The 286,270-nt window shown below is 48.3% G+C and overlaps 6 protein-coding genes and 1 long non-coding RNA gene across 10 annotated transcripts; 4 read left to right on the top strand and 3 right to left on the bottom strand.

Annotated features, from left to right (window-relative positions):
* Positions 1–22,215: 22,215 nt before the first annotated feature.
* LOC120398413 lies at positions 22,216–28,882 on the top strand. Its single transcript, XR_005594362.1, has 3 exons — positions 22,216–22,703; positions 27,521–27,627; positions 28,197–28,882. It is a non-coding gene; the product is annotated as an uncharacterized LOC120398413 (long non-coding RNA).
* Positions 28,883–110,945: 82,063 nt separating this feature from the next.
* DOK2 (docking protein 2) lies at positions 110,946–126,189 on the bottom strand. The gene is made up of 5 exons (XM_039527297.1): positions 125,885–126,189; positions 120,003–120,299; positions 119,342–119,438; positions 113,057–113,238; positions 110,946–112,316 (listed from the first exon to the last, which is right to left on the bottom strand). The coding sequence occupies exons 1-5, from the start codon at positions 125,945–125,947 to the stop codon at positions 111,372–111,374; spliced, it is 1,584 nt and encodes a 527-aa protein (XP_039383231.1). The 5' UTR covers positions 125,948–126,189; the 3' UTR covers positions 110,946–111,371.
* Positions 126,190–132,800: 6,611 nt separating this feature from the next.
* Positions 132,801–136,754, bottom strand: LOC120397300 (kazal-type serine protease inhibitor domain-containing protein 1-like). Its single transcript, XM_039522998.1, has 4 exons — positions 136,301–136,754; positions 134,557–134,717; positions 134,083–134,230; positions 132,801–133,145 (listed from the first exon to the last, which is right to left on the bottom strand). The coding sequence occupies exons 1-4, from the start codon at positions 136,752–136,754 to the stop codon at positions 133,048–133,050; spliced, it is 861 nt and encodes a 286-aa protein (XP_039378932.1). The 3' UTR covers positions 132,801–133,047.
* Positions 136,755–142,274: 5,520 nt separating this feature from the next.
* XPO7 (exportin 7) lies at positions 142,275–225,501 on the top strand. 2 transcript variants are annotated; one of them, XM_039522579.1, is made up of 29 exons: positions 142,275–143,107; positions 178,008–178,079; positions 183,125–183,271; positions 185,429–185,522; positions 188,504–188,670; positions 191,250–191,342; positions 195,122–195,226; positions 197,622–197,787; positions 198,695–198,768; positions 200,833–200,952; positions 202,126–202,272; positions 203,755–203,927; positions 204,571–204,764; positions 205,524–205,629; positions 207,086–207,221; positions 208,772–208,845; positions 209,948–210,028; positions 210,987–211,050; positions 212,325–212,433; positions 212,916–213,022; positions 213,515–213,603; positions 214,575–214,682; positions 215,993–216,075; positions 216,760–216,974; positions 218,751–218,889; positions 220,400–220,560; positions 222,381–222,479; positions 222,819–222,946; positions 223,968–225,501. In XM_039522579.1, exons 1-29 carry the CDS (start codon positions 143,045–143,047, stop codon positions 224,059–224,061), a joined length of 3,408 nt encoding a protein of 1,135 aa, XP_039378513.1. In that variant the 5' UTR covers positions 142,275–143,044; the 3' UTR covers positions 224,062–225,501. The 2 variants fall into 2 exon arrangements, with proteins under 2 accessions (XP_039378513.1, XP_039378514.1); XM_039522580.1 differs by having other exon boundaries at positions 142,277–143,107; positions 191,250–191,315.
* A 576-nt stretch (positions 225,502–226,077) lies between these two features.
* PBDC1 (polysaccharide biosynthesis domain containing 1) lies at positions 226,078–279,759 on the bottom strand. Of its 2 annotated transcripts, XM_039522586.1 has the most exons (7): positions 279,643–279,759; positions 263,047–263,211; positions 230,108–230,173; positions 228,910–228,969; positions 227,496–227,636; positions 226,768–226,879; positions 226,078–226,476 (listed from the first exon to the last, which is right to left on the bottom strand). In XM_039522586.1, exons 2-7 carry the CDS (start codon positions 263,077–263,079, stop codon positions 226,355–226,357), a joined length of 534 nt encoding a protein of 177 aa, XP_039378520.1. In that variant the 5' UTR covers positions 263,080–263,211; positions 279,643–279,759; the 3' UTR covers positions 226,078–226,354. The 2 variants fall into 2 exon arrangements, with proteins under 2 accessions (XP_039378520.1, XP_039378519.1); XM_039522585.1 differs by lacking the exons at positions 263,047–263,211; positions 279,643–279,759 and adding an exon at positions 234,363–234,474.
* Positions 239,272–248,085, top strand: NPM2 (nucleophosmin/nucleoplasmin 2). Of its 2 annotated transcripts, none has more exons than XM_039522583.1 (10): positions 239,272–239,383; positions 240,926–241,009; positions 242,336–242,421; positions 243,367–243,486; positions 244,273–244,366; positions 244,999–245,156; positions 245,927–245,952; positions 246,643–246,679; positions 247,315–247,386; positions 248,001–248,085. In XM_039522583.1, exons 2-9 carry the CDS (start codon positions 240,946–240,948, stop codon positions 247,357–247,359), a joined length of 630 nt encoding a protein of 209 aa, XP_039378517.1. In that variant the 5' UTR covers positions 239,272–239,383; positions 240,926–240,945; the 3' UTR covers positions 247,360–247,386; positions 248,001–248,085. The 2 variants fall into 2 exon arrangements, with proteins under 2 accessions (XP_039378517.1, XP_039378516.1); XM_039522582.1 differs by having other exon boundaries at positions 239,276–239,383; positions 245,924–245,952.
* Positions 266,301–285,909, top strand: FGF17 (fibroblast growth factor 17). The gene is made up of 5 exons (XM_039522581.1): positions 266,301–267,015; positions 267,163–267,199; positions 275,947–276,124; positions 281,145–281,251; positions 283,158–285,909. Exons 1-5 carry the CDS (start codon positions 266,981–266,983, stop codon positions 283,452–283,454), a joined length of 654 nt encoding a protein of 217 aa, XP_039378515.1. The 5' UTR covers positions 266,301–266,980; the 3' UTR covers positions 283,455–285,909.
* The last annotated feature ends 361 nt before the right edge of the window (positions 285,910–286,270 follow it).

The raw sequence follows: 286,270 nt of genomic DNA, 5'->3' as shown, positions 1-286,270 counted from the left end.
TGGCCCATTCCAAAGGCTGCTGGGTATGCCTAGTGCTCAATGGGTTAGAAGCCCAGCTCTTATGTCCTAGCTAGACAGACAGCAAAGACAGCAGGGAAGAGACAAGGCGGGGGGGGGGGGATCTTGTCCCCAGTTTGTGTGACAACCAAAGGGAAAGAGCTGTCTACTTTTACCAGACCAAAGACCTCTCCACCACAGCAGAAAGAGAACTGTCCCTCATTCCTTTGCTTTCATTGCTGACTCACTCCCTTTTCATTTCTGTTTCTGGGCCCCTTTGCCCATAAATGGGTGGCAGAAGATTTGGGCTGAACTTACCGCAGTGCTTGTACCTAACACACTGGCAATGTGTGTATCTCTAACAGGGTTTACTCACCAGTAGAGCACCTCCTCCTGGCTGCTCTGGGAGTAGCTCCATCTAGGTCTGACGCCCCCCTCTGGATGGTTGCTCACACCACACCCTCTCTTGCTCTCTCTGTCCAGACTCAGTGCTACCCCTTCATGACTCCAGCCAGATCATTGTAAAGTCCTCCCTTTCTGGGGTATCAGAGTCCCACCTGATCAGCTGTCCTCATCTGCTCCTGTCTTTTACTCCACTGCTAAGTCCTGTGCCATTTTCCTAGCAGCAGGCAGGGGAACCCAGGTCTGCCCCTTTCTCCCAGTTCCAGTCCAGGGGCGCTATGTCTAGCAACTGTGGTCTCTTTGCTCCCAGACCCTGTTTCTATTTCCCACCTTTCTGCTTTATCTTCTGCCACCTGGGTTTACCAGCCCAAACACCCTCCTCCCAGGGAGTCACTGCAGAGTACTTCCCCTGCAGCCCTCGTCTAGTCTCAGCTTGCTGGCTTTATACAAGATCAGCCTTTTCCTGCCCACCTGGTCTGCATCCTCAATCATCCTTTCTATCCCCGGCTCTCCCCCAGGTGCAGCCTATCAGGTGAATTTATCTCACTCAACCTGCTCTGTCTTGTGTGGGCTGGACACCCCCATCACAGTATCCCATCCCCTTCTAGTGGGCCTGGCACTCTAGGATAACAGCCTGCTACGGCTGCTAGGTAAATCACCTGTTGAGCTATGCACTCTCCATCCGTGGCCCCACAAAGTCATGGGACCTCCTTGTCAAACTCCTCCTAGCCCTGACCAAAATGGCCATCTGCAAAACCAGGGAGAGGAGGTTGGCCGGCGGAGTTTCCTGTGACTGTGGGGCCTATTTCCGCTCCTCCATCTGTTCACACACCAGGGCAGAGTTCCTCTGGGCAGAGTCCGCTGGCTCCCTTGACCTTTGAGGAGCAGTGGGCACTGTCCGGGGTTCTCTGCTCACTGTCCCTGTCCGGTTCCCTTCGTTTAGCCCTGCGACCTCACTCCCGTTCCTGTTATCTCATTAGTTGTCCCCAGCAATTATTTGGTATCACGGACCTGTGGATCCTCCCCTTAGGCTGAGAGGAGGTCCTTTAGCAGTGGCTGGCTCCACCTGCCCACTTCCTCACTACCAACAGGACAGTTACTAGGTAATGGAATTACTCCTTTAGCACAAGTGGTAGAGAGATCTGTTGTGGAAGAGCAGACTCTATTCAACGCTTGCAGTCATGGTGGGGTCCTTATACTCTCACTGTCTCCTACAGGTTCCTTGACTCTTGCTTCCTTAATAGCAATTTCCAGCCTTGCTTGTTCAGTGGAAGGGGAGAACAGATGGAAGGGGAAAAGGGAGGGGAGTTGCAGGTGGTGCCTGCATGTAGCTGTGCCAATCAACATTTCAGCAAATAACCTTCTCCCCACACTCAGACTATGATCAGACTTTAAAGGCCTCTTTTAGATGTCTAAAGCCATTTTCTGATCCACTGCCATGAGCTGCCCCACAGGTCCCCAGCAATATCCCTGAATCCCTTGATTATCTTTATTGCCTCTAGCTTCCTCTCAAAGCCGTCTCTGCTGCGTCAGCAGGAATATTTATATCATCCCTTTCTGCCTGGCCGATATTAGCAGCCGGTTTCCCCCGGCTTCGTGTTACCTGTCATTTTGGTCTCTTCCTTGCCTAGCTGGGCAAGTCCAATCTCCGTCACTTTTCCTGCTTCAACTAGATTTAAGAGTCCAGTAATATCACCCCCCTCCTGGCCCCCTCTCCTCGCAGTTACAAAGCACAGCACCGGGCTGGTCTCCACTGAGTGAAGCAGGGAAATATTCTCTCTGACAGATGAAGGTATCCTCTTAATACCCTGACCCTTTGGTGGCGCTTTTCACATCGGGCTCTCTGAACAATTATTTATACCTACCAGCCGAGTGATGTAAATGCCTGTGTTAGAGAGTGGGACACTGAGGCTCAGGGAGATGAAGCGACTTGCCCTAGGCCACACAGTGAGACAGTGCCAGAGCTTGGTATAGAACCCAGGTGGCCTGATTCCCAGGAGCCAGTTCCAACAACCAGACCCCACTCCCCTCCCCGAGCTAGGAATAGAACCCAGGACTCCTGACTCCCAGTCTCCTGCCCCATCACACTTTTCCTGCACAACCTCAGCTCTAGCCCCTAGATAACAATGACCCCCATCCAGCCTCCCTTATCTGGCACAGCCAGTCCAGAAGCTGGACCAGCCACAGCATGCCCCCCCTGCTCTTTCACTAAGAAACTTCCTTCTTCTTCCCATCCCTTTGGACGCCCCTTCCAGCATCTCCTGATCAGACTTGGCGTATATCCTCACCTAGCACTGGCCTGCTTGGCATTGGAGTCCTGCAATTGCCACACAGACCAAGTTCTTAGGAGCCACAAATCCTTAGATCTGACTAATTCTGCCATTGCTGCCATTGCTGCTCTTTCCTCCCCAGTAACTAACGCTGGGGCGTCACTGAACACAACGCGCTGCCATGACCTCTGCTGGCCACGTCCAGCACGGAGGTGTGCTTGCTCAGGTGGGCAGCCAACACTGACCTCATGTTCCTCTGCAGCAGGGTATCTGTTCAGCAGTGCCGCTGGGCAGAGACAACAGCAGGAGCAGCCGTGGGGAGCCTGGCAGGAGTATCTGGGAGGGCAAGGGGCAGCAGCAGAGGTGACGGGGAGAGGTTGCAGAGCCAGAGAGACGGTGACCCAGATTAGTGGCTCTAGCCATCTGCTTTTCCCTTGTCTGTGATTTACTGCTTTCATTTTCTTTGGCAGTGGGAGCCGAGCTTAATTAAAGATATTTTTATGTGCATTAATAATGCTTGCAGTTATGCAAGCTAAGACAATGGGGTGAAGGAAATCAGAACCAGTACTTCAGGGTAGAAGTTCATCGTCTGTGGAGGAATTCTTCTTTCCCAGCCCCCCATGCATGGCATCGCACAATGGTTCAGGTGCATCATGGGGAGAGGGGGCTTTGCCTTCCTCTGCAGCCCCAGAGACTGGATCAGAGGCAGGGATGTGAGGCCAGGTCTTTGTTCCACACCAGGAGTGTACGGTGATGGGGAGGGGAGATCGCACTCCTCCCGGGTGAGAAGGCAGACAAATGGGAGCAGCTCGCTGTGAAGGGGGGTGAGATTAAACCAGGCATTGAGAGCAAGATTGTGGCTTGAAGAATGCACCTTCACTTCAGCATAAGGACACTCCTTCCAGCCCCACAAGCTCCTTTGGCATCACCTAGAGAGAGCTTCATCCAGTGCCAGAACAGAGCAAAGCACTGGTCCTCCGTGTCACACCTGTAGCAAGAGCCTATCTCTCTCTGCTCTCATCCAGAGGAGATCGCGGTCAAGTCTCACTGTCTCACCACAGAAGCAGGCCACTGCTATGCAACAGCAGGGGCTGGCCCAGCCAGCTGTGCCATGCACTCCCAGCCGGTGCTTACCATAGATTGAAACAGGATGGGGGAGCGCCCATTGCGTCAGCCCAGCAGGACAGGTAGTTGTGGGGGAGTGCTGCTCATTCCAGCCAGAGAGGAGAGCAGGAACCTCCCCTCTGCTTTTAGGGAATGGGGAAATGCACTCCCCACCCCGTCCCTACCTTATCTCCAGTCCCCACCACATTCCCAAATTACTACCCCACTCCTGAGTTTGCTTCTCTAAGTAATGGGACCCAGGGGGTGTTGCTTCTCCTCCTCCTTACTGCCTCTGGCTCAGGAAACACCCCCCGTCCATCCCCGCTGCAGGTGTAACCCAGCCGCATGAGCCGGCAGCTCCATGTATTTCTCAGAAGGTCTGGATTTAATTTCAATCCTGTTAGTGCTGGATTCCCTGTGCACTGGGGCAGGTTGGGTTACAGTGCTCCTCGCCATGCCAAATCCACTGGGGCAGCTGGGATTTAATGAAGGCAATAAATCCAGAAGCACAGACACACAATAACCCGTGTGTGCTACACGCTCCCAGGTGGGGCTCTGGTGCTACGTCCTCAGCTGGTGTAAATCGGCAGAGCTCCACTGCAGCTGAGGATCTGGCCCATGTTTTAATTAACACATTGCTCTTTTAACTCCAGATCTCAATGAGCTTTACTCACATTAACTAATTCAGCTTCATAACCCTCCTCTCTAGCAGCACAGTGTCCTTATCCCCATTTCACAGAGAGGAAGTCGTAAGTTCGCAGTCAGTGTCAGAGCTGGGGTCCTGATGCCAAGCCTCCTGCTGCCGAGGGTAGACTATGCCATCTTTATAGAGATGGGGGCAGACCCAGGAATCCTACCTCCCCGCCAACCCTTCTCTAACCACTAGACTGCAGTCCTCCAACAATAGAACCCAGGAGTCCTGACTCCCGGTCCTGTTCTTCAGCCATAGGACCAGCTTCCTTGCCTACAAAATAGAAGCTTCTCCTCTAGAAGTCTCCATTTGTACCTGATAAATAACAGCCAGCAGACAAAGGACAATCCTGAGGCAGCGCTGGTAAGAATCTCTGCTTTGTGGCTGGGTGATCCATGGAGGCATCCAAGATACTGTTCCACACAGCACTGAATGCTACTGCACCAAGCGAGAGGAGTAGGAAGGAAGGGACAGATGCACCATCCCTTGACCGTCATGCTTCAGGGCTTAGACCAACTTGTAACTGACAGGGGTTGGGAAGTAACTTTCCTTATAGACAGGTTATCCCATAACTGCCCATTGCACCTTCTTGACAAATAGCAGGTACCGACCACTGTCAGAGACAGGATCATTGACTAAATGCACCCCCTAGTCTGATCCAGTCTGGCAATGCTTATGTTTCTTTGGCAGGGGAATGCAAGCAGAAATGCTCCCATTCTGAGAGCTCATTTGGTTCAGCTTGCCATTTTCATTAGAGAGGGGCCCAGATCTGAACACCTTCTGCCTTTGGCATGGCTGGAAGCCTGACACAGACATTCTTTGATGGGCAGAAACAAAGCCTTGGATCCATTCCCACTAGCCCAATCTTGGGGTAATTGAGATCTGCGCATCCAACTCTGTTATTACTTTCCATCAGATCCATGTGAGGTGCGCCCCTCATTAGTACTTCTCTCTGGACAGAGGGCTGGGGCAGCCTCTCAGTTACACTGGGGTAACAGGAGTAACCCCACTGCAGTTACTGGCATAAAAGGAGGCTGAGAGAGAGGAGAACCCAGAGCAAAGGAGCCTTGGATTGAGCTGTTCTGTCCATGGAGATTTTTTCCCCCAGGAAAGAACAAAAAGGCAGAAATCTCCCATTTCCATCAGCACCAGGAGGCTCCCAGGCCCAAATGCTGCAGAACCTTGGGGAGGATCCTTTGCAGCTCAGGGATATCTCAGTAGAACCAAACCCCCTTCACTTCCACATCCACATGTACACACTCATGGGGCAGAAACAGAGCTCCAGCTCAAGCCTGTCTTTCATTGTCATTCATTCCTGGTGTCTCTGAGAAAGTCGACTGAAAAACTGGGCGACAGTAATAACAACAAGAGGGAGGAAACTCTCTGGGATACAGACGCTGCAACATCAGAGGCAAGATTCCCCCAGGCAAGACATTTCAAGCATAACAAACACTTCTGTCTTCCAGGAGCCCCACAGTCTCGCAGACATAATGCAAAAAGAGTTCATTCGTTTTTTATTTAAAGTACAAATATTAATAATAAGCAGTACTGGAGGTATGGAAACACTGCAGCCTCAGGCGGATGTCCTCTCTCGCACACCACACACACACGCACACTCATGTACTAACCGTGCACACAGGGGAAGTCAGATGCAAACTTAGCGTTAAAAATCACCACATATTAAAAAAGCAAAAGCTAAGGATTCGGCAGTCTATGTTGAACTAGCAGGATTAACCCATGTTTTCTAGGTTGCTTCAGAATGGCAGTGCTCCAAATTCCTCAATAAATAGGGCACGCTGGCACGACTGACTCCCACAGAATAATCAGCTGCCAAGCCTATGGGTCTGGACATGGGCACATCTGTAAGAGATGGGCACAGGTTAGAAGAAGTAAAGGGGTGATAAGGGTGAACCCCAGAGCTTCGGGGACCTGGCATTGGCCACTGTCAGAAGATAGGATACTGGGCTAGATGGATCTTTGGTCTGACCCAGTGTGGCTGTTCTTATGTTCCTGGGATCTGGCTTTAGAGCCACACCCTAGCAAACCTACTGGGACAGCTGTGCCTCAAAATGATAAGCAGGGGACTGATCCAAAGTCCATCGAGATCAGTAAGAGTCTTTCCATTGACTCCAATGGGTTTAGATTGGGGCCTCGTTGCACATGCATTAAAGACACTATTAAAAGTGATTAGCCAGTCTCTGCTGTACCAGAAGGGCCAGTCAAGGGAATGTGAGGCTGCTACTGCTTTGGCGATCCCTATTAAAGCATGTCCTATAAAGTCTGCAGCACTGCAGTGGCTGTTCCCACATAGAGCTACTCCAGAAATTCCCCAACTGTACTTAGCAACTTCCCTTCCACCTTCCAGCTGGTGATCTCAAAGGGTTTGGCTGCAACCCCTCTGGGAGGGCAGTCAGCATCATTATGCTCATTTTAAAGATGGGGAAACTGAGGCACCAAGCGATTACAGGCCAGGTGCTCAGCTGGTGCAATTGACTTCAATGGAGCAATACCCATTCACACCACGTGGGGATCAGGCCTCCTGATTCCAATAGAGCAGCACTGATTTACACCAGCTGGGAATCTGGCCCTTAATCTCTCTGTGCCTCAGTTTTCCCAGTTTGGTTGCCTGGCCTAAGATCCTCTGGGCCTGAATTTCAGAGGGTCTGGGAACCCATGGGGCACTATGGCTCCAGTTGAAGATGGGGGTGCTCAGCACCTCTGCCAGTCAGGCCCCAGGTATACTCAGCTTGGCGCCTACCCACTGGGGGACCCCAAAGGAATGGACCCTGCCTGCATAGGGGGAAGCCCAGAATAGCTAGTGCAGGGACAAAAACTGTTCAGTCCCCAGGACGTGGGTAAATCAGGTGTCTCATTCTAGTCCCTGCCTGCTGTGATGGCCTCAGGCAAGCAGGACGATGGCTCTCCAAGATGGATACACCGAGCACTTCATTGCAGAGTACTCTGAATGACCATGAAGCCATTGATATCACCCAGCAGCCAATCAGGTCAAACTCTATTAACTGGTGCTGTAAATCTATCTTCTCTCCATTAAGCCCATCCCTAGAAGGGAATATGCGGCTTCATCTTAGGCTGCCTGCCACAGTCCCATGCATCGGCAGCTCCCTCTCCTTCCAAGCTTCCCCAAATGTGACAGTATTTCATTTGCTCTGCCACTTGAGGGGCAATAATGCAAAGCATCTTCGAGCTGCCTCCTTTGTATCAGGCTTAAGTAATTCACGTCAACAGGCAGCCACTGTCCTCAGCAGCAGGATCCCTGCTCACCCAGGCAGCCACTCCATCTCCGACCTGCTGAGCTAAGCAAATAGCTGGACCCCCCTCCGCCCCCAACAATGGCTGATTAGATCCCATGAATTTCAGCACTTACCTGGATCAGCTGAGTCCAGAGCTGAATTTAGTGCTTGAGAGATCAAGGGGCTATAATATTGGCTACAGAAAGGCCCAGGAGACACAAGAGCAGTGCAAGCTTTTCCCATGTAGCTCTGACGATGCGCCTCAGCCCTGACCTGCCTTCCCCCTGCTACTGGTGACCTCTCGAGGTCCCTTCCAGTCCTACATTTCTAGGATTCTGTTATTCCAGTTCCCTATGCACATATACATCCATCTCTGACAATGCCTTGCAATGCTGACCTGCAGCCCCCCTGCTGCTCCACTCCTGAGTTCCCCACAGACCTCTCTGACAATGTCCCTCAATCTTGCTCTGCAGCCCTGCCGGCTACCCCAGCCCAGGGCTCGCACATCAGCTCATTCCCTAGTACCTGGGGCTGGGCGAGTCGCTCTCTAAACGCTTCTGCTGCAACCCCTGCAGAGATGTTGCAGAGGGTTTGATGCGTCGCTTTGTTTCAGAGCTGTATCACCCCCCTGTCCGTAAGCTAATCACCACGAGCTGGAGCTGCCCGTCCTGGCTATGGCAACCCTGCACAGTGAGACATCTCCCCCATGCCAGGCCACAGAACAAGCCCCTCAGCCGTCACCTCATGGGCCAGCTTGGTGGGGGAGTCAGGGCAAAAGGGCATGTGGGTCAAGTGCTTTCAGTCTTCCAGGTCAGGATAACAAACACCAGGGGACTGGGCCAGTAGAGGACGACCTGGAGAGCATGCTAACGAAGAAGCTGATCTGACTGCTGATGCAAATGCTGATGAGAGTTATTGTTGGACGCTGCGCTTTCCACCCAGACAGTCAGCCTTTTTCCTACACTCTGTGAACAGCACAGGGTCCTCAAGGCATTTCCTCTCCTGGCGGGGGAAGGCTCAGTGCAGACTGTGGTTCCCCAGGTGAGGGCTGTGAGCCATCAGTACCAGCCAGAGCAGGGCTCTTTCCTGGTGCTCTGTTGTGCAGTGTCTAGGCGCCACTGGGTTTCTGAGATCTCTCATGCATAGGCTCTGTTTGCTTGGGTCTTACTGGGAGAAAAAAAATCCATAAGGACAGAGCGTTAAAGACATAAACCAACATCTTCTCCCAATACCAAGCAGCAAGAGGAGCAGAGTGCATGGAATTTGACTTTCCAAACCAAGAATGAATACCCACCAGAAATACATATACGCTCATATTGTCTTCAGTGGCTCCAAGCCCCAGGACACATCAGGAAAGAAAGAGAGAGAGAGCGTGCATGCATGCATGCATGTGAAAAACAGGCCAGCTTTCAAATGGAGAGACTGTAACATGGGCAGTGGCAGGAGTGAGACCTAGTGGTTAGAGCAGAAGACTAGCCATCAGGACACCTGGGTTGTATGCCCAACTCTAGGAGGGAGCATGGACTAGCAGTTAGATCCAAGGGGCTGGAAATCAGGACTCCTCTGTTTTAGTCTGAACTAAGAAAGACAGAATGTGTCTCGTGGACAATATAAATGGCATTGTCATTTTCAGCCTGGGAGGCTTCATTCTCTTAGCCAATGACAGGCCGACATGCACAATGAAAAGCAGGCTGCCCTCTCTAGGGCTTTGTCTCCCTCCCACTACTTTCTTCACCCACTAATCCACACACCCATCCCTGTGCCCAATCAGCCTGAGCTGAGCATCCCCTGGGAGGCCCATCAGCCAATGCAGGGCACTAGCTCTTTAAGGATACAGTATTTTCAACTAAAACTTCCTAGCTGGCAGGTTCCTGGGCCTCTTCTGTAACTGTGCAGTGCTTGCTTGGAGTGATTCCCTCAAGGGACCCTGCTAACTCCAGATTCCTTTGCCCGCCCCCCGCCATCCCCTCCATTCAGCCTCCCACAATTGTGTACAGAACCCAGCAGCCCTGACTCACAGTCCCTTGTACTAACCACTCAACCACACTCCCCTCCCACCGTCGCAGTTAGAACCCAGGAGTCCTGATGCAGTGCCGACAGTAATAGCTATTTTTCTTAATGTCACAGTTGGGCCAGAGTCCTCAATCAGGACTGAGGGCCACCTCATGCTGGGGACTGTAGAAACACAGAAGACACAGTCCCCACCCCAAAGAGCTTGCAATCAAAGGGTGAGCGGAGAGGAACAGAATCAGGTCGATACAACTCCCTCTCTCCATAGAGGTACAGCCAAGCATAAAAGAGTCAGTCTGTGCATCGGTAAGGGTCTGGACCAAACTCTTGGGTCCAGCCTCTCCTACGCGTGTGGCTGGCTTGCTCCTGGTTCAAACCCTGCCTCTCCCGCATATCTCTCATGGACGATGGAGGAGAGAATTCAGTTACAAAGCTTCAGCTAGCAAGAAAGAGAGAGAAGGGCAGACAAAAAAATTACAAGCCCATGGAGCTGCTGAGCTGAGAGTTCCATTAAAGAATGGAGTTTGCCAAGGAATAAATCAGCCTAGCAAACACTAATCTCCCCTCTCAGGGGGGTGCAGGGTGTGTACCAGCGACGGTGCTTCAGTGTTGCCTTCAGAAGTCAGCAGTCCCCGCTGTCTCCAGGGCCCCGGCCATCTCCTCCTTCGCCCCTGCCTCCCTGCGCTGCCTTCATCTCCTATCTAAAGCCAAGCACGCAAGAGGATGGTGGATTCGATTAGAAAAGCCAGAGCCGGCAGAGACAAATTGGAAGTGCCCAGCTCTGAAGGCAGGCTGTCCCCCAGCTCCTTCGACGCATACTAAATCTTCATTTAGCCAGCCGCCCACGCCAATTAACTCGGGGCCTCTAGTTAGAGGCTTGGCATTGATTGGCCTGTCCCCCAGGAGCCTGAGCAGCAATCATGGGCCTGTATCCAATTCCATTGCTCCCTGCTCGGCAGCCAGGAGAGTGGAGGCTGGGAAGAGATGGGGGATGGGGTGTCAAGCTGGGATTTTCCAGACAGTGGTGCAGGAAAAGACCAGGGTATGAAGGAAACCAGAGGTGGGAAGCAAAACCTCATCCATTCATCTCTCTCCATTTTCACCTCTGGTTGCCTTTTCCATCCCACCAAACGGCACAATTATATGCAGACCCTGGCTGCCTGCTCGGGACACCTCCCCACACCATTGCATTTGCCAGCCCAGCCCATTAGAAGGTGATGCCGAGGGGCAGAAAGTCAGAATTTTTAATTGACTGTGTGTTTCTAAACCCCCTCGATACCATTTCAGGGCTCTAAAGTGAACACACTGTACACCTCGAGGTCCCCTCTCTACATACCCGAGGGTATCATGTGCATGGGATCCTTTGGCTCACATCTACAACCCTTCAGCTATAACTCAGACTGAGCAGCTCTCAGAATGCCATGTTCATTTGCTCATATTGTTTAAAACCAGAAGAGACCATTCTGATCATCTAGTCTGACCTCCTGCACAGCACAGGCCAGAGAATCATAGAAATGGAGGACTGGAAGGGGCCCAGAGAAGAATTTCACCCAGTGATTCCTGTATCTAGCCCCTCTCTTCTAGCTAAGCTAAAGAATTTATCTTAGAAAGTGGCATCCAACCTCAACGTAAAGATGCCAAGTGACAGATCCACAGCTCATGGTATAAGTTGTTCCAATTATTTATTGTCCTCACTGTTAAAAATTGTACACCTTATTTCCAGCCTGGCTTCAGCTCATTCTGCCTCTGCTACCTTAAAGAGCTTTTCTATTACCTGAAATCTCCTTTTCATGTAGGTATTTCTAGACAGCGATCAAGTCACCTCCTAACCTTCTCTTGGATAAACTCTTCTCTAGTCTCACACAGTAAGGCCAGTTTTCCAGACCTCAAATCATTCTTGTAGCTCTTACCTAAACCACTCTTCCCATTACCATGTCTTCAGTTCAGTGGAACAGGACAGGGTATGCTCCAGAAGGCTCCTTGGACAGTAGGATCCGGTGTAGCTGTCTAAGTGCACAGTGTCCACTCTGTAGTGGCTGACCCACAAAGAGGATAACAACCTGCTATTGTTAAGTAGTAATGGAGTTACTCTTTTGAAACATCTCTTTAATGCTGAAAGTCCCAGGTTCAAACCCCACTGATGAGCCTAGAAACAAATTGTTACACAAGCTGAGTCTGTTGTTTGATTGCATCTCTTTGTGATGCTGTTTGCGGTTACCCAAGATGTCTGGGGTGAATCACTATCAGCTGTTCACACCAGGGAAACGCTGGCAATGTAGGTGCTCTGCTCCAGGCTCTGTGAGCCTCACTCTTTCCCAGTGGAAGTGAGCAGTTTACACAATCCACTTTGTTACACACCAGTGCCCAGTCTCCTATCTTCTGGGCACCTGCAGTGCACCTCAGGCAACTGATTTCACCTCACTTCAATACCCTCCTTAGCACAAGGCACTTAGACAGGTTTATAGTAAAATCAAAGCGAAGTTTATTTAACAGAGCTGGAGGTAAAGGTTCAGTATAAGCAAGTATAAGGATTTGGAAATGGTAAGATGCAATCTACAGCCTATACTTACTAACAAGTGACTTTCCTATCTAATAAGGTATTTCGTACCCAAAGGTTAGTCCTTGCAGCCCTTGTCCAGTCCAAAGAGCTGGGACCCACTTTTCATGAGACACCCTCGCTGACAGTCTCCTCCAGTAATGCATACCCCCTTGTCCTCTTTCTTCTTCTCTTATACAGTTGCAGACTATTGTCCTTAAACCCAGGGGTCCCTTGTTCAGAGACTTTTCTTGGGGTTCTTTTGTCTCTGCAAATGCTGAAGCCTGCATCTGTCCCAAATGTCGAATGGTCACCTGTAAGACTCCCCCTCCTCAGGTGCCAGGTTTCACTCCCATAGCTCTAAAATTGTTTTTCACACAAACAACTCACCATAGCCGCGACCATCAGCTAGTTCTTGGCTTTCAGCAGAGACCACGTGTGACACCCTTCAATGAAATACTGAGAAGATGGTTGGTCACAGGGGTAATGGGCCTGCCTCTATCACACTCTTCTGCTGCCAAAGGTTACGCGCAGATCCCATCTTCCGCGAAGGCCCTCACTGTGTGATTATTACCAACATAATTCTCCTGCGAGGCTGAAGAGTTCCTGGACCTGGTTGTGAAATAAAATAAAAATAAAGGTTTAATGTGTAGCTAGCGCAAGATATTAGGTAAAGCAAAGGTCAGGAGAAAAGAAATGGTCTCATTTTGCTAGAGACGACCTTCTGCACATACACTGAGAGCGGCTCCTGGTTCCAGTCTCCCTCTGGGGACACCCAAATCTGGGCAAATCAAAGCCAACACAAACAAAGGGCCTGATCCAATTTCCACTCAGTGGAGAGGCTCCCAGGCAGCACTCTCACTGAAGTCACGCACTCTGCCTGGGTATGGAGATCAGCATTTGCCCCATTAATAATAACTTCAAGCTCTCTAGGTGGATGACATGTCAGATTATGTCAAGATGACCATGGAGGCTGACACTCGAGCCTTGTCCTTCAACCTGGGATGACACAGTGACACCGATACCCCAAGGGAGAGATATTTGATAGTGGTATGACTGGTGCGGAGGAAGTACATAAGGAAATGTCATTTACTCCTTCTCATAACACAAGAACTAGGGGTCACCAAATGAAATGAATAGGCAGCAGGTTTGAAACAAACAAAAGAAAGTATCTTCACACAATGCCCAGTCAGTCTGTGGAACTCTTTGCCAGAGGATGTTGTGAAGGCCAAGACTGTAACAGAGTTCAAAAAAGAACTAGATAAATTAATGGAGGATAGGTCCATCAATGGTTATTAGCCAGGACGGCAGGGATGGTGAGACAGAAGCTGGGAATGGGCAACAGGGGGTGGAACACTTGGTGATTCCCTGTTCTGTTCATTCCCTCTGGGGCACCTGGCACTGGCCACTGTCGGCAGACAGGATACTGGGCTAGATGGGACCTTTGGTCTGACCCAGTGTGGCCACTCTTATGTTATATTTCAGAATAGAGAGAGCATGGAAGCTACTATGTAGGATGGATCAATCAATCTACATTTGTTAGGTAATCCCAGGATCTTCCAGCGGCCATTCCTCATCCACTCTATTAACCATAGTGCTGCACCTCTATTTATACAAGGAGGGGCCTAGAAGACCCATCAGGGAGGGTTCAGTACCCCAGTGCCACACGTATGCACTAATGTCATCAGTCAGCAAGGAAGGGTGTGGGCTGAGCAGAGCTCTGCTGGGAGAGCAGGCTGCAGGGAGAAGCAGCTGTAAATGTGGATCCAATTGGCTTGCTCTGGGTAATATTTCCTGATTATTTCACTGCAGCATGCTGAGGCTGCGGAGTAATCGAATTAGGCAAATATTATGGGGAAGAAAATGGGCAGATAAGTAGCTTAAAGTGATCAAAATGACCTGAAGGTAGCCGTGCAAATGGTCTGTATAATATCCTGTAATAACCCTGTCCAAGCAGCTGCTCGGAGGCTGGATTCCAGTAACAAGAATAACGGTCTGCAGGAGGACAGAGAAGAGGCTGCAAAAATCAGGAGTGGAGCGGCTCCCCAGGGACGGAAGGCGCAGCAGGGCCAGGAGGGAAGGCCTAGCAGAACATGAGGGAGGGGAGCCTGATGATTCTGGGGTGTAGCTCCAGTCAATCCTTGGTCTTTGTATTTTTCCCACATGGTTTTTTATCCATGTTTCCTGTGCACGTTCTGGATTCACTCCCCAGCCGGCAGGTCCTTACAGCCCCGCAGGTGGCTCAGCTGAGCATCCTCGCCTTAATCCACAGGGAAAGGGCCATCTCAACATGTAACCGGGTATATGGCTCACTAAATACAAAGGCAGAATTGCCAGAGCTGGTGCTGGAGTCTTCTCCTCTGCAGCTGCCACCTCCCACTGTGTCTCCATCTCAGTGACTCACTGGCCTCCTTTTCCAGTCACCTCAGCCTGCATCTCTTTAATTTTCTTATTGTATCTTAATTCCTTTGTCCCTCTGCTTCTTTCAAGCTCTGTTGGATAGATCTGTACTGATCATCCAGGCAGAGACTCTGTAGTGTAGCACAAAAGAAGGGAGTGGGGAAGAGATATCAGGGAACTGGCTATGGCTCCCTAATTAGTTCCTTCCAAGCAGTCCCAGCATCCTCAGGCTGCTCTAACCTATTCCATCTGGCACTGGTCCCCTTGACAGGAGATATGGCCTGAAGCTTTTTACCAGCTCTCTCTGGGGATGAGCGTTTAAGAGCCAGGGAATATCCCACATTCTGCAGGAGGTGGGGGGTAGCATAACCTGCACATGCGGGAAGAGAAGCACCCCCATCCTAGAGGGCAAGTCACTCAGCCTCCCCTTGCTGTGTGGCAACTGGCACATTTGGCCAGTTCCATCTTCTCCAGCACATCCTCCCAAGGACAGCTCAAACAGTGGCCGAATCTCAAGGCCTCATCCCGTCTTTCCTCGGGCATCAAAGTCCCTGGGATCCCTCCTTGTAGAGGCACGTCCCCTGCAATGACCTTTCCCCAGTCAGGTGATCGGCCCCATCTCCATTTGTCACTATTAACTCCAAGGGGCCATGCTGCTCTCACAACTGCTTGTGGCCGGCTGGCTGCATCATAAAAAGGCCTGTCCCCTGCCCCTCACCGCCACCTTCTCCTCTGCAGCCTCCCAGCTCTGCTCCACTCCTGCCGTCTCCAGAAAGCCTCCATGGGCACACAAAAGAGGCTCTGACTGGACACAAGACACTTCATTCCCTTCTCTGAACAAGCCGGATAAATCACTGGGACAAAGAGACTCAGACAAGGGCAGGCGGGATCGATATGGGACGGCACTGTTACAGAGCCAGGAGAAAACACAAAACATATACAATAGCTAGGAGGGATGGGGAGACAGACGTTGGCAGAGCTGGAGAGGGGAAGCCCCAGGGTTCATGCAGTGGGACATCAGCAGAACTATAGGAGCTGAGATTCTCAAGGTCGGGATAGAGTGGGCGCGGGGGGCTGTGGGTCAGAACTGAGGGGCATCAGCAGAGCTGTGGGGGTGGTCGGAGCCCAGGATTGGGATAGAAAGGATCATGCTGGGGCAGGATTGAGGTACGTCCACAAAACTGGGAAGGGGAGCCCAGTCCTCAAATCGCAGGGAAGCTGTGAGGCATGACTGAAAGGCACCAGCAGAGCTTTGCATGGTAGGGAGCCTTGGACTGGAATAACTGGAGGGGCTGCAGCCCAAAATGGAGGGAGCTTCGGAAGAGCTCTGGTGGGAAGCCCAGGAAAGGAAGACGGTGGCAGTGAGAGACTGCAGGGCTGTACATAGGGACATTGTTATAGATGTAGAGGGGAGCAGCCCAAAGACCAGTCTCAGTCGACTTTGAATAAGGCTGGCCCCCAATCCCAGGGTGAACTCAGGGCTGTCTGCTTAAAATACACATGCATCCTTTTCCACCCTGCCTGTCCCTTTAGACAGGGCAGGGACCTGGGGGAAGAGAAAGGGATACGATAAAAATAATTCTTCTCTGGGCATTGAACAATGAAACAATATTGAGCTGTCAATCTGGCTGCATTTCCCCTGGGAGGCTGACAGTGTTAATGCGTTAGCAGGGTGAGGGAAGGGAAACCTCTTTTGGGACACCAGCAATTGCCAGTGGAAATAAAGGGTATTTTCAAAACATTGCAAGAGATCAAGAAAAAATGACCCTCCCGTTCCCCAACCCCATCCCAATCCCCACAGCTCAGTACAGCTGGGGAAGGGCAAGCAGTTGTGGAGGGGGGTGGTCGCGGCTCTGGGTGGAAATCGTTATACTACATATAGAACTGGTCGAGAATTTTTCATCAGAAAATGCTGATTTGTCAACATCAGAACTGTCCAAGGGAAAAGATCAGATCTGACAAGTTTCGCTTTCAAAAACATTTCTAAACAAACAAAAAAAGAGTTTTGAAATTGCCAAGATACCCTACTTTCGCATGTTCAAAATAAACGTATATGAGCCAAAATGACCTTTCATTTTGAAATTTAAGTTCATTTATAGTTTTAAAAAAGTCTCAAAAATTTAAAAGATCAAAACTGAAATAAAATGCTTCAAAATTATCTAAATGACACATTTCAACTGACCCCCATCTGAATTTTTTCTTTTTGGATTTTCAGTTTGCAAAAATTTTTCAAGATTTCAACTTTTCAACCTGATTCAGGACAGGAAAATTCTCACGGGACAGGAAGACCATATCCTACCCAGCTCTAACAACAATGTTTTCTGTCACCCATCCACTGTGGATTCCTCCCTGACACATAATGTAGCAAGGACCTGGTATCTAAAGTGGCTCCAGCCTGTGTTATGATCATTGTAACTGGCATCAAGGCCTCAAGCTGGATTAGGACTGTCTTGTTCTAGGTGCGGTATACATACATCACAAGATACAATCCCTCCCCCGAAAAGCTAAAATATGAATAGACAAGAGAGAAAAGGGAAATATCTTAAAGGTTTACTTCTGTATTTGGCAGTTGTGTCACCACTACATGAGAATGATTAAAGGACTGGAAAACCTACCTTACCATGAGAGACTCCAGGAGCTCAATCTATTTAGCATAACAGAGAAAAGGTTAAGAGGTGACTTGATCACAGGCTGTAAGTACCTACATGGGGAACAAATATTTGATAATGGACTCTTCAGTCTAGCAGAGAAAGATATAATAAGAGCTGATGGCTAGAAGTCAAAGCTAGATAAATTTAGACGAGAATAAGGTGTGTGTTTTAACAGTGCGAGTAATTAACCAAGTACCAACTTACCAAGGGTTGTGGTGGATCCCCCTGGCAATTTTTAAATCAAGACTGGGATGTTTTCCTAAAAGATCTGCTCTTTCAAACCAGAATTAATTCAGGGACGACCTATGATCTGGGTTACACAAGAGGTCAGACTAGATGATCCCAATGGTCCTTTCTGGCTTTAAAACCTATTATCATTATTTTAAAGATAGAGCGCCAAGGCACAGAGAGATTAAATGACTTGCCCAAGGTCACACAGGGAGTCTGTGGCAGAGCCAGAAATTGACCCAGATATCCTGAGTTCCAGCCCCTTAAATCATAAGCCCATATTATCCCCAACAACCCCACTGCCAGGACACACATCATGGATGCTCTGATTTAAGAACAGCTGGGCCTATCCTGCTGGGGCAGCATGACACCCTTGGGTGGCCAGTGATGATCTTCACAGAGATGCATCCTGCAGCCCAAGCCATGGATGCTGGGTGAGCAGACCTGCCTCGCCACATGGAATAGTGGCCTAGGTGATGGTAAATGAGGATGAGTCTTGTAGCTAGTTGGAAGCTGTGGGCGAAATGACTGAGCACCCTAGGTGGCCACAGGTGCCCTTCCAGTATCTGTCTCAACAGGTGACCCCCTGCTACCCAAAAACACAAGGAGGGTGGTATTTAGTGCCTGCCCAAACTCAACCCAAAGGGTACTGCCCTGGAGTGTGTGGTGTCGTTCAGCAAGAGCAAGGAGGGGGCATCAAAGAGGAGCATTGGAGAAGAGAAACAAGTTGCTCATCTGTGCCCAGGGGCTCTCTCTCCCTTTGCTGGTGGCTCCTTGTCCTTTCCCCTGCCCTCCCACTCCAAAGATGAGCCACAGGCACATGGCATTCTCCAACGTTCTGGCACACCGACGATTCCAGGTTGCAGTTGTTCATACAGCTGCAGGCAGCACTCATCTTTCTGGGAGAGGCAGGGGAGTAGAAGGAGAAAGGAAGTGGGGCGGGGGGGTAAGAAGAAAGGGAGGCAGCCAGTATCTGCAGACTCAACAGATTCACCCCTATACCATTCTGGTTGGTCTGATCTAAAGAGGGGATGGGGGAAGAGAGGCAGGGAATGAATGAAACAGAGGCAGCAAGCAGGTGTGACCTGGCAGCATCAGAGCCCACCTGCACCTTGAAACTCAGAGTCGTCCGGAGAAGGGTGTGGCAAGGAGAGGAGCATTCAAAGGTGGATCTCAGCTCCACCCCCTGATGCACTGCCAGCTAACGGAGCTGTGGCAGAGAGCAGTCGGGGACTGACCACTACCTCCCGCAGTGGGAATTTAACACCACTGCTGACCTCAGCAAGCTTTGCAGAGCCAGTCCTCTCTTCACTCAGAGCTCTGAATGACTCATCGCAGACCTCTGGTAGTTTCCAGGCACAGGCGAGGGGAGTCCGCTCTCTCATCACAGGGTCACATTGTTAGACTTCTATCCCACTCAGTGCTAATCTCTGCCCCCGCCTGGGATGCCTTTGGGTAATGAGGCTGCTTCCTGGCCCAAGGCTGTGAGCACAGAGCTTGCACAACATGGGGAATTTGCTTTGCTTTTACTTCAGGCCTCAGGCTGACCCCAGGCCCTGGCAATTTATTCCTTCTTCCTCATCTGCTCTCTGAGCAGAGAAAGTGAAGGAAATCTAAGTTTGCTGCAGCTGGACCAGCACCTATCCCCTTCTATCCAAGCCAAGAACTGCTCCAGCAGGCCTGCCGCACTATTCCCCTACTAGGAAAATGATATTAGAATGTATGTGACACCCAAGAAAGGGTTAATGTGCAGTGTAAAACACAGTCCCACCCTCATGGTGAGATCAGCCAATAAGAGCCTGCTCTGATGAGGTAATACTTGTAAGGTGGTACCCTGCAGGGGTTTCTGTGCAAACAGAATGAATAAATTCATGGAGGTGAGGTCCATCAATGACTATTAGCCAAGACGGTCAGGGATGCAACCCCATGCTCTGGGTGTCCCTAAACCTCTGTATGTATAAATACTTCCACCTTTTCATGTTTTCTGTATGTATAAATATCTCCTGTGTGTTCCATTCTATGCATCTGAAGAAGTGAGCTGTAGCTCACGAAAGCTTATGCTGAAATAAATTTGTTAGTCTCTAAGGTGCCACAAGTACTCCTGTGTTTTTTGCCTAAACCTCTGATTGCCAGAAGCTGGGAGTGGATGACAGGGGATGGATCACTCAATAACTGCCCTGTTCTGTTCATTCCCTCTGGGCACCTGGCATTAGCCACTGTCGGAAGACAGGATACTGCGCTGGATGGACCATTGGTCTGACCCAGTCTGGCTGCTTTTATGTTCCAAGGATTCTTGTGCTCCCGCCGTTTGCACTGAACTCAGTGGAATTAATTGCGCGTGCTCATCATGAGCTGGTGCCTTAACTATAAGACCTTGAGTCAGGATGTAACAATCATGTATTAACGTTCCATGTAAACATAAAGCCACGCCGCCTGCTGAGTCACTACTTGCATCTCCCTGGGCTTGTCACAGTGCCTATCATCCCACACTCACCCTGCTTGGTTGGTAAGTTGTCAGTGTCTGGCCTTGGAACATCCTCTTGCCTTTTCTTGTCTGCCTGTAAGTGATGGAGTGGGGCCATCCTGCCAGCTCACCACCTCACAGCAGGCTCTCTGCATGCCTTCAGATTGTATCAAGTGGTAAATCCAACAGGAATTTGGAAGAACGGCTGCTTAGCTGAGTGCTCCATCTCTACCAGGCTTGCAGACATTCCTCAGCATCCTAGAGTTTTCAGTGCATCGTGCTGGCCATGGCACAATGTTGGAGGGGAGTCTGATGCTGCCACTGGCTAACAAATGAAAAGCAAAGAATTCTTAATGCTATCCCTCATTCCGTGCTGAGGTCCCCTGGCTGTTCCTGGGAGGAAGCCTTCAGTTCTCAAAAGCCACTCTCTTTCATGTATCGGAGAGAAGCGCCTCGTCTCTTGGGTGCTTCAGCCCAGACTCGCTTTCTTCTTCATTCTATTTTATTAATAAGCAGACATATTCTAGTGCCTCCAAGGCACTCACTGTCATTCCTGCCAAAAATCATTCCCCTCTCACAGTCTGTTCACCTCTTGGTCCCTTCAAGAGGCTATTTTCTTTATTTTTTCAGAGTCATGCAAACAGCTCACCTCCAATAATGATTGCATGAGCTTCACCTTCTTCTCCACTCATGGCAGGGCTGGGGGAACAGATCAAGGGCTGCCTCAAAAGGATTTGTTATTGAATGGAGTTTGGTTTTTCACCATTTGGATTGATCACAAAGGGTTCACTGCAAGCACTCGATGTTCACAATTCAAGATGAGTTGCCTGATTGCAATTGATCATACTAGTCACATGGTCTCCTTTCTGTTGCCCAATTTGATTAAGGCAACTTTTTCTTTTGCCATTGCTTGAGTATGTAAAATTGCCTTCTCCTGTGTGTTGCTATTCCTTTGCTTGCAGAACTACAGCCAGGGTCTCTCATCTACTCTAGTCCCTGCTTGCTTGTTCCACCATGGCTGACTCAGCAAAACAAGGAATTAGCAGCACCCTCTGCTATTTGAGTCACGCTCCTACTCACCCAACTCTGCAAATGCAGTTCTTTACTGCAGCACTCCCTGTTCCATGCAAAAAGCAACTGCTGGAGGAAAGACAGCATCACAGCTCAGGACAACTGCATCTGTATTTCCCCCTCTATGGTCCAGCAAGGACAACCATGCTAGAGTTCTGGCTCCTGAGTTATCATCTCTCTTGGGTGGAGACACACACCTCTCTCTTTCTCCTGGCAGGTATACTTCCAATCTACACAGTTCCCTGACTATACTGTGTTATTCCCAACAAAAGACTGTCTGCTTTGCCTCCCTCCTCAGGGATGGTAAACAATGTAATCACCACAGTTAAGTTACCACACTGCTCTTTCTAAGCAAGAATTTATTCTTATAGTACAAGCATTGCAGAAAAAGCATATTAAAAACAACAGAAGAATCTGTAGACATGCTCATACGCTTACCAGAGATCACCCCAACTCCAGCAAGAGATCTGACCAGTGAACAGTTCTTCAACCCTGTGATCCTAAGCACCCCTGCATTCACACCCAACACACTATTGTAATAATAATAATTGTAGAATTATACAATGATCTTTGTACAAAATATGCTTTGTGAGGTCTCATTTGAAGACTAATAACTAATCCCTCGCCGCTCTGGATTGCACCCCAAAGTGCTGTCGCAACCCCCATCCTGGGGTTCTCCTCTGGTTACAAGTTCGTAAGAGCCTTAGCTCAGAATATGAACCCTCAGTTTTATGGGGCCTCAGTAGGCCAAAGTCCTTCCAACATTTCCTTAAGGATTGCGGCCCCCTTGGACCAAAGGTCCTGTCCATTTCCTGGATCAGAACAAAGGCCCTGAATCAGTTTAAACTCAGGCTATTTATCAAAAAGTCCTTTCTTTGTCTGCTGGTCTCTAGAGAATCCAGTTTGAGCCAGTATATGGGAGTGCCTTCATGAGGTAGGACCTCCCTGGAGGTGTTACAACTTGAGTGAATGCGCCTAATCATCCCTGTGACATATCCGGCATACAGTCTAGACTAATCAGTAGCTCGGTCAGCAGCGTGTGGAGTGTTGACACAGAGGTACATTCTGTCACAATCCCACACTGTTCTTAGTTCCTGGAGGACTGTGGTCAGTCTCCCCCATGGAACTACATACAGTCCCTGGCCCGCAGTGACACATAAGCTTAATTCAGTAAAATCTGCCAAAGATATTGCAGGAAATTGCCACGTCTACCACAGGGAGAAAGAGAGACATGCCATGCAAGACTCTCCAGCCAACATCAGATCCAACTTCAGTATCAGGGCCAGGGAAATGGACCCTGGGCATTTAGCAGAGCTAGATTGGTCTAGGGCAGTGGTCCCCAACCTTTTCGTCTGGCGGGTGCCAGACGAAGGACTGTGGTGACGGTCGAGGTGATGCCTCTCGATGACGTCGCTTGTCGGTGGCAAGCGGCATCATCGAGAGGCGTTGCCGTCGAAATGCCGCCGAATTTCGGTGGTATTTCTGCGGATGCTTGACTGCGGGCCAGGACATGGGCACATTTAGATGCCCCCGCAGGTGCTATGGCGCCCACGGGCACCGTACTGGGGACCCCTGGTCCAAGGAGTTGCTGACTCAAGAGGGATTCAGCTCATCTACCTCCCCAGCTGGTAAGTTTGAGAGCACTGAACATTATAAGACTGGACAAGTTTACTGCAGGAACCAGGGAAGGGGTGGGGGGAGAAGAAAATTAAAGCAACCTAGTGGTGTCCTAATGTCATTAGATGGCTGATTATGTTTGGATATTGCCTTTCAGCTCCCCATTCTTAAGTTAATGCCTTTAAATCAGCTCAGTTCAATTGCCGCCATCCACTTCCAGACTGGTGCTCTGCAGAGGGCATTCCAGCCAAGGGCTTTTATTTCCTAAGTCTGGCTCATGGAAATCCGGGTGTTTATGTCTCTACCTGTGCATCCCCTTCATTCGCCACTGCCAAGAGTCCCTGTGCTTGCTGTCCTGGCAGTGAACTTCAGTCCAGGATTCTCCTCTTCACCCCTGACTTTTGCTGAGCCAAACCCTCCCTATATACAGACAAAAATAGAGCTGGGCAGGAAATGGTTTTCCAGTCGCATGAGAATTTTTGAGATTTTGAACATTTTTCTCATCTCAAATCAGAACAAAAAGTCAAAATCTCAAAAAAATTCGCAAACTAAAAATAAAAAATATATATTTGGATTGGGTCAGTTGAAACATTTAATTTCAATCATGACGTTTAGTTTAGATTTCAACTTTTTTTTTACATTTTTCACTATAAATTAACGTAACATTTCAAAACAATGTTGTTTCAATCAAAAAAAGCGAACTTTTCATTTCAAAAATATCAAAATGGAACTATTTTAAAACTTGTTTTCCAAACAGTTTTCAAAATGGAAATTTGTTGAAACTGACTCTTTCCGTGAAAAGTTTCAGTTTTGTTACATCAGCATTTGCAGACCAAAGAATATTTTGTCAAAAACTTTGTGATCAGCTCTCTTCGAAAACCCAATTTTCTGCCTATAAATAGTTTCAACCAAAACGTTTCAACCTTTCTTATCTACTAGCCATTGCCTCAAGCCTTTGCTCTGCTTGCAAGCCCCTCCACGCTGTTTCCTACACCACCCCCAAAACATGGGGCAAACTCCGCATCAAAATTCTCAAAATTGCCACCTTATCTTCTTTAAACCCTGACTTAAAACCTACCTCTGCTGCAATATCTATGAATCACTCACATCTCTCATGGGTCAGGCAAGTGAAGAGCTGAAACTTCTGTTTTTCCACTAAACTCTGTTCATTTTGTTGTAATCTAATCCTTCCAACACACCTCCACCCTCATTTGTGTGTCTGACATATGGGTCATAAGCTCTCTGGGACAGGGTCTGCCTACTGTGTTATGTGTCTGTACACCACCTTGCACCATGGAGCCCTGCTCCTTGATTGCACTTCCTATGTGCAGCAATCGTAACAATAACAAATAGCCATCCAAAACGAAAATCATTTTGTGCAACTGAATTTATTTCCCTTAAAGAAAAAGAGAGCGCTCTCCCCCCCCCACACAAAAAAAACCCACCATAAATCAAATATAGTCTGTGATGTTTGGGAAAGAAGCTCTTGAAGGAAATTGACTTTGACATTCTAATAAATGTCAATTTCAGACAGGGGCTAAGTCTGAAGATGAATCCTCAAACTTTAATTGGAGACATGATGCTCCCATTACCCAGGACAGAAATCCTGCCTCCCTGTTTCAGATATGCTATTGATAAAATTATTCTTTTATGCCTCTAATTGATTAGAATGTCGCCGTGCCTGGTAGAATTTGTTCAAGGAGATTGAGATGAGGCTTCTGAGTTAACCTGAGACAACGACAGAGTCAGGGGAACGTGCCGCGATTGATGTTTGCTTGTGGAGGGGCACAGCTCTTGCAAAACTGAGGGCAGGCGGAGAAGAGTAGGGACTACAGATGGGGAGGCAGGGGAGAGATGGGGGGGGTTAGAGGCTTTATTTCAAACCCCAACTTCTGCCGGCTAAGAGCTCTTGAGGTGGTCTAGCACAGACAATCTGTGTGAGAAAACTGGAGGCGTGGGTGTGTGTATTTGGTATGTCTTTGGGTGTGAGAGCATGTGTGCAGGGGCGGCTCTAGACATTTTGACGCCCCAAGCACGGCGGCATGCTGCGGGGGGCGCTCTGCCGGAACCCTGCGGGAGGTCCACCGGAGCCATGGGACCAGCGGACCCTTCGCAGGCAAGCCGCCGAAGGCGGCCTGCCTGCCGCCCTCCCGGCGACCGACAGAGCGCCCCCCGCAGCATGCCGCCCCAAGCACGCGCTTGGCGTGCTGGGGCCTGGAGCCACCCCTGCATGTGTGTGTGTGTGGCTGGAGCTGTCCGCCCATGTGGGGCGGGGAGGTGTGCAGGGGAGGGGCGCTATGTTATGCCACATTTACAAAGGGGCTCCATGAAGCCCCACAGCAATGCCTTTTCCTCCGCCTCCCCTCTAACATAACATATGCAAGCACCTCCCCATCCACTCAACTGACCCACCCTCACAATATGGAGCCCAGGCCTCCTCTGGGCTCCCCCTTTCCTGACACCTTCCCATGCAAACCTAACTTCCAATGGCACAAAGGGTGCTTAAAGAACTCAAGGTCCATGTGTCCCCCATCCACTGTCCCTCAGACAGCTGGCGGGGGGAGATGCTGCACATTGGAGCTGAGGTAAATAACCAACAAAGGCTCTTTGATCCATTCGGGAGGCAGGAAGAGGCACCAGTGCATCTCAGGAACCTTTTGAACATCAGAGCCAAATGCCAGGCAGCCCGGGCCACTTCACAGGCAGTGGGGATCGTGCTAGCAGCTACTTTGGGGGTTCTATTACTCACAGCCATTGAAATTTTAATTAGAGCTGTCTGCTTTCTTGGCCAGGGAGGCTGAGACTGCCAGGAAGATGCAGTGATGGGCAGGGGGAGGGAGGGAAGAGAAAGGGGCATCACAAAATTAGCTGATAGGCATCTCCTGCCTGCTTTTAATTATCCTGTCGGATTTAGCAGGCAGATTTCAGAGCCTCTCGCTGGCAGCTGACAAGACCTTGACAACACTGATGAGCAAAGATTAGCTCCGCTAGGCTGTGATGGGGGCACTTTCTGGAGGCACCCTGCCCCCCGCACTCCAAGGCAAGGTGCCCTCCCAGTGGCCCTTTAGAGTGCCTGCCATCTATCATGCAACATAGCCCAGCATCCAGTTCCTCCCTGGGTGCAATGGTTGGGAAGAGTCAGGCAGAAACCCAGCAGGCCCTGGGATATTACAGGGGCTCCCTTCCTGCTCCCTTTGCCTCTATGCTCTGATCCCCCAGGCCCAGCTCAGCACCGGCTCTGCTCCCCCATCAGTGTAGCTTACCTTTGTCCTGCATCATGACAGGGGGTCTCTGCTCCCCCACCTTCCCCGTGTTCCATTCCCCCAGCTCAGCCCTACAGGGTTAATTCCCTCCTGATACACAGGGTGGGGAGCGCTGACTTGCCCATCAGAGCTGCCTGGATGGCAGAAAGCAGGCTCTGGGAGCTGAGTGGAGAGTGCTCACTTGTCTGCTCTGATGGACTGTTTTAAGGTGTGTGTTTACACCAAGAAACCTGCCCACCTCCCTTGGGAACCACGTGAGGCCCTTTGAACTCACACCCTCAAACTCCAAGGTTATTTCCACACGGCCTCACTTCCTAAAGCATCTTGCTGATTTCAGGAAAGGGCTCCTATCGGGCTAATGAGCAGCATGACAGCTCTGGGTCCACACCAGCTCAGTCGCTAGAAGTGTCCAGATAGATTATTTCACGGGTGTTTTTATTCATGAACATGCAAGTCCCCTCCCAGCTGGTATACAGAGCATCGGCTGGGAGGGGACTTGCATCTCAACTCAGTGCTAGGACTCCCCTCTGCTTGGCATTACATCAGAGACCCGTAAATCAGGCCAGCTCACAGAAGAACTCCAGCAGCAGCACTCTGATTGGAACTTATCACTTGCATTATAGTAACACCTTCAGACCCCAAATGAGATCAGGCCTCCACCATGCCAGGCACTGTACAGACACACAGTGAGAGATGGTCCCTGCCCCAAGAGCTCACAGTCTTAGGCCCCAATTCTGCAAAAACATATGCACCTGCTTCCTATGAAGTCAAGGGGACCACTCTTACAGTGCATAAGTCTTTGCCAGATCGGGGGTAAATAGACAAGGACTAATTAACTGGTGATTAGCGGCTCCTTTACAGACAAAAATGTTACGGCTGTGACTAGACCAGGCTAGTTGTACCAGTACATGGCCTGGAGAGCAGATGCAGTTATACTGGTAGAAGGGGCCTTACACTGCTATAGCTGTTCCTGTACAGGAAGAGGAATAAGCCATACACTAGTAGAATTAGGACGATACTAGGGCTTATCCCAGTATAACTATACTAGTTAAAAAAAAGAAATCTCACCTCTAGCCAAGATAGTCAAACCAAGATAAAAGCTTTTTGTGGCTCAGACCTAAGATTAAGAGACTTGCCCAAGGTCACACAGAGAACATGTGGCAGGGCCAGGAACTGACTCCAGAGCACCCAAGTTCCAGTTCAGGGCCTTAGCCATGAGACCATCTCTGCCCCTTTGCCACAGGGCACAGAATGATTACTGCACCCCCCATCCAGCTAATCTCTAGGCATTTTTAGGACATCCTTGGGTATAAGTGACATAGGTGGGGCTGTCCCAGCTTTGCTTCTACAGGTAAATACCCAGGGCATTATGTGGCTGATCCACTGCACTGCTGAGCTCCCACTAACCCCACAGAGGAGGATGCTTGGCACCTTGCAGATTCAAGTGATAACTAGACAAAGGAACAGGGAAGGGCTACAAAGTGCCATCAGTTTATGTCTTGCATTATGTCAGTCAGCCAGAGGAAGTGCTGGTGCAGCCAATGCCCCTTCCCCTCTCTCACTAGGCAGTGCCCTGACAACAATAAGAACACGGGAGTCGGTGGCAACTTTCATCCAGGGAGTCCTAGGTCCCAGTGCCCAACCCTGCCGTCGGAGAATCTCAGAACAAAAGGTTGTAGCAAAATAAATACAATCCCTTTCTTCTTCCCTTTTCCAAAAACAGTAAAGAAGAAACCCCAGCCAGACACAAGTCAGAGAGGCCACCCATCTTGCTAGCTGTGCTAGGCATTAGGAGGGGAAAAATGGCCACTATTACTGCTGGCTAATGGTCCATATTTTGTTTACACTTTCCACTTTCCCCTCTAATAGCTGCTCTTGGGCTCGCTGTCATTTTTCTCCCCTCGCTGCTATTGCCGGCAATTACTCCAGAGTATTTGCATTTAATGATAAAGCCAGGGCACTGCTCGCTGGGTGTTTTGAATAGATGTCACACGACTGGAGCGCTAATAGAAATGCCACTCCCTGTATCGGTCAGAGCCAGTGAGGGAGAGAAAAGGGAAGGAAAAGACAGTGCCACAGAACAGAGGGACTGAGAATCCCTTGCACCCTAGTTCACCCCTTTGCAGCTGCTAATTTGCCCTGATCAGTTCCCTGGCTGCTTGGATGTTCCCTCTCCTTCACTCCACTGCTTTCTGCCTCTCTGGCTGTGTCTGCTGAGCAACCTCTTCCCTTCCCCTGCAGGAGGATGCTAAGTGAGTGCAGGGAAGCAGAGCAGCAGGGTGAGAAACCAGCCCTGAGAACCAGCTGTGTGGAGGATCAAGCCAATCAGGTGATGGAAGGAGAGTTCAGATGTTAGTCATGAGGGGGTCAGAGTGATCCCCAAAGATCCTGCGACACTGGGACCCCCAGTTTTCCCCGCCTCTGACAGGAGGAATCCCACTCTGATGCTTCCCAGAGTACCCAGAGCTGTGAGGCACCTCGCCACCACCTGCCCTTAGTGGGAAGACTCCTGGTCTGTGTCTGCTGGGGGTCAGTTCCCTGACCCCACCAGCTACTGGCAACACGAGTGCTCCCCTCTCAGCCCAGCTAGGCTCTGCTGTCTCTCTGCAGGTCAGCAACAGGAACACTCCAACTGTTGAGCCCCACCGTGCATCCCCCAGGAGTGTCCAGCCCCTGCTTCGCTGGACTCTCACAGCATTCACAGACCCACTGCTCCCCATGGAATAGAGCGCACCAGCATTCACAGACCCACTGCTCCCCACCGAATAGAGCACACCAGCTTGCCAGTTTCACCTCAGGATCACTGCTCCACTTACACACAGCACTCAAATGAGTCAGATTATTTAACAAAGAACAGAGATCTGAGAAGGAGCAAAGATAATTCATGGATATGAATAGTTACAGCTACAATAAAATCATAACACATTTCCTAGTGCCTAAACTTACTTAACTAGTTACTGTCATGTCACACAGAGCGAAAGCTCACCCAAATACCTTCCTTATAGGCGGGCTCTTGGCTCACCCAAACTTCTTCCAGCATATCACAGCCAGGATCAGCTGTGATGAGACATTCATGAGACAAACCATGCTGTCCTCTTGCCTCCTGTGCGGAATGATACCCCGTGTCTCTCTGCAACCCCACCTATATCAGCTCAGTCCTTTGATCTTTATTCATAAATGCCCCTTCCCTCATCTGATTGTTCATCCCTGGGGCCTCCCTCTTTCGTTGACCCTGCAATCTGTTAAATTAGCATCTGGCTGTACATGCAGATAGGCTTACCTGGTGAGACACACCATGCACGATACACACCTGACCAGACAAAGGAGATAACTGCCTCCTATCCCCTGTCTCAACAGATTCTGTCCAAGGCTAATCACCTCCTGGTGAGCTGCTTTGAACATCGAGGCTTTAAGAAAATAATTTACAGTATAGATTCATAGACCTAAGGTCAGAAGGGACCATTATGGTCATCTAGTCTGACCTGAACAATGCAGGCCACAGAATCTCACCCATCCACTCCTGGAACAAACCTGTAACCTATGTCTGAGTTATTGAAGCCCTCAAATCATGGTTTAAAGACCTCAAGGTGCAGAGAATCCTCCAGCAAGTGACCCGGGCCCCATGCTGCAGAGGAAGGCGAAAAACATCCAGGGCCTCTGCCAATCTGCCCTGGAGGAAAATTCCTTCCTGACCCCAAATATGGTGATCAGTTAAACCCTGAGCATGTGGGCAAGACTTACCAGCCAGCACCTAGGAAAAAATTCTCTGTAGTAACTCAGATCCCATCCCATCTAACATCCCATCACAGACCATTGAGCATATTTCCCTGCTAATAATCAAAGATCAATTAATTGCCAAAATGTAGGCTATCCCATCATACCACCCCCTCCATAAACTTATCAAGCTTAGTCTTGAAGCCAGATATGTCTTTTGCCCCCACTACTCCCCTTGGAAGGCTGTTCCAGAACTTCACTCCTCTAATGGTTAGAAACCTTTGTCTAATTTCAATACAATAAATACAATATTAGCCATACATACTGTGAAAGTAGAATGAATTATATTACAAAAATAGATAGGATTAAAGAAATGCTGTCTGTACCTTTAAGGAAAATCGCTGGAATGCTGAAGTCCAGGTGTCAGGAAAACAGACATTAACATAAAACAATTGCACCGTTTAAGGGCAATTGGTGAAGCATTAGCCTTAGATCGATAGGAGTTAGTAAGGAAGTAGGATATGCATGCTATGCCCCAGGTGAATTTTGCTGTTTTACTCTTTTGTCCCTTTGTTTGATTTCCGCTCTTTTATCTGTATAAATAAGACTGTTTGGGCCTTGCATGGCCACTCACATTATCTGAATGTTATTAGTGGTCTGACAAATTGTGAGTCTTGATTTTAACTTTGACAATTTGGAGGTTCTACTTCACTGGGGCTGTGTGATGCAGCCGGCACCTGGGCATTTGGCCCAAGCGGTCCTCCTTCTGAACGGAAGGGTGCACAACCACAGTGAAGTACCTGTTGGTTCCCACTCTGTTCTGGTAGGGATCCCAGGATCTGGCATCAGGAATCTGGTCAGGTAATTATATCTGTGTTTTGTCCGGACTGAGGACTGTCCTGTCTCTGTGTCTATCCGTCCTCTCTGTGGAGTGTTTGAGTCTGGGTGCCGGTCTGAGTGAGTGGAATCTGATTGAGGCAGTAGCCTGTGGGCTCCTTTTGTGTGTTGCTCTGCTTCTTGTGCGATTGGTGTGAAGTCCTCCTGTATGGGTAACCAGACGTCTAAGTCAGGACAGTTCCCTAAACGAATGCTGGCTCATTTTATATATTTAGGATGGGTCCAGACTCCTGTAAGAAGGGTCCGACTCCTGTAAATTTCTGGAAAAATGGTCTAGGCTAACTCAGGGGGATCCCAAAACTCAGTGGCCACTGTTAAAATCTTGGAACAAAGACCGAGTGGACGTCTTAAAGGACAAACTCGGCCAACCTAAAACTAAATTGGCTAAAGAGGAGGTTAATTGTTTCATTCAGTGATGGGAAGAGGCAAATCGTAGCTGGACAAAAAAAAACTCTCAAATATTAAAATAATAAGTTGAAAGGTTTATTAAAAGCCTCCTCTCCACCACCAGACGATCGATCCAACCCCTTAAGACTCCCATCTCAGTGTAAACAGGACAAAAAGCAGGATCGGGCCCAGAAAAGCAGGCAAGCAACAGATAAAGAAACTGAAAAACAGGTTGGAAGCCTTAAGGGCATAGTGTTGGCAGTAAAGGTGTTATTTTGGGAGATAAACGAGTGATTTAAGGAAAGAGTGAAAAGTTAACTCTACAAAGGCTGGAGAGAATTAAGCAGTTAAACTTTGTGAAAATGTTAAAAAGGACCATGTTAAAGAGAGAGAATTCTTGGTTTCTTTGCAGCCATTCTGAAGGGAAAATGGGCCCTTTTCCAAAAGAGTGCCTGTAAATAATCCAAATATATATAGAGCTATGTAAAAACAAAGCAGTGTAAAGGAATAGAAAATGTGTATGTATCTATTTGTCTGTGAAAATATGTAAAGTTCTAAGAAGCTAAACCAGCACATCTGGTTTGTAAAACTCCTGTTTTGTAGGTGTAAGATAAATTGGTTTTGTTTTTGTTTTTAATGCCACTAAAAATTCATTTGACTCTTAATTCAAAGTTGCAAAACTGACAGACCTTTTTGTAAGACACAGGTAATTAGTGTTGTTTGGCTTTGGGATTTAGCATTTAACCCTTAAGGGGTAACTTGATTCTTTATAAAATTTAAAATGTTTTTTTTTAAATAAAAACCAAGTCATGGCTGCAATAGGGCAGTCAAAATCAGGAGAATAGGGAGAGATTCTGGAGTCTTTTTGTTTGGTTGGTTGTTTTTTTTTTGTTTTTTTTTTGTAACAATAGCAGATATGAACTGTAGTGAAAAAAAAAAAATTTTAACAGTGCCCCTCTGAAGCAACAGCTGAGGTGCATAAAACATTTCACAAGGGCTGAGGTGACCAGCATGCAGCAGTCTGTTGATAGAGACATTACATGACACCCTTTGTCACACTATGATGTCAATATCAGACCCAGTGGTCCCTGTAAATTCCTACTCACCCCTTCAGCCCTCTGCCAGTTGGCATTAAGGCGGCCCTGGGTCAAACCCAACCCCCCTTACAACACTTACTCGATTGCTCCCTTCCAGCAGCTTGGCCCTTTGCAGAGCACGGGGTTGGTTCCCTGTGTGGCTCGGATAGGGATACCCCAGCCAAACTGGACTCCTCTTTCCCCACATGGACCCTGGATTGAGGCTGGATTTCTGGAGCTCTCTTCAACCTCTTTGCCTTCCTGCTGCACCCTGATTCCACTGCTGGCGTGGAATTACTTTCCAGCTGTAGGGTGATAACATCCGCTGCCAATTCCACCCACGGCTGGCCCTATCAGGCATGGCCTGGGGGCTGTTTGCTGCAGAGTCACACCTCTCAAGGAATAACACAGCTTCTTGGGACTCAATATGCTTGAATAACCTGCCCCTTGCCCAGTTTGGAGAGGAAACATGGTTCAGTGAACAGGCTTTTCCCAGGACGCTGGGGTTCCATCCCCAGCTCTGCCACCATCTTGCTGTGTGACTCAGTTCAACTCCCCCGTGCCTCAGTTTTCCCCCTCTGTAAAATGGCGCTAATGATACATCCTCCCTTTGGGATCTATAGACGAACAGTTCCTATATCAGTGCTAGGTATCCTTAACCTCCCTAGCTTCTGTCTTGCCAGAGAAAGGGCCCTGTGCCCTCTAGGAGACACTCTCCCCTGCAGGATTGCACAGCACTGTCTGCAAACAGCACCAAAACGAGATTTTGCTGCAAAGCAACACACCAGCAGAGAGGCAAGGATCCATCTATCTGCAACTGGAACCGTATCCTCTGCTGCGTGGGGAGAGCCACCCCTCTTGCTTAACAGATGGTCGGCGCTTTCAAGCGCTGCCTTGATCTCCACTAGCTCACCTGGCTCTTTATCTACGCCGGCTCATTGCCTCCACATGGGGAACTCAGGTGAAACTTCATTAACAACAAGTGCAGAAGCAGGGAGGAGGCCTGGCTTATATCCCTCTGCCCCCTGCCTGCTGTGGGCCCAGAGGCTCAGACAAGACACTGTGTACAATTAGCCAGAGGCAGCTGACAGTGGAGCCCTTCACTCAGGACTGCTGTGACCCTGCACAGGATGGGGTACAGTCCCAGAGTTCCCTCTGCATCCAGAAACCAGGCTCATCTAGACCATGAGATGCACGTGGAAAGGGAGATGCAAGGCCAGGTGTGAGCATCCGAACACAGACTCACGTCACACATTTGCCATTCTCAGCCGCACTGTCTCCCTCTGTTCCAGTTCAGCTCCCAGAGCACTCAAGGCAAATAGACTCACTGGCCTGCTAGGCCATTCAGTTAATCTCCCGGGGGCCAATGCCAGCTTGTTCTGTCTCATCTAATCTATCTGTCTCTCCAAAGCACCTGTCAGCATATAGCATCTAGGTACCGCACTGCTATCATTAGCCATGCTACAGGAGCAAGGAGGGGCACAGACAGGCTCAGGGCCCCATTGTGCTCCAGGAATAGTCAATGACAGTTTCTGCCCCCAAGAGTTTACACTCTAAACAGATAATGGAAGGATTATTTTGCCCCATTTTACAGAAGGGGAACTGAGGCACAAGAGATGAAGTGACTTGCTCAAGGTTACACAGGGAGTCTAGGGTAGAGCCAGGAATTAATACCAGGTCTCCTGAATGCCAGTCCAGCACTTTAAGCACAACACCATCCTGCCTCCTTTTTCCTAGTCTCCATTTTCTAGCGTTTTGCCAAGTCTTTTTTTGTCAAGTGTCCTAAGTATAGGGGGCTCCCACTGCTTCCCTGGGGAAGATGATTCACAGACAGCTGCCTAGCAAACAAATGTTGGTTTGCTGAGCCATTTCCTGAGTTGCAACCATTCTCAAAGATACAAAGCCAGTTCCCGGGGGCAAATCCTAATGCCAGTGTGGTCAGGGCAGAACTGCCCCTAACCTCATCGCAATCGGGATTCCGCCCTGTGCAAGTAACTGATAACTCACTACACAAAGGGACAGTGGAGTCACCACTCATGCCTCTTCTCCTTACCAACAGTGGGGACAGAAAGGTAACAGACAGATTAGGGAACTGGCAGCCAGGAGCTGCTACATTTCAGCCCTGTCACTGCACATTGTGCTGCTTCAGGTAAGTCACCTACACACTCTGTGCCAGATCCCCAGCTGAAGGAAATGCACACAGCTGCATTGACATTGATGTCACACCACCAGAGGAGCTGGCTTTGTTGGGTGTCCGGCTACTGGGTAATTGTCCTTGGCAACCGTAGGAATAAATCCACCTTTGGTGATGAAACACCAGTGGATCATCTTGGCTCAGTGCACCAAAAGCCACCTTTTCTCTGACACAGACTCAGATACCCTTACCCCAGTCAGCTCTGTATTTTCTCTGGAGGGTCATGCCCAGAAGGTCTAGCACTGATGGGGCCCCAGCATCCTCTGCACTAGGACAGAGCCTAGCAGGAGACTCACCAATAAGGTGAATGACTATTAATGACATTTTCTGAAAAGAGAAGTGAAACTCCAGGGTAATGGAAAAGCAGAGGCTTGGGGAGTTGATCAGTGACTGATTTTTAGTGGGTGCTCACAGGCTTGAAAGCCAAAAGAAAGACTGGACTCTACTCACCCCAACTCAGGCAATGTACTGGATCAGCATCTGGAATTCACTCACTCAGCTCTGGCCCGGTCCTTGGAGAACACCACCTTTGTGTGCTACTGAGAACATGCAAAGAGGCAGCAAATCCCACCACACGGGCTCAGATTATCCAGTACCTTAGGGGCTTGGGTGAGGTGACCAAATTCAGGTGAGACGCATTGTCAATTTCATCCCCAGCAGAGCCAGCTCTGAATGCTGCTCTGTGAGCAGTTGCTCCAGGTGAGGAACCTAGAACTCCCAGCTGTCTTTCCAGCAGGGCAGTGCTCATTATTAATTATTTGTTATTAATTAGTGCACTAGGTGCTCTGGCTTCATTGGCACCAAGTTGTCTGGGGAAAATAAGTATATTGCTCCAGACTGAAATGATCTATCTAATGCTTAGATAGTGTTTGAAATAATTACATAGCAACAAGGTGAGCTCAGATTTCCTAAAGCTCTTTTGTTCACCCAAGTGCATAATCCCGAATGTACTGAGTAATAGATATGGCAAACACGCACACGCACACAAACACTGTCTCCTTGTCATCCAGAAACACAGACAGATGCGTCACACCAACGCCCTCCAGCAAACGCACACAAATGCCCTCACAGCAGCATACTCACCCCTACACAAACACCCTCTTGCATGCACACACTCCCACATGCAGGGAGATACTTCACACACACACACACACACACACACACACACACACAGTCACATGGATACAGGTTTGCTCATACTGCTCCACAGACACATTTTCACACACAGGTGAATACCCCCATGTGCACACACCTATGAATACTCACATAGGCACACCCTTGCACACACAGGCACATATGCACTGTGTCATAGAGATACCTCAGACACATGCACAAACCTTCTTCCACGGACACGGACATGTGCATGTACACTCTCACCCACGTACACACAGACCACCCAAACACACACTACAGCTGTTACACAAATCCTCATGCATACACACAAATACACACAAACTCACGTCTTCTATGCATACACACCCCTCCTCACACACACACACGCCTGTCAACATACACGTCCCCACATGTACACACATATTCTTGGGCACACACAAACACCTCCTTCCATACCTGCCAGGAGAGCTCCCACCACCAGCAGAGCCGTGTGCCTGTTAGTAAGTGAAGCCATGCTCTCCTCACCTTCCCTTCCTGCTCCTTCTCCTCATGCTCCTTTTTCAGGCTCAGTTTCCCTTTCCCTCCCTTTAAAGGGCTAGGAGCCAGGCCCTTGCTGCCGGATATGCTGAGCAATGCACCCTGACACCCTATCCAGCGGTGACCTTGTCAAGGAGCTGGGCTTTATGTGAGCAAGCATTCCGCATGGTGCCCGCAGTGTACACACTAATGGTTGTTTGCAGGGAAGGAGGTGGGGGCGGGGGAGCTCAACCACTCTGGCTGCCCTTGGTCTCTGTCTCTCTTTCTGTCCCTCTCTTTTCTCTGCTCACTGGAGTTCCGGCTAGATCAGCTTCAAACCCCGAGGGCCCGAAAGTCAGCTTAGCTCCCCACTGCTCTTTAATGGGAGAAAACCCCAGCGCAATGCTCAAGACACTTGCTTTGCATCACCCCCATGGATGCTGAGACAGCCTGAACCAGGAGGCCAGCTTGGAGCAGGGACAGGCTGACTTTCATCTGGAGACTGAAGAGACCTTGGGACCTTTGCCCTTGACATTCATGCAGTAGGAATGTGCTCAGCCCAGCCTGTCAGGCTTCCGGCTGATGCATTAGCCTGGTATTTGGGAGCCCTGGAGTCAATTCCATTGTTCTGCAACCTGTGTGAACTTGGGTGAGTCACTTAGAAATAAGCGTAAGTTAGAAGCCTAAATGCCTTTGAGGGTCTCTCCTCAGTTCCCACTGCCCTTCCTCTCCAGGGTATTGTGAGATTGTGAGGTGCTGAAATGCTATGGCAGGGATCGGCAACCTTTGGCCCGTGGCCCGCCATCCGATCGTGGCTCCCACTGGCTGCGGTTCGCCACTCCAGGCCAATGGGGGTGGCGGGAAGCCGCGTCCACCAAATCTCTTGGCCCGTGCCGCTTCCTGCCGCCCCCATTGGCCTAGAGCGGCGAACTGCAGCCAGTGGGAGCCGCGATTGGCTGAACCTAGGGAAACTAGATGGAACCACTGACTGGTCAGCAGAGTTCTCTGGCTAGGTTAGTGAACAGAACTTTCCTGCCTGCTTCTCAGGCCAGGCATTTTCTAGGAAATAGCATCCTTGCAGCAAGCAGGCTTCGCTGCAGTGGCACGGACCGTGGTTTGTTGCAATCCACCCTTACAGCTAACCCCTGCTCAGTACGTTAAGATAAACCGATGGGACTGTTTCCAAGTGCAGAGAGCAGGGAGCTGGAAGGCGAGGGTTAGGTAAGTTCCCAGGGTGGAAATACTACCCAGAGCCTTGTATAACTGTGACGCATTAACATGCTTTCACCTCTGGCATCCTGGGCAATGTAGCCAAGGTCATCAACAGGTATGAGTTTGCTAGAGTTCAGCCCATTCCTTTGCAAACTAGCTGGGATTTTCAAAGAGCCTGAGAGTTCGATGCCCAGATCCCAGTGAACTTCAGTGTGATGTGGGCACCTAAGTGCCTTTGAACATCCCAGCCTTTGGGCTCTGTCAGTTCCCATTGCTAGTAGAGTTGTGCAATGGGGAGCCAGGGCTGGAGTCGCAGGGGTTGCTGTAGGGCAGGACTGAGGTGCATCAGCACAGCTTGGGGTAGGGAGCCACTGCTGGAGAGCTTCTGGAATAGCTCGAGCTACCCAGAAGCCACCTACTACAGGACAGGCCTAAAAAAGAAAATAACAGAACACCACTAGCCATCACCTACAGCCCCCAACTAAAACCTCTCCAGCGCATCATCAAAGATTTACAACCTATCCTTAAAGATGATCCCTCACTCTCACAGATCTTGGGAGACAGGCCAGTCCTCGCTTATAGACAGCCTCCCAACCTGAAGCAAATACTCACCAGCAACCGCACACCATACAACATAAACACTAACCCAGGAACCTATCCTTGCAACAAAGCCCAATGCTAGCTCTGTCCACATATCCATTCAAGTGACACCATCATAGGACCTAATCACATCAGCCACGCCATCAGGGGCTCGTTCACCTGCACATCTACCAACGTGATATATGCCATCACGTGCCAGCAATGCCCCTCTGCCATGTACATTGGCCAAACCGGACAGTCTCTACGCAAAAGAATAAATGGACACAAATCTGACATCAGGAATCATAACATTCAAAAACCAGTGAGAGAACACTTCAAGCTCTCTAACCACTCAGTGACAGACTTGAAGGTGGCAATTTTGCAACAAAAAAACTTCAAAAACAGACTCCAAAGAGAAACTGCTGAACTTGAATTAATATGCAAACTAGATACTATTAACTGTGGGTTAAACAAAGACTGGGAATGGTTGGGTCATTACACCAATTGAATCTATTTCCCTATGTTAAGTTCTCCTCACACCTTCTATGGGCCATCTTAATTATCACTTCAAAAAGTTTTTTTCCTCCTGCTAACGATAGCTCATCTCAATTGATTAGACTCTGCCTGTTGGGATGCATACTTCCACCTTTTCATGTTCTCTGTATGTATAAATATCCCCTGTCTGTGTGTTCCATTCTATGCATCCGAAGAAGTGAGCTGCAGCTCACAAAAGTTCATGCTAAAATAAATTTGTTAGTCTTTAAGGTGCCACAAGTACTCCGGTTTTTTTTGTTAGGTTGATCACACCTAACAGTAATTTAAGATTAAAAAGCCTTCTGAGAACACTGATGTTAGAAGAATAATATCCACTATAAGGGGAGGAAATTGGAGATAAACTCACAATAAACTCAAACATTTGAAAGAAAGAAACAGCCTCTAGATAAATCCAAGACAACTCATTTTAATTGTCTGCCACTTTCCATTCTCTGGCTAGTGTCTGGCAAAAAGCACGTTAGACACATTTTCTAACTGATGAGCAATGCTTGTCTTAATTCACAAATAGCTTCTCTGACTAATTGTAATGTAGATGGAAATTTTCTCCTTTCCCCATTGGCAAGACCTGTAGAGAGTGCGGTCACATTGTGACCTCTATTTCTGCAAGGAAAAAGGCTAGAGATTTACAAAGGCATTTGGGTACCTAAAGATGCAGATAGCTGCTTACTGGGATTGACAAAAGCATCTAAACTGGGTACATACCTAATTTCCATTGAAGCCAACATGAGTTAGGCACCTAATTTGCTTTAATCTATTTGTAAATACCACTAGGTGCCTTTCCACATCTTTAAATTACTAAATACATCACTAAACTCCCAGCCAGCTGCACCAACATGACCCTAGTGTGGACAGCAGAGCTGGTCAAAAACTAGTTGCTGAAAAATGGCTCTTTGGCCAAAATGAAAATCGTCATGGAAAACTGTTCATTTTGGTTGAAAATGTTTTAGTTTTCAGCGAAAACCCAAGAAACCAAAAATTGATTTTATTTTTGGGTTGGGGTGGTGATATTAGGGTTTTCTGTACAAAGGTTTGGGTTTGGGTTTTCAAAAAATGGTTACTTCTTTAACTGAACACCAAAAGTTTTTACCAAAAATCATTTCTAAACATTTTTTAAAAAAAAATTGGTATGGTTTGGTTTGAATTGTTGTTGCAATTGTTGGGGAAAAAAGTCAAGGGAAAGAAAAATAAAATTAATTCCCCACCAAAAATTAGCTGGCTTTTTTTAACTGGCTTTAGCAGACAGTCAAAGCTGCTATAAGCCATCATTTGCTCTGGTTCAACTTCCCTTGGCTTCAGTCAGCGCAAATCGCAGCTCTGCCTGGCTGCACAAGGGCTTCCGCTGGTCCAGCTATCTGGCTGATTGAAACTGGGCTAATAATGGAAAGTGAATTGCAGCCTTAACTGTGGAGTTGCTCCCATCACTCCATAGGGTCAGTTAATGCTTCCTGGAGTTTGGGAGGTGTATCTATGTACCTGCGATTGCTTTGAGTTTTGTTCACAATATATGAGGTTGGCCTACTGCAGTTTGATGGCATATTATGCCTTCCATCAATGGTCTCCCAGAGTCAAAGAAGCTCAGCTTTCATTTTAGCTGCTGTAATTGGTGACCCACTTTTCAAAAGGGCTCAGGGCAATGGGTGGCTGTTGGGTGCTGCTGAGCAGTTTTGAAAATCTGGCCCTGATTTTGAGTGCTGAGCCTTTGAAAATCTGGCCCTAAGCTCTTTTGGTATCGTCGGCCCATGGAGGAGAATGAGGACTTCCGTGGTCTTTAATAGACTTGACAGAAGAGGAATTATTGTCAAGACTAGCAAGCTCAGCACTAGAATAACCAGATGAATCAGGCAAGCACTGATTCCCAGAGTAATGGGTTCTTCTTCAGATCCCACCATCCTGGGGCCAGCCAGCTCCATAGTTATCAAATGCAGCACTTCTGGCTGCGTGACCTTGTGCTTGGCAAGCTGAAAGGGGATGTAAATTCCTTCCAGGCCCAGCCCCCTCGCTGCACCCCCAAACAATACTCCCTGTTTAGCTAGCCCGGACTAGAATGATAGGCACGGGGGCTCATAGCAGCAGGACATGGATACTGCGCTTGGGGTGACACCAAGTGACATGCTCGGAAGGAAAAGGTTAACCTCGCAGCTCCTTCTCAGAGCATTGGCAACTCCGGCTGTCCAGAGAAATCAGGCTGGCTCCTGGAAGACCCACATCAGATCTGAGCAGATCTTTTTGCTGGAGGACATGTTCATGCAGGAATGACAAGAATCCCCATGCAAACGGCTGGGCATGGCGAACAGGGACCTTAAGGCAACTTTTGACTTTGTAACTGGAAACACGGACTCCCTCCTCTCCAGGGGATGGGTGTCCCAGGCTGTCTCTTTAGATTGATCCGGGCTGTTCTTTCACTAGCACAACACAGGGGCTGGGTGGGCATGAGAGTGAGTGTGTGAGGTGGCGTATGTAGAGGAATGAGGGTGAAAGTACAGGTGCATGAATCTGTGTTTCACTGAATATATGCACATGTTCATATATCAGTGGGTGAGTGCCCATGAGTCTGGGTGTCTACATTAGCGTGTGTGTGTGTTACAGCCAGTGTGGGCTGAGGGAATCCAGGAGAGAGTGTGTACGGGAATGTTTGTGTGTAGGTGGGGGGGACGTGTATAACTGAGTGCCGGGGGTTCATGTGTGTGAGCATGTGTGAAAGCATGAATGAGGGGCATGGCTTTGTGTGGGGTGTTTGTGTGAGCATATGGACACGTACAGAGGCTTATGTGTGATGGAGGGGTTGTGAGTGTGGGGAGTCAGCTTGTGTGATGCTGGGGACACGGACACACACACCTGCAAGCTGAATTTGAACCCAGGCTAAGCACTTTCCTGAGCACACTGGTGGGCAGGGCCGGCTTTAGCAAGTGTGGGGCCCGATTTGTGGGGCTTGTACTCACCGGGCGGCGCACCGAGTCTTGGGCCGGGGGAGTGGGGCCGTGGGACTCGCCGCACTCCGGCCGAGGGAGCGGGGCCACGGGACTCGCCGCGCTCCGGCCGGGGGAGTGGGGCCGTGGGACTCGCCACGGTCTGGCCAGGGAGCGGGTCCATGGGACTTGCTGCGCTCCGGCCTGAGGAGCGGGGCCGTGGGACTCGCCACGGTCTGGCCAGGGAGCGGGTCCGTGGGACTTGCTGCGCTCCGGCCTGAGGAGCGGGGCCGTGGGACTCGCCATGGTCTGGCCGGGGGAGCGGGACCATAGGACTCGCCACGTTCCGACCGGGGGAGCGGGACCACGGGACTCGCCGCGCTCTGGCCGGGAGAGTGGGGCTGCAGGATTTGCCGCGCTCCGGCCTGAGGAGCGGGGCCGCGGGACTCGCCGTGGTCTGGCCGGGGCCACGGTGTCGCGGGACTCGCCGCACTCTGGCTGGGGAGTGGGGCCGTGGGACTCACCGCGCTCTGACTGGATGCGGGGCCTTCTTAGGCACAGGGCCCAATTCGGGGGACTCGGCCTAAAGTCAGCCCTGCTGGTGGGGTGGGGGGGCGAGAGAGCTGAAGACAGATAAGCTCCGCTCTCCCCAGAGAATGATGACATGCAAACTCCAGCCCAGCCCCTTTAACTGACTAATACTGGCTGATAAGCAGAGGCAGAACGCCACTTATTTGTACGTATTCAACTACGGAACCCAAAAACTAGCGTGATGGACGGGGATGGCTGGCAGCAGGCAGGAGACACCTTGCCAGCAGTCGGAGCAAAGAGCCCTCTTGCACATTACAAACGGTTACGGCTCATCTGTACAACCACTGGCCCCAAGTCTGCCTCCCCAGCCCAATGCCTGTGCCTCCTCGCCTCACGCCCACTGCAGAGAGATGGGAACAGGCACTGCCATGGCACTGAGCGTAAAAGGCGGCGGTGGGGCTGAGGAGACACCTGCACCCTGGACATACTCCAGGCTGTAATAATCTTTCCATGTGACTCAGAGCAGCTGAGAGCAGGCCAGGTACATCCTGAAGCATGCAATCAGGCACCACAACACACCAAGCCAGAAGGTCAGGGCAAGGCTGAGCTGAACAACAAGGCGACGGAGAAATAATAAATCACCACGGGGAAAGGGAGAAAGGAGCTGTGTTCTGAGCAGCGGTGGAGAACCAGTGAGATGGTGGCTGCAGAGGAGAAGGCTCATGCCCCAACCAATTAGCAAAAACAGTGTCCTTGGGTTAAAACAGGATCTTCGCCCACATAGTGTTACTGGAAACAGAGAAAGAGCCAGCACAATCTCAGGAAGCATTTTAACAACGCAGAAGTGTTTTATTGCAATTGCCCTCAGATCAGCCAATATTTGTATCATTGCATACATATACATGGGGGCCAGATCGTCAGTGGATGTCCATTGGGGTAGCTCCCTTGACTTCAGTTCACACCAGCTGAGGATCTGGCCCATATAGCATATTTGTGCATTTTACTAAACCTGTTTCAGCAGTGGAAATTAGTGGCCTCTCGACTGCAAAAGTTTCCCAGGGTCACATCAGTTCGAATTAGAAGAGGAAGCCTGGCACAGGGAAAGAAGGAGGATCTTATTTGCCCAGCTATTTGCCCAACTCACCCAGCTACTTATTTGCCAACTTACCCATCGACGTACCTATTTCTAACAGACCTTTCGCCATAGCGACAGTATGCCAAGGAAATGCAAAGCAATGGCAGAGTCAACTCTCCTTGTGGCCGACACCACGTCCCGAGGGAAGGGAAGAGGAGATGAAGGAAGGTGGAGAGGAGTGAACAGGGAAGGAGAACTTTAAAAGTTCCTCAATAACCAGAGACAGAGTGAGACAAGAAAGTGAAAGGAGAGGACATGTTCAAGGGCAAACACATTCCAGCATCTGGAACAGATGCTCTCAGAAACACAAATGGAGCAACAGTACGTAAAAAGAGGGTGTGGGTGTGTGTGTGTCCATACATCTCTCTCTTTCTCTCAGGTGGGTTGAAAGATATGCTTTGAGGGCAGGCGAAGTGGAAAGCCTGACGCTTCTCCTTGCAGCTCTGCCATTTGGCCACAAAGTGGGATGAAGAGACCTGAGTTCAGAGAGGCTTCGGAAGCCAGACAGCACAGAAATGCTGACTCTTCTCTCTCTGTCTCACATGCCCTCATGGAAAATGCCTATAGAATGTCACAGAAAACAGTCTCCCTGCCATCTGGGTTTGGAGGCATCCTATAGAACTTAATGAAGCATCCCTTTTCCTGCTAATCAAATTCTGCAAGATGGTCCAAGCAATCTGTAGAAAGGGGCTCACCTCTCGAGTGACATACATCTGGCCTGATTCTCACAGATACGCAGGTCACTTTACACCACTCCGGCAGTGTAAAAAGGCCTTCAAATGGGCATGAAGTGTATCAACACTCACCTTCATTCCCCCTTTACACTGCCAGTATGGGGTGAACTGCCTTAGCATCCATGAGACTCCACCCACAGAATTTCTACTGCACCCTCTTGGTTTCATCCCTGTTACATTCTATGGGGCTTTCCCATATGGGGCTTACTCTCTATTTCAGAAAGGCGGGGACTCAATGGAGTTAAGAGAGTTGTCAATGGCTAAGGCCAGAAGGAACCGGTGCCACTGTCTAGAAGCACCTCCTGCGTAAGGCAGGCCCTGGAATGCCATCCGCTTTGCTTGGGCGATTTAGGGAGCTGTAATTGCAGTTGGATCTAGCACAGAGTTGGAAGGGGATGCTCCTCAGGGGGACTGGCTTGTTCTCCCCTTGGCGAGGACAACAACTGAGCCACAGAACAGGAAACGTGCACTATATGTTTAAAGCCAGAGGGGCTGGCAGGCTCAGGAAGTCGCTGGAAGAGGCAGTTACAGAGTGGCCTGCCCCTTTAAGGAACAGAGGCAGCTACAGAGGCACAGGTGTTCCCTATAAAGAGTCTGGCTGTGATTAAGGAGAGGGAGTCAGAAGCAGCAGGGAGGTCTCTGAGAGGGGAGGTAGCTAGAGCTGCTGGGAAGCTTGCAGAGGTGGGCCCAATATTTGTCCTTTTTTGCCATGCATCACCCAGCCTCCCTCCCCAGTCTGGCCCTGTCCATGGTACTGAACGATGAAGCTGGGCCAAGCCCTGTTCCAGACCCAGGTTTTATTTCATGCAACTCTCTCCAGCCATAGATTCTATTCCAATCTGTTTTCAAGATACCCAACAGTGCTGGGTCACCCAGTCCACGTCATACATTTAACGGTTGTAACAATACATGAATTCAAGCCCCCATCTCTAACTGGGAAACTTGGGAGATCTTAGAACAGCTGTTTCCCCAGAACCATGAACTGTTCAGGCCATAGTCCTGCTGGCTCAGCAGATGAAGAACCCTTCTCCCCCAACCCACTGTGGGACCAGCAGAGAGACCTGCTGCTGCAAATGAAATAGCGTCCAAGCTCAGAATCAAGAGAGGAGGGGAGAGTGTAACGATGTGTGGGTGGACAGGTATGGCAGTGTGTACACTTGGGGAGGGGAGCTGGGGGAGACACATGGGTGGACAGGCGAGGCAGAGGGGCCGGGGTACAGAAAGAGAGAGCAGGAGGGGACGGCACGGCAGCCATCTATCATCCCACGTTTAGCATGCGCTAAGTTTCAGAGGGAGGAACAGCTCATGTTGGTGACAGGTTTATGCAAGATGAGTTATATAAGCCGCACGGAACCGGAGTCAGCAGTAATGAGACGCTTGTGAAATCTTGCACCGATCTGTGTCGGTGCCCTAATCACAGGCGACAGCTGGGCTCTGCGGCTGGTTTGAGATGATAATATTAATGTCAGTAAGCATCAAGCAGCGGATGCGCCCTTCAAAGGGGGGATTACACTCCTCCTAGCAAAAAGGAAACAGCCCTAATCTTTGCTTTGCCACTTTGTGGAGGATCCTGGGGGCTGTGTAGGGAAGGCCCAGCAGAAGTGACTTCAGATGGCTTGTTGTTTGTGCAGCAGTGACCTGGAAGTAGTCGGCACCATACATGCACATGTGTGTGCATGAACAAGGCTATACACCTATGTACCCAGAGCACGAGCACATCTCCATACATCTGCACACATGGACCCATTTGTATATGCATGCACATATATACAGACTTCTGTACCCATACACACACATCTCCACAGGCACAGGCACATCCACTGATGAACACATGCATACATTTACACACCCATATGCACTCATGCTCATGAACACATCCATATACATACACATGACTATGTATTCTCACAGGCATGCATGAACACATCTATTTCCACGCACAGCCACTGACTTACATAGATGTTTATACACACACATATTAATACATCTATATGGATACAGAGCCACCCAGAAAGGCCCCTCCACACTCACTCGGGCACATCTGTATGCACGCACCCATCCATGCACTTAGGCACTCGTGAACATGAACCCATAAACCCCCATCTCAAACTATCCTTGTACACCAATTCACAGCTACATCGCATGGTGGTGAAGGCTGAGAGATAGATGCACACACAAACACACCCCTACACTCTCATGCACACATCCACACACACCCCAGCTCTCTCGCTTTCTCGCTCTCACACACGCACACAGCTAAAAGCTGCTCTAAATTCCAGTCAAGTGCCAATGGGGGGAGCAGGGGAAACCTGTCCTCAGAATAATTAAAGCAAACACCTGACTTTGAGGGTCTCATTGCCTGCTGCTCTTTTATCTGGGTCCCTGATTTCTGTAATTTCCCCTAACCCACCCCCGTTCTACTTCTCAGGCAACACCCAAGGAAACCACAGTCCCCAGCACACTGGCCTTGAAACAGTGATGTGAAGCCAGCTCCCTCTGGGGTCAGACAGGAAAGGGCCTGGTGGAGACTTGGGCTGTGAAGTAAGACCGGGTGTGGGATTGAAGCTCCCTTTATAATTCAGGCAGCTTGCTCCTTTCTCTGGGAGCGGCTGCCAATCCAGAGTTTATTCGCGTGCAATCTGTTCTCAGCTGGGACGCTGGGAAAGGGGGAAGCCAGCAGACACAAACAAACAAACAAACAAGAGTAGGGGGTGGGATGCTGCAGATCAGGAGGCAGGTTTGCATCGCCTGGAGGGGAAGGAGATAGCAGGGGCTGAGAGAGAGTAAAGAAAACACCACTCGCTCGGATAAAAAACAGCTCTTCGAGGTCACGTTTTTCTTATTTATTCCTCAATGAGGCATCCTCCCCACATGGCTCACAGCCCCTGTGCAACCACTGGCCCTTCTGGCCCAGGTGGATTCCATAGGAAAGTCACCCCCACCGCTGTGACAATTCCGGCCTCGACATGTTGCCACAGAGGAGAACCTGTTATTATTAACACGTACATTCCAGTAGTGCCGAGAGGTCTCAGTCAGGCCAGGATCTCCTTGTGCTAGGTGCTTGTCACTGGGTGACTGGCCCTTTAAGGGGCACAGGGTCCCGCCTCACCTGTGATGCAGCAGTGGAGACTGATCAGCTAGGTATCAGGTGATTCTAACAGCCAATAAGTAGACCAGATAGGGAGAAAGATGCAGGGAATAGGAAGATGGCGGGGGGGGCTCCATGGGTAAGTCTACACTGCGATAAAAGACCTACAGCATAGCCCTGGTTGGCCCGGGCCAGCTGACTGAGACTCGTGGGGTTCAGGCTGCGGGACTAGAAAATGGCAGGGTAGATGTTCAGGCTCTGGCTGGAGCCCCTGCCCAGGCTCTGTAACCCCACAAGGAGGGAGGGTTTCAGAGCCCAGTCTCCAGCCCAAGCCTGAACATCTACATCACAATTAAATAGCCCCTTAGCCCGAGCCCCTCGAGCACGCATCAGCTGGCTCGGGCCAGCCGCAGGTGCCTAATTGCAGTCTAGGCACACCTAGGGAAGTGTCCCTTGGGGAAGTGTTACTGGGGGTCTCTGGGTCAAATCAGAAGGAGAAGATTTGCAGCCCTTCCTGGGCTGGGGTGACAGCCAGACGCCTACAGTGCTGTGCAAACATACAGTAAATGACTGATCCTGCCCCCAAAAGCTCAGTCTGTCTCCCCTTGCTCCAATCTATGCACTGCCCGCTGCTGTTCAACTAAATGATTTCATGTGGCTGGCACTTTGAGTCCCCATTCACACCTGTGAAGAGTGGCTGTGGAATGCTGCCATTCTGATCTGGCAGGGCTTGATGCCTGCTTGGCACAGGTGCAAGTGAAAAGCAGGAGAGAAGCCGGTCCTGACTCTGCCTGGCTCAGCCTGCAGAACATGGACATTGCTACAGTGCTCCAAGACACCCCGCACTCACATGACACTGAAGAGCACTTCCAAATGTGCTTTCATTAGCAAGCACACGTGCTGGTGAGTTATAACTGTGACGTTGCACCCCATAAGGCTTTATGGGAATATGCTTATGAATGTAAATATGACATAACTGGACGATGTTTTATGCTATATATGCCATGTAACATATCTCTGTAAAGGTTATGATCTACTGAATCTATTCCTCCTCTTTGTATGCATGTGTCGATGTTGTACTCGAAGTTATGAATATTGGCTGTGACCTTGCTTGATTTTAAGTAACCTTAGTAAAGCATTTGGTCAGCTTCTTGAGAAAGGAATGTACAAATTAAGTGCCCAATCAAGAAACACTTAACGGGCAATGGATCTTGGACGGCTCCAATCCACATAAGAAGTTTACTTAAGGACGTTCAAGGTAGCATGTGAACCGTGGCTGCTGTGAGTTCTGAGTCATGTATGGACATGTGACTTGCCCATGTGACTCCAAAACTCCATCTTGTACCTGGGATTCTACACAGGGGGAGGGAGGAATATCACCCACAAGAGAAAATCTATTTAAACCCCTGGGAGACTCCTCCATTTAGTCTTCAGCTGGCTCAAGAGATAGCCCCTCCACCCCCAAGGATACCTGAAAGAAACTGGAACAAAGGACAGTAACTACAGGGGGTGTGAGTGATTGCTGGACCCAGACTAGAAGGAGACTAGTCTGTAAAAGGAAGCTTACTGGAGCCCTTCTAATGGTAAGGTTTTATCTGTATTCAGTTTTCTTACTGTATTAGGCATAGACTTGCATGTTCTAATTTATTTTGCATGGTAATTCACTTTGTTCTGTCTGTTACTACTTGGAACCACTTCAGTCCTACTTTCTGTATTTAATAAAATCACTTTTTACTTATTAATTAACCCAGAGTATGTATTAATACCGGGGGGGGGGACAAACAGCTGTGCATATCTCTCTATCAGTGCTATAGAAGGCGAACAATTTATGAGTTTACCCTGTATAAGCTTTATACAGGGTAAAATTGATTTATTTGGGGTTTAGACCCCATTGGGAGTTGGGTATCTGAGTGTTAAAGACAGGAACACTTCTTAAGCTGCTTTCCGTTAAGCTTGCAGTTTGTGGGACGTGGTTCAGACTTAGATCTGTGTTTGTGGCTGGCGAGTGTGTCTGGCACAACCAGGCAGGGTTCTGGAGTCCCAAGCTGGCAGGGAAAGCAGGGGCAAAAGTAGTCTTGGTACATCAGTTGGCAGCCGCAAAGGGGTTTCTGTGATTCAACCCATCACAATACAGTCCCCTGGAGAAACAGACATAGAGTGGTATCTGCCATGCACATCACACAGTCATGCCACTTCAGAGCAGGCTGCAGCAGGTGGGTTTGGGCCTGGCCCTCAGGAGGCATGAGATGCAGTCCCCAGGTGGTGGCATTTCTATAAGCCATAGCAATGAAAGGCCCATGGAAGAAAATCACATGGAGAGGTCCCCTGGCCACAAGTAGGGAGGGTCTGCTGTGCAGAGGCCGGTGAGACCACTGCAAACAGGAGAGGTTAGAAGAGACTAAGGAAAGTGCTTCCCTGAAGGGTGGGCAAGCGGGTGTGTTTGGGATCAATAACCCAGGAGCTAGAGAGTGCATTGACTATGAAATTTGCTGATGACAATAAGCTGGGGGAAGCACGGAGGGAGCAGCCAGCACAAAGGAGAAAGGGTCATAAAATTCAGGCAGAGCCAGCACAGGAGGTGGGTAAGCGGCAGTGGATAATGGGACTTTGGGGGACAGAAAATAGATGATGGCTGCAGTAATGCTCAATAGGCTACAGCATGCTCCGAAGGGCTTGAGGGGAGAGCTGGGAGAAAGGCACTTAGTGGCTAGGACAGACAATCAAATCCTTGGTAATGGATATGAAAATAGAGAGAAGGGACGCCAGCCCTTTATGAGAGGCCAGAGAACGCGACCCCACTGGGGATGCTAGCCAGGGGTCAGACGCAGATCTGGTTTTCTGGGAAAAAGAAGTCACAGAGGGATCTTATCATGGAAATGATCGTGTCTTTCTATAGCCCTTATATCCTGTAGGATCCCAAGGGACTGTATGGACCAAGGGCCAATACAAAGCTGTCATAAGCCCACTGAATCCTACTGGCTGTATCTCTACAGGGATCACAGCACACATCCCTCAGTGAAAATACCTGCCTCTGGGGCAGGAGATGAATTTGATTGAAACTGCAGGAGCAAGGGAGGTTAAGGAGGCAGAAAGTGTTACCCAGCAGCAAATTCAAGGGGACTAAAGAGGAGACTTATTTGAGATGATGTCAATCGAACAAACAACAAAAGGGGCGGGTTCTTAAGCCATAGAAGGGATGTGTGTCTGTATGGGGACGGGGTGGTATTCAGATAGTAGCATACAGCCAGCTATGGACACAGACTCTATTTCCAATGAGAGAAATCAGATCAGATCTGATTCTAAACAGAACTGAAACCCATCAAAAACCCAGCATCATAACAGGCTCTAATCCTAAAGATTCAGAAAGGAACTGGATAGTTAACTGGATACCCTTGATATCCATATATCATAACTAGTGACACTGAACATGTTGGAAGGGATATTAAACCTGGGGCTTCAAGGCCAAGCTAATCTCCGATTATTAGAGATCAGAAGAATTATGTGGGGGCAAATTGTGCCACATTGGCTACTGCGGGGTTCTTACACCTTCCTCTGATACATCTGGTGCTGGGCGCTGACAGAGACAAGATCCTGGGATAAGTGGCCACTGGGTCTAACCCAATCTGGCAAGTCCTATGGTCCTTACAGCCCTCCCTTGTTGGCGATCAGAGGCCCAGGACTGAATGGAGACCGACTGCCCCTCATGCCCCTAGAGGTGTTCTCTCCAGGTCAGGGTGGGAACAGCATGTGTGTGGGAAGCTTGCCCTGGTGCTCCCTGGATAGAGGTCTGCAATCTGCAGGGCTGTCAATACAGCCCCGCTCAAAGGCATGAAGTTCACACACACCAGCAGCAGCCTTTGTCAATAGCACAGTCTCCCCCGGGGGTAACCAGGAGCTGCAGATGGGTGTGCAGTTCTGGAGGGGGTTCGGTGCCTCCCCACGCTGCTAGAATCACAGCCATCCTGCTGATTAGGGGGGTACATGCACTCGGCAGCCTCCTAATCTGCTGCACCACATTCAAGGCCACTTTCCCCATCTGCGGCACGCGCTCAGGTTTATGCTAATCCCGCCCGCCAGCCGCTCTGTCAGTGTGTACAGAGGGATTGTGTGTCAAACGCACCGAGGATCATTCAAGTGACGGTGAGGAGAGCAGCCACCAGGTGTGAGCAACAGGCTTAGTGACACCCGGCTCCGCTGATCCCCTGCAGAGGAGAAGGAGCATGCAGGACGCCCACCTCTCCTCTCGCAGAGCGTGGCGAAGTCTACAGACATGGGTGGAGACTGAGGCTGGCATGAGCACTTCAGGGCCCAAACTCGTGGCAGCTGTGATGTTTCCGGAGAAAGACAAATGCAGCCAGAATCCCGCACCCCTCTAACGAGGCCACCCCCTGCCCAGGGCTGAGAGACTCAGCAAAAGATGGGCCGTGTTTCTGATGTTTCACAGGGTCCCTCTAGGGAAGCATCATTCTCTATTACCCAGAATCTTCCAAGGCCTGCCCAGCCCTAGCATTGCATTCTCTATTACCCAGAAGTCCTCAGAGTCCTACCCCAGCCCAGAGCCATATTCTCTGTTTGTACAGCACCTAGTACAATAGGGTCCTGGTCAGTGACTAGAGCTCCTGGGTGCTATGATAATACAAATACAAATAATAATTAATAAATAACAGGGCCCAATTGGATTCTGAGTACTATTTGGCACCAGCACCATACTCTGTTACCCAGAATCCCCCAGGCCTTCACCCAGCCCCAGCCCCATATCCTCTGTTACACAGAAGAACTGTTTGATATCTCCTAGGCCCTGCTATATACAGAGGGAGGAGATGGGATGCTGAAAACAGAGAGAGCAAGAACTGCATTTAGATCATCACTGGCCTGCCCTGCAGGCTGCTGTATCTGCCATGGTCCCCCGGGCACTTGGGATCTCTCTCTCCCAGGAATTGCTGTGTAAATCCAGAGAGCAGCTTAAGAACAACAGCACCAGGGCTACAGATTCATCTCCCCGGGGTCAAAGACGGTGGGGAGGGAGACTGGCTCCTAGGAGCAAAGGTCACTGGAACAATAATTGCACATAGTGTTGCCAGAGGAGAGTTTGAGGTGGTCTCTGAATCTCACCAGCAATCGCTTAGCAAAAGCAACCTAGTTGGACATGATCCAGCAGGGCACGAGACAATGCTGTGTATGTGAGGGGTGGGAACATCATGCAGGGGAAGGGGATGGAACTGCAGACCACGAGCCAGAGCCACTGCTGGTGTAAATTAGCCTTGCTCCACTGAAATCTGGGCCTGATCTGAGAGGTAAGGTGGGGTAGAGTCACACAGGGCCTTGGGAAGGAGAGTTTCCATTTCCTATGTCAGGAACAGAAGAACCAGAGGAGGGATATGGGGGCTGGCAGAGGTGTGGTTTGAGCTATAGGCAGTTGCATTTTGGATGGACAGGAGGGAAGCAGTAAGGTGTCAGGGCAGCAAGGACAGACAGTTCCCAGGGATGCTCCAGTTACACTGTTGCACATGGCACAGGCAGAAGGGGTCCCTGGGGTCTGCAAGTGGTCAGAAGCCATTAATAGGTTAGTATTTAGCCATACTTAGATGCAGCCCTAAAGCCCAAAAGGTCAAGCCAGCCCCGCTCCACTCCATAAATCCAGCAGAGTGCTTGCTAAGAGGACAGTTTTGCTTCACCTCCATTATTACTTCCTTATGCATAAATACACTGTATTGATAAAGCCATGAATCAAACTTCCTGGCTGGGTCAGCAGGAAAAAGGAACTGCTGTCAGCTCTCATTCTTAGCAGGGGCCCAGGCACTAGTGCTCCGGCATGGGCTCTTAAAGGGACAGGCTGATGCGGCCCCACTCTGACTATAGGGGGCTTTTTGTCCCTCTCTCAGCCCATTCTCCCTCCCCCTCTTGCCTCATGAGCCAATCCCCTCTCCATATCCCCAATTCCATCCCCCTCCCACTCCTTTTCCCTTCACCCCTTATTCCCACTCCCCCTTCTACTCCATTTTTCCATCTCGCCCCCAGGTGAGATTACCTTCTCACCCACATGTCCCCTCCTCGCCCCCCTTCCATCATTGTCAGAGCAGTTCTCAGTGTCCATCACCCTCACCAGTGCCAATGAAGCAGAGACGTTCCCCTACCATCTCAGACCCTCCTCATTCAGGTGCTCATTCAAACCCGCTATCCTTTCCTGTCAGATTCCTCCGGTGACAGCACATGGCTGGAAAAGGTCACCAGGGCTGCCACAGACTCAGCCTCCCCCGCCACCCCCAGCTCACACACCGTCGCCTCCCCAATTAGCTCGTCACACTGACATTTTCCCTCTTTCCGTGCACTGCCCAGAGAGCTAAAGGTCAAACAATCACAGTGCTGACGCAGTGGGGGACAACTGCAATGCACTGGGGGCGGGGGGCGAGTTCAGTAGTGGGGGGAAATGGAGGGGAAATGGAGGTGACATGAGTGATTACCCAATTAAAGACAGGAACGGGGAATGATTCTCAGTCAGTGGAGCCAGACCCTGATTGGAATCTCCACATTTTGCACATTCCAGTGCAGCCTTCAGGCTGCTCTGCAGGGAAGGATTTCATGGCTACATTGAATTTTCTGATTCCCTGCTTGCCCTGCTCTCTCCATCCCTCCCAATGCTCCCTGCCCAAGATGGTATCATCCTGCTTGGAGGAGCAGCTCAGAAAGCAGTGTCTAGCACATGTCCTCTCCCTGACCTCTTGGATTCAATGGGTTTTATTAGCTGGAAAAGCAAATTATTGCCTGGTGAAACCAAGGGAATTTGAAACCTTCTTCAACCATAGCACTGAGCCAATGGATAAGCTCCCCCAGCACCACTCCCATGCACACCAGAGCAGAAATGCATCAGCAGAGCATGGTGGGGATTCCAGGGCTGAAATAGCAGAAGGGGGAGATTCAAAAGCTGTGCCAGAGGAGCCCAGGACTGGAACAGCAGAGCGTACAGCAGGTTGAAATTCAGGGGCATTGGTAGAGCTGGGGGTCCCAGGATGGAAGTTGCAGGGATGGGGGGAATTGAGGGATCAGAACAGAGCTGGGCAAAGGGCAGCCCAGGACTGGAATAGCAGGGAGGGCTGCAGGCTGAGATTGAAGGACCTTTGCAGAGTTGTTTGAGTGGAGTCTCAGGGGGCCCACAGGGTGAGACTGAGGTGCATTGCTAGAGTAGTTGGGGGACCCAGGATTGAAGTAGCAAGAGTGTCACAGGTGAGGCATCATCAGGGGCATTGGCAAAGGTAGGGTACAAGCACTGAAGTAGCAGGGTGAGCGCTAGACCAGGATTGAAGTGCATTAGTAGTACCAAGGGCCTGAGGAAGCTTAAATGGTCCTTGCATAAAGTACTAAATGCATTGACAAATGCGTAGAGAAAGGAATATATTGATCTTTCCCTGTCTGGTGGGAAAGGAACAGGCATTTGACCACCCCCACATAAGGCCAGCTGGAAACATATGAGCTAGCCCTTCCGCTGCAGAGTCTGCCCAGCACCATGTCACAAGGCGGAAAGACCACCAGGTGACCAGCTCTGTCCATCGGTTAGTTCACATGAACACTCACTCGCCTAATGTGATTGCAGCTTGACTGGGTTGTGAGAACTGGTTGCTGGAGGGACGTCTACACTCCATTAAAAGACCTGCAGCATGATCGCAGCTGGCCTGGGTCAGCTGACTCAGGCACATGGGGCTCATGCTACAGGGCTGTAAAACTGCAGTGTAAATATTTGCGCTGGGGCTGGAGACCCACCCCCGTCATGGGGTCTCAGAGCCCAGACTCCAGCCCCAACCCATATATTTACACTGCAGTTTTACAGCCCTTCAACCCAGCCCTGCGAACCCAAGTCAGCTGTCCCAAGCTCTGAGACTCAGTGCCACGGGTTTGTTTATTGCAGTGCAGACATACCCTAGGGAGTCAGGAAACCTGGCTTCTAATCCTTGACTCTGCCACTGATGTACTGCATAACCTTGGGCAAGCCCCCTTCCTGTTTCCCCATCTGTGCAAGGATTTGATACCACTTTGTTTAAAGCCTTTTGGGATACTTGGTTGATAGTGGAATGTGCCGAGTGATGCCAGCCCTGGACTCCTCACCACTCCTGCTCTGCAGGAGATGTTGTTGAGTCCTGGGCTCCCATCGCTCTGCGTTCCACTGATGTTTGGATGTCCCTTGCCTCCCTCCATCTGCTGTTGATTAGGAATCAGGATGTGTTCACCTCTACAGTATGGAGCATTACCCGCTCTGATTGATTATTCTTTCACCTTTTTATCCTCCCCCTTTTTTTGCCTCCATTGATGGAGTGGCCAATTTCCCCCAGAACCTCCACACTGCACTTTCTGGCTCCTGTTCTCCTTGGCGGGCCATGACCATTAATACTGAGGGATACACAGGCAGGAAACGATAGCAAGGGAAAGAGATGAGCAGCTAATGATGAGTGCAAATTCAAAACACAAACCAAGGAGTGCTTCTCCCCTCCCCCTCTTAACAATGGCACGCTGTGTGTATGTCCAAAACCAGACAGCATGCAGACAGAGCAAAGCCGTGCTGGATTTATCTATTCCTGGAGCACCGTGGCTGCTGGGGCTGAGGGCAGTTATGGATTGTACTATGGAGACAAGTTCCATTATAATTATTTGGATTACAACAGCGCCTGGGGAACCCATCCCAGATCAGGGCCCTGTTCTTCTAGGCACTGCACAAATATAGAGCAAGAGATGGTCCCTGCCCCAAAGAGCTTATAAATAGACAAAGGAGGGGAAATTGAGGCACAGAGCAGGACAATGACTTGCCAGACTAATGAACGATTGTTTGGATTGGGGGGTGTGGGGTGTGTGTGTGTGTGTGTGTGTGTGTGTGTGTGTGTGTGTGTGTGTGTGTGTGTGTGTGTGTGTGTGTGTGAGAGAGAGAGAGAGAGAGAGATTGGATTGCCCATCAAACGAGATTGGAGCCTTGGAACTGTAACTGAAGAAGCATTCTAACTTCATTGTGTTCAAGGATGCGAAATCCACAGACCCAGTCTGCGTTTAGTCAACAGAGGAAAAACCCATGCTGTGATGGAGACACTAGTCAGGTTGGTTTCCAGGGAAGACAGCTACCACAGTGGATCCAGGAAGCGATCCTGTATCTCTGAACTGTTTTGGATTCTAACAGGGTGGAATACTGAATAAATGGTCAGTAATCCCCAGAATTACACTAGGTAACCCTGAGGAATTTTTGGAAATCTAGTAGATTACTACACCTCTCAACAGTTTGCATTTACAAACTTGGACTCATCTGTTAATGTATTTTACCTGCTTTAACCTCTCAATAACTCTCATTTCTTTTTCTTAACTAATAAACCTTTAGTTAGTTTACTAGAGAAATTGGCTTCAGCCTTATCTTTGGTGAGATCTAGAGTACCAATTTTACCTGGGGAAAGTGACCAATCCTTTGGGACTAGGAGTAACCTAATGTGAGATAATTTTTTTTGGCTTAATAACATTTCAGCACAAAATCCAGTTTGTCTGGGTGGCAAGATTGTCTGGAGAACCTAAGGCAGGAGTGGGCAAACTTTTTGCCCTCAGGGTCATATCGGGTTTCAGAAATTGTATGGAGGGCCAGTCAGGGGAGGTCCCCACCCCCTATCCGACCCCCACTGCTTCTCGCCCCCTGACAGCCCCACCCCAGAACCCCTGCCCCATCCACCGCTCCCTGTCCCCTGCCCACCCCCGAACTCCCCGCCCCGACTGCCCCCCACCACCCCATCCAACCCCTCCTCTCCTTCCTGAATGCCCCCCCGGGGCCCCTGCCCCATTCAACCCCCCTGTTCCCTGCCTTCTGACTACCCTGATCCCATCCACCCCCACCCCTGCCCACCACCCGAACTCCCCTGCCCTCTATCCAATCCCCCACTGCTCCCTGCCCCCTTACCATGCTGCCTGGAGCACGGGTGGCTGGCGGCGCTATAACCACGCCACCTAGAGCACCAGGACAGAAAGCCGTGCTGCCCGGCTGGAGCCAGCCACACCACTGTGCAGCACAGAGCACTGGATCAGGCCACGGATCTGCAACTGTGCTGCCCGGCAAGAGCTCGCAGCCCCACCACCCAGAGCATTGCACCGGTGGCGCAGAGAGCTGAGGCTGCAGGGGAGGGGGAACAGCAGGGTGGGTCAGGGGCTAGTATCCCGGGGCAGGAGCTCAGGGCCCAGGTAGGCGGGACCCACGGGCCGGATGTGGCCTGCAGGCCGTAGTTTGCCTACCTCTGACCTAAGGGGACTGTTTGTAAAATGAATATAGTGATCCAGGGGTGCACATGTGTTACTGGCAGCTGAAATCTATCTAATTATAGAACATACCACCAGTTTGGGGTGCCTGCTCTGAGACTGGCACTTTCAGTTGTGACACACCCTAATTAGAAGACACTTTCTCTGCTCTGCTCTTCCTAAAAATCTATTTATGTGCTTATCTGGCCCCTATCACCATATTATCTGAGCACCTCACACTCTGTGACGTATTTATCTCCCCCACGGCCCGGGAGGCCAGGCAGGTATTCGCCTCATTTTACATATGGAGAACTGAGGCCCAGATCCGCAAAGGCTCCTAACTTCCATTGATTTGCTTCAGTGACTCACCCGTGGGGGCAGAGCAGGGAATCAAGCCAGCTTTGCCGAGTCCCAGGCAAGCACCAAACCACGGGGCCATCCTTCCTCACCTTGGCAGCTAAACCCCTAAGATCACCACAAGGGACCCCAGGGACCTAGAAGAACACACACCTCTGCCCATAGCAGTTGCCTTTACATGCTAGATGCCACCTCACTTTGGAAGCAAGGCCCAAGCCTGACCCATAACTGGCTCCCTGACCTGCCATCTCCTACCAGCTTAGTCCATGGGTCTCCTCCCTTCTTTAGACCCCTGGGAAACTGAGTGATGTGGAAGACGCAGAAAGTGCCATCTATATAGGACCGCAGTGAATAAAGAATCCCTCTCGAGGACAGTGAAGCCCTGGGAAAGGACTGTTATGAAGCCAGGCTGTGGACAGCCCCCTTCTGCTCTACCTCAAACCCACACCACTCTCCTGGCTCTGAGCCATCCCCTCAATCATCTCTGAGGTTCACCTTCATGAGGCAGGGAAGCGGGGAATTTATGGCAGGAGAGCCAGCTGTTGGGGGAAAGGGCTCTGCTACTGCAATCTTTTCAACAGCTGTAACAGCTTCTGCTATCTTTTAATGCACCAATATTTCTTCGAGATTACGCTCAGTCGCTGCTTGCCCCATTATCACTCAAATGTATATTTGGGACTGCAACAAAGACATGTCATTCCCATTACGGTGCGGAGGCAGCCTGGGCTCTGCCCACAGCCCCTGGGATCCAGGGTCTGTCAAGGAGGTGTGAAGACATGGGAGAGGAGGCAAGGGGACCGGGAGGGTGTAGGAGGGCAAGGGGACCAGGCAATAGAACAGCCTTTCCACAAAAATCCATGAAGGGAAATCATGAGTTCTTGGGGGAGCCAAGCAATTCTGGGTCATTGCTGACCCAAAGCCTTCTGCTGCCCCCCACCCCCCAACATCTGTCTGTCTAGGTTCTTCCGTGGCACCCCCACCAGAGTCTGCCCCAAACTTCTCCTTTTCCTCTCACATTCATTCCTCTTCTCTTTTTTTCTGCTCTTGTTCTTTCATTGTCTCCTCTCTGCCTCTCCCTCATCTGCAGTGCCCCATTCTCTCTCTTCTCATTCTGCCCTCGCAGCCTGAAGTTCTGCCTTTCCTTCTCTCACTCACTCCTTCCCATCCGCCCTCTCCCTGGCTCTCTCTTTCTCACTCACTCATTCACGCTCTGTCTTCTCTTTCAGTTCCCCACTCTCTCTCTCTCTTTGACCCTTCTTCCCCCACTCTTTCATCCCCTCTCCTTTTCTCTGCCATTGGCCCTCTCAAGCACTTGTGTAACTCCACCCAACTGAAGGGGAGAGCAGGAGGCCCTACGCATGCTGCCAGTGCCATCTTGTCTCTCTTCCCTCATGACTATGGCTATGGTCCTCACAGCCAGCCATCTGCACAGCGCCTTTCGCTAGTGACGCAGTGGGGCCCAGGGCAAGCCTTCTCTGCTGTCAAGTCCCATCCCACTTCCCACCGCAGAAATGCCCTTGGTTGTTTCCATCCTTGCGGATGCTTGTCCACCTCTTTGAAGGACAGAAGCAGACGATATAGAAGAGCAGGAGGTGCTGTGGGTCAAAACTGTGTTGTGGGACAGCCAGGACAGGACTGCAGGGAGTTAAGACATGGGCGTGTTGGGCAGAGTCGTGCATCTGAGGGGCTGCAACTGAAATAACGAGGGGTGTGATACGGCAGGATGGTGGTGCATGGGCAAAGTAGGTGGGAACCCAGGGCTGGAGGAGAAGGGGTGGAGCGACAGAGCTGGGCAGAGGGGGCATTTGTACAGTTGCTTCGGAGAGGCCAGGACTGGAATAACAGGCTGGAACTGAGGGGCATGAAGAGAGTGGTGTGGGAAGCCCAGGACTGGGATAGCGGGGGGGGCCTCGGAGCAGGATTGTGAAGCACAAGCAGAGCAGTAAAGGGGAAGTTTGTACAGCAGCAGCCTGGCTCTAGCCTGCACTATCCATCCTTATATTGAGATGGAAAGACGGGAGGGGCCCTTACAAGACAAAAAACACTTCTGCCCCTTACCCCCGTGACTCAGGCACGTTGATTCACCTGGTCTCTGCCCAGCTGGAGGGGAAGGAAAGAGGTGCTGGAAGGGGAGAATGGGTTATGATCATGACCTGTGTCCCCTCCTGAGGATCATGGCAGAAGAGTCTGCCGGGGAAGAGGCCAGTGGCAGGGGATTCTATTATCTCTGGAGACCGCTCCCCTTCCCTCTCTGCAGCCAGCATGATGGAGCTACAAGAAAACACACCAGGGAAACAGAAGATAAAAAGCAGCCGCAGCAGAAAGGGCTAAATAAAGACACATGGCTCTGCAGATTTACCGGGCAGCTAGGGGAGCACTCGGCAGTCGCAAGTGCCTGGCTCAACGATGACAAAGGGAAAGCTGGCACAGTGGACTGCAGACAGGTACTGGCTGGGCGCTCGGCTGCCTGTCACGCGAGCACGTAGGGAAGGAGTTGAGTCTATTAGTGCCGGGGTGTTTTGCACTGCGTCTCTGGCCACGTCAGCACACGTGCGATGGCGGGGAGAGAAAGGAGAGCATCGAGTGAGCTTATTTCCCACTCACCACCAAGCATCAATCGAGCGCTTGTCTGAGGCATCTCCCAGAGCCGAAACAAGACAAGTGCCTTTGATCTGAAATCAATGGAGGGTGGCATGTCTGAGGTGACGGAACATCAGTCAGGGACTCGCCTCGTCGTGAGTCACAGGAGAGAAGCATCCTTCTCTCCCCTGGCAAATGGCTTCCCAGCCCCATCCTGGGGGAAAGCACCAGGATTACAGGATCTAGTGCTTACCTGAGAGAGGCGGGGATGGCTTAGAAAAGAGAATGCTGTGCCAGTGAGAAGTGCCCTGGAGAGGGAAGCCTTTGTTCAGTGAAGGGCAGCACCAGGGCCTGTTCTCTCCTCCATTCCCTGCTCCACCAATGTGCCTCGCTCACCTTGGGGACCTCTGAGACCTGGGTTTCTGGTCCCTGCTCCGCCACAGACTCCCTGCAGGACCTTTGTCTGCCCTGTGCCTTACTCCTCATCCGGGGATAACAATGCTTCCCTGCCTCCCGGGGGTGGCGGGAGTGATTGTGAGGGGCTCAGATACATGGGGTGACAGAGGAGTTAGTTCAATGCCCACGGCCCAGCCAGTCCACAGTCTCTCTGCTGATGCTGCTGGCAATGTAGGCCAGTTAGTGCCAACTATGCTGGGGGATTTTGTGGCACAGGCTCTTGTCTGCGGGGAGCTAGACTGAGGCCTGCTTAACAGGATTAAAAACAAAGGACTGGGCATTTATATGGATAACAAGAACATCCAGGGTTACAGTAGTAAGGGTTTAAAAAACCTGCGAGACAGAGCCTCCAGGGAGGTAGCTGGCTGATATCAGTGGAGCTGTGCTGATTTACTCCAGCTGAAGACCCGAGTCCACGTCTTGTGGACGGGGTATAATCCTCATGCTTCAGGATAGGAGCCAGCCACTAAGGGGAGCTAGGAAGAAACTTCCCCAATGGGCAGGTTCTCTTACTGCTTCTGCAGGACAACTTGTACCTTCCTCTGAAGCAGCTGGCACTGGCCCCTGCTGGAGACATGACCAGAGGGACATCTACTCAGACCCAGCGTGGCAATCCCCTTGCCCAGCATTAGTGCCAGTCAGACCAGGCCCCATTGTGCTGGGTGGCATACGGACAACCGAGATGGACATGGCTGACTAGCTTACAATCTACACAAACAAGGCAGGCAGCAATTGGCAGACAAGGCTCCATCGGTCGGCCCCACACACAGGCCAAGGAGTTACAGGATGGTGGCTGGGTCCCATTGCAAGTTGCTCTCTTACCAGCACAGATCACAGCTGACATGGCTGCATCCTAGTACAGATCCCCACCTTCCACAGATCTCAGCCACCCGCCAAGCAAAACTACAGGTGCTTTAAAAAAAAACAGGAGCACTTGTGGCACCTTAAAGACTAACAAATTTATTTTAGCATGAGCTTTCGTGATCTGCAGCTCACTTCTTCGGATGCATAGAATGGAACACACAGACAGGGGATATTTATACATACAGAGAACATGAAAAGGTGGAAGTATGCATACCAACAGGCAGAGTCTAATCAGTTGAGATGAGCTATCATTAGCAGGAGGAAAAAAACTTTTTGAAGTGATAATTAAGATGGCCCATAGAAGGTTACCACTCCAGCCAGCAGGCCAAGACCCTGCACAGCCTTGATAGCAACCACTCCTACCCACTACCAACCTGGGCTGGATTCATGTGAGCAACCTAGAAGCTAGGGATCCTATGTCTCAATTGCACTTCCTGACACACACACACACCCCCAAGCTATCCCTGCCCCCATGCTTTGAACATTTGTCAGGAAGACGCCCCATCTCCTCAGACCTCGCTCACCCACTTGAGGCAAAACATGACATTTTTTGTGCAGAAAATAGACAGTCATGGTCACAGATTTTAATTAAAAATTAACTGTTGCCAGCAACTCCTGGACAAAATTATTAAGTCACCAGGTATCAACTCTGCTGACAGAGACTGTAATTAAGAACTGGATATTCCTCCTCCTGCAGCCCCCACCTGAGCCCTAGCAGAAAGCAAAAGCTCTCTGTGGAATGTTAATGCCCACACTGGGGCAGCTGGGACCCACAGCCCAAGGGAAGCTTATACCAGGCACAGGTTCATGTGCTAAACCCAAGTAGATACCTGTGGAAGTTTACAAGATCCCAGCATCTCTCTGGGACACACACGGGGCAGCTGTTGCAGGAATACAGTACCTGCAGGATCTGTATGCCGGTAGAGTATCTTCACTCTTGCATTCATGGTCATTCCAACTGAAGGGCATCACTAAGGGGGTTTGAATAGCTCAGGTGAACCCTCTCCCTATGCAGGTACCTTGAGGGCTTATCAAACAAAGGGCATTCAAACCCATCTCACAGAGAAGGTAAGGGACTTGCCCAACAGCACAACGGGAGATATCGCTCAGGTCTTCTGACTCCTAATCCAGTGCCCTAGCTCCTGGACCGCATGGCAACCCATCTGCACTGTCTCACCATTGCCAGAGCTGTGTTGGGGGGGCTCCAGAAATGGGGAGCCCAGGGCTAGAATGGTGGGGGTGGCAGGTCAGGAGTTAGCATGGATGGCTGGTGGGGAGGGGGTTGTCCAGGACTGGAATAGCAGTCAAGGGAATGTTTGAAGACACCAGCAGGTTGAGAGGATTGTTTGAACCACACCTCCCATAGTAGAGTGGCCCTACTAGAGCTGGGATCACAGTTATGCCAGCCAGCCTACCAACCACCTAATTAACTGATTAATTCAGCTGGGCATGGGGGCCAGCTCTCCCCACTTTGCATGGTTTGGGGCAGCAGTGGATTTTTGCTGCTGGACAGAGACCAACCCAATTCCCCAGTCGCGTCCTATCACCCACAGCACCACAAGTCAGCCTGGAAAGGTATGGGCTTTGCTTCTTGTGACTCTTTACACAGCAATGAAGCCTCTTCCCTTTCTTCCAAGCAGGGCAGCTCCCCTCTGCCTGGAAATGTCAGAGCGCACAATCCCATGACTTACTGCCAGAGCCTGCCTCTCAGTATCTTCACCCTCATGCACATGGGACCCTGACACAGGGCTTAGCTAGCAACAGGCCACTTCATTACACCAGCTAGAATGTCAAAGAACAACCAAGCTGCTTAAAAGCCAGCGCCTGCCACAGTAATCCCAGCCTTTCGCTTCTCTGAAACCCCAGCACAACTGAGGGCTTGGACAACGGGAATCGCGGTGAAATGAAGCGGAGGCTAAAAAGAGTTGGATGCATCTGCACTGGGTCGCTATCCCTGTGGGAAAGGTTAAATAGAGAGAGATGGGGCAGATGGCATCAATGAGCGTTTAGCAGGGCCAGTGAGGGAGGGAGCAATGGCAAGTCTGTGAGAGAATCCCACGCCTCAGCAGCGGTCACCTTGTAGAAAAGCCTTACTGAATTTAATAGAGAGCCAGTCCCTCTCTAGAGGTCTGTGGATCCTCCTAGACACCCGAATAAAGAATCCTACCCCTGCTCTAGATTTCTATAGGCTGCTCCAACACAGCCCCAATAGACAGGATCTCATTCTCTCCTGAGTTCTCTGGGATCTGGGAGTTATTTCTGTAGCTTTTCAGACAGGGGCTGGGTCTTCCCAAATGTTTGTGCAATGCCTAGCAGAATGGGGCCCCAGCTGCCACCACAATACACACTAATAAATCTAGAACCCTATCACGTTTCCATAGGACTCAGCTGATTCCAGTCTTACTACATTCCCTGAGACTTTCCCATAAGGGTCTAGCCTTGATGCACAAATAGATCTTACACCTATGCTGGGAAGCCTCATCATGAAACCACAATGCCAGTGTCAACTGAAACCCCTTATTAAGTAGCATGCCCCCACTACAGTAATTACTCCTATTTATAGCCAAGTGTTTGCAGCTCGCCCTCAGTAAAACTACAGTCTACTCCGCCTCCCCGTTACAGTCACTGATACAGAGAGCAGCTGCTAGTTATACCCCCAAAAAGATTAATTGGCCCTGATTTGAGCCACGTGATTTAAACAGCCCATCCCTGCAAGCGAAAGTCAGGGACCGACATTACAATCAGGGATAATGCTGCCTCCTCTATCTAGACTAAATGTTAGTACCAGGGACCATCCCTTGTGACGTGTTCATACAGCACCCAGTGCCATGGGGCTCTGAATTCGGCGAGGTCTCTAACACCAGTATTGGACCATTGGGGAGGTTTGTGCCCAGATCAGAATTCCCCCAAAGCAGCCCATCGCTGCAAGCGAGAATCAGCGACCAACATTACAAACAGTAGCAGTTTGGTATCTGCGATGGCTCAATGCATCAAGAAGGATGCTCTGTGGGTAGCTGGACCCATCACCCAAAGACATGAATACGGTTTTCTGCCTACACACGAGCCATTTGAGAAGCAATGGCAGCATTTCACAGAAGAAACAGCTTCAAATAATATTAACACCCATCCACGTAATTGGAACGATTAAGGAAATAGAGAGGCACTTTGGGCTTCCGGCTTTTCCGTAACTGTGCATGCCAAAGTGCTTGCAAATGGCTCAGGCCCACACAAACCCCCTGGCCGCAGCCAGAGCAAGGAGGAAAATGCCTTGCGTTCTCTCTGCACAATCAGCCCAGTCCTGAAATAAAAGGGAACAAAGACGGAATGATCCTGCTTCTGCTCAAAAACAACTTCACTGGGAGAAACAACAGCCCGGAGTCACTGGAAGCCTTGCCTGAGTGGTGACTAGCTGAGGAGCTCAAGATTTTACCCTTAGGCTATAAGCTTCTTGGGTCAAGATCTTCCCTTCTTATTTGTCTGTGAATTATGGTGTGCCGCAACGGCACTCTGCACATAATCCTGTAGCTTCAGTTATTGGCATGTCCTTCATAGGAAGGGTGTCTTCAAAATATTGACACAGTTAATGTGTGGAAAGATTGAAAAAGGCAAAGGAATTGCCGAGAGAGAGAGAGAGATTCAGAGCTATCAGCACCATCACCTCACTGACCTCCTCCAAATTCCTCCCTAAAACTCCTTTGCTGGGATGCCTGCAAGAACCCTGACAATGGTTATGCAGCTGGTGTGCTGTGACCACTGCCCATCTTGCTGACCTGTATGGTCTCATTCTATCTAAGGCCTGGTCTACACTACGATTTTAGGTCGAATTTAGCAGCGTTACCTTGATTTAAGCCTGGACCCGTCCACACGACTAAGCCCTTTTTTTTCAACTCAAAGGGCTCTTTAAATTGATTTCTTTACTCCACCTCCGACGAGGGGATTAGCGCTAAAATCGGCCTTGCCAGGTCGAATTTGGGGTAGTGTTGATGCAATGTGACAATATTGGCCTCCGGGAGCTATCCCAGAGTGCTCCATTGTGACCGCTCTGGACAGCGCTCTCAACTCAGATGCACTGGCCAGGTAAACAGGAAAAGGCCCGCGAATTTTTGAATTTTATTTCCTGTTTGGCCAGCGTGGCTAGCTGATCAGCACAGGTGACCATGCAGAGCTCATCAGCATGATGTGCACATTGCCGGGGCACATTGCCCGGCCCGTACTTTGTGAGAAGTCTATGTCCTCATCACTCTCGTCACTGCGCTGCCGTCGCCTCCTCTCCTAGTTTTGCTTTTGCAGCTTCTGGTTCTGCACTGAAAAAGGCGCAAAACAATTGATTGCCGCTGCTCTGACAGAGGGAGGGGCAACAGACGACATGGCTTACAGGGAATTAAAATCAACAAAAGGGGTAGCTTTGCATCAAGGAGAAACACAAACAACTGTCACACAGAATGGCCCCGTCAAAGACTGAACTCAAAACCCTGGGTTTAGCAGGCCGTTGATTTCACAAAACAAATCGGGTCAATTTCATGTTTTGATCCACTCCATCTATCTTTTACATCTTAGGCTGGCAGCAGACAGTGCAGTATGACTGCTAGCCATTGTCATCTCCTGGGTGCTCGGCTAAAAGAGCACCCAGGAGTATGACGACGATGGCTACCAATAGTAATGCACCGTCTGCTGCCAAAAGGCAATGAGCTGCTGCAGTGTAGCAATGCAGTCCCATGTCTGCCAGCACCCAGGAGACATACGGTAACGGTGAGCTGAGCGGGCTCCATGCTTGCCGTGGTATGGCATCTGCTCAGGTAACCCAGGAAAAAAGGGGCGAAACCATTGTCTGCTGTTGCTTTCACGGAGGGAGGGAGAGGGGGGCCTGACAACATGTACCCAGAACCACCCGCGACACTGTTTTTGCCCCATCATGCATTGGGATCTCAACCCAGAATTCCAATGGGCAGCGGAGACTGCGGGAATTGTGGGATAGCTACCCACAGCTACCCACAGTTCCACGCTCCGGAAGTCGATGCTAGCCTCAGTACTGTGAACGCAGTCCGCCGACTTAATGCACTTAGAGCATTTTGTGTGGGGACACACACAATCGACTGTATAAAAACGATTTCTAAAAAAATGACTTCTATAAATTAGATCTAATTTTGTAGTGTAGACATACCCTAAGGTAAACTATCTGGCCTCCATCACTGGAGCATCTGAGCTCCTCACCAGTTGTAAAGCGTGTATCCTCTGTGACGGGCTGAACCACAGAAACCCCCTTGGGAGCTGCCACCTGATGTGCCAAGACTACTTCTACCCCTGCTTTCCCTGCCAGCTCAGGACCCCAGCACCCTGTCTTGCTGAGCCAGACACTCCCATCTGCTCCAACAAAGACCCAGGGTCTGAATTACATGCCCCAAAACTGCAGGTTTACCTAAAAACAGCTCACAGACGTGTGCTTGTCTTTAGCACTCAGATGCCTAACTCCCAATGGGGTCTAAACCCAAATAAATCCATTTTACCCTGTATAAAGCTTAGTATAAAGTAGGGTAAACTCATAAATTGTTCGCCCTCTATAACACTGATAGAGAGATATGCCCAGTTGTTTGCTCCCCCTGGTATTAATACATACTCTGATTTAACTAATAAGTAAAAAGTGATTTTATTAAATACAGAAAGTAGGATTTAAGTCAGGGGTTCTCAAACTTTTGTACTGGTGACCCCTTTCATATAGCAAGCCTCTGAGTGCGACCCCCCCTTATAAATTAAAAACACTTTAATATATTTAACACCATTATAAATGTTGGAGGAAAAGCGGGATTTGGGGTGAAAGCTGACAACTCACAACCCCCCATGTAATAACCTCACAACCCGTTGAGGGGATCCAACCCCCAGTTTGAGAACCCCTAATTTAAGTGGTTCCAAGTAGTAACAGACAGAACAAAGTAAGTCACCAAGCAAAATAAAATAAAATGTGCAAATCTATTTCTAATCAATATGAATACAGATAAGATCCTCACCAGTTCCAGAATGCTCCCTTTTACAGGCTAATCTCCTTTTAGCCTGGGTCCAGCAATCACTCACACCCCTTGCACACTGTCCTTTGTTCCAGTTTCTTTCAAGTATCGTGGGGGGTGGAGAGGCTCTCTTTAGCCAGCTGAAGAAAAAAAGGAGGGGTCTCCCAGGGGTTTAAATGGACTTCCTCTTGTGGGTGGAGACCCCCTCCTCCTTCCTATGCAAAGTCCAGCTCCAAGATGGAGTTTGGGAGTCATCTGGGCAAGTCCCATGTCCATGCATGACTCACAGTTTTTACAGGTAGCATCCATTGTTTACATTGTTTACAACGTCCTCAACTACACTTCTTATGTGGATTGGAGCATTCCAAGATCCATTGTCCTTTAAGTGTTTCTTGATTAGGTACTTAATTTCAACATTCCTTTCACCAGGAACCAGGGGCGGCTCTAGGAATTTGGCCGCCCCAAGCACGGCGGCATGCCGCAGGGGGCGCACTGCCGGTCGCCGGTCCCGCGGCTCCGGGGGACCTCTTGCAGACATGCCTGTGGAGGGTCCGCTGGTCCCGCGGCTCCGGTGGAGCATCCGCAGGCATGCCTGCAGGAGGTCCACTGGAGCCACGGGACCAGCGGACCCTCCGCAGTCATGCCTGAGGGAGGTCCACTGGAGCCACGGGACCAGCGGACCCTCCGCAGTCATGCTTGCGGGTGGACCCCCGGCCCCGCGGGACCAGCGGACCCTCCGCAGTCATGCCTGCGGGAGGTCCGCTGGTCCCGCGGCTCTGGTGGACCTCTCGCAGACATGACTGCGGAAGGTCCACCGGAGCCGCCTGCCGCCCTCCCGGCAAAATGCCGCCCCAAGCGCGCACTTGGCGCTCTGGGGTCTGTAGCCGGCCCTGCCAGGAACTGACCAAATGCTCTACTACGGTTATTTAGAAATCAAGCCAATACACAGCCAACATTCATAACATTCATAACTTCAAATACAAAAATGATACATGCATACAGATAGGATTAATACATTCAGTAGATTATAACCTTTACGGAGATATGTTACATGCCATATGTAGCATAAAACACATTCTAAGCATATTTCCATAAAGTCTTATGGGAGGTACCGTCACATCCTCCCTGTGCGGTAGGGCTGTGCTACTGTCCCCTTTCAACAGGCACAGACAGACAAAATGACTTTCCCAAGCTCACACCGGAGGCCTCTAGTAAAGCCAAGCATTGAACCCAGGTAGCCCGAGTCCCATGCAGCATCTGAACACCGGACCGCCCTTCCTTTGCATCATTTCCTTCCGCTCCCCGCTCTGTCTGTAGCCATCTGTTATCTCTTGTCTTAGATCATCCACTCTGTATGGACCATCCGTTGTTCTCTTTGTACAGCCCTCAGCACAATGGGGGCCTGGACCCACGCTGCAGGCTCCTAGGCCCTACTGCAATACAAATAATCAACAACAACAACTGTAGATGCCGGGGGAACCTCAGGACTTAGATCATAGAATATCAGGGTTGGAAGGGACCTCAGGAGATCATCTAGTCCAACCCCCTGCTCAAAGCAGGACAAATCCCTAGACAGTAGATCTGGATTTCAACCCCCCCTCAGAAGACAGGGATGTTTGGATCAGGCTCATCTCTCATTCTCAGATGAGATTTGGATCAAGTTTGAGGAGGTGGAGGAATGGGGGTGGGAAGGGGTTGGTGCAGTCAGCTGGAACTGTAGGGTAGGCTCTTGCACCAGCCATGGAAAGATCACATATATGCAGTTGGCACGTGCAAAGGCAGCAAGTGGACGTAACAAAGGAACAAGAGACAGCAGCCGCCCCAGGAATAGCATCCATTGGAAGGGCAGGGACTATGTGTCTAGCTCTTTTGCACCAGCTCGTGGTGCGGCGAGTGACATGGAAGGCATAAACAAGATGCTCACAGATTGTGCAATCATGGGCTAATCAGGAGAGCCCCCACTCCACTAATCAGCCTCTGTGATTGCCCTTTCGCCTTGCCAGGAAGTGTGATGGGGAGAGACAGCTGCTGCTGCCACTCTACCTCCCTGCAACTCTCACACAGCCACCTGTGTGCAGTGGCAGTCAGATGCTGGCTTCTCCAGGGGGTTTGAACCCAGGGCTGGGGAGAAGGAATCAAGCTGTTTACACATCTGCTGGCTCAAGGTTAGCCAAGGCATTTAGAGAGGTGATGGTGATTGTGAAAGCCCCCAAATTTCCCTCCACCCCAGACAGGCTCAAATCTCATTCCACCTCTCAGCTTGGGAACTGTGCAGCTGGCACCTTGCTGGAGATATTTATAGCTGGACGGGACACAGCAGCAGAATATGTGCCTTGGGAGGTAACCCTACATTGGCCCCAGGGAGAGGGACTGGATGTTCTTCTGGTAGGGTGATCAAATGTCCCAATTTCATAGGGACAGTCCCGATTTTTGGGTGTTTTTCTTATATAGCCTCCTATTACCCCCCACCCCTGTCCCGACTTTTCACACTTGCGGTCTGGCCACCCTATCTTCTGGGTCCTTTCTACCTCAGATGCCTCTGATGAGACACATGTACCCACATTCCAACGCAGAGCTCCACCCTAGCACAGACAGCCACAAAAAATAAAACCTCCTCCTACCCAGTGGATATCTACTCCCTAAATTATGGGACAACTCAGGCCATGTGTGTATCACAACACTGCTGAGCCATCAGGAACCAGGTAGAGACCAGACTCACGTTGCCAGTCGCCCTACCAGGACTGGAAGAACCCAGAGATGAGCAGGCATCTGGAGCAGTCACCATTTGCTATCCCAGTCCCCGCCCCTCCCGGCTGCAGCTTGGATGCCTCAGCTGATAGAAGTCAATGCACTTTACCTGGTCTCAGCGACTCCCGCCTGCCCATCTCCCCAATCACTTGTTGATGCATGAGAAGAACATTAGTGCAAGTGCTTTTTTTTTTTTTAATATAAATATGCGATCATTGCCTATTACGCCGAGCGAGCTGAAAACCCTGCACAGTAATTACAACTAATTGCTCCTCCTCTCTGGAAAGTATCTCTCTCCCGTCTGATGGCTGGAGACAGTTTCTCTGATGATACCCAATTGCCAATCTATTCAGACTGACATTTTGACAGTGCCCGCAACATCAAAAATAGACAAGATAAAGACCAGAGACCTGCTCTCCCCACACAGATACATACTCCACATCTGATACTGCAGCTGCCATATCCACTTTGGAGAGATTCAAGAGGTTGCTGTTGGTGTTCCTGGGCCTGCTGGTGCCGAGAGTCCCTGCCTCATGCATGCAGCCCGCACCTGCTTGAGTTACCCCCACACCTCAGGATGGGATCATCTGAGGTGAAGCTTTCGAGTTCCTTAGGACAGGAACTTTCTCATTGTGCACAGTAGGGCCCCACTGTCAGCAGAGGGGTCTAGATTCTACCACTGCTTCTTTTCCCCTGTTCTGTCCATACAGGGTGGAGACTGAGAGGCCAAGACCAAGACACAAGACTTCCCTGAGACACGCCCCCCCACCCACTGGCTGAGCTATAGGAGAGACTGGCAGTAAGCTGAAGGCCCGTGCTGGGCAGTGTTGTCCAGGAGGCAGCATAGCCTAATAGTCTGAGAACAACGCAGGGTATCAGGGACTCCTGAGTCCTAGTTCTGCTTCTTAACACTGATGCCAAGTGGCTTTGCCTCAGTTTCCCTATCTAGAGTATGAGAATGATCTTTACCTACCTCACTGGGAGAATTAATTGGCTAAAATGCTAAGTGGTTACTGAAACGGGACTGGGATTCAGGAGGCCTGGTTTTTATTCCAGGCTCTGCCATATAACCTTGGGCAAGTCACTGCTCTGTGCCTCAGTTTCCTCATCTGGAAAAGATGGTTAGTGTTGCCCACCAACCTCCCTGTGGGAGGGGCGGGTTTTGTGAGACTGGAGTAATTAGTGTTTGTAAAACTCTGAGAACCCCAGTTAAAGGCACCACCAAAGTAATAATGATTTAGGCAATAGCCATCATTTCCATCAGCAGCTCCCACCTGGGTAGGTGAAGAGAAGCACATGCTTCTGAGCCCAAGGGGAAGTGCTCCTGTTAGACCCCACAACAGGAAACAAACCCCTTTATGAGAGCATCTCCTCACAGAGGCACGTTGGGATACTCATCAAGCATCAGTTCTCGAACCTCCCCTGGTCCCAGTTGCTCCCTTGCTAAGAGCTAATAGGAAAAGGGAGATTAAAGATTTCTCATCATTTTTTCCTGGAAGAAAAAAACCGAACACTTCAGAGAATTGCAGCATTTCCTGACTGTACCTAAAGCATTCTCCTGAGCCAGCTGGCCAGTAGCCCGCTTCTAACTCAGAGCTTTCTCTCGTGGTACACACAGAACCCTTTCCAGAGGGCACAAAAATCCAGTTCTGGTACTTTTCTTTCCAGGATCTGCACTCAAAGGTCATGCCTCCGGGGCACCGAATTCAGTTCCTCCACCAGGTCCTAAGTTCAAGGCAGAAATCCATTGATGAAATGGCTGACCTGGTTGCAGTTAAAGTGCACACCCCTTTGCACACTCACGCATGTTCCCTTGCACACTGATTTATTTTCCCTTCTATGTACTACTGACCAAGAAGAGGCAAATGAATCCCTGGTGCACATGCACTGAAGTCTTTGGAGTAACACCTGGGACCAAGCTGATGCTACGAGTTGCATGTCACTCCCAGCTCTGAGCCATCCCTTCATACCAGCTGCAGAGCCCAACACTTCCCCAAATTCTCCCTCCCCACCCTCCAGCACATGCATTCGCTTAGCCAGTTTGCCTGGACTTCCTCCAAACCCAGTTCACATCCCCTCTGATGCTGAGTGAAGTGGCAAAAAACAACCTGCAGTCTGATTTTCTGGGTTATCCAAGTGGGATTAATGAAAAGTGGTGGCTGGTCCTATTTCCCTATCGAGAATCTTCCATGGCCTTTATCCATGTAATATCTAAGCACCTCACAATCTCTCTAGTGTATGTCTCCTCTATTATCCCCATTGTACAGATAGAGAACTGAGGAACAGAGCGGTGAAGGGATTTACCCAAGTTCACACAGGGAGTCAGTGGCAGAGATGATGATCAAATCCTGATTTCCTGAGTCCCCATCCACTTACTAGACCATCCCTTCAATCTGGAAGTAGTGGTTGGGGTGGGGGGTTACAGAGGGATGGATGAAAGGTAACAAAGGCAAAGACACCTGCATCTTGTAGCAATTCCTCTAGGACATGACAGTGGATTTCCACCTCCTTCAGGAGCAAGAAATGGTGGGTCCCTGTCAGGTACACAATACCTTGTCTTGTCTTTGTAAATAATACTTGGGACTCTCTCTAGGGACTTCCATCCAAGCATCTCAGAGAGATGTGTATGGTTAAGGCACAAGACTTAGTCTGGAGGCCTGGATTCTATTCCCACAGTCCCGTTGTGTGTCCTGGGAAAGCCATTAAGGGCCAGAGAGCTCCACACCCAGGACCTCACACTTCTGAAAACCTGGCCCTAAAGGCCAAACTGAAGTCAATGGGGTTTCATGGGGCATACATCAATGCAGGGTCTGGCCCTTAGCCTCTCTGTGTCTCTACTTCCTCACCCGTACAACAGGGCCACTGCATTCAGCAGGGCATTTATGAGGCTCAATTCACTGTTTGCAACGTGCTTTGAGATCCTCAGATGGATAAGGGTTGGAGAAGAGCCAACAATCAGCACTTAGATCCTAGAGAGATGGGCCCTATAGAAAAAAACCTAAGATCAATAACTGGACTGGTTCAACCTCACCATATTCCTGTGACTTAAATGTCCCTGTGGGGAAACTGAGGCACAAGGCGCAGCAGTGCCTTGCCTCCAAGGTCCCACAGCAAGTCAGTGGCAGAGGCAGAATAGATCTCAGGGGTCACCAGAACCCACGGCTCACACTGCTACACCGGGGCCCATTCCCATCGCTGGCTGGGAGGTTCCATGCTGCCATGGAAAAAAACCAGGTCTGATTCCCCAGGGTGGTTTCTCACTCGCTGCCGGAGAGACCTGAGAGCATGTCTAAGGTACAATCCTTTCCCTGGAAGACGGGGGAGCCATTCATTGCTCTACAGTGACCCCTACCATCAGGTTCCCCACACAGCCCTGCTCAACAGGAGTCCATCCCAGCCCTAGGGATGTTGCCAAGGGAACAGAGGGGGAATTCATAGTGATCCCATAAAGCCAGCAAGTAACCCAGCCTGCTGCCTCCCCTGCCCTTAGCAAATTGCACCAGGAGAGGAACAGATTCTTCCCAGGCAAGTTTGAGCAGCGCCCCTTGCAGGGGCGTAGCAGGGCCCTTCCACCACTCACACGTCTCACTGCATCTCTGCTCCCCTCTTCCTCCCCTCCCTGCCCTCCAGTCCCCTGCAAGAGCTCCCTGATTAGGCTGCAGCGTGATGCATTAATCATTCCCATTGCATGTTGAGCCATCTGGCTGATATTGGCCCTCCTGCCACACCACAGAGGATTGTTAACACAAAGCATATGCTTTGTTAGAAATTAATAATAATTTTAGGCTCTCACCAGCTGCTGGTAATTGGCTCCCCTTTCACACAGATAACTGAGAGCAGCAGGGTGGAAACTCAGCCTCTTCCTGGCTCCCTTTCTAATGAGATGAGTGTGCAGCCCTGGGAAGGAGGCCGTTCTATAGAGGGGAGTGTGATAGAGGCAGGGTAATAGGTTTTTAATAACTGTATACATGCATCCGGCGCTCCGACGGGCGAGAGGAGCAGGGCGACGGGAGCAGCTTGCAGGCCGGCCCTGTGCAGGGGAATTTTAATGCTGCATTAGTATAGCTGCTTCCACCACCCTGTTTATCTGCTGGGCTGCCCCCTTTAGAGAGAGGAGAGTCGGGGGGAGCAGCAGCAGAAGGGAAGGGGAAAATAAATGGCATGGACACACGTTTAAGACCCCCAATTGTTTTTGAAAGGATACAGGGCAGATTCCGTGACTGCTAGTTATCAGGGACATTCTAGCCAGGAACCACTCTCCCCACCTCTCTCCCAAACCTCTATGTGCAAAGCATTACTACCAGTAGCATTGCATAGGGGACTATACACAGGGGCCGCTGGTGGTTCAGGAGACACGTGCATTGCTCTGCAACCTCTCTAGGAGTTCAGTGAAAACCTGAATCGCAGCCAAAATCTCCCCCTCCGCACATGGAAAACCCTGACATAAGCCTGTGCTTGCTGAATAGCCAGGTCTGGTCCGATTTTGCTGGCTCAGAGGCTCCATTTTGCAAAGGGTGACCCTCAACAGCTACCTTTATTCCCACTGCCTGTGCAAGATCTGCCTTTGCTTAGCCCTGCCAGCACTTGTAAATGCAATTCTCCTTTTACATGTTTTCAGTTGTCTGTTTTGCATGTGCGAAAAGGCCCACTCACAAGTGCAAACATGGCCTTTCCAGGCACCATTCTGGCAGCATCTGAGAGCACTGATCCATCACAGTATGGTTCAAGATTTCAGAGTTGCAGCTGTGTTAGACTGTATCTGCAAAAAGAACAGGAGTCCTCCTGTTCTTTTAGTATGGTTACAAACTGAATACAGGAAAAAATCAGCTCCTCCTTTCACCCCCTGCCCCTGTCAAGTCCTGAGCCCACGGATCCATGTTGCTACTGCAAGAATCAACAAGCCTGATTCTCCCCTCACACTGGTGTAAATCTGGACTAGCCCCATTGAAGAGAATAACAGTGGTGTAGAACCAGCGAGAAGCGGAGAATCACACAAAGACCCCAGTGCCGACCTGCCACATCTCGCTCAGCTAAAGGGACAGCTCCCTTCGTTGTAATTGACTTTAAAGGGAAAAGCTTTAAGGAGCGAGGATTTTGCCGTGCCTCTCACAATGAGACACTCAAAGTCTCATTCGTACTGATTTGGAAATCACTCTGGTATCAACTGCCATGGCTTGACAGTCCTGCTGACATCACAGTGATGGATGCGTTAGAAATAACTAGCTAGATAGCTAGACCCACACACAGCTAGGGGCACACTCATCACTTCACTCCATTGCTTTGGTTACTTGTGTTATCATTAGCTCCCATAAAGGAAACACAGAACCGTGATTGGGGTCGGAAATGGACCCGTTTTAGAAGCCTCTTTTACAATGTAATTACTGCTGTCAGCAACAGATGAACACTGAGGATATATTTTTACTTTTTCTGGCTTACACATCATGGTCTAGGCAGGTGGGTGTAAATGGAGGCTGTTAGAGATATTTATATTCCATTGCTGACAAGTTCTGAACACGGGGGAACTATACGCTATATTATTTTTGTAAAAACAGTGCACATTAAGCAAATGGAAACATACCCAGCATATCTGCCGCAACAGAGCCACACACGAGCCAGGATTTCCCAAAGAGCTCAGGCTGCCTTTTAGGCACCTCAAGGAGGGCCAGATTTCCCAGGGGGCTCAGCACCCACCATTATGTTACAGCAGTGCTCTACCCCAGTATTGATGTAAATGGTTACTGGGTAACGGGAACAATAGATGGCTCTCAAAAATAGGTAGCGTCGTTTCTGTGTTCTGCAACCAAAAGTAGGGTGTAAATGGCTTTCTCTGGCGGCTCTTTATCTCAATTCTTAACTACGTGCAGAAGCCCTTTGAAAATCTGGCCAGGTTCTGATGAGTGGCATGGCCTTCCAGCCAAGAGATGCCTACATTTAGAAGGCTGGTGCTTACCTCTGAAGTACACTGGGATTTTGCACAACAATCGCACTCGTATAGCTCCTTGCTTCCACAAACCTCTAATGTACAAAATTTTCACAGCACCCTCCAGAATCCCTTACACTCCTGTTTTACAGACAGAGAAACTGAGACACAGAGGAGCTGACTTGACCAAGGCCAGACAGTGATCGTAAACAGAACCCAGGGACCCTGACTGCTGAACTTCATCTTTAACAGATGTAAGACACTGTTTCCCTGAGCCTGCTTAGCAGAGGTTACAGAATAAGCCTTCCAAGCCATGCAAGCAAGATGTCTGTGAGGGCAGCCTCTTACAAAATGGTGCCACAGGGATCCATCCTGGACTGGCAGGGGTGGTGGGCTAATGGGCCTCTTCTCTCTCTGACTTGTGTGTGTGTCTGTGGAGTCCAGTTTCTGCGCTCTGGAGCCATTTGTGCTAGTTTGGTGTGCTGAGCTCACTGAAGAACCATTCCGTGGAAGAACAACAAGGAGTCTGGTGGCACCTTAAAGACTAACAGATTTATTTGGGCATAAGCTTTCGTGAGTAAAAAAACCTCACTTCTTCAGATGCAAGTGAGGTTTTTAACCCACGAAAGCTTATGCCCAAATAGTCTTTAAGGTGCCACTGGACTCCTAATTGTTTTTGTGGATACAGACTAACATGGCTACCCCTCTGATACTTGACATTCCATGGAAGGAGCGTCCCGCAAAGGGTAGCTTTGCTGGCACCAGCACTGTGCATTTGGGAGGGTTTCGCTGCAGTTCATACTCCCAGGGATAAGTCAACGTCAGTGGCTCGTGCTGGCTTTTCCATTAGCATTGCACTCTGAGGGCTTGTCTACACTACAGGACTATTTCGAATCTACTTAAGTCGAATTTGTGGATTCGACCTTAATAAGTCGAATTTGTGTATCCATACTAAATACACACATTCGAAACTTCTGACACACACATTCAGGGCCAGCTTCGACTTTGGAAGGTGCACTGTGGAAGTCCCCCCAGTTCCGCCGCCTCGCCCGCCCATTTTTTTTGTGGGATTTCTGCATGCTGGGAAAAAATGAAAATCATCCGACAATCCAATCTCGCCTCCTCTCTTCCTTGAAAGCGCCCGAAATCTGTTCGCGCTCTTCTCTGGGTTCGCAGGTCGCAGACGCCACAGCACACGCATGGCCATCGCTGCTCATCATCCCGCTGCACATCATCGCTATCAGTATGCGCCTTCGCGCGCCTCAGTCAGTTCCACAGTGAGATGCTGAGAAGCGCGCGAGAGCGCAGGCAGCACGGTGAGAGCCCCGAGCGCCTCACAAAGCAGGCAAAGCAGGGTGGGCAGTGTGGAGGCAATGGGGTGGTCATGTTCATGGTGGGGACTGGGAACTGGGGGGCCGGAAACACACACACTGGTGGGGGACCATGTAGTGCTGGGTCTGGGATGACACAGAGGGGCTGAAAAAAAGGAAGCGGAGGATGCGGACTTTGACTGTGTGTGTGTTGACTTGCTGTCTGTGCCCTGAGGGCAGCCAGGACAAAGTGATGCGCCTGACTGTGCAGAGTGTGGCCCTAGTGGCCCAACCTGCTACGCCCACCCAGCAGCCAGCTGTCCGTAGTCACCACGTTGGCTGGGGGGTGGCGATTGGGATCATACGCATTCATTTGAGTAGCGTTGCGCAAACACTCAATCGCAACAAAGGTAGAAATGTCTGGAAATGTCACAATGATCAGGTCGCATTGGGATGGGATCCGCGCAATGGGATTCCCAAACTGGGCGGGCTCATGATGGGACACCAGGCCAGCTAGCCAGCACCAGCACCAGGCCAGCAGGACTATTTAACCGTGCTGCAAGCTTTGTGGGGGTGCCAGCTGGGGTGGACCATGTGGGGGTGGGGGGGGTGGGCGGCAAGGTTCATGACGTGGGTTGAGGAGTTGTGTCTGTTGTGTTGCTCAGGAGTGGTCAGTTTAGACCGGACCTCAGGCACTTCACTTTCGGGGATGTGCAACGGTTGGGACACCCTACTCGCCCCCCATGCTACTCCTACCTCGGGCCCCCATGCCCTGACATGGCGCGCCAAGACACTCAAAGGAACTCTGAGGCTGCTTGGGAGGTGGTGCAGGCTGGTGGTGGGAGGCTGCTGGTGGAGAATACTGAGATGGCGGACCTACTGACTGGCGGACCTTACTGACGCATACTGCTTGCTGATTGCTATTGCTGCCTGCTGAGTGCTTGCTGCTTGCTGTGTGTGCTTGCAGGTGTGTGAGCAGCTTGGGGAGGAGGGGCGCTGACCTTGGCTGCTGTTTATGATCAGAGAGAACGGCCTGCCTGCTGTTTATGATCAGCGAGGGACCCAGCTGATTAGAAATTTTGGAAGGAGCAAGCTGCGAGAAGCAGAGGAATTGAGAGTGAGGGTAACCATTGACTGAGTTTTCCAATGACTCCTGAAGTTTTCCCAAGTTTTTAGGACTTTTTAATACTAATAATAAAAACTTTGCATTAAAATTTTTTTTTTCTCTTTTTTTTTCTTGATTAATTCTTCGTTGAAAGCCTGAGTTTATCCCTCATGCACGCTGGGTGAAAACTTGGTAGCATTTCATCCTGGGAGCAGAACAGAAAGCAAAACCCCATCTGGGGGGAGAGTGAGCTTCAGAGACAGCCCAGGAGCAGGGGGCTCTGGGACCCCAGTGTCTTACCCACAGAGGCCACGAAGCCAATGGGAATCAGTGACGTCCATGGGAGACAAGGGGGCTAATGTCCTGGATAAGGATTTCAGGACTGGGCCTAGTGTTTCTTTGCCACTTGCTCCAGGAGAAGCATGGGCATCGCTGGTTTGCAAAGACATGGGTGAAGCCACGAGGAATGCCTGGACTTTCCCTTGTTTGCCAAGCCAACAGCTGCACACCTTACCCAGAATGAACAGGGTTGGGCAGGAGGCAGGACGGCTTCAGATGGTATAAAAATATCTTGGCCAAAACTGGGATCTTCTGCAAAGTAAGAGAATCACAGAAATCAAGAGGATGGAGAAGATCTTGGCGGGATCTAACCAATGCAGGATTGTTCTCCATAGTGTGTTCCCTAGTCCAGAGTCAAACAGACCTCACTGCAAATCTTTCCTGTTATTCAAGCCTACATTTTCCTCCACTTAATCCCATCCCATTACGCTGGGTTATACCCAGGAGACCAACTCTGTACAATCCCCTCCTTGTTGGTGTATACACCACTCTAAATGCTTGTAGGCGGTTATTGTATTTCCCCCTTAGTCATCATTAGGGTCAGGCTTATACCTTTAATGGTATTTCCATAATGAAAGTGTAGGAGGTTTGTGCAATATCCAGAGAGCTGAAATACTCTCCCGGGCTCCATCCAACGCTGCTTTAATACAGCTTATTGTTATTTGATCCTTCGTCAAATATTCAGCAATAGGACAACAACTCGAAAGAAATTCTAGACTAACAGAGCAGTGAAATATGGAAACAATTAGCTGAGAACTCCCATTATCCCCGAATGATGTTAAATCAGGGCAAGACCACCGACAGTGCAGTCAGTCGCCATTCCTGCGCCCTCTTACGCTTAAGATGAACTGGACCGGAACCAGGAAGAACATGGCTTCTTGGAACGGGTGTAACATACCGCAGACCAAAATTCTGCTTTCCTTCCTCGGGCATGTATTCCCACTGACTGCAGTGAGAGTAAGGCAAGCAAGATGCGCCTCTCATTCTGAGCATTGCATTGAGGTCCCGCTCCAGCTTCTTGCATACCTAGGGCGGACTGTGCTCTCGGTTACATATGGAGTAACTCCACTAAAGTCAGTAGAGCTATCACAGATCTACAATAGGGCAACAGAGATCAGAATCTGGCCCCTGCCTTCAATTGCTTTGCAGTGATGCTGTGCATGGTTAGAGTCTGATCTCTTACATGGCCGCAAGTCATGGCTTTGGCGAAGCCCAGGGAGCCACAGCAGTGTAAGACAGGGGTGTGTGAAGGCAGAAGCAGGCCCCCCAGTGTGTTTCACCCTCAAAAGTGGTTGCATTTCAGCAGTGAGTAAAGCAATCCCTTTATCTATTGCAGACTGTAAGCCTATAAATACCTTGAAGACTTTAGATCTGTTCAGGTATGTTGTTGCTTTTCATTATCCCCACTTCAGGCTTCGGGGAGCGGGGCAGAAGACCAGCCTAAGACACAAGGGCAGATTCTGCTTTTACAGTGGCGTCAGCCTGGAGCGGCTCCACTAGAAACATGCTGTAATAAATGACGTGTTCCCCAACTGGGTCACACTGGGAACATTGAGCAGATTCCCTGGGAAAAAATAATAGCTGACTCCTAGTATTTTTCCTTCCTTTCTCATCTTGTTGAAAAATAAAAAATGTATTTTTTTCAGTCTGAGCTGCTTCGGCACTACAATCCAATAGAGAAAGCACTGGGGGAAACTTGCAGTAGACAGGGTCAGAGTCCAAATGGACAACAGTCTCTGCACATAGGGCTGGAGGGTCTTTTCCTTGAAACAAACCTTGAGAAGAGGAGCAAAAGGACATGCATGAAGCAGCAGCAGCCAGTAGGATAGTAGAGGATGGGTTGGAAATGGAAGGGTATGAAATCACTCTGGGGTATTCACTAGCACACCAGCAGCCAGGGAAGCTGAGGCCTGCATCAGGCAGTGTTGCCAACTCTTGCAATTTTATCTCACAATATTTGGTACTTTTCTTAAAGTCACATGATTGCATGAGATTATCCACTTCTCTCCTCCCCCTCCACCCCCCCGCCGCCCCAAGGAGGTTTGTAGCCCTTCACGATCATGGAAGCAGTATGTCTCCACGGCATCTGGGAGCAAGCCTCCCACCCCAGGTCCACAGACTTGTGCCAGCAGCGCTTGTGCCAGCATCCTAAACAGCTGTGTAGACATTGTGGCTCCGGCTGGAGCTCAGGAGCCCACACCTAGGGGAGCATACGCTGGAGAGCCCAGCTCCATCCTGAGCCACACCTTCTACACAGCTCTTTTTAGCAAGCTAGTGCAAGCCCCACCAGCACGTCTGTAACTAAAACCCAGAAGCCCTCAAGGATGTTTATTATTTTTAACGCATCAGTTTTGAATACCTGAGATTGGCACTGCCGCAGGCTGCCTGGCTGAAACACATGCCGTCTTCCTTGCTTGTGGAGGGGGAGGATTTTGAATCTGTGCTGGGATTTCTATGGCTTTCCTCCCCCCCACCCTTAATTCCAGCCAAGTGGGTTATTTAGCAGCAGGAGAAGGCTTGGTTCCTAGAGGGATGATCTGCCAGAGATACTGCAGCAATGGGCACAGCAGAAGTAGATGCGAGGGGACAGTTCTCATAGGTGAAGGGAGTAAAAGGCCAGTAGGTTACAGGGTTAGGCCAACAAGGCAAAGAACTCCTATAGTTTGTGTTTCCTCCCTAGCCAGACCCTGGTGACAGAGACCCACTGTATACCCAGAACCCTAGAGACACCGAGTTCCTTTCTAGGCACGGTTGTCATACGAGATGCATATGCAGGCTGAGATTTTCAAGGATGACTAGTGATTTTGGCTGCCTAATCTGAGCCACATTCTGGGGCCTGGTTTTCAGAGGGCAGGTGCTCAGCACTTACTGAATATCATACCCCTTTACATAATCACCATTGGAGCAAATGCCCCAAGGCACCCCAAATCACGAGTCCTTCTTGAAAATCTTGGCCTTGGATGCAGCCAGTCGTTCGGTCCTTGCAAGTCCTTGGGAGTTGAAGATTAGGCCACAGAGTCATTGGGAAGGTAATTTCCCCATCGACAGCAATGAATACTTTACACTGCTTGTGCGCCATCCAAGGATCTCAGAGCAATTTGCAGGCGTTAACTAATTACATTTCACACACTCCCTGAGAGGATGGGAAGGGACCACATCACCCACTGCTGAGGTGGAACACAGGAGCTGCTTAACAGGGCACGGTAAGCAGGGGAAGAAGCAAAGAAGAATCCCATATCCCATTAAAACTTCAGGGGGGAAATCTGAGTCACAGTATAACCCTCCTCGGTGGAATCTGGCCAGGACAAGAGCACTAACACCACCTCTGGTTTATGTCTCTCATGAAAAGGGAACAATTCCACCCCACCCACCCCCCAAAACACCATGCTGGGGGAACTAATTTGATACTGGCCCAGAGGGCAGATCTTAAATAGGTTCCTAGCCACATCCTTGCTAAGTTCTAGCCCTGCTTAGCTAATAGGCGCTGCTAGGATTCGCAGCACATCTACAGGGATCAGATGCATCTGAACTAGATTGTAAGGGCAGAGCAGTATCATCCTTTGCACCCAGCCCAGCACCCGATACGTAAGAAAAACAAAACTTCCCTGCACATTTTCCGACTTATAAATCACAGCATGGGGGGTGGGACTTGCTAACCACAAGATAGCATTGAGGCTAAGAGCTTGCGAGGATTGAAGAAAGGATTAAATGCTTGTAAGGATAATAAGATCACCTGCAACTGCACCATTGGTGATACACATTTATAAAGGGCATAAACCTTCCTGCTTCAGGGCAAGAGGCAGCCACTGACTGGCAGAGGTCAGGAAGAGACTGCCCCTCTGGCCAGGTTATTCCAGAACTGTCTATTAGGTGAGGTTTCTTCACTATTTGTCTGAAGCAGCTGGGGCTGGACAGTGTCAGAGACAGGATTCTGAGTTAGATGGAGCCCTGCTCTGATCCAGTCTGGCAGCTCCTACGTCCACGTTCTTGTGTACCTCTAACCAGGGCTTGGGAGAGGAGCTCATTACTGCATTTGGGTGCAACTCCTTGTTTTACCTGACCTGGTTGTAGCAAGCACGGAGGGATTTCCTAACTTCTTCCAGAATCAGGGCATGTGGCAAAAGGCATTTTAGCAACAGCAGCCAGACTTGTTTCTTTAACCCCAATACCGCTGGATGTCTCACACCACTAATTCCCTCTGCTTGTGCCCTTCATGCAGAAGGATGTGGCTCCGGGTCCCCTGGTTATCCCCCGCCCTGCTGCAGCCTCGCTGATTAACAACCTTTCTATTTCCAGTGCTGACCTCACTCCCCTTAATTGATTCCCAAAGAGCTGATTGCCTGGATTACCAGCTATCCACATATCAATCAGAGCGTTACTTAATGTTCTCTCATCAGTCCTGGGCCCTGATCTTATCCGACTTCAGCCCCACTGATTGGTAACCTTGGGGCTCCAGCAATCAGGAGGTATAGGAGTGCTCCTTTTACATTGTCAGAGGAATGTCTCCCTTTCCAGGGGAGAGCAGGAGGATGTGAATTGGGGAGAGCATTCTAGTAGGTGCTGTAAAGTTTCCCTGCTTGTCTCACGGTTCCAGGATGCAGGCAGTTCACATTCCTCTCCCCTGTGCTTGGGGAGCCATGACACACCCTTACCAATCACTACAGTACAGTCTGCCCGCGTGGCTCAAAAATACCCGGTCGAAGGGAAGAGAGATGGGAGGGAAAGCGGCACCAGGAAGAATCAATTTGGCCATGTAGCAGAGTCTGCTGAGGCCACCGGTCTCAGGAAGCCATCGCCAGTCACCCTGCTGGCAAGTTGCTGGGAAGAGGATGGGCCGACATGCTTCTTAAAGGGATACAGCCAGCCCAAGCTGGGACCTTCCCTTGTCTCCTGCTGGAAAAATACAGTGATCCAGTGACAGGACCCACCATCCCTATCTGGGTAAGGGATAACTCAGAGTGACCAAAACCATTCGTTTTACATTGCAGATGGAAAGAGAGCCGTTAGCTCCCATCTAATCTAGCCCAGGCCCCACCTCCTGGAGGGCCAGCGCAGGATTGTTCTCCAGGTGTTAGCTCAGACCAGTTTCAAATTATCCAAAAGATGAGTCTTCCACCCCATTTCTTGTACAGTAACATCTAGCTACCCCAACCAAGGTCAGGACCCCACTGTGCCACATAGCAAGAGATGGTCCTGCCCCAAAGAGCTCACAGTCTAACTAGACAAGACAGACAAAGGATTATTAGCCCCACTCTACAGATGGGAAACCGAGGAACAGAGATGAGATGAGTCTTGCTTAAGGTCACACAGGGAGTCAAGGGTAGAGCTAGGAATAGCATCCAGGTTTAATAAGTCCTCCCCCTGTGTCTTATCCCCTCAGTTTTACCCTCTAGAAATGTCTGTAATGCAAACTGTGCTACTCCTTGGAAAAACAGTGCAGGTGAATTTCCAAGCCCAGCCAGCTCCTCACCTCAGGCCCCCATCTAAAGAGCTAGCAAAGACCCTAATGAGATATGGCAGCAGATGAGAGAGTGAGGAACTCGTTCCATCTGCAGGCTGAATAGTGGATGCTGGGGAAGGTGCCTAAATTACCCGATGTCCCCAACTCTTTACAGCAGCTGCCCTGGATCAATAGGTGTTTGTCAGTGACCGAATAATCACACCTCCCAGAGGCTGCTAAATGACCAGAGGAGGCTGAGGGATCAATGAGGAATGAAGGAAATATGGCTGAGCAGGGGCGGCTCCAGGCCCCAGCACGCCAAGCGCGTGCTTGGGGCGGCATGCCGCGGGGGGCGCTCTGCCGGTCGCCGGGAGGGCAGCAGGCAGGCAGCCTTCGGCAGCATGCCTGCGGAGGGTTCGCTGGTCCCGCGGCTCCAGTGGACCTCCCACAGGTGCCGCGGGACCAGCGGACCCTCTGCAGGCACGCCTGCGGGAGGTCCACCGGAGCTGCGGGACCGGCGACCGGCAGAGCGCCCCCCGCGGCGTGCCACCATGTTTGGGGCGGCGAAATATCTAGAGCCGCCCCTGTGGCTGAGGACGCAGCCTCCTTTCTGAAGAAACTCTTGTCTGTTTTTTAAGGACCTTTGGTAATTGCCAATTAATTTAACCGAAGCTGATGTAAAGCAGGGACAGGAAATCAGAAAGCACCTGCGTAGGACGCTGAGCACTGGATTGGCATGTTGTGGAAGCTTATGCTGGGTACTGCCAATCTTATTGACTGAAGACTGGCTTTGCCCAGGAAGGAGAATTCACCCCGTACAGATGGGCAACATGAGGACCATGCTCCATTTCATGCCCCCAAGAGCTTCAGAGGGACATACGTGGTGCATGGGCCTTGTACTAGGGGCACGTCACCAGGAGAGAGTTCTGCAGCCTCCCGGAACTTGGGGAAATGCCCTGTGGGCACGTCCGATGTTTTGCTTTTGGGGTTAGTCTCAGAAGCACCTCGCTCCCACTCCAGTCTAGCCGCCTCCACACACATTTCCAGGGGAGAGGGAAACCCCACAGAGAAAGAGCCCAAGGCCACACAGAGGCATCAGGTATATTGTTATTTAGACAGATTCAAGTCTGCCTCATCCCAGCACATCTTCCTCCATCCCATCACATCTCTCCCTTCCATGCCCTCATCCCTCATCCCACCACATCAGTCCATGTCCACGCCATCCCTTTTCCTGTCTTCCTGTCCTCTCTCCATCCATCTTGTTACTTCTCCATATTTTACTGGGCTAGCAAACAGCACCTGGTGGCTCAGGGAGGTACAGAGAGGTCAAGGTGCCAGCCTTTCGCTTCAAAGAGGCCCGGTGACAAACACGATTGGTTTTGTGAACCTCTCCACAGCAGGGGGGTCCCACTTCACAAAGCCTGGACCCAATGTGCCACAATGAGCAGTTCCCGCATGAGGCGCCAGTAGCACCCAGACATCCTGGTGATGGGTGGTACAGAAATACACAGAAAAACCAGACTGGATAGAAAGAAGAGCTGGGTGAGAGGGTCTGAAGGCTGGGACAGAGGGGCCTCAGCAGAGCTGGAAGTGTGGGGACTGATTGCCCAGGGCTGGAAGAGCAAGGGGTGCTGCAGGTCAGGTTTTGTATGCACCAAAGGAGTTGTCTGTGGGGAGCCCAGAATTGAAGTAGCAGACGGTGCTGCAGGATTGAGGTTGATCAGCAGCTGCACGTGGCAGGCACTGTGCCCAATTGGCCAGAAGTGCCACAAATCCAGAAGATGAGCCATGCTCCAAGCCCTGTGGCAGGCCACGGCTTGGGCACAGAGCCTGGGCATTTGCTGACTGGCAGGTCTCCCGTGCAGGCCTTCCCAGAGCATTGGGAGCTGCTGTGCCTTCCCTAACAAGGCTGTGATTGAGCTGCTGCCCTCGCCTTGCCGAGCGCCATCATCAGCACTGAATCCCAACAGGAACTCATTAAGACGTATCTATTAAAGGGCGCAGCAAGCAGAAAATGCCTCCCCACAGGTTTCCCAGCCCCAAAGAGCTGCCTCTAATAGGCTCGTGTGTTGCTGTCAGACAGTTGTCAGAGCATAGATGGGTTTGCTTGGGCTTCACAGGCTGCTGAGTGGGGGAGTGTTGCTGTATATCACAAGAGCTACTGCATGGTAGCCTCGTGGGTTCTTGATCCATCCCCCCTCTACTCCTACTCATTCATTGACTCTGCCACTCCCCTTCCTCCTCCCTTCTGTCTCTCTTCTCCCATCCCTCATTCATTCCTTCTCCCCTGCTAGCCATTCCCAGATCGCTCTTCCTCCATCTTCCGCCCTTGGTTGCCCGTTCCCCCGGCTCATGCTGACAGCATGGTCCCCTGGGAGAGGGAAGGGGACAGTGAGATGGAAGAGTTCCTAGGGGCCCATTCCCACTGCAGGATGAAGCCAATGATGGTGACTAGTTTCCTGCAGCAGAAGAGCCCAGGCCTTGGAGTGCATCATAGCTAGGAACCCTTTGGGAGAGTTCAATACCAAGTCACTTGGATGCAAATATAGGAGCTTCTCAAGTACTGCTTCTTCTGATCAGCATCTAGGACTGGTTCCTTAGGAACCAGGAAGCTGCCTACTTCCCTCTTATATGGGATGCATGTTCGAAGTCAGGGAGCAGGCCCTACACTGAGATGAGTGGGGCTACGGGAACTTACTAAGGGGTAAGTTTGACATAGGGCTACTCTGGTAGTTTGGGTGCTAGTCTGAGCTGTAGGAGCTCTGGGATAAAGTCCCTGTTCTACTCCAAACCAAAGTGTGTGTGACTACCCTGAGGGGTGCCAGACAAGTGACCTAGGTAGATAGCTTGTAAGGAGTAACATCTGAGAGGGGTGCTCTCTCTTCCTTGTTTGGTGGGGTTGCACTAGGGGTGAATTTGGTGCTTAAGGGGGTCTAAGAAATGCTTGTGCCACCATAACTTCGATCCAGATACTTTCTGAGCAGGTGCTATTAAAAGGCCCTTGCGCTCACCGGACACGGGCCCTCTTCAATGTAGGCCTGATTTCCCTTCACACGAGCTGAGTCAGGGATGCCCCTACGGCAGCGGGGCAGCTATGCCTAGATCCACAGCTGGCTCTGTGCTGTTTCCGCAGCACCCCCAAGTCCAGGACATTCCAGGGTGGGCTCAGAGCTGTCCTCACCACCACAGTCTCTGAGTAGGGGAGGCAAAGCTACCTCCCCTCTCTCCCAAGGCGGCAGTGGGGTTGAGCAGATGGGGTACCAGCCTGAGAATCAAAAGACGTGGGTTCTATTGGGGGATCTGCTCTTGTTCTATGTGACCCTGCGCAAGGTGCTTCCTCTCCATGTCCTTTGATGGACAATACTAAAGATATACGAATGATTGCCATTAGAACCACCCAAAGGGTTTGGAGCTTTTCCAGCCATCCCTTTCCCCAGGAGAGTAGGAGGGATTCTTTCCAGGCCAGAGCCTTCTTGCAAGATTCCCAGCACTTCCCCCAATTAGCAGAGTCTGGGCTGGGTTGGTGCTAGGAGCTGGGCTTGCCCCATGCAGACCTTATGGAGGGCAGAGAGGAGGAAGCCAAGATGCAGAACCTGGGGTTTAGCAGGGAAGCACACAGGTGGCGTTTGTTTTTGTTGTTGGCTTCTCCCCTTCACCCCTGCCCCCCAGCCAAACTGGTGGAAAGGACGCAATCATGGGGCAGAATACAAAGAGCTTACCTGCAGAGTCTTCCCCGCAAGATCCCCCCCCATTACACTCGGATAAGCTTCCCAGCAGCAAACCTTGTTCCACAGAACCAGCTTTGCTCTCCCCGGAGTCCCCGTGGCGAAGGGAGGTGATGGTAGGTTCCAAAAGTGGGGGACACCACTCAAAGCACAGGCCCCCTGGGTTCTACTCCAGATTGTGCTACTAACTTGGAGCTGTGGCTCTGTGCCTCGCTTTCCCCACCTGTAAAAGGAAAGGATCGCGACACTTGCGTGGCCCGTGGGGATGGTGTGAAACTTGACTTGTGCGTGAAGCACTTGATGATCCATTGAGGGAAGGGCACAGGGAAGGGGTGGCATCAGCATTTGTCACTTCCAGCCCCAGTGGAGAGCTCTGGATACCAGTGCTGACCTGCAGTGGGCTCAGAGTGCAGACTCCAGAAGGAGGTGTCATAGACTCAGTTTAAGGCCAGAAGGGACCAGCTTTTCTGATCTCCTGCGGATCACAGACCATTCAATTTCACCCATTTACCCCTGTACCGAGCCCAATAACATGTGTGGCTATAGCATCTCTTCCACAAAAGCACCCAGTCTTGATATGAAGACATCAAGATCTGGAGAATCCATCAGCTCCCTTGGTAGCTTGTCCCAATGGCTAATTATCCTCACTGTTAAAAACGTGTGTCTTGCTTCCAGTTGGAATGTGGCTGGCTTTAGCCTCCAGCCATTGATTTCCGTTCTGCCTTACTCTGCTCGATTAAAGAGCTCTACGATAGCTGCTATTTTCTTCCCAGGAAGTTACTTACACACTGTAATCAAGTCACCAGTCAATCTTCCTTTGGATAGGCTATACAGATCGAGCTCTTTGTCTCTCTCACTGTACAGCATTTTCTCCAGCCCTCGAATCATTCCATGGCTCTTTCCTGCACCCTCTCCAATTTTTCAACATCCTTTTAAAAATGTGGACACCACCATTCCAGTCTCAGTCTCGTCAGTGCTGTATACGGATGTAAAATCACCTCCCTCCTCCTCTATACATCCAAGAACTGCATCAGCCCTTTTTGCTGTAGCATCACATTGGGAGCTCATTTAGTTGCTTGTCCACTATGACCCTTGGATCCTTCCCAGAATTGCTGCTTCCCAGTATACAGTCCCCAGATCTGTAGGCACAGCCTGGGTTTCTTGTTCCGAAATATACTGCTTTGCATATGTCTGTATTAAAACACATTTTGTATGACTGCCCTGTCCTCATCATTACTTACCACTCTGCCAGGCTTCATGTTGTCTGCACATTTTATCAGCAGCAATTTTATGTTTACTTCCAGATCATTGAAGATAATGTTGAATGGCCTCTGGTCTGGTATCAGTCCCTGAGGCAGCCCAGGGCTATCCAGATAACCTGGGCTGGATTTCTGTTCCCACCTGAAATGGGCTCAGGTTGCAGCCCAAGGGAGGAGGAGAACCTGGACTGGACGGGGAGGGGAAGCATGATATCTGGAAAGAAGGTGTGGATGGTTCCAGTAGCCCTACTGATCAGCAGAGCCACCAACCAGTTCCCCCCACCCAATGGGTTAATGTGGGCCAGAAGGGAACAATTAACCTTAGCTGCTGCACCTGGAGGGGAGTCAGGACTAGAGAGGGCCTAATAGCCAATAAAGCCCAGCTGTGGGATAGAACTGGGCTATCATGAGAAAGCAAGTGCAGAGAGAGCTCTGCATGACTCCAGAGATGCAAAGGGAGTTGGCTAGGAACAAGGAGGCTATCCAGGGGGAGAGTAAGCCCTGGGGAGTCTGGCAAGAGGCTGAGAAGGGTGAAGTAGCCATGGGGAGCAGAGACATTTCCAGTGGTAAACCAGAGACAGGCCAGGGGACAGAGAGGGAGGAGCCCAGGGAAATAGCTGGGAATGAGCATACCTAGGTTGCTAGTCATAAGGTCCTGGGGCTGGAACCCAGAGCAGCCCCTGGGACAGTGGGCCTGGAGACATGGAGTGGAAGGCTGACTGAGACAGCACTGGACTGCTTGCAATGGGACTTGAAGAGAGAATCCAGGCCCTTCCACTTAGGTCACATTTCTGAATGGCGTGCTCTTCTCCTCCCCCCAATGACATAAATCGCAGGGTATTTTAGGGGCTTGTCATTTAGCACCTCTAATGCTTCCTAGGTAACAACGTTATAGCCTCTGTGGCAAGCCACTAATGCAGTTTGCAGCTGCGCCGTGGCGCCTGGGATTCAGCCGCCAGGCGGGGCGCACGCTGTAAATGAGGAGATTCCTAATGCAAGGAGACAGTAATGAGAAGAGTGGCTGCCATGATGAGGTAGCTGGGCTGCCAGAGGGGAAGGGGAACATGCTAATACCTAGCACCTTGTGCCTGACAGGTGACAGAGAGACAGCAGCTCCCACTGAGCTCTGTGTTCCTACTTCCTCAAAGCCTCCTGCCCAGGGCGTGGTGCCTGAGGAACCACTTCTCCCCCAAGCCCCATCCTGATGACTTGGCCCTGAGACATCATGCTGCCTCCTAGCCCCATGCCCTGCTTCCCCAGCTCAGCCCTGGCCTGCAACATTACTGGAGACCCCCTGCTCCCCCATTTTCCCCTATGTTCTGCTCCCCTCAGCCCTGCCCTGGGCTTTCCGCATTATAGGAGTGCTGAGCAGGGATGCGCTGTGTCCTTGTCCTACCATACCACACAATATGAAGGAATAACGTCAGCAGGGCCCCTGGGGATTCGTCTTCCAAAGGGACATTCCTCCGTGTTTGTTTACTGCCCTCTGCCTTGAGGGCCCTTGCCAAATAAAGTGACCCTTACAGCTTAGAACAAATCTCTATTTTGATTAGCTGAGCTCCTAAATGATTTATAATCAGCATAATACAATAACAGAGAACTCCCTAATCAGATTAAGCCTCTCTGCTCCGTCTGGGGCTTGGGTTTTAATCTCTTCTTCTTCTCTGCCATTGATTTTATTTTCAGGCTCCCATTCCCTCCCATCCCCTCGCTGAGGCCCCAATTAAAGAGCTCTCCATCCAGCAGGTACACCCTACGTGGCTTTATCAACCACACTGCATGGGAGCAGGCCAGATGCTAATGCAGAGTTTAATTCACTGGTGAAGGTGGCTCCAGTTGCTTCCTAATAGATGAAGCAGCAATGGACTGAAATATAAACCTTCTTGCTTCAGATCGTAAGGCAAACTCTAACTGAGGGGTTGGAAGGGAACTTGCCCTGATTTGCAGTCCCCCGCTATCCAGTCCTAGCCCCTGCCTCCCCCCACTCCACCAGTGCATTGCAATCCCAACCCACAGCCTCACTACTATCCAGACCTGGGCTCCCCACACCCACCGCAGCATCCCCTGCCCTTCTTTCTATGTACCCCATGTAAAGTCATAGCAACAAGGGGTGAGGTTCAGCCGGCACTAGAACCCGGGTCGACAGGCTGGCCGACTCTTTCATGCTGCTACATGGCAGCCATGATGGGGCTGTCTGCATTATCACACAGATAAGCACCACTGGAGGTACCACCTTGGAAGCCTGGACTGACAGCTTCCCTTGTGGCCCCTGATTGGTCCAGGAGCCCTATTTAAGCCCAGAAGGAGTTCCAGAAAATGTCTATGACCTATGACCATTGGCTCTGACTCCTTGTTCCTGACTTCAGCTCTGACCTTCAGTGCTGTTCCTGGCCGACGCTGCTCTGACCATTAGGCCTGACTGTCTACAGCTCAGTTGTGGCACAAGGTCTCTTTTCCAGCATGTGCACATCTTGCTGGCCTGTTAGCATTATTATTATTTATTTATTTGTGCTATTGTAGTGTCCAGGGCACCACTGAGTTAAGCACTGAACAAACAGATGGTCTCTGTCCCAAAGAGCTTGCAAGCTCAGACGAGAAATTGGGTGGATACAGACAGACAGGGGAGTTCAAGCAAAGAAAGAGACAATATTAGTCAGGGTCTGCATCTGCACATGTGTAGCTAATTTATTATTCAAAACAGATGCAAATTTCTCCAGAAAATTACCACACCCTCTCCCTCTTGGAGAAATTTACCCTAAAACAAGGAACTAGCATCCTACTTATACCCTTTCCGGAATCTAAGCAGTTCATAGGTCCTGCACTGGTTCCTCCACACAGGCGGGGTGAGGCGGGGGAATCTCACCATCTGGGAATTTATCGCAATCAGCTTGCTGTGAATATTTAAAATGTGGACTGCCGTGTTGGTGAGTTGCATGTCACATGGCATCTTTTTTTCTGTCCCCCGACTGGAGGATTTAGGTAGCTAAGCAACAGCATGCAAATGGTGAATTTTGAATAGGACAATCGAATGAACAAATTTGCTTTGGGTGAATTCAAAATTTGCTTTGGGTGAATATCGAGGGCTTAAAATGTACTGTTTGTGAGGATTCTACCCACGAATGCCCAAGGACTTGAACATTTGGTGACTTTTTGAGGTCCCTTCCACCCTACATATGTATGCTTCTATATAATTTCTATCTATTCTATGGGTTTTATCCTGCCGCCCATCACGGTGGTATCTGAGTGCCTTCCATGTAAAATCAAGAGTAACAGCAATGTGCCTAGTCAAGTTTGTTGAGCTTTTAGCACTTCACCCTCTTGGGGGGTAGAAATACCTCTGCTTGGGGTATTTTTGTGGTTTGGTTGAATGGTTTATTATAAACTTCACTGGGTTTATTAAATGTATTTGTTATTTGGGAGTGAGGGTGGGGAGTAGATGGGGTGTCAATGGGGTGAATTGCTATGGTGGAAAGATTTTCCAAAGAGGAAGGTTTCAATTCAAACAAATAGCTGGAGATCTTGTTCTCCACCATTTACTCAGATGCTCTTGGGTGACAGGGAAAATTTGCCCTTCCCCCTGAACTAGGGACCCTGAATACTGCATCAGGGCCTACACTTGGGCCTGACTTCAAGTGACACTAAGGCTCTCAGGTAGAAATGGTGCCTTGAGGGTCCCTCTAGCCATTGTAGAGCCCTGAAGTTGCATCAACTAGCAAGGAGATCCCAGCAAGTGGCAGAATGTGGAGAAGGCAAAGGTAACTTACAGCTCTACCCCACACCCCCACCCCTTTATCCTCCATCCCTGTCCCAAGCAGAGGCACAGAATCACTAGGAATCAGACCCTTCATTTCTTATCTATTCTAGGACCACTCCCGAAGAGAGAATTGGACAGGGAGTATAAATGCAATCAGCTGTTGACAGATCCCTCAGAGCAACTATAGAAACAGTGAGCTGGGCGCATCGCCCGGGGACCTAGCGCTGACAGCTATCTCTTTGTGGCATAAATATACGTCTTTCACTCTGGCTCAGTCATGCTCTTAAATAATTAAGCCAAGGAGTTGTGAATTAAGCATGAAATACTTTTTTATAACAAAGAAGCCGTGCAGCTGGTTTTAAGTTGGGACTTTTCTTGGGCGGATTACACAGGAGCTATGCTTGCAGACCATATTTTGCTAGCTTTCTTTGGAGGGGAAGAGAACAACCTATGCATCAACCACACAGGTGGGTTGGAGGCTGGGGGAAATGGAATCACAGCACTGTTTAATCTGTATTGTATACAGATATGCTATCCACATATGCTCACTCATATGTTGCTTGTACAAACATGGAGCTTAGCACCCCAATCTCTGGATTCCCACTCCAGAGAGCTGAGTTCTACTCCCAGCTCTGCCACTGAGCCACTGTGTGACCTTGGGCGTCTCTTTTCCCCTCCCACCCCTCTGTCTTGTCTACGTAATTTATAAGCTCTTTGGAGCAGGAGCTGCCCCTTACAGCACTCACCATAGCAGATCGTTGACTTTGCCTGGGCCCTCAAGGTATCCCCATAACATAAGAAGAAAGGTGATAGCTCTGGCCACAAGTTAGTAGCGCTCACTGCAGGATCAGGCTCCATATAGGGTGACCAGACATCCCGATAAAATCGGGACTGTCCCGATTTTGAGGAGTTTGTCCAGCGTCCCAACCAGAGTACGGTCAGCAGGGCCGGCTCCAGACCCCAGCGCGCCAAGCAGGCGCGTGGGGCGGCATTGTCGGGGCAGGGCAGCATTTGGCTCCGGCAGACCTTCCACAGTCATGCCTGCGGGAGGTCCACCGGAGCCCGGGACGAGCGGACCTGCCACAGGCATGACTGCGGAGGGTCCCCTCTTCCCGCGGCTCCACTTGAGCTCCCGCAGGCATGACTGCGGCGGATCCTCCACCGGAGCCGCGAACCAGCGCACCCGCCGCAGACACTTCTGCCCCAGCTGCGGGACTGGGGAAGGGCAGCGCACCGCGCTGCCCTGCTTGGGGCGCCATAATTTATAGAGCCGCCCCTGACGGTCAGGACGCCATTTATCCCGATATTTTGTTTCCTGGTCTTCGGCGGCAATTTGGCGGAGAGTCCTTCAGTCGTGGACGATCTTCGGCGGTATTTCGGCAGTGGCTGCTTCTGACTTTGGCAGCAAGGTTTATTACCCGCTGCCAAAATACCGCCGAAGACCGGCTGTGACTGAAGGGCTCTCCCTGAATTGCCGCCGAACTCCCAAACGGGTGAGTGTAAAAAAAAAAAAAAAAAACCCTGCGGTGGTCCCGATATTTTCCTCTTAACATCTGGTCACCCTAGCCCCACTGACAATTTGCCAGTGGACTCGGCCCTTCACGTGGACTCGGTCCACCAATCCATTTCCCTTCTTCTAACAGGCCAAACCCTGAAGCAGCTTCAGACATCTGCCTTTTTTCCTTCTTTTTCCCACCTGCCAGAGCAAACTTTTCCCTCCTCCTTCAAGTTGCAGAATTTTCCCAAAAGAACATTACCTTGACCTGAGCCTCAGAGCAGGTAAGAACAGGATTTTTAACCTTAGCATCCCCTCACTTGGACCCCCACCCCATCTCCTTAAGCTTCCATCACAGACCAGTGACAGTTTTCTTCAACACAAAGATGTCCTGGCTTTAATGTCTTAGGGGCAAACCCTGAAGTCAGTTTGCATCAGAGGATCTGACCCTTGAGATATCAGGACTAAAGACAGGAGTCCTATCCCGATGGGAAAAAAAGAGATTCCCAGCTCCCGGGGGGTCCAGCTTCTAGCCCTGGGAGGACTCACGATAAGACTATAAAACAGTGACATATTTAGGAATTGAAAAGCTAAGTACACAATTGACAGGTCTAATTAGCAGCCTCTCCCCCGGCCCCTATTTCCACCTCAAAATTGTCAGCATCCCATCTGTCTTGCAATAAGAGCATAAGTGAGTCAGGAAAGTTCCATCTCTGCCTATCACTTCACGAGAGAGGATTGGATCCAGCAGTGAGTCCAGTCCCTGGTTCCTATTTTGGGACAGTAGAGGCACTGGATACAGGAGTCTCTAAGTTGCATTCTTGTAGGAAATCACAGGCCTTGGTAAAACGTCACCTGTGGTTGACCTAAAGCAGCTGGACTCCTGCCACATCAGGTTCTGTACAAAGAGATTAAATCAGGTTTTTTTTAATTGCTGGTTTGTCCACTCTGCTCTTTCCACCCTGAACCTGGCCAAGGGGACACCTGACTTTGCTGGCATAGAGGGTGTTGGAGGACATGAGGTGACCATCTGGGGAGATGTGCATGGGGAAGATGACATAGCTCAGAGGGCTGGAGACTCCCCCCTTTCTCCTGCACGGCTAATGCTTCCGGCAGAGGACAGTCAATGGGCCTTCTCTCCCCGAGGCACTCGGCCAATTCCTGCAAGGGCACCCTGACCTGCTCTGCTCTGCGGTGAGACTGTAGCCAGCACAGCTGATGAGACCACAACTGTAGTTTCCTTCCTACATACAGACTGGTAGCTGAACATGTAGGCTTGTCTCAGAATGTGCTTCAGGGTCAAACCCATTTCCCTGCTGCAGGGCCACCAGGGCACCCCCAACTGTGTCGTCTAGCCACAGGAGATGGCCTCAGGCAACAGGCGAGGTAAGAGCATTGTAGCTTTCCTGCTGCATGTAACAGTAAGCTCTCTGCAACAGGGACTGTCTGTGTTCTGTGTGTGTGCAGCGTCTAGCACAGAGGTGGGCAAAGTATGGCCCCCGGGACCTTCCTGCCCAGCCCCTGAGCTCCTGGCCTGGGAGACTCACCCCTGACCCCTCCCCCCACAACCTCAGCTCGCTCCGCCGCCAGCGCAATGCTCTGGGCAGTGGGGCTGCGAGCTCCTGGGGCAGCGCAGCTGCAGAGCCTGGCCTGACCCAGTGTTCTGAGCTGTGCGGTGGCATGGCTGGCTCCCGGCAGGCGACATAGCTGCCTGTCCTGGTGCTCTGGGCGGCGTGGCAAGGGGGCAGGGAACAGGGGGGTTGGATAGAGGGCAGGGGAGTTCAGGGTGGTGGTCAGGAAGCAGGGGTGTGGACGGTGGTCGGGGGGAACAGGGGGATTGAATGGGGGCAGGGGCGCGGGGGCAGTCAGGAAGGAGAGACGGGGTTGGGGGGGCAGTCAGTGGTGGGAGTTCCGGGGGCAGTCAGGGGATAGGGAACAGGGGGCTGGATGGGGCAGGAGTCCCGGGGGGACTGTCAGGAGGCAAGAAGCAGGGAGGATCAGATAGAGGGTGGAGGCAGGCTGTTTGGGGAGGCACAGCCCTCCTATCCCAACCCTTTGCCCCCACACAACTCTGATGATTAACATCAAACCTTGCTTGTCCCTGCCCTCTTATTCCACACCCAGCACCCACATATACACACACCACCAGCTCTCCCTATGGATTTGTGACAAACAGCAGGGTGGGAGAGCATGTGAGCATGTCCATGTAAGTGGAACAAATGAGTGTGTGAGTGTGAAAAGGTCTGTGTGTGGCAATTATGGATATTACAGGATATGGCAAGTGTGCAAGCGCTTGGAGAAGGTGTGAGACTTAGTGTGCAAGGTGTGAGCAGGTGAGCAAAATTGGCTAAGCAAGTAAAAGCCAAGATGCCATCCAGCTCCATGTAGTTACCTCTGCTCTGCTTGATTAGTGGATTCCCACTGGCTCTGTTAATAGCTTAGCTAGCATTGTACAAATCTCATTAGGCCCACAGGATCTTTATGGCTTTGGATCAAGCACAGTCCGGAAGGTGTTTCCATTTCTTCTGTTAATGAAGAAAAACAACAGCGGAAACTCTCAGAGGAGAAGCACAGTTTGTACATTACACCTGCCAGGAATACGCTGGGGAGAGAAGACGAGTCTGTGAGATGGGCAAAGAGAGGCCTGTGTTAATAGCAATTAATAATAAATAGCCATCATAATTAATGCGAAGTGATAATAGAATATGCTTGGGAGATTAATTAATTACAGATTAAGGGTTAATAGCAGAACACCATCACTGTCCCTGTCGCCTAGTCTTACAAACTGAGGATCATTCCTGTTATTAATTTGTATTGCAAGGACCCCAGATGCTGTTGTCCTGGGTGCCTCACCAACACAGAACAAAGACAGTCCCTGCCCCAAGGAGTTCACACTACAAGATGAGACAACCAGCGGACTGGGGAGGCACTGTTCCACATGGAAAGCAGGGGCCACAGCACCCCAGATGCCTAACCATTGTCTTGCTTTTCCAATGAAGCTGCTCGCAAGGAGGTTGGTTATGAGGGTGACAGCAGACGGACTTCACGATTGAGCCATCTCTCTGTTAGGAAACAGACCGAGCCCAGCCACTCAGTCTACACAGGTCACCTGCTCTCAGTTTTCGCTCCCAGCCTACTGCTGGATTTGAACAGGTGACTGCCCTTCCCCAGACCCTCCACACCACCATGCTGTTTTTTTCCTATGGCTTGCTAGAGCCAGGATCTCCCCTTGCTTCGCTTCCCACCACCTGCTGTCCCTGGGTGAGAGAGCGGAGCTCTTGCTTTATAATCCAAATATGTCTTCTGGCCAGGACTCCGCAGGCAGAACCAATGTGGTAATTAACACAGATTATTCCTTGTCGCCATAGAAACAGGACCATGGCGGGGGAGGGTGCGTCAGAGGAAAGAGCATTTCCAAAATTCAGCCTGGCCCCTCCTCAGCCTTGACACGAGCACCCCCAGTGACTCTAAGCCGCCTTCCCAACCTGATGAGAGCCCGGTCGCCCTGTCTCATGTTGCCGAGTGACTAGCAGAATACGAAGGCTGCCTCCAGCGTCTGTGTTATTCTGCTGTGCTTAGATACCACCATGATAGGGTACCTTGGAGATATCTTAGACGGATAGATGGCCTAATCAATACAGGATAGATGGCAGGGAGATATATAAGTTGCTTCGAGCTGAGGACTGAGAGGTAAGGCTTCTGGGTTCTACCCTAGCACAGAGGCTGATTCCATGTGTAAACTTGGCTGAAATTTCTTTTACTTAGGTTGTAAGCTCTGGGTAAGGAATTGTCTTGTTCATTGTACTAGGTGCTGTGCAAACCCGTGTCCTGATCCCAACTGGGGTGCCTAGGTGCTATTGCAATGCAAATAATAAATCAGCCACTAATAGGTTGGTTTGAAAATGCCTCAGCCTCTTTGCCTCAGTTTCTCCATCTGTAAAGTGGAGGCAACTGTAGAGACTCAGTTCACAGCAAGGTGCTTTGAGAGCCCCCAATGCACAGTACTAGAGAAGGACAAAGGATGATCACTCTCTGCCTCTGCTAAGGCTCCCTGGTACATGTCAAGCATTTAACAGGCCCATGGGGGATGCTAGGCAGGAGAAATTAGAGATAGCATCTGTTTATTCTGTTGCCAATGTTTGAGTTAAGGAGCCTCATTGTCATTGTCTGTGAGTTTGTTAGTGCACTAATCTACAAGGTGAATTAGTCCATCCAGCACATGCTGCATCACTTCAATTAGGTCCACATCTGAGGTGAAATCCTGACCCCATTGAAAATTGGCGGGAGATTTGCCTTTGACTCCATGGGGCAAGGATTTTCACGCACAGAGTGGAACTAAAGCGACATTCTACATCAGTTTTAAATTCCCTTCCCTGCGCTCTGATCACTAACAACAGCTGGGCATACTAAACCTGGCAGAAGGAGTTTGATTTTCCTCTTGCTCTCACCAGATTTTCACCTTGCACCTCCCAGAGTCCTTTACACCTTTACAGCGCACAATGACTGTAAAGGCCTGATCTATCAATGGTGGCATTTCACACCCACGGCACGCTGGTGTAAATTACTGCACGGTATGCAAGGCAGTGGAGAATTAGGCCCATTTATCTCAGTGGAGTTACACTGGTGTAAACCAGGGTTAAGTGGGAGCAAAATCTGGCCAATGAGTCTAAATTTACTCTTCATGTGTGACTCTGCGGTTTGTTCAGCTGGGCCAATGCAGTTGGATGTGTGAGTTTCGTTTCCCAGTTCTCTGACACTGGCCTGTTAGGATTGTTGGAGTTTCCCACACAGCAGGGGAGGCCTCTAAATCCTCTACAAAAGTTCTGTTTTCATTGCCCCCTTTACAGCCCTCCACCCAAACATGTCTCTGATTATTAGCCTTCATACAACTTTTCCTTTAAATAAAAGGAAACTGGGGTCTGAACTAACCATACTTCTACAGCCCTGTACACATTCAGACATTAACCCAGTGAATACTCATTGCTCTGTCTACTCTAGAATTGTGCCTGTTTTGTCTGATTTCCGGTGAACTGTAGTTACAAAAGACCTTTGTAAATGCCGAGCTACATTCCACAAAAATTAGTTCCTGCATGCACGAGTTCACAGAGCATCTGGACTAGCATTTTACATCACGCAGTGAACGTGAGTTACCCACCAATTAACTGGAGTTACAAAAGGACCACAGACTCCAGTCTAGACAAACCTAGGTGCTATAGTGAAGAGGGCCATATAAGCAGATATTTGGCAGGTGGGGAAACAGAGGCACCAGTGGGGGTTCGGGGATTTGCCTAAGGTACCACAGCAAATGGGTGGCAGAGAGTAGAACTGAAGCTCCTGGGCATATTCCCCAAGGCCCAGCTGCTTCTCGACCTGTGTGGCAGTATCATAATTAATGAGCAGTGTCCCCATGCAGAGCGAGAGAGTGAAATATGCCTTTCGTACTATTGCAGCTAGAACTCACTCTGAGTCCCTGGCAATCCATAGGCAGCTGCTCCACTAGCTGAGTCAGAAAGGGGAGGAAGAGCTGGTCTCAACTGCGTGTTGTTCTCTGTGCAACTTGCATGTACCACAAACGGGGCAAGGGCTTGATCACATTCTCCGGGCGTACCCAGATCAAGGAGTACCTCCTTGTGGCTGGTGAGTCTGGCACTCGCTGGCTCCGCCCTGCAGCTGGCAAGAGAACTTGAGGTGGCAAGTGCTGGGCACTGACCTGTGCTGGGGATGAGCTCTCGGGGGTATGCGTATGGGATGGTGGATGGGGTGCAAGCTCCTGCCATGGGAATGTACTGAGCTGCATGGAGGAGAAGCAGTGGAAGAATTATCACAGAGAAATGAGCATGCCTGTTGGACAAAACACAGTACCTTCCATGCTCTGTGCTGCTCCTTTCTGTGTGTGTGTGTGTGTGGTGGGGGTCCCCAGGGTCTTCTCTATCTGCTGGATATAGGGGAAGGGCCTAATCATAGCAATCCCAGGCTGCTCTCTGCTCCTCCTATCTCTGTGAGACCTTTAATGCCCCACGGATCCCTCAGTGCCTGCTGCATGTGCGGGAGGAAGCCCTGGGTGCTCTCCAATCCCTTCCATAACCCATCGTTATTTTTGAGTATTTACTAATATAACTCTGGATATTCTCCATATCCCTATAAAAGACCAAGAAAGGGGCCCTCTTCTGCAGAAGGAAACCAGGCCAACCTGGAGGGGTTGGAGAGGACTTCCAGGCAACAAGATCCTGTTGCCTGCAGAGAAAGCCTGACCTCAGGCAACTTCTTATTCTTCCACAGTCCCCCAGCACACATCTTTGAGGCCAGATTTGCAAGAGCTCAGCTCCTACTTAGGCACCAAAAGGAGGCCAGATTTTCACACGAGTCCAGCACTTTGGGTGCAGGTTGAGCACTGACCTCTTTGAAAATTTGATCCAAAGTGTCACAATGGGAGCTGCTGGGTGCAGGTTGGGAAATCTGGCCTTTGTTTAGATACCTAAACAGGAGCCGGGCTCCTTTGAAACTCTGGCACTTAATAAAAGGTGCATTTCCCTGTTCTGATCTGGGCTGTTTCCTGCCCGCCACCACCCAGGTTTCTCCTCCACAAGACCATGATTGTTGGGGCTATATTTGTTTTCCAGCCTATTCGATCCAGCTTTGGATGGACTGATATGAAGCTTTAATCAGTGTAATATATAAATCACGTAATTTGCCTTATTAAAACTCTGCACTCTGGATTCTCAGGATCTAGGAAATTAACTTGAGCACCTCAAAGTTTATTTGATTGAAAGGGATTATAAATAATTCAAGCCTTTTTTAAAGTCCTGACTAGGGGATGGGGGAGGGTTCACCCAAGGATATGCATTTCAGTTTCATTACTACCCACTGGCTGATACCGACTTTGGCGGATTCTTGTGATTCATTGGCTGTGCTCCCTTTAATTATTGTTGGCGGAGCCCACTTGCTTATGAGGCAGCGTGGTCTAGCAGTCGGAATGGAATGATGGGCCCCAAAAGCGACTGAAGGCTCTGACACCAACACGCAACATCCCTTGACCGTCTCCGTGCCTTAGGTTAGTCTTGTGGTCACCAGATCAGGATTCAGGAGACTGGGGTTCCATTTCCTACTCTGTTACAGACTTCCTGCATCACCAGGGGCAAGCCACTGCATCTCTCTGGGCCTCTGTTTCCCCATCTGTAAAGCAGGGGTGATAATCCACCCTCTGTCATCTTTACAGTGTGAGCTCTCAGGGGCAGGGCTGTCTCTCACTCTGCATCTGTACTGCACTAGCACAATGGAGCACTGATCTCCGCTGAGGCCTCTAAGTGCTAATGGAAAACAAATAATTTAAAAAATGTTTCTCCTCTCTTTGCCTCAGCTTTCCCACAAGTAAAATGGGGATAATGTCCCTCAGCTTCCTTCGTGAAGTATTTTGAGATCCACCACTGAGTGCCAAGCATGATTAATTACTCCCTCCCCTCTGGGACAAGGCACTAGCTGCTCAGAGGCTCAACTTCAGATCTTCTTGAGTCGGAAGATACCGGTTCCTACCGTCCTCCAAACTCCATGGCTGCTGTCCTTCCTTATCTGCTCTTTCCACTTTGGGTTTTTCAGCTCAACCGGCCACAACAGTAAAAATGCTGCAACTCAGCCAGCCTGACTCACTGGGTCCCTGAAACAGTGTAGGCCAAGGAAATTGACTCCCTAGGGCTGGACAAAGCATTGAGTTATCAGCATTCAGCACCACAGCCAGCTCACAGATGCTGCAGCCTCTACCTGAGGGTGATGATACTGAATTTCCTTGTGTGGTGGGGGTCAAGAGGAATCACTCATTAGTGTCTGGAAAGCCTTTGTGATCCTCAGATGGAAGGAACTGTAGGAATGTAATGAATTATTACTCACCTACCAGCCCTATGCCAGGTCTTGGCTCCTCCATGTCCTGTCCTTATAGAGAATAGTCTTGGTTGCTATAAGCTGATAGTTGAACTTCTCCAAGCCAGCCGAGCCTCTCACTCTTTCATCCAGTCATACCACCTTACAGGAGCGATCCTGCTAGGCATGGGCCAAGAATCCCTTTAGAAAGCCAAGGTGGCCATCAGAGGCTGAAAGGGAGAGACTGCCCCCTAGAGTCCATTAGCAAGAACTTCAGGCCCTACATGTGGGATCCTGCTGTTTCTATTATGAGGAGAAATTGAATCTGGAACTGGTGAGGAGAGATAAGAAAACGTGTAACAAAGGTGTGGAGAATGAATGCGAGCTCTCAGAGCCCAAGGAACAGAATGGAAAGTTGGGGACCTGCTGATTTCTATAATTTTTACCAAATAAACAAAAGAATCTTTGAGTTGGGGGTAAGTGGTGGTAAATGGCCGTGCTGCTGTGAGGTGCATCAGGCAGTGTGACGAGCTGGGGCCAGGGTCTCGAGTAAAGAGGGAAGGGACTGAGGACAGAGCTTTGGAGACCTTGAAGGAGGAACAGCAATGAAATCCAGCAGCAAGGCTGCTGCGAACACCATGGGTTAAAGTCTGTGTATGGCCAGAAAAGAGCCTGTACCAATGGCCTCTTTAGATGCTCTTTCTCGGATGCCTGCACATTCTCAGCCATGCAGCTTTCTGGGCAAGCTGGACTCTCCCCTGCCTCCCTCACTACAAGCACTGTCCACTCAGGCCAAACTCTGGAATCTTTATTACCAGTGAGGATGTGAGAGGCAGAAGGAACCCGTATTAGATTTTCAGAATCCAGGTTATCTGGTAATTAGAAATAATCCCCTTTTAATTTTTACAGGAGCACTGGGAGAGTGAAATATGGAGCGTCATACAACAGCATTTCTGCTGAGTGTACCTGCAGCCCATTCCAGGCGGGCACCGAACTCCAGTGCCTATTCTTCTCTTTAGCTGGTGGGAATGATCGGAAAGCTGATGCTCTTCTCCCTGTCTGCTATTAGCTTGCGCTGGCTTTATGTGCTTGATAGCTTGGAACTTAGCAGGCTGGTTTTGTAAGCCAAGAGTCATGAGTTCAATTTGCAGTGAGACCCAATTATTGTAAGTGCTTAAATTCTGGAGTGATGGACACCACCAGAAGGATCTGGATGGGTGGCTTCTCATTATCAAAATAGAGGCAGAGGGGTTTGTGGCTAGCTAAATCCCTGGAGTGGGACTCAGAAAACTTGGATTCAATTCCCTCCTTTGCAATTCCCTGCCTGTGTTGCTTCAGGCACCTTGCTTAGGCTTGGTCTACACTAGAGAGTCATACTGCATTAAGGTTTCAGAGGGGTAGCCGTGTTAGTCTGTATCAGCAAAAACAACAAGGAATCCTTGTGACACCTTAGAGACTAATAAATGTATCTGGGCAGAAGCTTTCATGGGCTAAAACCCACTTCATCAGATGCATGGAGTGGAAAATACAGTAGCAGGTATAAATACACAGCACGTGAAAAGATGGGAGTTGCCTTACCAAATGAATCACTACAAAAATAATTTTCCCTCTGTTGATACTCACACCTTCTTGTCAACTGTTGTGAATGGGCCTGTCATAAATAGATAGTTAAGGGTTAAAGTCTCTTTTACCTGTAAAGGGTTAACAAGCTCAGTAACCTGATGAACACCTGACCAGAGGACCAATCAAGGGACAAGATAATTTCAAATCTCTGTGGAGGGAGGTCTTTGTCTGTGTCCTTTGTTTGGATTGCGTTCTCTCTTTGGATTTAAGAAAGGCCAGACATATTCTTCAAGTTCTCCAAGGTTTCCTGAAGTATTTTCTTCTATTCAGTATAGTGAGTATTAGAAGGCAGTTTAGTCTTATAATTGATTTCTACATTTGCAAATGTGCGTTTGCTGAAGAAATATCTTTATTTCTGTTTGCTGTTACTTTGATTATTCTGAGGAGGAGGGAGGGGCAGTCTCTCCAGTTTTTATAAGTTAGACCCTGTAAATTTTTCCATCCTGGTATTACAGAGATAAGGTACTTTCTTTCTTTCTTTTAATAAAATCTTTTCTTTTTAGAACTTGCTTGATTTCTTCCCTTGTTTGGATTTCAGGGGAAGGAGAGGGGGGGGAAGTGAATCCCTCTTTGTTTGATTCAGTGAGTTTGAATCAAGGTATCTCTCCTAAGGACTAGGAGAGGGGAGGGGGAAAGGAGGTGAGGGGAATAAATTATTTCCCTTTATGTTGAGATTCAAGGAGTTTGGATCTGTGTTCCCCAGGGAAAGTTTTGGGGAACAGGGAGTGTGCGAGATGCTAAAAACTTGGCTGGTGGCAGCGTTTACCAGATCTAAACTAGGATTTAGTTTAGAGGAGTCCATGCAGGTCCCCATCTTGTGAACGCTAAAGTTCAAAGTGGGGAATAAACCTATGACAGGGCCACATCCACCCTAACTGAATTGGCCTCGTTAGCACTGACCCCCCACTCAGTAAGGCAACTCCCATCTTTTCATGTGCTGTATATTTATACCTGCTACTGTATTTTCCACTCCATGCATCTGATGAAGTGGGTTTTAGCCCACGAAAGCTTATACCCAAATAAATTTGTTAGTCTCTAAGGTGCCACAAGGATTCCTCATTGTTTATACTGCATTAACTATACCAGTAGAGCTAAAATGGGACATGTGAAGGGAGTTTTATCAGTCGAAAGGTGGTTTCTAGTGATATAGCTGTTCCTGTATGAAGAACAGGAGTACTTGTGGCACCTTAGGGACTAACACATGTATTTCAGCATAAGCTTTCGTGGGCTACAGACTAACATGGCTGCTACTCTGTTCCTGTATGGGGAGGGGGATAACTATCCCACATTAGGACTAGTACCAATATATACCCTACCTAACATAGTTCTAGTGGTATAATTTTCAAGTGTAAACCAGGTCTTAATCTTTCTGTGCCTAGCTTCCACATCTGTCAATGGAGATAATAATCTTTCCTTTGTTCCTCCCTTTGTCTGTCTTGTCTACTTAAACTGTAAGTGCCAGATCCTCAAAGGTATTTAGATGTCTAGCTCCCACTGATTTTCAATGGGAACAAGGCCCCCAAATACCTCTGAGGATCTGGGCCTGAACTCCCCAGGAAGGGACTGTCTCTTACGATCTTCATGTTCAGCCCCAGCAGAATGGGACCCGAATCTCAGATGAGGCTTCCAGGTGCTGCTGCCACACAACCAGTGATGAAGGCTGAATCCCCTTTGCCAGCTCCAGGGCAATCCCAGTTCAGATTATTTTCACTGACACGAATGGCTTCTGGCTACGACTCTAGTCTGAGATGAGATTAGAGACAGACTGTGAAGCAAAGCCAAGCACATTACTGCTCCTTTAATTGGTTAAAAACAAAAGCCACCCCCAAAAAAATTTTTTTCAACTTGAATTTAAAGAAAAAAATTTGTTTTCCCTAAAGCCCCTTGAAGTTGTGGCACTTGGACGGAAGCAGGGTCTCCTGCTGCGCTGCTCATACACCTGTGAAGCAAGCCACTAAAATAACCATGACAATAAAGCGGAGGGTTTCATTTATAATTCAGAGGCAGCTGGAAAGTGGTTTAAAAAAAACTGGCTGAGACAGTAAAAATTGTGTCTCTTTATGCGAATGCGCTTGCAACAAGAGGTCTCCATGTAACGAGCGTGACCTTCAGCAGAATGAGCTATCCCCAGCCGCCATCATGGGCCCCGCTAGAGGCCTCTGCTCATGAGAACAGACCCATTTCCAACCAGCATGTTAAAAATACTCTGCTGTGATCTCTCCGAGCCTGACCCAAAAGCCCTTGAAGCCAAAGGGGGAAAAAAGACAAAGTCAATGAAGCAATGCTGATTTACACCAACTGAGGATGGGGCCTCTAATGCAGAGGTAGTGTGGCTCAATGGCTAGGACTGGTAATTCAGAAAGCCTGGCTCATATCCCTCACTTTGTCACTGACCTGCTGCATGACCTTGGGCCAGTCACTTGAACCAAGATCCTCAAAGGCATTTAGGCACTTAACTCCTGCTGATTTCAGTGGGAGTTAGCTGCCTAAATATCTCTGTGCGTCTGGGCCATCCTGTCTCTCTGCTTTTATTTCCTCCTCCTTTATTACTCTTTTGTCTGTTTAGATTGCAAGCTCTTCATGGACTGGTTCTTGCTATGTGTATGTACAGCATCTAGCACAATGGAGCCCTGATCCCAGCTGGGGCCTCTGGGTGTGACTGGAATAGAAAGAATAACAGTGGGAGACTTTCAATAGACTTTGTCTCAAACAGGCCCTTAGTCAAATAGTATAAAAAGCTAATGTTGTTTGCAGTGGTGTTGTAGCCATATTGGTCCCAGGAAATGAGAGAGACAAGGTAGGTGAAATAATATCTTCTCCAGACCTGCACAAGAGCTCTAGGTAAGCTCAAAAGTTTGTCCCTTCCACCAGCAGAAGTTGGTCCAATAAAAGATATTACCTCCCACACCTTGTCTCTTTCATACAAGCTTTTGGTGTCCCTAGCCTCTGTTTGCCGGAAGTTGGGAATGGGTGACAGGGGATGGATCACTTAATGATGACCTGTTCTGTTCATTCCCTCTGGGGCACCTGGCACTGGCCACTGTCGGAAGACAGGATACTGGGCTAGATGGACCTTTGGTCTGACCCAGTATGGCCGTTCTTATGTTCTAAGTCTTTCTGGGCTGGGCTAAACATTGACTATGGTAAGGAGATGAGGAAGAGCTGTAGGGTGGAAATACCCCAGAGGGAGAGGAGTTATTTAGGGCCGAGGGGGCGGGGGAAGGAGGATGTTATTAGGGGCCATGGGAGAGGGAAAAATTAGACTATCTGGGAAAACCTCATGCCCATGAGATCAGTTGTGATAATTGAGCCTACAAAAGTGCACTAATTGTGAGCTCAGTGGGTGAGAAGTGAGTGAAAGTTCATGGAATGTCACAACAACCTCGAGTGACAAATGTTGGTGGGGAAAGTTGCAAAGTGAGACAGAGTGAATTAGTCCAAACAAAAAGGCCTCCTGCTATATATAATTCAAGAACAGTGTTGCTCAGATCATCCCTGGTAAACGAGAACTGCGGGAGACCGAAAATCAGTTAACCAAAATCTGTGTGTTGGAAATGAGACCTATTGGTGGTGGACAAAATAATGAGTGGATGGGCTGTTCCACCCACCATTCCCTTCTGGGGTTATTAAACTTTGGGGGGGATACAGAACAGCAGACTGAGGCTACTGCTACACTGGATGAAGAGGAAGGAACAAGCTTCACCATCATGGCTGCTACCCTCACTGTCTCCTGGGACCCAGCACCTTCTTCATCCTAATCCTGAGAGATGTCCTGACCAGACCAGGCCAGAGAGAGGGAGCCAGATGACATCGCCACCTCCACTAGCTCCAGCTAAAACCTGAGCACCACCTGGGAGGACTGGACACTTATTATCGCCTTCAATACCAACTAAAAGATTGTCAAACGACGGGGGTGTGTGGGGGGGATCTTTCTAAAAACTCTCTCCAGCTACAGGTGAAGGGAACAAGGGCTGTTGTTAAAATGAAAGCCTTATTCATTTCAAATGCTTTCACTCTTTTTCTTCTTTTCTACATCTTTAATAAAAGATTGATGTGATAGTTAACGGTGTGTTTGCCAGGGTGCAAAGCAGGCTGAGGTCTCTATATTGAACTCTGAACCTTGTTTGAAACTGGTTAATGTTGGGCAGGGACTGGGTTATGTTAACACCTTTGGCTCTTTGAGCCCATATATTCCACCTAAATTAAGATAACAGATCTCTCAGGCTGTGGGGTCTTCTTCCCAGGGAACGCACTTAAAGCTACAACATACTGTAGTGGTCACAGGGAGATGGATTGGGTGATCATTCTATCTAACTATGCTAGGTATTTCTACAGGTATTTCTAAAGGTCCCTAAATGCGCTTGGATAGGCAGGTCATAATGGTCTCTCCGTTTGCTGACCATACAGTGAAACAATGAGCACTGTTGATGTCAGTGGCGCTGAACTGGTTTACACCAGCTGAGGATCTGGCCTCACTAATGTAATGGTTGGGTTTGTTCCCCTAGACCACTGGAGTTACACCAGCCCGACTTTAACCCAAGAGAAAGAGTAACCCTGTGGACTGAGAGGTGGGAACTCCTGCCTTTGAAGGCTCTGCCCCTGAGTCAGTGTCTGACCATGGGCAAGCCACGGCTCGGCTCTGTGCCTCAGTTTCCCCATCAGTAGAACGGAGATCATAAAACTGACCTAGGTCCAGATGGTTGAGGCTGAATTAGTTAAGGTGTATGCAATGTAAAGTGTTACACACATGCTGAATACCATTTTTCTAACAGGATCTGTAAACTACACAAGAGCTGGGCTCCCCAGATGCCTGTCCCCCCTGGCCTGCAGCCAGCCAGGCTGAAGCACATCACAGATCCTTGGAAAGAGAAGGTTTGGCTGAATAATGGATCAAAACAGACAAACAAACCAAAACTTTAATAGGAAAAAACACAAGGAAAATTGCAGAAGATCAGAGAACAAACTGCGGGGGCGGGGGGAGCTGAGTTAAAAACACAAACAATGGAGTGTAAATAGGAAGGCAGGTGTCCCCCGGGAGCACACAATGCAATCAGCTCTGAGCGCTGCTGACTTCAAAACCATTGTTGTGTCATTAATTTATTTGGGGGAAGTGGAGGCAGCAACTGTGCTTAGCTCAGAAGGGGTGCAAATGGGAGCTTAAAGTAGTGGGCTGGAGAGAGGTCCAGGGGGTCAGGACTCCTGGGTTCTATTTCTAGGTTGATGTCTAGTGGTTAGAGCAGGGAGTGTCTGGGAGTTAGAACTCCTAGGTTCCATTCACAGCTCTGACAGCAAAGTGTTATCATGGAGTCAGAGCTCCCAAGTCAGTTATGAAACATCACTCATCAGCAATGTTTCTTTAACTCTGTGGTTGCTGGTACACACCCAGCTCCCAATAAAAATTAGTGCATGTGAGTGCTAGACAGACAGCCCACGTGCTCCAGTGTCAGGGAGATGTGGGTGGAAGACTCTAATAAGGCTAGGGAGCTTTTCTGTTGACGCACCCTGTTCGCAGGTGTTAGAAACCTGCACAATCCTGCTGGGTCATGGTGCCAGGCGCACCTTTTAACCTCCACTAGTGTATAGGAGAGTGGGTGGGACCTTCTGTTCAGAGCAAACCAGGGGTAGATGCAGGGACCCATAGGACTAGCTGGGCTTGAGGGGACATCTCTGTGCAGGGTGTATGTTGGGTTGCAGTTTGAGAAAGCCAAACCCTGGAAGTGGGCACGTCTGACCTTAGCCAGGATGTGAGATCTCTGTCTGGCCGCTTGGCATTGGCAGGGGAGCTGGGGTAGAGATGCTGCTTCTCAGGTGGAGATTTGGGGGGGGAAACAGCAGCGTCTGGGCACATTCCAGCTCCCTTTCTGTTTGTTTCCTGGCAAGCTCCCATTCCCTTGCTCTCTTCTGGTCCCCCTCCCATAGGGCCCTGCACTAGATGAGGTTTTCACCCTCAATCCTACCTCTGTCTCTGTCACCGTTTCCCCCTACTGATCAGCCCATTATGGAGACGGGATCAGACCCGGAGCTCCAGTCTGCAGAGAGCCATCCCCACTGGCCCACATCCAGGGCCTTGTGTCACACCTGCACGGAGCTGCATTGGCTGCTGACCACTAATGCTCCTCACCCACGGACCCAGCGCCATTGACCCATGCTGCCCTTTTAAAGGGAACAGAAATATCCATTCCAATCAGGTTTCATGGATTTTTTCCCCTCCCTCCTTTCTTTTCTCCTGTATGTTCTTTTTCAGAACCTCATGTTTAATCATGTTATCTGAAACCCTGCTGCAAAGGCAGTTTCAGCCCGGTTCCCCTTCCCAATGGCGCTAGAGACCTGGCTGAGCATCGTACCATGGGCCAACACTGCCCTCCAGTGGGAGAGAGGCAGGCTGGCTGCCCATATGCTATCAGCTGAGAAATAAACCTACAGCTTAGATGCTCCTGGGCCGAGGTGGGTTGAAGACGGTGGGATTAGTGCCGAAGCCCAGGCAGGTTTGTTTTGCCTGGCTCTCCCCTTTCAGATGCAGTGAGACAGTCCACTTTGGGGATGAACCCTCCAGGGAGTGGAGCAATGGGGATGCACCCCCTGGGGCAGCTGGCAATCCGGTCCACAGTTGTAATGTCACAGATGAATTATGCCTGACACCACCTGGGCCAGTGACTTGCCAGAGCAGCCCTATTGCTACCACCGCATCTGCCCCCTCCCCAGCTGTCAGTGAACAGGTAGAGTTGGCCCAGCTGGCCTGCTCCATCTGAGTCAGTGTCCCAGCCAAGCTGCCCTGCCTGTGTCAATGGCACGCATGAGATGTGCTATTGAAATTGCTCTACAGAGACCAATATCACACCTGCCCCTCTCCAGCGTGGCCAGTGTCACCCATGGGCTATCCTGCCCAAACCATTGTCTCAGCTTGATGTCCCACTTCTTCAGCCAATGTCACACCTGAATCTCCTGCTTGGCCTCTCCTGCTTGGCCCTAAGCTTTCATCTCCTCCCGTGAGCTCACTAGGACACTGCACACGTCACAGGAAGATGGGATCAGGTGTGCTGGGGAAGGAAGGTTCATAGATTCACCTTAGATCATCTCTGAGCTCTGCGATACCACAGGTGGTTACATTTCACCCAGTTATACCTGTATTGATCCCCCTAACTCGTGTTGGACTAGAGCATAACTTCCAGAACGGCATCCAGTCTGGATTTGACGACATGAAGAAACAAAGTATCCACCACCAGTAATGCTGGGCCAGAGAAACTGATGTAATGGGGAAAGAAGCCACAGGTCACTTCAGCAGCTGATTTAAATGCTGTTTTTAATAGAGATGCCCAGGAATATCTTCTGGGGACGGGAGAGAAACGCAGACCCTTGGGACAGCATTATTAGTACTCTCTATATTAACTGCCATCACCGTGCTGAGTGCTGGCACACAATACACAGCAATGCATGACCCCTGCCCTAAATCTATACAGCCTAGGCTAAGGGAGAGGGCACTTGAATTCTATTGTCCCCCCGTCCTGGACAGCCAGGCCCGAACAGGCTTTCAGTCACTAGTGAGATGAGTTTGACAGACTCAGCTTTCACTCTAAGGGACAGCTGAAGAGCAAAGGCTCTTGGAAATGTCCACTCCGGCCATCTCCAGGGCTAGAGAGCTGGCACTACCCGGGCTCAAGTGGAATGGCAGTCCTTTCTCTTGTTCTCTCTCCTCTTCTCTCTCCTCCCTTTTACTGCACATTCTTCTTCTTGTTCATGAACCTCAGGGCCACATTGTCGTATTCAGTTTCCCCAATCCAGTCTCCCCCTTGTCTGGTGAGCGGGTACAAGGTGGGCACTGCCATCTTGGGCACAGAGTAGTCATCCCGCTGGGAGTTGTAGGGGTACTCGTGACCCACTGGGTCCTCTGCAGTGGCCTGCAGCTTCCAGGCCTCCCCTTTGACCTCCTCAGGCTCATCGTACACGGTGTGGGCAGACAGGCCCTCGGGCTCATCATAAATGTGCTCTGGCTTGGTCTGAGTGGGTGGCTGGCTCTGCTTCCTCACGCCCGCTTCATCTATGCTGTCATACAGGGGGTACGGGACCACTGGCTCCTCAAAGCCGCAGAGAAAGCTGCCAAACTCTGTGGCCATCAGGGACTTGGCGATGGTGTCGAAGGGCACGGCATATTCAGACTCAGGTGTCTCTTTTGCCTGAGCCACCACCTTCCTCGGCTGCTGCAGAGTCTTGGCTCTGCCCTGCAGGGGCAGCCGTAGGGAGTCACGTGGCTCCGCGTAGGGCAACTCGGAGTCAGCAGGGGACATGAAACTGCTTGTGGGCTCCCCGGACAGGGGGAAGCTGTTGGTGGGCTTCACTGATTTGCCTTTGGCTGGCTTCCCCTCCAAGCTAGACTCCAGGGAGAGGCATTTGGTGCTGGCCATGTGGTGCAGCAGGGATCCCCCAGTTGAGACCCTCTCCTCGCCATCTCTGGCTCGGCTCACGGTCCTCACAGGAACGGGAACCCTGAGGGCATCGTCAGCAGGGCCGACCCACCGCGGCTCTTCTGCCCCAAGGCCCCTCTGCACGTTGATGGCTGACTCAATGACCTGGAAGATCTCGTTGCCCTGCGTGGTCTCAAACTCAAAGTTGCCTTCTCCAGAGGTGCATCTTCGACCGGCTTCGAAGGAGAAGGTCACCTGGCAGGGGTGCAAAGCCAAGCAGGGTCATATCCCCAGCACTGTGTGGGTACAGCAGCCCCTGCCACATTGAGGATAACAACATACTACAGCTGCTAACTAACTCTCCTTGCTCTCAAGTGCGAAAGGCCTGTGCTACCAATCAAAGGCTCTAGGATCAAACCCAGCTGATGACTCATACTGAGGGCTGTTATACCTACTCCCCACATGGCAGTATTTGTGCCCCATGGATAATTTTCTCACCTAGCTACCTGATGTGTTTGTTCCCAAGAAAACTCTCCTTGCCTGCCTTGATGTGACCTATGCAAGAGGGACAAAGATGTCCTGACACAAAAGGGGGCTCAGTCTCCCTGCAGGAGCTCTGGCTTGTGCAAGGGGGATGTCACAGCTACTCCAGTCCCTGCCTCCCCCAGCAGGACAGTGCACATGTATTATCTTGGAGAAGCTCACAAACTACCCCAGTTTTAGCAGGGTGCTGGCTGTGGGGAGAGCTTCCAGCTCCCAGTAGGTGAGGCTCTAATGAGCAGGGCTGGAGCGCTGGCTGTGAGAAGCACTCACCTCCCAGCTACTGGCAGAAGGGGCTGCAGCAAATGGCATGTGAGTGCCAGCTGACAGCTACTCCTGGCCCAGCCCTTCTGACAGGAGGACGCTTGACTTTTAACAGACTTCCTACTCTGATAGCCCCCATCCCCACCCTTCACCTCAGAGGAGCTGTTCCCTCCCTCTGGGTCTGCATTTACCTTATCCCGTCCAAATCTCCGCAGGAACTTATACGGCCAGGTATAGAGCACGCCCCCCGTCTTCAAGTCCTGAAGCTCCAGGGCCTCCTCCTCAGCTCGGAGGATGAAGCTGCCCCAGAGGCGGCAGCGCTCGGAGGCCTCCGTGGCCCTCACGGTCACTTGGAACTCCTTAGTGGCCGCAGCTGCAAAGGAACACATGCTAGAGGTGATCCTGCCGGCCACACTGCAGCTCACAGCCCTTCCGCACGGCACCTCGTGAATTTTGCATGAATACATGAGCTCCCCAGGTCTCCCTCACGCTGTCAGCCCTGCTGCTGGGAGCCTGCGGCTCAACAGCACGTACCCCAGCAAGCCTGTCATCTGCTAATGTAGCAACGCAGAGGTGGGGGGAGTGCAGTTACCACCAGGCCTGGCTGTGTCCTACATAACCAGCGTGGAGTAGGACATGCCACAGACAATGCAGCTGAGCGCTCAGCCTGAGAGGGATCCAGCACGGCCCAAGTCCATATGGGCCAGTGGCACCATCGTACAATGGTTAGACTGGGGATGATGGCATGTGGCATGATAGGTGGCTTACCCCACAGGGGGTGAGGGGCAGGCGAGAGGCTAAAGATCAGGGAATCTCCAGCCTTCTTGAGAGCTGATGGGTATTAGTGAGGTGCTGCCAGGAGTTGCCCTCAGACTCAGGGAGGCTTTGGGGCCAATTCCTCTGGCTCATCCCTGGGGCTCCTCAAAACCTTCCTAAAAGGCAAATGCTTTTCCCTTGGGATGCACAGCACACGAAAGCTTATGCTCAAATAAATTTGTTAGTCTCTAAGGTGCCACAAGTACTCCTGTTCTTTTTGCAGAAATGTCCCAGAAACTTCCCCTCTCCCCGGGAGGAGGGGCAGAGAACCCCCACAAGCCCTGGGTTCCCCTGCAAGATCTTCACACGCAGAGTCACACGTGCACTCCCTGTCCCAGACGCAGACTCACGGATGCGCACAGACAGACATGCATATGCAGACAGCCTCTCTCACACACAAACCCACTTCCCCCATTTCGAAACACCCAAGCTGAATGCTACGGTGTGCTCGCCTATCAGCTCCCTGCAGTTTGCTTGCTTGGCATCACAGCTCTGCCCCGTGGCTGTGGATTGGAGACAGCACTGGCATTTCAGTGGGAGATCAGCTGACTCGATTCCTCATCTCCTGTAGCACCCAGGACCTTGGGATGTTGGTAAAGGGCTTTCCAAGAGCCCTTTGTTAAAAGATCAACAGTGCATCAGTGAGGGGATGTGCCCCCATTCGGAGAACCAGGCCTGCTATCTCTGAACTCCTCCATGCAGCACGCCCACGGACGTAAATTCCCCTCTCTTCCCCCTACTGCACCCTCCTCCCCCTGGCCCCACGATGTGACACAGCTGGCACAATGCAAGGTGAACTTTCCTCGAGATGAGCCCACCACATCCTTCCTGTTCCTGCCAGGGCTCCCTCAGCTTAGCAAGTGGAGCCAAGAGATGCAAATGCTCCCGCAGCTACGCCGCATCCCCCTCCTGCTCAGCACAGGTGCTGTAACAACCACGAGGCCTCACCGGGGCCCTTGTGTCCCCCAGCTCTGCCGGAAGCAGAACATGGAGCATGTCACGTCAGCCGCCTGAAAGGGCCACAGAGCTGGGATCTGCAAGGGCTGTGCCCAGCCCTGCACTCACCGAGATCTTCCAGCAGCCACCGTGGGAGCCAAACTCTGATCCAAATGCACCTGAGATTCACACTGTGCTTTCAGCTCGCGACGTAGCCACATGAACGGCAGACTTCCAAAAAGCCCGCAGTGCTATGATAAGGGGTGCGGGTGACTCAGGAAAGGATGCTCTCTCTGGGTCAGTGCCCTATGCCCTCGTGTGATGACGGAGGTGATGCGGCAGAGAATAACGTCAGTGACTCAGCAGGGGGCACTCTCCCCTTGGAGTCAGTGCTGACTCCATTACCCCAGAAGGATTGGAGGAGGGGTGGGGGAGCTGTCCAATCTGTCTGGACCACACTCACCACCTGAGCATGGGATCTGTTAGAGAGGAGAGGGCTGATTCTTGCCTCCGCCTGGCGCTTTGTGCCATCGTTCACAGCTGGGCACAGTGGGTGCCAATCTGGAATTCTCCACTCACACCAGAGCTCATGTTTGGCACTCACTTTGCCCAAGTGTAAATGACTCCACCAGGTGAAAGACAGAGGAGAAGCAGACCCATCCCCCATCTTTCAGAGGTACACAAACCTCAGGTCCTGAGCCCAGGGCACTTCCCCCAAGGTATTTATTCTTATTATGGGGCCAGTTCCCTGCTGAGAATGCAGGTCAGCCTCTCCCCAGAGCCATGCCGGATGCCGGCAGCCTTGGGACATGACTTGCACCCCCACTCCATGTTAAACAGCCCTCTGTAGCCAGGGCACAGTCCAGGCAGCAGATCTCCCCTGCCGCCCTGCCAAACCAGCAAGACCATTCCCATTTCCCTAGCACCTCACTTTCCCCGAGTTCAGCTCAAGGCAGGCCTGTCTCTGCAGTAGTTTGCCAAGTGCGATGCAACCCAGCACAATCTCCCTGTGGCTTATCTGCTCCCTGCAACGTGCCCCTTGGCCCTCTCTGAGAGAGGGAGGTGAGTGTGCTGCCTTCTCACTGGCTGATAGGAGAGCAGATCAGCACCCTCCAAAGGCAGGGACAGGCTATCCCATTCTCCTTTAGAGGGTGGACAAAATAAAGTGACTCACCATCTGAAGAAGCCTGAGACAGACGCAGGCTGGAGATGGGACCAAGGGAGAGGTGCAGGCTAGATCAAGACACTGGGCCAGACTCACCCCTGGATTTACATCAGTCATGGATTTGGCCCTTTGCTCTCAATTCTCTGCCAATGCTGCTGTTTAATACTGCAGACAAAAGGCTTCCGTGTGTGTGTGTGTGTGTGAGAGAGAGAGACTGCGCCTGCTCACACGTATGTACATGCATGTGAGTGTGCCCATGCAAGTGAGTTTGTGCATGCGTTTGCATGTGAGCATCCCCAGGTATATATTTCCAGGTGGGAAGGTGTGCAAATGTGCAACTGTGTGCATACACATGAGCATGTGAGTTAGCAAGTGTGCTTGGCATGCCTGTCCTCAAGACAGGAGCAATGCCCTGGAGTGGGGGTGATTTTCCTTTGCCAGCCACCCTATGGGTTCCTGTAAGGCAGGGACTGTGCTCTGGGAGGATTAGTCTCTGCTCCTTTCCCAGCAGCCCGTGGGGCCTTCCACTTCCCTGAAAGGGTCCCAGATCCATTACTCAGGTTGCCTGTGACCTGAAGAGGTTGCTATGTTGATGATCGAGCAGGATGTTTGCAACAGGCCTACATCCGCAGGTCAGTTGGTAAACTGAGCCCGAGCCAAGTATGTGTGACACCAGCTTTGTCAGCTCCCCACATGCTTTCCTAGCAGCACTCAGGAGGCGGCGAGACACAGAGATGAAGGCAGAGGGAGAAAATGCCCCTTCTGGCCCCTGCATTTCAACCCTTTCCCTATATAAACATTCCCAATCAGAACACTTGGCCCTCAGACAGGCCCTTTCCTCTGAGGATCCCCGAGCTCTGTGCAGCGCTGACTCAGTCACGTTACCCTCATTGCACAAATGGGGAAAGTGAGGCACAGAGAAGCAACTGATCCACGGTCATCCTGCAAGTCAGCGGCATAGCCAGAGCCTCAACTTCCCTTTCCACGTGGCTGCCAGCTGTCTCATTCCCCCACCCCACGCTCCTCTCCCTTCACTCAGATCACCCAGCCCAGCTGCGCTACTTGGCATGCAGGGTTGATAGCCTGTTCCCGTGGCATCGTGGGAGTGGATGCATGAGCTCTGTGCCTTCAGTCACTCCTCAGACCAGGAGTGCAGGGTTGAGGGGCTCTCATGGGAAATGGTGCAAGACCGACAAGGGTTCTAAGCGCTCTGGACAGTTGCGAACGGCCGGTTATCAGCGCGAGGCACAGTTCTACCAAACCACAAAGCAGGAAGCGCAGGAGGGCTATTTATGAAGCTGATTTTCCATTACACTTCTTGCAAAGAGCAGGGCTGAGCTGTTGTTGCAGCCATGTTCCGTTTCAAAATTAGCAGCATCGCTTACCTGGCTCATGGGCTAAGGCTCCAGGTTTAATCTTTAACTTAGCACAATGGGCTCCTGGTCTGTGACTAGGGCTCCTAGGCAACACAAATAATAATAGCCAAGTGATACTGACAAGGGTATCCTCTGAGCTCACCATTATATTCCCTTCCTTCCTACTTGGGTACAGTGCAGCGCTCCAGGGAGACTGGGATGGTGGGCCACGGAATCTCTCCTTCCCGATGTCTGTCAGGGCGCAGCTTTGCACACAAGTTCAGCATCACCCCTTTAGTTAAACCAGTGCAATTTTGTGGCCTGGGAAAACTCCCTTTGCTCTCCCACTCCTGGCGGCTCATTGCTCAGAGTGGCTGGGACCCACCACCCTGCATGCAATCTGGTACACGAGTGCAAAGTGAGTGTGAGCATCTGCTACTCTGACTGGGTAGAACCAGACCTCCAGCTGGCAGAAAAGAGGAAGTCACGGGGACTGTGCTGACTTAAACTATATGAGGTTCTGTCGCCATGGCCTGAGATGCGCTAGCAAGAACTGTGGTCAGAAACAGTGATCAGGAAGAATGACATATGCAAATGGGTCTCCAGCACCACTGCTGCTAAAACAGTTTAGACACAGTCTCCCTGGCCTGGGCAAATCCCAGGACTGTGCTCTGAGAACCATGCTACGGATTCTCTGAACATGGCTGTAATGTGGCTTCAAATGTGGACACAACCCTGATTCTCTGCAACTAGGTCTGCAACAGTTTTGGGTGTGTTCCCAGTTCGCTGAGGGGCACTTGGACCCAGTGGCTGGCTGCAGGCTTCTGGTGTCTAATGAAGTCACGTTCCCCCATGTGAAGAGTGTCACAAGCAAAAGCTTGATGCCCAAGGGAAGGGGGTGAAGTAGGAGGCAGAAACAGATTAGGAGACCCCAGAGGATAAGGGTCCCCCAAGAGACCAAACATGTCACAGGGTGTGAGATTTGGGGAGCATTGCTATATTCAGCCTCATCATTATGTCAATTTGCTGCTTGGTTATGAGTCAGTGGCATGGTGGTGGTAATGTGAATGAAGTGATTCTGATGGTCCCTAGATCTCTAGGCTGCTGGTTTTAGCCCCAGTTAGGTCAGCTACCCAAGTAGCAGGAAGTTGTTACTCCATGAGAGCTGGTCAGTAGTGGAGTCTACTTAGAAATGGGACCTGGTGGGTTTAAAAGGCAAAATGTGCCAACGTGTGCACTAGGGGGCAGGCCTGGCTGCTGATAGCCTGGGACCTGTGGGGTTAATGTGGGGCAATGCCATTGAGTCTGGCAGTATGCAGGGGAGAGCAAGGAACAAAGGGGCATGTGGCAGCCAAGCTGGGGCTGGTGGTGAGAGATAAGGGGCTGATCCAAAGCTCACAGAAATCAATGAGAATCTTTCTATTGACTTCAATGAGCTTTGACTCAGGGCCCCAGGGCTCTGGGATATTAAGCTCCCACCTGTGCGTGTGAGTGTCCCCCAAAGTAAGTACAGGGCTGGCAGGCAAAGGAGAGGGCATGTCCCTTTTTGGAAAGAGGAGGCATGATCCTACATTTCCCAGCAGCCCCAGCAAGAGCTACCGAGAGGTCTGCTCTTCTGTAAGCACCCAGCAGGGCTCAGGGATCGTGGCTGAGTCACACTTGACTGTGGTTTCGGGTTCTGCCAAGGCAAGGAGTTATTACTCCATCACCCTCCTGCTGCCCCCGCCCTCTTCCTTGCTTCCCCTCAGAAAGAAGAAAGCAAAACCACTTGAATCACTCTGCTGGGGGCTTCATCTCTGCTGTGCCCTGCCTCTGCCCCTGCTGTGCCCACTCCACTCATCTGGCTGGCTGGCTGGCTTTCGCCACACATCGCCTGTCTCTCTACAGACATACATATTCATCCTTATACCCACACCATGCACATTCAACTATCAGTCTATCCGATCTCTCTCTCTCTCTCTCTCTCTCACACACACACACACACACACACACACAAAACTGCATCTATTTACCTGCCTGTTCATAGTGGCTCCATCCATGTCTCTAGGTATCTCATCTCCTAGCCTGTGAGTTCTACGAAAGTGAACAGACAGGTCCAGTCTCCAGTGCCTGCTGACCCAGCACCTTCCACCAGAACTAGATGCACTTCAAACACACATGCACGCACGCACACGCAGAGCCAGGCTCTCTCATTCCCAACCTACCTTTGGCCCTGGAGCTGTACAGGGAGTTCTCCTCCATGGATAGCGAAACTGGGTGGCTGTCCTTCCCCACTGCTGCCTTCCGTTCATCCTTGCTCCTCTGGAACCCGCAGGGAAGAGAAATGGATGAGCCTGGGGCAGCCCAAGTCCAGCCACGCTGATCTGGGCCCATGTGGTGTCTCCTCCCTAGCGCTGAGATCCAGATGCCAGAGCTGATAGAGAGGGCGTCCCCCTTCCTGCCAGCTCATCTCCCAGGGCCTGGGGCTCTTTGTTGAACTGCCAAGGCTCCTCCCGCTCCCCAGACCAACAGGGGTTTGGAGACCCTGTGAAGGACACAGGGGATACCAGAGCTGGCCTGAGAGAGCACCCTGAGGACTCTGAGAAACACTTCAGTGTACGCCAAACCTCAGTACTAAGGGGCAAAGCTGGGCCATCCGTTCTCCCTGGTACCCTCCAACACCCACCTCCATGGAAACCCCAGCTCTTGGAGTCCCTGATCTCCCCAGGGTCCCCTTCCCCCTAGATTCTTGGTGCCCTATCTTTCCAAGTCCCCCACCCCCTGAATACCCCCCTCCAGATCGTTGGCATCCCCCTCACTCCTAAGGACCCCTCCATATGCCCCCATCGCTCTCCACCACCACAGGGAGCACGCCACCGCTCTCACCGCGAAGGCCAGATCGCAGAGGGTGAGGACCCAGTTGGCCACCTCGGTGCTTTCAGCTGCCAGCAGGTAGCGCTTGTCCGTGGTCTCCAGGATGAAGGGGACAGTATCCTTGGGGCTGCTGGTGTCCCCATTAGCCTCAGCCACATGCACACAGTTACTCAACTTGATGAGCTTCTTGCCACTCTCAGCCTTCTTGGGCTTCTCGGAAGTGGGAGGCCCGGAGCCCTCAAAGAGCTCCAGGTGGGCGCAGGAGCAGGCGCTCTCCCGGTACAGCACTGCCCAGAACTTCTTCCATTTCTGACAGGGGGAAGGAAGCAAAAGGAACAGAAACATGCGGGTGTTAGTCAGCTCTGCCTTTGGGTTCCTAGGAAGTTTGGCTTCCTGACTCTCATGCAGTAGCCCAAGGCTGCAATGTCTGGGCTGTAAATGGTCTCCCGGGGACAGCTGGTTTGTTTTACATGGAAAATGAAAGCCATTCCCATGTCTTCATGGCAAAAAACAGTTGTGTTTTTACACCAAGACGGACCTAGAGCCATTTTCACCCGCAGTTTTTACCTTGGTGTAACTAGTGGAGTTTAACCATATATCAGCATATCTGGGTTTAAGCTCCATCACAGTAAAAACTGCAGTGCCTTCTCTCCACTAGGGTTTATCAAAGCAAACACACCTCTTATTGCAGGGATGACATGGTCCGTGTCTCCACCCTGGAGTGCTGTTTTAAAAAGGGCCATGAGGGTAACAATTTAAAAAGCACCTGTGCCTTAGGAGTCCAAGTTCCACTGCAACAAGTCAACAGGATTTGGGCTCCTAAGTCACTTAGATCCAGATCCTCAAAGGCATTTAGACACTTAACTCCCATTCTGTGACTTAGAGGCTTCTGAAAATTTTCCCTTAAGTGTTTACTTTTAATTGGCTCCTGTAAACATCCCAGACAACCCACAAAGATACTGAGACTCGGGGGTGCAGCTACACTACTCGCGGAAGCGAGCCTCCCAGCCCCGGATGACAGATTTGGGCTTGTGCGGCTCACACTATCACATTAAAAATACCTAGGTCGAGGCTGCAGAGGTCTGAAGCCTAGGGTGGGGAGTTGGCAACAGAGCCCAAGCTCCAGCCACAGCTGCAACTTCAAACTGCTGTCTCCTGTCTTCACAGCTATTCTTAGCACTGAAGCACAAGCCCTGTGAGCCTGAGTCTGTTGACCCAGGCTTGGGAGCTCGCTTCTTTGGTTGGTTGCTAGCTGTGTAGCGGTACCCTCAAAGGGCTGGTCTAAACATACACATGCTGGACAAGAAACACCAACACTGGTTTTCATTCAGACCTTTTGTTGTGTTTGCAGGTTATGTTAGCTTGAAGGCCCAGAGACTCCACAAAGTTTGCTAGAGACTTCATTAGTGCTCTTGATTTTATGTGGAAGGAGCTCAGATACTGCAGTGATGGGCAGCAGGATAAAATCCTTAGATAGATATATAGATTAGATTAGATTAGATTAGATAGAGGGGGGTGTATGGAGATAGATAGATAGATAGATACTCTTAACCTGGACTCAGAGTGGCTATACAGATAGCTTTGTGTACATGCCCTGAAATGGCTCTGTCAGAAATACTGTTGCCAAGTTGACCCGCTGAACTGCTGCCAAGACAGCAGTTTCGCCCTGCAAATCATAGAATATCATAGATTCATAGAATATCAGGGCTGGAAGGGACCTCAGGAGGTCATCTAGCCCAACCCCCTGCTCAAAGCAGGACCAATCCCCAGACAGATTTTTGCCCAAGATCCCTGCCATTTGCCAATGTCCTTTCTAAGGGCCAAGACCTGAGTCTACTGAAGTGAATGATGACAGAGCTGTAGTTGAGTTCAATGGCACCAGTAGGATTTCTGACCCAAACTGTAAGAGTTAATGGATTAACTGTTTTTAAGTAATTACCTCCATTCTGAGATATTAGGAAGGGAATAGGGTATGTGTGTTCATTCAAAACAGCCTCCTCTCAGCTGCCTTACTGTTAGGTTCTGCAATTTAAATATCCAGTGCTGATAAGAAACTGCTATTCTTTCAGAAGTGTCCCTCATCTCATAGTCTTTATTATGAAAGATTATCCTCTCTAGACAATATAACTTCCCAGAAAACAAATTCTGTTTTACAAAAATTGTCTAGGTTTTGAAATCTGTTTTCATTCTGAGGAGGAATAAAAATTAGACCTTTTGAAATTTCTTGGAAAGAAATACAAGCTAGAGAGACACCCACCCCAGAACAGCCAGCAGTGAGGGTACTCACCGGAGCCGTGGGATACCCAGGTTCAAGTGACTACTCTAAATAATGCTAAGCAGGGCCTTGAACCTGAATTTTTCACATCCCAAGAGTGTTTCCTAACTACCAGCCTATAGTGTCAGTCTTGCTTGTGGTCTGGTCCAATGACTATTTAGCTATACAAAGTAAAACAGCCCCAACAGGAAAGTGACTATAGTCTGAATCAGGCAGAGTGCCCATGATCTCTCTCTCTCTCTGATTTTTTTTATCAGAAATTCCATTCTGAACTTGACAAAAGCTGTATTAAAACTTCTGTTTCTGAAAAGTTTAAATTTCAGTGAATTTCTATTTTTGACATGACGTTTGGGCTCATATTTCTTATATTTAGTCTTGGTCTAGAAGCGAGGGGTTCTGGAAAGCAGCTTCCTTGCTTAGGGCCCAGTTGATGCCTAAGTGCATGACCTAAAGGATCCTAAAGTTAAATGGACTCTTGCCATTGACTATCATGGGCTTTGGATCAGGCCCTAGATTGTTTCCGATTCTGTAAAAACAGGCAGACCATCACTGCATCAGGGACACTTGCGTCACGATTTTGAAGCTAGCTCAAAAACCAGAACAGCTGGAGACTTCCTTTTTGTTACAAAATGAACGTTTAGATTCTGGAGAATAAGTAGGCAGAAGGAAATAGGGTCCGATTTACCTCCCTACTGTGCACCAACTGAATTAAAGCGCTCACTTTAACTGAGGAGAACCTGACCTTTCTGTGTACATGGCTCTAGAGTGGTGCCAAGGACAATCTGCAACGTGCATATGCGGTGCACCAAACAGCTTCCCCATCTCCACAGTGTCACCACAGGCTATTTGCTTGGGTTAAACTTTCATGGGGGAACAGCGGCCACAGGTCAAAGATGATGGTTATCTGGTATCCTGCCTGCTCTGCTCTAATGTGTTACAACATCACACCCATCTTCCTTGGAAGGAGAGGGGAGGCCAGGATGCTCTGTCTAGCCCAGCCTTGGTGGTGGAGGGGTGTTTCACTGGGTGGGCGGAGAGCTACTGACAGTGACAGAAATAGCAAGGGTTGCAAACATTCATTTGGTTATCTGCTAAGAAGATATGCTCCATCTGTGCTCCGTGGCCTGTTAGCTAGACTCTCGCACACAGATCACACACGCGGCACTGACATTTGCAGACGGGGGGTTACTATTCAATTTCACATGTACGTCTAGCACTTGTGATTGGAATCTGCTGCTTAGCCACAAAACTGAAGCCAAAGCCAGGCAACCTTCCCGACCCTGGCCTAGAGCTGTTGCCAATTTTGGCTGGACATATTCCTGGAGGTTTCATCACATGAGCTAATCTTTAATTAAAGATTCATATTTAATTCCTGGAGACAGTCCTGGAGGGCTGGCAACCCTAGGGAGCCAGTTGGAAATAGCAGAGGAACTCCAGCCCCCCTTTAGGCTGCCCACCTCCAGAGGGCTAGTCAGTACCATGATTGTTTTGTGCAATGCAGACTCTTGAGGGCAGGGATCTGGACTGAGATCCTCTTTCTCTGGTGCTCGCAGGCAGCACACGGAAATGCCTTTCGGTTACCACCAGCATTGGCTACGTTGATCAGCTGACCAACAGGAGAAAGAGCCTGTTTCTGTGAACAACCCCGTGAGTCCTCCCATCTCTAAATGTGGTACAGGGGCCTAACTCCCTTCTCCTTCACACTGGGGTAAATCAGGAGTCACTCCATAGTTACACCAGTGCAAGAGAAAGGGGAATCTGAGGTTTCTAACCATGGTGCAAAGGAGCATTTCCAAAGAAAAGGTCTGGGGGAAACAATCACCTCTCACTGTTCATTGTAGGCTGGACACTCAGCTGGTGTTAATCAGTGAAGCCCAGGGAGGTTAGGCCAACTGACACCCACTGATGATCTGGCCCTATGTCTTTCTTTGAAAGCTAGGCCTGGGCCCAGGAGCCAGCACCTGCACCCGGTTCTGAACTTCCCGGAGTCTAGGAGGATGTTGGACCCAGGAGTCCATTTAGGACCCATCTCTATTAACAGTGCACCTCCTGCATGCCAGGGCTCATGCCCAGGTATCTAAGGGTACGTCTACCCTGCAATAAAAGACTGTGGCACGGCTGCAGCTGGCCCGGGTCAGCAGACTCAGGATGCATGGCTCAGACTTCGGAGCTACAAAATTGCAGTATAGAGGTTCCTATGAGACCCCACGGGGGGTAGGATCTCAGACCTTGGGCTCCAGCCCAAACATGTATACTGCTTTTAGCCCCACACGTCTAAGTCAGCTGACCCCAGCTCTGAGACTCGGTGCAGTGCGGGGTTTTACGGCAGTGTGGACATATCTTTGGGGATCTCATTGTGAGTTTCCCCTGACAGCTCAGTTCCCACAGGATATGGCAGGCAGTGCTCTGGGGTTTGAACTCCCATTTTGGGCTGGCTGCAGCATTTCCAGAGGAACCTTCCCAAGAACTAGTATGTGCTGCAAGCAGGTGAAAGCTAGCTGTGCAGACTTCTGCTTTCAGGGAAGCTCTTTGCAACCTGAGCCCAGCCCGGATCCTTGCAACCAGATCATCTTGAGACCTGCCCAGAAACTGGGCAGGAAGTACGAAAGCTCCTAAAATGCTGCAAAGAAGCAGGGGAACAGAGCCAGGGTGGGGGGAGAGCTGGGGGCGCCCCTGCAGCAGAGCAGGTGGGTGTGAGCAGGGATGCTGAGCTCAGGGGAGGTCCTGTGACACCGTAGATCAGAACTGAGCTGAGGAAGCAGGGGTCTCCTGCAACATAGGAGCAAGCAGGGAGCGTAGTATGTCTGGGCGGGAGAGCTTCTGCTGCAGTTGCAAAACGGTGGTGCTGGTTTTTTTAAAGCCCAGCCCATGTTTATGCCAATCACTGTCAGGCCCCTGGCAAGTTGCCTGTGTCAGTGCCATGAAGACAAATCCCTGCTGCCCTCCTCTTCCCCTTCCCCAGCGTAGATTGTCCCCGTCTCTGTACTGTGAGTCTCAGGCCCTATATGCCTTGAGCTGAGGGACAACGAAAGCCAGAGACCTCAGCTTCTGCCTACGCCAGGGCTCTTGTCTGGAGGGATGTGACTCATTCCTGGGAGCCCTGGCATGATGAGGGATTTCTACAAGAGGGAGGAAGATCTGGTGAGCTGCAGCTTGTGCCCAGTTGAGTCACCAAGGCAGCAGATGGGTAGCAGAAGGGGGGATGCTGGAGGGGGCACGTCGCAGTAGGATCAATGAGGTGAAACTGGGCAAGGGACTGTTTAGGCAGAACATCCAGGGGGTTCTTAATGGGGCAGAGAGTGTGAAGCAGGGACTCGTCTCCCCAGAGGGGCCCATACATAGGGCATTTAAACCCCTAGGAAACCAGTCTGGCTCTCTAACCCCACTGCCATTCCCAGCCCAGGTACAGCATAGCGACGGGGCCCCGCCAGGGATGAGGGGCCAACCCTGCAAACTGTCCTGCTTTGCAATAAGGCAAGATGGCGAACTAGAGGCACAGAGGCAGGCGCTGTCTGAGTCCAGGATGGAGGAAGCCCAGGCCCCAGGCAGGGCGTGGGAGGCCCCAGTCAAGAGAAGCTAGAGGCTTCAGCCCCGCGGAGATGCCCAAATCAGTCCTTACCTTCCCGAAGGTTTGCTGCTGCTGGAGGTACAATAACCCCTGTTTTACAACCATCTCGTCCATCTTCTATCAAGGAGCATCCTCTTGCTCTGTCACACGCACTTTCCTGTCCCAGCCCTCCCCTCTATCTCTCTCGATCTTTCACACCTCCCACCTCTGACCCATGCTTAGCACCTCTCCCTCACCTGGCCCACCCCACTTCTAGCTCCGGCTCCCTACCCTTCAGTTTAACTCATTCCCTCCCCGGACGCCTTCCTGCTTCTGCCTTCTGGGCTGGGTTTGTTCCCGATCTCACTTCATGAGCATGTGACGTGTGGCCGGGTTGTTGTTTTTTTTTCCTAAACATATACGTTTCACACTTCAACTTCCTGTATTTGCGATCTTACCAAAAAGGGCAGCTAAAGACGCTGTTGTTGAGCTCTGCTATGTCCACAGACAGACTGCATACTAACACACTGACATACAGTCAGACTGTACATGCAAACACAGAGATACACACACTGACACAGAGAGACTGTATGCACTGACAGAGACACACAGACACTGACACACTGAGGCTGTACGCACTGATACACAGAGGCACACAGACACTGAGACTATGCACTGACACACAGAGACACACAGACAATGACACACTGAGGCTGTATGCACTGACACAAAGAGACACACCGACATTGACACACAGGCTGTATGCACTGACACACAGAGACACACAGACACTGACACACTGAGGCTGTACGCACTTACACAAAGAGATGCACACATACACCGATTGTACTCCCTGATCCATAGGCTGCACATGCACACACATGCACAGACTGTACACAGAGACACTCGAGTCTTTCACTCTTTACACCACAACAACAATCTGAAGACACCACAGGGGGCATACTGGATCCCAGATAGCTGTATTTACTAACTATACACAAACATGCCAAGCCTAGCAACATAGTATGGGTTACAATAGCACCACTGCACTGGCTGATTTCTGACAGCTTCTGAAACACAGAGCTCAGAGAGCATCGCTAGAGGGCTCACAAACTATTTAAAGGAATCCTACCCAATTCCTACACACTTCACATATGCACCGATTATACATTTTTGTTTTTACTTTATTATCACCCTCCGTCTATTCAGAAAAAGCACAGGCAACGGGTTGGGTCAGAACCCACTCCTCCCACCCAACTTCACTATTCTTGGACAGACTCTGGGCTCTTATCTTACTGCACGATACCCCAACGTGCCCTGGAATCTGCAGGCCCATCTGGATTAGAGAGGGGCTCATTTGGAGCCAGAAGGTTTGTTTAATCCATTATGGAGTCAGGGTCCAGCTGTCCCAAGTACAGTCAGATTGTGAAGAGCCCCAAATCACAGGGATGTGGGGCTCTTGGGGGATGGGTTTGGTGAGGATCTGTGTGCTCTCTCTCTCTCTCTCTGTTGCTCGCATTGGTTCTCTGCACCTGCCTCATGCTTTACTTACGAGCTTTAAAGAAACAGCCATCTCGTCCTTGATGCCCGCTCCTCAGAGCAGGCAAATGAGGTTGTTCCAGGGAAATGGGGCAACAAGCAGTCATGCAAAGCAGGAGACAGCAAATGTCCTGGTACTGAGAGACACTGGCTTCACTTCCTAGAGGCTGGATGCCTGTCTTTAACCACAGAGCAGGGCCAGTCAAGCAGTGGCAGGCTAAGCTCCTGTGCCTGCAGGCAGTGTAGCCAGTCTTTGATATTGAGGGACAGTGGAAACAGGTCGCTTACATTTGATGCAATGGAACATGATTTAACTTGGTGCTGTGTGCTGCTGCTCTGGGAATCCCGGGCTCAAACAGTGTGTGTGTGAGGGGATCCTACACCCTCAGACAATGGGGCTGGGATACATTAGTTACAAGAGAGACCCTAGGGGAGAAAGTGCACACATTAGCTAACCGCATGGGCTTCCCTATACCCTGCTGGCAAATGGGGCTGGCTTGGCCCCTCTGGAGAAGTAAGGGAGGGTCTGAGCAGAAGCAGCTGGCATGCGCTTTGCATGAACTAAGCACCTTTCCTACCTGCAAGTGTAGGTCTACATCTGTCAGAGCACCCTCTAGTGGCCAATTCACCCCTCCCGTGTTCTCTACGTGTCTGACAATAATAATAACTGTCACTTGTATTTGAATACAACTGCAACTGGAAATCAGTTTCCACGTGTTGGGTTCAGGAAATGCATCAAGGCAAATTGGTATCTACATTCCCTCCTACTGACAGGCAAGATGGAGCAATGACATTCTGCTTCCTTCATAGCAGAGTACCAAGCTCACCTGTCAAAGTAATAATTGGAGATATACTAATCTCCTAGAACTGGAAGGGACCTTGAAAGGTCATCGAGTCCAGCCCCCTGCCTTCACTAGCAGGACCAATTTTTGCCCCAGATCCCTAAGTGGCCTCCTCAAGGATTGAACTCACAACCCTGGGTTTAGCAGGTTAATGCTCAAACCACTGAGCTATCCTTCCTTCACAGTAGAGTACTAAGCTCACCTGTCATGGCCTGTATCCTCCCAGGTCACTAAGTATGTGCTGCTTGATGCAATCCTTGTAGCAGAGTTTGGGATGGCCAATCTACTTACTGCCTTTTTCAAATGCACTGTACAGAACTCTCTTAGGCAGTCGATTGTTCCGACCCAAGTCAGTTTCCTCCGTGCTGGCATTGTTGCCAGCCGTAGTATTTCATTGTTGGTGATTTTCCCGGGTCATTTGATTCCCATTATGCTGCATAGGTGGTGTTGTGGCAGGCAATTAAGTTTTTGGATATGGCACCAATCAAGGGGACAGGTCTCTAACGAGACTGACAATAATGCTACAAAATGTTATATAGCATCTTTTACCTGTAAGTAACCTATAGTACATTGCAAACAAGATGTCCAAGAATCACTTCGCCCATCCCCCACCCCCTCCCACTGAAACACAGCCACCTCTGAGGCAGGAGGCAGCAGCTATGTAATATGGCATCATTACACAGAAATTTTAGGACAGCAAGTGAAGAAGAATCCCAAACCCAGTTGAAACCGCCAGGGGGATTTAAAGAGGCAGAATAGAATAACAGATTTGGTCAGGACACCAGGGTTAATGCAAAAGGCCTTATTCTAATTTCAGTTACATCAGTGTAAATCTGGAATGGCTCCATCAACTTCAGTGGAGCTATTCTGTATTTGCCCTGGTGTAGCTGAGATAAAAGTTTGGCTCCGTGACTCTTAGGGAAAGTGCCATGGGATCTTTAACAGCCCTAACTGCTCAGAACTTCCATCTGAAGATGCCCCAATGATTATTCCATACAGCCCCCATACACACTGCTTTGTTTCTGCAAACAAATTCCAGAGGTGCTGTATTTTACAGGGACAAGAAAACTGACACTGAAATAACCCCACTTGGAGACAGCACGCTGAAGGCACTTTGGTTTATTTAGAGAGAGGCTCAGAGATGTTGTTTCTCTTTCCATCATTTCACTGGTATACCGAGCACCCTATGAATAGGATCCATATTTCACCAGATGGCTCAGCCAGAGATATCAGAGCCATGACATTCCAGGTGTCTGTGGACTATCCAACCTGCATCCCTTCCCTGGCATATTGAGCATCCTCAGAATATCCAAGCGGAATCTCTTCCCCATGCTGGGCATCTAGGGGACCAAAGATTTGTACCATCTTGTTAACAGATTGCACAGCCAGATGCTATCTGAGCTGTATGCTTTTGCTGGCAGATTGGGCAGCCGAGGTATACTCATCCCATACCATTGCATTGACACATTAGGCATCTGGTGAATAGATCTGGTTCCTTGTTGCTTCAGCCACACTGGGGGCATCTGTAATATTTCTGAGCCACACTGATTGTCTGGGAGCATGGGAACTGGGTCCACATTCCCTCAACATCCGAATGGCTACCCAGGGACTATCAGACCAGAACCGCTTCATCACTATATTGCTAAATCCCAAGAATATCTGATCTATACTCCCTTTACTGGGACACAGGGCAGCCTGAATACTGAACATTCCCATTTTCTATCTGCTGGGGTGAAGGGAAGGACTTGCACTGCAGACCTGATGCTTCTTTGGCATATTTCATTTTAACTTGAAACATAGATCGGGCCGCGGGATGAGAGACCATCATCATCAGGCCTGAATCCCCAAGCTTGGGTACAGATCCGAATCTGAGCTTTCCCAAAATTTGGGGACGTGTGAATCCGGTGTCCCCGTTGGGTCCATTGCAGCCTTCACATACACAAACGTCTCTAACGTTTGGGCAGGTTTGGCTCGAGGGTAGCTGTTTGAGCCCATTTCTAGTTAAGCTAAATGAAATTAAACCAATCATATTTTATTATTTCAATCACTTTATTTCTAATAATAATTACAATAATTTTTGCATGATGGTAGAGACCACAATGTGCTCAGTCTACAGAAAAATATAATCCCTGCTGAAATGGGGCACTGACACTTGAAGGTCGTGTGAAAGGCCAGTTACTCTGTTCCAGGTGTTTGGAATAACAGAAGTAGTCATTGGGCAAGAGGAAAAGGGTCTTGGGGAGCAATCACAGGTGCGAGAGGGAAAGTGAGTGGCCATCCCAGACCACTGTCCCTTTAAGACCAGCTGTGGGTCACACAAAGGCCATAATCTTGACTTGTTGCCATCCTTCCAGAGCTTCCTCCATGAGGCACAGCAGCAGGCAGCACACCTGCTCCTGTCCTGCCTGGGGGGTCCTGAGTTGGGATGAAGGGCTGGGGAAAGAGGAGATGGTGCCTGGGATGGGGAAGTGTTATCCAGATTTTCCAATGAGTTCAGACCAGTGCAAGGGTCTTTGCAAGGGACATTTCATATCTGGGGCTTTTCAAGGAGGCACCAGGCTGTAACTCACACCAACACACCCTCTTCCCCAAGAACATGGAAGGGGCCGTGATTGCCCAAGAAGTACCTGTGTGGGAGCACCTTGTGCTCGTCCTAATATTGTACAGAGGATTTACTGCAAAGACCTTTGGCAAGCGAGCATTCACATGCTCTCGCCGTTAGAGCAGGGAACCGGGACCCAGGACTCCTGGGTTCATAGAAGAGACCTATGCAGGATTCTTCCCTATTGCCTGATTTCTAGAGTTTAGTCCTAAATGTCCCAAGCGATGGAACTCCCAGACCACCTTATAGCTCTCACCATCGGGAAGGCTGTCCTGATATTCCCTTTCCTAGTACTATTATTTGCATCCAAGTTCTTTGGGGGCAGGGACTGTCTCTTTGCTATATACAATGGGACTGCGGGGTCCCAGGCTACTGCAAAATAAATAATAACTGGGATCCCATTCCTCCTAGTTAATCCCCTGTATCACCATAAATAAGGCTCCTCCTTTCTGGGAGTTCACAGCCTTCTGATATTGTCAGGCTGTTAGCACATCCCCTTTCAGTCATTGCTTAGCTAAACCAGACGGATTTAGCTCTTTTAATCTTTCCTCACCTCCTTGATCATCCTTGTCATTCTTCTCTGAACTCCTTCCAGTCTGTCGATGTGCATCTGGGAATGTGGTGCCCAGGACTGAACACGATATTCCAGATGTGGTTACCTCAGAGACATCAGATGCCAGAATTTGCAGCAAGCCTCAGCATCCACAGCTGGGTCCAGGTTTTCAGAAGAGCTTCAGCGCCTGCTTACGCACCTAATTAAAGGGCAAGCTTTTCTGACAATGAAACCTGGCCCACAGAGAGGGACTAATGCCTCTCTGCTCATGACTGCATGACCTTGGGCAAGTCACTTACTTGCCCTCCCTGTAACTCAGTTTCCCCATCTGTAAAATGAAGACAATGATATGCTCCTGTGAGGCTGAATCAGCTAATGTTTGCAATGGGCCCTGATCTTAAGGCACCGGAGCCAGGCAAAGTGTTATCACTGCAAGAAACCACAGGAGATCATGTTCCCTCACCAGCTGGACATAACTAGGAATGAAATTATTTGGAATTATTTAAAATATACATGAGACCCAGACTCTTCTCTACCCAGAAACAGGCTGTTATTTAAACCCTCGCTGCAGATAGGATATAAACCGTTACAGGTCTCATAGGAAGCATCTTTCACAGCTAATCATTTTCTTTCCTTGAGTGCTTGCAAACCAGATACAGCCTCCTTTCAACTAGGTGCTCCACTCTCCAGTCTGTTCTGTTCCCTCACTCCCACCCCCATCCCTTCCACCCTCTGCATCCTCTGGCAAGAAGAGAGCCCAGGCTGCATTAGGATCCTGCAGCTGCTGGGACAGGCTTGGGTACAGTCCTGCTTCTGATACACTGCAGGGGGGTGCAGAGAACCTGTGCATCTGCCTAAGGTTCCCCTGAAATCTTCTCCCTCGTCTCCCCCTGGCTAGGTTAGAGGGAAATCATGCCAACTGTGCTCCCCAGCACTGCACGCACATCATTTTTTGTTCCCCTACAACCCAGCCCTTACCATCCCTGGAGCACTGGAGCATCTTTACAACTGTAACCTCAGCAGCACTCCCCTGTTCCCCAGCAGAATGTGGAGCATTAAAATGAAGGCCCTGAGTGACATTCACCTGTGTACAGAAGGTGAGAGAAAGCCTGTGCTTCACTTAAGCACAGCCCTCATGCTGGCCCTTTGCACAGCAGGGACTCAGTGGGACTGAAGTGATGCCCAGGCTTTGTGTTGACCCCGCTACACAGAGTGGAATTTCACTCCTCTGTGGAAGGGTTACGAGTGCGAGAGCACCACATTGCACAGTAGCTCTCCAGAGGACAGCTGTGTTACTGCAGCATTCGGTAGCAGTAAGGGCATCTAGTCAATGTCCATTTGGCTTCTTCAGTCGAACGGCCCCTTTGATCTCTTTGAACACCACTGCCTCAGTGAAGGGTACAGGGTTAGGGCATGCTAGGATGGGGCACTTCCTAACCCTCAAGAGTCCGTTTACCCATTCCCCAGGCAAGCCAGTGGCAGGAGAGTCAGCTTCAGAGTTTCTTGCCCATATCCTAATGTCCTTCATGAGAGACCTGGCCCATGGCTGTTGGCATCCAGGATCCAGGGCATCTCAGCACCAGCCAGAGGAAGCTGGAAAAGCCCTGCCCTCCAGGCTCATCTGCTTCCCCTGTCCTGTCGCGGCCCATTCTGATTTCTGCAGCAGGGTCAGTCAGCCGGGGGCAGGGATGGCACCACGTTAGTAATAATCAGAGTAATCCTCCTCTTCCTCGCTGGCTGTGGGAGCCTCTTCTCCTGGGTTCACTGGGGAGCTAAACAGAGCAGGGGGAGCAGCTTCTGCAGCAGAACACAGAGGGCAAGAGATAGGGGTAAAGGAAAGGGAGAGGCAGGATCAGTGAGAGGGATAAGAGAAGCCCAGGTGGGCTCTGTAGCAATTGTTCCAGTTTCTGCCTCTGCCCATAGTGTAGCATCTTGGGAGGGTGTTTCTGACCTAGGCCTTTCCCCACTGAATGCCATGCAGCAGACCTGAGACTGGCCCCTGCCTCTGGCTCACAGGGAAGCTCTGCAGACTATCTGCACATGGGCTGGCAAATCCTGAATCTCTCTCCCCCTCCACCTCTCTTCCTCTGGAATGGGTGGGACAGGGGCCCAGCCTCAGATCTTATCATTTCCCCTCCATCATTCATTCATTCATGCAACAGATCTCCATAGTCTTCTATCCTGGGCCATTCTCTCTAGCTGGTTCTGCAGTGCCTGTCTGGTGATGTTGATTGGCTGCTTGCGTAATTTCCCCTCCAGTTTCCCCTAAAAATGGAGACAGAGCCAAGGATTTCATTGCAAAAGGCCTTCCCTCCCTCCCAATCTCCCTCTTTCTGTCCCCCTTCCCTTCATCCCCGATTGCCTTCATCTCCCTCCTCCCTCCTCCTTTCTCCTTGTGTCTACCTCTCCCCTCTCCAGCAACTCTGCTGGCGTAACATGGTGTTTTCCAGTGAATATATCAAATCTCCAGACTGAATCCCGCTTGATGGTTACATGGATGCAACTCAGTTGAAGTCAGCAGAGCTGCCCAGATGTAACTGAGGGCAGCCTAAACCTGCCCTGGCATACGAAGCCATGACAACCAACATTTCATTGCAGCCAGGCCTGCCTTTGATTCTCTGGGTCAAGGATAGAGCTTGGGCCCTTCAGGAGGCCTCATACTGAGAGTGCGAGATTGTTTCTTTCGTCTCTTGTTTCCTTGCATGCACACAAAGCGGGCAGGGACACAAGGTACCTGCACTGACGACAAGAAGAGTAGCTTTGGCAGTGGCATTGCCCAGCTTGTTGTGTGCAATGCAGAAGTAGGTGCCTCTGTCCGCCTTCCTCACCCCTTCAATCTGCAGCCAGCTGGACAGCTCGTATTTCAAAGGGCCACCTCTGGACTGAGAGCAGGAAGAGAGTTAGGGCAAATGAGTCCCACAGTTGATTGCCAAGCTGGGCCGGTCAGAAAAATGCACACACCCAGAGGGCCTCCAGATCTCACTGAGCATGGAGGAGACTCACTGAGATGGAGATAAGTGTGTGATGCACCTGGACAGAGGTGCATGTCAGGGTCACTCATGAGGGCCGAGCTGAGTTGGGTCCATTCACCTGAGCGGAGCTGAGTCAGGGTCATTCACCTACATGGAGCTGCCTCAAGGACCCTCACCTGGGTGGAGCTGAGCTTGGGGACCCTTTGCCTAGGCGGGGTTGTGACGGTGTCACTCACCTGGACGGAGATGTGAGGATCATCTCCAGGTAGAGCAAATTCTTGTTCATCCTTCCTCCATTCCACGAGGGCCATGGGGTAGGCAAAGACCTCACACATGAAGATCACATCATGGCCCGACACATTCACCTGGTCTTGGGGATGGTGCTTGATCTGGGGAACTGCACAGAATCCAGACAATAGGCCGAGGATTTTAGAAGCTCAGGAGGTCAGAACCTAATCCGCCTCCATCACCAGACAGAAATGAACCTCCCTTAACCAGAATCATACAGGCTGCTGCAGGAAGCATGGCAGAGATTTAAACAATCAAAGCATCTTATTAAGCAGCAGCTACTCCTATCCTATCTAGCCACTCACTCTGCCTGGTCAGTCTACATGGCTAGGAAATAACACAAGTCACCTTAACGAGTGCGGCAATGAACCACGCCCTCTGCCTGATCCCAGCCCACTGTATCAGAGGAAACAGACTGTGAGAAATACACTGAATTCATTGTTGATTTTAGATGTCACTGATGGGTCTGAGCCACAGAGTTCAGATTCGGATCCAGATTGCGATTTGGCTTTTGGCCCATGTCTAGCCATTAATAATAATCACTACCATTAACTTGCATTTTTCTAGAGCCTTTCATCCCAAAGGAGCCCTGTGCTACAGGCAACTCTTACACACAGAAGTAGCCCCAGGGAAGCCAGTGGGAAAACTTGCATGAGTAAGGGCTACTGCTGGTGTGAGTAAGGGTTGCAGAATTGGGCCTTCTATCTCTAACCCCCACATATGATACATAAAATACATATGGAGCAAATACACATGTGGCACATACATAACCACATTTTAAAGTGCCATATCTCCAGTGGGGTAAAGCAGCACTGCTGCATCGACATCTCAGATGAGGATCTGGCCCCATATACTTATGTACAGTACATATGTATGTTATCTACTTATGGTACATACAGATATACACAGTACATACATTCACATATGGTACATACATATAGTACTAATACAATATACCTATGGTACATGCACATATACAATAACATGGTACATAAGACACTGTGTACATATATCCATATGGTACTTGAATACAATATGTATATATACAAAGAATACATATAGACCATATATATGGTACACACGCACAGTACATACATAAATCATAACTGCAGTGCAGCTGCCTGTGGATGGGATGGTGAATGGATGTGTTCGTTTTTAATATACACATGCACCTGAATATTCTCTCTGCCCAATTTCCTTTCATTATAAATCAGCACCTGAAGGAATCCGGCTCTGGCTTTTAAGGCTACCTGGGAGGGGGTTGGGAAGCTAGCTCACAGGGGAGCCCAGCGCACAAGGAAACCCAATTTGCAGGACAGCTCTGAAAGCCCTTTAGGGCATTCAAGTCCCCTGATCTCTTGTGTGGATTGATCAAGGAAGGAGGTGAAAGGGTTTGCTGGCAGAAAGAGAGATTGAGAGGCTCCACCTGCCCAATAACAGCCTTGCTGAGAGGCCCAGAATGCTAAAGACTTCCCTGAAGGGCCCTCCCAGCCATCTAAGCTGTCCGATGATAGACGCCTGGCCAATGGAATCTGGCCATGGCTTGGAGGATTAGATACTTCCTGTGCCATTCTTCACCTCACCCCAGGTATGCTGGAAAAGTGGCCGGATCCCTCGTCTATCCCTGGGCCACCTTCCCCCTCCCAGTCTCTCTCCAAGCAGCAGAGGGCCAACAAGGAGGTGGGCCGTTACCTGCTAGGCAGGGCCCATCGCTGGTGATGCTGAGGTTCCGCCCCTCTCTCTCACGCACGGCCTCCTGGAACTTGCAGATGTTCTGGTAGGTGATGTGATCGGAGCCACACACGGCCGCCTGGGACCTGCACACACATTGTGGCTCGGGGATCCCCCCATAGCCTAGCTCCTGGATGTCCAGCTGGCACTCCAGATTCTCTCCGCACCGCCCATAGAAGGTGCCACTGCCATCCAGGTCGCAGAGCTGCCCCTCAGCATTCCCGCACTCCAGGCAGCAGCCACAGTGGTCACGCACCAAGCCTGCTGGGCAGGTTGTGGCTCTAGGGCACAGCTGTGGCACACACTGACACTGTCCTTCTGCACCCTCTTCTGCCCATGTGAGTCCAGTGGGATGCGGCAAGCAGGAGGCTCCATGGAAGGACCAAGCCAGACCCATCACCAGCAGTAGCAACATTCTGCAAATTATCTCTGGGTGCCTCTTCTTCCCTGCAAGGAACAGGGCACCAAGTCTCTTCTGACCCACTTGGAAGTGTGAGCTGGGTGCAGATGGAGCCCCACGTCCGGATCCTCTAGTTTCCACTCAGAGCCAAACACTAATAACTCCAGCAGCATGAGCAACCCTCCTCTCCCCGCCCTCTTCTCACACTCCCTTGGCAGGCAGGCTCTGGTTTCAATCAACAGACAGGACAGAGCAAGAGGAAAGAGGATGTCTTTGGAGGGATCCAATCCAGCCCTGGCTGGGCTCCTCCAGAGACCATCTGTATCCCACAGATGCTTCCCATTAAGAGTTGCATTGCAAAGGGAGATAAATACAAAAGGATCTTGCCTTGTCTTTGTAGTTGGCTGGGTGGGTTTGTGAGGAGGAAGCACGTGGATAGGCCTGCTTTCTCCTTGGTCTCTCCTCCTCTCCAGTTCTCTCTGTTTATCTTTTTGCTCTTTCACCCTCACTCTTATCCTGTCGTCCTCTTTATCTGTATATATGGCAATAAGTGCTATATATAGATAAAGCTCCTTGTAGACTTTGTCTGGGTTTTTCAGCCATCCGATAGACTTCTATAGCAGGGACAGAAGTCGCTATTCAGTCCTAGCGGAGGGATTCACAGCACCTATAGAAAGGTGATCTATTCAGTTCTATGGGGCTTTCCCCTAAGGGTTCTCTGTAAGGGTATGCCTACCCTTGGTGCTGGGGGCGGAATTCCCACCCTAAGGAGACATGCTCACGCTAGCTCTGAAAAGAGAGTGTAGCCAACGTGGATGAGCGGCGGGACAGGCTAGCTGCCCCAAGTACGCACATAGGGGCTGGGCTGGGCATGTACTCGGGGCAGCTAATCCATCCTGCCACCCATGCTGCCATGGCTACACTCTGTTTTTAGCATTCTAGCCGTATGAGAGCTCACACAAGTGCGTCTCCCAGCTCCAAGTGAGGCCAGACCCTAAAAGTATTGCCGCATTCTCCTGGAAGCTCCCAAACCCTTCAAGTCTCCTACCTGTCTCATTCTAGTATAAATCAGGAGCAGTGCCATTGGGATCAAGGGAGTTACACTGGTGTAAGGGAGATCAGGACTAGGCCTCAGCTCTTGCATTAGTGACAGAGTGTGGCTGGTGAAACACTGGAGTATTTTAAAGAAGCAGTGGGGTTTTCTCTTTCTATCTCCTCCCTTTATGTTTCTCCTCTCACCCTCCTCTCTTTCCTTCAGATCCCTTCCCTCTCCCTCACACTCCCTATGGCCTGATTGTGATTCACTACCACACTGATTAGTACCTTATTCCACAAGCAGTGTCATTGGCTCCATAGGGGCTATTCCTGGCTCAAGGTATTATTCCCTGTGCATAAGGGCAACCTGTTTCCTTTCTTTTCTCCAACCTCCTTCCTCATTGATTCTTCCTTTCTCAGCTGTCCCTATTTTGCTGAGATCTCCCCCAGCCCCAGGAGTCTCCATGGCCCATCTTGTCTTTGCAGATGCTAAGCCCAAGGTTGATCCACTGCGGTATGCAGCCACAGAGCGATCCTGGACCTTCCACCTTCAAACACAGCCCAGCACAGTCCCTGCAGGGAAGGGAGAAAAATCCTCCCTCCGCTTGTATTTATAAGCTGATAAGTTGTGCAGGTGGCACCCTCAGAGACAGCAGGTGTGATTGTGACAGCTTGCCTGACGGGAGTCTAGCAAGCAGCTGTTCTTCCTTTCCCGGAGGCAGCACTGTGTGTTCAGCCCCTGGCCTCCATTCTAGCTTTTGTTTGGAATGAGACTTGATAATTGAGGCCAGACTCCTTCCTGCTGAGCTGCTCAGATCAGAGGGGAAATGTACTTGCCCTTCACTTTGCTTTGACTTTCCCAGATTCCTTTTCAAGTTCCTGCTGGCCCCAGATCAAGGTCATTTGGGCAGTTTGAGTGATCATAGAGCTCTTTCAAGAAGGAAAGACAGCTGGATGTGGGGCTGCTCTGTTCTTTGGAGAATTTTCCAGGAAGAAAGCGTAGGGAAAGGAGATAAAAAAATTGGTGGAAGGGAACTACTCTCTGTGTCAGTTGAGGCAAGGATTGTAGGCACAGGCAGGCTGGGTGGTACAGAAGTTAAAAGTGCTGAGATCTTTCATTGTTGGTGGGCTATGTTCAGAGCTAGGAAGATTTCTGGGGCTGGCAAGAATGCAAAAGGTCAGAGCTTATTTTTGGGGGGTACCACAGACCATATGTCAGATCTACAAACTCTGATGATCAAAGTCTTCATCTCACCTTTGCCCACATACATCATATACCTATACTCACTGCTTCCAAGCTCCTATTCTGCCCACGCATGCCCTGTAAACCTGGCATGAGACAGAAAAGAGATACCAAGAAGGAAGTTAGAATAGAGATGCAACTACTGCTGTCTATTTGCAGGGTGCCTGCCGTGATGGGTCTATAAATGCCATGCAATGAAAAGCAAACAGAAAGCATTTCAAACCTAAAAAACCAGCCAGACAAATAAAGCACATGGCTATATAGCAAAATCATGCCACAACCTAGCAACAAAAGGACTGACTCTCAACTCAGTAGAAGGAGGGGAAGGAGTGAAATTCTGATCCTTTGCTGTACCTCTGAGTTGTGTATATGGCATCTGGATATTGTGTTGATGGGATAGATAGATAGATAGATAGATAGATAGATAGATAATCTGTTCCTAGGACATGAGGCTAGGATTTGTTTTGTTTGCCTTTTGCTTTAAAACTGTAAGACTTAGCTAAAGCTGCATGCAGCTCAGAGTTGGGGGCTACAGCGCCATACATACTACAGGGTAAAGCTGACATTTTCAGCAATGGCCTCTGATTTGGAATGCCCAACGTGAAATACCTCCTGGACTCCAGTTTTGATGAGTACCCACAGCTCTGACTCAAATGATTGTGGGTTCTAAAGGCTCAGTCCCTCTGCAGCTCAGGCCCAAGATGTCTCAGGTTAGGCACCCAAAATTAGTCACCTAAACTTAGAGGCTGTGTGTGAAAATTTGGCTGCAAGCAGCCACTCCCCAACATCTTCCCTGAGCTCCTTTCCCCAGCGAGTCCTGTGCTGGCACCATGGGCTTCTGCACTCTTGAACATGGTCGCCTGGAAGTTCCCAATGTTAATTCATTTATCAGGAGCCATATAGTTCTCTACCTATTGTTGCATCTTGGTCACTGCATGAGACAGTGCTTCTATTCAAAAGTACAAAAGTTGGTTTAAAAGTAATACAATATATATAGTACATAATCAGAAATAACCCAAATATGATTAATACATTTAACAATACAATTTAGATATTAGCAGCCAAGCATTCGGTTACATCACTCTTGGAACATTATACAGGGAGTTGGTTGTTGAAAGCAAATATATGAATGAGTGAAGATTGTCCCGCAGTAATTGAGAATTTAGGATAGGTTGTTCGTTATAAAATACAATCCATCAGGGAAGTGTTTCCATCCACCGCTGCCATCTATTCCTTCCCCAGGTGAGAATGTTGACTGAACAATACAAACATCTTGCATCATAGCCGATATTCAATCTGGAACCATGAGGGGGCACCAAAGTTTGCATCATCCCTGTCTGTGGAGTCATGATTTGCTTGAAACTAGCGAATGTGTGTGTGTGTTGGGCAAGGGAGAATGGGGAGCAGAATAGGGCAAATTAAAAAGTAAAAATCCCCTTTCCTTCCATGCATGCAGTCTCTGGTGCTGATAAAGATCCTGAAATGCTTGGCATGGTGATGCCATGTGCTTAAATGAATAGATAGAGAGATGATGTCAGCCAGGCTAGGCTCACAACCAGAATGGCAAAGGTAATGTCTCTTGGATTTATAATGACTTCATAAACAAAACAGCCAACTGATCACATCTGATTTAAGGTAGAGGAACGGTTCTAAGGGGTGTAGATGTATGGTACTATATAAATAAACAGCAACCAACAAAACAACAATAATACTAGAGATGTTTCTATATAAACGAATATGCAGTTTGGATTGGAAATTGCTAGTCACAATTAAGATGTCTCATCAGAGCTGTGTATGGCCCCAGGATAGAAAAAGCAGCTGGGTCCTGCAAGTCAGGATAGAGGAGCAGTGTAGGGCTGAATAGCAAGGGGGAAAGGAGTTGTACTGTATAGCCTGCTAAAGTGCATTAAACAAACTGGGGTATGAAGGACTGGAATAGTGTATGTGGGGGGATGGGGGAAGGTACAGATCAGGGTGCAAATATCTCAGTGTTGCTGAGTGAAGAGCCAAGGGAATAGGATAGTACATAGGTGAGGACTAAGGTACATTACAAGAGCCATGTATCTGAGGAGGGTGTCTCAGCTCTGGGCTGGGGTAGGCAGTGCAGTGCCTGGTCAGATACAGTGGTACAGCAGTACTCCAGGCACACACCCGGTGGAGAGTGCAGGACAGAGCCAGATGCAGTAGCCAGGCAGTGCCCCTGGCACGGGGCAGGGGGAGGGTCCAGGGCAGGTCCAGATGTAGTGGCAGGGCAGTTCCCCCAGCATGGAGCTAGTTGAGGATGCAGTGCATGGTCAGATGCAGTTGAGGGTGCTGTGCACAGTCAGATGCAGTGGCAGAGCAGTACACTGGCACACGGCTGGGGTGGGTGCAGGACAAGGCCAGATGCAGTGGGAGGGCAGTGCTCCTGGCACGAGGCAGGTGGGCAGCACAGTGCAGGACCAGATGCAGTAGCAGGGCAGTGCCCCTGGCATGGGGGAGGGTGCAGGGCAGGTCCAGATGCAGTGGAACAGCAGTGACCCTGGCACACGGCTGAGGTGGCAGTGGACAAGGCCAGATGCAGTGGGAGGGCAGTGCCCCCGGCACAGGGCTAGCTGGGGGTACAGTGCACGGTCAGATGCAGTGCTAGGACAGTGCCCCCGGCACGGGGCAAGCGGAGGGTGCAGGACAGGCTGCCCCTTTGGCTCACAGCCCGGTCCCGGCCTGTTGCTCCGGCGCTGCCTTTCCAGTGCGTGGCGCCTTTAAGAGCCATGTAAACAAAGCCTAGTCCCCGTCCCTCCCCCCGCTCCTCTCTTAGCCGCTGACGTTACTGCGTCGCTTACGCCGCCGCAGCGGGCTGCGCCATTCTCTAAACCCCGCCGCCCCAGGGCTGGCGGCAGGGTCCTTTACGTAAAGTGCGGGAGCTGGAAGGCGCAGCGCGCAGGCGCGGCGGCCCGGCCGGGGGGAGGAGAGAGGAGCATGAATGGAGCAAAATGGCGGATCATGTGCAGGTGAGGAGGGAGCGCGCGGGGGAGGGGACAGCCGGGCCGCGCGGCTCCGGGCCGGACGCGGGGGAGACCGGCCCGCGGGAGCTGCTGGGGCCGAGGGGCCCGGCTCCCCCCGGGGGGCTGCGGGCACCTCCCGGGGTGTGGCTCGGATCTGGGGGCGCGGGGCCCCGCTGCGAGCGGCGCCCCCCGCCCCCCCCCAGGCGCGGCGCCCCCAGCATGGGGCGGCGGTGCCGGCGCTCTGTGTGGGGCGGGTTACGGGCAGCCCAGGAGACTGAGCACCTCCCCCTAGGCCCGGGCCGCCTCCTGCTAGGGCAGCTCCCCTCTGATAAAGGGGGCGGGGCTTCCCCCCAGTGCTGGGGCACCTGGAAGTCAAGGGGGGCGTAGACACCCCCCCCCCCGACTGAGTGGTGCTTGAACATTGATACCCCCGACACACACACACACACACACACACACGTGCCCTGTGCAGACTGGTGGGAGCCAGGGGAGAGGCCTTGCAGACCAAGGGGCAGCTGGGTGCTGGGATCTCCAGGAGCAAGGGGTCCCTGAGCACAGACTGCACCCAAGGCAGCAGCTGGCAGGGAGAGCATGGGCTGCATTATGCATGCAGCTTTCGCTCACTTTAGTTTCCCAGGTGCCAGCAATTAGCAGCACCCCAAGACTGGTGAGAAACAGGCCAGGGTGGGCAGCAGCATCGGAGGGAGCCTATCACCGCAAAGCTGGTGGCGAGAAGGGGAATTTGGGGCACAGTTGCCCAGGATTGGAGCCCTCAATCTGCCATCAGCTACCACAGCTGGGCACTTTGCTCCAGGGAATAATGCCTGAAAGCACTGTAGAGTCAGCGTTACCTAGAGTACCTGGTCACTCTTAGTGTCAGAGGGCTTTGAAGGTCTTCCTGGGTTATTTTATAGGCAGAGACGACTGGAAACTTTTGCCTGTATTCTGCTAAGCCCTTCTGGTGTTCACCCCCTTTCGTGTTAAGTGTAGTAAGGGGCTGCCAACCCCAAAGTGAGAAGAACTGAGGGAGCTTCAAAATTGACATGGCAGAAGTCTTGGCTTTGGGTCTGACACCATGGCCTGGATTATTTGTCTCCCATAACCAGGTAAATAAAATGTCTGCTGATATGAAGTTCATATGGTTTGAGACTGTCAGATTCTGGGCCCTATTGCCAGGATCCATGGGGTGAAATTAAGAAAGGGAAAATGTAGCTAGAATATCAGAAAGAAACTTTCTGCCTTTGATATATGCCATATGGTGGTATGGTCTCTCAGGGGAAGCAGTGGAAATACCTTTATTTGTATGTTGTACGGATTGGATGAGTCTCTGAGATGTGTCAGCAGTGGAGAACAATGGCCAGGGATTGGAGGAGCTGACCTGATAGTTAACTTTCCATCTTGAACTTCAGTGATACTTTATTGAAGAGCATAGCAGTGGTTGGTAGTGGTAGTGTTAACTAACATCAAGGTTTTTTTTAACTAGATCAGTGGTCCCCAACCTTTTTCCTCTGGCAGGCGCCAGACGAAGGACCGTGGCGGAGGTCGAGCATCCGCCGAAATGCTGCTGAAATTCAGTGGCATTTCAGCGGCGATGCCTCTCGATGACGCTGCTTGTCAGCGGCAAATGGCGTCATCCAGAGGCAATGCCACCAAATTTCGGCGGCATTTTGGCGGATGCTCGACCGCCGGCCAGGATGCAGAGGCAAAGTGTTGGGAACCCCTGAACTAGATGGTATTGGTGATCTTTTTCTGAAGGCTTTCAAAGCAAACTTTAAGTGGCTATTGTTAAACATTTTATTAAGAGACATTGTCAAATTAAAAATCGTATGTAAACAAACTATCGTCTATCACTAATAACATCATAAGGTATTAAAAATGAAAGCTTCAAAATTCCATTTCACATGATATGTGTGTCCTTCAGTTTTTTATGTCTCTTTGCTTGGACATCTAAAATCAATGTAGTCAGTTTCGCTTTTATGTAAGAGTCAGTTTCTTTTTCAGGGTCTTACTTTTGCAGTGTTTACCTTTGAAACACTGAATGGGAACTATTTATTTAAAAACAACTGTTTCAGTTGGATTCAAAATAAAAGCTTGTGGAGATACATTTAGAGATCTTACAAAATTTAAACTTTGAGCCAAATCTAAGGGATAGTGTCCCTGTTAACAATTTACACAGCCACACTTTCATGAAGAACATTGTAAAGGACTCATCCTGGAATTAGAAATATTGCAGCAAAATGATGGTATAGAGGAAATAATGTTTTCCCAATATAGTGATGATTTAATTTGTGATTATATGCATGATATCAGAATACAAAAAAAAAGTTTTGATAGTTACTGCATCTGGTACCTCTGTAAACCACAAGGGTGAGTAGTTTATTAACTCAGAATATAGCCCATGTAATTCTCAGGTTGTTTTGTGGGGTTGAAATAATCTTATCAAATGCAGCCTAAATAATCTGTTGGGGATTGCTGTGTTACTAAACAATTTACGTGCCATAAAGACACTATAGAACGGCTGTATTCTTTGGTTTGTCATTAGTGACACATCAGCTTCACAACTTAACTTGTGACTTTACGGATAGACCCACAGAATCCGGTGAGACAGTGTCTCTTGCTGTTCTTGTTGTTTTAAAACAGGCTTTTTCTTTTTTAAATATTGGGTCAAGCAAATGGAATTTGGGGCCACAAGAACATAATTCATATTGCTAGCTTCGGGTGCACTAGTTAAACTTTAACATAAGAAGTTTGAAGATGTTCCACTCCAATGGAGATTTATTGCAAGTACTGTTAACCTGTCACTAAGCTACAGGAGACTTATCAGAAGGCATCAGTGCAATCTTTACAACTAGTGCTAATGGACAATTACATATCTGTAATGGAGTTATTTTATTTTATTTTATTTTTGTCTTTTTATTTTGCTTTGAGGCAAAAAAGTATAGCACCTCTGAAGAGGCTCTTCTAGCTTCCTTCAAAGCTGCCTCAGGATTTCTGGATTTTTATGGCTAGGGGAAAATCACTGATTAGATGAGTGGATTCAATTCCTGTTTGTTATAGTGTTTTTTTTTTTAAAACAAAACAAACCAACACACTATTTCTAATGCTGATCCAGTTGTTTGGATATTTTGTGAGTAGGCTGTCTGGGGCTCTGTTATAAACTATGCCTGTTTAAAAAAAACTGGAACACCCTTGATACAGGGAGACATTGAATATAAGTTTGGATGAGTGAGAGCATATAACTTGAGACTTGATTCTGTTTTTGATAATAGGGTGTTTCAGATTACTGATATCTGGATGATATAGTATATAAGACTAGCAGCAGAGTGGCCATATTTTGTCAAACTTCCAGTCCAGTTATTAAATATTGACTCCACAGAGTTACTGTCATTAGAACTTGCATGTTAATACTTAACAAAGTGCAAAAGTGTAGATTTATTTATAATTATTATGAGTTATGGAGTTTACAATATGATGCAAGTTGATGAAAGTGGAAGAAGAGTTGAGTTCTTCGAGACCACAGCTGAAGGACTGTATCATCATGTTCTGTAGCTTTTTTAAAAATGGAACTGTGAATGTAGAAAATCCCACTTCTTTTCTGAGTGCAATCCACGTAGTCAAAGCCAATTGGGATAGTTTTCTGCTGGACAGCTCTTCAGAATTACTGTGCAGGGTCTAGGAATGAAAAGGACTGTAACAGAGAATTCTGTATCATTGTGGAAAGCTACGCGGTCTTAGTCGACTGGTATAGATGCTCTTCCCTTCCTGCCTTTGATTAAGTTAATGTTTCTACCTGCTCTTTTCAGTCTGTGAATGTTGTTCCAACTCCAATATATGCGATGGAAACAGGAGATGAAGAGATATCAGTACTTTCCCCACAAAGTTTTTTCTAATAAGTCTTTTTTTCTCCTTGGAAACAGATTTGCTATGCAGTATTTCTCTTTCTTAGATCTAGGATTTGATGTCATACTGTAACCTAAAATGGGTAAACTTATTGGGAGATACCTGATGAGTTAGAATATGCTTTTAGGGAAAATGTTGATGTAGGGCAAGGGTAACAACTTGCTTCTGTGGCTTTGTATACTGAGTTGTACCTGAAGATTCCCCTGGACCTGAATATAAGACCTAATTTCATCAATTAAAAATTGTTGCCTCACTTTTATCGGTGATCATGTTATTTTTACCTGCTCTGGGTAACCCGACTTGTAGGTTTATCGTGCAATCTCTTTTGAAATGTAACAGGTCAGGTACCTTCATAGGTACAGTAGGTGGTCTGAGAGAACTTAACTGACTGCTTGCATATGAAAAACCTAGGTTCAAGTGATATGGCAAAAGTAAAGGGATGTTAGCCATCCGATTGTAACTTCTAATTAAACTGGCAGCAGTTAATTCAAATCAGCAAACTTCCAACTCAGAAGAAGCCTATATTTGTGCCGTAAGATCGATTCAGATGTGGAGCCAGGTCCTTGAAGTTCTTTGGTGGGAAGCAAATGAAGAGGCAGGATGAAATACTTTCTTTCATTGTAAATTAAAGCCCTCTCACCTCAGAGCTATTGTACTGGAAACAGTGGAAAAATGTGGTTGTAGACACTCTAACAACATCTGTCCTTGGATGAATGGAGGAGCAGAGTTAAGAATGGAAAACTTGAGACTGAAATCAAGAAAAATGACAGTTTTTCCCATAAATATATTGGCATGTAGTGCATATAACCTGAAGCATGAAATTGGAGTAAGTGTTTAAAAAAAACAAAAAACACCTGTGTTGCATGCATGCTAATAGCCTCTTATGTGTGATTCTTAGGGTACTGTTTGTTTGGGTTTTTTAAATGAATGTCTTGCAGGGCCAATCCCCTGGCACTCCCAAACCCTAATACACCAACAAAATTCAGGAGCTATTTCTGTATTCCAAAAGGACATTGTCTTGGCTCTGGGAACAAGTAACACATTTTGCCCCAAGGGAAACCCCGGAGACTAGATATGTATTTCCTATTTGCTATCTCTGTAACCTCATGTTTGCTTGGTAAAAGAATCACGATTTAGCCCACTGCCCAACTATAATTTTGCATAGAATACTGCATTGTTTGTTTGTTTGTTTTTAGTCCATGCTTTTACCTTCGGCGTGTCATTGGGCTGTCTGACCGCTCTTGTGAAGGACTTTTCCCAGAATAGTCTGAGATCTGCTCAAGAACCAGGGGGAAAATACACAGTGCAACTTAAAATAGTGTTACCAGGTTTTCTTTCGCAAACTAGATTTTTATTTTACTGTCCAGCCATTGAGCAACAGAATTACTGGATAACTTTGTGGCAAGTGGATCAGAATGGCATTTTAAACGGAACCCAGGAATTCATGGATTTAGATACATAAATTTTTGGTGTTGTGATTATCATCATTTCAATGTCAAAAGTCTGAAAGTAAAACAAGGGGAAGCTCAAGCTCCAGCTCCTTTTCAGCTTGGGGGACGAAATCACTAGTAGTTGGTTAGCTGCTTCCATTCTTCCTCTTAGCCAGCCCGGGTGGCTTGTCTTATAGAATGTGCTACTCTCCTAGGAAGCAGGTAAAACACCTTTTGTAAGAGACTGCTGATCTCAGAGGCACTACATATAAAGGCATGTACTTCCTCTATCCTCTGTTCAGATGATTGTGTCATGAAACAGTTATGTCTGAGAGGAGAGTGGAGGAAAATGTGTTGGCTTCTTCAAAGTTTTTCACACTCATTAGTTACTTGTTGAGACGAGAAGGATTTCAGTGAAATCCTATCCTCCATCAAAATCAGTGGGAGGTTTTACCACTGATTTCAATGGGTTCAGAATCTTGCCCTCAGTTTCTAGGTAGGAAAACCTTCTATAATTCATCTAAAGATTTCAAAGCACTTTACAAAATTAAGTCTTCCCTCCCCCCCATGACATTGAGACCCATATTACAGAGAAAAAAGGCACAGTGTAGTGAAATGACAAGGTCATGCAATGAGTGAGTGTCAGAGCTGAGACTAGGCTGTGTCTGTGATGTGATGGGCGATCACTCGTTACCGAGTATGCTCATCTTCCATGAGACTTATGGGTCCTCAGGTGGCTAATAAGGCCAATCCTGCATCTACGCTGCCAATTTCAGTGCTAAAACTTTAGTCGTTCAGGGGTGTGAAAAAACACCTCCCTGAGCGACAAAAGTTTTAGCACTGAAAAGCGCCAGTATAGACAACGATGGCTCCCGGCGATAAAGCTACCACTGCTCGTTAGGGGTGGTTTTTTTAAATCACTGGGAGAGCTCTCCCCCAGTGATAAAGCGTGTCTACACTGCCCATGTCACAGCATGGCTGTGCTGTAATGTGGGCAGTATAAACATACCCTAGAATTCAGGAGTCTGGGACTCCTAGCCCCCGTTCTAACAGACTGTGTTCCCTCCAACACTAACACCATTAGGGAAGTATTAAGAGAACACTGAACCCTCTGTAATACAGCAAATCACTTCATTTACTGTTCATATTGTCCTGTTGCCCTTGGTTTTGGGCAGTCTTGCTATGAACTGCAGTTGGTCTGATGCTCAGACCAACTATAGCAAAGTACAAAAAAGTCCAGACTTAAGAGGTAAAATGTTGTTTGCTGTTTTGATTCAGCTGTGTGATTCAAGGAGACACTTGTAAATCATTTGTGATGTTCTTTGAGACTAAATCGTTTGTGTGTCTTAGTAGCCTGCATTTCCTTTTCAAGTCAACAGAAGGGAATACTTAACTTTAGAGCTTTGAATTTAGCCATGTACGCTGTGGACAGGGGCTATGCAATTCTCCAAACACAGCTTAGCCAGTACAGAACTGGAGGATCTATACAGTTCTCACTGTACCTCATGCTTGACCTCCAATAGGCTCTCTGCGTTTCCCTATGCCAGCTAACTGTGCCACTGTTAGATTTTTTTTTGTCTAAATTAAATGGTGGTTTTGTGCTTTGAGGGAAATAATTCCTGAAGAATTGCATAATTGTGACCCCAGTCAGACTTGAATAAGATCTTTAGAGGAGCTGCAGTGTAGTAGGGCCATTGCATAAAGTACTAAGTTAATCCAGCAAATGTGACTGTACAGTGCAACCATAAATATGTGCTCCCTGTACTGGCCTTCACTGAAACATGCAAAGTGAACCCATATAGTGGTGCCACATAAATGGTTATGGTAGTATCTACTACATTCTGAGGTTTGGTTGTGTTGAATGGATGTTTAGTATGCAATTACAGGTGCTTGCTGGCTATGTTTTTATTTGTTAATGCTCACCATGTTCTTGATTGCCTACTGGGGTTAAGCAAGCTTGTTATGAAGAAAATATTACTCATAATATTTTGACATTGGGAGTTGGAATATAGTACAAGGATAACTCCACTTGCTGTGTCTTTTGGCTTGCATTATTCTGAGTGCATGTGGTACTCCTGGGGGAATTCTGCATCACTGCACATGCGCAGAATTCATGGGCCCCGCAGATTTCTTTGCTTCCCCACAGAAAAATGACTTCTGATGGGGAAGCAAAGGTAAACCACAAGAGTGGTCATGCGCCCCTCCCCAGCAATGCAGGAAGGTCAGTTTGGGTGTCCAGAGCAGCCAGTAGAGACGTAAATCACCACCAGAGGGTATGGAGGGGGAGCTGGGCAGTCGTGCGCGTGCGTGTGTGTGTGTGTGTGTGAGAGAGAGAGAGAGAGAGACGCTGTCCCTCTTGCTCACTATTGCAGCACATTTCGCGTGGAGGGGCAGGGCTTTGGGGTGTTTCTGAGGAGGGTGTGGGGCAAGCTCTGTCCCCTCAGGCAGAGCAGTGTGTAACACTCTGCCTGCTTAGAGAATTCCTCCCGGGAGTTTAAAACAGGTGTAAAAAAATGTTAAGGCTCCTTTACATTGCGAGTGGACAGTTGTAAAGGACAGTGTGGCCTTATAAATGCTTATGGTGCTTTAGTGATTAGAACTAGTCTACATTTTTGAACTGAGAAAATTTCCTGTCAAAATATGCTCCATGAACTGTTTGCTACTGACCTTTCTGGAGATGGTCAGTAGCCAATATAAATTGTGAGTTTGAGTCCTCAACCCTCGTTTGCTCTTCAGTTGCGTATGATGTAACACGGAGTGTATGGCTTCATATATTTGTTGACTAAAAACTAGAAGTAAAGGATCAGTACTAGCTATATTACTATTAGATGGGGGGGTAGTCCTCCAATGCTCCCCACTCCCATTCTCCATCCATTGTATTGTAGTTCAAATATGTTACCAAAATAATTGAAACCAGTGTGATTATATTGCATATTTTGTCAAAATAAAGCAGAATTTTACAGAATTTTTAATTTTTTGGCGCAGAATTCCCCCAGGAGTAATGTGGTGAGAGATCCTCAGATTTGCATGAAGATAGGTGATGGATAAGATTTCTGGTTGTTGCTTTTCTCTGCCCTGCCCCTCCTCCCCAAGTGCACACTGGTCCCTAGAACTTTTTGTGAAAGGTAGTTAGTAACCACCTACTTAGAAAGCATCTCTGCTAATGTCAGGACTGCAGCTTGATATGAAAGCAAATATTATATCTGAAGTCTGTTCCATGCTCCCTATAACTAATGTGGTAATTTTGTGAAATATTGTGGGGCTGTGTTTGTCCCTTCGTTATCAGAACCAGGGCATCAGCCTCACATTTAAATAGTCTGTTTCAAAACATGAATCTTTCACATGAATTGACAGTGGACTTGATTTTTGGGTTAAGTTGGGCAGCCTTAAGTCCGATTGTCCCCAGTGGGAACTGAAGCTCATCAGCACCTTGCTGGAGGAATTCAGTACCTTTCAGGATTGGGCCCAAGAAACTCTTTTTTTCCCCTATGGTAAAGCGTTTTGGGAAGTAAAGGTAGGGTTCTGCATCTGCTCTTTAAGGCACTCAGCCCCTTCACTGTGCTGTGAATGTATATATAGAATGGGGATAGTGACTGTACCTGCTCAGTTATTTAGAAAAAAGATAATCAGTTACTACATTTTAGAAAAATGAGTTGATGTCACAGTGTAAAAAGTGGGCTTGAGGGTCATTCACATAACAGAGCTAACAGATTCCAATTGATTAGCCAGGCACCGCAAAACAGAAAATATGCTTTAGCAACTAATTGACAGTTTCAGCATTTTGGGGTGGACTATCAGTGACAAGGCTTGGGGGTAGGTATGTCTGCACTGCAATAAAACACCCACGGCTGGCCCAGGTCAGCTGACTTAGGCTGGGGGCTATAAAGTGGCAGCGTAGATGCTCGGGCTGGAGCCCAGGTGCTGAGACATCCGCTAGGAGAGAAGGACCCATAGCTCTAACCCTCGAGGGCCAGAGCAACTATACTGAAGTTTTATGCCATGCAGCCTAAGCCCTGTGAGCCTGGGTCAGCTGATCTGGGCCAGCTGTGGGTTTTTCATTGCAGTGTAGGCATACCCACTGTCTCTAACAGGGTATCTTGTTACCTGTCACTGGTCTGGGTTGCATCACATCAGCTGCAAACTTGGCTAATTACAGCTGGGCATGGAATGAAATACACTGCTTTACATCACATTTTGTATCCGGAATGCAACACTTGTTTTACATCACAGCTTTCTGTTGATACTGTCCCATTTTAATTAGTGTTATATTGTGTGCCTGCATAATACTCTGGCTGCAGAGTTCCAGAGAACTGAAAACTTACCCTGTGTGTGGCATACACCTAAACCAACAGCCAGCTTGTAGTAATATAAGCCATAAAATTGCATTTCAGTGCTGTAATCTCTGCGGATGAGAAGTGTGGCTCTGAACTCCCTTCCCATGCCCTTGTTTCTAAGGTGATTTGGGCTGCTCCTGTGTAGAGCATTTTACCTTGTCTCCCTTTTAACTTTTTTTATTTAAAGATTAATTGTTACCCCAAACCAAGACCTCTTAAAATGAGCATCTAGCCCCTCTTCTCTCCCTGCCCCATATTGCTAAAGAAGTTTTTTAAAATATATATTTTATTAAAAACCCAGGAACAACATAAATCAAACAAGAAGTTGTATGCAAGAGCAGGACAGGCAGAATGTGTAATTGGCTGGCTATCTAAATCAGGTAGATTGAAGTTGTTTGAATGCAAGTTGATCTTCATTTGATTTCTAGTGATGGAGAACCGGTCGCTAATAGCACATCTGTATAAGGGGAGACTTTTCAAATGGGAGTTGGGTGCCTTTGAAAATCCCACCTTGTCAAGTTCGAGGCATCAGTAAGACAACGTACGTGTGTTTAGCTAGACAAGCAGGAAGATAATGACAATGTGGTCAGTAACAATGACACTATTCCCTACTCCACTTCATGCTTCAACTGCCCAAGTACAAATCTCTAATTATCAGTTTGTTTTTCTAAATACATGGAATAGTCATGCACTTTCACAAGGTAAGCGATTGACTTTCTATAGCCACTCCCATTCCCCAAGGTTGTCCTTTTTTTAAAAAGCTTTTCTTAGATTAAAAATCTTCCTGCTCCCTTCACCACACCTTGTGTCATCATGGAATTCCTCTGCTCTCTTTTCTTTTCTCCTCATAATACTTCGTGCACTCAAAGTGCTGTACCTATTCCAAGTTCTTTACAAAGAGGGAGGGAGATGTTACAATCTCCGTCTTACAGAAGAGAAAAACTGAGACTGGCTAAGGGACTAGTCCAAGACTCTGCAATGATTTAGTGTAAAACCTGGGGTGAAAACAAGGAGCTGCAACCCCTCTCCTGAGTCCTTTGAGCCACATTTCCTTTTGTGCCACCTTATGAAGTCAGGTATATGCATGTTGAGAATATACTCATTAACATCTTTAATCACTTGTACAGTCTTGGGTTTAATTGGCTGATCATTCAGGCAGCCACTGTCTGGCCTGTGACATGCTTTATAAAGGTGCAAGGTTGCTTTATAAATTGAAAGGTCCTATTAAGGTCCAGTTGGCAGCCAGGTGTCCTCTTTGCTTAAAAATTTTTTTAAAAAAAATCAAATCTGAATAATCCATTGTGACTGGACTGGAAGGCATTTGCAATCAAAGCTTTCTGTGCAATTCTGTGTTAAATACTTGAAAATTGATGTAAAAATGTAAAGCTCTTGAAATGTTTGATGATCCATTTCTATGGTGCTCACTAATGTGAAATCTCTCTTAATTCACAAATGCCAGAAAATGTATATTGACCTTGTAACTCTCAACACTTATTAGAGGAAGGAACTTTAATCTGCTATATTTAAACTGTATTCCTATATATTTTTGAGTCTCATCAAAATAATTTTCCCCAGGTGGAGGTAAATATTGGGGGAGTAAGTAAAGTGCATTCTTCAGATTTCTTTAAGATACAATATTGCCTCTGATTTTCCATTTATAAAATGACTTCTCAGCATAAATTGTAATGCTCCCCTTATCTGCTATCCAGTAGATCATTGGATGGAAGGGAGGGCTGGAATTCTCTAGGTCAGCCTCTCTTCATTAAGCAGGAAGTGACCCATATTGTTTTCCATAATTTTTTAAACCCTTTTCCAAAGCCCAGGGATGGGATGGTATTTACCAGTGGTGATTTTTACCAGGTAAAATCATGGGGCTTTTTTACTGCCCCAGGAAAAACTAGTTAGTCCCATGCTTTAAAAACTTTGTTAATGCACTCCACTTTACGTTTAACTTTAGTTACTGTATTCAGATTGTGGTTACATAAGGCTGTAGATGTGTAGATCAATTTAATGTACAGATAAAAATTAAAATTGGAGTGGATGTTATACTAATATATGTAACTATAATACTGAGCATCAGAATGTCTATGTTTTGGTTCAGTATTTTCTCAAGGAAGTTATACGTGTCATGATTCATTTCATTTTTCAATATTATATAAACCAGTGGTTCTCAAACTTTTGTACTGGTGACCCTTTCACATAGCAAGCCTCTGGGTGTGTCACCCCCCCCCCCCCAAATATATAAAGTTTTTTAATTTATAACACCATTATAAATGCTGGATGCAAAGTGGGGTTTGGGGTGTAGGCTGACAGCTCGTGACCCCCCCATGTGATAACCTTGCGACCCCCTGAGGGGTCCCAACCCCCAGTTTGAGAACCTGTGCTATAATTAAAAAAAAAGTCATTTGGTTATATGAAAACGACATAATACGGAGTTGTAGGCTTTGAAGCACTAAGCAATCAGGCTCATGCAGAGATGCAGACTTCCAGTCCAGGTCCATTTGGCCACGCAGCATTCTGTAGGAGAAGACCAACTTTGATGTAGCAGATAGACCAAGCCTATTCCTCAGTTTTGAATGGAAGTATCTGAAGTTTGAAAAGATTCATTCTGTGCTTGCTGAACTTGCTAGACACTGATGTGATTATTTTCCCCAGTTTTCCTGTTTAAACAGGTATTTACCAGTGCTCTGTTCTAAACTAGTTTTTCCTGGGAAATCGCCAAACCTACCAAAGTCACCCATGTATGGGGTCGTAACTACAGTAACTCCTTGCTTAATGTTGTAGTTATGCTCCTGAAAAATGCGACTTTAAGCGAAATAATGTTAAGCGAATCCAATTTCCCCATAAGGATTAATGTAAATGGGTGGGCGGGGGGGGTTTCCAGGGAATTTTTTTTTCACCATACATACACACACACACACAGTATAAGTTTTAAACAATTTAATACTGGTACACAGTGATGATGATTGTGAAGCTTGGTTGAGGTGGTGAAGTCAGAGGGTGGGATATTTCCTAGGGAATGCCTTACTGCTAAATGATGAACTAGCAATCTGCTGAGCCCTCAAGGGTTAACACGTTGTTAATGTAGCCTCACACTCTACAAGACAGCAGGAATGGAGGGAGGGGAGACAGCATGGCAGAGACAGAGAGACACACCGTGTATGAGAGAGAAATGTGCATTGCCCCTTTAAGTATGCTGACCCCACTGTAAGTACCCTGCCTTTTTAAATAGATCAGCAAGTTGAGACAGCAGCTCCTGCCAGCAAGCTCCCTCCATCCTGAGCCCTGTCGTGTGTGTCCCCTGCTCTATGGAAATGGAGTAAGCGGGGTGCAGGAGCAGGGAGGAAGGGGTCACCCTGACATTAGCCCTCCCCCCCTTGCACAGCAAGCAGGAGGCTGTGGAGAGCAGCTCCAAGGCAGAGGGCAAGAGCAGCATAAGGCTGTGGGGGGGAGGGACAGCTGAACTGCTGGCAATTGATAGCCCGCTGGGTAGCTGCTGCACAGGGAACTTAGGGGAACAGGGAGCTGATGGCAGGGGCTGCCAGTCCACCCTGGTTACAAGCCCCCACCAGCTAGCTGCAACAGGCTGTTCTTTCTGCAAGCAGTGGACAAAGCAGGTGGCTGCCAAATGATGTTATAAGGGAACATTGCACAACTTTAAATGAGCATGTTCTCTAATTGATCAGCAATGAAACAATGTTAACTGGGATGACTAAGTGAGCAGTTACTGTTCACCAGTGCCCAGCAAATCCATCCTATGAGTAGGTAAGTTCATAAAAATATCTTATTCAAGAAGATAAATGTATCCTTTTAATAACTTATTGTAGTTATCAGTGGACCACACACTTTCACTTGTTAATAATATCACTATAAAAACAGCAGACACCATTTTCCTGTTAGTGAAATTCTGCCACTTCAGAGCCATCTCTTAATCCCGCCATCCTTTTCATCTGTTGCCAGTAAAATGAGCTCTTCATTGGAGTACCTTCTACACTGTGCTTTCAGATCTGTGAAGGATTTATTTTTCTCCTGCAGTGGCATTTTCTGCATGGTTCTCAAATATACCTCTTTACTGGTCTATCCAGTAACCTATCACTTTGAATTAATAGTATTGTTTTCTGTGTTCACATTAGGTAGAAGTGAAGTGTTATTTCTATATCATCCAAGTGTTTTGGATTAATTTCCTATTTGAATGCTCTGTGCTTTTGTATCATTAGCTGGGTGTGTTTGTGAACTTGGTGATTGCAGGAGTTATAGTCCTTGGACATTGTACTTGAGAACACTGCTTAAGAAGAAATATCAGTAGAGGATAATGTTCTAAAGTGCCTCTAGTTAAATCAGTAAGTTAAAGATAAGTTTGCAAGCTTTGCTGAGCTTCTGCAGTTTTATGTATGAAGAGATACAGCAGTTCATAGAGGCTTTACACCTTCAGGGTGTTCACTGGTTATGGAACTCAGCACACATCTCAGGGGTGCCTTTTTTTTTTTTTTTTTAAATCTGGATGAAAGAGCAGCTCTGCACCCCTAAGGAATCTGCATAGTGCATGGCTTGGGCTTGTCAATGCAGAGTGCTTGATTTAAATGTTGGCTTCTTTGTAACGTGTTCCCATTTAGGTAAAATATTACTTCTGTCGTGTGTTGAATGTCTGGAACAAACTGACAATCACCAGTATGACTGTGAAATGTATAGCAGGGGGAGACTGTGCACTTTTGATTGTTGCACCTGAAGGCTGGCTTCTGTTTGCACAGCTAAAGCCCCAAATGTTGTTTGTAGCTCTTGTTAGTTGAGGGGGAAATATGATCCAGGAATTTGAAAGCCAGCTTGTTTCTTCATGGCAGCAAGCGTTACTAGTACTGTAGTTGACTCATCTTATTTTCCCATTGCAAATACCAAAGCCCAATGAAATTCCTTATCTTCGATTCCTATCTGTGTCCCAAACAGAGTGGAAGAGATTACAAAACCTTTTCCCCCTCTTTATAACAAAATGCAAGTCTGTATGGGAAAATTGATCTGTGACTTTAGAAGCAGTTCACTCCTATAAGACTTCTTGCTGGGTTTACAAAAGAAATCTTACTTTTCAGTTAGTTTTTTAACTAAATAAGATTTTGGAACTGCAGTATTCTCAAATGATGCACTCCAGGGATTATTTTGTCGATTTACCAATCAGAATATTATCTTCCCTAACTCTTGATTTGTTTGGGGTTTCAATCCCTGTCAACCAAGATAACCCATTGTTTCACAGCTGCTCCTTGTGCTTGCAAATGAATGGTGATGATTCTGTCCAAGCCTCTGATGTGTTAACGAATCTATGGTTCTTCACCAGAAGTGAAGAACCACAATGAGCATTTGCTGTATTTGTCCAATTTTGAGTTATTAAAACAAAGGTTGTACATCTTCTTCCAACCCTGCCACTCAAGGTGTCTAAAAAGCAATATGTATTTGGATTTTTCTAAAAAATCAAACTTCTTTTCTAAAACGCTTTTAACAGCTAGATGTCTCAGGAATAGATTTCTTTGTAATAGGAAAATCTAAAAAGTGTTTCCGACCACTTTACAAATGTGTGTAGTTAAATATTTGGTAGTAACTGTGTAGAAGTAGCCTCTGTGCTTAAGAATGTCTCATGAGTAGGGCCCTACCAAATTCATGGCCATGAAAAACGCATCATGGACCATGAAATCTGGTGTGTCCCCCCTCCCCCTGAAAATCTGGTCTTTTGTGTGCTTTTACCCTATACTATACAGATTTCACAGGGGAGACCAGCATTTCTCAAATTGGGGGTCCTGACCTAAAAGGGAGTTGTAGGGGGGTCACCAGGTTATTTTAGGGGGGTTGCAATATTGCTACCCCTTACTTCTGTACTGCCTTCAGAGCTGGGCACCCGATCAACAGCAGTCACTCTCCAGCCACCCAGCTCTGAAGGCAGCAGCACAGAAGTAAGGGTGGCAATACCATACCATGCCATTCTTACTTCCACGCTGCTGCTGGCAGTGGCTCTGTCTCCCGTCCAGCAGCTGCCATACTCCAGATGCTCAGCTCTGAAGGCAGCGCTGCTGCCAGTAGCAGCGCAGAAGTAAGGGTAGCAGTACCACAGCCCCCCTACAATAACCTTGCAGCACCCCTCAACACAACTCCCTTTTGGGTCAGGACCCCTACAATTACAACACCTTGAAATTTCAGATTTAAATACACCTCTACCCCGATATAACACTGTCCTCAGGAGCCAAAAAATCTTACCATGTTATAGGTGAAACCGCGTTATATCGAACTTGCTTTGATCCGTGGAGTGCACAGCCCTGCGCCACCGCCCTGCCTCCCATTCCCCCCAGAGCAATGCTTTACTGCATTATATTCGAATTTGTGTTATATCGGGTCGCGTTATATCGGGGTAGAAGTGTAGCTGAAATCATGAAATTTACTATTTATAAAATCCTATGACTGTGAAATTGACCAAAATGGACTGTGAATTTGATAGGGCCCTACTCATGAGTAGCCTGGATCTTAGCACCTGATTTACTGAAATGGGGAACGTTTACTTGGATTACATAGGATTATACTCCCTGTTTTCATAAAATACTACGGAGTTATTAACTTGCGGTTAAAAAGACACCAGAGACTTAAAAAAAGGAGCTTGACTTGTCCAGATGATGACATTTTTCACCTGATCACCCGATACTGTATATCCAGCAAAGTGGTTTCACTCCTGCCTAAACAAGTGATGCTCACAATGGCTTCACTACTTGCCTTGTTCCAGTTCAGCTGGAAATGGTGGTTGACCTTCATCAAATGTAGTGGGCAGGAATACAGGGGAAGTACTAACTTCTACAGGAATTAATTGGTTAAAATCAATTTTATTAAATAAGGTAGTGTCTCACTTTCATGTAATGAGGGGCACCAAAAGGTTTCTTAAAGTGGGGGAAAATAATGAGAGACCCTGGACAAACATCATTCTTGTGAAGGAGCTTACTACTGAAAGAAACAAGAAAGAAGAAACAGAAGGAGCTTACTACAAGAAAGAAACCAACAGAACTCCACTGGCCATCACCTACAGTCCTCAGCTTAAACCTCTCCAATGCATCATCAATGATCTACAACCCATCCTGGACAATGATCCCTCGCTTTCACAGACCTTGGGAGGCAGGCCAGTCCTCACCCACAGACAACCCGCCAACCTTAAGCATATTCTCACCAGCAACCACACACCACACCATAGCAACTCTAACTCAGGAACCAATCCATGCAACAAAACTCAATGCCAACTCTGTCCACATATCTACGCCAGCAACACCATCACAGGACCTAACCAAATCAGCTACACTATTACCGGTTCATTCATCTGCACGTCCACCAATGTTATGTATGCCATCATGTGCCAGCAGTGCCCCTCTACTATGTACATCGGCCAAACTGGAAAGTCCCTACGTAAAAGGATAAATGGACACAAATCAGATATTAGGAATGGCAATATACAAAAACCTGTAGGAGAACACTTCAACCTTCCTGGCCACACGATAGCAGATTTAAAGGTAGCCATCCTACAGCAAAAACACTTCAGGACCAGACTTCAAAGAGAAACTGCTGAGCTTCAGTTCATTTGCAAATTTGACACCATCAGCTAAGGATTAAACAAAGACTGTGAATGGCTAGCCAACTACAAAAGCAGTTTCTCCTCCCTTGGTGTTCACACCTCAACTGCTAGAAGAGGGCTTTATCCTCCCTGATTGAACTAACCTCGTTATCTCTAGACTGATTCTGGCCTGCATATTTATACCTGCCTCTGGACATTTCTATTACATGCGTCTGACAAAGTGGGTGTTCACCCATGAAAGCTTATGCTCCAATACATCTGTTAGTCTATAAGGCGCCACAGGACTCTTTATTGCTTTTTACAGATCCAGACTAACATGGCTACCCCTCTGATACTACTGTCTGAACATCTAAGTGCCTTGCAATGAGGTATATTTTTAATATGAATTATTTGGATTGATAATCTAAATGTTAGTTAAGAGTCAGGACTTTCAGACTTGCTTCATGTAAAACTTTTAGCCAGATTAAGCTCCTAGTCTATGTAAGTGCAACTAAGAATTGTTCACATTATACATAGTTCTTGCTTCATAAGTTTCTAAAACAAGGTAAGTTGCAAGGGCTTCTTTTCCTCTTACAAGTTCTTGTGGTACTTATGCATAGAGCCTTGCATGGATACAAAATTTGTATCCGCATACGGTCTGCGATGTGCAAACACAGTCCACAGATATCTGCAGATGTGGATATAAAGTGGATATCTGCAGATTTGCAGGGCTCTACTTATGCAATGGGTCAGGTTACTGCTCCATTGAGGCACTATGATTTGAGTCGAGCTTGCAGAGTCTCTGCTGTGTTTATTTGGATCTTGCTATTTCTAAGTGTGTCACAAAACTGCAAACCCAGAACACAACTGGTTGAAATACATGTTGTTTCAGTTGATCAGACAGAAGTGGAAGTCAGTTGATCTGCTCCTTCTCTGTGGGACTAAATGGGCCTTTGGCATGCCTTTTTTTTTTAATTCATTATTGTTTGCACTTGCAAATTGGGATGCAGTTTGCTACATATGTAAGTGCCACTAGCATAAGCATCACATACTCACTGAAGGCACACTTTTATATTACTAAACTAGGCACATGCTTATCATTCCTCCTTTTAATACCCTGTAACCAACTGTCGTCCTTGTTGGAAAAACAGAGCTGAGCCTCAATGAAATTATGCTGCGATATTTGTTTGTTTCTGAGTAGTTTATTGAATAGTTTCTGCTGTTGCATGTCAGCAATTTCACTTCCTACTTACACTCAATCATTCTTGTTCTTAGATTATAAGCTCCCTAGTGCAGGGATTACCTCTATTTATGAGCAATGTAGGGTTTTGAGTGCCTTTTTGGTCCTAAAGAAGTGCTAAACTGTGGTAGCTCATTTATGGTAGGCGTGGGTGAAGAAGGACAGATCTTGCAGCATGTCTAAAACTAGATATGTACCTTTTTGTCAGTTTTTATGAGTGATCTGCCCTGGAAACACTACACATTTTACCACTCGTAAGGAAACTCATCCCCTGAGCTTGCATCTCACGAAAATCTGTGCACAGCACAATCCCGTGCTAAATCAGAAATGATGCCATAAAATCATTGTTGGATTCCCAAGTCTGGTATTTGCTTCTCTGGGTCAGCAAGTGCTGAGAATTTTGCATAGGAATTATGTTCATCACCTTGTAACAGGTGCCTCGAGTTGTTCTACAGTACCTGAGTAGGAGTGGCATTGCTAGACTCTCTAAAAGAAATCCCATCCAGCCCACCTTGGTTAGAAGAATGTTTGCTTTAGGGGAGAAAATGGGGGATTTTTTATTGATTCCCTGAAAGATGCAAGGAGATGCCTATGGATACTACTGCAATAAATAATTGTGATGTGCTGGAAGTGCATAAATAGTAGGGCTGTCAGGAGATTTTAAAAAATTAATCGTGATTAATCTCGCGCTTAAACAATAATAGAATGCCATTTACTTAAATATTTTTGGATGTTTTCTACATTTTCAAATATATTGATTTAAATTACAACACAATACAAAGTGTACAGTGCTCACTTTATTTTTATTACAAATATTTTCACAGTAAAAAACAAAAGAAATAGTATTTTTCAACTCATCTAATAAAAGTACTGTAGTGCAATCTCTTTATCATGAAAGTTGAGCTTACAAATGTAGAATTATGTACCCAAAAAAATGCATTCAAAAATAAAACAATGTAAAACTTTAGAGCCTACAAGTCCACTCAGTCCTACTTCAGCCATCGCTCAGACAAACAAGTTTGGTTACAATTTGCAGGCGATAATGTTGCCCGCTTCTTGTTTACAATGTCAGCTGACAGTGAGAACAGAAGTTCGCATGGCACTGTTGTAGCTGGCATCACAAGATATTTACGTGCCAGTTGCGCTGAAGATTGATATGTCCCTTCATGCTTCAACCACCATTCCAGAGGTACCAAATGCGGCATACATTTCCTCAATTATCTGAAACGGGAACTGTAGCATGGCTAAGTCAGAATCCATTGAACTAAACCTGCTTAAAGCTTATTGCAGCCCTTGTATGGAAAGAGTGATTTTTAAGCAACCATGTAATATAGGATCAATTCCACAGCCATTTCCTGAAGCCTCCTTTTTCAGTAGCTGTTTTCTTGAGGGTATTTATCATTTGAAGATGATCACACACTGTTTATATTTGATGTGTGGAAAACGCTCGTGACAATTTTACTTTTATGCTTTCTGTCTTAACTTTTTTTTCAGTCTCCTGTTTATGCTTTATCACTCTGTCAGCTCCACAGATATTCATTCTCACTGGGAAAGCACCGAAGCCGAGACTTTTTAAAGAATGGGCGCCAGAGTAAGGCCTCCAAGTCAGTGGCTGATATTTCAAAAGTGCTGAGAACCAGCAGTTCTCACTGAAGTCAACAGAGGCTGCTGGATATTCAGAATTTTTTGAAGATCAGATTTGGGTGCCTAACTTGAGACCCCTGAATAGTATGGTGGGTGTTTTGTTTGGGCTTTTTTTTTTTTTTTTTTAAATCTTGGCCTAAAACTTTTGGCTTTTCATCAGTACTGAGGCAATTCTCACGAAGCCTATGTCAGCAACTCCATTAAAAACAAAGACGAAAATACCCATCATACTCTTCAGAAATGGATGACCTGGGTGGAAAAAACCTGGAAACTATATCTGCCTATAATTTGCGTAGGGCTAAAACTGTATGCAGTTGTAATCAGATGCCTTTCCCTAACCATTCTCAAGCAAAGTTCACACACTGTAGGATAAAAAAGCTCATTCCCTTCCTGGAGTTTGGCGTATTAACAAAGAAAGAAACAAATAACACAAAAACAATGAGGAGTCCGGTGGCACCTGAAAGACTAACAGGGGTAGGCGGCACGCAAGCTGATTTTCAGTGGCACTCACACTGCCTGGGTCCTGGCCACCAGTCTGGGGGCCTCTGCATTTTAATTTTATTTTAAATGAAGCTTCTTAAACATTTTAAAAACCCTATTTACTTTACATACAACAATAGTTTAGTTGTACATTATAGACTTCTAGAAAGAGACTTTCTTAAATGTATTACTGGCATGTGAAACCTTAAATTACAGTGAATAAATGAAGACTCGGCACACCACGTCTGAAAGAGCAGCAAAGAGTCTTGTGGCACCTTATAGACTAACAGACGTTTTGGAGCATGAGCTTTCGTGGGTGAATACCCACTTCGTCGGATGCATGTAGTGGAAATTTCCAGGGGCAGGTATATATAAGCAAGCAAGAAGCAGGCTGGAGATAACGAGGTTAGTTCAATCAGGGAGGATGAGGCCCTCTTCTAGCAGCTGAGGTGTGAAAACCAAGAGAGGAGAAACTGGTTTTGTAGTTGGCAAGCCATTCACAGTCTTTGTTTAATCCTGAGCTGATGGTGTCAAATTTGCAGATGAACTGAAGCTCAGCAGTTTCTCTCTGAAGTCTGGTCCTGAAGTTTTTTTGCTGCAGGATGGCCACCTTAAGATCTGCTATTGTGCGGCCAGGGAGGTTGAAGTGTTCTCCTACAGGTTTTTGTATATTGCCATTCCTAATATCTGATTTGTGTCCATTTATCCTTTTCCGTAGAGACTGTCCAGTTTGGCCGATGTACATAGCAGAGGGGCATTGCTGGCATATGATGGCATATATTACATTGGTGGACGTGCAGGTGAAAGAACCGGTGATGGTGTGGCTGATCTGGTTAGGTCCTGTGATGGTGTCGCTGGTGTAGATATGTGGGCAGAGTTGGCATCGAGGTTTGTTGCATGGATTGGTTCCTGATTTAGAGTTACTATGGTGCAGTGTGCAGTTACTGGTGAGAATATGCTTCAGGTTGGCAGGTTGTCTGTGGGCGAGGACTGGCCTGCCACCCAAGGCCTGTGAAAGTGTGGGATCATTGTCCAGGATGGGTTGTAGATCCCTGATGATGCGTTGGAGGGGTTTTAGCTGGGGACTGTATGTGATGGCCAGTGGAGTCCTGTTGGTTTCTTTCTTGGGTTTGTCTTGCAGTAGGAGGCTTCTGGGTACACGTCTGGCTCTGTTGATCTGTTTCCTTATTTCCTTGTGTGGGTATTGTAGTTCTGAGAATGCTTGATGGAGATTTTGTAGGTGTTGGTCTCTGTCTGAGGGGTTAGAGCAGATACGGTTGTACCTCAGTGCTTGGCTGTAGACAATGGATTGTGTGGTGTGCTCGGGATGGAAGCTGGAGGCATGAAGGTAGGCATAGCGGTCGGTAGGTTTTCGGTATAGGGTGGTGTTAATGTGACCATCACTTATTTGCACCGTGGTGTCTAGGAAGTGGACCTCCCATGTAGATTGGTCCAGACTGAGGTTGATGGTGGGGTGGAAGCTGTTGAAATCGTGGTGGAATTTTTCCAGAGTCTCCTTCCCATGGGTCCAGATGATGAAGATGTCATCAATGTAGCATAGGTAGAGAAGGGGCGTGAGTGGACGGGAGCTGAGGAAGCGATGTTCCAGGTCTGCCATAAAAATGTTGGCATATTGTGGGGCCATGCGAGTGCCCATAGCGGTGCCACTGATCTGGAGATATATATTGTCATCAAATTTGAAATAGTTGTGTGTGAGGATAAAGGCACAGAGCTCAGCAACCAGTTGTGCTGTGGCATCATCAGGGATACTGTTCCTGACAGCTTGTATTCCATCAGTGTGTGGGATGTTTGTGTAGAGAGCCTCTACGTCCATGGTGGCTAGGATGGTGTTTTCTGGAAGATCTCCAATGCATTGTAGTTTCCTCAGGAAATCAGTGGTGTCACGGAGATAGCTGGGAGTGCTGGTGGCATAGGGTCTGAGTAGAGAGTCCACATATCCAGACAGTCCTTCAGTGAGAGTGCCAATGCCCGAGATGATGGGGCATCCAGGATTTCCGGGTTTGTGGATCTTGGGTAGTAGATAGAATAACCCTGGTCGGGGCTCTAAGGGTATGTCAATTTGTTCCGGTGTTAGTGTAGGGAGTGTCCTGAGTAGATGGTGCAGTTTCTTAGTGTATTCCTCAGTGGGATCTGAGGGAAGTGGCCTGTAGAATTTGGTATTGGAGAGTTGTCTGGCGGCCTCCTTTTGGTAGTCAGACCTGTTCATGATGATAACAGCACCTCCTTTATCAGCCTCTTTGATTATAATGTCAGGGTGGTTTCTGAGGCTGTGGATGGCATTGCGTTCTGCACAACTTAGGTTATGAGGCAAGCGATGTTATTTTTCCACAATTTCTGCCTGTGCACGTCGGCGGAAGCATTCTATGTATAGGTCCAGACTGTCATTTCGACCCTCAGGAGGAGTCCATGTGGAGTTCTTCTTCTTGTGCTGTTGGTGGGAGGGTAACTGTGTATCAGTGGGCTGTTCAGTGTTATCCTGAAAGTATTCTTTGAGTCGGAGACGGCGAAAGTAGGCTTCCAGATCGCTGCAGAACTGTATCATGTTAGTGGGGGTGGCAGGGCAGAAAGAGAGTTCCCGAGATAGGACAGACTTTTCTTCTGGGCTGAGTGTGTGGTTGGATAGATAGCAACGTCTGAAAGGTTGCTGACCCCTGGACTAACAGATTTATTTGGGCATAAGCTTTTGTTGGTGAAAAACCCACTTCTTCAGATGCACACACAGTTCATCCCAGGCCTTCAAAGGTTTGGTGTTTCCTAGCTGAGGAATGCTCAGCCCACACTCTAGATCAGGGGTAGGCAACCTATGGCACGGGTGCCAAAGGCGGCACGCAAGCCGATTTTCACTGGCACTCACACTGCCCAGGTCCTGGCCACCAGTCCAGGGGGCTCCGCATTTTAATTTAATTTTAAATGAAGCTGCTTAAACATTTTTAAAGCCTTATTTACTTTACATACAACAATAGTTTAGTTATATACTATAGACTTATAGAAAGAGACCTTCTAAAAATATTAAATTTTTACTGGCACACACAACCTTAAATTCGAGTGAATAAATGAAGACTCGGCACACCACTTCTGAAAGGTTGCCGACCCCTGCTCTAGATCACCTGTAGAACTCCTCCCTTAATCTTGTTAAGATAATGAGCCACCTGCCTCAGGGTATGGCTACACTTGCAGGTGTGCAGCGCTGGGAGTTACAGCTGTCTTCGTACAGCTGTGTAAGGAAAGCGCTGGTGTGTGGCCACACTCACAGCTACCAGCGCTGCAGTGTGGCCGCATTTGCAGCGCTGTTGGGAGTGATGCATTATGGGCAGCTATCCCAGCGTTCCAGTGGCAGCAACGTGCTTTTCAAAAGAGGGGGGTGGAGTGGAGTGTGACAGGGAGCGGGGGAGAGAGAGTGAGTGGATTTTTGGAGCCAACACTGTGTATCAGCTCCCTGCCTTGCAAAATTTGAAAATTTCCCCGACCCCTCATTTACTCTTAACTGCAAACAGCCTGCAGACCAGATAAGCAGCTGCTCCAACGGACAGCAAGGTAGTGGGTTATCTCAATTGATTGTTCACAGTCAGTTACAGATTGATCACAGCAAACAGGAGCTGTGTTTGTTTTTTAGATAAGCAGCTCCCGGAGCCCCGAGTTCACAACAAAACAAAGAGAGGCATCATAACAAAACAAAGAGAGTAATTTAGTTAAAAGCATTCTGGGATATCTCCTAATACCCTGGAGGCCAATAACAGCGCTGGTGTGTGGCCACACTTTATGAGCAGCACTGCAATCGTTATACCCCAAGCAGACCCAGGTGTACAGCCAGCGCTGCAGCCAGGGAGTTGCAGCGCTGGAAGTGCCCTGCAGGTGTGGACAGTTAATAACTGCAGCGCTGGAAAGTCTCCACCAGCGCTGCAACTCTCAAGTGTAGCCATACTCTTAGTCAGTCAACAGTATCCTCTTAGCTATTACCCAACAAGACACACCACCCCGAACCCCCGCCACCTGCTAACAGGATGGGGTGTTTCAAAACACTAAGAGCATGTTACAATGGTCTTGGCCCAAGAGAGAACTTCCATACTCATTTTTGGGGAGGGAAATGTATCTGCTCATTTGTTTCTCAAGTTTGTTGGTTTCATGTGGTGGTCTTCCTCAATGAGAAGATTTATACAACAGATGGAATGATGTCTTTTAATAGGCAGCAGGTTTAAAACAAATAAAAGGAAGTTCTTCACACCGCACAGTCAACCTGTGGAACTCCTTACCTGAGGAGGTTGTGAAGGCTAGGACTATAACAGCGTTTAAAAGAGAACTGGATAAATTCATGGAGGTTAAGTCCATTAATGGCTATTAGCCACGATGGGTAAGGAATGGTGTCCCTAGCCTCTGTTTGTCAGAGGGCGGAGATGGATGGCAGGTGAGAGATCACTTGATCATTTCCTGTTAGGTTCACTCCCTCTGGGACACCTGGCATTGGCCACTGTCAGTAGACGGGATACTGGGCTAGATGGACCTTTGGTCTCACCCAGTACGGCCGTTCTTATGTTCTTATGTATGTTGTCTTTGAATCAAGAAATTTGCGATTTCAAACAGTGCCATAGTGTGCTGCACTTGTGTAATACCTTTCATCAGAGGATCTCAAAGCACTTTGCAGCCATGATGGGGGATCCTGACAGTTAAAATTCAACACTTAACTTTTATTTAGCTTAATGGGAGCATAGGAGGGTAGAGGAAAAAAATGTTTGTTCTTTTATCTCTGCATATTTGTAAGGTTTTTAGGTGTACAAACAAACCTGTTAAAATTGTATGACTTGTACAGAATCCCACATGGCTTCTGTTTATATCCGGGTGATGAGCTAGTAAGGAATATATACTGTCAAATGGGGGAAGGAGCTATAGTCAACTTTCTTTTCAGCTGTTTCTGCTCCGAGTCTATTCTTCTTTAGATGTAGGTCAAGCCTGAGGAGTGTGAATAGCTACTGACTCAATACATTATTGTTAAATTTTACTTATGAGTCTTAGAATAATCAGTTTCATCCCACATTTAGAAAATATCATCCATGTAACATGGAAAGTCTTCAGCATGCATCCAGTGTGTGCAATAAAATGCTTGTTTACAAATAAATTGTAATCCTGATCATTTGTGTGCGGCAAAGATAACAGGAAAGCTAGGGGAGGAAAACTTAAACATAATTTACTAGAAAATGGAAATGTGAAATGAGTTAAGTATTTAATCAGAGAAACTGAGTGTGCAGAACTGTTAGCAAGTGTGTATGTGATAGTGGTTTGCTTTTTCATCTAGTGTCCCATGTTGTCACTAGATGTGGTTATATGAAAAATTCACTCCTAGATCAGAGACGTTTAAACATGAGGTTATAAGAAATACTCCATCTAAGAAATGACTGAAGTTTCAGGCTATCTTATGGCCTTACTTTTCACAGTGTGAAATATAAGAGAAATTTGACTTTACCACTTTTACATAGGATACTTTAGGCCTCTAAGTAGAGTGTTTACAACAGAGTATTTTACATTACTGTATTAGGATTTCAATATTAACATGCTAGGAGGGCAAAATAACTTTGGGAACAATCCTGCATTGGCAGGGGAGAGAGTTGATGACCTCCTCACTTCTTTGAGTGACTCAGTTTCTTTCTTCTTTGTGTCCAAATTGGCAACCTAATTTGCTGTGACACTGTTGCAAAGTAGTGTGTTACTAAGGCCATGGCTACACTTGCAAATTTGCAGCGCTGCAGCAGGGTGTGAAAACACACCCTCTCCAGCGCTGCAAATTGCGGCGCTGCAAAGCGCCAGTGTAGTCAAAGCCCCAGCGTTGGGAGCGCGGCTCCCAGCGCTGTCCGTTATTCCCCACAGGGAGGTGGAGTACGGACAGCGCTGGGAGAGCTCTCTCCCAGCGCTGGCGCTTTGACTACACTTAGCGCTTCAAAGCGCTGCCGCGGCAGCGCTTTGAACTGCAAGTGTAGCCTCAGCCTAAGTAGAAGTGTCGTCTCTAGTGTCACTGCTGGATGCTTGTCCATTTGACACTGTCAGTTAACTGCTCTGTTTTTGTTTCCATACATGTTAAATGGATCGTTTCCAATCTCAAGTGTGTTGTGAGGTTTAGTGTTTTATAAAGAGCATTTCTTGAATGAAAGCTGTGATGGACATAAGTGTGGTTTTGTAACTTTTTTACATCCTCTCTCCTTTGGGTCCCCTTCTACTTAGGTGCCTTCCACTCATTTTAGTAGTGTTTGTGTTTAAATTGTAGAACTCAACTAGCATTTTAACATTTGAATACTTTGCTGTCTCACGCTTTAGCCCTTATCTAATATATACAGGGTTCCTGCTCTACATAATCACTATACTACATGGTATTTTAATCTTGGTAAAAACAGTAAATATTGCCTAGTCTCTGAAGTTAAATAATCCCCACCTATTTGTTACTCCTAACAGCAGATCATGTGACATTCAGAAAATTAGTCACTGCTAGAGGAAAGCTAGTCTGATTTTTCTCTTGCCCTCTGCTAGAGGAGGGAGAAGAAACTCCTGTATTCTGTCACTGCAATTTTGGTAGAGTATGCTGAAGGCTTAGCATTGCAAAATTGGAATACAGCATTGGGACAGTTGAAATGTTCTGCTTATTAATGGAATAGGTGATCTAGTTAAGGCACGCAAGGAGAGAAAAATCCATCAGTGAAGATCTCCCTAAAATAGCACCTAAAAGATTTTCATCAGAGAATGTCATTTGATTGGATTACAGTGTGTAGTGCAAATGTTTTCTCGCTGTTGAGCACATTCAATTAAAACATAGTATTGCCATTCATGGACTGAATCTGACAAATACAAGGAAATTCCAAGTTTAGCCATCCACTCCATCCTGCAGTTGTCTTGTTGTGCTTTGGTATTTCTGTATATGTGCCATAAAAGATTCCTTTACATGATGTCCCTTCTGCACCTGGATACTTTGGGCAAGCTAAAGGAGTGTCAGGCTAATTTTAACATGAGGCTCAAAGTTAAGATGAATTAACTAAAGATGTGAAGCTACTGTGCACTAAACCCCCATGTGGAGGTTATTGTTTGGAAGTAAAGTGGCCTTAGTCTGGTTTAGTTTAATCCAATTTAACCAATGTGCATTAAATTGTCAGTTAAATCACTTTGCACAGACGCACTCAGGAAAGTTAGACAAGCCTTGAGACTTTATGGCAGTATCTTCTAATGTTGTATACTGTATATGATGATGAACCTCAACAGCAACATTATTGTGACTCAACATTAAAATAAAGCTCTCCAGAGGAATGGGCTGGAATAGTTTCAGTGTTTGAATTTGGTGCTTGTGAAAGTAGTGAACTGATGATGCTTCTAAGATTATAGGCATAGGAACTTCAAGCACATGCTTACATGCTTTTCTGAATGGGGGCCATTGGGAATAGGGACTGTGCAAGCTCCCCATCCTCTTCACAACTTTACCAGGGCTCTGCATGCTTTCTCATACACCTCCTGTTTCTCCTGAGTAGATTGCTAATTCCTCTGCATTGTTCTCAACTGCACTGTGAATTTGTAGATATGGACCTATTGCCCTTCAGAGGCTAAAACAACTTCATCTTGTGGCTTATGCTACAGTTGAAACCTAGGCTTCCAAAGTGGAAAGGAAGGCTTGTATGTTAAATGGCATGATAGTGTGTTAACTTTCATCCCCAAAGAGGACAATTTTTTGCAGACTCTTCTGGGGTTGGATAGCAGTAATATTTCTGCCTGTTGATCGAGTTTTTTAAATTAATCAAATCTTCATCTTTCTTTGCTCTGTTCACCTCTGCTTGTACATTTGTTATACTTCACAGCATATGCTCAGGAATTGTAGCGTGATTATGTGTACGTCTCCACTAAAGCTGGAAGGGGTAATTTCCAGCTCAAGTAGATATACTCACACGAGCTCGATCTATGGTTAGTGTGATAGCTCTGAAGTATAGCTACCCTGAATAGTCCTAGGGTCTCAGACGGGATCATACTCAGGCAGCTAGCCCCTTGCACCATACAGCAGCCATTCTGTTTTTAGTGCACTAGCTGGATCAGAGCAAAGGCAGGTGTGTCTGCTTTAGCTGGCGCTCACACCTTCCAGCTCCATTGTAGACCTACCCAAAATCTTTTCCCCCCAGCTCCAGTTGGCCTACTTTTCTACCTGCTAAGCAGTGAACAACCACTAAAAAACAGGAATTTCAGTACTGCTGCCTGCAACATTGGTGCTAGTAATAGTTCGGCAGGCTGTTGTTGTGGTTTAGTCTATCTTTTAATTAAAGGGACATCGGCAGTCCAACGTGAAACTTTCCTCAAAAGTTCAAGATCGTGGAGGTCCTCATTCTAGATCTTATTTTCTTCTATTTCATTGCTGAGAAACTTTTTTAAAGAATGAAAGCAGATGGAATAACTATGATTTTTTTTCCTCAACCTCTCATGGTATGTTTGTTATGGTTCTGAAGCAGTTAACTAACAAACCTTATTCTGAGTGCTAGGCTGACACTGATCATGTTTTGTGTACAAACAAGGATGATTTGTCATGACAAGTGGAAAATGGTGTTAAACAAAAGGAGCCGTGTTTATTTCAACAAAGTTCAGAACACTGGTGGAGAAGAATCAGTGTTTGCCAGAAGGCAGAGAGGCCGTTCATTAGGAGGAAAATGTTATATCCAAGCCTCTAACAAAATATTAAAGAATGGACAGTAGTGTGAAACTATATACAGTTGGTTGTAAATCTTTTTTTGTGTGTATCCTTTTGTTTTTAACTTTGGAAGAATATTATTAGATCAGTGTTTAGTAATTCATATATAGGGCCTGTCCTTCCGATTTATGTACATTGTCATAGCTCTATTGAAGCCAATGGAGCTATGCTGACTTAACAGCAGCTGAGAATCTGGTCCGTTGTCATTGTGAACATAACTGGTATTTTATTAAGATCTTGCAGAAAAGCTAAGGCACAAAAATGAGTTAAACCTAGCTAGGGACGTAAAAGGCAATAAGATGTTCTTTAAATACATTAGAAGCAAGAGAAAGATGGAGGAAAGTGTAGGCCCTCTACTTAGCGGCAAAGAAGAGCTAATAACTGGTGATATCAAGAACACTGGGGTATTTAATGCCTGTTTTGCTTCAGTCTTCGCTAAAAAGATGAATGGTGGTTAGATGCTCAACACAGTTAATATTAACAGCTCAGGGGGAAGAAACACAAGCCAAAATAGGGAAAGAACCAGTTAAAGAATAATTACATAAGTTAGATGTATTCAAAGGAGCCGGGCCTGATAAAATTCATCCTCGGGTACTTGAGAGCTAGCTGAATCTAACTCAGAACCATTAGCTATTATCTTTGAGAACTCCTGGAGGTTGATTGAGGTCTCAGAAACTGAAGAAGGGCAAACATACTACCTAACTTTAAAAAGGGAAACAAAGAGGACCTGGAAATTATAGACCAGTCAGCCTAACTTGGATACCTGGAAAAATACTGGAACAAATTACTAAACAATCAGTTTGTAAGCACCTGGCAGATACTAGGGCTAAAAGGAATAGTTACTATGGCTTTGTCAAGAACAAATCATGCCAAACCAACCTAATTTTCTTCTTTGACAGGGAAGTAGTAGATATATCACATCTTGATTTTCTTAGTAAGGCTTTTGGCACAGTCCCATATGACGGTGTCATAAGCAAGTTAGGGAAATGTGGTTTACACTAAAAAGGGGGTTCGAATTAGGGTACGCAAATTCAGCTACGGGAATAGCGTAGCTGAATTCAAAATACCCTAATTCGAACTACTCACCCGTCCAGACGCGGCGGGGTCGAACTCCGCGGCTCCCCCATCGACTCCACCACCACGCGCCATCAGACGCGATAGTTCGAACTCCGAGAAGTCGAACTCACCGCGTCGACCCGGACGGTAAGTGTGGATTAGCCCTCAGAGTAGTTATCAGTGGTTCACTGTCAAATAGGGAAGATGTATCTAGTGGGACCTGTGGGGGTCAATCCTAGATCCAGTACTAGTCAATATTTTCATTAATGACTTGGGTAATGAAGTAGAGAGTATGCTTAAAAAATTTGCAGATGACACCAAGATGAGAGAGGCAAGCACTTTGGAGGGTAGGATTCAAATTCAAAACAACCTTGAGAAACTGGAGAATTAGTCTGAAATCACAAAGATTAAATTCAATAGACAAGGGCAAAGTACTTCACTTAGGAAGGAAAAATCAAATACACAACTACAAAATGGGGCATAATGGGCTTACATGGTAGTACTGCTGAAAAAGATCCAAGGTTTATAGTGAATCACAGTTTGAATATGAGTTGTCAACGTGATGCAGCTGCGAAAAAAGCAAACATCATTCTGGGATGTATTAACAGGAGAGCTATATGTAAGACATAGCAAGTAATTGTCCCTCTCTACTTGGCACTGGAGAGACCTCAGCTGGACTAATGTATCCAATTCTGGGCACCACATTTCAGGAAAGATATTGACAAAATGGAGAGAGTCTAGAAGAGAATAAGAAAAATGATAGAAGGTTTAGAAAACCTGACCTAGGAGGATTATGGGGGCGGGGCATGTTTAGTCTTGAGAAACTAAGACTGAGGAGGGACCTGATAACAGTCTACAAATATATTAAGGACTGTTATAAAGAGCACTGAGATCAATTGTTCTGTGTCTCCTGAAGGTAGGATAAGAAGTAATGGGCTTAATCTGCAGCAAGGGAGATTTGAGGTTCTATATTAAGAAAAACTTTCTTAACTATAAGGATAGCTTAAGCTCTGGAATAGGCTTTCAAAGGAGGTTGTAGAATCCCCATCAGTTGAGGTTTTTAGAACAGAGGTTGGACAAACAGCTGTAAGGGATAGTCTAGGTTTACTTGGTCCTGGCACAGCACAGGGGACTGAACTGGATGACTTCTCAAGGTCCTTTCCAGGTCTACATTTCTATGATTCTGTGTACAGGTGGTAGATTTTAACAGGCAACTACATTATTAAGAACTTGCTTAATGGGTAATGGAATTGCTTGTGTGATTTCTCCAGCCTTTGTAAGTGCTTATCTTGCTTATTCATTCAGTAAGAACCAAAAAACATAGCAAATAAAGAATATGAATATTGAATACGCACCATGCTGTTGCTTAGGAGACTGAAAAAGATGCCTCTTGACTAAGGCTGTTCAGAAGAATGACTGTTCTAAATTGTCCTAGAATTGTGTCCGTTGCTTAGAAAAGGCTTACAGACTTTTATCCCTGTGTGTCCTCAGCTCCATGTTGCTGGTGTTGGCATTTCTAATGGGCTATATGATGTTCTGGGGAGGGCAAAGCAGAATTTTTGTGGATTTGCTTGCCTCAGCAGCCTGCTTGAACAGATATGCACAGAAGACTGGCTCCTCAGGAACAGAGTAATACAGCAGAACAGAACTACCACTTCATAGTACCTCTTGCTATTTTACAATCAACTTGATCATTTATAAAACAGTATATTTGCTTCTGGACTGAACTTACATGGTCAGACTTCTCTACAAAGTCAATTTTGCCAGGCCAGTTACAAATGACTGAAAATAGGCTTGTAGTGGAAAAATGACAGATACAAATGCTTAACACCATAGTCATGTGAACAGTGTTACTGGAATACAGTATATAGTAAAAGTCATGGACAGGTCACGGGCCATGAATTTTTGTTTACTGTCCGTGACTTTTACTAAAAATACCCATGACTAAAACGGAGCCTTAAACATTAGCAGAGAAGCTCATTTGAAAAACTAGTGGAACCGACGGATGAGGTGTTAAGGAAAGCTGTACGGATAATTTGTTGCACCTTAAGTAGCATGGTTGTTTCAGGAATTTGTCCCTTTAGAATGTCTTGTTGATGCCACTTTCTGGCACTGTGGATTCAGAGAAGGATGTCTTGCATTTTAGGCCAAAGAGAAATTCATGATTATGTCCTCTGACTTCCCTGTTTTTAATTTAGTTACATCTTTAATCTGTTCTGCTTTCAGACTTAGTAAGGGAGGAAAGTGTGATATCAGCACAAAAGTGCCTCAAATCTGAGGGATTAAAATTATTTGTTTATGGATCTGAAGTGTAAATGCTAACTTTAAATTCTAACTTGAGCCTTGTTTGAGGAGCTCAAGCCTTGGGGTTTTCAGATTGATAAAAATAAAACAATGTATCCCGGATTGATAAAGCAGTCTTCTGTATAACCTATTAGTTGGCAAAAAGTTTACAGGTAGTTGTCTAACTAAAACTCACTAGTGATCTAATATGCTACTGGACCTAGAGTAAGAGATCTCTGGATTCAGGGCTCTGGCTAGAACTTCACAACCAACCCCAGCGTTGTGTGGTGCTTTTCCTGATCTCCAAGCAGTTTGCCTGGATTATAGCTGAGCTAGTGGAATTTATGATGGAAACTTATCTGCTGGACTGTAGCTTCCCAAAACAAGGTACGAGGCCTGGTTTGAGAGGTGAGTCCTTCCACTGCAGAGAACATGCGTAATACATGCTTGGAAATAAGAGGGCAAGCTCCTGTTTAGCGAGCATTCTATCTGCTGGCATGAGGGCATTCGACAACTGAATGTAGCAGCTGTATGCTGCCCTTAACTGATTTGTTTTGCATTCCATATGGCAAGGTGCACCTTGCTATGATGAGAGCAAGGAGATTAGGTGTACACCAGCTCAGTCCCTTTCAGCCACTTCCACATTCCCACTCCTTTGGAATTAGCGCAAAGATGGAATCACAGGGCTTTGTTTTGAAGTCTTCCCGCTTTTGTATAAAGTTTCTTTTGTGCTGTGATTATTTTGTCAGTTTCTCAAGAAGCTGAATAGAGGAGACAAAATCTTCAGTGCAGGAAAAAGTTCCAATAAACATAATGTGGGACAGGGAAGAACAACTTGCACAAAGTTCCTCCCTGTTTGTTACTGGTAGTGACATCCTAATGGTTTCACCCATTTCAACAACAGAGCATCAGAAATTTCTGTTGTGACTGTTGTATGGCAGTGCTCTATTTGTGCAAGAGAACATGTCCACCTGTACTCTATTGTGATGGCTGAACTAGCTAACAGGGTTAATTTGGTCTTGCAATCTATTCTCTCCAAAACAAGTTAGGTGAGTAATACGATGCTCATTTTCCAAATGAGGACACTAAGGTACAAAGATTGAGGTTCACTTACAATTCACCACTGCAAACGTAGAATGCAGCACAAGGGCTGTTGAGGGAGTCCATTTATTCATGTAATTACTTTACCAGCATGAGGGCATAAATATCCATCAGTGAAACTCTTCTAAAATTAGAATCAATAAGATTTTCATCAAAGAGAATGATCTGATTGGAGTACTGCCTTCTCTGGATGTTTTTTGGGTATTTGAGCCTATTAACAGTAAAACTACTATTCAGGCATTGCTTCTAACCGACAAATGCAAGGAAATGCCAAATAAAAGCATCTTCTTCATCTTTCACTTGCCTGTTCTGCACTGGTTATTTTGATGCACATTAATGTATAATATCTAATCCAATACCTGGATATGTTACAGGTGATCTACAAAGCAGGAAAAAAAATGGTTGCTTTGATGTGTATATGCAATAGGCCAGAAGGCTCTCTTCAAAATCTGGGGAGAAGCAAGGTTTTGGGGCTGTCTAGACACGAGGCAAGCTGCACTTTAGATCCCTTTTAGATCCTCTCCAGTGCACCCCTTTGACATATTACACTACCTTCACCTCTCTGGGTGGAACCATGCAGTCCTCCCACTCCTAGACTGGGTCTCTGATCTGCAGTCCCCTGTTTACCAACTTTACATCAGGTCCAACACCTGTTTGGCACCCGTAAGCCCTTTCCCTCTGGGAGCCTGGGACTAGCAACTGATTAAAGTGACTCACACGGCTTCTTCAAAGCCAAGTATTTATCTACCAAAGGATACACAGCCGAGAGACTTGTGCATGTATTTCCTCTTACCTAAGCTTTTGGGTATGGCTACACTTGCGAGTTGCAGCGCTGGCGGAGGCTTTCCAGCGCTGCAATTAGTAAGTGGCCACACCTGCAGGGCACTTCCAGCGCTGCAACTCCCTGGCTGCAGCGCTGGCCGTACACCTCACTCAGCATGGGGAATAAGGATTGCAGTGCTGGTGCTGCAATGCTGGTCATCAAGTGTGGCCACACACCAGCGCTGTTATTGGCATCCAGGGTGTAAGGGTGTATCCCAGAATGCTTTTAACTAAATTACTCCCTTTGTTTTGTTATGCAGCCTCTCTTTGTTTTGTTGTGAACCTCTGGAGCTCCATTGCTACCGGAGCTGCTTATCAGCTCCTGTTTGCTGTGATCAATCTGTGAACAATCAAATGAGATCCTCCTCCCTGCATGATTCACAGGGGTTGAGTGTTTGCATTTTGCTTGACCAGCAGTGAGAAAAGGAGTCATTCACAGGGGTTGAGTGTTTGCTTTGCTTGAGAGAAACGGGGGGGAGGGGGCAGAGGGGGGGAAAGAGAGTATGTTGGATGCAGGCTGTTTGCAGTTAACAGTAAGGGGGTGGGAAAATTTTCTGATTTTTGCACAGTGTCAGTTCCAAAAATCCACTCCCTCCCGCCCCCCCCCCCCCCGGTCCCTGTCACACTGCCCCACACCCCCCTCTTTTGAAAAGCACGTTGCTGCCACTTGAATGCTGGGATAGCTGCCCATAATTCATCACTCCCAACAGCGCTGCAAATGCTGCAAATGTGGCCACACTGCAGCGCTGGTAGCTGTGAGTGTGGCCACACACCAGCGCTGGCCCTGCACAGCTGGACGACCAGCGCTGCAACTACCAGCGCTGCAGATTTGTAAGTGTAGCCATACCCTTAATCTTTTCTTGCAAGCTTTGGTAAGCGCTACTCGTCCCTGCTACTTCCATCTCTAGCTGAGGATAGTTTGCTTGCTGCAGTTTCTCTGTCAGCACCCCACCCCCAGGCAACTACAGACAATCCGTATCCCCATCCTTGTTTCAGGTTGTCTTTTTAACTGTAGTCTCTTTTTCCAGCCATGGCTACACTTGCAAATTTGCAGAGCTGCAGCAGGGTGTGAAAACACACCCTCTCCAGCGCTGCAAATTGCGGCGCTGCAAAGCGCCAGTGTGGTCAAAGCCCCAGCGCTGGGAGCGCAGCTCCCAGCACTGTACGTTATTCCCCACAGGGAGGTGGAGTACGGACAGCGCTGGGAGAGCTCTCTCCCAGCGCTGGCGCTTTGACTACACTTAGCGCTTCAAAGCACTGCCGCGGCAGCGCTTTGAAGTGCAAGTGTAGCCATAGTCTCTGTCTCTACGCTTTCAGCATTGGTATCTCCCAACTGTGCCTGTCATCTGGAAAATAGCATCTTCCCACTCACTGGCCCAGCCATTGTTGTCTTAACTCCCTCGTGTTTACCATCGGTGTCTTATCTCATTGTTTAGGTTCCTGCTTGGTTCCACCTCACTGCCTCCTTTGACTTAAATGCATGCAGAGAGACGGGCAAATATCAAGAGGTAAACTGAAGTACATAGCGGTTTCTTAACAAATAACTGAGCCATCTCCCTCATTCGCCACAGGGTGTTTTTGTTTACTGTTTTAAAAACTCTTGTCCTGGTCTAGGCTGGAAGACTATGATGTTTGCAGATCCGGTGCAAATGATATCACAAAAGGCAAGAGTGAAAATTGAACTGTTAAGAGGGAAATGATTTTTAATGAGGAGATTAAAACTCTTTGGTGGATGGTATATGGTAACACCTATTTTAACTTCATTGACTTATTAACACGTTGAATAAAGGAAGCCTGTGTTTAAAGACTGAACATCTGTTCCCCTAAAATTAAGATATTAACACACAAATAAACCTCTTTTCTTACTCCCACTGGGCCTCCCACAAAACTAGGGAAGACCAGACTCTGCATTCCTGATGCTTTCAGATCTGCCTCATTCATCATAAAAAAACAAACAAACAAAAGCACTCACCAAGAGTGTAATTCTGTTTCCATGAAAGTCGCTGGCAAAACTCTTATTAATTTTAATGGGGCTAGAATTTCACCCCAGATTTTTACATCCTTTGCAAGAGTCCCATTTAATAAGTGGCAACCTAATGACTTTCATTTCATTTAAATGAGACCTTTCACTTAACGGTAATGTTTTCTAATGTTGTATGCTTTCTGTAGTGATGGACCCCTAACCAACGTTACTATGACTTATAAGTAAATAAAACCACATTTGAAATTTGCCATTGCAGGGACCTCAAGAATTGGTGAAGCTCCATCTCTCTGCCTATGGCACATGATAGTCTAGTCTTCTGAGGGCTGCAATACTTTGGTCTAATTTCAGTGGTTGGGTTTAGTGGGATGGGGAGGCCTGTCCTCTGTAGGAGGTCAGACTAGGTATAGTGGATTCCTCTTGTCTTGAACTCTGACTAACTTGGTGCTTGTGAAAGTGGCCTATTGAGAGTGCTCTCAGAGACAAGGCATAGTATGAACAGGAGTTTGGCAAGCTCTCCCCGTACAGCTCTACTGAGGCACTGTAATGTTACCCTGCAGCACCCGCTGCTACTCCATTGCTAGATTTCTCTTGAGCCAAGATTACTGATTCTTCTGCATTGTTCCAAAGCACACTGTAGATTTAGCGATATGAGACTAAAATGACCGAACTCATTACACTTGTGACTTTCGCCACTACCTGAACCCAGGTTTCCAACATGGGAAGAAGGATGTGTGTGTTAATCCAGTAATGTTCACCTCCCAGAAAGGAGAGGCTGTTACTGGCCTACTTTGGTTTGAACATCAGTGGTATGACTGTCCTGCCTAAAGTCCTGCAGTAAGCTAGTTTTGTTATAATACTTCAGTGCTGTGGACATTTAATTATTTATAAAGCAAATTATGGAAATAAGTGAACATCTTCCAGAATGACATATTCCCAATGAGCCTTCGATTGCTTAATTGGTACATTCTTTTTTCCATTGGGATATACCAGTTGGATTGTACTGTAATAAAGCTGTCTTGCTACTTACCTTATCTTTTATTGCAATATGTTCTCACTGAGCACAGCAGTACTCATTTTAAACTCTATGCCAATATATCCTTGGCTTCTCATTTGGTGAGATGCTGGGATTTGTTTGATTCTCTTGCTCAGTAGGTCCTTGGGCAGAACTGTGTCTCTTGAGTTAAACGTCTTGAACTGATGCATTTGGGTATGAGGTTAAAAAGAGCCACTTAAAACTTGAAAACAAAGTAGATTTCACAAGATTCAAAATACTTTCTTGGATTTGATTAGTGGAAATTTTCCTCTTGATTATTTGAGAGCATGTGAAACTGATCTCTGAGGTCGCATGAGAGTGTGCCTGTGAAGGGAGCCAGCAGTCTCCTACCAGATCAGAGCAGCCTCAAATCTTAAATCTTGATCTGAGACATGGGAGTGAGGTAAGCGATTTTACAGCAGACACAGCATTGCACGTGCCCATGTGTTTGAGAGCACAGTGGCAGCTTTTGTTTCAAGGAAACTAAGGACTTGTCTACACTTATTTTATAGCGCTCAATCTTGCTGCGCGCAGGGCTGTGAAAAATCACCCTCCTGAGCGCAGCAAGTTTGAGCACTTTAAAGTGCTAGTGTGGACAGGCTCTGAGCACTGGGAGCCATTCCCCTCGTGGAGGTGGATTACCAGGAGTCCCAGCACTCGTGCGTGACCACAGTCACACTTCAAAGCGCTGCCGCGGGAGCAGTTTGAAGTTTCTAGTGTAGATGTAGCCTTAATTTAGACTGTTAAATGAAACAACAATCTTTTGCTCAACTACAGGTAATAGATTTATTTTAAAAACAAAAGGTCACCACTTATAAATACAAACTGAAGTCAGTGTAGATGTATATTAGACAAGTTGCACCCGGAGAATTAAATGGATTTAAAATTAATGTAATTCCACCTATGCAAACCTCTCTAGATGCACATTAACCAATTTAAACCTTCCTTAAGATAATTCAGTATAAATTGGTAAATTTAGTGAATTAAGCTAAATCAATTTAAGTAAGGTTTAAACCCATTTAAGTCCTTAAATGTTAGGAGTATGCATTGATAGATTTAAAAAATTGATTTAGTCACACCAGTGCAACTTTTCTAAAGTAGACCAGATGATAGATTTACATTCTCAAGAATGTAGCTGATCTGAGACAAAATCCTCCAACAAACAAGTGTGTCTCCACCTTTGCATAACAATGGAGGGTAACAGCGATAAACATAGTTGGGGTGGAAGAGAAATTAGATTCTCCAGAAATTTGAAATAATATGAATAGTCAGAGGCCACCTTCACAAGGAAACTGTATTGAAATATATAATCCCATATCAGCTCTAGATAGCGCTTACTTCAATTAAAATAGTCTAAGAATTGATAAAAATAATCTCCTCTAGAACCAGAGAGAAAATCAAACTGGAAACACCCCATTTCACCCACAAATGTCAGCTGTCTTTCATTCCACAGGAACCTGAGTAAATGGATGGGACTTGCACAGATATAATCCATTTTGGATTATGGGATGGAGGGAAGAGGAATAAATTCTGAAATTTGAAATTGTATTTGAAGGCCTTTCATAGAGAATATCTTGCTGGCAACTCTTTCTTAAACAGAGGAGGGGGTACTCTAGATGGAGTGCTTCTGCTAACCTCAGTCTGTCAGTATTGAATGGGAAGGGAGCGTCTCTCCAGCAAGCAGGTCTCAAGCCCGATAGGGCTGTCATAGGTCAAAACCAAGACCTTAAACTAATCATGCAGCTCAGAGATTCATTGCTTACTAGGAGCCATCTGGGATGGGAGGGGGAGGTGTTAAGAGACACTACCAAAGGCTATATAAATATACTTGGAATAACGCACTGGGTTTTCGTTCTCAAGCATTCAGCCTTTTTTTTACTGATCTCATCTCATCTCTCACCCCTCAAGAAGTTCTTTCTCTCTTCCTCTATCCTATTGAGTTCCTCCCCTGATAAAACATCTCTGTAATGCAGTGTTCTGTGTTCCTGATCCTTCAGCCCCAGGCCCAAACGCTTGGAACTTAAGGGAGGAAAACAAGTTGAAAATTTAATATTAGAAATCCTTTGGTAGCAAATAAATTTAAAATGTTTACGAAGCACAGAATGCTTCCAGTCCTACTCTGGAGGAGGAGGACATGTATGGTGGAGGGGAAGCTGTGGTAATAATCTGTACTTTTAAATAACTTCAGCGTAATTCTAAGGACCTTCTTAGTAGAGAGGTTTTAGGGTGTGTGCAGAGAGTAGTTTATTTTGAGAGCAAAGACTGAAGTTTAGAGGCAAGAATGACAGTAAAGAGTAGAGAGATAGGAAGGGCACCAGCTCAAAAGGGATATTCATGGCTATGTTCAGGCTGGCAAGCTGTCTTGGCAGCAATACATGATGCTATTACACGGTAGCCACCTGTTCAAGCAGACACCTAGTTACTCCTGCTCCCTGGCCAGTAGTGGATTGGGTATAATGGAAAGCTTGTTGTGTGTAGTCTGAAAGCAAAAACAGCAGCAAAAATGATTGTGAAAATGCCCCTGGGATAGCTGGTATTTAGAACTATGTTAGTGATTCTCCTGGAGGAAGCTCTGTAACTTGTTATATCTTGAAGGGCTGATGTGATGGGAACATCAGTAACTGAAGGAATTGGTGGGTTTTTTGAAGTGGAAAGGAAAAGGCATGTTGGCCACAGAAAAGCAATTAGCATCCCATGGTGATACAGGCTTCTTTACTTTTCAAGATAGAATATCACAGAATTGGTTCAGCTTGCCCCTCTTTCTCCCCCCACCCCCAAATCCGTATCCTACTTTTATTATTATAATAGAGAACCATAGGTGTGCATAGTGATTGCATAACTCCTTCTATAAAAAGATCTATGACTTACAAGCTAATGGCTTTAGCCTCTTGGTAGCCTTGCATCGTAGGTAAGTGTTGTATCCCCATTTTACAGGTGAGGAAACTAGGACTCTGATCCTGTCATTGCTAGGTGAGCAGACCCCATTGAAGTCAGTGGGGTTCCATGCAGGCATATGACTCTATCTGCATGGAGCTTATTGTGGGATTGGGGCCAGAGATACAAAGGTGTGACTTATTAAAATTCACTCAAGAAGCATGTGGTAGAGTTGGGAATAGAACCCAGGCTCCTGACCATCCTCAGTACATTAAGAAAAAGGCCACATTCTGGATAAAAGTTGAACTCATGGGAGTGAGTGGCATTCGCTCTCTTGCAATATGCTAGGGAGGGGTAGGGAGATGGTGCAAGACACATTCTTAGATAGGGGGTCTGGCAGGCTATCTGTTACACTTGGACAGGATGGTGGTGCAAGGGGATTTCTCATGTGCCCATCAAGCAGCAATTGTTTTGTGCCTAATTCAGGTGAAGATGGCCATGAAACATCTAAAAAAGTAGCATAGGCTGAAAAGCCAGGTATAATTTCAACATACTCATTCCTTAAAGATGTGATGGGTTGCATGGCTGAGTCGCTACCTGACAAAACTGTAAAAAGAAATTGTTTTAACTGATTTTTTTTTCCTGTGGTCATTCCATTACAGAGCCTAGCCCAGCTAGAGAACCTGTGCAAGCAGCTGTATGAAACTACAGACACCGCGACACGGCTCCAGGCAGAAAAAGCCTTGGTCGAGTTTACCAACAGCCCAGACTGTCTGAGCAAGTGCCAGCTCCTCCTTGAAAGAGGAAGTGTACGTAGAAAATAATAATAGATTCAAACGAACGGGCATTCGAATTTGGCATTTTGGGTGAATGCTCTGAATGAAACAGGGAAGCACATTAGGTACTGCATACCCAGTAAGCTGGAACGTGTCATATTCATGAACGTCTTCTGCATACCAGAATTAAACCTGCAGTTGGTCCTGCATTTTCCGTTTGTTTAGGAAAAAATTGGAGTGTACCCACTAAGAGGTTTCCCTTTTGAGGAATCCTGCATAGATCCTAAAGCACATCTAATCTACAAAGATAAGTACACTTAAACACAGTTATGAAGTGTGGTCCAGACTTGATATAGCATAGTTGTTAGTTTTGGGGAGGATTGGGGGGAGATGAGGTGTGGAAGGGTTATTGTGATTAGGAACACAAAGTATGGCTCTGTAACCATGCTAGGAAACAGTGTGTGGATTTGGGCTAAAGTGTCACTAACATGTCTAGCAGGAGAGCTACTGTTGCACAATCATTCCGGTTTTGTCCATGTGTCTGTTTATGCCAATAGTGTGAATCACATGAAAAGAACCTCTCTTTTGATAGATTGATTCTTGATTAATTTTATGGGCCAATCCATTATGCAAGCCTGATCTAAGAATACAACGTTAATTCTGAAAGGCAAATTCTCTTATTTCCACTGCTTTAGGAGTTCTAAAATAGCTTGGAAGACATGATCAAAGATTAAAATCCCAGCATGAGATCTGAGACTCAGATGGGATTAAAACAGAGTTTGCTTTGGGCCATTTTAGCTTACTACTAAGAATCTCTTAAAGCAAAGGTTAGCCTCTCCAATAATGTCCTCAAAGCAATCTAGCAACAATTTCAACCATGGGAAATGAGAACAATTTTTATCTTTACAGTACATTTTTTTTTTCCGAGTGATCACTTGATTCACTTTGTGGCAGGATAAATCATGCTTAAAATTGCTTGGTCACAGGACCTTTTGAGGTTTGACTTATGGCCCAATGTGCATTCAGCCCTTTGAGTCTATTAGATCAGTGCCTTGCTCACAAAAATCAGGAAACATTAGCCACCCCATCTCAAAGGATCAAGGAACCAGACTGAGATTGGGCACTGTGCAGTGCAGTTCCAGCTGAACACGAGCTGAATTATTGATCTCTTGGTGTTGTAAGGGTTTTTTTGTTTGGTTTTTGTGTGGGTGTGGGTGTGTGTGGACTCCTTAATTTCTTTGGAATAAAAAATAAATTAGCCTCTGGGTTTCAAATTGCATTTGTGTCTACCCTGGAGGAACCAGCAACTAGCACAGGGGAAAAGGGAGGGGTCAGTTTTAATGGTAAGTCTCTAATGCACAGTTTTATTACTTTGAATATAACCCATTATGTATGTGTAGTCTGTGTCAGATTGCCATTTTGCAAAGCTGATGCACAAATTGGATGATCTGACTCACTTACATTAAACTCTCTTTGGGCATATTACTATAAATGGGTTTCTGGTCTCTTGGATTCTTGGGCTAGATTATAGAGGCAAATCCTTTTTATAGTACTTGGTATTATTTAACACAAGAAACACTTGCAGTTATACTGCCTACAATTCATAGAATCTCATACCGCCTAGGATTTCTGATGGTTCACTCACATTATCTGTATCCTATTCCCTGAATTAAATTAGTTAGTAATGTCCATTGGTCCAAGTGCTATTCTGTATGATATATATATATATAAATAAAATATGAAGGGGAAGGGAAAACTAACCTGTTTTGTAGTCAAGTGGAAGAGTTCGAAGCTTTTGTATAAAATCTAGGACTGAGTGTGCAGTAACACTTGCCTGCAGCATATTGCTATTGGCACTTGTTCCTTCCTGCTTGTCATAATTCTCTCCACTCCTACGTGGGGGCACACAGGTGGAGGGTATGTTATGCTTTTGCTGTTGTCACCCTGTTACCTTTTGCATCTAGATGCTCTTGTTAAAATATTTTGGATAAACTTGGTATATACAGAAAGAGGAAACTAAGACAGTCCAGAGCATTTAGACTTGTGAACTAAGCTAATGTTGAAGCCCAGGTTTCCAGAGACCTGAAAGTTATTGGGTTAATGTAGTACACAACCACCTTGTCTTCAGCTGTGGCCTCTTTTGTACTGAAACTTGATTAAACCACTGCTTGTTGTGTTTTTTCTTTACAGTCATCCTACTCCCAATTATTGGCAGCTACATGCCTTACAAAACTTGTGTCACGCACAAACAACCCTCTGCCATTGGAACAGCGAATAGACATTCGTAAGTAGAAAGCTTTCTTTTCTCTAGCCAAGCCACTGGCATAGCCAGTAAATAAATACTATGGATAATGACTAATAGTACTACGTTGTGACAGGAAGTCTTTCTGCAAGCTACTAAGATGTATGGACATGGTAGCCTAAAACGTATAGTGAAAAGGCAATTTTGCTGTCGGACGATATCTTTTCCTAGCCCAGAGACTACTGGGTTTGAATGCCAGATAGATAGGAGTTATCCAGGTCCAAAGTAATCACAAATTTGTGGCCTTATGAATGAACAAATTTTAAGATAGTAACTCAATTCTTTATGAATTAGGCTATTCATCTCCTAATTCCTTTCTCTTCCCTACTTGTTCCTTAATAGCAAGGGGTATCTTAATGAATCCAATTATTAGGAAAGGTGATTATTTTGTATTTGCCATTCTTTGTTCTACTTTGCCAGGTGGGGGAGAGAAAGGAGGGGTTTCTTTCTGTTTGTTGTCTCCCAAGTCATTGAAGACAGATACTGGCTAAAATCTGCTTTTTGCCTGTGACCCAGTGCAGGGATAACTTTCATGTTTTATTGTCTATACAAAATTGCATTGAACTGAGACTGGTGAGCTTCACAGTTCTGCTACTATCAAAGGCACAAAGGATCTCAGCCATCGCTCTGATCCAAGCCACCTCTAAAGAGTGGGCCAGGGTGAAAAGCCACTTGGAAAACCTAGGATTCTAGTAATCCAAGACTGAAACTAAACCCTGATTGTGATTGCAGATTACTGTATGTTCTGTCTTTCCAGACAGTGATCTACACACTTAAGGGTGATAGAGTAAGAGCAGGTCTGATTGCACTGATGCACTTTTTAGGGAAGGAAGGGAGAATGAATAGGACACATGAGCAGTCTCTTCCAAGGATATAGACTCATTAAATGTTCAATGACAGAAGGGACTATAGTGATCATGTAGTCTGACCACCTGCACAATGCAGGCCACAGAACATCACCCATCCACTCCTGTAATAGACCCATAACCTCTGGCTGAGTTACTGAAGTCCTCAGATCATGGTTTAAAGACTTCCAGTTAGAGAGAATTCACCATTTACCCTAGTTTAAACCTGCAAGTGTCCCATGCCCCATGCTGGAGAGGAAGGCAAAAGACACAAAGGGTCTCTGCCAGTCTGTTTTGGGGAAAAATTCCTTCCCAACGCCAAATATAGCAATTGGACCCTGAGCATGTGTGCAAGACCCACCAGGCAGAGAATGGCAGATATGGTTTCAGAATTGAGAATGCTTTGTGGGACTCCACTTGTCACTTGCAGTAGTTCCTGTGGGAAAGTCATTCTGATGGGATGGGGTAGAAGGCTATCTCTGACTAGAGTCTTGTTGGGAGAGTAACTATGGTATCTCCTTTCCTTTGTGTGGCTGTGACCCTAGGAACCCTTCAGTGCCAACTGCCAAAGTGTTTACTGTTCTATAACAGCAACTCTTATCAGGCCTGACAAACTCTCTATCCTAACACACTGCTTTCATAGTATGTGTGAGGTGCCAAATGGAAGCTTGCATCCGACAGATCCTCGTAATAGTTGTGTGATATATATACAGGTGATATTTAAGAAGTTGTGTGTACGTACTGAAAATGTTTTAGAATCTGTGTCCCAGGCAGGGTTGGCAAGTGGGTTTTGCCAGACAAGGGATGTGGAATCACCTATCTCGTTTATTTATATGTAAATCAAACATTGTAAAGCCTAGCACAAAGGAGGCGCCATTTACATGTGAGAATCAACAGGAAAAACAGGTGGGGGGGGGAATGCGAAATAAACTTGTGTGGGGAGACACTTTGGTGCCAGCACACCAGGAAGGAAACCCTAGGCAGTCTTTCTGACTCTAGGGTATAAGAAAGAGGCACAAGGCTCACTCTTTTATCCTGCACTTGAGCAGGTGACCCTGCAGTGCAGTTGTATCAATGAAAACAGGATCTCAACCAACCTTGGTTGAAATGCTGCAAGAAAGGGCGTAGGTGAGAAATTGCTTTAGACAAGGTTAGCCTGTTAAAGTTCAGTCTTAGTCTAGTACAAGCATTTCATACTTTTGTTTTACTTGTAACCCATTGTTCTTATCTGTGCTCACTGCGCCTTAAATCTTTCCCTTTGTAACTAAACTTGCATTTGTTTTTACTATACATAGATTACAGTGCTGTATTGTTATATTAGAGCTGATACTCAGCTGAATCAAACAAGCTGGTGTGTATATACTATTCCCTTGGGAGTAGCAATTACTGAGAGTGTCCGGTGACAGGGGCTGGACGCTAAACAGGGGTGCTTTCAGGGTGGTTCGTGGGCTAGAGTGCACCTGTTAACCTGCAAGGCTGAGTAAGGGCTTGCAAAGCCCTGAGAAGAGTGTTTGTGTGGCTGAAGGACTGACATCCAGCTACCAGGCACAAGACTCTGTCACGCTGGCTGTAGGAGGGGATAGCAAGGTGACTTGCAGTCTGGGGTCCCTGAGAAAGCATGTCATTGGTGCTTTAACAAGCCAGAGTTAATCGACTTCTCCTTTCTCACCAGACAACGGAATGCCCTGATGTTGGGGGGGGGGGGGGGGGCTGTCATGAGGAATGGTCCTTAAACCTTTCAGCAGTTCTTGCCAGACGTGTTCTTTCAAAAGACTGAACCCCTCTTCTGATACAAAATAACACACTTTTGTGTGGGAAGAAACAGTTCTACATAAATACCCACCCACAATGTCATATCTCTAGAACCTCTGAACCCTTGGTGTATTGTACTGTATTATGACTAGTCTGTCAAAAAAGACATGAATAAAAGATCAGTTATGCCTGTCTGGATACCATAACTGCATTTCCATACTTTCCAACATGGTGATTGTTCCCTGTGTTTCGGTGTAAGCTTTGTAAAGAGACTTTTTCTAATACAGATTCACAACCTTATGTCCAGCTTAGCGGTCTCTTTGTCTAGGAATTTCCTGATTTTTATTTTTATTTTTTGTCTTGCAGGGAACTATGTGCTCAACTACCTTGCCACCAGGCCAAAGTTGGCAACTTTTGTAACGCAAGCACTAATTCAGTTATATGCCAGGATCACAAAGTTGGGCTGGTTTGACTGTCAGAAGGATGAATATGTCTTCAGAAATGTGATCACAGATGTCACAAGGTTTTTACAGGTCAGGGATACCTTTAAAAAACGGGGAGGAGGGTGGAGAACCAAAACCCGGTACAATTGGAGTGTTCTTGTTGTGCACAGTTGCCATATAATGCTCTGAGGGCAAGTGTGCAACTATTCCACTTCCGCTGCATTAGCTATTGCTACTCAAGAGCTCTGGTATTTATGGCCTGTCAAAGTTGATAAATCTAAAAATTGACCTGTCTTGATAACTCTCCCATGTGAGATTGTAAGCCCTTCAGGGTAGGGACACTCATTTTGATTTCTGTAGAGTGCCTGGAACTCATGGTGTGCTATAAGTTCTTAGCAATATGGCAGAACTTTAGGATTCCAAGTATATAATGAAAAGCAAGATGACTTCCCATTAAACTGAGGAGACATGTGCACCTCACCTCACCTCACTTGCAGCTTTGTGACAAATTTCTTGGTTTGTTTAAATACTGATCTTTTAGTATTAAGCCAGAACCATTAGGGCCTTCAATTTTGAATTTGGACCCTTTAGTATGAGAAAACTATCAATCAGTTTGGGTGCATCTTTTTTTAGGTCATTAATTTTGGCTGTACCGACCTCGAGAGCCTTTAAAATTCTAACGTGCAGTGCCAGAGAGGAGAATGGGTTCCCTGGGCAGCCATCAGAGTAATACCGCTAAGAAAAGAGACTAAGCATGGGGGAACCTCTCATTGCTCTGACTGGCCAACATAGCTTCAGTAAAGAAGTGGAAAAAGACTGGCTACAACTCATTGGCTGCAGAGTGCAAGATATGAGTTGGGGGTGTGCCAGAGGAAGGTTTTAAAAGTATGTTTGTGACCTGGGGGGGTTGGTTATAGAAGATCTTCATAGATATTATGTGGGACATCGTGGCTAGACATATCTGTAGAAACATCCCATCCCATAACATGATTATTAGCAGATATTTACACTGGGGTCTCAGGGTGCTATTGCAATCAGAATCAGAGACCCATTGGGCTAGAAGCCGTATAAACACAGTCAAAAGACAGTCCCTGCCCACAAGAGCGTAGCTTTACAGGCAGAAGACTGAACTTTTTCAGCAGATGACCCCAAACTGTGGGACTCTTTTCCCGAGGAGGCTAGCATGGCATAAAATCACACTGTTCTCACAACACTCCACTTCATTTTTTTTTTAATTTAACGTTTTTAACAACTTAACTTCCACAAGTTAGAAGAAGAAGATGGAAGAGTAGTAGTAGATAATCCCAGAGTCCATGACTGCAGTGGGAGAAGAGGAAAGAACTAAAGTGGGACTTTTGTATTGTGATGGTGGGATTTATTTATTTGGCTAGGCAGTTGAATAGTATGATGAGCGTGGGGATCTCTGCACTTAAAAACTGCTGCAGAACAGTAAAATTCAAGAAGTGCTATCTAGAAAATATTAAACTGCTGGAGGATTACACCTTTCCATAAACAGCTCAAATGATTTCTAGCTTTTTGAGACAATCCTGTTGCTTTTCACTCAATTCTCAACTCAGTCTCCTGAGACATGTTGAAGTCTGTATTTGGTTTTAGGTCATGGGTTCAGCAAAGATTCCTGGCTATAGACACATAGTATCATGTTAATGCTTGAGACCATTGTTCAAAACAGAGGCCTGTGATCGTAGCCTCTTCCCCACTAAGACTGCAGCATGTTTTGATTCCTGCAAAGGGGATGAACTTAGACTCGGATCAGAGAAGAAATTGGGACAATTAGTGCAGGCGGGTGCAAACCAAACTGGAGCTGGAGAAGGGAACCCCATCCAGTTACAGGAAGGGAACTCCTTGTGGCAAAAGAGGAGACCAGGGTAGCTCTTATGTGAAGTTAGTTGGTATGTAAAGTCTCATTCCCAGTGAGCAGGTGTTTTGTATCAAGACTGTCAACAATGTGTCAGTCTACAAAAGAGAAGCCAAAGACTGTAAGGGCCACGGAGAATGAACTGTCTTGACTGCTAGAGGTGGGGCCTCATTGTCTGGAGTGAGATATTGATTGGGTGGGGGTTGGGGAAAATTTAACTGCCACTTCTCATGCTGCACAAGTTCTGTGGCTCTAAGACTTCCATTTTCAGAGCTGTACATTGGCAGCTTTCATGATCACTAAGGTCCCAGTCCTGCAAAGATTTATGCACTTACTTACCTTTACCATTGATTTCAGTGGAACGAAGTACTTAAAATTAAGCACACATGTAAATCTTTGAATATGGGATAAGTAGGCACCAAAAATGTGATTTAGAATAGATAGATGAGCCATTAAATAACATATGTGTTTTTGTTTGAGCATTCCATAGAAATTGTTAGCTGCAGAGAAGTCTGGCAAACGTATCAAATAGTAAATAATATGAATAGTGTGGTGGGTTTTTTTTTATGCATCTAAATATAGAACTCCTGGTTTTTTTTAAAACATTGTGCTTAAACATTTTCCAGTCACTGTTCTACGAGGACATGGTATATCTAGCCAAATATATCTGATTTACGGTGCGCAAGTACTTCCTTCTTCATGGCAGAAGGATTTCAGAATTACATTGAAAACTGGTGAGGACAACTTGACACTGCTAATTTCTCCTCTTCTCCCCTCCAATCTCTCTCATCAGGATAGCGTAGAACACTGCATCATAGGAGTGACAATCCTGTCTCAGCTAACGAATGAAATTAATCAAGTAAGTGCTACAGCCTTCTTCAGTGAAGTAAGTGTCCAATTTTCTCATTTGTATTGTTCTCTGTTGTGTGTGTGCGCTGATTTCTATTTTTTCATGCTATCATACGCTTTTGCGGTAAGATATTGATATTTCCACTGATCTAAGGATTTCTTTGCCATCTCCTGCTCTTTTAGCATCTCTCATCTTCCCCAGTACCTGGATGTAATGCTCCATGATAAAAATGAAGCAACACTAATATAGCAAATGGGTTCATGCCCAGTACTATCTTGCCTGTGAAGATAAAGCCCCACAGCATGAATTAGCAAAGCGTCATTAGCATCTTTTGTCCTCCATTCCTATACATACTTCTAACTTTATGCAGTTTCATTTTTAAAAAAATTCATAACTTTTTTTGCATTGTCAATCATTACAATAACTTCATGGGGATGTAAATATAGAGTATAATCATAGCAAATCTGGTAAATATTTATTTTGAATTTCTTTTCCGAATACATAGCATGTTACATGTTCAGTACTCCTTACAAATACTGACTGATCCTATTTCGTGCACTTTTGGTTTTGTTTTGGGTTTTGTGGGAGGCGCTGACAGGGCAAAAAGGGACACAGGTTAAGTAACTTGACCAAGCCTACATTTGAGTCAGTGGCATAAGCAGGACTAGGACTCAGGATTTCTTGTCTTTCAGTCCCATGGTCCGATTTCTGCTAGATCTTGCTTCCTCTCTGGTATTTATTTGAAAAACTGGGACTAGAGACATTAATTGGTCACATCTTAGCATGAAGGAAATAATCATACACTCCTAAAGCCCAATTTATTTTCTAGTTATGACTCCTTCAGACAGATTTTAATAGTGCATTTCAGACTGCCACCAGTGACCCCAAGGAGCAATTTTTCTTGAGGACCCTTTTAGTTTAGATGATAGATTATCTAGACTTTTGCTGAAAGGACCAATACTAATTAGTTTTGTTTTAGCCTTTTAAGTTTTCATTAATATGGAAACTAACTTTGCTTTTGCTAATACATGTGCAAACACTTGAAAATAACCCAGGCTTTGAAACTCTACCATAGCATTGAATAACTTAATTTAAAATGATTGTTTGCAGTCTGTTAGGTACAGGGAATACTTTCCTATTTTGGTGTCTAAAGCTGTGCAAAGCACTCCCAGCTCACACTGAAGTAAGTGAAGTTAAGCGTCTCTAAAAATTGGGACACTTTTTGTTGAGGAGCCTGCAAGCTCCCACCCTGCTCTGAACAGAGAATCTATTCCCACCCATTGTGTTAATCCAGACTTACCTCACTTCTTGGGATTTGGCTTCAGTGATTACTCAGACAACAAAGTAACTGTAAACCTGTGGCTGGACTTTCTCCTCAGCCTTGGATGCTTCTGTAGTTTCCCTGCAGGAGACCTCTCTGTCCCAGACCTTAGTTCCCTGTGCCCAGAGAACCACTCCCGCCTCCCTAATATCAAGGGCAAAACTAACAAGCCAGCAAGACACAGTGAATCAGTATATATTGATCAGCATCTCCCTGCAGGGTTTGAATACCTAACAGGAGACAAGATAAACAGAAAAGTTCTGTTGCCAGTTGTTTCCTAAATCCATATTTAAGTGCCTCGCTGTAAGCAACAATGTCAGAAAATTTTGTCCATGATTCATGAATCTCTTGTTTAAATACGTGAGAGGAGAATTCTACCACAAAATATTACACCTCTACCCCGATATAACGCGACCCGATATAACACAAATTTGGATATAACACGGTAAAACAGCGCTCCGGGGAGGCGAGGCTGCGCGCTCCCACGGATCAAAGCAAGTTCAATATAACGCGGTTTCACCTATAACACGGTAAGATTTTTTGGCTCCTGAGGACAGCGTTATATTGGGGTAGAGGTGTATCTAAATACATTTTGGGTTAAAGACATCCTCTTAAAATTGCCACCACTTGTATTGCTAAAAGCACGCTCACTTGCTAGCAGTCACTGTGTTGGTATGCGGCAAATATAGTGGATGGTGATTTTCTTGGGGGTTTCATAACTATGTGAATTTCAGATTCATTACCATGTAATTTGTATGGGTCTTTTTTCTTAAAGTGAATTTTTGGTCACTTTTGTGTGTAAAAATATCTACACTAATGTAGCATGTTTTGTCCCAAAGAGCTGTACAAACAATACACATACTGAAATACTGCCTTCTCTAGTATGGGGAGAGTAGCAGCCAACTGGCTTGTAGCATGTGGCACAATGCTGGAGAGCTGGGAAACTTACCAGCAACAGTGAAGCAAATCCTGACTCTTGCAAAAAATGCATGAGATCAGCAATGGGCATGTAGAGAATACAGGATGCCTGTTTTCCAGACCTCATCTAATAGATAACTGATGGGGGAGAGACGAGAGGAATATCCATTTAGTGGTTAGGACACTACCCTGGGACAGGGGAGAGCTAGGTTCAGTTCTCTCCTCTTCCACAAACTTTGTGCCCTTGGGCGGGTGACTGACTCTCTCTCTGCCTCTGTTCCCCATCTGCACAATGGGGATAATGGCACTGCCCTGCCTCACGAGGGTGTTGAGGATAAATACAGTAAAGGTTGTGAGATGCTTGGATGCTACAGTAACGGGGGCCATAAAAGATGGATGGTGATAAGTAGTGTATATAAACGAGGGTAACAAGCAGCATTCTAGGAATGAAACTCTGAATGGAGAGGCAGTTTCAGGTTAATTATGTGTCAATGGTAGTCATTTAAGCCTTCTTTCCCTGTGTACAATGAGTGATCGTGAGGTTGGGGGTAAGAATGTTTTACTTGCACACCAAAAAGTAATTCACCATGGGCCACCAGGGGAATAAATCATTTATTTTAATCCAGCCTTGCAATATTCAGAATTTAAAAAAATCTCTAGTGACAATACTGTAGTTTACAAGATGATACATAGCATGCTGTCAACATCACCTGTATTATATTCAGAGTTTCGAGCACATTTCTCAAATTAATGTGTGGTTGTGGTATCCTATATCGAGCAGCATCCACTTACTTCTCCTCCTAACACACGTGGCATACTTAATTGTCATACAGCTACAAGTCACGTACATGAGTTTAAAAACAAACGTGGGCAGATCCAAAGTTATGCACACCAATGCTTAGGGCTTCTTGTAATTTTCTGTTCATCCATGTATCTTGTCACTTGGCTCTCACCGTGACTGTGATTCGCTGGTGGTAGAGGACTCTGCATCTGGCCAGCACTTTCATATATGGGAGTGGAAAGAGTAATGAGCTATCAGGAATGATTTAGTGGATCTAGTTTAAGTAAATCAAGAATTGTTACCCAAACTAGATATTGGGGACTTCTGAAAATGTTACCTACATTCCATTTTCAGAAATTATTTAGACGTTAACAGCTTAAATTGTTTTTGAAAATGGGCTTTAGCCTCCTAAATCACCTGAGTGCTGTTGAAAATGTTATCCTTAATCCTGCTTTAAAACCAGCTCAAGTAAACTTGGTTTTTTTGCTTGAGATGAAACTGTGTGTTTAAGCAGTTTAGGAACATTGTTCTAACGTAGTACCCTAGACAGGTAATATAGTTTTATCAGCAGCTCAATAAAAACTTAATGGCAGTACAGGAACCATTATTTTATGTTAATAGAATGTAATACAATGGAGAACGTCCCTTCAGTTTAATCAACTGATGCAATGCAATTATGGGGGAGGAAAGCCTTGGCGTGCCACTAATGTTTTATTAGCAACATTCCTGTGAATTCTATTTGCCTTGTTTCCTTCCTATAAACTAGTTCTAAAAGTTGCTTGTCTCTCTATCCAGGCGGACACCACCCATCCCCTGACCAAGCACAGGAAAATAGCCTCTTCATTCCGAGACTCGTCTTTATTTGATATCTTCACACTTTCGTGTAACTTACTGAAACAGGTAGGGAGACTGCAGTTCTTGTCAAATGCCTTTATCAAACTTGGGCGTAAAGTCCTTCCTGCTGTAACTCCATTGAAACTAGTCCTTTCTTTCTAGATTTGGCCGCTTTTCCGCACATCTGCCTTTAAGGAGATTTTCTGATTAGATTCCTACCTTTCACTTCATAACAGCTCAGTACTGCAAAAGTGCTTAGCTGTTCATTTACAGGCAAGGTTATAGGAAAATCAGGCTGTTCTGTTAGGTAAGTCAGGCCCTGATTTAGGTTTTGTGTATTCACTTTCTTTAATACAAACCTAAGATAGAAATGTCATGATCTTTTTAAAAATTTCAAATGAAAACACCTCGGATAGCTTATTTCCCCCATTCCATACCAGGAGAACTATTCCTATATAAAGTACTGTTATAGTGATCTAATTGCGTTCCCACTAGGGGAATTTTACCACCTTTACTATACCGGTATAATTAAAGCAGGTACAACATTCTAATATAGACAAGGCCTTTGTCTGGGTTGTTGGGTATTGTCAAAATTCCTTGGTGCTGCTGAGCAGCTGCACAAAAGGAAGGTTAATGGCCCTGCCACCTTTCCCAGTCCATGCAGTCTGAAGGGAGCCTTGAATTAGTGGTTTCCCAGGTATAAAGTGAGGAAGGAAAAGGTGCACAGGTGTGTGCAGTTTGGTGTGAATTCTAGAGGCAGAGACCCAAGGCGAGTGCTTTTTGCAATAGGGCACCAGTGCCTTCCCAAAGGTTTTTCTGCAAGAGAAAGTTGCCTTATGCAGTTTGTTACCACCTCAATTCAAGAACACAGCAATTGTGTATGTTTTTGTAAGAGAAGAAATTACACTGATAAAATCCTGACTCCACACCTGGTTTCTGTTCCAAACAAGAAATGGATCTGCAGGGTCCCCAGATCCACTCAAAGTGGCAACATCACGTTGGACTGTCATCACAGCTAGTGTTGTGCCAGTGTGTGAAAATCAGGAAATGACACTGAATAGAAACAGTGTGAAATTCCAGTTTAGTTTTACTCTTCAAATCGAGTGAAGTATTAAAGTAAACAAATTGCATAAAGGGTGAAAAGCAAGTTTCGCTTGGAAAAACCATTCAGACTGAATAATCTCTGGTTGTGCTAGTCATACAAGTAAAGAGTTGGGTTTGACAAGATTTGTGTCTCTTGCCTTTGTCCTCTCTAATGTTACCATGGACTCATAACTAAAACTAAAATGTTTCCTAGAACTTTCTTGCATGTGCCATATGCCTGCGTGATTTATTTGTGATTTGGCGCTCAAGGTGAAATGAAACTTGGAGGCTTGAATGACGTGACTCATTGGGGGGATAGCCTCCAGTTTTATGTCTTTACCTCTTAATCATCCTGCTTTTGTTTCTCAGGATGCCACAATTTCAAGGACAAATTGTGATGTTTTCTGTTGTCCCATTTAATGTCCTTATTTTCCTGTCACTAACGCCCACTACCCCAGTTACTCCTTTATCTGTTTGGCAGCTTGCACAAGCTTCTGTGTATAAAACCAGATGTTTCCAAGGTGATCCTCCAATTACTCTAGTTGTTTTCCCTTGGAGAGAGCAAGGGATTGGGCTGCTAGGAACTAATGATTATGTCTATATCACTGTCATAAAACAGTGCAATTAGGCAGTCATTTAAGAACAATGCCGTCTGGTAGACATTCTGGAGTGGTTGTGGCAGACAATTCCAACAATCAGTGAACCAGTATACTGGGTCCCATTGCAACTGCCCAGATCAGTCTGTGGCAGATTTAGGGTAGAAGTTGTTTAGTTGCTCTATGAAAAGCATAGAGCAACTGTGCAAAGCGCAGGCCTTCTGGCTTGTCTCCAGACCCATGTGCTGCTATAAAACAGCTATGAGCTGATCTAGCATCACAAACCCACTAATCACCTTGTGTTGCTTCAGAATCCTTCTGTCTAGTCCTAGAGCTTTGACTCTGGAGTAGGGTTTATCCAGATCGTTTGCACAACAAAGGGAATGCACTTGTTTCCCTACTGGAGGGCGTGGTGGAGTAACAGGAGACTCTGCTGCTAAATGCATGTCAAGCAGATAGTGTTTTCCTGTGTTCTACCCAACTGAGAATTTCCTAATCTGATGGATCTTCCAGAATAATTACTGGCTGGCAAGCATTGCTGCTCTTTTATTGCACAAGGAGAACTGAGTGAAAAGGAAGCACTGTCCACCCTTTTTATGTAAGGACTAAAAAGCCAAATACAGATTCTTTGTTGTAAAAGTGTGGGGCACCAGGGATATTTAGGGTGTTGTCTCAGCCTTGACATGAAGGTGGCATGTGATACCTACAGATGTCACCGCCTGTTGAAAAGGAATTCTGCTCCTGCCTCAGTCACTGTTCTTTTTATCCACTGTGTTCTGTAGGCTTCGGGGAAGAACCTGAACTTGAATGATGAAAGCCAGCACGGCCTGCTCATGCAGCTACTCAAGCTCACACACAACTGCCTGAACTTTGATTTCATTGGCACATCAACAGATGAGTCCTCAGATGATCTCTGCACAGTGCAGATTCCAACCAGTTGGAGATCAGGTAATGCTCCAGGTGGGAGGGGGAAGCAGGCTTATCTTCTTCAGTGTGCCAGATGAAAATACGCTGGCTGGCCAGCCAAGGCTCTGTCCACAGTATATAAATAGACCTTTGTGTCAGGGAACCAGGTGTACAGCCCGTTGTCCCCTAACCTGAGTACAGGTGTGATTCATGTTGCTAGTATCGCTGGCCCAAAACCACACAAGCACCCTTCCTCCTGGCCCCTCAGTCCTACACTGTGAACTTCAGAAATCACAAATTTGGCTTACGTGGACAGCTCAATTTTTTTTCAGTACACTTCTGGTAGAAGGGAAGAAAATAAGCTAGAAAGGAGCCCTGTCAGTTCTGAAATCCAGACCTTCTCTCATGCCACTCACCTTCAAAATGGGATTCCCTAACTAGGCAATTGTTAAGACAATGTTGCAGTATTTGGCAGTACTTCTGCACTTGTCACTTAAGGATGTAATGGTTGTACTACGTCAGAACAATGGTCTATCTAGCATAGTATCTTGTCTCTGATAGTGGCCAGTGCCAGATGCTTTGGGTGATAACGTGCCCTGTCATCCAGTCCCAGCTTCTGGCAGGGGTGGTTAGGGACACCTGGAGTACAGCATCCATCCTTGACATCCTCATGGCCCTTAGCGGTCATTCTGCAGTCACAGATTGCTTCATTTAAATGCCCTGCTATATTTCTTCAGCTTAATGTGTATATTCTGGAAGAGGAGGCTCTAGAGTATAGCACTATAATTCTTTGAAAACATTTGTATCATGTAATCTTTTCTAGCACAAAGAGTGTGCATGCCCTTGTAATTTTGCGCAGAGAAGCATAAGTGTCTTTGTAAACAAAGAACTGCACAGAATGCAATAATGCAGATGTCCACAGTAAGGTGCTCCTTTCTGTCTGTTTCAGCATTCTTGGATTCCTCGACCCTACAGTTGTTTTTTGACCTGTATCATTCCATCCCTCCATCGTTTTCACCTCTGGTGAGTTCAGAGTTCATGGTTCTTATGACACCTAATATCAGAAAGCATTTACAGCACCGGGAGAGCCATATCTAAGGACTTCATTGGTATATGGGCCTGAGATAATGGCCTTTTGATTAAAATGATGTAGAATACATTCAGAACAGTTGCTTATTTTGCTAATATAGTATTATCCCATAAAGACCAAAGGGAGGCTGTGCCAAGCTCCTTAGTGTTGATAGTTTCGGTACCTCCAGTGTTTTTGTCTGCCCTTCTTTTGCCCCTTCCGTTTGAGAATCTCAAAGTGCTCTAAGTGAATGAAGCCTCCCAACTGCCCGTGAGGGAGCTAGGTGATGGTATGCCCATTTTGTAGTCTGGGAAAGCTAAGCAGAGAGTTGAAATGACTTGCCCAAAATCACACAGCAAGTCCAGGGCAAATCTGGGAGTACAACCCAAGAGCCTGACCCCTAGTCCCATTCTCTATCCACTAGACAAGACAGTGTTCCCACAAGGTGAAAGGGCTAATAGCATCAGCCCAAGTAAAGGATTCACGTGATTGGATGTTTTCTTTTAAAATACTGTCTGCCTACCAGCAACCAGGTGATCCAATAACTCTGTCAGTGCATGGAGTTGCTCACTCTGGCTGGACACTGTGCATAAAGCATTCAAATCCAGGAAACGTCTCTCACACTGGCTCAGTCAGCAAGAGTCACACGCTAAGATGTTTCGCAGTTGGAAGTTGCTCTGATCTGTGAGCATCTGTGATATGGTAGGAAGCAGAATCTGCAAATGCACTTCAGGTGCTGTTCAGGAAGAAACCCGGCAAAGCATTAAACATCTTTGCTCCAGAAACCTTAAAAATTAGTTATCAACAAGGCTGGTCATTACAGGCAAAGGAAGGAAGGGAGGGGAGAAACGTACATAGTTTCCCTATTGGTAGATTGTTTCCCTTAAAAGCACTAAATATTTCAGCATGGGGTATAACTAGACCAGTTGCTTATATAGGCACTTAAATATTGTGGGCTAAATATTTTTCCTAGTTAACGTAGACGCATGCGGCAATGGAAACACTTCTTAACTCTGGCTGGAGAAGGGAGGATCTTTCTTCAAAAGGATGTTTCTAGGAGAGGTAGGACAGAGCTGGTCACTTCATTATATAGTGCTAGCCAAGTCTGAGATTTAAGCCTCAGTTATTCAAGAGAGTTTAAAAAGAAACACACTGTTAAGCAGAAATTTAAAACAATTAAGCCAGTAATTGCTCTGAGCTTTGATCATTAAAAGCGCGAGCTAGCAAGAATCAGAGGGGCTTTAACAGCAGAGCAGGTAGCTCTTAGACTGGTTGGGGGAATCGGGGCTCGCCTCAGTGCGAAGAGTCTATAATTAATTTGCTTCTAATGTTCATAATCCCATTCAGCAGTGTGGTAATGGATTCACTTGCATAACTGCATCCTTGGAATCTACCTTCAGCTTAAATGTAATAGAGGCTGAGATGGGAGCGCTATAACTTAAACAAATGTGTATCTTGCCATTCTGCCTTCTCTCATATTTTCCCTAGACCATGGTAAACTCTTGTATGGAGAGGCTGGCAGGCTTTCCTCCCACTGCCAGTATTTTTCAAGTCAAGTCATGTTTACACACAATGACAGATGACACGAGTCAGATGAGAGGGCACAACCTGCCTTTTTGCTTTCACCATTTGCGGAAATCTTTTTTCTCTGTCACCACATGACAACGCAGTGGAGACTGTAACATAGTAATGGAGTTTAAGGCTTGAAGGGCCTTCCTAAAGCTGGGTGTTCATTGAGCCCTGAAGCTGGAGAGAAGATCCCTGTATAATGTAGTCTCTTAATCCCTGCTGCTTGTTTCCACTGGATTTCTCCTATTTTTCTCTTTTCATAGAGAGAACATTTGGAGGTGGTTGTTTCGTTTTAAAACCATCCTTTTGAACTATAGCAACTGAGTTTGATTGCTAAGGAGTATGGTGAACACTTGAATGAACTACTCTGTCTGGAAAGGGAAACAACTCAAACCATTCCCTTCAGTTTGAATAAAGTCTTTCCACTTTATTCCTTTTGCTTCCTTTAGGTCTTGTCCTGCTTAGTCCAGATAGCTTCTGTCCGCAGATCCCTTTTTAACAATGCAGAGAGAGCAAAGTTCTTGTCTCATCTCGTTGATGGCGTTAAACGAATACTGGAAAACCCCCAGGTGAGCATATCAGAAGCCAGGTATTTCTTAGAGTACTCCCTGTCCAATTTACTGCATTTGCTTCCATAAACTACTCTTCTGTTAGGGAACCCTCTGACACACCCTGGCACTCCAGTATTCACCAGTGTCATGTAATTAGGATATGTTTTGTACAAAGGCTGCCTTGTGAGGTGGTATTCTGAATGTCTTGATCTGCTAGACATTAATATCTCATTGGATTGTATGTACCCCAGTTCCAGGTGGCACCCTGGGGGGAACCTGTCACACCCTCGTTACAAGAAAAATGTAGAGGAAGATGATGGGAGATCAGAGAAGAGCAACTAAAATGTTTAATGAACTAAATATGTAAAGTTCATTTAAGTGGGAGACTAAAAGGTAGAGGAGAGAACGGTCAGAGGTGAGGGTTTAAAAAGTGTAAACCCCAGGGATGGAAGAGAATTGTTTGGTATGGTATGTAGGGCTAGAACCAGACAAAGTGGGATGAAATTTAGGCTAAATATATGGTAAACTTCACAGCACTGAGATCAATAAGGCTTGGGAGACTAATGGTGGGGTTTACCCCACTATAGAACAGAGAGGTGAGACTTTCACTGGACAAAACTGCTGAAAATATGCTTAGGGGAACAATCTTGCACTGGCCAAGGAAGAAAGACTAGATGATTTTAATGTCTGTCTTTAATTTTTTTCCTCTAGTTTCCTGCTCCCAATCACTTAAATATCACTTCTCTGTGTTGGAAGAAGATTACTTTTCCTTTTATCAAGAATGAAACTTGAGTCTTGTGGTTTAAACCTTGTGTAATTTGCTACTGGGAATTAAGTGCGTTGCAGGCTGGTGTTTTGGATGCCAGACATTAGACGTGTTCCAAGGCCTTCCATAAATGATAGGGTTTTGTTTTAGCTAGTGATCTGTACTATGTGGCTTTGAGAGATCGTACTTTGCACTTGCATGTAAGGATCTCCGAGCAATTTAGAGGTGGGCAAACACTACCCCTTTTTTAGAAATCAGGGAGCTGAGGCACGGAGTGATAAAATAACTTGCCAAATCACGCAGTGAGTCAGTGGCAGAGCTGGGAATAAAAACCAGGTCTCCAACTCCCATTCCTATGCTCTAAAACACTAGACAGTGCTACCTGTCTCATGATTTGACATACAGTTTGTTCTCTTCCTCCCCAGAGTTTGTCAGACCCAAACAATTACCATGAGTTCTGCAGGTTGCTGGCTCGATTAAAAAGCAACTATCAACTGGGAGAGCTGGTGAAGGTGGAAAACTACCCTGAGGTCATCCGACTCATTGCCAACTTCACCGTGACCAGCCTACAGGTGGGAACTCATTGCATTTGGCCTTGTCGGTGCCTCTCAAAATGGAACAGTTCCACTCCTTGCATTTACTTTGTAGTAACTATGCCAATTTGTCAGGCCCAATGGCAAGAAGACTGCAGCATCCACACAGGCTTTGTAACAGGAGAGTCTGGCAGTGCAATATTGATCATACTATGAACTCTGGCTGAAAAACACGAGTGGAGCGTTGTAGTTACAGCTCTGACGTTTTTCCCATGTCCCATCAGTAGCAACTGCTGATTCAAGATTATTTTTGTGTAATGCATCAACACATTATTAAAATGTAGTTTAGAGGGTGGTTCTACTGCTAATACCATCAATATCATGCAGAGGTTGCCTCTGTGTTTTCTGCTGCTGTGCAGCATACAACTACATCTCTGTACAAAATAAAATGGTATTTTAAAAATTCTTCCATGATAGCTACTGCAAACTGGCAGGCTTGATCTGTAGACAGTTGGGGTGTATGTAGCTTTTAGAAATATCAAGTGTTGTTCAGATGACTTGTGAATTCAGGGGTTTAGTGGGAGGCAAACAGGAGCATTGGAATTTTACAGCTTAAGTTAGGATTGGGCGTGTTTGATAGAACAATAGAGATTTCTAAGAGCTCTGAATAAAACAGTTTAGGATATTAAAAAGCAGGAAAGCTGTGTGTGCATGGCCCCAGGTGAGGGACTAAATTGTATTACTGGTGCTTCATCAAACCAGAACTGTGTTGCTGTATTGCCTTTATGTAATGTAAATATCAGTAATTATGCATATTACTGTGCAGCTGTGTAACTTCCCTTTAGGACAGAATTGGTTTTCTTATGTAGGAGTCCAGCAGCAGTGGCTGGACCAGGCCACCCAAATGACTTCAAGAAAAACCTGTTTTAACCCAGGTCTCCAGAATTGGAAGTCTAGTGCAGCAGAGTTTGACAGTCCTTCTCTTGGGGCTTTCCCTGAGCTGTGGAAGGTGTATACCACTGAAGGGGCTGCATTAGAAAAGCTATGCATAGTGAGTCATGATAGAGATGGAGCTCAGCAGATGATGATTCTTGTACTGCCTGTATCCTTGCAATATCAGTGCATGTTTTCCTCACTACGCTACAATACTAAGATGAATGAGGAGAGAAAGCAGCAAGACTTAGGATTGAGGGAGGGCACCAAGGTTCTCTATCTAATCCTGCAAGCTTGTATTTTCAGACCTGCACTGGGAGCTGAAGGCTTCAGCTCAACTACATCTCATGAAAGTTATTTTGGAGTATCCCTGGCTCTTTTGCTGAACAGTTCTCTTCCTTAGGCACTCCTGGAATTTGGATGCTGACTTAAATTCAATGCTATATAGGAAAATGAAGCATCAAGGCATCCTGTATAAAGCCTCTGAATGTCTGCTCTCCTACGGCAAACCGTTCAAGACAAATGTGACATTCTGCAAGATCCTAAATTCACTGGCTTCCTTTCCTTTCTCTATCTTGGTACCTGTAGCACTGGGAGTTTGCACCGAACAGCGTACATTATCTGCTAAGCCTGTGGCAGCGGCTGGCAGCATCAGTGCCGTATGTTAAAGCCACAGAGCCTCATATGCTAGAAACATACACTCCAGAGGTCACAAAAGCTTACATCACATCCAGGCTGGAGTCTGTGCACATCATACTGAGGTAAGGGAAGCCTAGAGACGCATGAACACTTGTACCACAGTGCCTGCAGCACATAAGGGAAAATCTCGCAAGGGTCTTTGGTGTTAGATGTATAGGCAAATAGAGTATTGACTCTGGCCCCAGGATGTTTTGCTTTGGCTGTCAATGGAGTGTTTTGGTAGGGATGTCAGAATCAGATGTGCCACCCTTGTATGTTTTAATTAAAGTTAATTTATTAGATGGAAGAAAACCAAAATATGAAAGATGGAAAACACTAAAGCACAACGACAACCAGATGCCTTAATACTTGGCACTTCTTAAACACGTAAAGTGCTGTGTTCTAAAGCCCTGGACAAATATTGTGTTACGCCTGCAATAAGAACTTACTCATTGCAGGTTGTAATGGCCCTGCCAGTTCTGTTAGTTATTTCTGTGCCCATAAAACAAGAGGACACTAGTGATGATTGCTTGGTTGTATTACATCAGTCTGTGCAACGCTCCACCATGACGGCTACTAGAGGCAAAGGATCAGATGATGATCAGATATAAAGAATAGCCATGTGCCTAGGAGAGGTGTCTTCCATGCTGGAAATAAGCTTGTGTTATGGGTTAGGCTAGCACTGGTATTAAAGTTCCTTTATAATGCTGCTTCCTCCCTATGCAGAGACGGGTTGGAAGATCCACTAGACGACACTGGCCTTGTGCAACAGCAACTAGATCAGCTGTCCACCATTGGCCGGTGTGAGTATGAAAAGACCTGTGCTCTCCTCGTACAGCTCTTTGACCAGTCAGCCCAGACTTACCAGGAGCTACTACAGAGCGCCACCGCCAGCCCCATGGACATCGCAGTGCAGGAAGGTGAGTGCACTCCAAGAACAGTGGCCAGGGAGCCCTGACCAGCTTGCCCCTTCCAAAAACTACAGCTCCAGAAGCCCTGATAGTATCATATCAGGAGAGATCCAGTCCTACAAGTATTCCCTTGGGAACATGGGCATTCAGCCTGGTCTGTGCGCAGCTTTTGTACAGGTATAACTATTTCAGTTAGAGGGGTGGGGTTTTTACCTATTATAGTTACACAGGTATAACCCCTCGTCCCATTTGGGAATAAGTTACACCAATAGAAATGTATCCACACTGGGCGGGCCTTGGGCTGCTTTACTATGCTGCTTTACTATACTGCTGTAATTAAATCAGTACAACTTCAGATGGTTAGGGCTTGAGTATCTGTCATATGAGCCTTGTGTGCTTTCAGAAAATGAGTGCTCCTCTTTGCATATGCAATAATGTTTCCAAAAGTCTACAGAATCTGGTCTTGTATTAAAGGAATTTCCTGGGGTGAGGGTGATCTTAAGTTGTGAGCACACTGTAGCTTGAAATGATGCTTTGAAGCAAACAGACTACAGTTCTGATCCTGGAAATTGTACATAATTTCCACTAAGTGGAAAAACAAGTAACACTGGCGTAACGTTAGCTTCTTGATCCAGAGGAATAAAATATGCTCTTAAGAAATCTTTCTTCGTGAACCCTGGCTTTGCCAGAGGAAAAACCTGAAGAATCCCTTTCTCTCTACCCTGGGGCCAGTGAGTGTTTGTTTCTGATGTCATCTGTTGGCTTCAGGGCGCCTGACATGGCTCGTTTATATCATCGGGGCAGTGATTGGTGGCAGGGTTTCGTTCGCCAGCACAGATGAGCAGGATGCGATGGACGGCGAGTTGGTTTGTCGGTAGGAATGTTGAATGCTTTCTAGCTGCGCTATGTTCCGTTCTTGTGGCTGCATGGTAGTAATTCTCTTTGGGGCTTTAAGTGTTCTCCCTTCCCTCTTCTCTTTTCGCTAAAAATAACTGGATGGAACTGTCCCTCAAACAAAGACATTGATAACACTGGCTAGACCCACTGAGCAAACTTCTGTTGGGATTTGTCTAAACCTGGATGTCTGCATAGGTGTTTGGCAAGGGATCTAAATAAACATGGGGAACAGTATGTATGGGTGGAATTTTTCCTATTTTTAATGCCTACTGCAGAGTAGAACCCAGTGCATGCTGGTTCTTTTTAGGGAAAAGATGTTTTTTCTGATATCCCCCAAAGTGGCTTTGACAGTAAATATCATGAATATCGCAGTACCCTACAGCAGATGGAATTCTTATACAGGGTGGCACTGGTACATTTTTATAGTTTGTTTCAGAACTGTTTATGCCTTCTGTTAGCACAGTTACTGATTTATTTGGTATAGGTAATTAATATGCAGTTTATGGCTCTTAAACAACCCTAAGCTGAGCAAAATTCTGTGTAGAACATAGGCTAATTCTGCTTCTCCGGGATCAAGAGGACTGAATCTGAGAATTTATGGAAGGTGGCCATGTGATAACGTGTTAATGAGGAACTGTAAATCAGGCACTAGCTCCTCCTGCAGCTGGAGCATTACTGGAGGGAAGATATAAGACCTAAAACATTTTGTGCGGCCCTCCATTTATATTATACACAAGAGACTTTCTCATATTAGTCTGTTTACTTTGATCTTTTCTCTCCCTATTAGTTTTGGGCCACCTCGCAAAAAAGAGTTGACCTTTGCTTTGCCCCCCACCACGTGTTTATAACCTCAGTCAGCAAAACCGTTTCTTACCCCAATAGATCATTCATGGGCATTCTCCACAAGCCCCACGTGGCCATAACAAAAATCGGTGGGGGTGTGGAGGTGCCCCCTTAAATGCCTCTTCAGTCTTGTAACGAGAGCTGGAGGCTTCTGCTCAGGGGATAGCTCAGAGAATGTACTGAACCTTGGCATTTGATAAGCTCAGTAGGGGTGAAAATTCCCCTCTGTGTGGAGGGCAGGCACCAAGGCCTCTCCCTTTCCCCTCCCCACCCCCTGCCCATATCTTAAGTTGGACTTAAGTGGTGCATAGGCCTTCTGCTGGCTCCTCTGCATGGGTGGGTTGGGGACTTGACTCTTGGTCACCTTCTTTAGTTTAACGTAATGTCATTCCTGTGTTTCGATCACTCTTGGCCCACCACACCACCTCCTAGAGAGCAAAAAGGGTTCTCAGCCGTACGCAGCTTTGAAATGATACCAGCTGCCTGAAGTCACTTTTCTGCTCACCCTTGTCAGTGTTCAGGCAGGCTGGTATTTCTTGTCCTCCTGGAGTGGTTGGTAGATCTGTTGCTTCTTCTTTCCCTCCCTTCAGGGTATTGCAGTTGATGAACCTGACGGACTCTCGCCTGGCACAGGCTGGGAACGAGAAACTGGAGCTTGCCATGCTGAGCTTCTTTGAGCAGTTCCGAAAGATCTACATTGGAGACCAGGTGCAGAAATCCTCCAAGGTAATTCCCTCTACCATGCAGCCTTGAGGCATCGCTGGCTACCATGATGTCTTCACATCTTTTGGTATATGAGCTGCTCGATCTTAATCTGCTCTTGTCTTATAAGAAAAAGCTTATTAGAAACCCCCATCCTTCTTGCTTTCTACATACCCAGTCTGACAATTATAGCTTCAGCAGTGCAGCTTTGGCACTGCTTTTCAGTAAGATAATGTCTGATTAGGGCACTAACCTAGGACTTACGAGACCTGGGTTCATATCCCTGATCCACCGCAGGCTTCCTGTGTGACCTTGGGCAAGTCACTTAGCTTCTCTGTGCCTCAGTGCCCCATCTGTATAATGGGAGTTAATAGCCCTGCCCTACTTCTCAGGGATGGCGTGAGGGGGGAAATGCATTGGGATCTGAGTGCCTCTCAGTGTTTAGGGTAATGGGGAGTTCCCAAAAGCGGTGTTAGGTCTGGAGTGGAGTTTGGATACTTGGTTAAAACCTACTGGAATTTTTTCCAGACATTCTGAAAACCCCCCGGCCTTTGCGCTGAGGTGAAACATGACACATTGGCTGCCTAAAAGGGCAGTTTGTGCAGACAAGGAAAGGTTTGTGGAAGTGGGCCTTTCTCACTTTTCTCTCGCAAGATACACTGGATGTTAACACTGGTGTACTTGGAGCTTAAAGTAGCCCAGGAAAAGGGAATTGAGCGAAACTATGCCATCTTTATTCCAAAAACTGACTCTCAGCCATTCTGATAACCCATAATTAACTATCAGAGGGGTAGCCATGTTAGTCTGGATTTGTAAAAAGTGACAGTGTCCTGTGGCACCTTATAGACTAACAGATGTATTGGAGCATGAGCTTTCGTGGGTGAATACCCACTTCGTCGGATGCATAATTAACTATCGCCCAGGGACACAGATTGAAGCACCAGGGTGACACTCTTGCTTCTGAAGGTGCAGAGGGCTTAAGAGTGTTTGAGAGTGGGGCTAGATCACAGGGATATGAGTGCAGAGTTCATTGCTTCTTTGTACTCATAGCTGTCAGTAGAAGAACCACATTAGTATTGAGTTATGGGAATCCCCCTTCTCAGAAAGAAAGTGAATGCCCACACTTTGTATACAGCATCTGTAGCTGCTGTGAGCATGGCTGAGGAACTTCGCTAGAATGAAAAGGAGGATGGAAAATCGTACAGGTCAACAACATTTCTTCTCGTTTGACCTGTTACCCCACGTAGCATATCAGTCTGAGTTAGAATGTGAGTGCCTCAGGGCAGGAACCTTCTCTTGGTGGTCTTGAAAAGCATGGACTAGATAGATCCCTGGGTCAGTGCTGCATGGAGCGGGGAAGAAAATGAAAGAGCTATCATGCCACTTCATAAATGTGGGTCATGGATCAAACGCTCTCCATGCTTAACGGCTCGGAGGCCCTAGTGCTCAGGGAAACGAAATAGCTATTTTTAAACTTAGGCTGCATCCCCAGAAGAGCCCCACCCTCTTACCACAAAAGTATCACTAATTCCATTGGCTTCTTTTTAACTTGTGTTGCTCTCTTTTCCTTCCAGCTGTACCGCCGTCTCTCTGAGGTCCTGGGATTGAATGACGAAACCATGGTCCTGAGTGTCTTCATAGGGAAAATGTAAGTATTTCTGCTTGCAGTCATCAGGGATCCCAGGGTTCACTTGAAAGTGTAACTGGGACAACCTCAATATAAGACAATGTTGTTCAGACTGAGAAAGTAACCTCTGGCTATTTGAGAGAATTATAGGCTGTGGCCAGGGGTTTAGGTCCTGTGCAGCATCCAGGATTATTTATCCACCATGGAATCTAGCTTGGGCCAGGGAGACACACCAATGTAATCCCCTGCCAGCTACACCAGGATGATGGATTCTTATTCCAGCGCCCACTTAATCCGCTGTCTGACATCATTGTTACAAGGAGCAGTCTCCGCTATCATGCACTGCCACACCATTATTGCCAATCACAAGCCAAGAAAGCACTGGGGGGAGGGGACTGCTCTCTCAAAGGTTTTCTTTTCAAATAGCAGAACTCAATACAAAAGTAGTGCCAGTACCATTCTTAAAACTCTTCCACTTTAGTAGGCTGCTCCCTACTTGGCCAGTTGCTTGGCAGCTGCCTCCAGATTGAACACGTCAATTGGGTTTTGTCGTGTCTTTTTGGCAGTCACCATTAGAATTTTAACCACTTCAGTAGCTCCAAGGCTGAAGCCCAGTGCCGTGCGCCTGGATGCACATGGCCACCGGCTTTCCGCACATCATTTTTGCCTTGGTGTGCATGGTGCCTGTCCACTCTTGCGCACCTGAGCTGCACATCCACAAGGGGTTAAATGGCTCTCCTGGAAGAAGCAAGGGCTACTAGAATTCTGCAGCTGACAGTGGATGGTGCAGGTGCAGAATTGCATACGTCTGCATGTTGTCACTGCCGCAGAATTCTCTTACCCTTGCTGCAGAAATCAGCCCTGGAGTGCCACAGAATTCCAAGGGCCTGGGTATGGGCCAGTGTAGCTTGGGACCCAAGTAGTGAAGATTATCTGAAGGATAATTTTCTAGTCAACCAAATGTAAGTACAGTAATTTTATACCAATATTTTGTGGCTTGTGATGTCTGTGACTTTTTGGAGGGTGGAGATGGTATTGGGTGACGTTTGATGGAAGATTTCACCTTGCAACAAAAGAAATCCAAGCCGTCCCTCTGACCTGTTCTTATTCTCCTCTCCTCTAGCATCACCAACTTGAAGTACTGGGGTCGATGTGAACCTATCACCTCCAAGACACTGCAGCTTCTCAATGACCTCTCCATTGGATATCCTTTTCTGTAGAGAGCCCTGGGTGTGTAGAACACACTTATACGGTGGAATTTGGGGAGCACTACACCAGTGTGTTCAGATGAAATGGGAGCATTTTGCATAAGTTCATTAGTTATTGCCATCCACTGAGCTCATCTCAATGCATCTTTAATGGATGCTCCGGTAGGTCTGTCAGTTCACCAGGAACTTCCTAGAGCTGGAGAGAGGCATCTCCAACCACAAATTCCAACCACATAATATTGAGCCTGACTTTATCATCATCCACTCTCCCAGTTCTTGGCTGTCTCTCCATGTGAACTTGGCTTATCTAAAAGAAAAAAAACACCTCTCCCACCCCTCACCCACCAATTTGCAATTTCCCATATCTCCCAAACATCTGAGTAGCCAAGAGAGCATAGACACTTGGTACCCATTTCACCTGGTTGCAAAGAATCCCAGTAGATGGCTGTAGTATTGTAGGCTTTGTAACTGTGGGTCATGGCTACTTCCTAGCTTATTGCCCACAGCCTTCATTTGTGTGCTGCTGAGGTGTCGAAGAGCATAGTACAGGTTGGGGTTGCATCTTCCTTCCAAAATAAGATGAAAATGGATTCTGCAATAGGGTAAAATGTGCAGCTTCCTCTTTCAAGCAGAATAGATCCCAGCGCATTCCAGAACTTGCCATGCACAATAGCAGGGTCCACGCAGACACTTACTGTGTGGAAGGCTTGTGCACTGTAGATTTCCACTCCAGCTTGCTGCGCACCAACTGTTCATATAGCCGAGTCCTTGGTAACAGGATTTGGTCAAAAAAAAAAAAGTGGTTGAGAAGAGAAACAATTCAGAAGGCCAGAAAGCATTATGTAAAACTTGTACGTACTTTGGAAAGTATTCCCTTGTATGTGCTTTGCAGGCACTTGGAACCGTCCAGTGACTGACTGGTTCTGCTTGCTGTTTCCTTAACACCCTTTCTACATACAGTAGTGTTAGGAAATTGGTGAAACTGAGCGCAGTACAGTTCATGCTGAACAATCACACGGTAAGTCTTTCATTCCCTTCCAGCCTCTCTCATGTAACAAACCCTCACATGCAGGTGCCTGCATGCAGGCTAAAGCAAGAACCAGTCCTGTGTGTTTTCACACGCAGACACACTTCTGCAGTGTAACTGCAAGTCTCCCAAATACTTGCTTCATAAGAGAGACTGTTTTATGATGATCTCTATTCTCTTTGCCTCTTTCCAAAGCCTGCACTTAATTCTGATGTCCTGGATTTATATAGTCCCTCTCATCCAAATGATTCCTGCTTCTTTACAAACGTAATACAGGACTCTCACTCAGTCACTCCCCTCACTGAAATGCAGCCAACTCTGGGGAGGAATGTATGGCATTGTGATGCACTGCTACAGCCTAAAGGCAGAAAGTGAAGAATGCTGTACCCAGTTGGAACTACTTTGGGAATTCAGGGAGATGAAATGTAATAGCATTCTAGCATCCTAGTCACATTCCTATCTAATACAGCCCTACCTTTGGGGGAAAAGGGCCAAAGGATGTTTAGCTGCCGCAGAGGCCAGGACCTCGGACGTACAGGTCTGCCAATAGGTGGTCCTCCAGCAATGCAGTATGTTCTCATACTGTTCTGGGGTGTTGACTCAAAAGATCATTTTCAGAATCAACACCTGTTACAACAGCACTCGAGGGTTTTCCTTGGAGGTTTCCTGTACTCGTGGAGGCCCTGGATCTGGTCTTCTACTGTTTGCAGAGATTAATAAATAACATTGCATTAAATTGTTTTCCTGGCTTTCATTGGGAGGAAATACCAACCACAGGTGCTTGGATATGGTGATGACTCCTAGAAATACCTATATGATAGACAGATCTAATGATTGGATCAATGGCCTGGAAATCAGGACTCCTGGGTCTGTCACCTAACCTCTTACCATCCCTATCTTACATATGGGGAAATTCATTCCCCTCATTGAAGGTGTAGCAAGACTTAATTGTCTATCTAGCACTTCAGAATCCTCAGACTAAAGGTAAAGGGCCAAGTATCCTTGCCAAGGAACATGTGTTAATGTTATCTCTGTAATACACGCAGCACTGGGGAGAATGGCCCTCTAATGATTTATTCTTTGAGGTTAGCTGCAGAAGTAAAGTGGTTAGCAAAGTAAACAGAGTGGTTCAGTCCTGCCAAGGCCGTTGAAAGAACAGAGTATGAGTCAAAACAATCAGGGGCCCCTAAATGCCCATGAACCTCTAATATATAAGCCTTGTCTAAACCTGCCACTCACTGTTAACTTTGCTTTTTCATTGACAGAGTGAGCACTTTTCATTCCTGGGTATTAACAATCAGTCCAACCTGACTGACATGAGATGTCGGACTACTTTCTACACTGCACTTGGGCGCCTCCTCATGGTGGACTTAGGTACTGCAACCCATTCTTACAGACCTGAGAGGAACAGGGAAATTGGGTTGCTAATTTGTACACAGGGCTCTTAAATGTTCTAGTCCCCTTGACTGTGGAAGGTGATGGCTTAGCCAGTAAAAGCTATTGGAAACAGCAGAAGCCCCACCAGGAAGGGAGAGAAGTCTTGAGAGGGGAGGGATTGCTGTGATAGTCTGTACTAGCAGAAGAGAGATGCATGCCACTAATATTTAGGGCTAAGTTTTCCTTCACAAACTGACTCTTACAGACAAACCCATATGCTGTCTTGATTCCACAAAGTTATCTGTGCATCCCTAGTCTTTTCTCCCTGTTAGGGATTGATACAGGCACCATCTTTATTCAGAGGAACACAGGCTCCCTAACATTAGCGCTCTCAGTGCCTGTCTCTCACCTGCACGCACACTACTGTGGGAAGTGGAGTCTGGCTGGAAGGTGTCAATTCCCTCTTGCTTCTCTTTCAGGGGAAGATGAGGATCAATATGAACAGTTCATGCTGCCCCTCACTGCTGCATTCGAGGCTGTGGCACAGATGTTCAGCACAAACACTTTCAATGAACAAGAGGCGAAAGTAAGTCTGAATTGCGCAAGACAAACTTTCTAGTTAATCGGTGCCGGGGGACTTTGCATCCATTCTTTTTCCAACAGGGGCCTTGTCATCCATGACTTAATCAAAACTTCCTTTTTAGTGCTTTACTCCCAATGTTTGGAAGGTGGTAGCCAAGATCAGGGAGATCCTGATCTCTTAGAGACAGGGCAAATGATTGGTAGAAGGGGTCCAGGCATTTGGGGAAGGGAGGTGTCTCATTCACCCAGGGTAGCTCAAACACAGTGCGCAGCTTTAACCAGTGACACCTCTCAGTATCCTCTCTGCCTTGGCTTAACTTGGGTGCATTCCTGTTGCTCAAGGAGAAGGAGTGTCCAATTTTTGAGACTGGAGGCCACCAAAGAAACACCCCATTGCTCTTGGTTGAAAGGGCGGCGGGCTAGTGGAGGCCGGGAGAGGGAAATGTCAGGAAGTATGTCACTCAACATGTAATGTGTCTCTCCCTTCCCAATTCAGAGGACCTTGGTCGGCCTTGTGAGAGACCTGAGGGGAATAGCCTTTGCCTTCAATGCCAAGACCAGCTTTATGATGCTCTTTGAGTGGATGTATCCTCACCCTAAAATCCCACTGGCCACAACAGAACTGAAGACTAAAGGCATTAGCCGCCCGTACATTAGAATCGAGGGATCTGTGGTTCAGGGCTGTTGCTCCCAGAACAATAGGGCAAGAAGGGACGATAAGGGTCATCTAGTCTAGTCCCCTGCCAAGATGCAGGATTTGAACCCCTTGAGCACCCAGTTAATTTTGTATTCAGTTAACTCTTCGTTTGTAGTTCTCCTCTTTCCAGTCAAGAGAATTTGCAGCTCCTGGTGGATCTCTCTCAAGCTTTAAGAAAAAACTCCTTTCGGGAGCCCTGCCTGTGGTTTTGTATTACATTCTGCCACAAAGGAGATTAGAAATCAGTTCTAAGGTTTAGGGTTGAATTCCAAATGGGCCTAAAGGCTTTAGGCACCCAAATTCCCCTGGGTTTTAACTCCTTTAGGCTCCTCTGAAAATGCCACCCTACATCTCTTGCTCCCTAGGGCTGGCAGTAGTTGGGAAGTAGCCTGTTCACCTTGGTGACCCCCAAATAAGGCTGATTAAGGAGCAACACCTGTGGACTCCAGGTGTTGTCTATAGTCTTCTGCCTGGTGGAGGCCACATGCCCATAACACAGGGCAGGCTGCTTGGAAAAGGTGAACGTAAAACGATCATGGCTGGCTTTGGCAGCAGTGGATGCCGGCGTAGAGATACCCCATTATCTCCCTTTGCCCCGAGATTTTTCAGCCATGGATTGCAGTTATTGTACTGTGTAGATAAATATTACCAGCCAAATGATGGTTTAAATGGAAACAAATGACTCTTCTCCAGGAGAGTAAGCCCCGGCCAGCACCATTGGTTGTGTTTAGTGCCCAGAGAGAGGCCAGGAGGAAGAGAGCCTCTCTCCAAAGGCAAGGCAAGACCTTTGACTTGAGTTTAAACTGCTGACCTTTTCTTCATAATTAAACAACAAAGTTCCTTAGCTTCTGAGTTGCAGCTATCCGTCCTACATGCCAATTCTACAGCGGGCGATTGAATTGTGGTACCACGACCCAGCCTGCACTACACCTGTGCTCAAACTGATGGCAGAGTTGGTGCATAACAGGTATGAGACTCAACATCCAAAAGCAAATGGTAATTCCTGTCTCTTCACTCTGTCACCCATTAGTTTGGGGCTTGATAATGTTCTCTGCTGCCAAGCCATGTCTCTTCCATTTCCCTCTGTTTATGCTTTGCAAGTTGCCAGCGAAAAAAGCAGCCATTCTCTCAGTAGGGAAGCAAATATAATAGTTCACATATTAATCCTGCGTCATGACCCAGTTAAACCAAAGTGCTGTCCTTCTGTAAGCTCTTAATGGGAGAGAATGTGTGGAGAGACTAGATCAGAAATCAGTGTTTGTTTATTGGAGTACCTGTTTCTGGGCCCATTGCCATAACAGCTGAGAAATTTACATTAATTTAAAAACATGCAGTTAAAATGAGTGCTGCTCCATCTGGTGGTCAGATGACTAGTGGTTCTTTTTGCTAGCAGACAGATATATCTCTGCCACTGTTCAGATAATTGGGAAGCTGCCTAACATGTGAGTGAAAGATTGCCCAACCTTTAGCTCTGGAGTACTGCCAGGTGAACAGAACTCTGTACGCGAGAGCACTGCTAAGCGTTGTTATAGCCATGCAAGAAGGAAATTAGACTTGAACAGACACAGGGTTTTATTGCTCTTGAGGATCCATATTGTTGTGCTGTTGACCAGACACAAGATATATTTGTGAAAGGACAAACCCTCATAGACTAAGGCCAGAAGGAACCATCATGATCATCTGCACATTTCAGGCTACAGAACCCTGCCCACCCACTCATGTAGTAGGCCCATAACCTCTGGCTGAGTTACTGAAGTTCTCAAAGCTATTGAATCTCCCCCTTATTTGTTGAGGTGTAGGCTAGAAAAAAGATTCCCTTACTACACTTAAACTTGAAAATGTATTCATCTGTAGGGAAGCAAACTACCTAATTGCTAAGTGCCTACATCGCAGTATGGCTAGGCGTTAGTCACAGCACTGCCAGACCTTGCTGGAAGGCTGCCTACCAAGATGTTTCTTGGGTTTCGGTGACAGTAACATAGCAGTTATTGCTGAGGTGGGATTTCTGGCATGTGTGAATCTTAATATTCTCAAACCATGTGAAACACGGGCCTTGTCTTTGGAGACAGCAGCTCTCTTGTCTCCTTCTCTGAGTTGTCTGGCTTAGATAGTGCCATTATTATTACCAGACTGGGGCAACTGCTTCTGACCTCCCACAAATGGTTCTAAGATCAAGGATGCCACAATGTAGATCAGCAGGGCCGATGGTCACTCCTTTCTCCTTTGCACACCTGTGTGAGCAGCTGTGTATTTACTTTGTTCTGTTCTCCCTTCTAGGTCCCAAAGGCTGCAGTTTGATGTGTCCTCACCAAATGGCATCCTGCTCTTCCGGGAAACTAGTAAAATGATAACTACATATGGTGAGTCCCCAGCGTCTGCCCTGACTTAGCTCCTGACTGCTGGTCTCTTGGTGAGCAGGGGCTGGTGCCCTGGTCAGTGCTGCCTGGGGTTTTGAGGAGGAGACGGGGGTGGGATGCAGGGTGAAGTACCTTGCCAAGTTCTTACTGGCCTTGCTTGTATAAAGGGGGAGGATTCTCTCCGAGACCTGATGCCAAACAGACAGGGATTTTGCATGGGATTGAGAGAAGGACAGAGTAGCTCATGGCTCTTCTGGTGGAGACCAAGCAGCAGCTGTGCTGAGCTCCACATGAGCCAAATGCCTTTCTGTATGGAGTTGGGGGTTACTTTGGGACTGGATCCTACCACTAAGGGAAGCCATTAACACTGCCCTGTTCCATCAGCAAAGCCACATGCTTGCGTTCAGCCAGGCAGACCAATTCTCTCATGGGCTCTAACAGCGTAGTGTGTAGGTAAAGAGCCCTGCTACTAACCAGTTCCTGTTGAGATGTATCACATCGTAGAACAGGACAAGTGGTTGCTGTAAGCTTTGCTCATGAAACCGGCCCAGAGATTCAGCACCAAGTGTCCATTTTCTCCATGGTCATTCAGACAGCTTTGCTGCTTTTTCCCCACACTGAGCAACACGCTGAGATTGGGGCTGGAAACAGTGCTGGGATACTGAGTCTCCTTCTGTGCTTGTGCAGGAAATCGTATCCTAACGCTAGGGGAGGTCCCAAAGGATCAAGTCTATGCCTTGAAGCTCAAGGGGATTTCCATCTGCTTCTCTATGCTGAAGGCTGCGCTAAGCGGCAGCTACGTCAACTTTGGTGTCTTCCGTCTGTACGGGGACGATGCACTCGACAATGCCTTGCAAACCTTTATTAAGCTCTTGCTCTCCATCCCGCACAGCGATCTTCTGGTAAGCCAACACACCTGTGATTAACCACTAGATCTCATCTAATCACGAGCTATGTGCCAACTGCAGAGCACCCATTCCCTGTGTGCTGATTCCGACCGACACCCATACCTGTGTCGCAGACTTAGCTAGGATGTTGATATACGTACTTCTGCTGGAACATCTGCTTTTCTCTCTCCAAAGGGCAATTGTAGGCCATGTTCGGTGCTTCATGCCCAAAGGCCCACACAATTAGATGTGCCAAACTCAGCAATGAAAACGCCATGACTTCGATATAGTGCCAGTGTGTGTGTTCCTGTGAAGTAATTCTTCATGTCTTGCTGCTTAGAAGGCTACTCCTCCCTCTGACAGGAGTTGTACTTGTCCTGTCCCCTCCCTGTATGCTGCTGCTTGCAATAACATATTTGGAGACCAGAGTTACAAACCTAGCTGGACTGTAGTAAGGGAGACATTGGACCTTTGGTGTTCGTTGAACGGATTTTCTAATGCCAAGTGCCATTAGCACTAATACTGAGCCCGAGTTGCTGAGCTTTAAAGAGTTAATTCAACAACAGGGCAGCTACAGCCTTCTAGGCGGTCTTCCCCTTTTCCAAATGTCTCTAATTTCCCTCCCATCTGCCCCAGCTCCAGCCAATCCTGCCAGGTCCCAGTACATGCTACGCTCTCCCTCTGCTCCTGAAAAGCAGGCAGTGCAGCCTTGTATGAGCTGGCACAAGTGCAGGGGATTCTGACGGGCTGGTATCCATTGCATATCATCTGTCTCTGTTCTACAGCAGAACTGCTCAGACTCCAAGTTGCAGTAAGATCTGCCTTGAAGGGAAGCACTATTAAAAAGGTGAAGAGTGCAGGGTGGGAAATTAAACAGTGGCTTTTAAAGGAATAGTGGAACCGTACACATGAGTGAGCTTGTGCCTTTCCCACGGGGTCCTGCCTACCTGGGATTCTGGGCGAGACAGAACTACTGCATATTCAGCACAGTCTGCTGCATGCCCGGAGTCCTGTCTGAAAACAGCCCCATTCCTCCTCACAACCCCATTTACCTACGGCTTATGCGTTGTGCTGCAGCTCCTCTCTTCCCTTCTCTCATCGACCCAAATAATCCCTTCCTTCTCTGAAAAACACTTCATGCAAATGGAGACGTTTCCTCACCTTGTGAGACTGTGGGCAGAGCTCTCAGCACATCAGCAATCAACACAGTCTTGTTAGAGGCCAGCCTGACATCTGTCTTCTATACAAGCCTGCAGTACAGTATTCTCTGCCCACTGCCGGCCTGTGCTGACATGCTTGGCCAGAATCTCTGCAGGGTTGGTGAGAGTTTGCATCATTATCTCACTAGACTTCCTACCATGGCAGAACCTGACCCTAGTGCCCCAAGGGCTCACACAGGGGGCTCTTTGTCTGATAGGTTGCCACTCACCCATCAGAGCACGTCCAGCACTGGAGTTAGCTGACTAAGCCACCAAGCCAAAAACTGGATGGAAAAGATATTCCAGTATTACACTAATGAAGGAAAGGTGGCTGGATAATGTTTTGTGACACTGAGCACATAAAAGTGATCTAAAAAATGTAAATGTAGCACACAAGTTGTCCATGGGGAGTGTTTCATAAGCATTAGTCAAGTAGACTCTCTCAATGAGCAGCTTCCAATTGGTTGAAAAGTGGGTTGAAAGGGATGTGATTAGACTTGCTCTGCTCTGCAGGAAATCCTGTGCTTGATTCTAAATTAACCATTAGACCCTAAAATCTCTTCCTTCTTTCTCTCTCTTTCTCTCTCTGCAGGATTACCCCAAACTCAGCCAGTCATACTATTCCTTACTGGAAGTTCTTACGCAGGACCACATGAACTTTATAGCCAGTCTAGAGCCCCATGTAATCATGTATATTCTTTCTTCCATTTCAGAAGGTCTGACTGCACTAGGTAACCATCTATATTCTTTTGGGGGTACATGCAATGGGCTCTTTTGGGAATGAGGAGAAGATTAAGGATTTTAGTATAAATTTAAACCATTAACGAACTAGAGTTGAGAACTATTTATGATGTCGATTGGGGGGAGTTTGTTTAATTTTCATGGCACACCTTTTTTTGTCTATGGTAGTACCTAGAGGCCACCAGAGATGGCTGCCCTCAGCCTGGCACTGTACGTATGTACGTGTGTACGTACACACCACACCACACACACACACCCCTCAAGGAACTAACAATTTAAATAGACAAGAGATTATAGAGCTTGTTTTGTCCCCATTTTAGAACTGGGGAACTGAAGCACAGAGAGCTTAAGTGACTTACCTAAGAAGGTAGAGCCAGGAATTGCACCCAGTGTCCCAGACCAGGGAAGAAAAGAGACCCGTGGTCTATAAAGATGGCTGAAATGAGTCCATGGAGGAGCAAATGAGGACGACAACTCTGAACTCTACAGTGCATGGCAATCCTCCCTAAATTAATGCCCCATATGGAAGGGGAATTCTGTTTAATCCCTTAAATTTGCAATAGAGCAGTGGGTAACGTAATAGAAAAATCTAGCTGTGAAAAATGGAGCTCTGTAGATGAACAGGCTGAGTGTTACTTTAGCTCAGTGAGTATTCCTGGTGCTCTACACACAAGATAGTCCCAAATAACTTGTGACCTCAGGACCCTTCCCAGCCAACACACATGGGCAGGAATAGCACTTACTGCAATGAGTTTCCCATTACCGGCCCTATGGTCACACCTAACATGACACGTGGTGATGATGGACCGGGAGGACATCAGTAAGATCATGTGGTTACTTTGGGAAGTTAGATGCCTGTCTTGGTGTGTCTAGTTTTATATTGCTAATGGTGACTGTACCCACATGGATGTGTGGTACCAAGATTTACCTTCATAACAACATTTTAAACTACTATGTTGTGGGCCCAACAAAAATGACCCCTGCACCAATGGTGTCTGCTCCCTCCAAAGGAGCCTGTTAAAGGGAAATAGCTGCTTATATACAACAGAGGAAGTTTTAATGTGCTTAGCCTTCCTAAAAAGGCACTGCAGTTCCCACAACCCTGACTGTGATCGCAGGCAGCTGAGAGCATCACATGCCAGACATCTGCTGGTTACATGACAAACTGAGAAGCTGTGCTGAGTTACCCTAGCTACATGCAAACACAAGTGAACACTAATGCCTTCCCGTGTCCTGCACACATGAACAGGGCACAGTGAGCTAATGCAGGGTACCATGTTGCTTCACCTCCAGTTACTGTGGGCTTGCACACTGGAGAATCATTAGGGTGTCAACCTGGCTGCTGCTGGCTGGTTTAGGATAAATTTGGTAGGCCTCAGAGGGGAGAAGGGCTGGCCAGGTGGCGATGGGCTTGTTAGGGTGAGTCTTTCCCAGCTGTGTCTCATGGAGGGAAATGCTCGTGTTGTCCCACTCTCTATTCCCTTTTTCTTATCCTCATAGACACCATGGTTTGCACGGGCTGCTGTTCCTGTTTGGACCACATTGTCACATATCTCTTCAAGCAGCTGTCCCGCAGCACCAAGAAGAGGACCACTCCCCTGACCCAGGAGAGTGATCGGTTCCTGCACATCATGCAGCAGCACCCAGAGATGATTCAACAGGTAAAGAGGGAAGGGGACCAGTAAGGGGGCTATGCTGCTTGTTGCAGTGTGCTGTCCCCATCTGGTGGTCAAAGACGGGATTATGCTGGACTCTTATCTGTGCTTTTCATCTTCTCTCTGTCGCTAATTCTCAGTCCCCAGCACTGCTTCCCCGACTCTATAGCTGAAGTCCAGAGGGGCTAAGGGACTTACCAGAAGCCAGCTGGGGTTGGCGTAATCTTAGGAATCAGCAGGTTGTGCCTTCCCACCATGCGTTGGATGCACTGTTTTTAAACTTAAATTTGAAAAAAAAAAAATAGCCAAAACCTTCTAAAGTTTTTAAATATAATTTAAAAAATACCCCAGTAGGTATAGCTTATGTTGTGGGACTTACTGGTAGCTAGTAAAGCTGAAACCAGAAAATATCTGCCAGCAGCGAGCATGTAATCTCTTTACACTATTTTAACACAAGAGCCAATTCAAAAGAGGCTAGAAAGCGTCAGGAGGCTATAGAAGTGTTCACAACAGAACAGAAACAGCACAGTCCTGCTGCTTAATGAGGCAGTGACCAGGTTCTCCCCGTGGGGATCAACACTCTGCCTTGAGCCTTTTGCTTTATCTACTCAAGCTGTGTTTATTACCTTGTACAGCAAACAATACCTTGGTGCCATTCTGCTGCAGTTCATAATCACCTCTGCAGGATAAATTTAATCTGGTTTTGTTCCTGCAGTCGTGTTAGCACTTCTGTCATCTTCCCCTTACCGCTCTTCCCAGAACCCATGGTGAACACAGAACTGGCCAGTTTCCTTTGCTGGTCGTGAATATAGAGTGTAAGATCTGTAATACGAGTTGTAAAACCAGTCCAATAGTCCTTTTCCTTGCCTGAATCAATCCCAGCTCACTTGTAGACTGACTTCCTCTCTCTGTCATTCAGTTAATCTGCCAGGTGTATTGCAGCATATCTGCTGGGGCTGCCCCTTTCACCAGAGGTTCCATTACTGGGATCTGTTCGTTCACCCCTTTTGGTGAAACACTTGTCCTGCTCTCATGCTGCCCCCTCCTGGCAGATCTGGTTGAAAAAAGGAGCAGGGTTTGTGTTTGGTTAGAGGAAGTTGCTACAGCATGAACTAGAGCCTTAGTCTGACACAGGAAAAGACTGGAAACTGCTTGTGTGAACCAACAATGTTAAGACCTTGGGCTTACCTTTGAGTCTAGTTCTGACTTGGCCTGGAAGACCATGGAGGGGAAGACAGAGTGTGGAAAAGAGGCTTTCCAATGGATTGAAGGGCGTGCTCACTTGCATGCACTCCATTTCGGGTCTTGCATGTATCTAGTTTGAGGTGGTTCCTAGACAGGGATCCCTTTGGGACAATAGAGGGAGTTTCTGCCATGGAGCCCCAACTGGCTTTTAGCTGCTGCACACATTCCTACATAGGTGTTCATTGTAATCTGTTGGGAGCATCCATGGTCTCTCCTGATACTACTGCCTATTGCAGCATTAAGAGGCAACCTGCTGAGGCTCAAATAAGGGACATGTCAATAGTCCAGGAAGCTCTGCGCAGAGTGGGGTTAATCTCTATAGCCTCAACATCTGGGGTCAGCTTCTGACCTCCAGTTAAAGTAATGAAAGTGAGACCACCCAGGACTAGTGGGAGACAGAGGCAAACCTGGGTTTCAAATAAGGGTCACCTGAGAAGAGAGTAGGCTATTGGTAACACACAGTCAGCTCTAATGGCACAGGAGGGGGATGGGATGGGATGGTAAATACTGACATGCTCCCAGGGCAAGAGATGGGTTTGAAGGAACTGCCTAACTCTGCGGACCTCCCTCTGTCTTTCCAGATGCTGTCAACTGTGTTGAATATCATCATCTTTGAGGACTGCAGGAATCAGTGGTCCATGTCTCGACCTCTGCTAGGCTTGATATTGCTCAACGAAAAGGTAGGCAGGCCCAACCCCTCTGGCTGGGTTAAGCTGACTTTAATCAGGAGTGACCCAAGGACTTGAGCCCAGTCTCGTATCCTACAAATGAACAAGGGGTACTCAGGCAGAGCTGGGGTGTGGGGAGCCAGGCCTGGCATGGCTGTGGATTGAGCGGGGAAGCTTGCATGGCACTTGCCTGCGCCATGATTAATTCTAAGTCCTGTGGCCTGCTCATTTTCCCAATTCCTAGAATCTATCCAAAATATACAATGCGCTCTCTGCCCTGCCCAGACGAGATGAGCTGGTGCCATTCAGCACTCTCTGAAGGCTGATCTTCCTTCTCTTGTCTCCTCCCAGTATTTCTCTGACTTACGGAACAGTATAGTGAACAGCCAGCCCCCTGAGAAGCAACAGGCAATGCACCTCTGCTTCGAGAACCTCATGGAAGGCATTGAACGCAACCTGCTAACCAAGAATAGAGACAGGTCAGTATGGAAAAATCCCTTGGCCAAAGAACCTGGTTCATGACCAAGCAGTGCGGCTGACAGCTCCCCTCAAGGGGTGGCACTGCAGGGTTAGTGAACCTGCTCCATGTGGCAAGGCCCCCACAACACCACGGACATATCAGGCATTTGTGCACAGGGGGCCAAGTGCTGCATCTCCTGGGAGTAACACCAGCTCCCAGGGCCTAAAAGCCTGAGCACCTGCCCAGGAGCTATATGGCACTAAGGTGGGTGTGACACATTGTGTATCTGTTAGAATTGTTCCAAAGGCAAACTGGCTTCCTAGTGCTGATGTGCAGGAATAATGGAGCTGTCCCTGGCTCCCCTTTCACTCTTGCACTCAGGCATGACAGCTTCCTACAAGCTGCAGTGTCCCCCTGCATCTCACATGCAGAAAGCAGGGGTGCAGGATCTTAACCTATGCAGCTGCTCAGTGGAATGGGAGCAGGGGCAAAGAGCTGCTGACCCTTTCCTTTCCCTCACCGAAAACCACCTCTATAGCATCTTCTCCTGTATGTGGTTCCAACTGGCAGGCCCCTCTGTGTTTGCGCTGCCGATTAGATACTCGTGCCCGGTTGTGGAGGGAATGGCTGGGTAGTCGCACTGGCTGATGTATTCACTGCTCCTCTGCTGCCTTCTCACTATTCACCGAAACCTGCAGGGCCAACACTACCTGACCTGAAAGGTCCCTGACCAGATACCCTTCAGTGGAAATGCTGAGCCTGATGCATCTGAGTGGCCAAAATGCAGTCCTATAGCCCAAGGCCTTCTGCAGTAGCCTGTAGCTACTCTCCTGCTTCATGCATGATCAGACACTACGGATCCCAGCATGCACTGCTCCATCTTTGTCCCAGAATTAGCATTATAGGCTGGGAGTTTGCTATAGCCAGGAGGCTCCAGCAAAGTTTTAAAGGGGAGAGCAAGTGTCATCTAGCCCTTCTAAGTGCTGGCAAGCTGCCCACAAGGCCTCCTGCTCTAGCATGCTGGTCTGTGTTCCCTGTAGGTTCACTCAGAACCTGTCTGCGTTCCGACGAGAGGTAAACGACTCTATGAAGAACTCCACCTACGGCGTGAACAGCAATGACATGATGAGCTGACACCTTCCCCTGACTCCACCTGTACAGAGCAGCATCTCTTTGGCCTGGACCAGAGGGGTTAACATTTCCGATGGAAAGATAAGAGGGCGTTTCTGATCCCTGCTCTTCCCTAGGGTTGGACTGCGGTGCTGTTTGGTGGCACTCCATGTCCAAGGGAGGAGGGAACAGGAGCAGCGTTAACTCACCAGGGCAGGGTGCTTCTGTTTCCTTGGGAGGGGGTGGAGGGGCATAGCCCAGGGGTGAGAATCCAGCATCTCCCTACCAGAATGTCTGGGTGGAACCCTAGCACTCTGCTGCAGCCTGCCTTGTATAAACATGTACATTTTTTCATAACATTTTGAACAAGGTTTATATTGACTCAGTTTAAAAAAAAAAAGTATGATTGAAATTTTTACAGAGTCTAGTGCACCAATGCTGAAGTGAGGGTTGTGTATGTGAGTGAGGAAGGTGTGTCTCATGCTGGCCTGAAGCTTTCCTAGGCAAGGGGGTGTGAAAGTGCAGAGATATATTTAGTGACAAGTGTAGAGAGAAGCAAAAAAAAATGTAAAATTCCAAATGTATATTTTTTCTTATAAGCCCCTTTAAATCACAACTTCCTGTTACCGTTTCCCCCTTGTTATTAGGAACTCTAAGCCATGCTGTATGATCATCCAGCTGTGCTAGCCCATGGGTGTCTCCCCTCTAACAGTAGATGCTGTCCGGTTGTCATTCAGCTTAGGGCCCTTGCCACTCAATGTGGGGGTTGGGATGCTTCTCCCCCTGCCTGTTCCCAGAAGCCCCACAACATGTTTTCCTTTTAATTGTAAATTGTCCCTGTTTCCCCTTCTGTAAAGCTGAAAGTGCAGGTGGAACAAGAGCCCTCTAAAGGTTGAGCTTGTCCATAATACTTGTAAAAAATCACAGCCCTTTGTTAAAAGACATGAGTGCGCTCCCACTGAGCAAAAGAACTGCAGCGTCTTCCCTTAAGGTAGTGCACTCCTGAATGTATGGCACAGCCAAGAACGTAGGATTTTTGTGTTGAATCTACCACCATGGAGGGTTCTTAATAACAAGGTCTGCATAGCATGAAGTACCTAACATCCCCCTTAAAACAAATCCATTTTTCTAAACCACCATATTAAATGTTTTGGATATAAAATTTACTTACAGAAGAAAGTTAAGGGGGGGGGAGGGGACAACCTGTTTGCCTTGTACTTTTCCACTATTGTTGCTGCTAGTCGTGTGCATCTCTAGCTCAGCTCTAACCCACCGACACTGTCCTTAGGTTTTATTTCAATTTCTCTTCCCTGACACCACCCACTCAATTTTTTTTTTGTTCTTTCCTCTGGCGATTGTGTGTTGGGTCCTTTTTTGTGTGAGCAGATTGCTGGTTGACTTGTAAGGGTGTTTGCTGCATACAGTGTAAGCATTGTGACTGCAAATAAACTTCAATGGTTTCTACTGAGTAGTGTCTTTTTGGATCTTGACTGCTGTGTACAGATCATCACCTATACTCTCCCCTGAAGGGAGCTGCTATTAGAGAATGACTGTCCCTCAATCTGATCTGCCAGCCAGGGATTGAGGTATTTTAACAGCTTTTCAGCCATTGGTTTAGTTCCACTTTTTAAATAAAACGTATGATTTTTAGCCTATCTGTTAGATGGAGCAGGGCCTGCCACAGCCAAGGTGAGACTAGCAGCCATTATACAATACACAATCTTCTGTTGTACTTCATGCTGCCACTCTCAGGGGAGGAGTGTTCCACATCAAGTCAACTGTGGGCTAGTATCTGGTCTTCAATCTGTGAAACCTGCCCTTTGTGCCCTAAACTCATTCAGGCACTTGTTAAAGCTAATGACAGCTATCTAATAGAGATGAAGGTAAGAGCTCATTCATTTGGTTTTGCCATTATAAGCTGGATATAAGCTCGTCAGTATTTTATCCTGTAAAATAGCTTGCAGTTCCATCAGAACTTACATATAGCAGATAGTCTCGCTCTGCTAGATTCCCACACTGCATTCATGCCGAATTAAGCCATTACAGAACACAAACATTTATTTACAGGGTGCTTGGTAGTTAACATGGCAAAAAGGCTGCCATAAGAGCACCGCAAACAAATTCTCACATTGAAGCCAAGTTGTCCAGGCCTGGAGTCTTGCTTTGTTCTTTATCCCTCCACCACACATCCCTGGGTAAGAGTCCACTTTAAACAAGTTATAGGAATGCTCCTGGCACCAGGGACTCTTCCTCCTCACCTTTCCTGTCCATCTCCATGTGTGGCTAGTAAAGTGATAAAGTATTTCCATCCCTGTCCTCATGCAGATATTCCTCTCTCTGGAGCAACAGACTTTTTTTCCATGGCATGGCTGTAAACAGCATTGTTATACCCCTCTCTGTTACGTGCTGTTTCAATAGCAAAGAACTGGATCCTGGTGACTGAAAGGGAAAAAAGAAGTTTACCTAACAGACCCCAGCATCCACAAAGAAGCAGAGACTTACTCGAATATAAGCTTTATTCGAGACACCAGGGCTTCTGACCCAGAAGTCTGGAAGCTAGGATTTCCCAGCACTATAGCAGGGACTGTGGATGCAGCCAGAGAGCCTGATCCAGCCAAAAGCTCTGGGGGTGGGCAGGCTCCCTGGCACAGAGCAGTTTCAGCACCAAGCAAACCTCAATGTCTAAACTGCCCAGGTCTGAGAAGAGGGTGTACGCAGGTGCTTACTCACCAAATATTGTGTTCTCTTCCGTGTAGTCCTTAGTACAGTCCAGACGGAGCAAGGTGCCATAGTTGAAGTCTTCAACTACCCCATCAAACTGCATACAGAACGGGCGCCATTTCTGGAGAGAGCAAAGAGCTTTCAGCCTTCTTCCTGGGAGGCAGATAAACTGTGTCCTCTAGTCTCCCTGCCACCTTCCTACAATGGCGTGGGGAGCTCCCCTGTAGGGGCAAAGCCACTCGACTCAGCTAGAGTGAGCAGAGGCGTCCTGCCCAAGGGATGATCTCCATGCTTCCTCAATGACTAGGGGTGGATTGCAGGGGGCTACAGTTTGGGAAAGTCTCTCTGAATAGTGCAAGCCCAGCTGGGAGCGAGAGATCTATGGGTACACATCTACGACACAGTAGGGTATAGGCAGACTAACCAAGGGCCCTCAAAAGGATGGGTAACAGGGAGCACCTGTGCAAGAGACTAGCAAGCTTGTTGCATGCAATACACAACAGCCAGAAAGCAACACCCAACAGGAGACTGGACTTGAAATATTTGGCAGCTATGGAAAGCACTTTACCTTTTGTTTTACTCTTGAGTTCAATACCACTAGCCAGTCGCCCTCTGGCCAGACAAATGCTCTCCACTGAGAGGGGACCTTCCCCCTCACAACCACTCAGACCCAGAAGCTCACCAGTATCTCATGAGCAGTTTGAGTCCCAAAGGGTGATGATACACAAAGCACTGACCGCTTTGGCTGGTTCCGATTTGAGCTCCTCTGGGTCAAGCACATCGATCCTGAGGTCACCAAAGCTTTTCCTAAACTCAGCATAGATCTGGTCATCGACTTTTGTAAGTTTCAGGAACTTGGGGTCAACAGAAGAAATAAGCTATAAAGGAAACATGAGAATCAGATTAAATGAGATAAGGCAAGCAGCAGAGGGGTGGGTCACCACAGCATTCATGCTGAATGAGAGGAAAAATACATAGGGCTTTTAAACACAGTGGTAACTGAGTTACCACTCCCTCCCCATCATGAACCACCACCAGACAGTGACACCTATCTCAAAGCAGGTGTTACCAGCTCTTAACAAAAACCCTTCACCTGACAATCTGGCCTCAGTTCTGGGCACTTTTCCAAAGTTTGGCCCAGACTGTCTATCAGTTACAGCTCTGTGTCCCATGCTGTCACCTCATAGTGGTTCACTTTCTCAGACTGGGCCCTGGGCTACAGTCCCCCACATGTCAACAGCGATTACCTCTGCAGGCCTGACTTAGGTCCATACCCCGCAATTCTGTTCCCTCCAGGAGCAGTAACAGTGATGTCCAGTAACCAAGCAGCTTGCTTCAAGCAAAGTATTTTTTTAGCACAGAAGCATTTCAGAGCAAACTGCTGAGAGCTAAAATGGGAAGGGCTGCAAATGGTTCAAGTGATTTTAAAACAATCAGCAGTCTATATGCATGTTCAGTCTGACGCTGAGACTTGCCATTCCCCAGAGCTGGGGAAGGCAAAAGCTTCATCTGACCTGGACCTGTCCATGTTAGAGCGACTGACCACTCTCCCCTGCTTTAGGCTCGGTCCCTGTAATCTTACCCAGTCCTTTGATCACTCCCTTTTTTAAAGAACCCATCACTTTAACTATTTACAGCCCTTTCCTCTTCAGTGCTCAGCACTACCCAACTTCAGTTTGGAGTGGGTCCTGTAGTTCCCCTCACCCAGTGTTTATTAAGAGGTTGCTTATCTATACATAGTGTTGCTTTCCCCAAGCCCCCTCATTAGATCAATACATTCATAAGGAAAAAATCTTACAAGCCAATACACAATCCCTTCCCCTCACTGACCAAGTCACATTCACAAAATTACCACATCTCAGTCTTCATTTCCAGTGCCCATGGAAATGGGAACTCAGTGACTAGAACCGAACTTGCTTCCGGTGTCTACAGAACTCCTTGCTATTCCAACCCTGGGCTCCCCACACACAGCTGTGCTAAAGCCCCTCAATCCTGACCTTGAGCCCCCTTCTGCTATTTTAGTCTGAGGCGCCTCTCCAGAGAGACTGAAATATACCAGCTGGGTAGTGACTTATTACAAGGATAATATCAGTGGGTTATTTTTATTAAAATAAAATAAAAAGCTTGAGAAGCAATTCTCCAGGGACTTACATTAAAATAGACTTCAGCGTGCTGATATGCCTTCATGGCCCAGATCATTTCAATATTGGGCTGCAGAGAGAGAGAGAAAAAGCTGTAACATCACATTAAATGCTGACCCGGCTCTGTGTCCATTACCTAAGCATTTGCAGTTGTTTTTGTAACACTGCTAGGGCTTAGGTTTCCACTACGGTTTCATGTCTATGTTCTTTTCCACTTCTGGTCTAAAACAGGGAAAGGCTTGTGAGCATATGAAGAAAGCTGCAAGAGTAGCATCAGTCTGAGGAGATACAATTCACTGACATTCTAGGGCTGCTTTCATGCTAAAGTGCCTTATCAATTTAAGATGCAACTCAAACTACACATCACTTACATTTTCTCATCACTGAAATGCAACCACCTCCGGGTGGAACATGGAAGCACGGTAGTTGTACAGTATTGTCAGACAGACAGGAAGTGGAAAAGAATACAGACAAATGAAACCATAGGGAAACCCAAGCCCCATCTACATTACAAAAATGGAACGTTTACATGTTTCAGCCCAAATCATGTCTGAATGTGTCCCGTCCCCCACCCCCCCGCCCTTGCCTACAAGGACTACGTTATAACTGGGTTAGAGAACAATGTTATAAGCAGACACATCTAGGCTAAAACATATTTCCCTAACATGGGTAGCAGTTTTTTCTTGTCCACCCAGGCAAGAATAAGCTACTTTATACCAGGTTTTAGCCACCTCTGTGTTTCACAACCATATTTCAACATGGTTAAATTTGTAGTAGAGGCAGACCGTAGTTATTCATGTTGGGATTTAGATGGGACACGACTAACAAATAGGACAGGGGATGGGGTCTGGTGAATGCAGCACTGGTGAGAAGTGTCCAGCTTTGGAGACTGAAATACTGTGTATATCCAAATGGGCATTGACAGTGCAAGCGTTCCCCTGTCTACCCACCAAACACACTGCCAAGCTCTGGGATTCTTTGTATTTGAGATAGCACCAAAACAAGGACTGGGAAGTCTAAAAAACCTGGAGTACGCACTTTCAGGCAACAGCTCGGAACAACTCTGAGGTCAAATACCCCCTGAGGTCTCAGTTTCATGATGTAACAACTAAGTGCTGCTCCTATTCAACACTTTTCTTGGACCCGCAGAAAGACGGCCCTATTAGTCCCTCACCAGTGCTCTCTCTGACCTTTCTGGGGATACTCACATCATTGCCATAGGCTTCAGCCGGCAGGGACAACGCATGGGCTGCTGCCATGGCTTCACCGGCTCCCTGCACATGAAACAGAGAAGGCTGCTATTAGAGCCACAACTGGAACCACACAGAGAACTAAAGAAAACGTGGGGCGGGTTTGAGTTGTATTGAAACAAATCAGCACAACCAAATGGCAAATTTATACCCTGAAGGAGTCAAACGAGCATGTCAGGGTGCAGAAGACTGTACAGAATCTGAAGAGTTTATAATTCACAAAGGGTTGTAACATAACAGCAAAGAGCAATTGTACAGGGCATGCACCCCTGAATGTGCAGAGACCCTTTTACTCCTCACTACAAAGAGCAGCTCCCCAAGACCCACACATACATGCAAGGCTAGTCTATGTCCTATGGCTGGGTGACATCACAGAGGGAGGGGGGCAGATGGAGGTACACATTATGCTCTCCTTTCTAGTGCCTGAGGGGTTACAGGACACCGTGGGGCTCAGCCCCAGTTAGACACAATGAAAATTCACCTACAGAGAAAATTTCTGCCTTTGGGAGGCAGCAAACAGGGATGTGATGTAAGGACAGCATCCTAGGACACAACTCCCCTCCAGGTGCTCCTGTGAGGCATCACACCCTCTGTTCTGCCCTTCCAAGGGTTCTATCCCCCCATACTTTGTTTCACCATGATCCCTACTTCCAAGGGCTCTGCAGTCCCTGCAGACCGGCCCCATGCACCCCCAAAACCAGGACTATGTCTCCCTCCTTTCAAGGGCTTCATAATCACCAGGACTGTAAATCCATCCCCAGGGCTTCTCCCTGACTTGGCATACTAACCTTCCCCAACACCACCCTGCCACAAACCACCCCCAAACCTTCCCAACACCACCCCAAACCCCTTCCCCAACACCGCCCTGCCTGGAGCTCGACCCCCCCCCCCCCCAACCTTCCCCCAACACCGCCCCTGCCTGGAGCTCGACCCCCCCCTCAAACCTTCCCCCAACACCGCCCCTGCCTGGAGCTCGACCCCCTCAAACCTTCCCCAACACCGCCCTGCCTGAGCTCGACTCCCAAACCTTCCAACACCGCCTGCCTGGAGCTCGACCCCTCAAACCTTCCCCAACACCGCCCCTGCCTGGAGCTCGACCCTCAAACCTTCCCCAACACGCCCCTGCCTGGAAACCTTCCCCAACACCGCCTGCCTGCTCGACCCCCAAACCTTCCCCAACACCGCCCTGCCTGAGCTCGACCCCCAAACCTTCCCCAACACCGCCCTGCCTGGAGCTCGACCCCCTCAAACCTTCCCCAACACCGCCCCTGCCTGGAGCTCGACCCCCAAACCTTCCCCCAACACCGCCCCTGCCTGGAGCTCGACACCCCAAACCTTCCCCAACACCGCCCCTGCCTGGAGCTCGACCCCCAAACCTTCCCCAACACCGCCCCTGCCTGGAGCTCGACCCCCCAAACCTTCCCCAACACCGCCCCTGCCTGGAGCTCGACCCCAAACCTTCCCCAACACCGCCCCTGCCTGGAGCTCGACCCCCTCAAACCTTCCCAACACCGCCCCTGCCTGGAGCTCGACCCCCCTCAAACCTTCCCAACACCGCCCCTGCCTGGAGCTCGACCCCTCAAACCTTCCCCAACACCGCCCCTGCCTGAGCTCGACCCCCCAAACCTTCCCAACACCGCCCCTGCCTGGAGCTCGACCCCCAAACCTTCCCCAACACCGCCCCTGCCTGGAGCTCGACCCCCCTCAAACCTTCCCCAACACCGCCCCTGCCTGGAGCTCGACCCTCAAACCTTCCCCAACACCGCCTGCCTGGAGCTCGACCCCTCAAACCTTCCCCAACACCGCCTGCCTGAGCTCGACCCCTCAAACCTTCCCCAACACCGCCCCTGCCTGAGCTCGACCCCCAAACCTTCCCCAACACCGCCCTGCCTGGAGCTCGACCCCCCCAAACCTTCCCAACACCGCCCCTGCCTGGAGCTCGACCCCCAAACCTTCCCCAACACCGCCCCTGCCTGGAGCTCGACCCCCTCAAACCTTCCCCAACACCGCCCCTGCCTGGAGCTCGACCCCCTCAAACCTTCCCCAACACCGCCCCTGCCTGAGCTCGACCCCACCTCAAACCTTCCCCAACACCGCCCCTGCCTGGAGCTCGACCCCTCCCAAACCTTCCCCAACACCGCCCCTGCCTGGAGCTCGACCCCTCAAACCTTCCCCAACACCGCCCTGCCTGGAGCTCGACCCCTCAAACCTTCCCCAACACCGCCCTGCCTGGAGCTCGACACCCCAAACCTTCCCCAACACCGCCCCTGCCTGGAGCTCGACCCCCAAACCTTCCCCAACACCGCCCCTGCCTGGAGCTCGACCCCCTCAAACCTTCCCCAACACCGCCCCTGCCTGGAGCTCGACCCCCAAACCTTCCCAACACCGCCCCTGCCTGGAGCTCGACCCCCCAAACCTTCCCCAACACCGCCCCTGCCTGGAGCTCGACCCCCAAACCTTCCCCAACACCGCCCCTGCCTGGAGCTCGACCCCAAACCTTCCCAACACCGCCCCTGCCTGGAGCTCGACCCCCCTCAAACCTTCCCCAACACCGCCCCTGCCTGGAGCTCGACCCCCTCAAACCTTCCCCAACACCGCCCCTGCCTGGAGCTCGACCCCAAACCTTCCCCAACACCGCCCCTGCCTGGAGCTCGACCCCTCAAACCTTCCCCAACACTGCCCCTGCCTGGAGCTCGACCCCCTCAAACCTTCCCCAACACCGCCCCTGCCTGGAGCTCGACCCCAAACCTTCCCCAACACCGCCCCTGCCTGGAGCTCGACCCCTCAAACCTTCCCCAACACCGCCCCTGCCTGGAGCTCGACCCCTCAAACCTTCCCCAACACCGCCCCTGCCTGAGCTCGACCCCAAACCTTCCCCCAACACCGCCCCTGCCTGGTGCTCGAACCCCCCCTCAAAACTTCCCCCAAAACCGCCCCTGCCTGGTGCTCGACCCCCTCAAACCTTCCCCAACACCGCCCCTGCCTGGAGCTCGACCCCCTCAAACCTTCCCCAACACCGCCCTGCCTGAGCTCGACCCCCCAAACCTTCCCCAACACCGCCCCTGCCTGGAGCTCGACCCCCTCAAACCTTCCCCAACACCGCCCCTGCCTGGAGCTCGACCCCCTCAAACCTTCCCCAACACCGCCCCTGCCTGGAGCTCGACCCCTCAAACCTTCCCCAACACCGCCCCTGCCTGGAGCCTGACCCCCTCAAACCTTCCCCCAACACCGCCCCTGCCTGGAGCTCGACCCCCTCAAACCTTCCCCAACACCGCCTGCCTGGAGCTCGACCCCAAACCTTCCCCAACACCGCCCCTGCCTGAGCTCGACCCCCTCAAACCTTCCCCAACACCGCCCCTGCCTGGAGCTCGACCCCTCAAACCTTCCCAACACCGCCCTGCCTGGAGCTCGACCCCCTCAAACCTTCCCCAACACCGCCCCTGCCTGGAGCTCGACCCCCTCAAACCTTCCCCAACACCGCCCCTGCCTGGAGCTCGACCCCCAACCTTCCCCAACACCGCCCCTGCCTGGAGCTCGACCCCGCCCAAACCTTCCCCAACACCGCCCCTGCCTGGAGCTCGACCCCCTCAAACCTTCCCCAACACCACCCTGCCTGGAGCCTGACCCCCCAACCTTTCCCCAACACCGCCCCTGCCTGGAGCTCGACCCCCAACCTTCCCCAACACCGCCCCTGCCTGGAGCTCGACCCCTCAAACCTTCCCCAACACCACCCCTGCCTGGAGCTCGACCCCTCAAACCTTCCCAACACCGCCCCTGCCTGGAGCTCGACCCCCAACCTTCCCCAACACCGCCCCTGCCTGGAGCTCGACACCCCCTCAAACCTTCCCCAACACCGCCCCTGCCTGAGCTCGACCCCCCCAACCTTCCCCAACACCGCCCCTGCCTGGAGCTCGACACCCTCAAACCTTCCCCAACACCGCCCCTGCCTGGAGCTCGACACCCCTCAAACCTTCCCCAACACCGCCCCTGCCTGGAGCTCGACCCCTCCCAAACCTTCCCCCAACACCGCCCCTGCCTGGAGCTCGACACCCCAAACCTTCCCCAACACCGCCCCTGCCTGGAGCTCGACCCCCTCAAACCTCCCCAACACCGCCCCTGTCTGGAGCTCGACCCCCTCAAACCTTCCCCCAACACCGCCCCTTCCTGGAGCTCGACCCCACCCCCCGGAGCTCTGGGACCCACTTTTCCTTACCAGGGCTCCCAGGCCACCCCCAGCAGCGGCCATGCTGCCTGTGACCTCTGACCCTCCATCGTTCCCCTTCCGCCCACAGCGGAAGCTGCCCAGCCAGTGTGGTCACTGAGCATGCGCCCAGCCGCGCTCGGAGAAGTCGAAGCCTTACGGGGAATGGCGCATGCGCAGGAGGGGTGGTGCCTGATGCGCTTCTTGCTGGGCCAATGCCTGCGCGACATCGCGGCGCCCCCTGGCGGCAGCTCCGGGGCATCACAGCCTGGTCCCCTCCACCCTGTCCCTAAGACATCAAGGTCCCAGTGCCGCCAAATCCCAGGAACCTCCCCGCAGGACACCAGGGTCCCTCTCCCACCTGAATAAGAATAATAGCACCCAGCTGGTGGGTAGCATTTTTCAGCAGTCAGGCTGAGAGCACTTCACAAAGGAGGCTGTCCCATTATCCCCATTTTACAGATGGGGAAACTGAGACAAAGGGCTGAGAATTGACTTGCCCAAAGTTACCCAGCCTCAGAGGCTGGTCGAGAACTTGGCTCTCTTAAATCCTAAGCCAGTGCACTAGCCACAGCACCTCTTCAAACCTAGTTTGTTTTCTATCCCAATACTTCTGATCCCCAAACGCTGGCCTGTACCAGGTGGGCTACACCTGACTCTCAATACCTGCAATTGTATTAATTGCAATGACTTCCTTTTAATTGCAAAAGGAGATCATGCATCCGTGAGCTGGGCTCTCTCATACAGAGATACCGGTAAACTACAAAGCCAGTATTTCTTCCCTAATGTGGCTGGGCCTTTTGCAAATTACAGAGCCATATGCTGTCAAAATTAAGGCCCAAATTCCACAAGCTTCTCAAATTTTTATGGGCAAAGAATATTCCCTTGTGTTCCCCTCTGCTGCCGAGAACTAACCAAAAGGAAGCATAGCAAAGGCTCCCAACAGCAGTGCTTAATTTGTGCCAGGACATGCCAAGCCCCAGCACCTCTAAAGCTTGGCAGTCCGCAGCCCTGGCACCTCTAAAGCTCAGGGCTGCCCAGAGGGGGGGGGGCAAGTGGGGCAATTTGGCCCAGGACCCAGGCCCCGCAGGGGCCCCCACGAGAGTTTTTCAGGGCCCCTGGAACGGGGTCCTTCACTCACTCCGGGGGCCCTGGAAAACTCTTGCAGGGCCCAGGCCCCGGAAAACTCTCACGGGGCCCAGGCCCCCGGAGCTTCTTCCACTCCGGGTCTTTGGTGGCAGGCGGTCCTTCTGCCCCAGGGCGGAAGGACCCCCGGCCGCCGAATTACCGCCGAAGACCCAGCACTTCGGCGGCGGGGGGCCCCCACTTCGGTGGTAATTCGGCGGTGGGGGACCCCCGCCGCGGGTCTTTGGGGCACTTCGGCGGTGGGTCCCGGAGTGGAAGGACCCCCCGCCGCTGAATTGCCGCCAAAGCAGGGGCCCCCCGCCGCCGAAGACCCCAGACCCCCTGAATCCTCTGGGCGGCCCTGCTAAATCTTGGCAGTCCACAGCCCCGGCACCTCTAAAGCTCGGCAGTTCGGAGCCCCGGCACCTCTAAAGCTTAGCAGTTCGGAGCCCCGGCACCACGGCTTGCTGCGTCAGTTATAAAAGTAAAAAAAGCTTGCTTGAGCCCCAGCAGCTATTTCATTACAAATTAAGCACTGCCCAACAGACATTGTTTTTGTGGGACCTACAAAAATCAAGTATGTCATAATTCCCATGCTATCTCTGTAACCACACTATACAAAGCTATGCTGGTTCTGTGCAAGCAATTCCCATACCAAACCCTATTCCTAGGCAGGGTGATGACCATATGTCCTGTTTTGGCTGGGACAGTCCTCTTTTTAAGCCCTGTTCTGGGCGTCCCCGATAGGGGGGCATGGAAGAACATTCAGGGGGGGTCTTGGGTGAGCGGCGTCATGGTGGGGTCCCCTGGGGCCAGCCCTGTGCAGGGGGTGGAGGGAGAAGTGAGTTATCTTAAGTGCCTATACACAAATGAAAGAAGCCTGGGAAACAAGCAGGGAGAACTACAAGTCCTGGCACAGTCAAGGAACTATGATGCGATTGGAATAACAGAGACTTGGTGGGATAACTCACCTGACTGGAGTACTGTCATGGATGGATATAAACTGTTCAGGAAGGACAGGCAGGGCAGAAAAGGTGGGGGAGTTGCATTGTGTGTAAGAGAGGAGTATGACGACTGCTCAGAGCTCCAGTATGAAACTGCAGAAAAACCTGAGAGTCTCTAGATTAAGTTTAGAAATGTGAGCAACAAGAGTGATGTTGTAGTGGGAGTCTGCTTTAGACCACCAGACCAGGGGGATGAGGTAGACGAGGCTTTCTTCCGGCAACTAGCAGAAGTTACTAGATCGCAGGCCCTGGTTCTCATGGGAGACTTTAATCACCCTGATATCTGCTGGGAGAGCAATACAGCGGTGCAGAGACAATCCAGGAAGTTTTTGGAAAGTGTAGGGGACAATTTCCTGGTGCAAGTGCTGGAGGAACCAACTAGGGGCAGAGCTCTTTTGACCTGCTGCTCACAAACCAGGAAGAATTAGTAGGGGAAGCAAAAGTGGATGGGAACCTGGGAGGCAGTGACCATGAGATGGTCGAGTTCAGGATCCTGACACAAGGAAGAAAGGAGAGCAGCAGAATATGGACCCTGGATTTCAGAAAAGCAGACTTTGACTCCTTCAGGGAACTGATGGGCAGGATCCCCTGGGAGAATAACATGAGGGGGAAAGGAGTCCAGGAGAGCTGGCTGTATTTTAAAGACTCCTTATTAAGGTTGCAGGAACAAACCATCCCAACGTGCAGAAAGAATAGTAAATATGGCAGTTTGGCTTAACAGTGAAATCCTTGCTGATCTTAAATGCAAAAAAGAAGCTTACAAAAAGTGGAAGATTGGACAAATGACCAGGGAGGAGTAAAAAATATTGCTCAGGCATGCAGGAGTGAAATCAGGAAGGCCAAATGACACTTGGAGTTGCAGCTAGCAAGAGATGTTAAGAGTAACAAGAAGGGTTTCTTCAGGTATGTTAGCAACAAGAAGAAAGTCAAGGAAAGTGTGGGCCCCTTACTGAATGGGAGAAGCAACCTAGTGACAGAGGATGTGGAAAAAGCTAATGTACTCAATGCTTTTTTTGCCTCTGTCTTCACGAACAAGGTAAGCTCCCAGACTGCTGCACTGGGGAGCACAGCATGGGGAGGAGGTGACCATCCCTCTGTGGAGAAAGAAGTGGTTCAGGACTATTTAGAAAAACTGGACGAGCACAAGTCCATGGGGCTGGATGCACTACATCCAACGGTGCTAAAGCAGTTGGCAGATGTGATTGCAGAGCCATTGGTCATTATCTCTGAAAACTCTTGGCGATCGGGGGAGGTCCCAGATGACTGGAAAAAGGCTACTGTAGTGCCCATCTTTAAAAAAGGGAAGAAGGAGGATCCGGGGAACTACAGGCCAGTCAGCCTTACCTCAGTCCCTGGAAAAATCATGGAGCAGGTCCTCAAGGAATCAATTCTGAAGCACTTAGAGGAGAGGAAAGTGATCAGGAACAGTCAGCATGGATTCACCAAGGGCAGGTCATGCCTGACCAACCTGATTGCCTTCTATGACGAGATAGCTGGTTCTGTGGATGAGGGGAAAGCAGTGGACATGTTATTCCTTGATTTTAGCAAAGCTTTTGATACCGTCTCCCACAGTATTCTTGCTGGCAAGTTAAAGAAGTATGGGCTGGATGAATGGACTATAAGCAGGGGGTTGGACTAGATGACCTCCTGAGGTCCCTTCCAACCCTGACATTCAATGATTCTATGATAAGGGAGTGGGGAGTCCCTCAGGCCAGCCAGTCACATTTCACTTGGGGAAATACGGTCACCCTGTTCCTAGGGCTTTGCTCAGATCAGAAGTGTAGCTCCCATCAGGCGCTGTTTTGACCAAACTCTTGGACACAGCATCTGGTGAGGTTTTTTAATTAAATAAAATTGCCCTAAATACAGTCAGCCACATGCTTAAGGAAATAAAAATCGGTGACAGGTCCATGCGCAGAGCAAAGCCAGCAAGGGAGCGAACTGTTATTTTCCAGCTTCCAAGCAGGTTGACAAATAGTAGAAACTAACAGGAAAAACAGTCACACAACAGGATCCTTTTATAAACAATTATTATTATTCCTATGTGTTGTTTGGTGCCACTCAATAAAAATAAAAACAGCCCCTGACTCAGTGACCTTACAGTCTCATTTGTATTATTGTCACCTGTTACTTGTTTTACAGTGGGGCTTAGGGGCTCCAACCCAGATCATTATGCTTGCGGCTGTATAAATGCTTTGTATGAAACAGTTCCTGCCCTGAAGAGCTCAGACTCTAAATAAACAAGACAGGCAACTGGTAGGAGAGACAAAAAGTGACTTACCTAAGCTCACACAGCACCAGAGTCAGGATTAGAACTCAAGTCTTCTAGTCCAACATCATAACTACTAGACTACAAAGATCACAACAGTACAAACAGCCTAGAGTCCCTCTGACTATCTGCATATCAGATTCTGGGCTCATGTTCTAAATGAGGAAAGAACAGATTTACTGGCCTGGAACTTGCAAACTTCTCCACACAAACAGACTCTTGCTCACATGAAGATCAGCTTACAGGGCTGAGGCCTTGATTGATTTTTATAAATTCCCTTCTTGTGGGAGACCTGGGATTTTGATCAGTGGGTTTCTTTCACTCATTAGTATCTGTAACGCATTTGCAACATGAAAAGTGCTGTAGATGTGCTAGATGCTAATGATCAAGATTTGATTTCCACGGTTGCATTCTGCCAGGGTGAGTTTGTGGAACTGTCTCTCTTTGGAGAGGGCTGTTCCTCCTTAAGGCCACATTTCAGCTTCTAGCAACAAGACTGAGGCTGATTGGGTGAAGTATTGACCCCACTCACCTGATCTGACTTTATAAGTGGCTTGAGGCAGGAGGAGGACTCTGTTTGCAGGGGGTGCTAGTGCCAGTCCCTTTAGCAGACTATTTTAAGTTGTGTGAGTGAGGTGAGTTATCAAATACAAGTTAACAAACACTTATTTTTCCTTTAAAGCTTCCTCTTGCAGTTAGCAAGGTCTGTGTCCTTGGGAGAGATGTAATCTGAGTGTACTGTACTGTGTGTCCTAAATGTCTCCTGGAAGGCAGAGATTTGCTGCCCTCTTATGTGTGGCTAGTGCTAAGAAAGTAGTGGTAGGATTGCAGTAGGCGCTCAAAGGGATTAGGCTCAAAACACCATTGATGGCCGGGGGATTTGGACTTGAAAACTGCAGCTGTGCTGTTTGGAGAGGGTACCCCCCTAGGAATAACCAGGGACACAACAGTGAGGCTGTGAAACTGTAACTTGCCCTATCTTGCCAGTGCTGGGGAAAAACAGGGCTCTGATTTCATTGGACCAGCAGAGCAACTCCCTCTTAGCAAGCAATGAAAGAGCAGAGTATCTTGCTGTATCATAGTGGTTGTGATCAATGCTGGCCAGGGTGAGCAGTCTTGTTGAAGTCAATCACAATGCTCTTGATGGTCAGGATCTGACTTCTAAGGCTACTGAGCACCCTCCACTCTGTTTGAAAGCCACTGGCGCTAGAGTTGCTTGGCACCACTTACAATCAGACCCTAAGTGTTTGGGATTGGGGCCCTTTGTTGCTCTTGTTTTACTCAGTTAATAAACAATGGCTACTACAGTTTGGAGTGATCTTGCTTCAAGGAATTGCTGGTGCCCCTGCTAAACTCCAATGTGTTTAAGTGTCCAGTTCTGGTGTTAAAAAGATGCATATAGAGATTTTGCTCAGTTAATAAATTCACTAGAAATGACCTGGGTGTAATGATGCTCATTCTATAATGTGGTAGAGTGATCCTGTTATAGAGTGATCTGATGACTCTGTCCATGTATTCTATCTCGCTAAACAAAAGTTCACTTTTACAAGGAGTGGTTTTGTTTCTGATAGTTACCTGGCAAGGATCTGTAAACTTGTTTTAACTTCCAAAATAAATGGAGGGGGAGGGGCTCTTGGAAAAACTAGAAATAGTGCAGAAAAGCACCAGACAGATTTGAGGGCTGGAAAATGTCTCTCCTTGTGCTCTTTGAGTCTCTCAATCTCTTTAGTTTACCAAAAAGAAGATTGAGTGGTAACTTGATTAGCATTTAAGTAGCTTCATACGGAGAAAATACTAGGTCCTCGGAGTCTGTAATACTGTGGAGAAAGGTATAACAGGAGCCAATGGCTGGAAGCTGAAGCCAGAAAAATTCCAGTTGGAAACAAGGCCCAAATGAACAGTGAGGGTGTTAACTATTGGAAAAAAACTGTGATGGGAATGGTGGATTCTTCAGATCCAAACGGAGTTTAGTTAAACCCAAATTATTGGGTTCAATACTGGAGTAGTTGGGTGAAAACTTAATGGCCTGTAAGATACAGGGGGTCAGACTGAAAGATCTAATGCTTCTTTCTGGCCTAAACTCTGTGGAAAACTTAAATCCTATATCAGTGGGGCTGTTGTGAAGTTTTCTAGCTTAGTAAAGACTCCACTCTAAGTAACGTCTTCTTCCTTCCCAGGAAAGTAAATCCTAGGAACCATGGCTCTTAACAGTAGTGCCAACAGCAACAGTAAATCTGAGAAGCCACTGTCTCTAATCTGGGGTAAGAACCTGTCTCTCATGACTGTTTCTGGGGATATAATTTCTCTGTATACTGTGACTAAGAGCCATGAATGCAGCTGAAACAAGTTTCCATTGACTTGTCATCCCTCCCATCTGCTTGTTTGTCTGTCCACCTGTTGCATCTTGTTGTCTAAACCAGTGGTTCTCAACCAGGGCTACCCGCAGGTCTTCCGGGGGTACATGAACTCATGTAGATATTTGCCTGGTTTCGCAGCAGGCTACGTAGAAAGCCCTAGCAAAGTCCGTACAAACTAAAATATCATCCAGACAATGACTTTATACTGCTCTATATACTATACACTGAAATGTAAGTACAACAGTTATATTCCAATCAATTTGTTGAATTCTATGGTAAAAATGAGGTCAGCAATTTCTCAGTACTCGTGTCCTGTAACACTTTTATTTTATTGCATTTGATTTTGTAAGCAAGTAGTTTTTAAGTGAGATGAAACTTAGGGGTAGGCAAGACAAATCAAATGCCTAAAAGGGGTACGGAAGGCTGGAAAGGTTGAGAACCGTACAAACACAGGAGGGCAGGGAGGACCATATGTCTTCCTGTCCAGTGCCTAGCACAACAGGGCCTCAACCTGACTATGGCCTCTGTACTACTGCAATATAAGCTGTAATAACTAGGTGGCTTCGGGCTACTTCAGGAAGTGTCTTGCAAGGCTCCCCTGACAATCACAGCCCTCAGCTGAAATGAAACCACTCTTCCAAGGGGCAGAGAGGCTCGGCCTCTCGGTGACAAACCAAATAACTGGAACCCTTGAGAACCCACGCTCCAGTGGTAGGTATCTGGAGAGCGCTCTCATGTAGAGGTGAGGATGTGCCTAGGTTGTCTGACAGCCGTCTGCCTGAAAATCATCTCAGTACAGTCTCCTCTTTAGTCTATCTCTGAGTTGAGCAGTCAAATTACTTTGTACCTCTTTAAACTGCCACCCGATTCTTCTTCTCTCCCTAATCTCTTAGGAAGTGAACTCTTCCCCTATGTCTTAAGCATCTCTTGGCTCCCGTTGATCAACAGCTGTGGCGGCTCCATGGGACAATGTTTTGGCTCTAATAACAACCTGCCTGACAGGTGCAGGAAGCAGAGAGGAGCTTTGGGGAGCCAAACTGCTGCCTCTAGTTGGGGGGCAATTATGTATTGGTGGCTTCTCTGATGTCTCTTCTCCTACCACCCCCCCTTACCAAAAAGGAGGTGTGGTGGAAGCACCATCTCTGACACTTAGGCCTAGACGTCACTCAGCAGAGAATGGGGCGGGCGGTGGGCTGAGCTGACCTGACTGGGCTTCTGCCTCACCCACAGGATGTGAACTAAACCATGAGAAACAAACCTATACATTCAAGATCCCAGATGAGTGGAAGTATGAGCAGCAGCTGGCCCTGCGGACAGTGAGTACCTGGCCTATCCTTGCCCGTAGAGGGTTATCGGGCAGGGCGTGGGCATTGGTGGGCAGCTAAGCACAGGCTGGCCTTGGAAGCTAATATAAGGACATGGAGAAGAAGAGAAGACCCCTAATCTAGGTACCATGATGTTCAAATATGACCATTCCCACTGCTGGAACCATCTGGCATACAGACCTTGCAGGGAGAGAAGAGAATGGCCTCATTATTCCCTTGCCTGGGGCCATGCACTCATTCATGCTTGTTGACACTACTGGCTTTAGGGTACCTGTAACATGGCTCTCTGCATGGCAGTTCAAAGAGCACTACCACCAGACCAGCCTGCCCAAGTCCATTCAGTACAACCATTTCCTGCAAGGCTGGCCTGCTCCAGCCATAGAAGGGAGGTGCATGTTTTGCAGAGGAGTATCTATGCTCCGTGTTCCACTGTCTGCTCCTGTGCTCATGTCCACAAGGGCTGCCATGGAAGAACAACCTGTGTGGGGTGATAGGCCCTAATTCTCCCACCCCTGATCTCTGCCAGGGTAAATGGCTGCCCTGATCAGTCAGTCGAGGAAGCCCACTCGCCCTTGGGACTGGCAGAAAGTGTGGTGGAGCTCTAATGAGCAGTGGCAGGGTCTTCCTTATTGGCTTATAGGCTTTAGTAGGGTTGCTACCTCTGAGGCACAAAATACCAAGACCTTTCCTGAACCCATAAAACGGGACAGCTGGCAGTGTGTATAGAGCACCCTCCCAGTGACCTCAAAGGGATGGTCCTGAGAACCTGGATGGGACCAACCCTAGGCTAGGGCCCTATAGACTTGTCTGGAACCCTCCTTCCCAGGCCTGAAGTTTGGCGGGGGAGGGGGGGGAAGTCTAGAGTTGGTGCCTTCACAGATGTTGCTGGAGTTCTGCCACTAAAGGGGTACTGATGACTCATGTTTTCACCCAAAGATCTGCCTAGGAGAAAAAGCCAAAGATGAGTTCAATGTTGTGGAGATTGTACCCTCTGAGGACAGCCACGATACCACGCCTGTGCCCCTAGCAACTCTGAAACCTTCAGTGCTGCCAATGGTGAGTGCCAGCTCATCAGTCTCTTAAAGGACTCTGGTGGGGGGACAATGACACTGAACTGGGGTTAGCTCAGATCAAGCATAAAGTCCAACCAGAGATGGGCCTGAACAAAAACACAAGATCTGAATGGCTTGTGAGCAGAACTCTGTAGTTTGGCTCAGCTCACTAGAAAAGGCCAGACTTGGAGCAAACCCGAATGCAAAGGGAATAGCAAAGGGAAGCTTGATGTGGCAACAGCCCCTTAGGGAGGGGAAAATGCATGAGCTGAAGGCTGAGTGCACCCACCCAGCCTTCAGCTCCTGGCAAAATAAGCATGCCTTCATTTTCCTTTTCCTCCTAAAGACTTGCTCTAGGATCCTGTCAGGCCTCGGCGCACACCTGCTTTCCAGCTATAGCTTCTAATTGAGTACGCAGCATAACCTGTTATCAATCAGACACTGCTGCTTCACCGCTGCCCAGTGAGGCAGCAATGCATGCATGGCTCTTCCAGCTAACAGCCCTTCTAGGCAGTTCAGTCCTTGCCCTGAAGAGCTTACAAAGACCATCACTGGGGAGATGGGTAGCTTACCCAACAGGCCAGGACACTGAAAATCCAGCACTGATAATGCTCAGCTGTGCATAAACCAACTTCTGTGTTGTCTCTAAATTAACTAGCTCTAGACTCTCGTAGGAGGGAAATGCATGGGGGAACCTCCTTCCAGGCTCTGGCATTTGTCTGTCGGCAGTGCAGGAGGATGTGGGGGAAAGATGAAGGCCCAAATAACCTGTGACATTAATCTCTTCCAGGCCACCATGGTAGGGGTTGAGCTGACTCCTCCTGTCACCTTCAGGTTGAGAGCTGGCTCTGGCCCAGTCTACATCACTGGACAACACGTTACATGTAAGCGAACGGAGCGAGGTGGGAAGAGGGGATCTGCGCCCAAGTCAACCCTGGTGTAAATGTAATGCAATGCCCATTGGCTCCAATGGGAGCTGCATTTGCTGGATCTACTCTGTCCCCTAGAGGATGTCCAAGACCTACCCAAGTGTCAGCACCTTAGGAATTCAATGACTTTCCACCATCTCCAGGCACAGGAAGGCCACAATCTCGGCACAACATCCCACTGTCAGAGCAGGGGCACTGCATGCCTCTTAACTGCAGGTTCTCTTCCCTACCCTTTCCTCCAGGCAGGATGGCTGGCAGGTGTGCTCTGGGGATAGTGGCTAGTTCTAAAGACTCCCACTCCTACCAAGGAGCCACTAACCTCAGCAACACATCCAGGTAACCTGAGCTGTGCTGCAGCCTAAGTTCTCAATGGGGCCAAACTTGGCTCAAGTTAGCATCTCTTTGGAATGAGGAGTGTCTCTGCCATAACTAACTGCAGCTCGTCGGGCTTGCTCTAATCAGGGCCCAGAATAAAACCAAGTGTGTAAGTCCCCGATATGGGCAGCAGGTCACTGACAGGCTCCAGCATGTCTAGCCACTCTAAGGGTGCATGAACAGCTCTGAGCCAAGGCTGCTCTGCTTTACAGTGGTACCGGATCTCTCCTGGGATGATGATGATGAGGAGGAGGACGAGGAGGAGGAGGAGGAAGAGAAGGAGGTGGCTGAGGAAGAAGAATCTCAGGAGGATTCTCTTCCCAAAGCCATCAAGCATCCAGCTTCCAACAAGCGGGGTAGCATTGCCAAGGTACTGCGAGAACTGTCAAGCAAGGAGCACCCACTGCCAGTCGCATGTCCCAATTCCTCCCACGGCAGCACCACTAATTCCCTGGTGTACCTGCTGGTTCTGAATCTGTCCCCGGGTATGGAGGTGACTAGTGAGAGTAGAGTGAACTAGCTATCTAGTCTCCTGGGCCTTGCAGAATCTTGCTGGCTCACCCAATGAACCCGGAGAAGCGGCTGATATTCTGCTGGAGGTGATCTCTCCAGCATGAGACTCCTGAGTGCTTGTGACCACTGAAGACTGTATTCCTGTCCCCAAGAGTCCTGAGGGTAACGAGTGTCTTGGCTAAATTCCAGTGTAGCTAACTGTATGTAATGTTCTGCTCCCTAACCTCTCCTTCCCCGCACCCCGCTCCACTGTCAAATGAACACCGCATCCTCCAATGTACAGTATTGCTAAGGGTTTAACAGCTATGCTCCAGCCCAGAGGTGTCTGCTTTTCGGTGGTGGGCATAGAGCTCCCAAGTCACTGCTATCTCTGGAATGTATTCTATGGTGCTTCGACCCCTCTCTTCACTGGGGAAAGTCCCACATGGACAGACAGTTCTCTTGCTGCTACAGCTGATCTATGCCTGTGCAATAACCCATTTTCCTGCTGTAGGGACAAGCTACACAATTCTTCCTACTTTGGAGAATTATGCTCAGGCAGTTCCAAAAAATGCCCTCTCCCGACCCGTGACTTAGAACTTGTGCTAGCCTTGTCAAATCTAACTCAAGCTTTCTTCTTCCCAGAAGAAGAAGATGGAGAAAGAGGAAGAGAAGTGAGTATAATCAATGGTGCGGTGCAGGGGAGTCAAACAGTCTCGATAGCACCCTCTAGATGAGATGGTGGGAATACTGCCTGACCGATCTCTGGCACAGGTGGAAGCTAAGGATCTCATGGCAAGAGGGGACTAGAATTCCATAGGCCAGGAAATACACAGTGACATTGACATTTGGGGGAGGGATAGCTCAGTGGTTTGAGCATTGGCCTGCTAAACCCAGGGTTGTGAGTTCAATTCTTGAGGGGGGCCATTTAGGGATTTGGGGCAAAAATCTGTCTGGGGATTGGTCCTGCTTTGAGCAGGGGGTTGGACTAGATGACCTCCTGAAGTCCCTTCTAACCCTGACATTCTATGATTCCATACTAACCTCCAGGTCTATCGGAGATAACAGCCTTTTGGCTAGTGCTGCGCTGGTGCCTAACTCTGGGAAAGAGCAAAGGGATAACTGTCCTGTGAATTGCTGAGGGAAATCCCAGAGGAACGCTGGCATGCCCTTATCCCCATCACATCTGCCCAAAGCCACCAATTAGGTTTAAGTAACTTCATGCTAAAAACCTAAACACTAACAGCTGGATTGACCCAAGGAGAGGCGCAAGCTCAGTACCTGTCGTTAGATCTGAACGTATGGCATGAGTTTTCAGGAGTGAATCTAATCTCAACACTTCTCTTCCCTTCTCTTCCGAGCAGCAGTGTTCCTTCTGATGATGATGTCATTCCCAGCAAGGTAAGACGCCAAGCAGTGATCTCTGTGCCCCTTGGGACGGACTGAGGGAGAAACATGAATCGCATTCATGCTGGCTTGAGAAACGTGGAAGTCTCTTCTGAAGCAAACATGGCTTTTAAAGCTGTCCCTCTGTTCCGCATGGGGCTCGTGTTTCCATTTAATCTGTGGCTGCTTTATCTCTGCTTCACTGTCTCTAGAGCTGAATGACTAGTACTAGTCAAAGGTAAAAAGACACTCTGCAAATGACTCATCTATCTAAATCACTTGCTGAAAAAATGAGTACCAGATATTCTAGCAGCTGGTGGGTGTCTGTCACATGCCACTATCTGCTTCTAATTAGCTCACAACCCCTGAAATAGGGCAGACAGTCAAACATGAAAACACCACCCTGACAGGAAAAATAACCAACAGGCATATGGATAACTAAACCTGGGCTTAGATCTGCACGCTCGTGAATTGGGCTCTTGCTGTCTAGTTCTAATGTCTAATCACTTTCCATGTGCTGTTGTGGGAGCAGTGCAGAGCCGCTCTGCATTAACATCTTGGCCTAGCGAGTGGGGCCATTGAATGTGAGGGTGCCTAGCCGCTGGCCCGTGCTACTCTAAAGCCATAGCCTCGCTTTGCTCCCTTTGCAGGGAAGAGGAGCTGGCAGAGGGAGAAAGCCAGCAGTGAAGAAATAGACTGATCTGCAGCGAGGTATCTACAAGGTAAGGCTGTTCTGCAAACCATAGGCTGGCTGAGTAGAGCAAGCCACCAAGATGAGGCCTTGCCAAGGAGATGAGCTGATGGCTGTATTGTCATGGAGGGACCAATATTGTGTCCCAAGTTCCCCATGCATGCAGCAGCTAGGGAAACCATAACTGTCTGGCCACTCCGTTGTCCTCCCTTGGGCAAATGCTGGATGCACCATGCTATATCTAGTGGTACTGTGTGGGGAAAATGGCTAATCAAATGCCACCTAATTGGGGAAGGGTATTTAAGGAGAGGACTAAGGATTATAATACAATGGGATAATCCACAAAGTAGAATCCTTCAGGCAGGAAGCTACTGGCATAGTATCCAGCTGCCAGCAAAATGGTCTAGCAGCCTATGCATGGAGCTTAGAGGTAGGAATCCCAGGTTCTGACTTACTGTGTCGTTCGCTGGTCTGAAGCTATACAAATGCTCATACTGTGCACTGGCTCTAAACCAACTGGAATCCATCTGTGGGGCAAGGTACCTTTGTGGGAGGTACAAACTAGTGTCTTGTCTCTGGAGAAGTGCTCCAGGACTCTGCCCTTATACCATGTGAAAATCTGACTGGTTTCCCCTTGCCTTCTAGGGCCTGGTACAGAAGAGACCAGAGAGATTTTTGTGCTGTTTTCTGTAAATGTCTTTAGAAACAATAAAGGGCCTTTTATTTTGCACCCTGGGTTTCACTTGCTCCTTAAGCCTGGAAGAGGGTGGGGCACCTCTGGACAGAGCAAGTGACTCCAAGGAGCCAAAGCCAAAATTTCAGGATGGACTCAGGCCCCACAACTAGGGTCAGATTTTTTTTTTCCTTCAGCTTCAAATTCTAGCCATAATCTAGTCTTGGCTGCACACCTTAGACCAGTCCATGTTCCACTATCTCCCCATAGCCTGGGATTTGCAGGCATAGTTGGTAAGAGGTTTTCAGACACACTGACAGCAGGGTGGGGCCTTAATGCTCCAGCTGCAGATCATCTACCAAACAGGCAACAGCAGTGGGTGTTACACTCTAGGGACAATTGCCCAGCTTGTATTGGGTCATGTGATGAGAATACCTAAGACTTCCCCCTTCAAATCAAGTGGAGGGGGCATGATCTGCATGAACAACAGCAGTTCATGGTGTACACCCAGGAGAAACCTTGACTGCTCTCCTGCTGCACGCTCCAAGCCCTAGCTAAATCTGCTAGACCCTTCCTCTTCAGGATGAGAAATAGCTTCCAGCCTCCTGGGCTGGAGTCCTGACTTTCTGAGCAGCTTGATCAGATGTGTCAAAAGGCTCCTCTGCTGGAGTGAACACCCTGTAGTCCAAGAGGCTGCATCTCTCGCAGTGTAATACTGCTCTGGTGCTATAGAGGACAGCACTGCAAAAGGAAAGAGCTCAGCAACCTTCTGGTTTGCTGGAGGCTGGGCTCTCAGCTCCTGGGGGAGTATGGAATGCGGTTTCATGGGCGGATGTCTGCCAGGTCTTTCTGAGCCCAGTGAGACTAGAACGGCATCTTTAGTTGAGCAGGGATGCTGTCTAAGTGAGCCACTGTATATAGCTCTCATTTTCCAAAGAGAGATGCCATCTGCTTTGGTAACAATGCGTAGCCTCAAACTCAGTTTGGTTCCAGTCCTGCACCAGCTTGTGGCAGGGAGCCAGCCTTGTTCACAGGGGTGCTGAGAGCCATTGAACCAAACTGTAAACCCTGTATATGATGGAAACCACTTCAAGCCAGGGGTGCAGCAGTACTTTCCAGCACCTATGCTTGTTCAGAAATGTCACCCCACACTGCCAGGCTAAACTTCAGGAATGGCACTGGTCTCTGCTCAGATGGGACTGGAGGCTGCTAGGGCAGACTCCCCTCTCTCTCCTAGTCTGCCAGCTTCCTTCTACCCCCTTGAGCCAGCTCAGACTATTAATAACCTAGATTTTCTCACCTGCATATCTTTGTCAGGAGCTGGGGCAGCATCTGCTACAGCGTTAGACTGAGGTCCGTATGGGGTATGCTAGCCTTTCCCATGGGCTGTCTGGCCTGTAGCTGTGTGGCTAGGAAGTACAACACCTAGAACTGGGAACATGGCAGTGAGGAGAGAGGGCAGCCTCTGCTGCTTGGCATGCACCAGAGGCCATGTGCACAGGGCCATGGGGCTACACTGGCAGCCAGCAGACATGACATAATTGGGAATGGTACAAAGAGAAGGGACTGCGGAGTGAGCAATGTGCTCACTGGGCTATGCTGGCTGCAGCGGCGCAGCACTGGCTGGGTGCCATCTGCCTAATGCAAGGGCTGCTTCTCCCGGGGATAGGGACCCCACAAGAGGGCAGCCTGCCCCTCTGCCATCCCTGGCCTACTTCTGACCCCATTGTCCATGCACAAACCTCCCTGCTCAGCCTGACTGAGACCCCTTGCTGTCCTGCATGCAATGTCTAGCAGAAGCTCTGTGAGGAGGGGGCTGCCTAAAGCAGGAGTAGGCAACCTATGGCACGTGTGCCGAAGGCAGCACACAAGCTCATTTTCAGTAGCACTCATGCTGCCCGGGTCCTGGTCACCAGTCCAGGGGCTCTGCATTTTAATTTAATTTTAAATGAAGCTTCTTAAACATTTTTAAAACCTTATTTACTTTACATACAATAGTTTATACATTATAGACTTCTAGAAAGAGACTTTCTTAAATGTATTACTTGCATGTGAAACCTTAAATCAGAGTGAATAAATGAAGACTGAGCACACCACTGCTGAAAGGCTGCTGACCCCTGGTCTAAAGGGTGGTCTCTGCCCAGCTGCTCCTGCAGTAGCTGGTCCCCCCACCCCACACTGCATCTGCAGGAGGGCAGCTAAATAGGGGCCACTTAACATGTGAGCTGGGGCTTGACTGCAGGGAGCCTGATGGAGGTGGTGACAGGTTTAGTGCTGGGGGGTGGGAAGCAGGAACAGAGGCTTCTGCTACTGAATCCAACTTCTGCTCTGCTGGCCAGGCTCCCAATTTGTCCAGGGCTATAAAAACTCTGCAGTCCCAGAGCCGGATGGCCACAGACGCTGGGTGGTCTTCAGCTTGGAGTGCTGGGCCACCCCATCTCTGCTTGGAACAGGGGCCTGGGAGTGCTGCTGTGTCAGGGTGAGAGTGAGGGGCAGGGATCCCTGAGCTCTCCACTTCCCCTCACTCACAGAGGCCTTTCTTGGGGATGGCGATGCTCCCATGGTGCCCACTCCCAGAGGCTGGGTCAGCTGAGTGGGGCACAGCCTAGAGTCTGGGCTCTGACACCTGACCCCCTCACAGGGCCTCCGGCCCAAGCCCAAATGTCTGCACTCCCATGTTCTAGCGCCACATCCCAAGACTGAGCCGGGCCGTCTCTTATCGTAGTGCAGATGGACCCATGATGTCCCCTCAGGCCTGACTTACAGCCACCACTGCTCTTCTGCTGCTGGCTCCTAGGGCCCCCTAAGCCTGACCCCCACTCTCAGTTCCACCCCTGCCCCTCCCAGCAGGGGAGTGGAGCTAGCTGACCATTCAAAATAGGCAGTGAAGAATCCACCGCCACTGCCTGGAATCACTGGTGACTTTGGCTAGAACAGCGGGTTAACGTTCAACTCTCAGCCAAGGTGCCATGGGATCTTTAATAAGCAAGATTGGCCAGGGTCTTGTTTTTTGCTAACCCCAGCTAGTACCCCCAGCAGCACCAGGCCCCTTATTCCAGCTGGGGCATCACACGCTCCCCTAATTACCAGGTCACCCACAGAGGCAAACCCAGCTGCTCCACTTAAGAGAAGCAGTAAAGTGGGTTGCTGGCTCTAGGAGTGCTGGGCTCCAGCATGGCCGTAGCATCTGCCTTCCATGCTAAACAGATCTGACAGCCCCTTCCTATCGACCCCAATCCCGTGCTAGGACAAGCTTTCACTCTACAGAGGCGGAAACTGACACATAGCACAGTGAGGGTCTCACACAGGGTATCTAGAACCCAGGAGTCCTGCCTTCTGCTTTGGCTACAAGACCATCCAACCCCAACATTAAGCTCCCCTCTCAAGCTTTCCCAAACTGTAGATGTTTACCCTACCATCCTTGGCCAACATGTCCCTTGCTGCCCCCTTCCTGTGTGTGGCTTGGTTGTGACACTGCACCCCAGATGCAGTTGCATTTCAGTGAAGGAGCCTTTTATTGGTGCAGTTTGTGAAGTGCTTTGGGATAGCTGGCACCCCCGACACTGTAAAACATTCATCTTCATTGCCATTAGCAGTGCGGCCTGCACAGATCACCCCCACAATGCTCTGGAGTTTCTTTCTCTGAAGCAGTAGATGCCCCTCTCTTAAAAGCTCATACCCTAGCAGACAGCTCAAAAGTCCCTATAGGAGAACCCCCTTCACCCCCCCCCAAACACGCACACATAGTCTGTCCCCAGAGTAACAAGTGTGGCTGTGAATAGGAGACAATAGAGGATTACCAAGCAGCAGGAGAGACAATTATAACCCATTGACCTGGCCTTGGTCTGGAGTTAGCAGGTATTTGTGGCAGGTCTGCCACCCCTCGGAGCATATTGGGAGACTGCTGTGCTGTGAGATTGGCTCCAAGAGGGGAGCAAAACCTTCCACAATGGCCAGCTTTAATTTTCTTCCAGGTGTGTGGCAGGGAGACTGGACCTGGGGGAGGGGGATGAACCAAAAGGGATTGCTGCTATCCCTAGGGAGGAGAGGGGGGCGAGTGGGGAAGGGAGGGAGAGAGAGAGATAATGAATGAGAGGTTTAGGGGTGCAGAAGGGAATATCTGATCTACACACTCTCTCTCTCTCTCTCTCTGTACCCCCCTCCAACCCCAGGCATTGCCATGAGACTCAGCCCGTCATTCTCCCTGGGGAGATGAAACTGAAGAAAGCTGGAGTCTCAGAGAAAAGCATTTCAGCAGCATGATCTCCCAGGCTGCAGAGCCAGCCTCCTGGGAAAGGCTGGGATCCCCCCATCCCTTGGAGCCCATACCACTAGCTTAGGTGGAGAATGCACTGGAGGGGATTCGCCTGACCTGGCTTCTGGGACAGAGACGAGATGGGGCTTGATGGGGCTCTTCCCTCTCCACAGTCTGATCCCGGCAGATCTTGCTGTTTAATACTCATCCCTCGTCTCATTGCTCTCCCTGGCCTGAGCTGGGTAGCTACTTAAATCACTAAGACAAAGGGCACCTGCATCCCCTATCCAGGTCGCTCCTTACAGGAGAAACTGAGGCAGTGTTGTTTAGACTGGGCAATAGAAGCCAGGTCCCAGCATGGGCCGGGGAGAGGCAACAGTTTGAACTAAAGCATATTCTTCCCACCTCCACTGAAGTGCCAAGGCCTTGGGCAACAGTCCATGAGCCAGAAGATGGGGAGCTAGACAGAGCTGCAGGACAGGGTGGTCGTCTCTTGGGATGGCCCTCCCCCGTGGACTGCAGGGACAATCATGAATTGATGTGGCCCTCCTGCTCCCTGCTGCCCACTGGCAGCAGCCCCAAAGTACCTGGGGGACTGGTGCAGCAGGGGGATGCCACAGCAGGACTGTTACCGCATGGTCCTGGGGGACAAAGCCTACACAGTGGCTGCACCCTGTATGGGTACCTCCTACCCTGCATTGGCACTGCCTCTCAACAGGGGAGCTGGTGTGTCAGCAGGTCCCTGTTCAGCCAGGAGATGGCCCAGCATGGCCCATCCAGGCATGAGCCCTGGCTGGCACGTTCTAGGGACCCAGTGCCCCGCTGGCATTGCCCTGCTGTTAACAATCTATTTTGGCCCCAGCATGCAAGGGGAGATCAAAGGCTGGAAGTGACGGGGCTGTGTGAAGGGCTCGGCCCCTGTGAAGATGGAGCCCACCTGTTGAGGGCTGGAGTCACACATCCAGCAGCAGACAAATGGGGACGCCATAAACGCTGGAAGCGTGAAGCCACCGTCGGGTAGCTGCCAGTCAGGCAGCGGTGCAGGGTGAGTCACAGCAGCTGCCCCTGCAGGTCCAGTGCCTGGCTTCATTCCAAGGGGGGCCTCCTGGCTACTCAGGCCCCTCCCCTGAAACCACTCTTTGGAGCACCGAGCCTGGAGACTTTGTGAGAGGAGAGGCGGCTGGAGGAAGCCAGCAGGGAGAAGCGAGGGCTACAGCAGCAGCTCTGTCTCCAGTATGTCATGAGAGGAGCCCAGGAGTGGTAACCAGGCGTCACTGTGGGACACTGCTGGATGGCCAGCGTGGGCAGGGTATTGCTGTAAGGAAGCTAGCTCTGCCTGACAGCCTCCAGGTCCCTTCCTGTCGCAGGCCACTTCTCCGGGCAGGCAGAGCAGCTGGAGGAAGCTGAGCCCCTCAGTCCTGCGGCGCTGCCTGTGATCCAGTTCCTTGTGGCAGCTGCAGGCCCGGGGGGGGGGGGGGGGCTGTGATGTGCAGAGAGATCCCCTCCCTTGCAGCCGGGCGGGTGCAGTGGCTCCCCACAGGCCATCACTGCAGAAGGTTTTGATAGGAGGCACGACCCCACATAGGCGCTCATCTCCCCGCACAGCCCGCTTCCACAAACAGGCCCCTCCTCGCTTTGCTCTCCGGCACCTCGATGGCTGCTGGCCATGTGTTGCGCCCACAGCACCTTGGAGATGTTCCCATCACAGGGAGGGACCACACCTCCCTGCCTGCACGATGAGAACTGAGAAGCCCACAGGATGAAGAAGGGAGACACAGGACCTGTCCATCAGAGTGGGGGAAGCCCTGCAGACTGTGCCCCGGTGCCAGAGATCTGTGCAGAGAGCCCCAGGGCTCCCCAGAGGCCCAGTGCTGGGGGTGCCAGAGCTAAGGAATAATCCCAGAGACTGGTCTGTAGGGAACAGAGCCTTTATTAGAAAGGCTGCCCCATTCTATTGAGCTTAGTGCTGGCCTGGAGACCACAGGAGGAGATGGTGAGGGATCTCTCTTTTGATCTGTTTGACCTCAATTGTACGCAAGGTCTGAGAACAAACTTTTGAAAGACAGAGCAATTAAGGACATAGAGGTAAATGGTAATTGGGATAAAATACAACATGGTTTTACAAAAGGTAGATCACGCCAGACCAACCTGATCCCTTTCTTTGAGAAGATAGACAAAGGAAATGAAGTAGATCAAATCTACCTCGATTTCAGTAAGGTTTGGGATACGGTTCCACATGGGAAATTATTAGTCACATTGGAGAAGATGGGGATTAAGATGAGAATTGAAAGGTGGATAAGGAACTGGTTAAAGGGGAGACTATAACAGGTCATACCGAAAGGTGAACTGTCAGGCTGGAGGGAGGTTACTAGTGGAGTTCCTCAGGGGTCGGTCTTGGAACCAGTCTTATTTAACATTTTCATTAATGACCTTGGCACAAAAAGTGGAAGTGTGCTAATAAAGTTTGTGGATGACACAAAATTGGGAGGTACTGCCAATATGAAGGAGGACCGGAATATCATACAGAAAGATTTGCATGACCTTGAGAACTGGAGTAACAGAAATGAGATGAAATTTAATAGTGCAAAGTACAAGGTCATTCACTTCAGGACCAACAACAAGAATTTTGCTATAAGATTGGAACTTATCAGTTGGAAACAACAGAGGAGGAGAAAGACCTGGGTGTATTGGTCAATCACAGGATGAGTATGTGATGCCAACATGATGTGGCCGAGGAAAAGTCTAATGCAGTCCTGGGATACATGAGGCGAGGAAGTTCCAGTAGAGCCAGGGAAGTGTTATTACCATTATGCAGGCACTGGTGAGACCTCATATGGACTGCTGTTTGCAAGTCTGGTCTTCTGTGTTTAAGAAAGATAAATTTAGACTGGAACAGGTGCAGAGAAGGGTTATTAGGATGATCAGAGAGAGATGGAGAACCTACCTTAGGAGAGGAGACTTAAGGAGCTTGGCTTCATTAGCCTAACAAAATGAAGGCTGAATGGAGATATGATTGCTCTCTATGAATACATCACCAGGATGGGAGAGGTAAAGGCCAATGTTGGCACAAGAACAAATGGCTATAACTGGGCATCAATAAGTTTAGGCTTGAAATTAGATAAGAGTGAAGTTCTGGAACAGCCTTCCCAGGGGAATAATGGGGGGAAACAGTCTAACTTGTTTCGAGATTGAACTTGATACGTTTCGGGGGGGGGGGATATAATGAGGTGTCCTACAGTGGCACATGGCCCATCCATGATGGCTATTAGCAAATGTCTCCAACAACTGGAAATGGGACACTGGATGGGGAGGGCTCTGAGTTACTACAGAGAATTCTTGCCCAGGTGTCTGGCTGGTGGGTCTTGCCCACAAGCTCAGGGTCTAACTGATGTTTATGGCCAGGCAGGAATTTTTCCCCAGGTCAGGTTGGCAGAGACCCTGTTTTTTTTTGCCTTCCTCTGCAGCATGGGGCATGATTCACTTGCAGGTTTAAACTAGTGTAAATGGTGGATTCCCTGTAACTTGACGTCTTTAAATCAACATTTGAGTTCAGTAATGCAGCCAGAGATTATGAGTGGGTGAGGTTCTGTGGCCTGTGATGTGCAGGAGGTCAGTCTAGATGATCATGATGGTCCCTTCTGGCCTTGAAGTCTATGATTCCATTATTGGTCATATTGAGCAATTCGGTCCTTGGTTCGCTCCTTTGACTGGTCACATTGAGAATTTTGGCCCTGGGTTCTCCCCTTTGATTGGTCACATTGAACAATACAGCACTTGGCTCTCTCCTCTGGTTGTGCTGAGAGGGTCAGTGCTCTGCCCTTTAACTCCCTCTGGCCGTTGTTATCAGCCCAGCTGACTCGTGCATGCTGGCCTCCCCCTGCACTGCCCGGCAAGCACGCCAGCCACCGATAAGGGCCCCCACGTGCTCAGAGGATCCACACGAACGGCAGCCTTGAGCAGCAACTCCCCCAGCCCTGCCTATCGCTCCGAGGTCTCATCAGCAAGATGAGCGTCAGCCTGCAGGCACAATCTCACCCAGCTGTTTATTGCCCGCCTCCAATTTGCTCCTTGGCTGTACAGCTCTGGAGGATGGCTCTGAGCCAGTGTTTCCAGAGACTGACAGGGATAGTGCCACCTGCATGTGCAGCACCAGATCCCCGATCCCTGCTTCATGGCAAGGGGCCCCCGGCTACTCTGGAGGGACTCTGCTATGGGGTCCCCAGAGAGACTTCTCTGAGCTACCGTCAGCTCAGATAGAGACCCTGTGCAGTGAGCAGGCTAGAAGGCAAACAGCGGAGGCAGAAACATACATACCTCTACATACATGCCTCGGAGCACAGGGCTTCATGTCACTTCTGGCCTAACAGCAGAGGTGATGGCACAGACAACGAGGTGGTCATCTAATACCGCATCAGGTGTCCTATGAACCGAGAGGGCATCACATGCCCACAGTAGCATCGTGTGATCACATAACAGGGCATGTGACTGGACCACTAGAGCATTGTGGGACCATGGAGCATCAAGTAAGCGGATGTGTAGACAGACGTACCAGCGTGATCAGTACGCCCTGTCAGCCACTGAGCCGTGTGAGATATGATTGCACAGGCACTGAGCGACCACATGTCCGCTCAGCCAAGGACTGAGCACGGAACATCATGGGACCATGCCATGCTGAACCTATGCAACCAACTGGGCCCTCATGATCACACAGCACCATACCACTCACTCTGTCATGCACCGGACCCGTGACATGTGATTGCACATAGGAGGACATGTGATCACCATGTACTCTGAAGAAGTGAGGTTTCTTTACCCGTGAAAGCTTATGCCCAAAAATCTGTTAGTCTTTAAGGTGCCACCGGATTCCTTCTTGTTTTTGTGGATACAGACGAACACGGCTACTCCCGATACTGTGTACTCTGCCAACCAAGAGGACACGTGACCTCTCTGAAACCCCCTCTCCTTTAGGAAGTCATTCCAGGTAGTTCCCCCAGCTGGGGGTTCCCTCCTCCAGACCGTGCTGATGCTCCCCTGCCAGCTGTGGCTACATGGCAACGTTAGGCCCCCACAAGCATGGCCCCATCAGTCATCCTGGGTTACATGGCCACTGGTTATAATGGGCAGGGACACAGCAGCCCCTTTGATGGCTGCTCCTGAGTGGGTGTGAATAAATTAATCCCCGCCTCTGCTGAGATGCACTCAGCCCCTGGAGAGAATGCCAACTGCTTCTGGGAAGGGGCCTCTCAGGTGAAGGGCAGGGGTCCCCCTGCCTCCCATGTCCGACAGAGTAAACAGAGCTGCCTCCTTATCTTATTGACCTTGGTGTTCCAGCATCCCAGCCCACCTCAACTTCAGAGCAGCCCCTCTGCTCCTCTGGGTAGGTCCCATTCACAGCCCATTTGCCATGGATGCAGACAGACAAGGGGAGGAACACGGGGCCAGGCGAGGCAGGGGAGAGGAGCTGGCAGGAAGTGCAAAGGAGGGCACATTTCACTGCCTGTGAGGACTCTGGCTGTCATGCTAAAGGGGCTTGGCCATCCCCAGCGTCTCTTGTTGGCATGGTGGGGAGTCCCACTGAGAGTAGGGACAGGGCAGCAGCGAGCTCAGGGCAGCGGCAACACAGCTGGAGGACAACGTCCCTGTGGAGGCCAGTGTGTCTGAGCATCGTCTGAGCATCCTGCATCCAGGGCTGGCTCCAGGGGTTTTGTCGCCCCAAACAGGGGGAAAAAAAAAAGCCACGATCGTGATCTGCTGCAATTCAGCGGGAGGTCCTTCGCTCCGAGCGGGAGTGAGGGACCCTCCGCCGAATTGCCGCCGAATACCTGAAAGTGACTCCCTGCTCCAGAGTTGCCGCCCCAAGCACCTGCTTGATAAGCTGGTGCCTGGAGCCGGCCCTGCCTGCATCGTCCGGACAGATGGACACACAAGCCTCAAGGGCACATCAGCAAACACTGGACATGGAAACAAATGGTGAGGACAGAAGCTGATAGTACTAGTATGTTGGCCCTTCCTTCATCCCTTTGCTGTGTCCATCTGTCCCTCCTGCTCTGTGACTATATTTTCCCTTCTTTTTTTCTCACTCATTTCCTATTTTTCCCTGGTTTCTCTCTCTCTCCGCATCTCGTGCGTCAGCAGTTGTTGTCCGAGAGGGGGAGAGAGGATAGACGGGGACTCCTGCCACACCTCTCCTGGACTGAGCCCTCCTGCTATCCATTCTTGCTCCTTGGCTTGAAAGCTCCATCCACCGGTGTGCCAAGGCCCTTCTCACAATCCTGCCATCACCTCTGCTCCCCTCCTTGCTGCACGGCTGGTTCCCCTGCTGGTTGCTTTCCCTCTCTGCCCCAGGCCTTCTCTAGAGGACCCCTGGAAGCCAGTAGTGATGATGGAAGGACCACTTGAGAGTGCCAAGGACTTTGTTTACAATAATCAGCTATACAAACACATCGTTTCTGTGCGAGAAGCTGCCAGGCTAAGGTGTGTGGGGGGGGATAGTGGACTGGGGAGAGCTCCTGCCCCCTCCCTGCTCATCAGCCAGGAGCTGTTGACATCTGTTTTCATTGGGGATGCTTTGATGCCGGCTGTTCTTGATTGAAGGCAAACAGAGCCCTGGAGGCGAGTGAGGACAGGTTTCCAACCCTCAGGGGCTCCGGTGGCGTCTCGGCACAGCCATCAATAATGGTCCGAGGGGCCTCAGCTTCATTCTGGCCCTTGCAGGGGGCCCCAGCTCCTCCAGACAGCTATTTGTACTGTGTTGGAAAGACCCAAGTACCCAGATGGGCTTGCTGACTGAACGGCAACGCTGCAGGAGCAGGCAGAGGACATGGGTATGTGGGATCAGAACAATGGGCCCATCTAGGCAAGTGTAACCCCCTTCCTGTCATGCCAAATCAGATTCCTGGCCCATTGAGCCCAGAATCTCCACTGCCCAAGGGTCCCTCTACTCCACCATCCCTTCTCTGACAGTGACCACTGCTGGATACTACAAAGCAGAGTGTAATACCCCCATCCTATGCCAAACAGTGCTCCATGCATGACACCCTGGGCAGGCATTTCTTACTGACCTCAGCTGGTGCCACCTATCTGCTGTATGACCTTAAGTGCCCAGATACCATGGTGAAGGGCTTAGTGTAAGAACCTACATGGGCTTTTGATGCCTTGGGTTCTCCCCCCTGATTGATGCTGAGATTCTCAGGTGGGAGAGCCCATTAGTATGGTCATGACAGAATATAGCAATATAATTATGCGATGGGTGTCTGCATGGAGGCAGGCTCAGAGCCATTTCCTGCTTAACCTTCAGAGTCTCCGTGGCTCCTGACCTTAAAGGCTCTTCGGCAGAACCAAATGCACCTGGGCCAGGCGCCCTGGGCTTCTGATCATCCCATTATAGCCTCTCACTGCTTGTTTTCCTCTGGAGAGACCCATTGCCCTCTCTGCAGTGCAACTGCTCAAGCCAGGAGCTCAGAGACGGGGGAAGCTGTGGGCATGATCCAACAGGGACATTTAGCCCTGGGCCCTGCTGGCAGGGCCTTTAAATCAGTGCTGCATAGAGAGTATATTGGGGGTCAAATGGGCTCCCTGGTTTGCCTCCAGGCTTGGCCATGCTCCCACATGCGTGGCTTAGCCAGTGGGGATATCTAGAGTTACTGGCCCCTTCTGCCCAGAATGGACATTGGCTGTGGAGTTACTATAGGGGAAACTGTCCACAAAGGGTGAGACGTTTGAAGGAAGAGGCAGCAGGAAATCAAGTGCATTCCATGCTCTTGCAGGGAAAGGCACCGGTGTGTGCACAACTGTATTGCATACACCCCGTCATGTGTGCAAATGTACATGCAACAGGAGATCATGTATCGCATCCACCGTTCAAACCAGGATCCAAAGCATCAGTTGTGGGAGGTCCTGGGAGAGATGTTCCTGACCCGCTCATGTGAATTCTGAAAGCCATGGGTCTGGGTAACAGTAGATGGGAGGCAACTGCTTTGTGGCTGTTACTGGTGCCACAGCACTGTCCAGCTGGAGGTTAAAGGTTCTCAAACACTGAAGCACATGCCAGTGATAGAAGTGATGATAAAATCCTTTGTGCCTCTATGGTTCCCTCCATCTGAGCATCTCAACACACTTTGCGCATACTATTGAAATAACCCCTCGGGTAGTAGGTCAGGATCAGCATCCCCATTTTACAGATGTGAAAACTGAGGCACAGAGCATGGAAGGGACTTGCCCAAGGGTCCACAGTCAGTCAGTGGCAGAGCCAGGAAGCCTGAGTACCTGCTGTAACCACTAGACAATACTCCCTCCTAAAGAAATGAACAGAATCCAGGTGTTCTGTCTCCCAGTTCCCTGCTTTTACCTCAGTATCCATTCCTCCTTCCCTGGATTTCCAGATGAAGCTTTCCCCCTGGGAGTGAGGGAGAGACACAGCCATGTCTACTACTTTGCCCTTTCCCCAGGATCCCTATATGGGCCATTTGTTCCCTTCCTTGTCTGAGTCCATCCCATGCAGCTGATGTGCACATCAGGGAGGGTTGGGGGGTGGGGTGGAGAAGCTGATCCCTGATAAGCTGCTGCTAGCCAGTTCCCTAGGTGATATTAGCACCTCTTCCCAGTGTAATCATCACATGAGACAAAGCATTCCCATAGGAGAAGCCTAGGGAAAGAGGAAGCCATGGGAGCTGGCGCTCCCCCATTACACACACAAGCCAGAGTGAAGATCAACACTTTTGTTTATTTGAAGCTGCATTTTGTGGTTTGGGGGAATTTCCTGAATGGGGGAGGTGAGAAAGCACCAGGTGAGGCTTAATTTGGGTTGTTAGCACCAAATCACATCTTCCCCCCAATACTAAAACTTCAAAAGGGGGAGGGGGTCTGCATGCTCCCAGCCCTGCTCAGCACCCTCTGCTGGGCTCCTCCATCATTGGGGGAGGGGCGGCAAAAAGAACCCAAGAAAATCCTATGCCCCTCACTAGCCCTTTCCACCCAGGGAACCATTGTATGGCCTGCTCTGCACTGCAGGTTTCAGACACTGATGTTCAGGTACCCACATGACTGCCCTAATGCAAACCCCTAGTGAAGCCAGGGAAACCTGGGGAGGCAGCGTTACCCAGTGGATATTGCACAGCATTCGCACTCAGGAGACCTGGGTTCTATACCCAGTTCAGTCACGAGCCTAGTGAATGACCGCGAGCAAGTCACTTCCCCCCTATGCCTCAGTTTCTCCACCTGCAAAATCAGGCTAACAATACTGATGTCCTTTGTAAAGTGCTTGAGATCTACTGATGAAAAGAACTAGGGATTATTATTTGCAACTGCACTGTTTATCCCTGCTTGAAACCAGGAGAAGCTGCATGGTTCAGAACGGGGCTTGGAGAAGCTTTGTCTGTCTGCACTATGGGTTAGGGAGTGGGGCAGCTACCACAAATGGGTCACAGCCCCACTGTCAACAAGGCCTACGTTAGTCTCTTCTATAGGGAGTTCTTATACAGAGCAGAGTATCGTCATCTCCATTTTGCACATGGGGAAACCAAGGTACAGAGTGTGAAAGCGACTTCTTATTATCTATATTACAGCAATGCCTAGAAACCCTGATCAGGGCCCATTGCGCTCAGCACTGTATCAACATACATGAAGGAAAGGTCCCTGCCCCAAAGATCTGAATAAAGAGTAAATGGACACAAATCAGACGTCAAGAATTATAACATTAAAAAACCAGTCAGAGAACACTTCAACCTCCCTGGACACTCAATTACAGACCTAAAAGTCGCAATTCTTCAACAAAAAAACTTCAAAATCAGACTCCAATGAGAAACCGCAGAACTGGAATTAATTTGCAAACTGGACACCATTAAATTAGGCTTGAATAAAGACTGGCAGTGGATGGGTCATTACACAAACTAAAAACTATTTCTCCACGTTAATTTTTCCCCTACTGTTACTCACACTTTCTTGTCAACTGTTTGAAATGGGCCATCCTGATTACCACTACAAAAGTTTTTTTTTCTCCTGCTGATAATAGCCTACCTTAATTGATTAGTCTAGTTAGAGTTGGCCTGGCAACCCCCATTTTATCATGTTCTCTGTGTATATATCTTCCTACTGTATTTTCCACTGCTTGCATCTGATGAAGTGGGTTTTAGCCCATGAAGCCTATGCCCAAATAAATTTTAGTCTCTAAGGTGCCCCAAGTACCCCTCGTTCTTTTTCCAAAGACCTGAGAATCCATTAGAAGGCAATAAGTGTAATGAGCAATACAGGCTTGTCTACACACAAAATGGCCTGGTGCTTGGGAAAAATGGAGTTAGGTGACGTGAGACTGAATGTGATTTGTCCTGGGCTGCGCTCTGCACTGTGTCAGCTCTTCACCGTCCTGTTCAGACGAGATCTGATCAGCAGAACGGACAAGCTGTAGGAGGCCAGAAGGGGAGCATGGGGAATAGTGAGAGTCACCCAAGTCACACAGAACCCAATCTCCTTCTTTGGCCACCAGCCCTCCCCCCCCGGCTTCAGCAGCTGATTCTTTGCATTAGCATCTATTTTTGGGATATGGTAGGTCACCTTTGAAGTACACAATATTACATTCGTTTCTGTAGCACCTTTCATGCCAAAGTGCTTAGTAAACCGAGGGCAGGTCCACCAGTGAAATGGAGCCATCTCTGGGGCAAAAGGCAGCAGCAGTTTAATAATACACAGCAACACTAGGCAGCACTTTGGGACTTAATAAGGGGCATTATCTAGATAACTGTCAAAAGTATTTATAAGGCACTTATCACCTTAGTATCCAAGCACTGAAGCAAATGGACCATGAAGAGATGCAAGCCCTTAGTCTTCTGATGTGAAGTTAGATACCCGATCCATTAGGCCACATGGTCACACAGCATGCTGGGGGGTATTTTATGCCTTCCTCTGAAGTATCTGTTGTTGGTCACTGCAGGAAACTGAAAGGGAAGGTGTGGAGCTGTTAGTACGGGACTGACTGTGCCCATGAGTGGGTGTCATGCCAGCATGGAAGTGACTATGCTAATGCCTTGCGTTAAGCACCTGATGTTTCCAGAGACCCAAGCAGACTCCAAATGAGCTGAGCGCTCATGCAATTGATTAAAAAGTGTTACCGTTTCTTTCCTGACAAGGTTGACTCTGTATGTTCCATTCTATGCATCCGAAGAAGTGAGCTGTAGCTCACGAAAGCTCATGCTAAAATAAATTTGTTAGTCTTTAAGGTGCCACAAGTACTCCTGTTCTTTCTGTGTGGAGTGCTTACCAAACCTAGAAGGACCGTTGCTCCAGTCTAGGGCGGCGTGTCGTTACCAATGCTCCAGAAAGGGTATATTTGATCATAAAGGACAAAGGTGACGGTGCTAGGGAAGCCAATCACACTTTATAATCAGGACACTCCAATGGCAATATAATTATAGTGCAGTCACAGGGTGGTTATGCTTTTTGATACGTAATTCATATAGCTAGAAAGTTCATTACATGACTGGGAATGACTACGGTGCATAATTCATATACATGGATTCTACTAGTATATATGAATTAGAGGGGTAATAAGAAGTAACTCAGCCATGAAGATAACCTTCCAGTTTTGTGACTTCATGATAATTGCACACTGAGAGCCAAAACTGACGTGTATTAGAAAGGGTGACAGATATCTAGCTCTAAAGGAACCCTTGGTTAGAAAGGCCCAGGTTTGCTTTAGAGATACATTTCTCATGCAGTGGCTACAATTAATACAGTGGCTTCTGACCAAAGATCCAAAAGCAGTCACCACATATCACCTAATGAAGTCTCATAAGCCTCCTGTATGGTAGGTCCTTATCGTATCCCCATTTAAGAGTACCAAAGCACAGGGAGATGAAGGGACTTGCCTGAGGTCTCGCAGTGAGCCAGTTAGACATGGCACTTAGGAGAGTTCTGACTTGCAGCACCCTGGTCTTACCACTACACACACTCCCTCTTGGAGCTAGGTATGAGCCCAGGAGCCCTGGGTCCCAGTCTCACGATCAGCTGTTAGAGACACTCCCTTCCGGAGATGGCCAGAGAAACAAGGAGCCATGACTCCCAGAAACGAGTGCCAACCACTGGAAATAACCCTGCAGGCCGGTGCATGTGGTTGATGTGTAGCTGAACTGGGGGCACTGAGTGTGATTGGAGGTACACTCAGTGGTGAGCTGGAGCTGGTTCCCACAGGTTCTCAAGAACCGGTTGCTAAAATCAGACCTCTGTGGAGAGTCGGTTGTTAAAGGGCCAGGAGGTGGGCAAAGAACCGCAGGCCGGACCATCCTGTTGCTCCCAGGATTCCCAGCTGGGGAGGCTGAGGCTCCCCAGGCCCCTCCCCTGCTTCCCCCCAGCTGCAGCGTGGCCAGCCACCGGCACCAGCTGGGCAGCTCAGCTGAGCTCGGGAGTTGTCCTGCCGCTGCTTTTTAAGTGGCCCGGCAAAGTGGTGATGGTAGTGGGGCTGCTACAAGCTCCAAGGCTGGCCAGAGGGGAGGGGGCAAGTGGGGCAATTGGACCAGGCCCTGCAGGGGCCCCCGGCCCCACGAGGATGTCTCCCCCCCGCCCCCCCCGTTAAATCAGAACTTTTTATAGGGAACCGGTTGTTAAGATTTTGGCAGCTCATCACTGGGTACACTGTAGAGTTTCTGAGTTGAATGGGGGTGCAGCTACTCCTCCTGAGACTTTCAGAGCATGAGATGGCCTGGTCTAAAGGGGTGTTTCAGTTCCAGTCTCAGTCCTGGATTTGAGCTCCTTTTATGGGAGCTTTTGTAGCGCTGAGCTCCCTTCTGGGTCCCTTTCAGCACTGCCTGAGTGTGGCAAAACCCCAGACCAGCGCCTGGGCTCAGTAGTGCAGGCAGAGAGCATTCAGAGGGAGACAACCGAATTCCAGTGGCAGAGGGCCTGGGCGGGTGCTGACTCGGTTTCCCAGATTGTCCCCCCTTCTGCTATGATCTCTGCTTCCAGAACGCGCCACTTACGCCAGCCACGCAATGGCAGCTCAGTGCCTCCACCCCCCGCCTCTACATTCCAGGGGAGCGGAGAGTGTCCGTGGCCGGGGGTTGAGTGGGGGCAGCAAGGACTCCCAGGGAGGGAGTGTGGAGAGAAGGGAGTACACCTTTCATTTGCCAGGCAAACACAGTGGCTTGATTCTCACAATAAATGGCAGGCGGCCACCGAGTTGGCCTGGGGCAGTGATACCAAATGGACACACTGTATCAAAGCCCATCGCCTCTGGAGAACACTGCTCTGGACACAGATAAACAAAGTATTGGCTATTGGCCCACGTCCGTCTGCTGTCAGCCTCCTCCCCATGTAGGTTTTAGCCTGACTTCTACTGAGAGATGCCTGGGCTCTTCTTTGGCACAACCCCAGGGCCAGGGTGGGAAAGTGCCCAAGGTCACCTGTGGTTGGGAGCATGTTGGGCCACTAGCTAGAGCTGCAAGCTAGCCCATCACCTCCCACTGCAAGGAACCAGGGAACGTGCAACCCCCCTCTGCAGTGGGTTGCTAGCCATTCATCTTTGCAAGGGGAGACACAAACCTCCTGGGGCATCACTACATGCAGGCTGGGAGGGGAGTAACTGTATTCTTTCCCCCACAAGACATAAGTTACCAACCACCTGATCCTATTGTATGATGCTGGCCAAAAAGCCCCCCTTGTCCCCAGCTCTCACGCTCTGCACCCCAGCTGAGCTGTTGAACTCCAGCGCTTGTGGCTTTCCTGCACAGATGCCCCAGCACAGTAAGTTAAAAGCAGCAGGTAGCCACTACCACAGGCGCACGCCCCTCCTATGCCAGGTGTGTGCGGCTGGGAGTAGGGGATCGGATGAGTCAATCACCTTCTCCCCACTTCTGTTAATTCAGGTTGGTTTCTCCAACTTGGGGACACAACAAGCCGCTCTGCCAAGCTGCCTCCCCCACCCCCTTTCTCCTCCCTCACAGGCTCCTGCTAGGTAAGGTTCCTCCTTCCTTCTCCAGCTGCTGAATGACTTGCAGAGAAGCCAGAAGGGAAGGTTCTGCCCCTGTCTGCAGAGACTCTTCCAAGCTTTCAGGGCTGACACATGGGAAGTGCTAGCAATAGCCTGCAAGCAAGCCCCTGCTCCCTCACGTAATTTCTCTGTTGGATCCAAGCTTGGAATTTACTGGAGCCTGAGCCTCTCAAGTGTCTTCTCCTCCCCAGATGGGAGCACCTTGCCTTGAGCCACCTTTCCATGTAGGAGGAAGCAGCTACCAGGCTGCAGGAGGGATGCAACCCAGTGAATAATCTGAGGAAAGCAGCAAGTTTCTACTTTGGGGAAGGGTGTGGTGGGGAGGAAAGGGGAAATGGATGAAACAAAGTTGGATGCTATGAAGGTTCTTCAAGCACGGCAAGGACCCTGGTAAAGATTAAAAAAGAAAGGAAGGAAGAAGACGGATGCGCTGCTCCAGCCATCTCCATGCACTGTATCAATTCTTGTTCCAGGCACTTTATGATCACATGTGGTCTTAAAGGTGCAAGAAGTGGGGTTGTTTTTTTCTGACACCTCCTTTCCTGCTGTTACTGGGGGTTTCAGACTAAAAAGGAGGGGACACCACTTCTTAGCTTCACCCCCAGGAATGTGCCAGCTTTAAGAGATCTTTGCAGCTTTGGGAGATTTTGAGAGCACTCAGCTCAGAGCTGATTTAGTTCATTTTATGTATTTATCTCTTTTTTTTTCTTTTGGCAAGCGACATGCAGCAGTACGTCAGCCTCCAAAACCTTTCCATGTAAGCGCTTTCTTCTTTCCTCCCAGCTAGCTTTGTTCCATTTATTTGCAACAAGGTTTAATCAATAGTGTATTAGTAGTAGACAGAATAACCCCCAAACAAAACCCTGTGTATTTTTTTCTCTCTCTCTTTTGTTTCCAAATACAGATGTTTCCAGCTCTTAATGCTCTCCTGTCAAACCCAGGTACGTTTGCAACAGACTTATCTGTTTTACTAACCATACCCACCCCCCCCAAATGCAAAAAGTCAGCTTACGTTTTTTTCCGATTTACTTGTGGAGTTCTTTCTTTGCAACAAAACCAAATTGTTTAAAGACACCGGTCTGCAATAGCATTCAAACCCAAAGTGCCCAAAGCTCTTTTGGAAACCAGAGTAATTGCTTTTTTTCCCCTGTGGTGCATTGCTTTAATCCTAAAGGTGGCATGTATCGGTTTGTGTGGTGCTTGAAAATAAATTGGCTAATGTTGTACTCTCAACCGAAATCGAAATGTTACCTGTGCATTCTGTTTTGCTAATGCTGACAATACTGATTTATTATTATTAAAGTTATTAAACATAGCACAGTTTTAAAAGTTAAGGAGCTCTCTCCTGCAAATACCTATGCACATGGGTAACTTTACTCATATGAGTAAAGCTAGAGGGTAGATTCTAATCGCAGACCAGCATCGCTCAGGAGAAACTGTACTAACAGTTCAGAATCTTGCCCAAGGAACTCAAATGGCACTACTCAGGTGAGTAAAATTACTTATGTGCATGTTTGAAGGTTCAGGACCAATTGTAGGACTGGATAATCATGGAGGTAAGACTAATTATTTTAATTGTTTCAGAAATGAAATTGTGTCTATCTAGGAGTAGATGTAATAGACAATTAAGGTTAATGGCTCCTCTGTGTAACCGCTCACAGGATTGGGCCTTAACCCCTAGATAACAGGTACGTTGTGCTGTATAGGAACCCGGTGTATTTCGTTAGAATACTGCTCATTGAGGGGAAATGCTCCATTCCAGAAATATACAAAGTTGAGATTTTTGAGACCTGAGTCTCCTCTCACACCAGTTTCATACCAGTGTGATGCCATCAGGCCAGATCTGCAGCTGGTGTAAATCAGCATTGATTTCAGTGGAGCTATCCCAATTTACATCAGCTGGGGATCTGTCCCAATCACTTCAGTGGAGTTACTTCTGATTTACACCAGCATGATATGTGAGAGCAGAACCAGGCCCATTGGTTTTAAATCCAAAGTCAGAGCAGCTTCCTGTGGCTTGGGGTTTAAAAGGAATGGGGGGTGGGGGGGTTAAAGATGCAATGTCCCTTTTTGTGATCTCAATAAAAGCCGGGGCTATTAAAATGCACTGTTCCATACCAGCACCCTCTCAGCTAGACTCCAAACCGTTTTAACAGGCCAGCCTTGGATTCCTTAACATGCACTCCGGACCTTTTTAAGGTAAATGCCTTTGAAAACAAGCCCCCCAAAGCCTCTAAAGTGAATGTGAGACCCTAGACCCTTCCCCAACACACACACACACACACACACACACACACAAAGGCTGAGGGATGCAGCCTGTTATGGAGCAGAAATTAGCACAATGGTGTTGGGCCAGGTTTATTGCCCCGTTGGGGGTGGGGGGCTCATTTGATGGCACTGTGAAAGGTGGTGTGGAGCTCTCCCTTGAATTGCTTGCCTTTCCCCCACTGAGGGTGTACGGCAGGCGGAGCGGGAGGTGGGGGGGGGGGGCGGCAAGCTGGCAAAGGCCAGAGCCATGCTTGAGCTCCTGTGTGATGAGCAGCTGTCTCTGGGAGGCTGATCACCAGTTCCTTTGGCAGCAGCAAGGGGTCGATCCCCCCCAGCGGCCACACTAAAGACCTGTGAAGATTCCACATAGATAATGTTTGCTGTGATCTTTGCTAGACCCTCTCTGTCCTCCTTTGTGAGGGAGGTGGGGAGTGGGGAGAGAGAGAGAGAGAGAGGGAGGTTTTGCCCTGTGATTTGAAATGAGCGGAGGCTGCTGAATGCTGAAGGAAAAGGTGGGAAAGATCACTCAAGGGGAGAATGAAGCAGAGCCAGAAAAAAAAAGGCGAGAGGATTTTAGATGAATTAAAAGGAAGCAGCTCCTGAGAGGGGATTTCTACCTGGCTTCTTCCCTGCATTCATCCCTCCCCCAGAGGAACGCACAAGTCCCCCATTGTCAGGGTTCACGGGTCCAACATGATGCTATGAGTCCTGATGGATGGGGACAGACAGCAGCCGGTCTAGGAAGAGTCCCCATTGAGCTCAGTTGAGTTGAGACCCAGCTGAATTGAGGCACATCGGGGGGCGGGGGGGAAACGGCGCAGGAGAGCCCTGCTCCAGAAGCCAGCCTGAGTCAAAAGGAGACAATTGCCCTCTTTGCCAAAGGGTCTGGTCCTGTGAGGTGCTGAGTGCCTGGGACCCCCAGAGAAGTTTACAGGATCTGTGAGGGCTCAGCCCCTGGGCAGGACTAGACCATTCACCTGATCACGGCCGTGCAACACCAAACTCTTCAGAAGTGACTCTGAGTGCCCTGCTTGGGAAACCTTAAAGGTTCCTGATTTCCAGACCATGCTGAGCATCCACCGTCTGAAAAATCAGGGCCCTTTAAAGTGTCTCACATTGCACTCCGAAAAATGGAGGCATCCAAAATCACTAGTCTCTTCTTAGACTCCACTCTGTTGGTCTCATCCTACATAGGGCTCGTTGGGCCACCCTCGTTCATGCTGGTGAGCACTCGCACAAGCACTCATGGAGTCAGCGAGGCTGCTCGTCTAAGGGTGCACAAGTATGAGTTAGTGTTGCACAACCGAGTCTGTTGTGAATGTCCTGCCTTTCGTGCCTCACAGTAAATATAATAGTTGCACTTTAAGGGTCCATTCAGAAATTGTTTATAAAGGATTAATACATGATTAACAGCTGTTACAAGCATGTGACAGGTATGAGCAGCCTACAGCATGGATGTTTATAAGCACGCCAGTAGAAGGTGTTATAGATGGTTGTAAGCCATGGTCATAAGCAACCTGTCATCCCGTTAGACTCTGAAAAACCATTTATTAAAGCATCTATTAACTATTTATAACTAGAACCTTGATAGAAAGTGTGACCATAATATAAAATAATAGAGGATAGCTCCCACTTATGGCCAGTTTTGCAAAACTGCTCAGCACGTAATGGAATCTGAGCTTTTTGGAAAATCTGGGCCTGATGGTGTGTTCTGAGCCTGTCTGAAAAATCTTGTAATAATGTCACAAGTAGGTCTATGAAACATACCCTAGCATGCGGATTTACTGTAGAGAAGCTATTAGTACAGGGAGAGCCAATCTGTGTTTAAGTTACCAGTTTTTATTATTATTATTTATTATGTGTAGTACTGTGGGAGACCTGGTCACAAACCAGAACCCCATTGCTGCCTTTCCTTTTATAGCAAGAAGTTCTGAGCCAGCCCAGTGGCCCATGTCACTGCTCTGTGAATGTTTCTGATGAGCTGAAGTTGGTGCTGTAGATAATCTCTGACCAGCACTCAGATTCCCAGAGAAATTTGGGGCAGATTAAAGTGGTCCATAGACAGGGCCTGATCCTGCTTCAGCTGAAGTCAATGGCAAAATGCTCAGTGACCGTAATGGGAGCAGGGTTGCACACTATTTAGCAATAGGCCTTTAAGATCTCAGTTCTGCTATGGTAATAGCTGGGTGAAATCCTAGCCCCACTGATGTCAGCTGGGGTAAATCACTGGTGTTCCATTGAAGGCAATGGAGCAACTTTACACAGCTGAGGATGGATATACCTATGTGTCATGCACAAGCTAAAGATCTGCATCCTAGCTGAGATTTTTAAAGAGAGCTAAGCGATGTAGACTACAGCGGTTTCAAAAATCCAAGTATTTCAACATTTTTTTCCTAATATTCTCACAGAAATATTTTGGTTTTCAAGCAACAACAAAAGATTTTGTCCAGCTTTCAATGACCAGTGTTAGTAATTTTTTCTGCTGTTGGTAAAAAGTTCAGGTTTTGAAAACTCTATTCTGAAAATTTTTGCTGCAATCAAAACAAAAAAAATATTTTAAACTTTTTAACCAAAAACTGAATATTTTTACAAAAAAGTATTTTTCAGTTTCTATGTTTTAAAATGAAAAATTCAGTCATTTTGACCAAACTAAAATGTTTCCACAAACATTTGTATTTTGGTCAAAAAGCTATTTCCCCCCCCCCCCAAAAAAGTTTAAATTTAAAAAGTTCGACCACCCGAATTGCATGTCCAAATCTCTTAAGGAGCTTTGAAAATCTCAGTCTTAGCTCTTAAAATCAGGGCTTCCTACTCCACTTGCATAGAGATTAAATGAAGTCTTCTCATACCAATAAAATGCATAGTTAAAGACATTGATTGAAGTTTAACTGCTCCGTGATAGCTCTGTATCGACATAGGGATTGAGGATTATCAGCATTGTAGTCAACCAGCATGTCTGTAGTAATTAGCTGGTATTTACCATACAATAACTCTTCTGTTGGGGAGCATGTGTTTCTGCTAGGGTATTAGCATAAGTCACAAAGCCTGTTTGGGTACAATACACACTTTATTTAGTAGCCTTTTGGAGTGCTCTGAACCACTCCAGGCTGATTCTGCTGTCAGTTACACTGGTGTAAACCAGGAGTAATGCCACTGACGTTAATGGAGTTATGCCAGTGAAAGTCAGAAAGGCTGAGCTCGAGATTCTGCTCTCACATCATCAGAATCTATAGTAGCTCCTGGCCAGTGAGGAGCAGAATTTGGCCCTCTCCTTTTAGTGTATCTTTGAGGAGGAGAAGGGGCAATTCGGTCGATATGCTGAGACACAGATGCATGTTGGGAGGGTTACAGCACATAATGTTTGCACCTAGATCCACAAACACATCTGGCTTCTCTGGTTTCCTGCATCGATAGAAAGATTTGGTTTGTTGTCACGTTTGCTAAAGTTTAGGAAACTTTCAAGGCAACTCAGGCCTGGTTTGGAGCAAACTCGGGCCGGTGTATGGCACTGAGTTGATCCTGTTTGAAACAAGCAGCCAGCCTCCTGTTGTTTGAACAGGAGACCAAAGGTTTCGACCCAAGTTTCATGTTGAGCTTTGTGGTCCTGATGCTGAAAGTCAGGACATCTGGTCACCCTACTAGTTGCTCCTCACTCATACATGGAGCTTCCAGCTCTGAGCCCCCACTGCGGGTTCAACACTTGAGTTCATGTACATGTACCAGAGCGGGATTCTGTCCATCGTTAGCTGAGTCAAAGAGTAGAATGATCTTCCCAAGAGTAACCTACCATTTGCTACTGGTGAGTCACTGTGCATTAGGAACCACATTCAGTTCTCAGTTCCGCTCAGCATGTCTCATGGCTGGCAGTGAAGGGTGGAAGCTGAACCAGGGGTATTTACTGTTTAGCTGCTTTACCATACTATGATTTGTAGGGCCTGGCTAAGAAAGAGCCCCCTGCCCCTATACACGAGAGAGAGCCTGGCTCGCTTAGGGTGGTGTATGTTTTGTTGTTAGACCGGGTTTTGAAGCCTTGATGTTCTTTAGCATTTCTGTCCCTCCCAGCTGGTGGTTCTTGTGCACGATTGTATGACAGGATTGCTTATGATAGGGGCAGGACTCAGGGACCTGGGGTCACTTCCGGTTTATGTCTTATGTTCCTACAAGTTCATGCTTCAGGGTTTCAGCCAGCTACCTACAGGGGTCAGGAAGGGATTACCTTCTCCCCCCCCCCAATTCTTTCTTTTCTTTTTTTTTAAATGTTGTTAATCTCCTTCCTCTGTAGCATCAGAAATGGCCACAGCTGGAGATGGGACATTAGACAGGGAGGACCAGGGCTCTGAGGTGGCACCAAGCATTCTCTTTCCCAGGTGCTTGGCTGGCTGGTTCTTATTCACATGCTCACTGATTGCTAGATGTGGGGTCCGGAAGGAAGATTGGCAGTGACCTCGGGCAGGGGCGTTTGCCTGCCTCTTCAGCATGCGGGTGTGGGTCCCTTGCCAGGGTTATCTGGGTCTCTCTCACTTAACCATTTCCCTCCCTCGGACACTGACGCACCTCGATCCCTCCTGTTCTCTGCCTGTGGCACATCACAGTCTAGTCTCCGGTGGGCTGTCATACTTTGGTCGAGTTTCAGTTGTTGGGTTTAGTGTACTGATGCTGGGTGCTGCTGGTGGCCTGTGATATACAGGAGGTCAAACTAAATACTCTTGTCATCTCTTCTGGCCTTAAACTCTATGACCCTAGGTCATCAGTGGCTCAAACAACAGGCAGTAATACTATTGGTCCTCGGGATCCTGGAGGCACCTGGGAGGCTCTGGTTGCACTGGGGTCCGGGGGCAGCTGGGAGGTTCTATGTTGCAGTAGGATCCAGGGGGCAGCTGGGAGGCTCTAGGTTGCACTGGGGTCCGGGGGCAGCTGAGAGGTTCTACATTGCAATAGGATCCAGGGGGAAGCTGGGAGGCTCTGGCTACACTGGGGTCCGGGGGCAGTTGGGAGGCTCTGGGCTGCAGTAGGATCCAGGGGGCAGCTGGGAAGCTCTGGTTGCACTGGGGTCCGGGGGCAGCTGGGAGGCTCTGGCTACACTGGGGTCCGGGGGCAGCTGGGAGGCTCTGGCTACACTGGGGTCCGGGGGCAGCTGGGAGGCTCTGGGCTGCAGTAGGATCCAGGGGGCAGCTGGGAAGCTCTGGTTGCACTGGGGTCCGGGGGCAGCTGGGAAGCTCTGGTTGCACTGGGGTCCGGGGGCTGCTGGGAAGCTCTGGTTGCACTGGGGTCCGGGGGCTGCTGCGAGGCTCTGGGTTGCAGTAGGATCCAGGGGGCAGCTGCAAGGCTCTGGTCGCACTGGGGTCCGGGGGCAGCTGCTAGGCTCTGGGTTGCACTGGGGTTCTGGAGCCTAGGGCCAGCAGTGGTTTGCCCTTCGCTTCTGGCGTGAGTGTTGGCACCTATCAGCAACAGTCGTGGTGCCAGCGCAACAACAGGCCCCTCTAATTCAGTTTCGGCTAACGTGGATCCGAAGTGTTGGCCATAGACTTTGAGTGCTACAGCTGACGTGCCATTCGCTTATTTCCAGCCCCTGTTTTCTAGTATTTGTCAATACTGAGGATGAGCCTGGCTCCCAGCAAGGGTCCTGAGGCACGCAGAGAAATGTGTGAGACATGCAGCAGCAGGCTTTGTGTGCTGATGGCACAATGAGGTTGTGGAAGTAGTGTTCTCTGTGACATACGCCTGCAGTTTGCATGGGCATAATCTTCCAGGAAGATCTTCGAATACACATTACTCCTGGGTCTTTGCTGTCAAGGCCCCCAGCAATACAGCAGGGACAGGACAACCCAATCCTTTATTCTATTATCAGTCATGATAACTTCATGGGGGTGGGGGGGGACTCATTCTTTGGGAAGAATTCAGCTTCTTTCGCACAGTCTGTATTTCGCTCTTGTTCTGTTGTTACTAAGGACAATGAGAGTCGGGGGGAGGGGGAGGAAGGGGGACACCTTTACTACGTCATCTGTTCTACTTTCTCCCCAGCTCTGCTAACAAGTCCTGGGTTTGAAGAATCACATTCACAAGGTGGCCAGATGCCAGGATGATGGAAAAGATAGAGGTTTAGATTGGAAGCTCTTTAGGGCGGGGATTGTCTTTTTGTTCAATGTTGGTACAGCACTTCGCACAATGGGGTCCTGCTCCAGGACTGGGGTTCCTATGTGCTACAATAATACAAGTAAATAAATAAATAAATAATAATAATAATAGTGTGTTATAGTGGACATATGGATGATGGTTATTTATGGTAGATGGAAGGTTTATATTAGATAGAGCATTATACTGGATGAATGGATGATGGTTATATATGGAAGATAGAAGGTTATGTTAGAAAAGCAGATATTTATATCTGAGAGTAATATTACATATAACATATGGAGAGACTGCCGAACCAGTAGAGAGAGGGTTATGATGGATATATTTCTATAGACACAGAAAGAGAATCGTCTTCCCTTTAGCAATGAATTTTGCTGTCCCAGAGGACTAGGACTTTGTGGGTAATAAGGCACAGGAGACCATGACTCATAACAATCCCAAGTAACAAAGAAATAAGAGAAACAAGTGGAATTGTTTCTCAACAGGACGGGTCTCTGAGTTTCTAGGAGACATGGGTGGGTCTTGGTTAGGTAGGTATGTTGCTAGAGAAAGGCACCTCTTAGAAGGTAGCCATCTGTGTATCCCCAGAAAAGGAGCAGGATGGGGAGCAGCAGTGCAAGCTTTTACACACACACAGCCTCTCACCCCTTGATCCACCCACCCACCCACGCAGCCTCTCACCCCTTGATCCAGCACCTCTACTAGTCTGAGGGGAGCTGGGTCTCCAAGCCACATTCAGTCCTCTGTTGAGCCTGCCAGCTAGTTCCATTTATGGTGGGTGGTGTTATGGGCACTGGACTGAGACTCATTTCACCTAGGTCAGCTAACAGCCATCAGGCGGCAATGGCTTTGGTCACTGTCTATTTGGAAGAGGGCCAAACCAGAGATGAAAAGCTCCGTATCCCATCTCTGCCCCCCCAGGGTGTCCTGGAATCTAGAATGTATACACAAGTTTGCATGGAATGCAATGAAACGGCATGAGGACTCCGGCCTGGGGTGCCTCTAATTTCAAGCTAGGTCCCATCATGTATGTGAACTCCTCTCCAGAGTACCAAACTCCATCCCCTGTCCTCTATGTCTCCCGACCAGGATGTCCCTTTTGTTGGTTCCCAACTATATCCTAGCCACCTCCTTGGCATGCTCCTCAGGGTCCCAGACCCCATCCCACCACCCTGCATGAGCAATCCTGCCCAGGATGGCCCAGTGATGGCTCCCGACTCCATATCCTCGCCATGTCTGTGGGGCTGTCCAAAACAAATTGATTTTATTTTTCCCTTTGTAAACAAAGGGGGAGAATCAACCGTCTCCTAATTTTAACCAGTACGTGAGGGACCAGGGCGCCATGACAGACCAGCTGAGCCGAAGGCAGATCAGGGAGTACCAGCTCTACAGCCGGACCAGTGGCAAGCATGTCCAGGTGAACGGCAAAAGGATCACCGCCACAGCAGAGGATGGCAACAAATTCGGTAAGGAGTTGGAGGTGCCCCCATCCTGCCAGAGCACATGGCGAGATCTCAGCCATCTGCGATGGAAAGAGACCGGCTGGTGGGGAATACACTTTAATTCTGAGCGATTAACCTGTGGCTATATCAACCACATCTGGAAATGGTTGTCGGCCCTGCAGAGATTCCACATCTGGGACCTGGTCAGAGAGGCCAGTGCCAACACAGGGATGAGTCACACTGCTTGGGTTAGATTGTGAACTCCTTGGGGCAGGGACCACCTCTTTGTTCTATGTCTGTGTGGCACCTAGGACACCAGGGCTTTGATCCATATCTGGGGCTCCTAGATGCTATCACAATAGGAGACTATACACATGCTGGGTTCTATTACCAGCTCAGGGAAGGGAGTGGGATTTAGTATTTAGAGCAGGGTTTGGTTGGGCTGGATATTAGGACTGCTCCCAGTTCAGGGAGGGAATGAGACCTAGTGTCTAAAACAGGGATGCCCGGAGTCATGACACCCAGGTTTTATTCCCACCATTGCCTGTGAATCACTGTACCACATCCCTGCTCCATGCCTCAGTTTCTCTGTCTGTAAAGCGGGGATAATGGTACTGCCCCCATCCCTGGGAGAGCTTTGAGACACTTGACTGAGGCAGATAACTAGCATCCCTGGTACAGGGTAAGAAGGGTCACAAGGGTTGCTTTCATATATATCCCCAAGGAAGAGACAGAGACCAGGAGACCTTCCCAGCTTCATTGGCAATGCAACCAGCTGAAGACTGGTATGTATTAGAAACTGAAAGATGACTTCCTGGCAATTGAGAATATCCAGGAACCTATGGCCACCATTTTAAAAAGCATTCTAGTCTAATATACAAAACAGTCTTGCTAAAGTCACTCCAGTCCATCCCTAGTATGTTTGGGACTGAATTGCTGGGTGAAATCTTGACCCCCATTGTTTTCAAAAGTCCCTTTGACTTGAGGATTTCATCTTTCATGTGAGAATCCAGCAAAACGGATGGATTGTTGTTTACATTTGTGGAAATATCTCTTGTAAAGGCAAAGTCCTCACTATCATCAGAGACTGTGATGCTTCAAACATACAATGGCTTGTTATGGTAACAATCCAGCACTACTTTAGGGACAATAGTCCCAGATTCTCCTAGGGTGAAGTTACATGCAACTCTTGCTCAATTTATATTCTGATCAGTTTATTTGGGGGTTAAACCTAAATCTGATCTGAAAGTCATGGCTCTGAGATCTTGTTTGGACTTCAGTTATGCACATGCTGGCAACTGGAAGATTAATACATTTTGATTTAACCTGGTAGTTGAAGACAGAGAAAAGCTTTAACTGGATTTAAAATACACTTAGGTCCTGCTCCCTTCCAATTCAGTGGGAGCAGGAATCAGACTGTATTGATAGTCTGTTAGAATACAAAATAGGATGGTTACAGTTTGTTCTGAACATCGAATGAAGATTTAAAGATTCAGGGTTACAAAAAGTACAGAGCAGGTCCATTTGTTTTGGGGTTTTGTAATTATTTTAAGGATTGTTGACACAGATATTAATGGTTTTCAAAGGATGTTTTTTCAAAAGCCAGAAGATAAAAAGAACACTCCAAAGCATAATGATTAAAATTTATCCCAGAGGGGGGAATTCTTCTGTTTATTGAGGAATTGTTCAAGATCAGTTAAACATGACAATAAGGCTTGATCAAAAAGCTAGTGGCAGGACAGCTGTAGCCAAATCAAGGAGAGGTGCTAAAAACTTAATTGTTCCGTTTGATTGAAACGGTCTCATTATAAACAAAAAGGTGAATGTTTTCCCCCTGGAGTGCAGCAGATAAGAGAATTTGCAAGAAACCTTGGTGTGAGCTTCCGATGGATCTTATGCACCATGTGCCAATTTCTGCACTTGCTTAGGAATCAGTCCAACTCCTGTTAAAGTCAGTGGCCCATTAGCTCCTCTGGGAGCTGGATTGTGGTCTTTATACCTGGAGCCAACCCCACGTAAGTCACAGGAGTTTCATCCATGTAACTGAGAGCAAGATTCTGTCTATAACTCCCTGTCATCCAAGCAAAACTATGGCTCCCCTAATTCACTTGATTTAGCAGCTGTAACAGACAGGTTAGTGCTAGGAGGCAGGCATAATGTTTTGCTGCATTAGAATTAGATTCTGTTACTCATCCAAGTGTGGATAGAGGCTTTTCCTTAGAGGTTGTAACCAGAGATGGGCTAACGGTGCAAAAATTTAGATTGGGATTTTGACCCCTCTTAAGGGCAAGGGGTTTCGGTGGGGGGATTTGGGCTAGGGGCCCATCAGTAATTGGAACAAACAGAGTATTGGTCATAGGGACATAGGACAGGAAGGGACCTCGTGGGTCATCACATGCCATTCCATCGTATAATCCTATTCATAAACGTATCAAGCTCCATCCCAGTTAGGTTCCTGACCCTGGCTACTCCTGTTGGAAGACTGGTCCAGAACCTCACTCCTCTGATTAGAAACCTGCTAATTTCCAGCCTGAATTTATTTGTGGCCAGTTTATCCCCATGGTTGTTCTGCCCATGTGGATTTTACATGGGAAGGGGGATGAAAGCCAAGATGCCTGAACACAAAACTGGCGGGTCCCAGAACCTGAGAGATCTAGTTGTTTTATCACTGTAACTGGGCCTTGTTCACTGTCCAGCCCATCTATAACTGTACAGTTCACCTCACTGTAACCGATACCTGGAGGGAAAGGCACCTGCAAAGGCAAGCAGCACAACTGAATTTTTATGGCTAGGGACAATAGTCTGGGGTTTTCTTAGGCTGAAATTCACCCCTCTGCAGAGGGCCTAACACAGAAACCATGCACTGCTTGAGTCCCACTTAAGACCCCTTTTTGAGGGCTTAAATGCAGTGTGCCCACCCCTCAAGCATTTGTAAATAATTCCCACACCCAGAGGGTTCAAAAATTAAAAAGCATCCCAAATTTTGGAGAGTGATCCTTCCTGGGCCCTCCAAAAATCATGAGATTGGCTTAAAATCATGTTTAAAAAAAATCTGAGGCTTTAGGATGCACACAGGTCATGTTTTCAGGCTTTTCCCTATATCCAGGAGGGCTAGAACTTTCATTTAAAAAAAAAAAAAAAAGCTGAGAGTCTCATCTTGTGAGTTAATCCTTATGCAGCACCTGGCACAATGGGGTCCTGCTCCATGAGTGGGGCTCCTAAGCACTACAGTAATACTAGTGCTACTAAGTGGTACATAGGCATTATTCTGGCCCTTTGCACAGGGCTGAATTTCAACCTAGAACAGCATTACATTTTGCAGGAGCTGAAGCCCTCCTGCAGTAAATTATACTTGCTCACAGGCTATTTTGCTACTGAAATCTGCTATTCCCCATTGCTCTGGTATTAGGCTTTAAAAACTGTCATGTGTTAAAGATTCCCAAAGATACCCCTGAATTTCCTTAATAAAAATACTTAATTTCTATTTAAACAAAAAAACAGGCTGTTCTAAGCAGCTTGGAAGTTAAAATAGCTCAACTCACCAGCTTCCAGGTACTACTGCTTTGCCCTTTCCAGATCTTTCTCCAGACAAACACAGATGCAGGCTATGGTTAATTAAACACAGGTGCAGGCTAGATCCTTCATTGCAATGATATAGGTATTGTTGTCTGTTCACAGAGGGTTCTAGTCAATAGACCCCAGGTGTTCTAATTAAAGAATGCGGAATGGACGCTCAGACAATTAACTCTTGACTGACTGGTCGAGAGTCTAACACAGCAAAACACATACAGTGTGCAATGGTAATAATACTGTGCATAGTCCCATGCTTTGTGCAACTTTAATCTTCTCTTTACTGTATGTTTTGATGATATTGAATACTGGCAGTGGCCATTTTTCATCACATGCCCCCGTGAAGGGTTTGTTCATTGTTACCTGGGACAGAGGCAGAATTGCAATATTATAATTACTATTATTTCTGTCCTTGCCCCTAACAACTTATATAACACACAACGGGTGGGAAGGGAAACAGAGAAAGAAGTTACTTGCCTGAAAACATACACTTGGGCCAGGAGTCAACCCTGGGTCCCCAACTCCTAATCCAATACCTTAGCCACTAGACCATGCTGCTTCTTGTAAATAGGTGCTTCCTTTATTTCCTGATTTGATCAAAGCAGCAGCCCTGGCTACAGACTTGGCTTTCACCCTGTCCTCATAGATCCTTGAGGTAAGTGGGCAAGTTATCTGTGCTGGGTATGTGCTTCCATTTGCTTCTCAGATGAAAGGGGTGGTGGATTGCTGGAGATGTAAGGACAGAACTGCAAACCAGAGGCTTAGACACTCCAGCCATCCCCTCTGGCAGCTTTCCTGCTGGGTTACTCTCTAACTCCTATTTCTGTATCACGGCCCTGTTAGCTGGGGAGTGGAAAGCACCATGTGCTGGGACAATTCAATGAGATTTGTCCCCGCAGCCGCCCTCTGAGGCTGGGCACTGCTGTTATCCCCCTGGTACGATGGGGACCTGAGGTACACAGAGTGTGAGGGTGTGCCTACACTTTGACACTAATCTCCAGCTCGAGGAGACCTATGCACCCTAGCCACATGCCTGTTGTTTGAGAGGCGTGCATACGCAGGGCTGTTAGCCCCTCCACTGCAGCAGCTACGCTTTATTGTTAGCATGCACCCTTGGGTCCGTCTCCTTGAACTGGGACTCCTACTGCAGCTCCAAGTGTAGATGTGCCCTGTGTATCTTGCCCAAGGTCACCTGGGGAGTTTGTGGTAGAGCAAAGAAGTATTAGCCAGGTGCCCTAACCACTGGGTTATCTGTCCTCTAGAGCCGAGATAATGTAACTGCTGGTAGCGAAGTCTGTGTGTGCCGTTTGGTGGCATTCGTTTTTAATGCACTCCCTATGCTCTTCTGGATCTCTGTGGGCCTGAGTGCACACACTGACTCCCCGGCACGCAGACTGGCTGTCACTCACTCTAGCATCGGTGGAAGGAGTTTTGTTTTGTTTTCTCCCTCTCTCTCTTTCTCTCATCCTTGCAGCAAAGCTAATCGTGGAGACGGACACCTTTGGGAGCCGTGTGCGCATCAAGGGAGCCGAGAGCGAGAAATACATCTGCATGAGCAAGAGGGGGAAGCTCATTGGAAAAGTGAGTCACAGCCAGGGACACCCCCACGCCCCACCCTCTTGCCCCTCAGTGCTTTTCCCCCACCTCTGTCAAGGAACGTGGCCTTCAAACTTTATAAAGTGTTGGGATGCTGCCAGCGGAAGTGGTGGTGTCTCCATCTCTTGATGTCTTCAGATCAAGACTGGATGCCTTTCTGGATGAGATGCTTTAGCCAAACACAAGTGATTGAGCCCAGTACCTGGGTAACATGGTGAAATAAATATGATCTACAAGGGGTCAGACTAGATGATCTAAGGGTCCCTTCTGGCCTCCAGTGCCTGAATCTATAACATCTCTCTTCTTTATCGGGATCCATCTCTGAGAACATAGAACCCTGCAAGCCCCCGCTGCTGTTTTTGTAGGAGCTGTATAAAAACAATGGGCTGGAACTTCAGCAGGTGTCAGTCAGAATAGCTCCATTAAAGTCAATGCAGCTAAGCTGGTTCATTCCAGCTCTGGAGCTGGTTCACTCCAGCTGTGCTCTTGCTGTCGCCGTGCAGGCTGTGCCAGGGAACAGGCAAGTCATGCTTGGTCCCGCAGGTCTCATCAGTGCTGCAAGAAATCAGCCCTTCCCCGTACACACACACTAGCGCCTCTGCACTGCTCCGTAGATGCGCACTGCTCCATTGCTGCCCCATCTGGATGCTTCCTCAGACACTTTTCTTTCCACTTTGGAACAGGTGATTGGAAACTTTAGGGATCAGAGGCCCAGGTACTACCAAGGGCCATTCTCATTCTGCTGGAGACCTGGCTGGCATGGACAAGGCCCTGCTGTGGGGAAGTTCATGCTGCTGGAGTCCTGGTTAGCCCAGATAAGCATTACAGTGAGACAGAAAGACTGTAGGGTGCTCTCCCACTGCATCATATTGTCTCCCTGTTAATTGGAAGCTCCTTAAATGAAGGCCCTGGGATTCGATAGCGAGCTACAGGAGGGAGCTTTATTGATGTTCATGCTATTTCCAGAGAGCCCTGAGTAAACTCTCAAAGCCCCACGTCAGCAGGCTGTGGGCTTGGGATGGATACTCTGGGGTCTGGTTGTTCTTTGATTCTTCCATCATGGTGAGGAGAAAACAGAAGCTCTGCCCTAGGATGATATGTGGAGTGGGAGATCTATCTCAAGTAGCTGTCTGAGCAAAACTGCAAGTCAAAGGGGGACTGAATGACTGATGGGATTGAAAAGGGAGCAGAGGGCATCAGTTCCAGTCCAGCTCTGGCTGGCAGGTTGGTGGCCTGGGTGCCATGAATGAATTGTTCTACATGTCTACTGAAGGTGGGACAAGAAGCAATGGGCTTAATCTGCAGCACGGGAGATGTAGGTTAGATATTAGGAAAAACTTTCTAACCTACGGGTAGTTAAGCTCTGGAACAGGTTACCAAGGGAGGTTGTGGAATCCCTGTCATTGGAGGCTTTTAACAGCAGGTCGGAGGAGTGGTCTAGGTTTGCTTGGTCCAGCCTCAGATTGGGGGCTGGACTGGATGACCTCTCAAGGTCTCTTCCAGCCCGATGATTCTATGAACCTGGTGAGTCTTAGTCCAGTTCTCACTGGATCCCAGAAAGCACCTCCCCCCATCCCATTAGCATTATACAGCCCCGTTGTTGGGAGCCCCACAACAGCAGCCAAGGACTGAATGGGACAGAGAGACTGGACTCCTCTCTTACCCCTGAGCGGTGGGGTTCCCTGCCTGGCAGGGGCCTGGGAAGCCTGCCCAGCTTCCATTAGGTCTGGCAACCCGGCACCTTCTATTGGCACTAAATCCTCCCAGGCCTTGATTCTGCTCCCACAAAGTCCAGTGGCAAAACCAGTGGCCCAGGATCAGACCCAGCCTAACAACACTTAACCCTTTCCCTGCTGGATTAACCCACTCTCTCCCCCTTCCTTCCCTCCAGCCCAATGGCAAGAGCAAAGACTGCATCTTCACTGAGATCGTTCTGGAGAACAATTACACAGCCTTCCAGAATGCCCGCCACGAGGGCTGGTACATGGCCTTCACGCGCAAGGGCCGCCCTCGGAAAGCCACCAAGAGCCGCCAGAACCAGCGGGAGGCACACTTCATCAAGCGCCTCTACCGCGGCCAGCTGCCCTTCCCCAACAACGCCGAGCGGCAGAAGCAGTTTGAGTTTGTGGGGTCCTCCTCCCCGACGCGCCGGACGAAGCGCACCCGTACCCCGCGGCCCCGCACGTAGGGCCCTGTGCTTTGGATAGTACCACTCACCCCTGCTGTGCGGAGGGCTGAGCCGTCTCCGCTCCCCGCACACAGACCCAGGCTGCTGCCCCATGCTGTATGTAGGGCCGGGCCATCTGCCTTCCCACACACAGATTCACTCTGCTCCCCCATTCTGTACCTAGGACTGTGTGTCACTTGCATGCCCGGTGCCCACCACTACCCCATGCTGCACATTGCTGCGCATCCTGCCTTCCAAACGCGTCCATACCCATGCACACCCATTGCCCCAGCTGTACATAGGACTGTGCCCCCCAGCACCCTGCCACTCCCCATATTTTTTTTTTACAAAGATGCTCTATTTTTATACTTCGATTCTGTTAGGCACAAAGAAATATTGACTTGAGGAGCAAGCGTCAGGTTTGGGGGGTTATTTTTTGTAAATAGATGTAACCCCAGGCAGGATTTCCCTTTGTTCTAGAGCACCCCTGTAATGACCCCCAAGATTCAACACCCATTGCTTTTCCTGCCCTTCTGTACAGCGACCCCTGCTGGGAGGGCTGCAGACAGCAACTGGTTTTGGAGACTTCTCCTTTTGACCCTGTTCTCAGCATCAAAGGTGCTAACTCCACCCTGACAGCCAAGTTCCTGTGGGACCAATCCTAGCAGCTGGTTGGTTTTTTTTATTCCGCTACATGGGCTAAGCTCAAAACTTCTGACTGGTGCAATCTTTTAGATGTGGGACAGTCTCCCCTTGTGGACGCAGTGGAACAAGACTGTTGACTGGACTGTAGGGAAGAATCCTGCCTTGGGATAGGGATGAACTAACAGGACTTTTTTCTCCATTGTGCATGGATGTATCTAGCAAACAGACAGCTGATATGAAGGAGACTGTCTGCATGGGTCCCAGGGCCAACAAATCCAAGTGACTTGGAAGCCTGTGGAGCAGCAGAAGGGTTGAGATCATCCTGCCTTCCCAGGGGGGTGGTAGATGTCTGTCTGTCTATGGTACTTAGCTGGCCCATTACTGTAGCCCCTCACAATCTGTAATATAGTTAGCCTCGCAACACTCCCGGAAAGCAGGGCAGTGCTAGTATCCCCTTTGTACAGAGGGGGAATGGAGACACAGAGAGACTAAGGCCTGGTCTATACTTAAAATTTAGATTGACCCATCTACGTCACTCAAGGGAATGAAAATATTTGCACCCCTGAGCGCTGTAGTTAAACCGATCTAGTCCCCAGTAGAGATGTGGCTAAGTCGGTGGAAGAATTCTTCCATCTTCTAGGAGGTGGATTATCTAGATGGAGGGGGGAAAAGCACCCAGTGACTGCCATATAGGTCACACAGGAAAGTCGGAGAAAGACCAGGGAATTGAGCGTAGGTCTTTAGAGTACTGACTTAGCACTCTAACCACTGGGCCTTCTTTCCCCTCCTGGTTGGTTATTACCCAGAGGGAAGCGGGTTCTAGGACTGAGGGGTGGGCGTTCCAGCATGGAAAAGGTTGAGCACCACAGTTGCAGAGGCAAGATCCCAGCACTTGTTTTCAGCTTGTCACAAGCCTCTTATTTTATTTATTTTATTGTAGGGTTTTGACTTCCCTTCTTCCCTCAGTCAGGGTCTTTCCTTTTGCTTCAAGAGACCAAATTACCAACCACACTCCCACTTTGGAAGAGAAATAAAATGAGGAACCCCCATTTGACTAGCCAGGGAGCGACCTGGCCTAGTGTCTATGATTCCCTATCAGGTAAAGAGAAACCACTTTTAGGGGTTTTTAATACATTCCAATATTTCCTTAAAGAGTCGACTGTTGTCGCTTTAGGCCTAAACATTTAGACTTTGGGATTTAAAAAAAACAAAACAACCTGAAATGAATAAAAATTAATGTCTTGGGTGTTTTTTTTATTTCAAGCACAGCATGTTTTGGGGGCTTGTCTGTATGTTTCTTTTGAGATGTAAGCGTTGCTCTGCTGTACTGGGGACCCAAATGCCGCAGCCACAGAGGGCCGGTCTAGCTGCACTTCCCAAGTTGAGCAAAGTACAGAGAGTTAAATAAAGTGCACACGTGGCAAAAAGCAAATGATTTTCCCTCCCCAGTGATTTCAGGCAGAGTAATCTTTGGCTCTATTTCTAAAGGGCTGTCTACACAACAGACGCTGTGCACAGGCCAGCCTATCCAAGCTAGCTTTCATTTAGCTAGTATTGGTAACAATATGAAGTCAGCAGAGCGGGCTGGCAAGTCGAGTGTGTACCCAACATCTATGCCAGGCTCGCCTCGTACTATCAGAGCTGAAGCCCGCACTGTGCTGTTTTCACTGCTACTGCTACCCACACTAGCTGGATTCAAGCTAGCTCAGTAGGCTGGCCCCTGCATCGCTTTTGCTGTGTAGACAGGCCCTAACACAGGCATGGATGTTTAAATTTGTTTAATGCCTCAGAATTGTTATCTTGATGGGTATTCCAGTGCCACCCCCAGAGTCCATTGTGCTGGAGGCTGCACCGAGGGATAGTGGGAGACAATCCTTGTGCCAAAGAGCTTAGGGTACAATTTTCAAAAGTGCTTGAGTGACTTGGGAGCCTCAGTCCCATTTTCAAAAGTAACTTAGGCCTTTAGGAGGCTGTGTTGTTTGAAAGTTAATAGACTGAACATAAAAATGGCCGAACTGGGTCAGACCAATGGTCCACCTAGCCCAGTATCCTGTCTTCTGACAGTAGCCAATGGCAAGTGCTTCAGAGGGAATGAACGGAACAGGCAATTATTGAATGATCCGTCCCCTGTCGTCCACTCCCAGCTTCTGGCAGTCAGAAGCTAGGGACAGCCCAAGAATGGGGTTGCATCC

The sequence above is a fragment of the Mauremys reevesii genome, linkage group 2 (assembly GCF_016161935.1).
Source record: "Mauremys reevesii isolate NIE-2019 linkage group 2, ASM1616193v1, whole genome shotgun sequence".
Taxonomy (NCBI): domain Eukaryota; kingdom Metazoa; phylum Chordata; order Testudines; family Geoemydidae; genus Mauremys; species Mauremys reevesii.
This window is presented reverse-complemented; position numbering and strand designations above follow the sequence as displayed.

What these genes read in the sequence shown, in the direction of transcription:
- NPM2 (XM_039522582.1), top strand. Translation starts at nt 240,946, where the DNA reads ATGGCTCTTAACAGTAGTGCCAACAGCAACAGTAAATCTGAGAAGCCA. An exon ending in AGCAGCTGGCCCTGCGGACA is followed by an intron (nt 242,422 to 243,366) that starts GTGAGTACCTGG and finishes TTTCACCCAAAG; the next exon opens with ATCTGCCTAGGAGAAAAAGC. An exon ending in CACTGGACAACACGTTACAT is followed by an intron (nt 244,367 to 244,998) that starts GTAAGCGAACGG and finishes TCTGCTTTACAG; the next exon opens with TGGTACCGGATCTCTCCTGG.
- XPO7 (XM_039522579.1), top strand. Translation starts at nt 143,045, where the DNA reads ATGGCAGAAGTCTTGGCTTTGGGTCTGACACCATGGCCTGGATTATTT. An exon ending in TCTGTGCACATCATACTGAG is followed by an intron (nt 203,928 to 204,570) that starts GTAAGGGAAGCC and finishes CTCCCTATGCAG; the next exon opens with AGACGGGTTGGAAGATCCAC. An exon ending in ATGATGCTCTTTGAGTGGAT is followed by an intron (nt 213,604 to 214,574) that starts GTATCCTCACCC and finishes TCTGAGTTGCAG; the next exon opens with CTATCCGTCCTACATGCCAA.
- PBDC1 (XM_039522586.1), bottom strand. Translation starts at nt 263,079, where the DNA reads ATGGTCCATTTGCTTCAGTGCTTGGATACTAAG. An exon ending in ACGCTGAAGTCTATTTTAAT is followed by an intron (nt 227,637 to 228,909) that starts GTAAGTCCCTGG and finishes TTTCCTTTATAG; the next exon opens with CTTATTTCTTCTGTTGACCC. An exon ending in GGAAGAGAACACAATATTTG is followed by an intron (nt 226,477 to 226,767) that starts GTGAGTAAGCAC and finishes TTTCCCTTTCAG; the next exon opens with TCACCAGGATCCAGTTCTTT.
- FGF17 (XM_039522581.1), top strand. Translation starts at nt 266,981, where the DNA reads ATGCAGCAGTACGTCAGCCTCCAAAACCTTTCCAT. An exon ending in AGAGGATGGCAACAAATTCG is followed by an intron (nt 276,125 to 281,144) that starts GTAAGGAGTTGG and finishes TCATCCTTGCAG; the next exon opens with CAAAGCTAATCGTGGAGACG. An exon ending in GGGGGAAGCTCATTGGAAAA is followed by an intron (nt 281,252 to 283,157) that starts GTGAGTCACAGC and finishes CCTTCCCTCCAG; the next exon opens with CCCAATGGCAAGAGCAAAGA.
- LOC120397300 (XM_039522998.1), bottom strand. Translation starts at nt 136,754, where the DNA reads ATGTTGCTACTGCTGGTGATGGGTCTGGCTTGGTCCTTCCATGGAGCC. An exon ending in ATCCTCACATCTCCGTCCAG is followed by an intron (nt 134,231 to 134,556) that starts GTGAGTGACACC and finishes TCCTGCTCTCAG; the next exon opens with TCCAGAGGTGGCCCTTTGAA. An exon ending in TCTTCTTGTCGTCAGTGCAG is followed by an intron (nt 133,146 to 134,082) that starts GTACCTTGTGTC and finishes GTTCTGCTGCAG; the next exon opens with AAGCTGCTCCCCCTGCTCTG.
- DOK2 (XM_039527297.1), bottom strand. Translation starts at nt 125,947, where the DNA reads ATGGACGAGATGGTTGTAAAACAGGGGTTATTGTACCTCCAGCAGCAG. An exon ending in AGCAGCAAACCTTCGGGAAG is followed by an intron (nt 120,300 to 125,884) that starts GTAAGGACTGAT and finishes TCCCCCTGTCAG; the next exon opens with AAATGGAAGAAGTTCTGGGC. An exon ending in GGAGATTTGGACGGGATAAG is followed by an intron (nt 112,317 to 113,056) that starts GTAAATGCAGAC and finishes CACCCCTGCCAG; the next exon opens with GTGACCTTCTCCTTCGAAGC.